The sequence below is a fragment of the Pelmatolapia mariae genome, linkage group LG7 (genome assembly GCF_036321145.2).
Source record: "Pelmatolapia mariae isolate MD_Pm_ZW linkage group LG7, Pm_UMD_F_2, whole genome shotgun sequence".
Classification (NCBI taxonomy): domain Eukaryota; kingdom Metazoa; phylum Chordata; class Actinopteri; order Cichliformes; family Cichlidae; genus Pelmatolapia; species Pelmatolapia mariae.
The window spans coordinates 128,034-416,391 of record NC_086233.1 but is presented as its reverse complement, the minus strand read 5'-3'; the positions used below and the strand labels follow the sequence as shown (position 1 = coordinate 416,391).

At 39.9% G+C, this 288,358-nt stretch overlaps 5 protein-coding genes across 12 annotated transcripts; 2 read left to right on the top strand and 3 right to left on the bottom strand.

Moving 5' to 3' along the window:
* The first annotated feature begins 147,098 nt into the window (after nucleotides 1–147,098).
* Nucleotides 147,099–175,603, top strand: LOC134630269 (sodium channel protein type 4 subunit alpha B-like). The gene is made up of 4 exons (XM_063477423.1): nucleotides 147,099–147,142; nucleotides 149,300–149,477; nucleotides 149,582–149,719; nucleotides 175,472–175,603. Exons 2-4 carry the CDS (start codon nucleotides 149,352–149,354, stop codon nucleotides 175,601–175,603), a joined length of 396 nt encoding a protein of 131 aa, XP_063333493.1. The 5' UTR covers nucleotides 147,099–147,142; nucleotides 149,300–149,351.
* A 102-nt stretch (nucleotides 175,604–175,705) lies between these two features.
* LOC134630282 (sodium channel protein type 4 subunit alpha B-like) lies at nucleotides 175,706–212,418 on the top strand. Of its 4 annotated transcripts, XM_063477438.1 has the most exons (27): nucleotides 175,706–175,807; nucleotides 176,401–176,529; nucleotides 177,835–177,920; nucleotides 178,323–178,523; nucleotides 179,379–179,442; nucleotides 179,519–179,660; nucleotides 179,749–179,949; nucleotides 180,989–181,088; nucleotides 181,267–181,496; nucleotides 182,134–182,205; nucleotides 182,291–182,392; nucleotides 182,460–182,807; nucleotides 182,897–183,062; nucleotides 183,830–184,002; nucleotides 184,599–184,662; nucleotides 185,481–185,635; nucleotides 187,308–187,481; nucleotides 190,825–190,926; nucleotides 192,070–192,354; nucleotides 192,521–192,574; nucleotides 192,989–193,126; nucleotides 203,626–203,730; nucleotides 206,422–206,692; nucleotides 208,170–208,785; nucleotides 208,915–209,059; nucleotides 211,624–211,689; nucleotides 212,033–212,418. In XM_063477438.1, exons 2-27 carry the CDS (start codon nucleotides 176,411–176,413, stop codon nucleotides 212,156–212,158), a joined length of 4,305 nt encoding a protein of 1,434 aa, XP_063333508.1. In that variant the 5' UTR covers nucleotides 175,706–175,807; nucleotides 176,401–176,410; the 3' UTR covers nucleotides 212,159–212,418. The 4 variants fall into 4 exon arrangements, with proteins under 4 accessions (XP_063333508.1, XP_065327507.1, XP_063333510.1 ...); XM_065471435.1 differs by lacking the exon at nucleotides 192,521–192,574; XM_063477440.2 differs by lacking the exons at nucleotides 211,624–211,689; nucleotides 212,033–212,418 and having other exon boundaries at nucleotides 208,919–209,055.
* A 9,002-nt stretch (nucleotides 212,419–221,420) lies between these two features.
* On the bottom strand, nucleotides 221,421–251,506 carry LOC134630281 (sodium channel protein type 4 subunit alpha B-like). 5 transcript variants are annotated; one of them, XM_065471433.1, is made up of 27 exons: nucleotides 251,405–251,506; nucleotides 250,703–250,831; nucleotides 249,316–249,401; nucleotides 248,857–249,057; nucleotides 247,938–248,001; nucleotides 247,720–247,861; nucleotides 247,431–247,631; nucleotides 246,292–246,391; nucleotides 245,884–246,113; nucleotides 245,175–245,246; nucleotides 244,988–245,089; nucleotides 244,573–244,920; nucleotides 244,318–244,483; nucleotides 243,378–243,550; nucleotides 242,718–242,781; nucleotides 241,742–241,896; nucleotides 239,894–240,067; nucleotides 236,752–236,853; nucleotides 235,322–235,606; nucleotides 235,102–235,155; nucleotides 234,859–234,996; nucleotides 233,751–233,855; nucleotides 230,783–231,053; nucleotides 228,136–228,751; nucleotides 227,862–228,006; nucleotides 225,473–225,544; nucleotides 221,421–224,531 (listed from the first exon to the last, which is right to left on the bottom strand). In XM_065471433.1, the coding sequence occupies exons 2-27, from the start codon at nucleotides 250,819–250,821 to the stop codon at nucleotides 224,409–224,411; spliced, it is 4,308 nt and encodes a 1,435-aa protein (XP_065327505.1). In that variant the 5' UTR covers nucleotides 250,822–250,831; nucleotides 251,405–251,506; the 3' UTR covers nucleotides 221,421–224,408. The 5 variants fall into 5 exon arrangements, with proteins under 5 accessions (XP_065327505.1, XP_063333505.1, XP_063333503.1 ...); XM_063477435.2 differs by having other exon boundaries at nucleotides 221,421–223,891; XM_063477433.2 differs by lacking the exon at nucleotides 235,102–235,155.
* Nucleotides 251,507–251,608: 102 nt separating this feature from the next.
* LOC134630268 (sodium channel protein type 4 subunit alpha B-like) lies at nucleotides 251,609–259,812 on the bottom strand. Its single transcript, XM_063477422.1, has 4 exons — nucleotides 259,674–259,812; nucleotides 252,652–252,826; nucleotides 252,420–252,557; nucleotides 251,609–251,740 (listed from the first exon to the last, which is right to left on the bottom strand). The coding sequence occupies exons 1-4, from the start codon at nucleotides 259,760–259,762 to the stop codon at nucleotides 251,609–251,611; spliced, it is 534 nt and encodes a 177-aa protein (XP_063333492.1). The 5' UTR covers nucleotides 259,763–259,812.
* A 772-nt stretch (nucleotides 259,813–260,584) lies between these two features.
* Nucleotides 260,585–283,003, bottom strand: lamb1a (laminin, beta 1a). The gene is made up of 33 exons (XM_063477432.1): nucleotides 282,915–283,003; nucleotides 281,980–282,179; nucleotides 280,685–280,823; nucleotides 279,752–279,825; nucleotides 278,725–278,913; nucleotides 278,571–278,634; nucleotides 278,281–278,483; nucleotides 277,571–277,691; nucleotides 277,292–277,480; nucleotides 274,727–274,903; nucleotides 274,435–274,547; nucleotides 273,660–273,739; nucleotides 273,432–273,567; nucleotides 273,077–273,235; nucleotides 272,745–272,872; nucleotides 272,400–272,520; nucleotides 272,051–272,252; nucleotides 271,370–271,513; nucleotides 271,044–271,275; nucleotides 270,796–270,959; nucleotides 269,680–269,904; nucleotides 269,378–269,592; nucleotides 269,114–269,210; nucleotides 267,773–268,142; nucleotides 265,287–265,471; nucleotides 264,922–265,163; nucleotides 264,586–264,795; nucleotides 264,362–264,506; nucleotides 263,155–263,362; nucleotides 261,441–261,582; nucleotides 261,172–261,348; nucleotides 260,938–261,097; nucleotides 260,585–260,854 (listed from the first exon to the last, which is right to left on the bottom strand). The coding sequence occupies exons 1-33, from the start codon at nucleotides 282,943–282,945 to the stop codon at nucleotides 260,715–260,717; spliced, it is 5,382 nt and encodes a 1,793-aa protein (XP_063333502.1). The 5' UTR covers nucleotides 282,946–283,003; the 3' UTR covers nucleotides 260,585–260,714.
* Nucleotides 283,004–288,358: the final 5,355 nt, after the last annotated feature.

Here is a 288,358-nt window from a genome sequence, read left to right as displayed (position 1 = left end):
TGTGCCAAATCATAGTATTTTTTGCAAATCATAGTATTCGAACCAAAACATAGTATTTGTACGAAGTCATAGTATTTCTTCTAAATCATAGTATTTCAATCAAATCTCAGTAGTTGTGCTGAAACGCAGTATTATTGCCAAATCATAGTATTTGTACTGAATCATAGTATTTATGCCACATTGTGCTAGTTGTGCAAAAACATAGACTGTCTGCAAAATCATAGTATATCTATTATGTTATAGTATTACTACTAAGTCGTAGACTCTCTATTTTGTTATAGTATCTATGCTGAATACAGTATATTTGCCAAATCATAGTATTTATAGCAAATCATAGTATTTGTGCTAAAACATAGTATTTCTGGCACATTATAGTATTTGTGTAAAACCAGATTGTCTGCAAAATCATCATATATCTGTTATGTTATAGTATTACTACTAAGGCATAGTATTTCTGGTAAATCATAGTATTTCAACTAAATAATAGTATTTCTGCCAAATCATAGTATTTGTTTCAAATCATAGCATTTGAACCAAATCATATTATTTGTGCCAAAACATTGGATTTGTACAAAGTCATAATATCTTTTGTAAATCATAGTATTTCAAAAAAATCTCAGTAGTTGTGCTAAAACGCAGTATTATTGCCAAATCATAGTATTTCTGCCAAATCATAGTATTTGTACTAACAGATACACAATTTACACAATACATAGTACTTGTGCCAAATTATAGTATTTGTACCCAATCATAGTATTTGTGCCATATCACCGCATTTGTCAGTTCAACTTATTTAACTCTTCTCAACAGCCCAACACCTCTTCTTCACCCCGTTTCAGCGGAATTGTGAGTTTTTTCACCCCTTTTCAGCACAAATCCCAGATTTTTCAGGTGTTTTCAACAGAAATGTCTTTTTTAGCAGACATTCTGCTGATTCACCTGTTTTCAGTGCAACTACTTCTTTACCTCTTTTCAGTAGAAATTCTGCTGATTCACCTATTTTAAGCAGAATTTTCAGCCTTTCACCTCTTATCAGTACAAATCTCAGTATCTTCTGCTAATTTCAAAAGAAACCTTTTCACCACTCCTCTTTTCAGTACAAATTTGAACTTCTTTACCCCTTTTAAGCTGAATCTTTGCCTTTCCACCTCTTTTCAGCAAAATTTTCTGTTTTTTCACGTGTATTTAGCAGAATTTTTCAGTTTTTTTACTGCCATACAATTTTTGCAGCTTTTCAAAATTTTCAGTAATTTTCAGCAGACAGCTTCAGCGTTAAGGCATCCACACAGCATTTTCGCAGGAAATGCAAATTTTCTAGTTATTCTTGGGCCTTCCGTACGTTTTTTGCCGTTCAACTACTTCCTCAGTTTTCAGCCGATTTTCTCAGTTCAAACTCTAAACTGTTCTGCTATTTCTGCTAATGTGTTCTATGACTTTTGGTGTTTATTACTATTATACTTTTTAAAATATTACACTTTTTTCCTTTTTTTTGTCCCATTGAAATGAATGGAAATCTTCAGAAATTCTGCTAAAACTTGCTTGTTTTTGAAACTTAACTACTTCCTCATACTTTCACCTTGAAACTCCATTCAAACTTTAAAATGTTCTCAGATTATTGGGCTATTCCTGTATGATTCAGCTTTTTCAGATCTTCTACCATTTTAATTTTGTACCTCTTTAAGTTTTCAGTTGCAAAATTGTGATTTTTCAGAAAATACATGCGTTGTTATGGTTGCTATGCAATTAACTTACAGTGTACACTCATCCATTCTGAATTTTCTCTTCATGTCTGAACAACTTCTTGCTTCTCGCTCAATTTCCACTCAACCCCCACAAATTATACATCAAAACGTAGGTATTTCTGCTGGCTTTCAGAAAATGTCACTATCATTCTTGTGGGATTTACACATATTTTGCAAATCTCCTCAGAGCAACACAAAGTCTCAAAACTCTCTATAGAAAGTCATAGGAGAGTTTGTTCAAAATCACCGCTTGATTTCTGTAATGAGAGGCATTTTCAAATCGTCATATCTCCTTAACGAAACAAAGTTGAGACATGACGCTTGTGCCAATATATCTTCAGACATCCCTGATGCTCACAATTCAAGAATTTTTTTCTCACCTATTACCGTTTGGCCATGAATTACATTTGTTTGAGGGTAGGAAATTTGTGCCTTGCTCAGATCTCTTCAGATTTCAAACTCTGGAAATGAGCAACTTTTTTCTCTCGTCAGATCTTTTTGATGGATTTCAACAGAGACCTGAAAATTTCCATGACTGTTCACCAAAGCCTGCTGTTTCTCATGGTGAAAGAATGATTTTGATGCTCCATATAGATTTAGAGTTACAAAACGTTGTTTGAGGGCAAGTCGAGGCAGTTTTGCTTCGCCTCTACTCAGTTACAGTGTATTACAAGTCAAATATCTTCAACAATTTATATTTTATCTCTGAATTATGAAGACCTGCAGATTCCCCCATCTCTTCTGAACAGAACGGTGTCAGAATGAGCGTTGTAGCCCCTACGGTTAGGAAATTATGGCCATTTGTTCGAGGGGAGTCCTGAATGTGAGAAATACACTGAAGAAGACTCATACTTCTCTCTGTGTCTGTGTGTGTAAGGGCTGATTACAGCAGGTGCAGCCAATTTAGCTGACCTAGATATACCAAGCCCAGACTCTTAACAGCCACTGTTCCCTTTAGACTCTGTGTATGTGCGCGTGTATCAGTATTTCTCCTATGTTAAAGTATTACTCCTCCATAATAGTATTTCTGCTAAATCAAAGTACTTCTACTACATCTTAGTACTTGTGCTCAATCATAGTAATTCTAGGTAATCATAGTATTTTTGCCAAATCATGGTATTTGTGCCAAATCATGTTTTTTTTGTGTCAAATCATGACATTTCTGATATGTTATAGTATTACTAGTAGGTGGAGGTATTTCTGTTATGTTATAGTATATGTGCTGAATATAGTATATCTGCCAAATCATAGTATTTATCCAAAATCATAGTATTTATGCAAAATTGCAGTATTTCTGCTAAAAAGCAGAAATAGTACCTTTTAGCAGAAATTTCTGTCAAAAGATATTATTTATGTTAAAACATAGTATTTCTGCTAAATCATAGTATTTGTGCCAAATCATAGTATTTGTACTAAGTCATAGTACTTGTGCCAAATCATAGTATTTGTACCCAGTCATAGTATTTGTGCCAAATCATAGTATTTGTACTAAGTCATAGTATTTGTGCCCGATCATGGTATTTTTTTGCAAAATCATGGTATTTGTGCCAAATCATATTATTTGTGCCCAATTAAAATTTCTGTTATGTTATAGTATTACTACTAAGTCGTAGAATTTCTGTTATGTTATAGTATATCTGCTGATTATAGTATTTGTGCCAAATCATGTTATTTGTGCCCAATTAAAATTTCTGTTATGTCACAGTATTACTACTAAGTCGTAGAATTTCTGTTATGTTATAGTGTATCTGCTGATCATAGTATGTGTGCCAAATCACAGTATTTGTGCCCAAACATACTATTTCTGCCAAATTGTAGTATTCCTTCAATATTATAGTATTATTGCAATTTCATAGTATTTGAGCAAAATCGTAGTATTTGTACAAAAACATACTATGTCTGCAAAATCACAGTATATCTGTTATGTTATGGTATTACTACTAAGGCATAGAATTTCTACCTAATCATAGTATTCCTTCAAAATCATAGTATTACTGCAATTTCATAGTATTTGAGCGAAATCGTATTATTCGTGCAAAAACATATTGTCTGTTCAATCACAGTATATCTGTTATGTTAAAGTATTACTACTAAGTCACAGTATTTCTGCCAATTTGTAGTATTTGTACTAAATCATAGTACTTGTGCCAAATCATAGTATTTTTTGCAAATCATAGTATTCGAACCAAAATATAGTATTTGTATGAAGTCATACTATTTCTTCTAAATCATAGTATTTCAATCAAATCTCAGTGGTTGTGCTGAAACACAGTATTATTGCCAAATCATAGTATTTGTACTGAAACATAGTATTTCTGCCAATAAGAGTATTTCTACTAAATCATAATACTTGTGCCAAATCATAGTATTTCTGCCACATTGTGCTAGTTGTGCAAAAACATAGACTGTCTGCAAAATCATAGTATATCTATTATGTTATAGTATTACTACTAAGTCGTACACTCTCTATTTATTCATAGTATATCTGCTGAATACATTATATGTGCCAAATCATAGTATTTATAGCAAATCATAGTATTTCTCCTAAAACATAGTATTTCTGCTACATTATAGTATTTGTGTAAAACCAGAATGTCTGCAAAATCATCATATATCTGTTATGTTATAGTATTACTACTAAGGCATAGTATTCCTACCAAACCATAGTATTCCTTCAAAATCATAGTATTACTGCAATTTCGTAGTATTTGAGCAAAACCGTAGTATATGTGCAAAAACATACTATGTCTGCAAAATCACATTATATCTGCTATGTTATAGTATTACTACAAAGGCATAGTATTTCTACCAAATGATAGTATTCCTTCAAAATCATACTATTACTGCAATTTCATAGTATTTGAGCGAATTCGTAGTATTTGTACTAAATCATGGTACTTGTGCCAAATCATAGTATTTTTTGCAAATCATAGTATTTGAACCAAAACATTGTATTTGTACGAAGTCATAGTATTTCTTCTAAATCATAGTATTTCACCCAAATCTCAGTAGTTGTGCTAAAACCCAGTATTATTGCCAAATCGTAGTATTTGTACTGAAACATAGTATTTCTGCCAATAAGAGTATTTCTGCCATTTTGTGCTAGTTGTGCAAAAACATAGACTGTCTGCAACATCACAGTATATCTGTTATGTTATAGTATTACTACTAAGTGACAGTATTTCTGCCAATTCGTAGTATTTGTACTAAATCATACTACTCGTGCCAAATCATAGTATTCAAATCAAAATATAGTTTTTGTACCAAAGCATTGTATTTGTACAAAGTACAGTATTTCTGCCAAATCATAGAATTACTGCAATTTCATAGTATTTGGAGGAATCCCTTTTGTTATAGTATTACTTCTAAGTCATAGTATTTCTGCTTTGTCATAGTATTTGTACTGAAACATAGTATTTCTGCCAAATCATATTATTACTGCTATTTCATAGTATTTGAGTGAAATTACAGTGTTTCTTCAAAAACTTTGTATTTCTGCTAAATCATAGTATTTCTTTCATCTTAAAGTACTCAATTATAGTATTTGTGCCAAAGTTTAGTATTTCTGCCAAATCATATTATCTCTGCTAAATCATAGTGTCTGCCAAATCATAGTATTTGTGCCAAATTATGGGATTTTGCCATTTTGGCTAAGTAGGAGGCTGACTGTTACTAAGTGCATCAGTGTACATAGGTCATCTGTTGTGTTGGAGTGCCCTCTTGTGGCGCCTTTTGGGTAGTGCCTTACTAAACGTGAACACTGCAAAGAAGTGGTATCAGACTGGTTTGTAGTGGAGGAATTTGTTGCCAGTTTCTTTCATCTTTAATCCGTATTCATGTTGTAATGTAGTAGTACCACAATATGGCAGAAACACTATGTTTTGGCACAAATACTTTGATTTGGTATACTTTAGCTTCTTCACCCCTTTTCAGCAAAATTTTCGTTTTTTTCACCCCTTTTCAGCACAAATTCCAGCTTTTTTGGCTGTTTTCAGAAAAAAAGAACTCTTTTCAGCAGAAACTCTGCTGATTCATCTCTTTTCAGCACAAGTTTCTGCTTCTTTTCCTCTTTTCTGCAGAAATTCTGCTGATTCACCTCTTTTCTGCAAAATTTTCAGCCTTTTCACCTCCTATCAGCACAATTCTCAGCAGCTTCTGCTCATTTCAGCAGAAATATCCGTCTCTCCACCTTTTCTTTGTAAGAATGGCTTTGGCTCAGGGAAATGAATAGCCGCCTTGAGACCAGGATGGCCATGTTCGAATCCCGCTCAGGGTGGCATTTTTTTTTCACCACCATGCAACTTTTCATCGTTTTCAGCTTTTCAGCAGACAGCTTCAGCGTTAAGGCATCCACACAGCATTTTCGCAGGAAAATGCAAATTTTTCTAGTTGTGTGGATGCTTTATGCATCCACACTATTGAGTTCCTGTTTCTCTTTATTCTTTATACTTTATTATTGTGTGGATGCTTTAAGCATCCACACTATTGAGTTCCTGTTTCTCTTTATTCTTTATTATTCTACTTTATTATTGTGTGGATGCTGGAGGCATCCACACTATTGAGTTCCTGTTTCTCTTTATTCTTTATTGTGTGGATGCCCTCAAGGGCTTCCACACTATTGAGTTCCTGTTTCTCTTTATTCTTTATTATTCCTGTCGCTTCCGTACGTTTTTCGCCGTGGATCTACTCCCACAGTTTTCAGCCGATTTTCTCCGTTAAAACTCTAAACTGTTCTGCTCTTTCTGCTAATGCCGGCTATGTCTTTTGGTGTTTATTACTATTATACTTTTTAAAATATTACACTTTTTTCCTTTTTTTTGTCCCATTGAAATGAATGGGAAACTTCCACAATTCTGCTAAAACTTTCTTGTTTTTGAAACTTAACTACTTCCTCATACTTTCACCTAGAAACTCCATTCAAACTTTAAAATGTTCTCAGATTATTGGGCTATTCCTGTCTGATTCAGCTTTTTCAGATCTTCTGCCGTTTTAATCTTATACCTCTTTAAGTTTTCAGTTGCAAAATTGTGATTTTTCAGAAAATACATGCGTTGCTATGGTTGCCATGCAATTAAGTCAGAGTGAGTGCTGGTCCTTTCTGAATTTTCTCTTCATGTCTAAACAACTTCTTGCTACTCGTTTAACTTCCACTCAATCCCCACACATTATACATCAAAACGTAGGTATTTTTGCTGGCTTTCAGAAAATGTCACTATCATTCTTGTGGGATTTACAGATATTTTGCAAATCTCCTCAGAGCAACACAAAGTCTGAAAACTCTCCATAGAAAGTCAATGCAGAGTTTGTTCAAAATCACCGCTGGATTTCTCTAATGAGAGGCATTTTCAAATCGTCATATCTCTTTAACGAAACAAAGTTGAGACATGAGGCTTGTGCCAATATATCTTCAGACATCCCTGATGCTCACAATTCAAGAATTTATTCCTCACCTATTACCGTTTGGCCATGAATTACACTTGTTTGAGGATAGGAAATTTGTCCCTCGCTCAGATTTCTTCAGATTTCAAACTCTGGAAATGAGGCACTTTTTTCTCTCGTCATATCTTTTTGATGGATTTCCACAGAGACCTGAAAATTTCCATGACTGTTCACCAAAGCCTGCTGTTTCTTACGGTGCAAGAATCATTTTGATGCTCCATATAGATTTAGAGTTACAAAACGTTGTTTGAGGGCAAGTCAAGGCAGTTTTGCTTTGCCTCTACTCAGTTACAGTGTATTACAAGTCATATATCTTCAATAATTTATATTATATCTCTGAATTATGAAGACCTGCAGATTCCCCCATCTCTTCTGAACAAAACGGTGTCAAAATGAGCGTTCTAGCCCCTACGGTTAGGAAATTATGGCCATTTGTTCGAGGGAATTCTGAATGTGAGAAATACACTGCAGAAAACTTATACCTCTCTCTGTGTCTGTGTGTGTAAGGGCTGATTACAGCAGGTGCAGCCAATTTAGCTGACCTAGATATACCAAGCCCAGACTCTTAACAGCCACTGCTCCCTTTAGGCTCTGTGTATGTGTATGTTTGTGTGTCTGTATCAATAATTCTCCCATGTTAAAGTATTACTCCTCCATAATAGTATTTGTGCTAAATCAAAGTACTTCTACTACATCTTAGTACTTCTGCTCAATCATAGTATTTCTGCTAAATCATAGTATTTTTGCCAAATCATGGTTTTGGGGCCAAACCATAATATTTATTTTATGTTATGACATTACTACTAAGTGGAGGAATGTCTGTTATGTTATAGTATATGTGCTGAATATAGTATTTCTGCCAAATCATAGTATTTGTGCCAAACCATGTTATTTGTGCCCAATTAAAATTTCTGTTATATTATAGTATTACTACTAAGTCGTAGAATTTCTGTTATGTTATAGTATATCTGCTGATTATAGTATATGTGCCAAATCATAGTATTTATAACAAATCATAGTATTTGGGCTCAAACATAGTATTTCTGCCAAATTGTTGCATTTGTGCAAAAACATAGAATGTCTGCAAAATCATAGTATATCTGTTATGTTATAGTATTACTACTAAGGCATAGTATTTCTACCAAATCATAGTATTCCTTCAAAATCATAGTATTACTGCAGTTTCATAGTATTTGAGCAAAATCGTAGTATTCGTGCAAAAACATACAATGTCTGCAAAATTACATTATAACTGCTATGTTATAGTATTACTACTAAGGCATAGTATTTCTACCAAATCATAGTATTCCTTCAAAATCATAGTAATACTTCAATTTCATAGTATTTGAGCGAAATCGTAGTATTTGTGCAAAAACATACTATGTCTGCAAAATCACAGTATATCTGTTATGTTATAGTATTAGTACTAATGCATAGTATTTCTACCAAATCATGGTATTCCTTCAAAATCATAATATTACTGCAATTTCATAGTATTTGAGCGAAATCGTAGTATTTGTACTAAATCATGGTACTTGTGCCAAATCATAGTATTTTTTCCAAATCATAGTATTCGAACCAAAACATAGTATTTGTACGAAGTCATAGTATTTTTTTCTAAATCATAGTATTTCAGTCAAATCTCAGTAGCTGTGCTGAAACGCAGTATTATTGCCAAATCGTAGTATTTGTACTGAAACATAGTATTTCTGCCAATAAGAGTATTTCTACTAAATCATAGTACTTGTGCTAAATCATAGTATTTCTGCCACATTGTGCTAGTTGTGCAAAAACATAGACTGTCTTCAAAATCATAGTATATCTATTATGTTATAGTATTACTACTACGTCGTAAACTCTCTATTTTGTTATAGTATATCTGCTGAATACAGTATATGTGCCAAATCATAGTATTTATAGCAAATCATAGTATTTGTGCTAAAACATAGTATTGGTGCCAAAACATTGTATTTGTACAAAGTCATAATATCTTTTCTAAATCATAGTATTTCAATCAAATCTCAGTAGTTGTGCTAAAACGCAGTATTATTGCCAAATCATAGTATTTCTGCCAAATCATAGTATTTGTTCTAAATCATAGTACTTGTGCCAAATCATAGTATTTGTGCCATATCATCGCATTTGTCAGTTCAACTTATTTAACTCTTCTCAACAGCACAACACCTCTTCTTCACCCCTTTTCAGCACAAATCCCAGATTTTTCAGGTGTTTTCAACAGAAATCTCTTTTTTAGCAGACATTCTGCTGACTCACCTGTTTTCAGTGCAACTACTTCTTTACCTCTTTTCAGTAGAAATTCTGCTGATTCACTTATTTTAAGCAGAATTTTCAGCCTTTCACCACTTATCAGTACAAATCTCAGTATCTTCTGCTCATTTCAGAAGAAACCTTTTCACCTCTCCTTATTTCAGTACAAATGTGAACTTCTTTACCCCTTCTTCACCTGTTTTCAGCAGAATTTTTCAGTTTCTTTACTGCCATAATATTTTTGCAGCTTTTCAAAATTTTCAGTAATTTTCAGCAGACAGCTTCAGCGTTCCGGCATCCACACAGCATTTTCGCAGGAAATGCAAATTTTTTCTAGTTATTGTGTGGATGCTGGAGGCATCCACACTATTGAGTTCCTGTTTCTCTTTATTCTTTATTATTGTGTGGATGCTTTATGCATCCACACTATTGAGTTCCTGTTTCTCTTTATTCTTTATTATTATTCTTGGTGTTTCCGTACGTTTTTCGCCGTGGATCTACTTCCACAATTTTCAGCCGATTTTCACCGTTCAAATTTTAAACTATTCTGCTAATTTTTCCCTTTCCGGCTATATCTTTTGGTATTTTATACTATTATACTTTTTAAAATATTAAGCTTTTTCCTTTAATTTGTCCCATTGGAAATGAATGGGAAACTTCTCCAATTCTGCTAAAACTTTCTTGTTTTTGAGACTTAACTACTTCCTCATACTTTCGCCTAGAACAACCATTCAAACTTTAAAATGTTCACAAATTATTGGGCTATTCAGGTATAAGTCAGCTTTTTCAAATCTTTTACCGTTTTACTTTTATGCCTCTTGAAGTTTTGAGTTTCATTTTTGTGATTTTTCACAAAATACATGCGTTGTTATGGTTGCTATGCAGTTGATTCTGAGTGAGCCACTGAAGGTTTTGCAGTCTTCTCTTCATGTCCGAACAACTTCTTGCTACTTGCTCAATTTTCACTCAATCCCCACAAATTATACATCAAAACGTAGGTATTTTTGCTGGCTTTCAGAAAATGTCACTGTCATTGTTGTGGGATTTATAGAATTTTGCCAAATCTCCTCAGACCAACACAAGGTCGGAAAAGTCTCCATACAAAGTCAATGGAGAGTTTGTTCAAAATCACAGCTTGATTTCTGTCATGAGAGGCATATTCGAATCGTCATATCTCCCTAACGAAGCGAAGTTAAAACATGAGGCTTGTCCCAGTATATTTTCAGACACTCCTGACGCTCACAATTCAAGAATTGTTTTCTCACCTATTACCATTCTGAAATGAGTTAGACTTGTTTGAGGGTAGGAAATTCGTCCTTCGCTCAGATTTCTTCAGATTTCAAACTCTGGAAATGAACCACTTTTTTCTCTCGTCATAACTTTTTGTTGGATTTCCACAGAGACCTGAAAATTTCCATGACTGTTAATCAAAGCCTGCTGTCTCTTACGGTGAAAGAATTATATTGATACTCCAAATAGATTTAGAGTTAGAAAGCGTTGTTTGAGGGCAGGTCAAGGCAGTTTTTGCTTCGCCTCTACTCAGTTATGGTGCATTACAAGTCAAATATCTTTAATAATTCATATTTTAATGATAAATCGTGAACACTTTAAGATTCCCCCATCTCTTCTGAACAAAACGGTGTAAGAATGACTGTTCTAGCCCCTACGGTTAGGAAATTATGGCCATTTGTTTGAGGGGAATGCTCACTATGACAAATACACTGCAGAAATCCTGTCTCTCTCTGTGTCTGTGTGTGTAAAAGCCTGCACTTGGTGCACCAGTTTTGGCGGGAAAAAGCACACAGCCTCTCTGATTGGTGAATTCAAATTAAGCAGCTCTCAGGCTGTTTGACTGACCTAGAGTCTTGCTTGTCTCTCCCTGTGTGTGTGTGTGTGTGTGTGTGTGTGTGTGTGTGTGTGTGTGTGTGTGTGTGTGTGTGAGAGAGCCTTTTTATGGGAGCATCTTACTGTATGATTTAAATTCAATATATTTAGACTGGTTGACTGAATTTGGTCCTGTGTGTGTCTCTCTGTGCTTGTGTGTTTCTATATGTGTCCATCTTTGTGATTGTGTGACTGTTATACTTTTTTTTACTGATTTTTTTTTCATTTAACAATTACATTTGAGGGACCCTTAGCATGTTCAGGATTTTTTCAGCTGTCCATTTTGCTTTTCCAATTTTTCTATTTAAGTTATTACTATTGTGCTAAGTCATAGCATTTCTGCTGCTTTTCAGTATTTGTGCTAAATACAGCATTTCTGCTAAATCATACTATTTCTGCTATTTCATAAGATTTTTGCTACATGTAATGTTTCTGCTAAAAAATACAATTTCTCCCAAATATAGCATTTTTGATTAATTATAGTTTTTCTACCAAATCATAGTACAGTTTTACTGCTTTTTATATGGCTTCTAAGACAACCAATCATGTCTGAGGGCTTGCACATTCAAATTTGCATATTGGGGCCCTCGTGGCTTCTTAGATAACCAATCATCTATGTCATATATTTATGATATTTCATATTTTTATTTTAAATGGTCAACATTTCAAGATTCTCCCATGTCCTCTGAACAAAACGGTCTAAGAACGACCATTTTAGCCCCTACGGTTAGGAATTTATGGCTGTTTGTTTGAGGGGAGTCCTCACTATGAGAAATAGACTGCAAAAATCCTGTCTCTCTCTGTGCTGTAAGAGCCTGCACTTAGTGCACCAGTTTTGGTGGGAAAAATACACAGCCTCTCTGATTGGTGGATTCAAATTAAGAAGCTCCCAGCTGTTTGACTGACCTGGAAACATGCTGTTAACAGCCCCTGTTCACTTGCTGATGCTGCTGCTGCTGCTGCTGTGTGTGTGTGTGTGTGTGTGTGTGTGTGTGTGTGTGTGAGAGAGAGAGAAGAGAGAGAGAGAAAGAAAGACACACACACAAAGACCCTTTTTAGGGCAGCATCTCATTGTTGGATAAAAATATAATATATTCAGACTGGTTGACTGGCATAGACCCTGTGTGTGTGTCTCTCTCTGTACAATTGTGTATCCATATTTGATTTACTGTGTATTTGGTGATTTGTGTATCCATATTTGATTTTGTGTATATCTGTTGGCTGTTCGTATTTGTTTTTTTCTAAATGTATTTTTATTTTATTTTTTTCACAGGTGAACAAAAATTAGTTTTGAGCTTACTTAACCATCTTCCTTTTTGTTCAGCTTGTCATTTTACCTTTCCAATGTTTTCACTTAAGTTATTACTATTCTGCTCAATCATATTATCTGTTCTAAATCATTGTTATTAAGCTATATTGTAGGATTTCTGCTAAATCATAGTATTTCTACAATATTATATTTTCCTTTCTAAATATAGCATTTCTGCTATAGAATAGCATTTCTGCTATGTTATAATACTTGTGCTAAACTGGAGTATTTTTGCTAAAACATAGTATTTATTTAAAATTACAATATTAATAGTATATTATAGTGACTCTTGTAAATCACAGCATTTCTGCTATGTTGTACTGTTTTTCTAAATCATAGTATTTCTGTAATGTTTCAGATTGTTTGGCTAAATTTATTCTTTCTGTTATCTTATACTATTTCTCCTAAATTCTTGTATTTTTGAGAAGTTATCATGTTTCTGGTAAGTTACAATATTTCTGCTAAGTTCTGCTATGCTATTGTATTTCTGCCGAGTATTATGTTTCCTCTAAGATATTACAGTTCTGCTAAGTTACTACATTTTAGCAAAGTTCATTTGCTTCTGCAAAGTTTTTACAATTTCTGCAACTTTTCAGCTTTTTCAGCTAGTTTCAGCAGACAGCTTCAGCGTTCCAGCATCCACACTGCATTTTCGCAGGAAATGCAAATTTTTCTAGTTATTATTATTCTTGGTGTTTCCGTACGTTTTTCGCCGTGGATCTACTTCCACAATTTTCAGCCGATTTTCACCGTTCAAATTTTAAACTATTCTGCTAATTTTTCCCTTTCCGGCTATATCTTTTGGTATTTTATACTATTATACTTTTTAAAATATTAAGCTTTTTCCTTTAATTTGTCCCATTGGAAATGAATGGGAAACTTCTGCAATTCTGCTAAAACTTTCTTTTTTTTGAGACTTAACTACTTCCTCATATTTTCACCTAGAATAACCATTCAAACTTTAAAATGTTCTCAAATTATTGGGCTATTCATGTATAAATCAGCTTTTTTAAATCTTTTACCGTTTTAATTTTATCCCTTTTAAAGTTTTGAGTTGCAAAATTTTGATTTTTCACAAAATACATGCGTTGTTATGGTTGCTATGGTCTTGGCTTCCAGTGTGACACTGAAGGTTTTGCAGTCTTCTCTTCATGTCCGAACAACTTCTTGCTACTCGCTCAATTTTCACTCAACCCACACAAATTATACATCAAAACGTAGGTATTTTTGCTGGCTTTCAGAAAATGTCACTGTCATTGTTGTGGGATTCATAGAATTTTGCCAAATCCCCTCAGACCAACACAAGCTCGGAAAAGTCTCCATACAAAGTCAATGGAGAGTTTGCTCAAAATCACCGCTTGATTTCTGTCATGAGAGGCATATTCGAATCGTCATATCTCCTTAACGAAGCGAAGTTAAGACATGAGGCTTGTCCCCGTATATCTTCAGACACTCCTGACGCTCACAATTCAAGAATTTTTTTCTCACCTATTACCGTTCTGAAATAAGTTAGACTTGTTTGAGGGTAGGAAATTCGTCCTTTGCTCAGTTTTCTTCAGATTTCAAACTCTGGAAATGAACCACTTTTTTCTCTCGTCATAACTTTTTGTTGGATTTCCACAGAGACCTGAAAATTTCCATGACTGTTCACCAAAGCCTGCTGTCTCTTACGGTGAAAGAATGATATCGATACTCCAAATAGATTTAGAGTTACAAAGCTTTGTTCGAGGGCAAGTCAGGTCAGTTTTCTCTTCGCCTCTACTCAGTTATGGTGCATTAGAAGTCAAATAACTTTAATAATTCATATTTTAATGATAAATTGTCAACACTTTAAGATTCCCCCATCTCTTCTGAACAAAACGGTGTAAGAATGACTGTTCTAGCCCCTATGGTTAGGACATTATGGCCATTTGTTTGAGGGGAGTCCTGACTATGAGAAATAGACTGCAGAAATCCTGTCTCTGTGCTGCGTGTGTGTAAAAAGAGGTGCACCTGTTTTGGCGGGAAAAAGCACACAGCCTCTCTGATTGGTGGATTCAAATTTAGCAGCTCCCAGGCTGCTTGACTGACCTAGAAACTTGGTTTTCTCCCCCTGTGTGTGTGTGTGTGTGTGTGTGTGTGTGTGTGTGTGTGTGTGTGTGTGTGAGAGAGAGAGAGAGAGAGAGAGAGAGAGCCTTTTTATGGGAGCATCTTATTGTATGATTTTAATTAAATATATTTAGACTGGTTGACTGAATTTGATCCTGTGTGTGTCTCTCTGTGCTTGTGTTTCCATATGTGTACATATTTGTGATTGTGTGACTGTTATACCTTTTTTTCATTTAACAATTACATTTGAGTGACCCTTAGCATGTTCAGCATTTGTTCAGCTGTACATTTTGCTTTTCCAATTTTTGTATTTAAGTTATCACTATTGTGCTAAGTCATAGCATTTCTGCTACTTTTCAGCATTTGTGCTAAATACAGCATTTCTGCTAAATCATACTATTTCTGCTATTTTATGAGATTTGTGCTAAATATAGCATTTCTGCTAAATCACACTATTTCTGCTATTTTATGAGATTTGTGCTAAATACAGCATTTCTGCTAAATCATACTATATCTGCTGTTTCATAAGGTCTGTGCTAAATACAACATTTCTGCTATTTCTGCTATTTTATAAGATTTGTGCAAAATATAGTATTTCTGCTGCCAAATATAGTATTTTTGATTAATTATAGTTTTTCTACCAAATCATAGAACAGTATTTCTACTTTTTATAGTATTTCTACTAACTGCAGTATTTCTGGATAATCATAGTATTTCTATATATTTCTGCCAGGTCCCCAGGGAGTTAATCCTCTGTGAGGAGTGTAATATTCAAATTCACATATCAGGGCCTGCACGACTTCCAAACCAGCCAATCATATCTGAGGTCTGACACATTGAACCACTTTCTTCTCTCGTCATATCTTGTTTTTGGATTTCCACAGAGACCTGAAAATTTCCATGACTGTTCACCAAAGCCTGCTGTCTCTTACGGTGAAAGAATGATATCGATACTCCAAATAGATTTAGAGTTACAAAGCTTTGTTCGAGGGCACGTCAGGGCAGTTTTCCCTTCGCCTCTACTCACTTATGGTGCATTACAAGTCAAATATCTTTAATAATTCATAGTTTAATGATAAATTGTCAACACTGTAAGATTCCCCCATCTCTTCTGAACAAAACGGTGTAAGAATGACCGTTCTAGCTCCTACGGTTAGGAAATTATGGCCATTTGTTTGAGCGGAGTCCTGACTATGAGAAATAGACTGTAGAAATCCTGTCTCTGTGCTGCGTGTGTGTAAAAACAGGTGCACCTGTTTTGGCGGGAAAAAGCACAGAGCCTCTCTGATTGGTGGATTCAAAATTAGCAGCTCCCAGGCTGCTTGACTGACCTAGAAACTTGGTTTTCTCTCCCTGTGTGTGTGTGTGTGTGTGTGTGTGCGTGTGTGTGTGTGTGTGTGAGAGACACAGAGACAGAGAGAGCCTTTTTATGGGAGCATCTTATTGTATGATTTTAATTCAATATATTTAGACTGGTTGACTGAATTTGATCCTGTGTGTCTCTCTGTGCTTGTATGTTTCTATATTTGTCCATCTTTGTGATTGTATTACTGTTATACCTTTTTTACAGATTTTGTTTCATTTAACAATTACATTTGAGGGACCCTTAGCATGTTCAGCATTTGTTCAGCTGTCCATTTTGCTTTTCCAATTTTTGTATTTAACTTATTACTATTGTGCTAAGTCATAGCATTTCTGCTGATTTACAGTATTTGTGCTAAATACAGCATTTCTGCTAAATCATACTATTTCTGCTATTTTATAGGATTTGTACTTAATATAATATTTCTGCTTAATTATAGTATTTCTGCCATTTTATAGTATTTGTGCTAAAACATAGTATTTCTACTAAATGCAGTATTTCTGGGTAATCATTGTATTTCTATATATTTCTGCCAGGTCCCCAGGGAGTCAGTCCTCTGTAAGGACTGTAATATTCAAACTTACCTATCAGGACCTGGACGGCTTCCCAGCCAGCCAATCATATCTGAGCCCTGGCACATTCAAATTTGCATATTGGGGCCTTCATGGCTTCTAAGACAACCAATCATATCTGAGCCCTGGCACATTCAAATTTGCATATTGGGGCCTTCATGGCTTCTAAGACAACCAATCATCTATGTCATATATCTTTAATATTTCATATTTGTATTTTAAATGGTCAACATTTCAAGATTCCCCCATGTCTTCTGAACAAAACGGTGTAAGAATGACTGTTCTAGCCCCTACGGTTAGGAAATTATGGCCATTTGTTTGAGGGGAAACCTGACTATGAAAAATAGACTGCAGAAATCCTGTCTCTGTGCTGCGTGTGTGTAAAAAGAGGTGCACCTGTTTTGGCGGGAAAAGTGCACAGCCTCTCTGATTGGTGGATTCAAATTTAGCAGCTCCCAGGCTGCTTGACTGACCTAGAAACTTGATTTTCTCTCCCTGTGTGTGTGTGTGTGTGTGTGTGTGTGTGTGTGTGTGTGTGTGTGTGACACAGAGAGAGAGAGAGAGCCTTTTTATGTGAGCATCTTATTGTATGATTTTAATTCAATATATTTAGACTGGTTGATTGAATTTGATCCTGTGTCTGTCTCTCTGTACATGTGTGTTTCCATATGTGTCCATCTTTGTGGTTGTGTGACTGTTATACTTTTTTTTTTTACAGATTTTTTTTCATTTAACAATTACATTTGAGGGACCCTTAGCATGTTCAGCATTTGTTCAGCTGTCCATTTACTTTTCCAATTTTTCTATTTAAGTTATTACTATTGTGCTAAGTCATAGCATTGCTGCTACTTTTCAGCATTTGTGCTAAATACAGCATTTCTGCTAAATCATACTTTTTCTGCTTTTTTATGAGATTTGTGCTAAATAGAGCATTTCTGCTAAATCCTACTATTTCTGCTGTTTTATGAGATTTGTACTAAATACAGCATTTCTGCTAAATCATACTATTTCTGCTATTTTATAAGATTTGTTCTAAATACTGCATTTCTGCTAAATCATACTCTTTCTGCTTTTTTATGAGATTTGTGCTAAATAGAGCATTTCTGCTAAATCATACTATTTCTGCTATTTTATGAGATTTGTGCTAAATATTTCATTTCTGCTAAATCATACTATTTCTGCTTTTTATGAGATTTGTGCTAAATACAGCATTTCTGGTAAATCAAAATATTTCTGCTAAGTTCTGCTATGCTATTGTATTTCTGCCAGATATTATCTTTCCTCTAAGATATTACAGTTCTGCTAAGTTACTACATTTCAGCAAAGTTCCTTTGCTTCTGCAAAGTTTTTACAATTTCTGCAACTTTTCAGCTTTTTCAGCTAGTTTCAGCAGACAGCTTCAGCGTTCCAGCATCCACACTGCATTTTCGCAGGAAATGCAAATTTTTCTAGTTATTATTATTCTTCAAGTTGCTTCCGTACGTTTTTCGTCCGTTAACTACTTTCACAATTTTTGTGCTATTTTCACCATTCAAATTTTAAACTATTCTGCTATTTCTGCTAATTCCTGCTATGACTTTTGGTATTTTTTGCTATTATACTTTTTAAAATATTACGTTTTTTTCCTTTAATTTGTCCCATTGAAATGAATGGGAAACTTCCAAAATTCTGCTAAAACTTGCTTGTTTTTGAAACTTAACTACTTCCTCATACTTTCACCTAGAACAACCATTCAAACTTTAAAATGTTCACAAATATTTCTTCTATTCTTGTATGATTCAACTTTTTCACATCTGTTACCGTTTTCATCTTATCCCTCTTTAAGTTTTGAGTTTCATTTTTGTGATTTTTCACAAAATACATGCGTTGTTATGGTTGCTATGCACTTGGCTTTCAGTGTGCCACTGAAAGTTTTGCAGTCTTCTCTTCATGTCCGAACAACTTATTGCTACTTGCTCAATTTTCACTCAACCCCCACAAATTATACATCAAAACGTAGGTATTTTTGCTGGCTTTCAGGAAATGGTAATACCATTGTTGTGGGATTTATAGAATTTTGGCAAATCTCCTCAGAGCAACACAAAGTCTCAAAAATCCCCATAGAAAGTCAATGGAGAATTCGTTTAAAATCACCGCTTGATTTCTGTAATGAGAGGCATTTTCGAATCGTCATATCTCCCGAACGAAGCGAAGTTAAGACATGAGGCTTGTGCCAATATATCTTCAGACACTCCTGACGCTCACAATTCAAGAATTTTTTTCTCATCTATGACCATTTGGCCATGAATTGGGTTTGTTTGAGGGTAGGAAATTTGTCCCTCGCTCAGATTTCTTCAGATTTCAAACTCTGGAAATTAGGCACTTTTTTCTCTCGTCACATCTTTTTGATAGATTTCCACAGAGACCTGAAAATTTCAATGACTGTTCACCAAAGCCTGCTGTCTCATACGGTGAAAGAATTATATCTATACTCCAAATAGATTTAGAGTTAGAAAGCGTTGTTCGAGGGCAAGTCAAAGCAGTTTTCGCTTCGCCCCTACTCAGTTATGGTGCATTAGAAGTCAAATATCTTTGATAATTGATATTTTAATGATAAATTGTCAACACTGGAAGATTCCCCCATCTCTTCTGAACAAAACGGTGTAAGAATGACTGTTCTAGCCCCTACGGTTAGGAAATTATAGCCATTTGTTTGAGGGGAATCCTCACTATGAGAAATAAACTGCAAAAATCCTTTCTGTCTCTGTGCTGCGTGTGTAAAAGCCTGCACTTGGTGCACCAGTTTTGGCGGGAAAATGTACACAGCCTCTCTGATTGGTGGATTCAAATTCAGCAGCTCCAGGCTGCTTGACTGACCTAGAGACATACAGGAAACACAGTATGCACAGCCCCTGTTTGTTCACTTGCTGCTGTGTGTGTGTGTGTGTGTGTGTGTGTGTGTGTGTGTGTGTGTGTGAGACCCTTTTTATAGCAGCATGTCATTGTAGGATTCAAATTGATTATATTTAGACTGGTTGACTCGATTACATCCTGTGTGTGTGTCTCCCTGTGCATTTGTGTTTCCATTTGTGTCCATAATTGTAATTGTGTGTATCTGCTGGCTGTTATTTCTTTCTTTTCTTTTTTTGTCAATTTTTTACCTTTCAACAAGCACATTTGAGCGACCCTTACCATGTTCAGCATTTTTTCAGCTGTCCATTTTGCTTTTCCAATTTTTCTATTTAAGTTATTACTATTCTGTTAAATCATGCTATTTCTGCTATTTTATAAGATTTATGCTAAATATAGTATTTCTGCTTAATAATAGTATTTCTGATGAATTATAGGATTTCTACCAAATCATAGTGTTCCTGCTAAATCATAGTATTTCTGCTACTTTTTGGTATTTGTGATAAATACAGTATTTCTGCTAAAACATAGAATTTCTGCTATTTTATAGGATTTGTGCTAAATATAGTAATTCTGCTAAATCATAGTAATTAGCCAGAAGAGTCTGTTCAGTGACAGGCTGATTCTCCCAAGGACAAGAACCAACAGACTTAAAAACTCCTTTGTCCCACACGCCATCAGACTGTTTAACTCCTCTCTGGAGGGGAGAGGGAGGGGAAACAGGAGGACAAAGGAGGGGTGGAGGACAACTAAGCTGTAGTGCCTTTTCACTGTGCAATATTTTTTGTGCAATACTTTTTGTTAGTAGTCAATGGTGCAATAGACTTCAATATTTGAAATGTGCAATTCACTTGTAATCTTAATCCTATTTATTCTATTTATCCCTTTCATATATTTTATTTATATATATATCTCTGTATTTATATATGTGTGTATATATAACATTCTGCTTACGCTGTGTAACTTCTGTCGGTGTTGTGCTTTTGGAAACCGAATTTCCCAGAGGAACCCACCCGAGGGATTAATAAAGTCTTATCTTATCTTATCTTATCTTATCTAATTCTGCTAAATCATAGTATTTCTGCTTCTTTTTGGTATTTGTGATGAATACAGTATTTCTGTTAAAACATAGCATTTCTACTAAATGTAGTATTTCTGCTTAATTATAGTATGTCTACCAAATCATAATATTTCTGACACAAGCAGCGTGTGTGTGTGTGTGTGTGTGTGTGTGTGTGTGTGTGTGTGTGTGTGACCCTTTTTTTGGCAGCATCTCATTGTAGGATATAAATTGAACATATTGAGACTGGGTGACAGGCATAGATCCTGTGTGTGTGTGTCCCTCTGTGCATATGCGTCCATATTTGTAATTGTGTGTATCTGCTGGCTGTTATTTCTCTTTGTTTGTTTGTTTTTTAAAAAATTTCTGTGAATTTTTCACTGGAACCTAATCATGTTCAGCATTTTTTCAGCTGTCCATTTTGCTTTTCCAATATTTTTACTTAAGTTATTAAGTATTATAGTATTTGAAAAAGTTTTTTAACTTCTAATAACTTTACAGAAGTGTGTGTGTGTGTGTGTGTGTGTGTAAGAGAGAGAGAGAGCGAGAAAGAAAGACACACACACAAAGACCCTTTTTAGGGCAGCATCTCATTGTTGGATAAAAATATAATATATTCAGACTGGTTGACTGGCATAGACCCTGTGTGTGTGTGTCTCTCTCTGTACATTTGTGTATCCATATTTGATTTTCTGTGTATTTGGTGATTTGTGTATCCATATTTGATTTTGTGTATATCTGTTGGCTGTTCTTATTTGTTCTTTTTCTAAATGTATCTTTATTTTATTTTTTTCACAGGTGAACAAAAATTAGTTTTGAGCGAACTTAACCATGTTCCTTTTTATTCAGCTTGTCATTTTACCTTTCCAATATTTGCACTTAAGTTGTTACTATTCTGCTCAATTATAGTATCTGTTCTAAATCATTGTTATTAAGCTATATTGTAGGATTTCTGCTAAATCATAGTATTTCTACTATATTATATTTTTCTTTCTAAATATAGCATTTCTGCTATAGAGTAGTATTTCTGCTATGTTATAATATTTGTGCTAAACTGGAATATTTTTGCTAAAGCATAGTATTTATATAAAATTTTAATATTAATAGTACATTACAGTGTCTCTGGTAAATCACAGCATTTTGTCTATGTTGTACTGTTTTTCTAAATCATAGTATTTCTGTAATGTTTAAGAATGTTTGGCTAAATATATTCTTTCTGTTATTTTATACTATTTCTCCTAAATTCTTGTATTTTTGAGAAGTTATCGTGTTTCTGGTAAGTTACAATATTTCTGCTAAGTTCTGCTATGCTATTGTATTTCTGCCAAGTATTATGTTTCCTCTAAGATATTACAGTTCTGCTAAGTTACTACATTTTAGCAAAGTTCCTTTGCTTCTGCAAAGTTTTTACAATTTCTGCAACTTTTCAGCTTTTTCAGCTAGTTTCAGCAGACAGCTTCAGCTTTAAAGCATCCACACTGCATTTTCGCAGGAAATGCAAATTTTTCTAGTTGTGTGGATGCTGGAGGCATCCACACTATTGAGTTCCTGTTTCTCTTTATTCTTTATTGTGTGGATGCTTTATGCATCCACACTATTGAGTTCCTGTTTCTCTTTATTCTTTATTATTCTTGGTGTTTCCGTACGTTTTTCGCCGTGGATCTACTTCCACAATTTTCAGCCGATTTTCACCGTTCAAATTTTAAACTATTCTGCTAATTTTTCCCTTTCCGGCTATATCTTTTGGTATTTTATACTATTATACTTTTTAAAATATTAAGCTTTTTCCTTTAATTTGTCCCATTGGAAATGAATGGGAAACTTCTGCAATTCTGCTAAAACTTTCTTGTTTTTGAGACTTAACTACTTCCTCATACTTTAGCCTAGAACAACCATTCAAACTTTAAAATGTTCACAAATTATTGGGCTATTCAGGTATAAGTCAGCTTTTTCAAATCTTTTACCGTTTTACTTTTATGCCTCTTAAAGTTTTGAGTTTCATTTTTGTGATTTTTCACAAAATACACGCGTTGTTATGGTTGCTATGGTCTTGGCTTCCACTGTGCCACTGAAGGTTTTGCAGTCTTCTCTTCATGTCCGAACAACTTCTTGCTACTCGCTCAATTTTCACTTAACTCACACAAATTATACATCAAAACGTAGGTATCTTTGCTGGCTTTCAGAAAATGTCACTGTCATTGTTGTGGGATTTATAGAATTTTGCCAAATCTCCTCAGACCAACACAAGGTCGGAAAAGTCTCCATACAAAGTCAATGGAGAGTTTGTTCAAAATCACCGCTTGATTTCTGTCATGAGAGGCATATTCGAATCGTCATATCTCCCTAACGAAGCGAAGTTAAAACATGAGGCTTGTCCCAGTATATCTTCAGACACTCCTGACGCTCACAATTCAAGAATTGTTTTCTCAAATATTACCATTTGGCCATGAATTGGGTTTGTTTGAGTGTAGGAAATTTGTCCCTCGCTCAGATTTCTTCAGATTTCAAACTCTGGAAATGAACCACTTTTTTCTCTCGTCATAACTTTTTGTTGGATTTCCACAGAGACCTGAAAATTTCCATGACTGTTCACCAAAGCCTGCTGTCTCTTACGGTGAAAGAATGATATCGATACTATAAATAGATTTAGAGTTACAAAGCTTTGTTCGAGGGCAAGTCAGGGCAGTTTTCTCTTCGCCTCTACTCAGTTATGGTGCATTACAAGTCGAATATCTTTAATAATTCATATTTTAATGATAAATTGTCAACACTTGAAGATTCCCCCATCTCTTCTGAACAAAACGGTGTAAGAATGACTGTTCTAGCCCCTACGGTTAGAAAATTATAGCCATTTGTTTGAGGGGAGTCCTGACTATGAGAAATAGACTGCAGAAATCCTGTCTCTGTGCTGCGTGTGTGTAAAAAGAGGTGCACCTGTTTTGGCGGGAAAAAGTGCACAGCCTCTCTGATTGGTGGATTCAAATTTAGCAGCTCCCAGGCTGCTTGACTAACCTAGAAACTTGATTTTCTCTCCCTGTGTGTGTGTGTGTGTGTGTGTGTGTGTGTGTGTGTGTGTGTGTGTGTGTGACACAGAGAGAGAGAGAGAGAGAGAGAGACTTTTTATAGGAGCATCTTATTGTATGATTTTAATTCAATATATTTAGACTGGTTGACTGAATTTGATCCTGTGTGTCTCTCTGTGCTTGTGTGTTTCCATATGTGTACATACTTGTGATTGTGTGACTGTTATACTTTTTTTTGCTGATTCTTTTTTCATTTAACAATTACATTTGAGGGACCCTTAGTATGTTCAGGATTTTTTTAGCTGTCCATTTTGCTTTTCCAATTTTTCTATTTAACTTATTACTATTGTGCTAAGTCATAGCATTTCTGCTGATTTACAGTATTTGTGCTAAATACAGCATTTCTGCTAAATCATACTATTTCTGCTATTTTATAGGATTTGTACTTAATATAATATTTCTGCTTAATTATAGTATTTCTGCCATTTTATAGTATTTGTGCTAAAACATAGTATTTCTACTAAATGCAGTATTTCTGGGTAATCATTGTATTTCTACATATTTCTGCCAGGTCCCCAGGGAGTCAGTCCTCTGTAAGGACTGTAATATTCAAACTTACCTATCAGGACCTGGACGGCTTCCCAGCCAGCCAATCATATCTGAGCCCTGGCACATTCAAATTTGCATATTGGGGCCTTCATGGCTTCTAAGACAACCAATCATATCTGAGCCCTGGCACATTCAAATTTGCATATTGGGTCATTCATGGCTTCTAAGCCAACCAATCATCTATGTCATATATCTTTAATATGTCATATTTGTATTTTAAATGGTCAACATTTCAAGATTCCCCCATGTCTTCTGAACAAAATGGTGTAAGAATGACTGTTCTAGCTCCTACGGTTAGGAAATTATGGCCATTTGTTTGAGGGGAATCCTGACTATGAGAAATAGACTGCAGAAATCCTGTCTCTGTGCTGCGTGTGTGTGAAAAGAGGTGCACCTGTTTTGGCGGGAAAAGTGCACAGCCTCTCTGATTGGTGGATTCAAATTTAGCAGCTCCCAGGCTGCTTGACTGACCTAGAAACTTGATTTTCTCTCCCTGTGTGTGTGTGTGTGTGTGTGTGTGTGTGTGTGTGTGTGTGTGTGTGTGTGTGACACACACAGAGAGAGAGAGAGAGACTTTTTATGGCAGCATCTTATTGTATGATTTAAATTCAATATATTTAGACTGGTTGACTGAATTTGATCCTGTGTGTGTCTCTCTGTGCATGTGTGTTTCCATATGTGTACATATTTGTGATTGTGTGACTGTTATACTTTTTTTGCTGATTATTTTTCGTTTCACAATTACATTTAAGGGACCCTTAGCATGTTCAGGATTTTTTTAGCTGTCCATTTTGCTTTTCCAATTTTTCTATTTAACTTATCACTATTGTGCTAAGTCATAGCATTTCTGCTGATTTATAGTATTTGTGCTAAATACAGCATTTCTGCTAAATCATACTATTTCTGCTATTTTATAGGATTTGTACTTAATATAATATTTCCGCTTAATTATAGTATTTCTGCCATTTTATAGTATTTGTGCTAAAACATAGTATTTCTACTAAATGCAGTATTTCTGGGTAATCATTGTATTTCTACATATTTCTGCCAGGTCCCCAGGGAGTCAGTCCTCTGTAAGGACTGTAATATTCAAACTTACCTATCAGGACCTGGACGGCTTCCCAGCCAGCCAATCATATCTGAGCCCTGGCACATTCAAATTTGCATATTGGGGCCTTCATGGCTTCTAAGACAACCAATCATATCTGAGCCCTGGCACATTCAAATTTGCATATTGGGTCATTCATGGCTTCTAAGCCAACCAATCATCTATGTCATATATCTTTAATATGTCATATTTGTATTTTAAATGGTCAACATTTCAAGATTCCCCCATCTCTTCTGAACAAAACGGTGTAAGAATGACTGTTCTAGCCCCTACGGTTAGGAAATTATGGCCATTTGTTTGAGGGGAATCCTGACTATGAGAAATAGACTGCAGAAATCCTGTCTCTGTGCTGCGTGTGTGTAAAAACAGGTGCACCTGTTTTGGCGGGAAAAAGCACAGAGCCTCTCTGATTGGTGGATTCAAATTTAGCAGCTCCCAGGCTGCTTGACTGACCTAGAAACTTGATTTTCTCTCCCTGTGTGTGTGTGTGTGTGTGTGTGTGTGTGTGTGTGTGTGTGTGTGTGTGTGTGACACAGGGAGAGAGAGAGAGAGAGAGAGAGAGACTTTTTATGGCAGCATCTTATTGTATGATTTAAATTCAATATATTTAGACTGGTTGACTGAATTTGATCCTGTGTGTGTCTCTCTGTGCATGTGTGTTTCCATATGTGTACATATTTGTGATTGTGTGACTGTTATACTTTTTTTGCTGATTATTTTTCGATTCACAATTACATTTAAGGGACCCTTAGCATGTTCAGGATTTTTTCAGCTGTCCATTTTGCTTTTCCAATTTTTCTATTTAAGTTATTACTATTGTGCTAAGACATAGCATTGCTGCTGCTTTTCAGCATTTGTGCTAAATACAGCATTTCTGCTATATCATACTATTTCTGATTTTTTATGAGGTTTGTGCTAAATAGAGCATTTCTGCTAAATCACACTTTTTCTGCTTTTTTATGAGATTTGTGCGAAATTATGCATTTCTGCTAAATCGTACTATTTCTGCTTTTTTATGAGATTTGTGCTAAATACAGCATTTCTGCTAAATCATACTTTTTCTGCTATTTTATGAGATTTGTGCTAAATACAGCATTTCTGCTAAATCATACTGTTTCTGCTATTTTATAAGATTTGTGCTAAATAGAGCATTTCTGCTAAATCATAGTATTTCTACAATATTATATTTTCCTTTCTAAATATAGCATTTCTGCTATAGAATAGTGTTTCTGCTATATTATAATATTTGTGCTAAACTGGAATATTTTTGTTAAAACATAGTACTTATATAAAATTATAATATTCATAGTATATTACAGTGTCTCTGGTAAATCACAGCATTTCTGCTATGTTGTACTGTTTTTCTAAATCATAGTATTTCTGTAATGTTTAAGATTGTTTGGCTAAATTTATTCTTTCTGTTATCTTATACTATTTCTCCTAAATTCTTGTATTTTTGAGAAGTTATCATGTTTCTGGTAAGTTACAATATTTCTGCTAAGTTCTGCTATGCTATTGTATTTCTGCCAAGTAATATGTTTCCTCTAAGATATTACAGTTCTGCTAAGTTACTACATTTTAGCAAAGTTCATTTGCTTCTGCAAAGTTTTTACAATTTCTGCAACTTTTCAGCTTTTTCAGCTAGTTTCAGCAGACAGCTTCAGCGTTCCTGCATCCACACTGCATTTTCGCAGGAAATGCAAATTTTTCTAGTTATTATTATTATTCTTGGTGTTTCCGTACGTTTTTCGCCGTGGATCTACTTCCACAATTTTCAGCCGATTTTCACCGTTCAAATTTTAAACTATTCTGCTAATTTTTCCCTTTCCGGCTATATCTTTTGGTATTTTATACTATTATACTTTTTAAAATATTAAGCTTTTTCCTTTAATTTGTCCCATTGGAAATGAATGGGAAACTTCTGCAATTCTGCTAAAACTTTCTTGTTTTTTAAACTTAACTACTTCCGCATACTTTCGCCTAGAATAACCATTCAAACTTTAAAATGTTCACAAATTATTGGGCTATTCAGGTATAAGTCAGCTTTTTCAAATCTTTTACCGTTTTACTTTTATGCCTCTTAAAGTTTTGAGTTTCATTTTTGTGATTTTTCACAAAATACATGCGTTGTTATGGTTGCTATGCACCTGGCTTTCAGTGTGCCACTGTAAGTTTCACAGTCTTCTCTTCATGTCCGAACAACTTCTTGCTACTTGCTCAATTTTCACTCAACTTGCACAAATTATACATCAAAACGTAGGTATTTTTGCCGGCTTTCAGAAAATGTCACTGTCATTGTTGTGGGATTTATAGAATTTTGGCAAATCTCCTCAGACCAACACAAGGTCGGAAAAGTCTCCATACAAAGTCAATGGAGAGTTTGTTCAAAATCACCGCTTGATTTCTGTCATGAGAGGCATATTCGAATCGTCATATCTCCAGAACGAAGCGAAGTTAAGACATGAGGCTTGTCCCCGTATATCTTCAGACACTCCTGACGCTCACAATTCAAGAATTTTTTTCTCACCTATTACCGTTCTGAAATGAGTTAGACTTGTTTGAGGGTAGGAAATTCGTCCTTCGCTCAGATTTCTTCAGATTTCAAACTCTGGAAATGAGGCACTTTTTTCTCTCGTCATATCTTTTTGATAGATTTCCACAGAGACCTGAAAATTTCCATGACTGTTCACCAAAGCCTGCTGTTTCTTACGGTGAAAGAATGATATCGATACTCCAAATAGATTTAGAGTTAGAAAGCGTTGTTTGAGGGCAGGTCAAGGCAGTTTTTGCTTCGCCTCTACTCAGTTATGGTGCATTACAAGTCAAATATCTTTAATAATTCATATTTTAATGATGAATCGTGAACACTTTAAGATTCCCCCATCTCTTCTGAACAAAACGGTGTAAGAATGACTGTTCTAGCCCCTACGGTTAGGAAATTATAGCCATTTGTTTGAGGGGAATGCTCACTATGAGAAATAGACAGCACAAATCCTGTCTCTGTGCTGCGTGTGTATAAAAACAGGTGCACCTGTTTTGGCGGGAAAAAGCACACAGCCTCTCTGATTGGTGGATTCAAATTGAGCAGCTCCCAGGCTGCTTGACTGACCTAGAAACTTGATTTTCTCTCCCTGTGTGTGTGTGTGTGTGTGTGTGTGTGTGTGTGTGTGAGTGACAGAGAGAGAGAGAGAGAGAGAGAGAGAGAGAGAGACTTTTTATGGGAGCATCTTATTGTATGATTTAAATTCAATATATTTAGACTGGTTGACTGAATTTGATCCTGTGTGTGTCTCTCTGTGCTTGTGTGTTTCTATATTTGTCCATCTTTGTAATTGTGTGACTGTTATACTTTTTTTTACAGATTTTTTTTCATTTAACAATTACATTTGAGGGACCCTTAGCATGTTCAGCATTTGTTCAGCTGTCCATTTTGCTTTTCCAATTTTTCTATTTAAGTTATTACTATTGTGCTAAGTCATAGCATTTGTGCTGCTTTTCAGTATTTGTGTTAAATACAGCATTTCTGCTAAATCATACTATTTCTGCTATTTTATAGGATTCTTACTTAATATAATATTTCTGCTTAATTATAGTATTTCTGCCATTTTATAGTATTGGTGCTAAAACATAGTATTTCTACTAAATGCAGCATTTCTGGGTAATCATTGTATTTCTATATATTTCTGCCAGGTCCCCAGGGAGTCAGTCCTCTGTAAGGACTGGAATATTCAAATTTACATATCAGGACCTGGACGGCTTCCCAGCCAGCCAATCATATCTGAGGGCTGGCACATTCAAATTTGCATATTGGGGCCTTCATGGCTTCTAAGACAACCAATCATATCTGAGCCCTGGCACATTCAAATTTGCATATTGGTGCCTTCATGGCTTCCCAGCCAGCCAATCATATCTGAGGCCTGGCACATTCAAATTTGCGTATTGGGGCCTTCATGGCTTCTAAGCCAACCAATCATCTATGTCATATATCTTTAATATTTCACATTTGTATTTTAAATGGTCAACATTTCAAGATTCTCCTATGCCTTCTGAACAAAATGGTGTAAGAATGACCATTTTAGCCCCTACTGTTAGGAATTTACGGCTGTTTGTTTGAGGGGAGTCTTGACTATGAGAAATAAACTGCAAAAATCCTGTCTCTCTCTGTGCTGCATGTGTAAAAGCCTGCACTTGGTGCACCAGTTTTGGTGGGACAAAGCACACAGACTCTCTGATTGGTGGATTCAAATTAAGAAGCCCATAGCTATTTGACTGACCTAGAAACATGCTGTTAACAGCCCCTGTTCACTTGCTGATGCTGCTGCTGCTGCTGTGTGTGTGTGTGTGTGTGTGTGTGTGTGTGTGTGTGTGTGTGTGTGTGTGTGTGTGCGTGTAAGAGATTGAGAGAGAAAGAAAGACACACACACAAAGACCCTTTTTAGGGCAGCATCTCATTGTTGGATAAAAATATAATATATTCAGACTGTGTGACTGGCATAGACCCTGTGTGTGTGTCTCTCTCTCTGTACATTTGTGTATCCATATTTGATTTTCTGTGTATTTGGTGATTTGTGTATCTATATTAGATTTTTTTTATATCTGTTGGCTGTTCTTATTGTTTTTTTCTAAATGTATTTTTATTTAATTTTTTTCACAGGTGAACAAAAATTAGTTTTGCGCTTACTTAACCATCTTCCTTTTTGTTCAGCTTGTCATTTTACCTTTCCAATGTTTTCACTTAAGTTATTACTATTCTGCTCAATCATATTATCTGTTCTAAATCATTGTTATTAAGCTATATTGTAGGATTTCTGCTAAATCATAGTATTTCTACTATATTATATTTTTCTTTCTAAATATAGCATTTCTGCTATAGAATAGCATTTCTGCTATTTTATAATACTTGTGCTAAACTGGAGTATTTTTGCTAAAACATAGTATTTATTTAAAATTTCAATATTCATAGTATATTACAGTGTCTCTGGTAAATCACTGCATTTCTGCTATGTTGTACTGTTTTTCTAAATCATAATATTTCTGTAATGTTTAAGAATGTTTGGCTAAATTTATTCTTTCTGTTATCTTATACTATTTCTCCTAAATTCTTGTATTTTTGAGAAGTTATCATGTTTCTGGTAAGTTACAATATTTCTGCTAAGTTCTGCTATGCTATTGTATTTCTGCCGAGTATTATGTTTCCTCTAAGATATTACAGTTCTGCTAAGTTACTACATTTTAGCAAAGTTCCTTTGCTTCTGCAAAGTTTTTACAATTTCTGCAACCTTTCAGCTTTTTCAGCTAGTTTCAGCAGACAGCTTCAGCGTTCCAGCATCCACACTGCATTTTCGCAGGAAATGCAAATTTTTCTAGTTATTCTTCAAGTTGCTTCCGTACGTTTTTCGCCGTAGAACTACTTCCACAATTTTTGTGCTATTTTCACCATTCAAATTTTAAACTATTCTGCTATTTTTGCTCTTTCCGGCAATGACTTTTGGTATTTTCTGCTATTATACTTTTTAAAATATTAAGCTTTTTTCCTTTAATTTGTCCCATTGAAATGAATGGGAAACTTCCGCAATTCTGCTAAAACTTGCTCGTTTTTGAAACTTAACTACTTTTTCATACTTTCACATAGAAACTCCATTTAAACTTTAAAATGTTCACAAATTATTGGGCTATTCATGAATGATTCAGCTTTTTCATATCTGTTACCATTTTCATCTTATCCCTCTTCAAGTTTTGAGTTTCATTTTTGTGATTTTTCACAAAATACATGCGTTGTTATGGTTGCTATGCAGTTGGTTCTAAGTGAGCCACTGTACCTTTGGCAATTTTCTGTTCATGTCCGAACAACTTCTTGCTACTCGCTCAATTTTCACTCAACCCACACAAATTATACATCAAAACGTAGGTATTTTTGCTGGCTTTCAGAAAATGTCACTATCATTGTTGTGGGATTTATAGAATTTTGGCAAATCTCCTCAGACCAACACAAAGTCTCAAAAATCCCCATAGAAAGTCAATGGAGAGTTCGTTTAAAATCACCGCTTGATTTCTGTAATGAGAGGCATTTTCGAATCGTCATATCTCCCCAACGAAGCGAAATTAAGACATGAGGCTTGTGCAAATATATCTTCAGACACTCCTGACGCTCACAATTCAAGAATTGTTTTCTCATCTATTACTATTTGGCCATGAATTGGGTTTGTTTGAGGGTAGGAAATTTGTCCCTCGCTCAGATTTCTTCAGATTTCAAACTCTGGAAATGAGGCACTTTTTTCTCTCGACATATCTTTTTGATAGATTTCCACAGAGACCTGAAAATTTCCATGACTGTTCACCAAAGCCTGCTGTCTGTTACAGTGAAAGAATGATATCTATACTCCAAATAGATTTAGAGTTAGAAAGCGTTGTTTGAGGGCAAGTCAAGGCAGTATTCGCTTCGCCTCTACTCAGTTATGGTGCATTAGAAGTCAAATATCTTTAATAATTCATATTTTAATGATAAATTGTCAACACTGTAAGATTCCCCCATCTCTTCTGAACAAAACGGTGTAAGAATGACTGTTCTAGCCCCTACGGTTAGGAAATTATGGCCATTTGTTTGAGGGGAGTCCTGACTATGAGAAACAGACTGCACAAATCCTGTCTCTGTGCTGCGTGTGTGTAAAAAGAGGTGCACCTGTTTTGGCGGGAAAAAGCACAGAGCCTCTCTGATTGGTGCATTCAAATTTAGCAGCTCCCAGGCTGCTTGACTGACCTAGAAACTTGATTTTCTCTCCCTGTGTGTGTGTGTGTGTGTGTGTGTGTGTGTGTGTGTGTGTGTGTGTGTGTGTGACAGAGAGAGAGAGAGAGAGAGAGAGAGAGAGACTTTTTATGGGAGCATCTTATTGTATGATTCAAATTCAATATATTTAGACTGGTTGATTGAATTTGATCCTGTGTGTGTCTCTCTGTACATGTGTGTTTCCATATGTGTCCATCTTTGTGATTGTGTGACTGTTATACTTTTTTTTTTGCTGATTTGTTTTCATTTAACAATTACATTTGAGGGACCCTTAGCATGTTCAGGATTTTTTCAGCTGTCCATTTTGCTTTTCCAATTTTTGTATTTAACTTATTACTATTGTGCTAAGTCATAGCATTTCTGCTGTTTTACAGTATTTGTGCTAAATACAGCATTTCTGCTAAATCATACTATTTCTGCTATTTTATAGGATTTGTACTTAATATAATATTTCTGCTTAATTATAGTATTTCTGCCATTTTATAGTATTTGTGCTAAAACATAGTATTTCTACTAAATGCACTATTTCTGGGTAATCATTGTATTTCTATATATTTCTGCCAGGTCCCCAGGGAGTCAGTCCTCTGTAAGGACTGTAATATTCAAACTTACCTATCAGGACCTGGACGGCTTCCCAGCCAGCCAATCATATCTGAGCCCTGGCACATTCAAATTTGCATATTGGGGCCTTCATGGCTTCTAAGACAACCAATCATATCTGAGCCCTGGCACATTCAAATTTGCATATTGGGGCATTCATGGCTTCTAAGCCAACCAATCATCTATGTCATAGATCTTTAATATTTCATATTTGTATTTTAAATGGTCAACATTTCAAGATTTCAAGACTTTTTAGCAAAGTTCCTTTGCTTCTGCAAAGTTTTTACAATTTCTGCAACTTTCCAGCTTTTTCAGCTATTTTTAGCAGACAGCTTCAGCGTTCCAGCATCCACACTGCATTTTCGCAGGAAATGCAAATTTTTCTAGTTGTGTGGATGCTTTATGCATCCACACTATTGAGTTCCTGTTTCTCTTTATTCTTTATACTTTATTATTATTCTTCAAGTTGCTTCCGTACGTTTTTCGCCGTAGAACTACTTCCACAATTTTTGTGCTATTTTCACCATTCAAATTTTAAACTATTCTGCTATTTTTGCTCTTTCCGGCTATGACTTTTGCTATTTTTTGCTATTATACTTTTTAAAATATTAAGCTTTTTTCCTTTAATTTGTCCCATTGAAATGAATGGGAAACTTCCGCAATTCTGCTAAAACTTGCTTGTTTTTGAAACTTAACTACTTCCTCATACTTTCACCTAGAACAACCATTTAAACTTTAAAATGTTCACAAATTTTTCTGCTATTCTTGTATGATTCAGCTTTTTCATATCTGTTACCATTTTCATCCTATCCCTTTTTAAGTTTTGAGTTTCATTTTTGTGATTTTTCACAAAATACATGTGTTGTTATGGTTGCTATGCACTTGGCTTTCAGTGAGCCACTGTAAGTTTCGCAGTCTTCTCTTCATGTCCAAACAACTTCTTGCTACTTTCTCAATTTTCACTCAACCCACACAAATTATACATCAAAACGTAGGTATTTTTGCTGGCTTTCAGAAAATGTCACTGTCATTGTTGTGGGATTTATAGAATTTTGGCAAATCTCCTCAGACCAACACAAGGTTGGAAAAGTCTCAATACAAAGTCAATGGAGAGTTTGTTCAAAATCACCGCTTGATTTCTGTCATGAGAGGCATATTCGAATCGTCATATCTCCTTAACGAAGCGAAGTTAAAACATGAGGCTTGTCCCAGTATATCTTCAGACACTCCTGACGCTCACAATTCAAGAATTTTTTTCTCACCTATTACCGTTCTGAGATGAGTTACACTTGTTTGAGGGTAGGAAATTCGTCCTTCGCTCAGATTTCTTCAGATTTCAAACTCTGGAAATGAGGCACTTTCTTCTCTCGTCATATCTTTTTTTTGGATTTCCACAGAGACCTGAAAATTTCCATGACTGTTCACCAAAGCCTGCTGTCTCTTACGGTGAAAGAATGATATCAATACTCCAAATAGATTTAGAGTTAGAAGGCGTTGTTTGAGGGTGAGTCAAGGCAGTTTTCTCTTCGCCTCTACTCAGTTATGGTGCATTGCAAGTCAAATATCTTTAATAATTCATATTTTAATGATAAATTGTCAACACTTGAAGATTCCCCCATCTCTTCTGAACAAAACAGTGTAAGAATGACTGTTCTAGCACCTACGGTTAGAAAATTATAGCCATTTGTTTGAGGGGAGTCCTGACTATGAGAAATAGACTGCACAAATCCTGTCTCTCTGCTGCGTGTGTGTAAAAAGAGGTGCACCTGTTTTGGCGGGAAAAAGTGCACAGCCTCTCTGATTGGTGGATTCAAATTTAGCAGCTCCCAGGCTGCTTGACTGACCTAGAAACTTGATTTTCTCTCCCTGTGTGTGTGTGTGTGTGTGTGTGTGTGTGTGTGTGTGTGTGTGACACACACAGAGAGAGAGAGAGAGAGAGAGAGAGAGAGAGACTTTTTATGGGAGCATCTTATTGTATGATTCAAATTCAATATATTTAGGCTGGTTGACTGAATTTGATCCTGTGTGTCTCTCTGTGCTTGTGTGTTTCCATATGTGTTCATATTTGTGATTGTGTGACTATTATACTTTTTTTTTGCTGATTTTTTTTCATTTAACAATTACATTTGAGGGACCCTTAGCATGTTCAGGATTTTTTCAGCTGTCCATTTTGCTTTTCCAATTTTTGTATTTAACTTATTACTATTGTGTCATAGCATTTCTGCTGATTTACAGTATTTGTGCTAAATACAGCATTTCTGCTAAATCATACTATTTCTGCTATTTTATAGGATTTGTACTTAATATAATATTTCTGCTTAATTATAGTATTTCTGCCATTTTATAGTATTTGTGCTAAAACATAGTATTTCTACTAAATGCACTATTTCTGGGTAATCATTGTATTTCTATATATTTCTGCCAGGTCCCCAGGGACCTGGGGACCTGGCATCCACACTGCATTTTCGCAGGAAATGCAAATTTTTCTAGTTGTGTGGATGCCCTAAAAGGGCTTCCACACTATTGAGTTCCTGTTTCTCTTTATTCTTTATTCCACTATTTACTAGTTGCTTCCGTACGTTTTTCGGCACTTAACTACTTCCTCAGTTTTCAGCCGATTTTCTCAGTTCAAACTCTATACTGTTCTGCTCTTTCTGCTCTTTCTGACTTTTGGTGTTTATTACTATTATACTTTTTAAAATATTACACTTTTTTCCTTTAATTTGTCCCATTGAAATGAATGGAAATCTTCAGAAATTCTGCTAAAACTTGCTTGTTTTTGAAACTTAACTACTTCCTCATACTTTCACCTAGAAACTCCATTCAAACTTTAAAATGTTCTCAGATTATTAAGCTATTCTTGTATGATTCAGCTTTTTCAGATCTTCTACCATTTTAATCTTATACCTCTTTAAGTTTTCAGTTGCAAAATTGTGATTTTTCAGAAAATACATGCGTTGTTATGGTTGCTATGCAATTAACTCAGAGTGTGCACTTGTCCTTTCTGAATTTTCTCTTCATGTCTGAACAACTTCTTGCTACTCGCTCAATTTCCACTGAACCCCCACAAAATATACATCAAAACGTAGATATTTTTGCTGGCTTTCAGAATATGTCACTATCATTGTTGTGGGATTTATAGAATTTTACAGACATTCTGCTTTTTCACCTGTTTTCATCGCAACTACTTCTTTACCTCTTTTCAGTAGAAATTCTGCTGATTCACCTATTTTAAGCAGAATTTTCAGCCTTTCACCTCTTATCAATACAAATCTCAGTATCTTCTGCTCATTTCAGAGGAAACGCTTTCACCTCTTTTCAGTACAAATTTGAACTTCTGTACCCCTTTGAAGCAGAATCTTTGCCTTTTCACCTCTTTTCAGCAAAAGTTTCTGTTTTTTCACTTGTTTTCAGCATAATTTTTCAGTTTCTTTAATGCCATACAATTTTTGCAGCTTTTCATCTTTTTCAGTCATTTTCAGCAGACAGCTTCAGCATTCCGGCATCCACACAGCATTTTCGCAGGAAATGCAAACTTTTTCTAGTTGTGTGGATGCCCTAAAAGGGCTTCCACACTATTGAGTTTCTGTTTCTCTTTATTCTTTATTCCACTATTTACTAGTTGCTTCCGTACACTTTTTGGCACTTAACTACTCCCTCAGTTTTCAGCCGATTTTCTCCGTTCAAACTCTAAACTGTTCTGCTCTTTTTGCTAATGCCGGCTATGACTTTTGGTGTTTATTACTATTATACTTTTTAAAATATTACACTTTTTTCCTTTAATTTGTCCCATTGAAATGAATGGGAAACTTCCACAATTCTGCTAAAACTTGCTTGTTTTTGAAACTTAACTACTTCCTCATACTTTCACCCAGAAACTCCATTCAAACTTTAAAATGTTCTCAGATTATTGGGCTATTCCTGTATGATTCAGCTTTTTCAGATCTTCTACCGTTTTAATTTTATACCTCTTTAAGTTTTCAGTTGCAAAATTGTGATTTTTCAGAAAATACATGCGTTGTTATGGTTGCTATGCAATTAACTCAGAGTGGACAGTGGAAATTTCTGAATTTTCTCTTCTTGTCTGAACAACTTCTTGCAACTCGCTCAATTTCCACTCAACCCCCACAAATTATACATCAAAACGTAGGTATTTTTGCTGGCTTTCATTAATTGTCACTATCATTGTTGTGGGACTTACAGAATTTTGGCACATCTCCTCAGAGCAACACAAAGTCTGTAAAGTCTCCTTAGAGAGTCAATGGAGAGTTTGTTCAAAATCAGCGCTGGATTTCTCTAATGACAGGCATTTTCAAATCGTCATATCTCCTTAATGAAACAAAGTTGAGACATGACGCTTGTGCCAATATATCTTCAGACACCCCTGATGCTCACAATTCAAGAATTTTTTTCTCACCTATTACCGTTTGGCCATGAATTACATTTGTTTGAGGGTAGGAAATTCGTGCCTTGCTCAGATCTCTTCAGATTTCAAACTCTGGAAATGAGCAACTTTTTTCTCTCGTCATATCTTTTTGATGGATTTCAACAGAGACCTGAAAATTTCCATGACTGTTCACCAAAGCCTGCTGTTTCTTACGGTGAAAGAATGATTTTGATGCTCCATATAGATTTAGAGTTACAAAACGTTGTTTGAGGGCAAGTCAAGGCAGTTTTGCTTCGCCTCTACTAAGTTACAGTGTATTACAAGTCATATATCTTCAAGAATCTATATTTTATCTCTGAATTATGAAGACCTGCAGATTCCCCCATCTCTTCTGAACAAAACGGTGTCAGAATGAGCGTTCTAGCCCCTACGGTTAGGAAATTATGGCCATTTGTTCGAGGGGAATCCTGAATCTCAGAAATACACTGAAGAAAACTCATACCTCTCTGTGTCTGTGTGTGTAAGGGCTGATTACAGCAGGTGCAGCCAATTTAACTGACCTAGATATGCCAAGCCCAGACTCTCAACAGCCACTGTTCCCTTTAGGCTCTGTGTATGTGTGTGTGTATCAATATTTCTCCCATGTTAAAGTATTACTCCTCCATAATAGTATTTCTGCTAAATCAAAGTATTTCTACTACATCTTAGTACTTCTGCTCAATCATAGTAATTCTGGGAAATCATAGTATTTTTGCCAAATCATGGTATTTGTGCCAAATCATGGTTTTTGTGTCAAATCATGACATTTCTGATATGTTATAGTATTACTAGTAGGTGGAGGTATTTCTGTTATGTTATAGTATATGTGCTGAATATAGTATATCTGCCAAATCATAGTATTTATCCCAAATCATAGTATTTATGCAAAATTACAGTATTTCTGCTAAAAAGCAGAAAGAGTACCTTTTAGCTAAAATTTCTGTCAAAAGATATTATTTATGTTAAAACATAGTAATTCTGCTAAATCATAGTATTAGTGCCAATTCATAATATTTGTACTAAGTCATAGTACTTGTACCAAATCATAGTATTTGTACCCAATCATAGTATTTCTGCCATATCATCGTATTTGTGCCAAATCATGCTATTTGTGCCAAATCATGGTATTTGTGCCAAATCAGGTTATTTGTGCCCAATTAAAATTTCTGTTATGTTATAGTATTACTAGTAAGTTGTAGAATTTCTGTTGTGATATAGTATATCTGCTGATTACAGTATATGTGCCAAATCATAGTATTTATAGCAAATCATAGTATTTGTGCCCAAACATAGTATTTCTTGCCAAATTGTAGTATTTGTGCAAAAACATACTATGTCTGCAAAATCACACTATATCTGTTATGTTATAGTATTACTACTAAGGCATAGTGTTTCTACCAAATCAAAGTATTCCTTCAAAATCATAGTATTACTGCAATTTCATATTATTTGAGTGAAATCGTAGTATTTGTGCAAAAACATACTATGTCTGCAAAATCACAGTATATCTGTTATGTTATAGTATTACTACTAAGGCATAGTATTTCTACCAAATCATAGTATTCCTTCAAAATCATACTATTACTGCAATTTCATAGTATTTGAACGAAATCGTAGTATTTGTGTTAAAACATACCATGTCTGCAAAATCACAGTATATCTGTTATGTTATAGTATTACTACTAAGGCATAGTGTTTCTACCAAACCATAGTATTCCCTCAAAATCATAGTATTACTGCAATTTCATAGTATTTGAGTGAAATCTTAGTATTTGTGCAAAAACATACTATTTCTGCAAAATCACAGTATATCTGTTATGTTATAGTATTACTACTAAGGCATAGTAATTCTACCTATTCATAGTATTCCTTCAAAATCATAGTATTACTGCAGTTTCATAGTATTTGACCGACATTGTAGTATTTGTAATAAAACATACTATGTCTGCAAAATGACAGCATATCTGTTATGTTATAGTATTACTACTAAGTCACAGTATTTCTGCCAATTCGTAGTATTTGTACTAAATCATGGTACTTGTGCCAAATCATAGTATTTTTTGCAAATTATAGTATTCGAACCAAAACATAGTATTTCTACAAAGTCATAGTATTTCTTCTAAATCATAGTATTTCAATCGAATCTCAGTAGTTGTGCTGAAACGCAGTATTATTGCCAAATCATAGTATTTGTACTGAAACATAGTATTTGTGCCCAAAGAGTATTTCTACTAAATCATAGTACTTGTGCCAAATCATAGTATTTCTGCCACATTGTGCTAGTTGTGCAAAAACATAGACTCTCTGCAAAATCATAGTATATCTATTACGTTATAGTATTATTAGTAAGTCGTAGACTCTCTGTTTTGTTATAGTATATCTGCTGAATACAGTATATGTGCCTAATCATAGTATTTATAGCAAATCATAGTATTTGTGCTAAAACATGTCTGCAAAATCATCATGTATCTGTTATGTTATAGAAATAATACCCCGGCATAGTATTTCTGCAAAATCATAGTATTTTTGCAGAAACATTGTACCTCTGGTAAATCATAGTATTTCTACTAAATAATAGTATTTCTGCCAAATCATAGTATTTGTTTCAAATCATCGCATTTGTCAGTTCAACTTATTTAACTCTTCTCAACAGCTCAACACCTCTTCTTCACCCCGTTTCAGCAGAATTGTGAATTTTTTCACCCCTTTTCAGCACAAATCCCAGCTTTTTCAGGTGTTTTCAACAGAAATCTGTTTTTTACAGACATTCTGCTTTTTCACCTGTTTTCATCGCAAATACTTCTTTACCTCTTTTCAGTAGAAATTCTTCTGATTCACGTATTTTAAGCAGAATTTTCAGCCTTTCACCTCTTATCAATACAAATCTCAGTATCTTCTGCTCATTTCAGAGGAAACCCCTTCACCTCTTTTCAGTACAAATTTGAACTTCTGTACCCCTTTGAAGCAGAATCTTTGCCTTTTCACCTCTTTTAAGCAAAAGTTTCTGTTTTTTCACTTGTTTTCAGCATAATTTTTCAGTTTCTTTAATGCCATACAATTTTTGCAGCTTTTCATCTTTTTCAGTCATTTTCAGCAGACAGCTTCAGCATTCCGGCATCCACACAGCATTTTCGCAGGAAATGCAAACTTTTTCTAGTTGTGTGGATGCCCTAAAAGGGCTTCCACACTATTGAGTTCCTGTTTCTCTTTATTCTTTATTATTATTCTTCTAGTTGCTTCCGTACACTTTTTGGCACTTAACTACTTCCTCAGTTTTCAGCCGATTTTCTCAGTTCAAACTCTATACTGTTCTGCTCTTTCTGCTCTTTCCGGCAATGATTTTTGGTGTTTATTACTTTTATACTTTTTAAAATATTACACTTTTTTCCTTTAATTTGTCCCATTGAAATGAATGGAAATCTTCAGAAATTCTGCTAAAACTTGCTTGTTTTTGAAACTTAACTACTTCCTCATACTTTCACCCAGAAACTCCATTCAAACTTTAAAATGTTCTCAGATTATTGGGCTATTCCTGTATGATTCAGCTTTTTCAGATCTTCTACCATTTTAATTTTATACCTCTTTAAGTTTTCAGTTGCAAAATTGTGATTTTTCAGAAAATACATGCGTTGTTATGGTTGCTATGCAATTAACTCAGAGTGGACAGTGGAAATTTCTGAATTTTCTCTTCTTGTCTGAACAACTTCTTGCAACTCGCACAATTTCCACTGAACCCCCACAAAGTATACATCAAAACGTAGGTATTTTTGCTGGCTTTCAGAAATTGTCACTATCATTGTTGTGGGACTTACAGAATTTTGGCACATCTCCTCAGAGCAACACAAAGTCTGTAAAGTCTCCTTAGAGAGTCAATGGAGAGTTTGTTCAAAATCAGCGCTGGATTTCTCTAATGACAGGCATTTTCAAATCGTCATATCTCCTTAATGAAACAAAGTTGACACATGACGCTTGTGCCAATATATCTTCAGACACCCCTGATGCTCACAATTCAAGAATTGTTTTCTCACCTATTACCGTTTGGCCATGAATTACATTTGTTTGAGGGTAGGAAATTCGTGCCTTGCTCAGATCTCTTCAGATTTCAAACTCTGGAAATGAGCAACTTTTTTCTCTCGTCAGATCTTTTTGATGGATTTCCACAGAGACCTGAAAATTCCCATGACTGTTCACCAAAGCCTGCTGTTTCTTACGGTGAAAGAATGATTTTGATGCTCCATATAGATTTAGAGTTACAAAACGTTGTTTGAGGGCAAGTCAAGGCAGTTTTGCTTTGCCTCTACTCAGTTACAATGTATTACAAGTCATATATCTTCAAAAATGTATATTCTATCTCTGAATTAAGAAGACCTGCAGATTCCCCCATCTCTTCTGAACAAAACGGTGTCACAATGAGCATTGTAGCCCCTACGGTTAGGAAATTATGGCCATTTGTTCGAGGGGAATCCTGAATGTGAGAAATACACTGCAGAAAACTTATACCTCTCTGTGTGTCTGTGTGTGTAAGGGCTGATTACAGCAGGTGCAGCCAATTTAGCTGACCTAGATATACCAAGCCCAGAGTCTTAACAGCCACTGCTCCCTTTAGGCTCTGTGTATATGTATGTTTGTGTGTCTGTATCAATATTTCTCCCATGTTAAAGTATTACTCCTCCATAATAGTATTTCTGTTAAATCAAAGTGGAGAAGTTTTTACAGTCATCTTACTGTTGAGCCATATATTATGTTTGTTTGAAGGGTGGAAATCTGTCCTCCCTTTCACTTTTCAAACTCTGAAAATGAAGCCGTTCCTTCCCTCGTCATATCTCCGCGACGGAGGTACAAAGAGCAATGAAAATCGCAGTCAAAGTACACCAAAGTCCGCTGATTCACCCAGTAGAAGAATTATGCTGCTAGCCCTCCTAGTTTTTGAGTTACACGACGTTTTGTAACTCCAAAAATCGGCGTTTTACGCCTCACCGCGATCTAATTCTGACAGTTCATCTTCCCCTTTTCTAAGCCGCTGCTATGCTTCCCAGTGGCGCAGTTGGTAATGACACCGGTCTGCAGGCCGAAGATCGCCGGTTCAACACCACCTTGGTCATCGTTTTTTTCCCCCCTACAAATTAATGCACTATCACAGACAAGTAATTCATATTTTGTTTATTTATTACAATTCTGCAAACTTTTATGATTTTAGCAGCTTTCCTAATGGAAATCTGTCCTTCTCTCAGTCTTCAAACTCTGAAAATGAAGCCGTTTCTTCTCTCGTCATATCTCCGCGACGGAGGTACAAAGAGCTTTGAAAATCGCAGTCAAAGTACACCAAAGTCCGCTGATTGACCCAGTACAAGAATTATGCTTCTATCCCTCCTAGTTTATGAGTTACACGACGTTTTGTAACTCCAAAAAACGGCGCTTTTCGCCTCTCACCGCGATCTATTTCTGATTCCTGATCTCTTAGTTTTTCAGCCGCTTGCACCCCTCTCAGGTGGCGCAATCAGTAATGACTCGGCTCTGCAGCTCAAAGGTCGTGGGTTCAATCCCACCTTAGTCAACATTTCTTTTTCACTACAAATTTATACACTATCACAGACCTGTAATTTATATTGCTATTTTTTTTCACTATAAATGAGTAGTGCAAAAACATACTATGTCTGCAACATCACAGTATATCTGTTATGTTATAGTATTACTACTAAATCACAGTATTTCTGCCGGAGGCTGACTGTTACTAAGTGCATCAGTGTACATAGGTCATCTCTTGTGTTGGAGTGCCCTCTTGTGGCGCCTTTTGGGCAGTGCCTTAGTAAACGTGAACACTGCAAATAAGTGGTATCAGACTGGTTTGTAGTGGAGGAATTTGTTGCCAGTTTCTTTCATCTTTAATCCGTATTCATGTTGTAATGTAGTTACTTTTGTGGCACAAATACCACAATATGGCAGAAATACTATGTTTTGGCACAAATACTTTGATTTGGTATACTTTAGCTTCCTCACCCCTTTTCAGCAAAATTTTCATTTTTTTCACCCCTTTTCAGCACAAATTCCAGCTTTTTTGGCTGTTTTCAGAAAAAAAACTCTTTTCAGCAGAAACTCTGCTGATTCATCTCTTTTCAGCGCAAGTTTCTGCTTCTTTGCCTCTTTTCTGCAGAAATTCTGCTGATTCACCTCTTTTCTGCAAAATTTTCAGCCTTTTCACCTGAAACCTGTACTGAAACATAGTATTTCTGCCAAATCATAGTATTACTGCTATTTCATAGTATTTGAGTGAAATTACAGTGTTTCTGCAAAAACATTGTATTTCTGCTAAATCATAGTGTCTGCCAAATCATAGTATTTGTGCCAAATTATGGGATTTTGCCATTTTGGCTAAGTAGTAGGGTGACTGTTACTAAGTGCATCAGTGTACATAGATCATCTCTTGTGTTGGAGTGCCCTCTTGTGGCGCGTTTTGGGTAGTGCCTTAGTAAACGTGAACACTGCAAAGAAGTGGTATCAGACTGGTTTTGTAGTGGAGGAATTTGTTGCCAGTTTCTTTCATCTTTAATCTGTATTCATGTTGTAATGTAGTAGTACCACAATATGGCAGAAACACTATGTTTTGGCACAAATACTTTGATTTGGTATACTTTAGCTTCTTCACCCCTTTTCAGCAAAATTTTCATTTTTTTTTCACCCCTTTTCATCACAAATTCCAGCTTTTTTGGCTGTTTTCAGAAAAAAAAAACTCCTTTCAGCAGAAACTCTGCTGATTCATCTCTTTTCAGCGCAAGTTTCTGCTTCTTTGCCTCTTTTCTGCAGAAATTCTGCTGATTCACCTCTTTTCCAGTTTGGCTCAATGAGTATCTGAAAATTTTCAGCCTGTTCTGCTCTTTCAGAAGAATTTCAGCTTTTCCACCTCTTTTCAACACTATTTCAGCATTTTCACCTGTTTCGAGCATACAGTTCTGCTTCTTCCCCTCTTTTCACAACAATTCAGCTTCTTCGGCCCCCCTGCATATTTTTTCTCTCATCATATCTCTTGTTGGAACAAGAACTGCTTTGGCTCAGTGAGATGAGCAGCTACTGTGATTGCTTCTCTCCGTCTTTTCTGCAGAAAGTATTACTCCTCCATAATAGTATTTCTGTTAAATCAAAGTACTTCTACTACATCTTAGTACTCCTGCTCAATCAAAGTATTTCTGCCAAATCATGGTATTTGTGCCAAGTTATGGTATTTGTGCCAAATTAAAATTTCCGTTATGTTATAGTATTACTATTAAGGCATAGTATTTCTACCAAATCATAGTATTCCTTCAAAATCATAGTATTACTGCAATTTCATAGTATTTGAGCGAAATCGTAGTGTTCATGCAAAAACATACTATGTCTGCAAAATCACAGTATATCTGTTATGTTATAGAATTACTACTAAGGCATAGTATTTCTACCAAATCAAAGTATTCTTTCAAAATCATATTATTACTGCAATTTCATAGTATTTGAGTGAAATCGTAGTATTCATGCAAAAACATACTATGTCTGCAAAATCACAGTATATCTGTTATGTTATAGTATTACTACTAAGGCATGGTATTTCTACCAAATCATAGTATTCCTTCAAAATCATAGTATTACTGCAATTTCATAGTATTTGAGCAAAATCGTAGTATTTGTGCAAAAACATACTATGTCTGCAAAATCACAGTATATCTGTTATGTTAAAGTATTACTACTAAGTCACAGTATTTCTGCCAATTCGTAGTATTTGTACTAAATCATGGTACTTGTGCCAAATCATAGTATTTTTTGCAAATCATAGTATTCGAACCAAAACATAGTATTTGTACGCAGTCATAGTATGTCTTCTAAATCATAGTATTTCAATAAAATCTCAGTAGTTGTGCTAAAACGCAGTATTATTGCCAAATCATAGTATTTGTACTGAAACATAGTATTTCTGCCCAATCATAGTATTTGTACTAAATCATAGTACTTATGCCAAATCATGGTATTTTGCCATATTGTGCATAGTTCTGCAAAAACATAGACTGTCTGCAAAATCATAGTATATCTATTTTGTTATAGTATTACTACTAAGTCGTAGACTTTCTATTTTAATATAGTATATCTGCTGAACATAGTATATGTGCCAAATCATAGTATTTAAAGCAAATCATAGTATTTGTGCTAAAACATAGTATTTCTGCCACATTATAGTATTTGTGTAAAACCAGAATGTCTGCAAAATCATCATACATCTGTTATGTTATAGTATTACTGCTAAGGCATAGTATTTCTGCAAAATCATAGTATTTTTGCAGAAACATAGTATTTCTGGTTAATTATAGTATTACTACTAAATAATAGTATTTCTGCCTAATCATAGTATTTGTTTCAAATCATAGCATCTGAACCAAATCATAGTACTTGTGCCAAAACATTGTATTTGTACAAAGTCGTAGTATGTCTTCTAAATCATAGTATTTCAATCAAATCTCAGGAGTTGTGCTAAAACGCAGTATTATTGCCAAATCATAGTATTTGTACCCAAACATATTAGTTCAACTTATTTAACTCTTCTCAACAGCCCAACACCTCTTCTTCACCGTTTCAGCAGAATTGTGAGTTTTTTCACCCCTTTTCAGCACAAATCCCAGCTTTTTAAAGTGTTTTCAACAGAAATCTCTTTTTTAGCAGAAATTCTGCTGATTCACCTGTTTTCAGTGCAACATTCTACTTCTTTAGCTCTTTTCAGTAGAGATTCTGCTGATTCACCTATTTTAAGCAGAATTTTCAGCCTTTCACCTCTTATCAGTACAAATCTCAGTATCTTCTGCTCATTTCAGAAGAAACTTTTTCACCTCTTTTCAGTACAAATTTGAACTTCTTTACCCCTTTGAAGCAGAATCTTTGCTTTTTCACCTCTTTTCAGCAAAAGATTCTGCATCTTCACCTGTTTTCAGCAGAATTTTTCAGTTTCTTTACTGCCATACAATTTTCGCAGCTTTTCATCTTTTTCAGTCATTTTAAGCAGACAGCTTCGGCGTTAAGGCATCCACACAGCATTTTCGCAGGAAATGCAAATTTTTCTAGTTATTCTTCAAGTTGCTTCCGTACGTTTTTCGCCGTAGAACTACTTCCACAATTTTTGTGCTATTTTCACCATTCAAATTTTAAACTATTCTGCTATTTTTGCTCTTTCCGGCTATGACTTTTGCTATTTTTTGCTATTATACTTTTTAAAATATTAAGCTTTTTTCCTTTAATTTGTCCCATTGAAATGAATGGGAAACTTCCGCAATTCTGCTAAAACTTGCTTGTTTTTGAAACTTAACTACTTCCTCATACTTTCACCTAGAACAACCATTCAAACTTTAAAATGTTCACAAATTTTTCTGCTATTCTTGTATGATTCAGCTTTTTCATATCTGTTACCATTTTCATCCTATCCCTTTTTAAGTTTTGAGTTTCATTTTTGTGATTTTTCACAAAATACATGTGTTGTTATGGTTGCTATGCACTTGGCTTTCAGTGAGCCACTGTAAGTTTCGCAGTCTTCTCTTCATGTCCAAACAACTTCTTGCTACTTTCTCAATTTTCACTCAACCCACACAAATTATACATCAAAACGTAGGTATTTTTGCTGGCTTTCAGAAAATGTCACTGTCATTGTTGTGGGATTTATAGAATTTTGGCAAATCTCCTCAGACCAACACAAGGTTGGAAAAGTCTCAATACAAAGTCAATGGAGAGTTTGTTCAAAATCACCGCTTGATTTCTGTCATGAGAGGCATATTCGAATCGTCATATCTCCTTAACGAAGCGAAGTTAAAACATGAGGCTTGTCCCAGTATATCTTCAGACACTCCTGACGCTCACAATTCAAGAATTTTTTTCTCACCTATTACCGTTCTGAGATGAGTTACACTTGTTTGAGGGTAGGAAATTCGTCCTTCGCTCAGATTTCTTCAGATTTCAAACTCTGGAAATGAGGCACTTTTTTCTCTCGTCATATCTTTTTTTTGGATTTCCACAGAGACCTGAAAATTTCCATGACTGTTCACCAAAGCCTGCTGTCTCTTACGGTGAAAGAATGATATCAATACTCCAAATAGATTTAGAGTTAGAAGGCGTTGTTTGAGGGTGAGTCAAGGCAGTTTTCTCTTCGCCTCTACTCAGTTATGGTGCATTGCAAGTCAAATATCTTTAATAATTCATATTTTAATGATAAATTGTCAACACTTGAAGATTCCCCCATCTCTTCTGAACAAAACAGTGTAAGAATGACTGTTCTAGCACCTACGGTTAGAAAATTATAGCCATTTGTTTGAGGGGAGTCCTGACTATGAGAAATAGACTGCAGAAATCCTGTCTCTCTGCTGCGTGTGTGTAAAAAGAGGTGCACCTGTTTTGGCGGGAAAAAGTGCACAGCCTCTCTGATTGGTGGATTCAAATTTAGCAGCTCCCAGGCTGCTTGACTGACCTAGAAACTTGATTTTCTCTCCCTGTGTGTGTGTGTGTGTGTGTGTGTGTGTGTGTGTGTGTGTGTGTGTGTGTGTGACACACAGAGAGAGAGAGAGAGAGAGAGAGAGAGAGAGAGACTTTTTATGGGAGCATCTTATTGTATGATTCAAATTCAATATATTTAGGCTGGTTGACTGAATTTGATCCTGTGTGTCTCTCTGTGCTTGTGTGTTTCCATATGTGTTCATATTTGTGATTGTGTGATTATTATACTTTTTTTTTGCTGATTTTTTTTCATTTAACAATTACATTTGAGGGACCCTTAGCATGTTCAGGATTTTTTCAGCTGTCCATTTTGCTTTTCCAGTTTTTGTATTTAACTTATTACTATTGTGCTAAGTCATAGCATTTCTGCTGATTTACAGTATTTGTGCTAAATACAGCATTTCTGCTAAATCATACTATTTCTGCTATTTTATAGGATTTGTACTTAATATAATATTTCTGCTTAATTATAGTATTTCTGCCATTTTATAGTATTTGTGCTAAAACATAGTATTTCTACTAAATGCACTATTTCTGGGTAATCATTGTATTTCTATATATTTCTGCCAGGTCCCCAGGGATTCAGTCCTCTGTAAGGACTGTAATATTCAAACTTACCTATCAGGACCTGGACGGCTTCCCAGCCAGCCAATCATATCTGAGCCCTGGCACATTCAAATTTGCATATTGGGGCCTTCATGGCTTCTAAGACAACCAATCATATCTGAGTCCTGGCACATTCAAATTTGCATATTGGGTCATTCATGGCTTCTAAGCCAACCAATCATCTATGTCATATATCTTTAATATTTCATATTTGTATTTTAAATGGTCAACATTTCAAGATTCCCCCATGTCTTCTGAACAAAACGGTCTAAGAATGACTGTTTTAGCCCCTACGGTTAGGAATTTGTGGCTTTTTGTTTGAGGGGAGTCCTGACTATGAAAAATAGACTGCAAAAATCCTTTCTCTCTCTGTGCTGCATGTGTAAAAGCCTGCACTTGGTGCACCAGTTTTGGCGGGAAAAAGCACACAGCCTCTCTGATTGGTGGATTCAAATTGAGAAGCTCACAGCTGTTTTACTGACATAGAAACATGCTGTTCACTTGCTGCTGCTGTGTGTGTGAGTGAGTGTGTGTCTGTGTGTGTGTGTGTGTGTGTGTGTGTGTGTGTGTGAGAGAGAGAGAGAGAGAGAGAGAGAGAGAGAGACACACACAAAGACCTTTTTTAGGGCAGCATCTCATTGGTGGATAGAAATTTAATATATTCAGACTGGTTGAGTGGCATAGACCCTGTGTGTTTGGCTCTCTCTATGCTGCGTATGTGTAAGCAGTTGCACCTGTTATGGCGGGAAAAAGTACACAGCCTCTCTGATTGGTGGATTCAAATTTAGCAGCTCCCAGGCTGCTTGACTGACCTAGAAACTTGATTTTCTCTCCCTGTGTGTGTGTGTGTGTGTGTGTGTGTGTGTGTGTGAGACACAGAGAGAGAGAGAGAGGGAGAGAGAGAGAGAGAGACTGTTTATGGGAGCATCTTATTGTATGATTCAAATTCAATATATTTAGACTGGTTGACTGAATTTGATCCTGGGTTTGTGTCTCTGTGCTTGTGTGTTTCTATATTTGTCCATCTTTGTGATTATGTGACTGTTATACTTTTTTTTTTTACAGATTTTGTTTCATTTAACAATTACATTTGAGGGACCCTTAGCATGTTCGGCATTTGTTCAGCTGTCCATTTTGCTTTTCCAATTTTTCTATTTAAGTTATTACTATTGTGCTAAGTCATAGCATTGCTGCTGCTTTTCAGCATTTGTGCTAAATACAGCATTTCTGCTAAATCATACTATTTCTGCTATTTTATAAGACTTGTGCTAAATACTGCATTTCTGCTAAATCATACTATTTCTGCTATTTTATGAGATGTGTGCTAAATACAGCATTTCTGCTAAATCGTACTTTTTCTGCTATTTTATGAGATTTGTGCTAAATACAGCTTCTCTGCTAAATCATACTATTTCTGCTATTTTATGAGATTTGTGCTAAATACAGCATTTCTGCAAAATCATACTTTTTCTGCTATTTTATAAGATTTGTGCTAAATACAGCATTTCTGCTAAATCATACTATGTTTAGTTTTTTATGAGATTTTTGCTAAATACAGCATTTTTGCTAAATCATACTATTTCTGCTATTTTATGAGATTTGTGCTAAATACAGCATTTCTGCTAAATCATACTTTTTCTGCTATTTTATAAGATTTGTGCTAAATACAGCATTTCTGCTAAATCATACTATGTTTAGTTTTTTATGAGATTTTTGCTAAATACAGCATTTTCGCTAAATCATACTTTTTCTGCTATTTTATGTGATTTGTGCTAAATACAGCATTTCTGCTAAATCATACTATTTCTGCTATTTTATAAGATTTGTGCTAAAAAGAGCATTTCTGCTAAATCATAGTATTTTTACTATATTATATTTTTTCTTTCTAAATATAGCATTTCTGCTATAGAATAGTACTTCTGGTATGTTATAATATTTGTGCTAAACTGGAGTATTTTTGCTAAAACATAGTATTTATTTAAAATTACAATATTCATAGTATATTAAAGTATCTCTGGTAAATAACAGCATTTCTGCTATGTTGTACTATTTTTCTAAATCATAGTATTTCTGTAATGTTTAAGAATGTTTGGCTAAATATATTCTGTCTGTTATCTTATACTATTTCTCCTAAATTCTTGTATTTTTGAGAAGTTATCGTGTTTCTGGTAAGTTACAATGTTTCTGCTAAGTTTTGCTTTTCTATTGTACTTCTGCCAAGTATTATCTTTCCTCTAAGATATTGCAGTTCTGCTAAGTTACTGCATTTTAGCAAAGTTCCTTTGCTTCTGCAAAGTTTTTACAATTTCTGCAACTTTCCAGCTTTTTCAGCTAGTTTCAGCAGACAGCTTCAGCGTTCCAGCATCCACACTGCATTTTCGCAGGAAATGCAAATTTTTCTAGTTGTGTGGATGCTTTATGCATCCACACTATTGAGTTCCTGTTTCTCTTTATTCTTTATACTTTATTATTATTCTTCAAGTTGCTTCCGTACGTTTTTCGCCGTAGAACTACTTCCACAATTTTTGTGCTATTTTCACCATTCAAATTTTAAACTATTCTGCTATTTTTGCTCTTTCCGGCTATGACTTTTGCTATTTTTTGCTATTATACTTTTTAAAATATTAAGCTTTTTTCCTTTAATTTGTCCCATTGAAATGAATGGGAAACTTCCGCAATTCTGCTAAAACTTGCTTGTTTTTGAAACTTAACTACTTCCTCATACTTTCACCTAGAACAACCATTCAAACTTTAAAATGTTCACAAATTTTTCTGCTATTCTTGTATGATTCAGCTTTTCATATCTGTTACCATTTTCATCCTATCCCTTTTTAAGTTTTGAGTTTCATTTTTGTGATTTTTCACAAAATACATGTGTTGTTATGGTTGCTATGCACTTGGCTTTCAGTGAGCCACTGTAAGTTTCGCAGTCTTCTCTTCATGTCCAAACAACTTCTTGCTACTTTCTCAATTTTCACTCAACCCACACAAATTATACATCAAAACGTAGGTATTTTTGCTGGCTTTCAGAAAATGTCACTGTCATTGTTGTGGGATTTATAGAATTTTGGCAAATCTCCTCAGACCAACACAAGGTTGGAAAAGTCTCAATACAAAGTCAATGGAGAGTTTGTTCAAAATCACCGCTTGATTTCTGTCATGAGAGGCATATTCGAATCGTCATATCTCCTTAACGAAGCGAAGTTAAAACATGAGGCTTGTCCCAGTATATCTTCAGACACTCCTGACGCTCACAATTCAAGAATTTTTTTCTCACCTATTACCGTTCTGAGATGAGTTACACTTGTTTGAGGGTAGGAAATTCGTCCTTCGCTCAGATTTCTTCAGATTTCAAACTCTGGAAATGAGGCACTTTTTTCTCTCGTCATATCTTTTTTTTGGATTTCCACAGAGACCTGAAAATTTCCATGACTGTTCACCAAAGCCTGCTGTCTCTTACGGTGAAAGAATATATAGATTTAGAGTTAGAAGGCGTTGTTTGAGGGTGAGTCAAGGCAGTTTTCTCTTCGCCTCTACTCAGTTATGGTGCATTGCAAGTCAAATATCTTTAATAATTCATATTTTAATGATAAATTGTCAACACTTGAAGATTCCCCCATCTCTTCTGAACAAAACAGTGTAAGAATGACTGTTCTAGCACCTACGGTTAGAAAATTATAGCCATTTGTTTGAGGGGAGTCCTGACTATGAGAAATAGACTGCAGAAATCCTGTCTCTCTGCTGCGTGTGTGTAAAAAGAGGTGCACCTGTTTTGGCGGGAAAAAGTGCACAGCCTCTCTGATTGGTGGATTCAAATTTAGCAGCTCCCAGGCTGCTTGACTGACCTAGAAACTTGATTTTCTCTCCCTGTGTGTGTGTGTGTGTGTGTGTGTGTGTGTGTGTGTGTGTGTGACACACACAGAGAGAGAGAGAGAGAGAGAGAGAGAGAGAGAGAGACTTTTTATGGGAGCATCTTATTGTATGATTCAAATTCAATATATTTAGGCTGGTTGACTGAATTTGATCCTGTGTGTCTCTCTGTGCTTGTGTGTTTCCATATGTGTTCATATTTGTGATTGTGTGACTATTATACTTTTTTTTTGCTGATTTTTTTTCATTTAACAATTACATTTGAGGGACCCTTAGCATGTTCAGGATTTTTTCAGCTGTCCATTTTGCTTTTCCAATTTTTGTATTTAACTTATTACTATTGTGTCATAGCATTTCTGCTGATTTACAGTATTTGTGCTAAATACAGCATTTCTGCTAAATCATACTATTTCTGCTATTTTATAGGATTTGTACTTAATATAATATTTCTGCTTAATTATAGTATTTCTGCCATTTTATAGTATTTGTGCTAAAACATAGTATTTCTACTAAATGCACTATTTCTGGGTAATCATTGTATTTCTATATATTTCTGCCAGGTCCCCAGGGACCTGGGGACCTGGCATCCACACTGCATTTTCGCAGGAAATGCAAATTTTTCTAGTTCTTTATTATTGTGTGGATGCCCTAAAAGGGCTTCCACACTATTGAGTTCCTGTTTCTCTTTATTGTGTGGATGCCCTCAAGGGCTTCCACACTATTGAGTTCCTGTTTCTCTTTATTCTTTATTCCACTATATTCCAGTTGCTTCCGTACACTTTTTGGCACTTAACTACTTCCTCAGTTTTCAGCCGATTTTCTCCGTTCAAACTCTAAACTGTTCTGCTCTTTCTGCTAATGCCGGCTATATCTTTTGGTGTTTATTACTATTATACTTTTTAAAATATTACACTTTTTTCCTTTAATTTGTCCCATTGAAATGAATGGGAAACTTCCACAATTCTGCTAAAACTTGCTTGTTTTTGAAACTTAACTACTTCCTCATACTTTCACCTAGAAACTCCATTCAAACTTTAAAATGTTCTCAGATTATTGGGCTATTCCTGTATGATTCAGCTTTTTCAGATCTTCTACCGTTTTAATTTTATACCTCTTTAAGTTTTCAGTTGCAAAATTGTGATTTTTCAGAAAATACATGCGTTGTTATGGTTGCTATGCAATTAACTCAGAGTGGACAGTGGAAATTTCTGAATTTTCTCTTCTTGTCTGAACAACTTCTTGCAACTCGCTCAATTTCCACTCAACCCCCACAAATTATACATCAAAACGTAAGTATTTTTGCTGGCTTTCAGAAATTGTCACTATCATTATTGTGAGAGTTACAGAGTTTTGGCAAATCTCCTCAGAGCAACACAAAGTCTGTAAAGTCTCCTTAGAGAGTCAATGGAGAGTTTGTTCAAAATCAGCACTGGATTTCTCTAATGAGAGGCATTTTCAAATCGTCATATCTCCTTAACGAAACAAAGTTGAGACATGACGCTTGTGCCAATATATCTTCAGACACCCCTGATGCTCACAATTCAAGAATTTTTTTCTCACCTATTACCGTTTGGCCATGAATTACATTTGTTTGAGGGTAGGAAATTCGTGCCTTGCTCAGATCTCTTCAGATTTCAAACTCTGGAAATGAGGCACTTTTTTCTCTCGTCAGATCTTTTTGATGGATTTCAACAGAGACCTGAAAATTCCCATGACTGTTCACCAAAGCCTGCTGTTTCTTACGGTGAAAGAATGATTTTGATGCTCCATATAGATTTAGAGTTAGAAAGCGTTGTTTGAGGGCAAGTCAAGGCAGTTTTGCTTTGCCTCTACTCAGTTACAGTGTATTACAAGTCATATATCTTCAATAATTTATATTTTATCTCTGAATTAAGAAGACCTGCAGATTCCCCCATCTCTTCTGAACAAAACGGTGTCAGAATGAGCGTTCTAGCCCCTACGGTTAGGAAGTTATGGCCATTTGTTCGAGGGGAATCCTGAATGTAAGAAATACACTGCAGAAAACTTATAGCTCTCTCTGTCTGTGTGTGTAAGGGCTGATTACAGCAGGTGCAGCCAATTTAGCTGACCTAGATATACCAAGCACAGACTCTTCACAGCCCCTGTACACTTTGCTCTCTGTGTATGTGTGTGTGTGTCAATATTTCTCCCATGTTAAAGTATTACTCCTCCATAATAGTATTTCTGCTAAATCAAAGTACTTCTACTACATCTTAGTACTTCTGCTCAATCATAGTATTTCTGCTAAATCATAGTATTTTTGAGAAATCATGGTATTTGTGCCAAATTATGGTTTTGGGGCAGAACCATAATATTTACTTTATGTTATAGTATTACTACTAAGTGGAGGAGTGTCTGTTATGTTATAGTATATGTGCTGAATATAGTATATCTGCCAAATCATAGTATTTATGCAAAATTACAGTATTTCTGCTAAATAGCAGAAATAGTACCTTTTAGCAGACATTTCTGTCAAAAGATATTATTTATGTTAAAACATAGTATTTCTGCTAAATCATAGTATTTGTTCCAAGTTATAGTATTTGTACTAAGTTATAGTACTTGTGCCAAATCAAAGTATTTGTACCCAATCATAGTATTTCAGCAATATCATCGTATTTGTGCCAAATCATGGTATTTGTGCTAAATCATGGTATTTGTGCCAAATCATGATATTTGTGCCCAATTAAAATTTCTGTTATGTTATAATATTACTACTAAGTCGTAGAATTTCTGTTATGTTATAATATATCTGCTGATTATAGTATATGTGGCAAATCATAGTATTTATAGCAAATCATAGTATTTGTGCAAAATTACAGTATTTCTGCTAAATAGCAGAAATAGTACCTTTTAGCAGAAATTTCTGTCAAAAGATATTATTTATGTTAAAACATAGTATTTCTGCTAAATCATAGTATTTGTGCCAAGTCATAGTATTTGTACTAAGTTATAGTACTTGTGCCAAATCAAAGTATTTGTACCCAATCATAGTATTTCTGCCATATCATCATATTTGTGCCAAATCATGGTATTTTTTTTGCCAAATCATGGTATTTGTGCCAAATCATGTTATTTGTGCCCAATTGAAATTTCTGTTATGTTATAGTATTACTACTAAGTCGTAGAATTTCTGTTATGTTATAATATATCTGCTGATTATAGTATGTTTGTGCTAAAACATATTATGTCTGCAAAATCACAGCATATCTGTTATGTTATAGTATTACTACTAAGGCATAGTATTTCTACCTAATGATAGTATTCCTTCAAAATCATAGTATTACTGCAATTTAGTAGTATTTGAGCAAAATTGTAGTATATGTGCAAGAACATACTATGTCTGCTAAATCACAGTATATCTGTTATGTTATAGTATTACAACTAAGGCATAGTATTTCTACCAAATCATAGTATTCCTTCAAAATCATAGTATTACTGCAATTTCATAGTATTTGAGCGAAATCGTATTATTCGTGCAAAAACATATTGTCTGTTAAATCACCGTATATCTGTTATGTTAAAGTATTACTACTAAGTCACAGTATTTCTGCCAATTCGTAGTATTTGTACCTAATTATGGTACTTGTGCCAAATCATAGTATTTTTTGCAAATCATAGTATTCGAACCAAAACATAGTATTTCTACGAAGTCATAGTTTTTCTTCTAAATCTTAGTATTTCAATCAAATCTCAGTAGTTGTGCTGAAACGCAGTATTATTGCCAAATCATAGTATTTCTACTGAGACATAGTTTTTCTGCCAATAAGAGTATTTCTACTAAATCATAGTATTTGTGCCAAATCATAGTATTTCTGCCACATTGTGCTAGTTGTCCCAAAACATAGACTGTCTGCAAAATCATAGTATATCTATTACGTTATAGTATTACTACTAAGTCGTAGACTCTCTATTTTGTTATAGTATATCTGCTGAATGCAGTATATGTGCCAAATCATAGTATTTATAGCAAATCATAGTATTTGTGCTAAAACATAGTATTTCTGCCACATTATAGTATTTGTGTAAAACCAGAATGTCTGCAAAATCATCATATATCTGTTATGTTATAGTGTTACTACTAAGGCATAGTATTTCTGATAAATCATAGTATTTCAACTAAATAATAGTATTTCTGCCAAATCATAGTATTTGTTTCAAATCATAGCATTTGAACCAATTCATATTATTTGTGCCAAATTATAGTATTTGTACCCAATCATAGTATTTGTGCCATATCATCGCATTTGTCAGTTCAACTTATTTAACTCTTCTCAACAGCCCAACACCTCTTCTTCACCCCGTTTCAGCAGAATTGTGAGTTTTTTCACCCCTTTTCAGCACAAATCCCTGATTTTCCTTGCCAGGTTGACCTGTGTTTTAGCTCAGTGAGATGAGCATCCGTTCTCAGACTGGGAGGCCGGGGTTCAAATCCCGCTTATTGCAACATTTCTTTCAGTTAACAGTTAAACTTTTTTAACTCAATTTCAGCTTTTTCACCCCTTTTCAGCAAAATTTTCAGTTTTTTCACCCCTTTTCAGCACAAATACTAGCTTTTTCAGCTGTTTTCAGCAAAAACCTCTTTTCAGCAGAATTCTGCTCATTCACCTCTGTTCAGCTGAAGTTCTGCTGATTGAACTCTTTTCAGCAGAATTTTCAGAATATTCACTTCTTTTCTGCCCAAATCTCAGCTGTTTTCAGAAAAAAACTTTTGAGGAGAAATTCTGCTGATTCATCTCTTTTCAGTGCAACTTTCTGCTTCTTTACCTCTTTTCAGCAGAAATTCTGCTGATTCACCTCTTTTCTGCAAAGTTTTCAGCCTTTTCACCTCTTATCAGCACAATTCTCAGCAGCTTCTACTGATTTCAGCAAAATTGTCCGTCTCTCCACCTTTTCTTTGCGAGAATGACTGTGGCTCAAGGAAATGAATAGCCGCCTTGAGACCAGGAGGGCCAGATTCGAATCCTGCTCAGGGCGACATTTTTTTTTCACCACCACCATACAACATTTTGCAACTTTTCATCTTTTTCAGCTTTTCAGCAGACAGCTTCAGCATTAAGGCATCCACACAGCATTTTCGCAGGAAATGCAAACTTTTTCTAGTTGTGTGGATGCCCTAAAAGGGCTTCCACACTATTGAGTTCCTGTTTCTCTTTATTCTTTATTCCACTATTTACTAGTTGCTTCCGTACACTTTTTGGCACTTAACTACTCCCTCAGTTTTCAGCCGATTTTCTCCGTTCAAACTCTAAACTGTTCTGCTCTTTCTGCTAATGCCGGCTATGACTTTTGGTGTTTATTACTATTATACTTTTTAAAATATTACACTTTTTTCCTTTAATTTGTCCCATTGAAATGAATGGAAATCTTCAGAAATTCTGCTAAAACTTGCTTGTTTTTGAAACTTAACTACTTCCTCATACTTTCACCTAGAAACTCCATTCAAACTTTAAAATGTTCTCAGATTATTAAGCTATTCCTGTATGATTCAGCTTTTTCAGATCTTCTACCATTTTAATCTTATACCTCTTTAAGTTTTCAGTTGCAAAATTGTGATTTTTCAGAAAATACATGCGTTGTTATGGTTGCTATGCAATTAACTCAGAGTGTGCACTTGTCCTTTCTGAATTTTCTCTTCATGTCTGAACAACTTCTTGCTACTCGCTCAATTTCCACTGAACCCCCACAAAATATACATCAAAACGTAGATATTTTTGCTGGCTTTCAGAATATGTCACTATCATTGTTGTGGGATTTATAGAATTTTGGCAAATCTCCTCAGACCAACACAAAGTTTGAAAACTCTCCATAGAAACTCAATGGAGAGTTTGTTCAAAATCAGCGCTGGATTTCTCTAATGACAGGCATTTTCAAATCGTCATATCTCCTTAACGAAACAAAGTTGAGGCATGAGGCTTGTGCCAATATATCTTCAGACATCCCTGATGCTCACAATTCAATAATTTTTTGCTCACCTATTACCGTTTGGCCATGAATTACACTTGTTTGAGGATAGGAAATTTGTCCCTCGCTCAGATTTCTTCAGATTTCAAACTCTGGAAATGAGGCACTTTTTTCTCTCGTCATATCTTTTTGATGGATTTCCACAGATACCTGAAAATTCCTATGACTATTCACCAAAGCCTGCTGTTTCTTACGGTGAAAGAATGATTTTGATGCTCCATATAGATTTACAGTTACAAAACGTTGTTTGAGGGCAAGTCAAAGCAGTTTTGCTTTGCCTCTACTCAGTTACAGTGTATTACAAGTCATATATCTTGAATAATTTATATTCTATCGCTGAATTATGAAGACCTGCTGATTCCCCCATCTCTTCTGAACAGAACGGTGTTAGAATGAGCATTCTATCCCCTACGGTTAGGAAATTATGGCCATTTATTCGAGGGGAATCCTGAATGTGAGAAATACACTGAAGAAAACCCATAGCTCTCTCTGTGTCTGTGTGTGTAAGGGCTGATTACAGCAGGTGCAGCCAATTTAACTGACCTAGATATACCAAGTCCAGACTCTTAACAGCCACTGCTCCCTTTAGGCTCTGTGTATGTGTATGTGAGTATCAAAATTTCTCCCATGTTAAAGTATTACTCCTCCATAATAGTATTTGTGCTAAATCAAAGTACTTCTACTACATCTTAGTACTTCTGCTCAATCACAGTATTTCTGCTAAATCATAGTATTTTTGAAAAATCATGGTATTTGTACCAAATCATGGTTTTGGGGCCAAACCAATAATATTTATTTCATGTTATGAGATTACTACTAAGTGGAGGAATGTCTGTTATGTTATAGTATATGTGGTGAATATAGTATATCTGCCAAATCATAGTATTTATCCCAAATCATAGTATTTATGCAAAATTACTGTATTTCTGCTAAAAATCAGAAATAGTACCTTTTAGCAGAAATTTCTGTCAAAAGATATTATTTATATTAAAACATAGTATTTCTGCTAAATCATACTATTTGTGCCAAATCATAGTATTTGTACTAAGTCATAGTACTTGAGCCAAATCATAGTATTTGTACCCAATCATAGTATTTCTGCCATATCATCGTATTTGTGCCAAATTATGGTATTTTTTTGCCAAATCATGGTATTTGTGCCAAATCATGTTATTTGTGCCCAATTAAAATTTCTGTTATGTTATAGTATTACTAAGGCATAGTATTTCTACCTAATCATAGTATTCCTTCAAAATCATAGTATTACTGCAATTTCATAGTATTTGAGCAAAATCGTAGTATTTGTGAAAAAAACATACTATGTCTGCAAAATCACAGTATATCTGTTATGTTATAGTATTACTACAAAGGCATAGTATTTCTGCCAATAAGACTATTCGTACTAAATCATAGTACTTGTGCCAAATCATAGTATTCCTTCAAAATCATAGTATTACTGCAATTTCATAGTATTTGAGCGAAATCGTATTATTCGTGCAAAAACATACTATGTCTGCAAAATCACAGTATATCTATTATGTTATAGTATTACTACTAAGTCGTAGACTCTGTATTTTGTTAAAGTATATCTGCTGAATACAGTATATGTGCCAAATCATAGTATTTATAGCAAACCATAGTATTTGTGCTAAAACATAGTATTTCTGCCCAATTGTAGTATTTGTGCAAAAACATAGAATGTGTGCAAAATCATAGTATATCTGTTATGTTATAGTATTACTACTAAGGCATAGTATTTCTACCAAATCAAAGTTTTCCTTCAAAATCATAGTATTATTGCAATTTCATTGTATTTGAGTGAAATCGTGGTATTTGTGCAAAAACATACTATGTCTGCAAAATCACAGTATATCTGTTATGTTATAGTATTACTACTAAGGCATAGTGTTTCTACCAAACCATAGTATTCCTTCAAAATCTTAGTATTACTGCAGTTTCATAGTATTTGACCGACATTGTAGTATTGTACTAAAACATATGCTGTCATTTTGCAGACATAGTATCTGTTATGTTATAGTATTACTACTAAGTCACAGTATTTCTGCCAATTCGTAGTATTTGTACTAAATCATGGTACTTGTGCCAAATCATAGTATTTTTTGCAAATCATAATATTCGAACCAAAACATAGTATTTCTACGAAGTCATAGTATTTCTTCTAAATCATAGTATTTCAATCGAATCTCAGTAGTTGTGCTGAAACGCAGTATTATTGCCAAATCATAGTATTTATACCGAAACATAGTATTTGTGCCCAAAGAGTATTTCTACTAAATCATAGTACTTGTGCCAAATCATAGTATTCCTGCCACATTGTGCTAGTTGTGCAAAAACATAGACTCTCTGCAAAATCATAGTATATCTATTACGTTATAGTATTATTAGTAAGTCGTAGACTCTCTATTTTGTTATAGTATATCTGCTGAATACAGTATATGTGCCAAATCATAGTATTTATAGCAAATCATAGTATTTGTGCTAAAACATGTCTGCAAAATCATCATGTATCTGTTATGTTATAGAAATAATACCCCGGCATAGTATTTCTGCAAAATCATAGTATTTTTGCAGAAACATTGTACCTCTGGTAAATCATAGTATTTCTACTAAATAATAGTATTTCTGCCAAATCATAGTATTTGTTTCAAATCATCGCATTTGTCAGTTCAACTTATTTAACTCTTCTCAACAGCTCAACACCTCTTCTTCACCCCGTTTCAGCAGAATTGTGAATTTTTTCACCCCTTTTCAGCACAAATCCCAGATTTTTCAGGTGTTTTCAACAGAAATCTGTTTTTTACAGACATTCTGCTTTTTCACCTGTTTTCATCGCAACTACTTCTTTACCTCTTTTCAGTAGAAATTCTGCTGATTCACCTATTTTAAGCAGAATTTTCAGCCTTTCACCTCTTATCAATACAAATCTCAGTATCTTCTGCTCATTTCAGAGGAAACGCTTTCACCTCTTTTCAGTACAAATTTGAACTTCTGTACCCCTTTGAAGCAGAATCTTTGCCTTTTCACCTCTTTTCAGCAAAAGTTTCTGTTTTTTCACTTGTTTTCAGCATAATTTTTCAGTTTCTTTAATGCCATACAATTTTTGCAGCTTTTCATCTTTTTCAGTCATTTTCAGCAGACAGCTTCAGCATTCCGGCATCCACACAGCATTTTCGCAGGAAATGCAAACTTTTTCTAGTTGTGTGGATGCCCTCAAGGGCTTCCACACTATTGAGTTCCTGTTTCTCTTTATTCTTTATTCCACTATTTACTAGTTGCTTCCGTACACTTTTTGGCACTTAACTACTCCCTCAGTTTTCAGCCGATTTTCTCCGTTCAAACTCTAAACTGTTCTGCTCTTTCTGCTAATGCCGGCTATGACTTTTGGTGTTTATTACTATTATACTTTTTAAAATATTACACTTTTTTCCTTTAATTTGTCCCATTGAAATGAATGGAAATCTTCAGAAATTCTGCTAAAACTTGCTTGTTTTTGAAACTTAACTACTTCCTCATACTTTCACCCAGAAACTCCATTCAAACTTTAAAATGTTCTCAGATTATTGGGCTATTCCTGTATGATTCAGCTTTTTCAGATCTTCTACCATTTTAATCTTATACCTCTTTATGTTTTCAGTTGCAAAATTGTGATTTTTCAGAAAATACATGCGTTGTTATGGTTGCTATGCAATTAACTCAGAGTGTGCACTTGTCCTTTCTGAATTTTCTCTTCATGTCTGAACAACTTCTTGCTACTCGCTCAATTTCCACTCAACTCCCACAAATTATACATCAAAACGTAGGTATTTTTGTTGGCTTTCAGAAAATGTCAGTATCATTGTTGTGGAATTTACAGATTTTTGCAAATCTCTTCAGAGCAACACAAAGTTTGAAAACTCTCCATAGAAAGTCAATGGAGAGTTTGTTCAAAATCAGCGCTGGATTTCTCTAATGAGATGCATTTTCAAATTGTCATATCTCCTTAATGAAACAAAGTGGAGACATGAGGCTTGTGCCAATATATGTTTAGACACTCCTGATGCTCACAATTCAAGAAGTTTTTTCTCACCTATTACCGTTCTGAGATGAGTTACACTTGTTTGAGGGTAGGAAATTCGTCATTCGCTCAGATTTCTTCAGATTTCAAACTCTGGAAATGCAGCACTTTTTTCTCTTGTCATATCTTTTTGATGGATTTCCACAGAGACCTGAAAATTTCCATGACTGTTCACCAAAGCCTGCTGTTTCTTATGGTGAAAGAATGATTTTGATGGTCCATATAGATTTAGAGTTACAAAACGTTGTTTGAGGGCAAGTCAAGGCAGTTTTGCTTTGCCTCTACTCAGTTACAGTGTATTACAAGTCATATATCTTCAAAAATGTATATTCTATCTCTGAATTAAGAAGACCTGCAGATTCCCCCATCTCTTCTGAACAAAACGGTGTCAGAATGAGCGTTCTAGCCCCTACGGTTAGGAAATTATGGCCATTTGTTCGAGGGGAATCCTGAATGTGAGAAATACACTGAAGAAGACTCATACTTCTCTCTGTGTCTGTGTGTGTAAGGGCTGATTACAGCAGGTGCAGCCAATTTAGCTGACCTAGATATACCAAGTCCAGAGTCTTAACAGCCACTGTTCCCTTTACTCTCTGTGTATATGTGTGTGTATCAATATTTCTCCCATGTTAAAGTATTAGTCCTCCATAATAGTATTTCTGCTAAATCAAAGTACTTCTACTACATCTTAGTACTTCTGCTCAATCATAGTAATTCTGGGAAATCATAGTATTTTTGCCAAATCATGGTATTTGTGCCAAATCATGGTTTTTGTGTCAAATCATGACATTTCTGATATGTTATACTATTACTACTAGGTGGAGGTATTTCTGTTATGTTATAGTATATGCGCTGAATATAGTATATCTGCTAAATCATAGTATTTATCCCAAATCATAGTATTTATGCAAAATTACAGTATTTCTGCTAAAAAGCAGAAATAGTACCTTTTAGCAGAAATTTCTGTCAAAAGATATTATTTATGTTAAAACATAGTATTTCTGCTAAGTCATAGTATTTGTACTAAGTCATAGTATTTGTACTAAGTCATAGTACTTGTGCCAAATCACAGTATTTGTACCCAATCATAGTATTTCTGCCATATCATCGTATTTGTGCCAAATCATGGTATTTTTTTGCCAAATCATGTTATTTGTGCCCAATTAAAATTTCTGTTATGTTATAATATATCTGCTGATTATAGTATATGTGCCAAATCGTAGTATTTGCGCCAAAAACATAGTATTTCTTGCCAAATCATGGTATTTGTGCCAAATCATGGTTTTTGTGTCAAATCATGACATTTCTGATATGTTATAGTATTACTAGTAGCTAGAGGTATTTCTGTTATGTTATAGTATATGTGCTGAATATAGTATATCTGCCAATTCATAGTATTTATCCCAAATCATAGTATTTATGCAAAATTGCAGTATTTCTGCTAAAAAGCAGAAATAGTACCTTTTAGGAGACATTTCTGTCAAAAGATATTGTGTTAAAACATAGTATTTCTGCTAAATCATAGTATTTGTGCCAAATCATAGTATTTGTACTAAGTCATAGTACTTGTGCCAAATCATAGTATTTCTGCCATATCATGGTATTTGTGCCAAATCATGGTATTTGTGCCAAATCATGTTATTTGTGCCAAATCATGTTATTTGTGCCCAATTAAAATTTCTGTTATGTTATAGTATTACTACTAAGTCGTAGAATTTTTGTTGTGTTATAGTATATCTGCTGATTATAGTATATGGGCCAAATCATAGTATTTATAGCAAATCATAGTATTTGTGCTAAAACGTAGTATTTCTGCCCAATTGTAGTATTTGTGCAAAAACATACTTATGCAAAATCACACTATATCTGTTATGTTATAGTATTACTACTAAGGCATAGTATTTCTACCAAATCATAGTATTCCTTCAAAATCGTAGTATTTGAGCAAAATCGTAGTATTTGTCCTAAAACATACTATGTCTGCCAAATCATAGCATATGTTATGTTATAGTATTACTACTAAGGCATAATATTTCTACCTAATCATAGTCTTCCTTCAAAATCATAGTATTACTGCAATTTCATAGTATTTGAGCAAAATCGTAGTATTTGTGCAAAAACATAGAATGTCTGCAAAATCACAGTATATCTGTTATGTTATAGTATTAGTACTAAGGCATAGTATTTCTACCAAATCATAGTATTCCTTCAAAATCATAGTATTACTGCAATTTCATAGTATTTGAGCAAAATCGTATTATTCGTGCAAAAACATAGAATGTCTGCAAAATCACAGTATATCTGTTATGTTATAGTATTACTACTAAGGCATAGTATTTCTGTCAAATCATAGTATTTGTACTAAATGATAGTACTTGTGCCTATTCATAGTATTCATACCCTATCATAGTATTTCTGCCAAATCATGGTATTTTTTTGCCAAATCATGGTATTTGTGCCAAGTTATAGTATTTGTGCCCAAGTAAAATTTCTGTTATGTTATACTATTACTACTAAGTCGTAGAATTTCTGTTATGTTATAATATATCTGCTGAATATAGTATATGGGCCAAATCATGGTATTTATAGCAAATCATAGTATTTGTGCTAAAACGTAGTATTTCTGCCCAATTGTAGTATTTGTGCAAAAACATACTTATGCAAAATCACTGTATATCTGTTATGTTATAGTATTACTACTAAGGCATAGTATTTCTGTCAAATCATAGTATTTGTACTAAATCATAGTACTTGTGCCTATTCATAGTATTCATACCCTATCATAGTATTTCTGCCAAATCATAGTATTTTTTTGCCAAATCATGGTATTTGTGCCCAATTAAAATTTCTGTTATGTTATGGTATTACTACTAAGTCGTAGAATTTCTGTTATGTTATAATATATCTGTTGAATATAGTATATGTGCCATATCATAGTATTTATAGCAAATCATAATATTTGTGCCTTCAAAATCATAGTATTACTGCAATTTTACAGTATTTGAGCAAAATCGTAGTATTTGTGCAAAAACATACTATGTCTGCAAATCACAGTATATCTGTTATGTTATAATATTACTACTAAGGCATAGTATTTCTACGTAATCATATCATCCTTCAAAATCATTGTATTACTGCAATTTCATAGTATTTGAGCAAAATCGTAGTATTTGTGCAAAAACATAGAATGTCTGCCAAATCGTAGTATATCTGTTATGTTATAGTATTACTACTACGGCATAGTATTTCTACCAAATCATAGTATTTGTACCCAAACATATCAGTTCAACTTATTTAACTCTTCTCAACAGCCCACCACCTCTTCTGCACCCCGTTTCAGCAGAATTGTGAGTTTTTTCACCCCTTTTCAGCACAAATCCCAGCTTTTTCAGGTGTTTTCAACAGAAATCTCTTTAGCAGAAATTCTGCTGATTCTCCTGTTTTCAGTGCATTGTTCTACTTCTTTACCTCTTTTCAGTAGAAATTCTGCTAACTCACCTATTTTAAGCAGAATTTTCAGCCTTTCACCTCTTATCAGTACAAATCTCAGTATCTTCTGCTCATTTCAGAAGGAACCTTTTCACCCCTTTTCAGTACAAATTTGAACTTCTGTACCCCTTTTAAGCAGAATCTTTGCCTTTTCATCTCTTTTCAGCAAAACATTCTGCTTTTTTACCTATTTTAAGCAGAAGTTTTCAGTTTCTTTACTGCCATACAATTTTTGCAGCTTTTCATCTTTTTCAGTCATTTTCAGCAGACAGCTTCAGCGTTCCGGCATCCACACAGCATTTTCGCAGGAAATGCAAACTTTTTCTAGTTAAGTGTGCCTATGTAATGGCACACTTATTACTATTCGACGGATTTATTATTCTTATACTTATTATTATTTTTCTTCCGCCTGAAATTATGAACCGTTTCACGGCCCGCAGCTTTGAGACGACCCCCACGTATGTCACACCGTTTCGTGTGGCTCGATCGGGAATAGGGTGCTATGACTTTTGGGAGGGATTCGTCGCACCGTTTTCCCAAAATTCCCAAAGAAAGACCCCATTTTTCCCCATGCATTTCGATTGGGAAGGGCCCAAAAAAAGGTGCCAACCCAGGCCACTTTGAAGGCCTACCGCTCGGCCATACTTTGTCGTAGAAACGTCATTTAAACTTTAAACAGGTCACTAGAATTTGGACTTTTATTGGCCAAATCCTTGTTACCATATCTCTTACGGTTGTTTCACAAGAGCAGTTTAAGTTTTAGGAAAATTGAGATTTTCACGGAATGTTCGCCGCACTGTCAACTGCCAAAAAAACAGAGTGTGGGGAATAATTTAAAAAATTTGTCTTTCTCTTGCTGTCCCATCCAAACCATTTAACCCACATCAATAATTTATACATCAAAACGTAGCTATCGTTGTCTTCTTTCATCCAGTGTTTTTCTTATCAAGATCAGATTTACGGTTTTCTCACAAATGCCATCAAAGCGCAGCCTCCTCCCTCTCTGTCCCCCATAGACGACCATTCTAAAACTGCTCTCGATTTTCAGCTCAAACCTAAAATCGAAGGGTGTCTTTACACTGTCACCACGTCAGTATAATACACTCTACAGGCATGAAAATTTAATATGTTGTAGTCTGGAAGTTCCTGCCACTCACGGTGAAAGAATTATTGCGATCGGACCTACAGTTTTCTCTTGGCAAGCATTTGTTTCAGAGCTTAATTCCTGTTTGCCCAACTCTCTGTCTGAGCCCAACTGCAGAGTGTGTGTGTGTGTGTCCCATCCCCTCCTGCCACTCACAGGAGTTACTATAGCAACAGGCCCTAACAGCTGAGTACAGGAACAGCTGATGACTCTCTGCTTAAAACTCAACAGTTTTTTGCTCAAACCACATACATCATGATGTGTTCGTACATCTGATCCGGCAGTAGCATAGGCACACTTAAAATTTCTTCGGAAATTTTCGCTTTCTAGTTGTGTGGATGCCCTAAAAGGGCTTCCACACTATTGAGTTCCTGTTTCTCTTTATTCTTTATTCCACTATTTACTAGTTGCTTCCGTACACTTTTTGGCACTTAACTACTCCCTCAGTTTTCAGCCGATTTTCTCCGTTCAAACTCTAAACTGTTCTGCTCTTTTTGCTAATGCCGGCTATGACTTTTGGTGTTTATTACTATTATACTTTTTAAAATATTACACTTTTTTCCTTTAATTTGTCCCATTGAAATGAATGGAAATCTTCAGAAATTCTGCTAAAACTTGCTTGTTTTTGAAACTTAACTACTTCCTCATACTTTCACCTAGAAACTCCATTCAAACTTTAAAATGTTCTCAGATTATTGGGCTATTCCTGTATGATTCAGCTTTTTCAGATCTTCTACCGTTTTAATTTTATACCTCTTTAAGTTTTCAGTTGCAAAATTGTGATTTTTCAGAAAATACATGCGTTGTTATGGTTGCTATGCAATTAACTCAGAGTGGACAGTGGAAATTTCTGAATTTTCTCTTCTTGTCTGAACAACTTCTTGCAACTCGCTCAATTTCCACTCAACCCCCACAAATTATACATCAAAACGTAGGTATTTTTGCTGGCTTTCATTAATTGTCACTATCATTGTTGTGGGACTTACAGAATTTTGGCACATCTCCTCAGAGCAACACAAGCTCGGAAAAGTCTCCTTAGAGAGTCAATGGAGAGTTTGTTCAAAATCAGCGCTGGATTTCTCTAATGACAGGCATTTTCAAATTGTCATATCTCCTTAATGAAACAAAGTTGAGACATGACGCTTGTGCCAATATATCTTCAGACACCCCTGATGCTCACAATTCAAGAATTTTTTTCTCACCTATTACCGTTTGGCCATGAATTACATTTGTTTGAGGGTAGGAAATTCGTGCCTTGCTCAGATCTCTTCAGATTTCAAACTCTGGAAATGAGCAACTTTTTTCTCTCGTCATATCTTTTTGATGGATTTCAACAGAGACCTGAAAATTTCCATGACTGTTCACCAAAGCCTGCTGTTTCTTACGGTGAAAGAATGATTTTGATGCTCCATATAGATTTAGAGTTACAAAACGTTGTTTGAGGGCAAGTCAAGGCAGTTTTGCTTCGCCTCTACTAAGTTACAGTGTATTACAAGTCATATATCTTCAAGAATCTATATTTTATCTCTGAATTATGAAGACCTGCAGATTCCCCCATCTCTTCTGAACAAAACGGTGTCAGAATGAGCGTTCTAGCCCCTACGGTTAGGAAATTATGGCCATTTGTTCGAGGGGAATCCTGAATCTCAGAAATACACTGAAGAAAACTCATACTTCTCTGTGTCTGTGTGTGTAAGGGCTGATTACAGCAGGTGCAGCCAATTTAACTGACCTAGATATGCCAAGCACAGACTCTCAACAGCCACTGCTCCCTTTAGGCTCTGTGTATGTGTGTGTGTATCAATATTTCTCCCATGTTAAAGTATTACTCCTCCATAATAGTATTTCTGCTAAATCAAAGTATTTCTACTACATCTTAGTACTTCTGCTCAATCATAGTAATTCTGGGAAATCATAGTATTTTTGCCAAATCATGGTATTTGTGCCAAATCATGGTTTTTGTGTCAAATCATGACATTTCTGATATGTTATAGTATTACTAGTAGGTGGAGGTATTTCTGTTATGTTATAGTATATGTGCTGAATATAGTATATCTGCCAAATCATAGTATTTATCCCAAATCATAGTATTTATGCAAAATTACAGTATTTCTGCTAAAAAGCAGAAAGAGTACCTTTTAGCTAAAATTTCTGTCAAAAGATATTATTTATGTTAAAACATAGTAATTCTGCTAAATCATAGTATTAGTGCCAATTCATAATATTTGTACTAAGTCATAGTACTTGTACCAAATCATAGTATTTGTACCCAATCATAGTATTTCTGCCATATCATCGTATTTGTGCCAAATCATGCTATTTGTGCCAAATCAGGTTATTTGTGCCCAATTAAAATTTCTGTTATGTTATAGTATTACTAGTAAGTTGTAGAATTTCTGTTGTGATATAGTATATCTGCTGATTATAGTATATGTGCCAAATCATAGTATTTATAGCAAATCATAGTATTTGTGCCCAAACATAGTATTTCTTGCCAAATTGTAGTATTTGTGCAAAAACATACTATGTCTGCAAAATCACACTATATCTGTTATGTTATAGTATTACTACTAAGGCATAGTATTTCTACCAAATCAAAGTATTCCTTCAAAATCATAGTATTACTGCAATTTCATATTATTTGAGTGAAATCGTAGTATTTGTGCAAAAACATACTATGTCTGCAAAATCACAGTATATCTGTTATGTTATAGTATGACTAATAAGGCATAGTATTTCTACCAAATCAAAGTATTCCTTCAAAAACATAGTATTACTGCAATTTCATAGTATTTGAACGAAATCGTAGTATTTGTGTTAAAACATACCATGTCTGCAAAATCACAGTATATCTGTTATGTTATAGTATTACTACTAAGGCATAGTATTTCTACCAAATCATAGTATTCCTTCAAAATCATACTATTATTGCAATTTCATAGTATTTGAGTGAAATCGTGGTATTTGTGCAAAAACATACTATGTCTGCAAAATCACAGTATATCTGTTATGTTATAGTATTACTACTAAGGCATAGTGTTTCTACCAAACCATAGTATTCCCTCAAAATCATAGTATTACTGCAATTTCATAGTATTTGAGTGAAATCTTAGTATTTGTGCAAAAACATACTATTTCTGCAAAATCACAGTATATCTGTTATGTTATAGTATTACTACTAAGGCATAGTAATTCTACCTATTCATAGTATTCCTTCAAAATCATAGTATTACTGCAGTTTCATAGTATTTGACCGACATTGTAGTATTTGTAATAAAACATACTATGTCTGCAAAATGACAGCATATCTGTTATGTTATAGTATTACTACTAAGTCACAGTATTTCTGCCAATTCGTAGTATTTGTACTAAATCATGGTACTTGTGCCAAATCATAGTATTTTTTGCAAATTATAGTATTCGAACTAAAACATAGTATTTCTACAAAGTCATAGTATTTCTTCTAAATCATAGTATTTCAATCGAATCTCAGTAGTTGTGCTGAAACGCAGTATTATTGCCAAATCATAGTATTTGTACTGAAACATAGTATTTGTGCCCAAAGAGTATTTCTACTAAATCATAGTACTTGTGCCAAATCATAGTATTTCTGCCACATTGTGCTAGTTGTGCAAAAACATAGACTCTCTGCAAAATCATAGTATATCTATTACGTTATAGTATTATTAGTAAGTCGTAGACTCTCTGTTTTGTTATAGTATATCTGCTGAATACAGTATATGTGCCTAATCATAGTATTTATAGCAAATCATAGTATTTGTGCTAAAACATGTCTGCAAAATCATCATGTATCTGTTATGTTATAGAAATAATACCCCGGCATAGTATTTCTGCAAAATCATAGTATTTTTGCAGAAACATTGTACCTCTGGTAAATCATAGTATTTCTACTAAATAATAGTATTTCTGCCAAATCATAGTATTTGTTTCAAATCATCGCATTTGTCAGTTCAACTTATTTAACTCTTCTCAACAGCTCAACACCTCTTCTTCACCCCGTTTCAGCAGAATTGTGAATTTTTTCACCCCTTTTCAGCACAAATCCCAGCTTTTTCAGGTGTTTTCAACAGAAATCTGTTTTTTACAGACATTCTGCTTTTTCACCTGTTTTCATCGCAAATACTTCTTTACCTCTTTTCAGTAGAAATTCTTCTGATTCACGTATTTTAAGCAGAATTTTCAGCCTTTCACCTCTTATCAATACAAATCTCAGTATCTTCTGCTCATTTCAGAGGAAACCCCTTCACCTCTTTTCAGTACAAATTTGAACTTCTGTACCCCTTTGAAGCAGAATCTTTGCCTTTTCACCTCTTTTAAGCAAAAGTTTCTGTTTTTTCACTTGTTTTCAGCATAATTTTTCAGTTTCTTTAATGCCATACAATATTTGCAGCTTTTCATCTTTTTCAGTCATTTTCAGCAGACAGCTTCAGCATTCCGGCATCCACACAGCATTTTCGCAGGAAATGCAAACTTTTTCTAGTTGTGTGGATGCCCTAAAGGGCTTCCACACAATTGTTTTCCTGTTTCTCTTTATTCTTTATTATTCTGGTTGCTTCCGTACGTTTTTCGGCACTTAACTACTCCCTCAGTTTTCAGCCGATTTTCTCAGTTCAAACTCTAAACTGTTCTGCTCTTTCTGCTAATTCCAGCTATGACTTTTGGTGTTTATTACTATTATACTTTTTAAAATATTACACTTTTTTCCTTTAATTTGTCCCATTGAAATGAATGGAAAACTTCCACAATTCTGCTAAAACTTTCTTGGTTTTGAAACTTAACTGCTTCCTCATACTTTCACCTAGAAACTCCATTCAAACTTTAAAATGTTCTCAGATTATTGGGCTATTCCTGTGTGATTCAGCTTTTTCAGATCTTCTACCGTTTTAATCTTATCTCTCTTTAAGTTTTCAGTTCCAAAATTGTGATTTTTCAGAAAATACATGCGTTGCTATGGTTGCTATGCAATTAACTCAGAGCGAGTGCTGGTCTGTTCTGAATTTTCTCTTCATGTCCGAACAACTTCTTGCTACTCGCTCGATTTCCACTCAACCCCCACAAATTATACATCAAAACGTAGGTATTTTTGCTGGCTTTCAGACAATGTTACTGTCTTTATTGTGAGATTTACCATTTTTTCGCAATTCACCTCGAAGTGACACATAGTCAGGTTACTCCCCATTCAAAGTGTATAGGGAGGTTTTGAAATTCAGAGCTGAAATTCTGTAACAGGAGGCATTTTAAAATCGCCATATCTCTTGAACAAAGCAAAGTTAGGACATGAGGCTTGTGCCAATATATCTTCAGACACTCCTGACACTCACAGTGGAAGCAGTTTTTACATTCATCTTACCGTTGAGCAATGAATTACGTTTGTTTGAGGGGTTTTTTGTACTCCTACTCCTTCAAAACCGTTCAACTTAGAAAAACCATTCAAACACCGTTAGATTCCTCTTCTTTTGGACATGACTGCTTGTATTTTTCTCATTTTTAACATTTATATTTTTAAAATTATTCAACTTTTTTCAACAAAAATTTCCCATGTATTTCAATGGGGAGACCCTTCAAATCCTCATTCAACTTACTCATTTTTAAACTCTTACTACTTCCACATACGTTGACATAGAGCCACCATTCAAACTTTAAAACGAAGACAAGACATTCAACTATTCAACTTGTATTTATCTTTTCAATATCTATTATACTTTTTCTTCAGTTCCAGTTTAAGTTTCATGATGTTTTTTCACCCGTTTCAGAGTTTATAATGGGTGTGTATGGGACGGAATGTTGGGGCTAGAGTGAGACAGCTCAACTGCTAGAGTGGAAGCAGGTCAAAAATTAATCTTAAAATCTTTTTTAAAACTGCTGTTGTGTCCGTGGTGTTTGCTCTACAGGCATGATTTTACCCTCAAAACGTAGCCATCGCTGTCCTCTTTCTCACAATGTGTTTACTATTGTACTAGGTGTTATGGTTCTTTCATAAATGTCACCAAAGCACAGCCTCCTCCCTCCAACTCTTCCATAGACTCTAATGTTAAAAGGGCTCAGAAGGTTCGTTTGAAAATCAGAAGAGCATGGTGTCTTTACACTGTCACCACGTCCATATAATAAACTCCACAGGCATGAAAACTGAGAATTTAGTAGACTAGACATTGCTGGTGCTCACGGTGAAAGAATTTTGTCAATACGACTTGTACTTTTCATTTGGGAGCGATTTGTTTCGGCCTGACTTTTCTGTTCATTTTAAGCAGCTAAAGTGAGGTGCATGTCTGTGTCCGTGTGTATGGAGCCATTGGGTGCAGTCACTATAGCAACCAGGCTCACACCTGCCTGCCTAACGAGCTCTGTCTCTCACTGTGCCAAGATTCATCTTAAACACTTCTCTTTCAACTGCTGCTGTGTCCACAGTGTTTGGTCTATAGCCATCATTTTACCCTCAAAACGTCGCCATCGTTCTTCTCTTTCCAACACTGTGTCTTTCAAAGCTCAGAGATGTAAAGTTTTTAAACTTTGTGGATCCAAGTCGAAGGATCAGATTTTAGTCATTCAGTGATTCAAAGAATATGAACTTTTAATATTTATTCAGATGTTTTCTGACTCTAAATTTTCTTTTCTCATTAGTTAGGTTTTTCTAATTTACATTTAAAACATTTTCAGCTCTTTTCCAACTTCTTCTCTGTGCTTGTCAGCTTTTAGCAGTTCTGCACTTTTGTTTTCAGGTGCAAATTTCTGTATTTTTCATCTCATTCAACATTTTTAACTTAAAATTCAGCAATTAATTCATTTCAGTGCATACATTCAGATTCAAGCATTCACACTGCAGTTTCTTCAGAAAATGCACTTTCTAGTTTATATTGCTATTTTTTTCACTATAAATGAGTAGTGCAAAAACATACTATGTCTGCAACATCACAGTATATCTGTTATGTTATAGTATTACTACTAAATCACAGTATTTCTGCCGGAGGCTGACTGTTACAAAGTGCATCAGTGTACATAGGTCATCTCTTGTGTTGGAGTGCCCTCTTGTGGCGCCTTTTGGGTAGTGCGTTAGTAAACGTGAACACTGCAAATAAGTGGTATCAGACTGGTTTGTACTGGAGGAATTTGTTGCCAGTTTCTTTCATCTTTAATCCGTATTCATGTTGTAATGTAGTTACTTTTGTGGCACAAATACCACAATATGGCAGAAATACTATGTTTTGGCACAAATACTTTGATTTGGTATACTTTAGCTTCTTCACCCCTTTTCAGCAAAATTTTCATTTTTTTTCACCCCTTTTCAGCACAAATTCCAGCTTTTTTGGCTGTTTTCAGAAAAAAAAACTCTTTTCAGCAGAAACTCTGCTGATTCATCTCTTTTCAGCACAAGTTTCTGCTTCTTTGCCTCTTTTCTGCAGAAATTCTGCTGATTCACCTCTTTTCTGCAAAATTTTCAGCCTTTTCACCTCTGACTGTTACTAAGTGCATCAGTGTACATAGGTCATCTGTTGTGTTGGAGTGCCCTCTTGTGGCGCCTTTTGGGTAGTGCCTTAGTAAACGTGAACACTGCAAATAAGTGGTATCAGACTGGTTTGTACTGGAGGAATTTGTTGCCAGTTTCTTTCATCTTTAATCCGTATTCATGTTGTAATGTAGTAGTACCACAATATGGCAGAAATACTATGTTTTGGCACAAATACTTTGATTTGGTATACTTTAGCTTCTTCACCCCTTTTCAGCAAAATTTTCATTTTTTTCACCCCTTTTCAGGACAAATTCCACCTTTTTTTGGCTGTTTTCAGAAAAAAAACTCTTTTCAGCAGAAACTCTGCTGATTCACCTCTTTTCAGCGCAAGTTTCTGCTTCTTTGCCTCTTTTCTGCAGAAATTCTGCTGATTCACCTCTTTTCTGCAAAATTTTCAGCCTTTTCACCTCTGACTGTTACTAAGTGCATCAGTGTACATAGGTCATCTGTTGTGTTGGAGTGCCCTCTTGTGGCGCCTTTTGGGTAGTGCCTTAGTAAACGTGAACACTGCAAATAAGTGGTATCAGACTGGTTTGTACTGGAGGAATTTGTTGCCAGTTTCTTTCATCTTTAATCCGTATTCATGTTGTAATGTAGTAGTACCACAATATGGCAGAAATACTATGTTTTGGCACAAATACTTTGATTTGGTATACTTTAGCTTCTTCACCCCTTTTCAGCAAAATTTTCATTTTTTTCACCCCTTTTCAGGACAAATTCCACCTTTTTTTGGCTGTTTTCAGAAAAAAAACTCTTTTCAGCAGAAACTCTGCTGATTCACCTCTTTTCAGCGCAAGTTTCTGCTTCTTTGCCTCTTTTCTGCAGAAATTCTGCTGATTCACCTCTTTTCTGCACAATTTTCAGCCTTTTTACCTCTTATCAGCACAATTCTCAGCAGCTTCTGCTCATTTCAGCAGAATTGTCCGTCTCTCCACCTTTTCTATGTAAGAATGACTTTGGCTCAGGGAAATGAATATCTGCTTTGAAACCAGGAGGGCCAGGTTCGAATTCTGCTTTGGGCTTGTTCCTGCTTTGTTTGTTCCCCCTGCAAATTTGTGTGAATTTGTACACTGTAATATCGCTGTATTACGTAGTGGCTAAGTAGGAGGCTGACTGTTACTAAGTGCATCAGTGTACATAGGTCATCTCTTGTGTTGGAGTGCCCTCTTGTGGCGCCTTTTGGGTAGTGCCTTAGTAAACGTGAACACTGCAAAGAAGTGGTATCAGACTGGTTTGTAGTGGAGGAATTTGTTGCCAGTTTCTTTTATCTTTAATCCGTATTCATGTTGTAATGTAGTAACTTTTGTGGCACAAATACCACAATATGGCAGAAATACTATGTTTTGGCACAAATACTTTCATTTGGTATACTTTAGCTTCTTCACCCCAGGTGCAGCAGGTGCAGCCAATTTAACTGACCTAGATATACCAAGCCCAGACTCTTAACAGCTACTGCTCCCTTTAGGCTCTGTGTATGTGTATGTTTGTGTGTCTCAATATTTCTCACATGTTAAAGTATTACTCCTCCATAATAGTATTTCTGTTAAATCAAAGTACTTCTACTACATCTTAGTACTTATGCTCAATCATAGTATTTCTGCCAAATCTTGGTATTTGTTCCAAAGCATAGTATTTCTGCCAAATCACAGTATAACTGCAAAATAAAGGTTTTTGAGCCAAATAATAGTTTTTGTGCTAAATCCTAGTAACTCTGCTCAATGATAGAATTTCTGCTGTGCTGTAGTGCTTTTTGCTAGATTATAGAATTTCTGCTAAGTCAAAGTATTTCGTGTAAATCATAGTATTTCTACCAAGTCCCAGTGTTTCTGCCAAATCATAAATCATAAATAATGTGGCGTGTTGGGGGAACAGCTAGTTCTCTCCCATCATGCCTTGGGACATGTGCTGCTGTTTAGATGTTCTTGTTTCATTGTTTATGGTCACGTTACTTTTAACTGTTGTCTTGAATGTTGTGTTTATACTACGGTACAAAGTCACTGATAGTTATTGTTTTATAGGAAGAATGCAGTACCATTAGTGAGTTCTGTTATGCTGTTATTGAGGCTTGAAGCACATTGTAGCACAAGTAAGTGTGTTTAGTAAATATCTCCCCCTACCAGCTTGGAAGCGTGGAAATACAGGCTCAATCTCTCCTTGTGAGTTTCTTTCCAAGATTCATCTGCATGCCACAATAATTTTGATAAAGCAAAGTTAAGACGAGAGGCTTGTGTCAATTCATCTTCAGACACTCGCAGTTGGAGCAGTTTTTACTGTCATGTTACTGTTGAGCCATAAATTACATTTGTTTTCAAACTCCTAAAATGAAGTCGTTTCTTCTCTCGTCATATCTCCGCGATGGAGGCACAAAGAGCAATGAAAATCGCAGTCAAAGTTCACCAATTTTCCCTACAAATTAATACGCTATCACAGACCAGTAATTCATATTGATAATTTATTACAATTTCATAGTATTTGAGCAAAATTATAGGACATGAGAAAAACCATATTATGTCTGCCAATTCATAGTATTTTTGCAGAAACATCGTATTTCTAGTAAATCATAGTATTTGTACTAAATCATAGTATTTCTGCAATATCATAGTATAACTGTTATGTTATAGTATTACTACTAAGTCATAGTATTTCTGCTTTGTTATAGTATTTGTGCTAAAACGTAGTATTTGTGCCAAATCCTTTTATTTCTGCCAAACCATGGTATTTGTGCTTAAAAACAGTATTTATGCCAAATCATAGTATTTTTGCCAAATCATAAAATTTCTGCTAAATATAGTATTTGTGTTAAAACAGTTATATTTATATGACAAATGTGCTTTTATAGAGAGGGCTGCTGTAAAAAGACTAAGTATAACTGCTATGTTATTTATTCATAGTTTGCATGGTTGTCTTTAAAGCCTTTGCTGAACACAGCCTTGTTGTAGACAACCACACCTTTGCCTCACTGTAGCACAGGTAAACGAGTGGTGCCAAGTCCATTTAGCTGAGAATACCTCAGTGAGAGGAACCTGTTACTGTACTTTCTGCTGTCCTGTGAGGATGCTTAGGTGACTGTGTTAATTCTTCTCCATTTTAGAATACAACTTCTGCTCTGCATCTGCTCTGCACAATGTCTAACTCCCCATCATTGCAGACTGTCCTGCACTGTTTTTTTTAGGTCTTGTGCACTCCATCACCAGCTCCTTGGTATTGTTGTTGAGGAGAAGATTGTTCTTATTGATCCTGTCAGTTAAATAAATGTATTAATATATATTACATTTTAACATAGTAACCTTATATTTATTAATGAATTTTAACCATTATTTTAAATTCTAATAATCCTGTTTGGAATATTTATTCAATTTATATACTTCAAGTTCTGCTATTTTTTTTTTTCTGTAGCAAATAAATCTCATATAATAATAGATTTACATATATTTTTCACGTTTTCAATGCTAACTTTTTGTACTGGCGGGATTTCCCACTACCAGTAAATGCCTCTTTTTTGACTCCGGCTCACTCGCACGTCTCCGCCCACTTCCCCCATCGCTGCGGTAAGAGCTACTTCTCTGCTTCTCTTCTCTGAAAAGAAATGTTTATAAGCTGTTTGAGGGATTTACCGAGCTTTTGTTAGTGAATTATAAATCCAGTCGAAGTATAACTCTGATTAAAGTAACACAATGAATGCTTTTTTAGTAAAAAGTTGTATTATTAAAGGGAGTGTTTTATGAGCTAATGCTAACAACCTAATGCTAATGCCTAGCTCCTATTAGCCCGGTGTGAAATGAAGACGGTTCATTTGCCTGTAAACAACAGTTAGTGTTGTTTTATTAGCTTCATTTGGTGTGTTAGTGTTTCTGAGACTGTTACAGAAGGTGCAGTTAGTTCTACTCCTCACAAATCGGTAGGTAGGTTAAAACAGGCTCATTCTTCAGGTTGTAAAGGTATTTAACCGCCATCTTAGAACCAATAACTGCTGAAGCACCAGGTGTGGCTACTTAATAGGAGCCTCTGGCTGATCAGCGGGAGAGAGTGTCACGTGCTTGTATGCGCGTGTGTCTGTTTTGCAGGTTAATTAAGGGAAGGGACACTTAGGATAAAATACATAGTTAATGTAAGAACAATAACAACCCTCATAAGAGTTGACTTTTTAATTCTTAAGAACTGTTTAACAAATGTTTGTGCAGGCCTACTTTTAAATATAACCAAAATCTGGAGGTCTGTGACACTTCTCTCTTTATGGAACATGAATGAAATTAAAAACAAAAAAGGGCTAACTACAAATAAATAAAATGCAGCAGTGGGCCATTAATATTATAGTATGTAGATATTTGTTTTAAAACAACAGCATGTATTATACTAAATGATGGTGTATGCAATTGATAATATTTTTAGGCAGCAGAATTTGAATGTAGGCCAGCTCAAATGTTAAAACCAGATAAAAAAACAGATATATCATTCAAACTTTCATTTATGATTGTTGCATACTTTGAAATTTTGATGTCACCATTAGATAAAGTGTGCAGTGATAGGTGTAGCAAATAATTGCTTATGATATTGACTACGTTATCTAATAGCAGCAAAGTATTAGAGCATTATGACTGTGAAGGTTCTCAGTCATTCAGGTCATTGTACTTCAAGAAGACGTTTCACCTCTTCACATCTGGGAAGCTTCTTCAGTGAACAAGTCCAGACACTTTCTTTCCAAGCTCCTTAGACTATTAGAGTTTAACATGACTAAGAAACTTGTGTGGCTTATTGCAAATGGATGAAACCACATATTACCTTTAATGAACATGGTTATCTTTAATAAGGTGTAGAAAAAAGAAAACAGAGGACAGTTGTTGTTTGTATTCCAGCTGTAGTAAACACAGAAGTTAACTGAATCTTTTTGACTACCGAAAGTATTAAAATTAAATTATTATTATTGTTATTATTATTATTATTATTTTTATTATTATTAAATTATTATTATTATAATTAAAATTAATAAAGCAGTATTGACTGACGCTGTATTTTTGTTCTTTGTCTTTTGTTACACAGATTGTAACAGATCTTTGGTTTTGCCTTTGCTGGTAAGTAAACAGTGATTATAACTGAAGCAATATGACACTGTCATTGTATAGCATGTCTGACAATTTACATACAGTAGTTTTGCTTTTTGTGACATCCATTTACTGATGGGCAAAAACAAATGGTCAGGATTTGTAATCTGAAGCAGCAAAGCCTGCACACAGGACCTCTGACTGTCTCTGAAAATGTCCCTGAAATTTAATAGCCCATTTATGTCTGATTTTAAGCACTTAAGCAATGAGAAAAAACTAAGAGAACTAGAGCTGTGAGTGCACAGTGTTTGCTATATTAAAGTCAGTGTGTTCTATTTATGGTATAAGTTAAAATTAGTTTATTAATTATTTAGTGAATACAGTGTGTTTGAAAATTAAATAGAAATGTTGGCAATAAGGGAAATATTGCAAAATACATAAATATTCCTTCCAACAGCTATATCCTGCATTTGTGCCAACAAATATAGGAGCCTATTCTTTGCACTTCTGTAGTATGAATGCTTATATTACACGTTATAGCCATGTGAGACTCTGCAGCTAATATTAGTCCTCTTTATAGTACAGTAAGTTGTTAAGGGAAATTAATGATTGTACTAGTTATTTTTTGTCACAGTAAATTGGATTGTGTGTGAAGAGGCTCAACTGTCTGAATCATTGAACAGTGATCTGATTTATTGTTTCCTTTCTTTAGACTGCTGATCTGATCGTCTCAAGTCTGGTAAGTAAAGGTTTGTCTGAGGTCTAACGTAAAAACATGTTGCAGTCTAATACCCAGTCTAATAGCCCTAATAGCAACAAGTACCATCAAGCATTTACAGTAACTATTAATGACTGATTTGCATCACTGGGGGGATTTTGGACAACTCTACTTTCAGATTTTGTTTCATTAAGGTCCAATATAAGGTTTTCAAGTCATGTATAGTTCCAGTTTCATTGAAGTCCAGAATCTGATTAGTCTGCACCAAGAGTTTTGTTTCGTTCAGAGTTCCTTGTGTGTTTTGGATCAACTCATAAGTTTCCTGCTGTGAATCCCAAGTATGATTAATGTGAAGCTCAGGACCTGACGGCATGATGCAGGTCCTGAAGTAGTAAAGGAACTCTGGACCATCACACTAACAGCATCATGTTTGACTTTAATACTGGTGTTTTTCTGAAATTCGTCTCTCACTGTAGGAGACTCAGATTAGTGCAGTGAGTCAGCACAGCTCTTGGTGATCATCAAGATGTTGTTAGGCAAATGTGAGAAAGGATTGGTGTTCAGTTTGGCCAGTTAATGTTTTTTGCCTTTTTGTCTACAACCTCTGGGATGGGCTGTGTTTAGTGGGGTCTCCAAATCCTTAGAAGTCTGTTTGTAAACCTATCTTGAGCAGCTCATGAGTAGCTGTTAAGGGAAAATTATTTTTTCACATAGGGCAGGGGTCTCAAACTGCAGTCCTCAAAGGCCTGTGTTCTGAAGCTTTTCCATGTGTTCATGTTACAACACACCCGAATAAAATTTGTAGGTCATTAGCAAGAGTATAGAATTTGACTGCATGCTGAGGTGACATCCCCTAACCCCACCTACTCAATTAAATTTGAGAAATATGTTTGGAAAAATGTATTTCTAAAATACTTTTATTCCATCATGTTCATTCACTCGTGAGTTGCTGTAACATTAAGCAAATGGCTGAATTGCCACCTCAGCATGCAGTTAAGTGTATAGTCTTTCTAATGACCTATTAATGTTATTCAGGTGTGCTGCAACAGGGACACGTGTTAAATTTACGGGACACCAGCCATCGATGACTGGAGTTTGAGACCCCTGATGTAGGGCATTGAGGATTTCAAAAGCTTCTTTCTCTTTAGAAATTAAATCCCGGTCTAAAAACTGCTTTTTGTCATTTGTGATGATGACTTGGAGAATACAAGTGGGATGAAAACATAACATTAACAAATTTGTAAGAGGCCAGATACTTAAAAAAAATAAAGAATCAAGGCTGTGTTTTTGAAAATAATTCTGCCCACATTTACAAAAGATGAACTGTATGTGAAAGTCATGTTTGTTTGTTAGTTGTTGTTGTTGCTGTTTTTTAAATAAATGTGGGAATCTCAAGCAAAGTCCTTACATGCAACAGCTCACATTCAGGACTCATTTCTGGTTTTTATTATTAAATTATCTACAAAGAAATTATCATTATACTACATTTTTATAATTAGGCCCTAATATCAGCTATCATACGTTTGTCATAGATTTAATTCAGTGCTTATTGGTGTGTATCAAACATGGCCCAAATGTGACTGAAATATATATAAACTGCTGTGTAGGAACCATGTGTCACCAAATTTTTCATTTTTACCAAAAATCATACTGAGTAAATTTCTGTGTACTTCTAAGTTCTTTTCCTACTGAATTTTAATTTAGGTTTTCAGACTGTTTGTTTTTATTGTGTTAATAGAATTTGAATGCAGGCCACCTCAAATGTTAAAGGCTACAAACATTAGATACAAGCTATCATTTGTGATTGTTGCCTACTTTTAAATTGTCACCATTTGATAAAGTGTGCATTTCTAGGTGTAGCAAATCATTGGTTATGATATCTACTCTGGTATGTAATCGAACCTAAATTGTAGAGCATTACATGACTAAGAAACTTGTGTGGTTTATTGCAAATGGATCAAACCACATATTACCTTCATGAAGAGGTCGATCTTTATTAGGGTGTAGAGAAAAAAGAAAACAGAGAGGAGCTGTTGCTTGTATTCCAGCTGTGGTAATCAAAGAATTTTCCTGAATATATTTGACTAGAGAGAGTGATGCAGTATTGATTCTGATGCTGATTTGAGTTGTCTCATTCTTTATTTTTGTTCTTTGTCTTTTGCTACAGAGTGAACAGATCTTTGGTTTTGCCTTTTCTGGTAAGTAGACCGTGATGGTAATGTTTAGTAATTTACATGGCCAAAACACAGTCAGGATTTATAACCTGTAGCAGCAAAGCCCCCACACAGGACCTCTGACTGTCCCTGATGTTTAATAGCCCATTTATGTCTGATTTTAATTTTTGATGGCTTATCAAGTCCAAATTAGTTTATGAATTAGCATGAAGTCAAAACACTAGAAGTATTTTGCCTGAGTGACAACAAGTGATACTTTTACCCTTAAGTGATAATAAAAAGTAAGAAAATCTAAAGTGTGAGTAGCTATATTAAAGCCAGTGTTTTAAAATTAAATCTAAATGTTGCCAAAAAGGGACATACTGCAAAACATAAATATTCCGAGCAACAGGTACAATGGAAGGACTTTTTATTGTAATATTTTAAGAAATTTTAATTTCAATAGAAAAAAATCGTGCGCCACTGTTGTTGCTGTAACATGGACTAAAACTGATGAGGTTTCCTGTTGCTTCTGATTTAAACACTTACTTTGTATTCAATGTTTTTAACCTGAAATTACATTAAAGTTGTGGTTCTTTACATTTTATTACAACTGACCTCTGATAGAAAATGTTTGAGCGACAAGGCTTCTGTGTTGGAAATATTTGGTATATCCTGCATTTGTGCCAACAAATATTGGTGCCTATTCTTTGCACTTCTGCAGTATGAATGCTTTTATTACACGTTATAGCCATGTGAGACCCTGCAACTAATGTTCATAAAAGCTTGAAGAAATTGAGGATTTTACTAGTTATTTTTTGTCACAGTAAATTGGATTGTGTGTGAAGAGGCTCAACTGTCTGAATCATTGAACAGTGATCTGATTTATTGTTTCCTTTCTTTAGACTGCTGATCTGATCGTCTCAAGTCTGGTAAGTAAAGGTTTGTCTGAGGTCTAACGTAAAAACATGTTGCAGTCTAATACCCAGTCTAATAGCCCTAATAGCAACAAGTACCATCAAGCATTTACAGTAACTATTAATGACTGATTTGCATCACTGGGGGGATTTTGGACAACTCTACTTTCAGATTTTGTTTCATTAAGGTCCAATATAAGGTTTTCAAGTCATGTATAGTTCCAGTTTCATTGAAGTCCAGAATCTGATTAGTCTGCACCAAGAGTTTTGTTTCGTTCAGAGTTCCTTGTGTGTTTTGGATCAACTCATAAGTTTCCTGCTGTGAATCCCAAGTATGATTAATGTGAAGCTCAGGACCTGACGGCATGATGCAGGTCCTGAAGTAGTAAAGGAACTTTGGACCATCACAGTAACAGCATCATGTTTGACTTAAATGCTGGTGTTTTTCTGAAATTCGTCTCTCACTGTAGGAGACTCAGTTTAGTGCAGTGAGTCAGCACAGCTCTTGGTGATCATCAAGATGTTTTTAGGCAAATGTGAGAAAGGATTTGTGTTTAGTTTGGCCAGGGAATCAGTAAATTTGATTTGAGTGGATGTAAGGTTAATGCAAAGCAGGGAGCCTGAAACTGACTGCTCTAATGTCAGTGTGTAGGTTTGTTTGGACCATATAATATTTACAGTAACTGTTGCAGCACATCTTGGTTTCAGTCAATACACTGTTTGTTTTTATTGTGTCAACAGAATGCAAAAATGTCCTTATATCAGTTCCACCACCATTTGTTAAACATTGTCGTTCAGTGCAATATGCACTGTATTTTTCAGATTATAAGGCATAAGGGCAATGAACGGGTCTGTTTTTTAAACATAAGGTACATTAAGCCAAACAAAACAGCCAGATAAGTCAAGCTGTATTCAACTCATTCACAATAATCCGCAACATTGTTCAGTTGTAACACATTCACTTTTTCAGTTTATTCCTCTTCCACAAATCCATCAAATTCTTCATGAGCTGATCAGTTTGAAACCTGCTTCGTAAGCATGGCTCTTAACAGTTGCCAGGTCCTTATACACACACACACACACACACACACACACAGCATAATATTATGTTGAAGCACAGTGCGAATTACACCGCGAGGCTCCTAACTACGGTAGCTTACCAAAGTTGTACTACAACATTTTGAGAGATTTTGCAGCGCCGTGTCCCACATAGAATTGGTTTGAAGTCAGTAAGCACAGCCAGAATGAATACATAAGGCGCTCAGTCTATTTTTGAGAACATTAAAGGATTTTAAGTGTGCCTTATTGTCTGAAAAATACTGGAAAGCTACGTTTATTGGAAATATGCCTAATTCCTGTCCCTTTGTGTCTTACAGGTGGCCTGCTGCAGAAGCTCGCTCTCTCTCTCTATCATTAACAAGCCATTCAGTCTGTCCTATCACTCTCCCCACTCTATCTATTTTGACAAGCCGGTCTATCTTGCTTCACTCTATCCCACAAGCTCTATCTAAGTTATCAAAAATCACGTTTTTAACTGGAATCAAATTTTGACTGGAATCAAGTTTTGTCTGGCGAAATCAAGTTTTGACATGGCCCCATTTTTGGGAAATTGAAGTTACCAGTACTTCATCGATCTGTTATAGAATTCTGAGAGATCTCTGCTCTCACTGCTCCTTCTTTCCTGTCGTTAAACTCTCTCACATCCAGTCTTTTTGCTGGAAATTACAAGTAGAAAGTTGAAATTACAATACATTACAGTACAGTAGAAACTTTTTACACAATTTTAATTTTTACTTGGAACACTTTGGAATAAATACTGATAGTTTGGCTTAGAGGTGCAATTACTTGGATACATTATATAAAATTTACACCTTAAAGGTTTCTTGTAATAAGATAAACTTGTTATTTTATACGACACATTCAGACTGCTGTATTCACAAAAATATTAAACTAGATAACTTCAGATACATTTTGCTAGTCTGTTTCATTGACTGTAACATTTGACTATAGTAGGTTTATACTATTATTATTTAGGGACATTTCTGTTACTCAGTGTTCAGACACAATTGCCATCGAGAAGCTGCCCTGAGGACCCAGACTTCCTGTTTCCTGACTGCTGCAGAACATCCAGCTGAAGAATCCTCATCGCCTGTCATCTGATCACCACATCACCACAGCTGTTTATATTTGCTTTACATTTTAGATATCTGAAAGATTTACACAAAGTCTACTTAAAAAAAAGACTTTTATTATAGCCTGTTGATTGATTGTGATTTATTCTGTATATCCCTTTACAGAAGCTAAGATCTAGTCATTAACAAGTCTGGTTAAAATATCAGAAGTAAAAATACTCTGTTTTGGAAAAAGCTACAATAAATCTGAGCCAAGTGTTTTCAAAGAACTGAATATCTTTTATATTGAGTTTGGAGTAAAGTCAACCTTTTACATCTATTTACATATTTATAAAAACATTGAAACATTTTTATATTTATATTTACATTTTTTCAGATTTAATAGTAACTTGAAAAGTTGTTAGTTCTTCACTGTTTCCAGGTTGAGTTTTGTTTATATCTTTGTATAAATACGTATAAGCTTCAGTTTGTACTTCAATAAAATGCCGAGAAAAGGTCAAAGGTCGCAGTCCCAGAAGCTTAGATGGCAAAAGCAGAAAGAACAGGTAAATGTTTCTCAGGCCGGTGAGCAGGTAAAGGTGTCTGTTACAACTGTTCCCAGTCCAGAAGTGCAGAGCAGTGCTCAGACAGCCGCAGTGTCTTATGCAGATGTGGTAAAGGGAGGTGTTCGCTTAGCATGTGTGCCAAATGCTAAAGTACAGCAGGTAATCCAGACTGAACCCCAGGTAACTGTGCAAACGCAGCATGATGGAGAAGCTCCAGGACCGTCTCATGTACAGGTTACAAACAGTGAAAGTCGTCCACGAGCGAGTAGCATCTGTGCATCCAGAAGCCAGGCCTCTGCTAAGTATGGAAAGTACAGGAATCAGCAATGCATGGCTAACAGTTTGGTTTTCCTGTCATTCTTACACGAGGATGAATTCATTACCAGAGCAGATCTTAACCGTGTTTTGGACAAAGGCCATGCCATGTATTCAGATGCCAGAAAGAGGTTTGTGAACAGCGTGTTTCTAGCCTCCGATGAGCTTCCCTCAGTGGTCACCAGCCGCAGACACGAGTATCAAGTGGACATGTCTCAGTTTGCTCATTATGGCACATTTGATGGTACAGATCATCTTCAGAGTCTTGAACAGGGACTACAGTGTTTGGCTTCAGCGGTTCGCTATGCTTTGCTAGTCATGGGAGGAAACGTCATTGCAGTTTGCAGGCTGACTTCAGGTGAATATGCATATTTTGACCCTCACCCACGTAAGTCTACAGGAATGCCATTGTCGCTAGCTGTAAGTGGTGGAACTGCAGTTATGTTGAAATTCACACGTCTTAACGACATGATTGACATGCTCAAACGTTTGTACCGAATGCTTAGCATCGCACCAACTTGCACTTATGAGCTACAGCCTGTGGAGTTTCACAGTGGAAACACTGCTAACCAAAAAGATGCTAATCAAACCACTGAATACAGACAAACAGCTAAAAGTGCTCCAGAACCAGTTCTCAATGAAACTGTTCATGAATTAAACTTCCAAACATCCACTGAGCAGATATGGAAAACTGTGACTGACACTTTAACCACTGAAGTGACATCATCCAGAGTGAATTATTCAAATGAGCCAGCTGCTGCTGAGATTAACTATCATTTTGAAAAAGAAACATTTGCATCTTCTGTGACAGAAACTCCAGTAACATCAGATTCTGTTCCTCAGAATGGTTCAAGTACTGCCTCCTGTTTAACTAAGACAAGAGAAGAGCTCTCAGATAAACTGCTGAAACGTAATAAACAGGAAAGGAGAAAAATGAGGAGAAGATTATTGTCCCAACAAAAACTACCACAAAGAAAGGAAAATCAGAAAAAGAAAGAAAGGCAAATGTACACTTTTGATGAAAGCTTTAAGGCAAAGAAAAAAAATTCCTGTAGAAAGTCTAATGACCCAGATCACAGACAGAACAAGAGTGTATACAAAAATAATCTGTATAAACAAAATCCAACATATAGACAGAAACAGAGAGAACATTTCAGAAAGATCTATAAAGAAAGGGAAGGTATTAAGGAAAAACAGAAGGAGCAAATGAGAAGGATCTATAAAGAAACTGCTAAAATTAGAGAGAGAAAAAGAGAACGTGTCATAAGGATGTATAAAGATAACCCAATATTCAGGGAGAAACAGAAAGAACGTATAACAAGAACATACAGAGATTCTCCTGTATTCAGAGAACAGCAGAAAGAACGTATAAGAAGAACATACAGAACTTGTGCTGAATTCAGAGAGAAACATAAAGCTTACATGAGGTCATATGTTTCTAACCTATATAAAGAAAGTGAAGAATTTAAACAGAAAAAACGATCTTACATCACTAAACGTTATGGAGAACAGAGACAATTTCAGCAACAACACAAGGACAATATGAGAGAACGAATGAGAGTAAAATACTGGAACGGTTTTTCTTTTAGACAGATGCATAATATCAGATGTGCAATGAACATAAAAAGAAAATATCGTCAGATGCATCGACCAGCTGAAAGTTTACAGTCTCATGCAGATAACTCTTTAATGAATGAGGCCATATCTCGTTTCAGATCAAACATTAAGTCAGCACCATCTTATGTTTGTACTGTTTGTTTAAAAGCTTCTTTTCCTAATCAGGTGAAAATCTGCAAAAGAAACAATTACTCAAAACACCAAACTGTAGCTCAGCAGTGTCTAACTGGTAAATTTGTTCATGTGTGTGATGAAGCATGTAATGATCACTGCAGCTTTCCTGTTGAGAGAAAAAAAGAGTATATCTGTCACACGTGTCACAGTTCCCTCAAAAGTGGACGCATGCCAAGGCTTGCTGCTGTCAATGGTTTAGAACTGCAGGATATTCCAGCTGAACTGTGTGATCTCAACATTCTGGAGAGACATCTGATTGCCAAATGCATACCATTTGCAAAGATTATTCCACTTCCAAAGGGCAGACAAAGACTCATACGTGGTAATGTGGTGTGTGTACCATCTGAGGTCCAACAAACAGTTGACTCTTTACCTCGGCTCAGAAACCAATCACAGATAATGAGGATCAAGCTTAAAAGACGTCTGTGCTATAAAGGCTATCAGCTGTTCCAGACTGTCACCTGGTCTAAACTGATCCAAGCCCTGCGTAAGCTCAAACAGATTCATCCACAGTACACAGATATTGTTATCAGAGATGATGCATTGCTTTGTGATCCAACGTTACCTGATGATGACAGCAGTGATGAAGCCAGCATGGGAAGTGATGATTATGATGAAGCAGATTTAATGGAAATTGACAACTATGAAAAAGATGCCCTTTTGTATGAAACTGAGTCTGAAAGTGAACAAGATATTAATATGCAATCCTGTGATGAACAGCCAGAGGAACAAAATCCAGATGAACCAGAAAGTGATTTGAACAATGGAGGTTTTGCTCTAGAAAGTTGTCTGCAGCCTGTAGACATTTCAGAAGAGATTCTCTCTTTCACTGATAACACATATTGTGTGGCTCCTGCAGAAAGAAACAATCCTGTTAGCTTCTTCAGAACTCCTCATTTGGAAGCCATGGCATTTCCTGTGCAGTTTCCTACCGGTCAGAATACACTGGATGAAAAGAGACGTCTTAAACTCACACCAAGTGCTTACTTCAAGTCAAGGCTTTTCAACATTGATGAAAGATTTGCTAAAGATACAAATTACCTGTTTTTCTCACAGTTTGTCACTGAAATACACCTGGCTAATTCCAGCATGACAATACAGCTAAGGAAAGGTAAAACTATGACCAAAGATGGACGCAAAATCACATCAGGAATGTTACAAAGTAAGACAGAAGTAGAGAAGCTGGTAAGAAATAAAGATGCAATCAGATTTATGCAGCCACTCAGAGGAACTCCAGCTTACTGGCAGAAAACCACCAAAGATCTATTCAGTATGGTTCGTCAAATAGGAACACCTCAGTTCTTTGTCACTTTCTCTGCTGCTGAGATGAGATGGCCTGAAGTGATTCAAGCAATAAAGAGACAGCAAGGTGAAGAGGTTGATTTTGAAGCCCTGGACTGGTCAGAAAAGTGTGAAATTCTAAGATCAAATCCAGTAACCACCATGCGAATGTTTGATAAGCGTGTTGAGGCTTTGTTCAGAGATTTGCTTTTTTCTCCTGCGCAGCCCCTTGGTGAAATCATTGATTACTTTTACAGAGTTGAGTTCCAGCACAGAGGCAGTCCACATATACACATGTTGCTGTGGATTCAAGAAAAGGTAGAAGTAGATGTGGATGATGACCAAACTGTCTGTGACTTTGTGGACAGATACATCTCAGCTCAACTCCCTGATCCAGAAAAACAACGTGAACTGCACAAAAAAGTCGCTGAACTACAAAAGCACAGCAAAAACCACACAAAGACATGCTTTAAGAGTGTGAACTCTGGTTGTAGATTTGGGTTTCCAAAACCACCATCCACAAGAACAATGATTGTGAGACAGGATGAGGATTCAGACACTCAAACTGCAAAAGCCAAACTCAGACCTTTGTTGAACCTGCTGAAAGAACCTGAAGCTGCTTCGCTCACCATAGAGCAGATTCTGTCACGATGCAACTTGACAATGAATGAGTATGAGCAATGCCTCCAAGACATAAACAAGAAAACAGCGCTGATTCTGAAACGTGACCCAAAGGACTGTTGGATCAACAATTACAACCCACACCTGCTTGAAGCCTGGAACTCTAATTTAGATGTCTCGTTCATATTGAATGCCTATTCATGTATAGAATACCTCTGTAAATATATAACGAAGAAAGAATCTGGCCTCTCTGAATACCTAAAGACAGTTATTGACAACTCTGATAAGAACACGGTCAATGAATGTGATGAAATGAGAGCTGTGATGCAGGCTTACTCAAAAAAGAGAGAGATCAGCGCACAGGAGTGTGTGACTCGAGTCTGTGGCCTAAAAATGAAAAAATGTTCCCGCAGTGTTGTATTTGTACCAACAGATGATAACCCAGTAAAAATGAGTCGCCCGATGAGCTACCTGGAAACCACAACACACGACAGCTGTAATATTTGGATGACAAGTTTGAGTGATAAATACAAATGCAGACCTGAGACACCAGAATATGAGGAAATGTCCCTGGCTGATTTTGCTGCCTTGTGTCGGTTGGTGAGTGGTCCAAATGAAGGAAAAGATGTGCTTCCTCTTCTAAACCAGCTTGGATTTGTACAAAGGCGAAAGAATGATAAACCAGCTATAATCAGGTATTACCACTGCTCACAAGAAAAAGATCCTGAGCAATATTATGGACGACTGTTGAGACTTTACCTTCCACACAGATCAGAGCAGGAACTGAAACCACAAGGGTTCCAAACCTATCAGTCCTTCTACAACTCAGGATTTGTACGACTTCCATGTTCAGACCACAGTGAGTCTGTGAAAAGGATTGTTAAGAGAAATAAAGACAAGTATGAGAAGAACTGTGAGGATATTGAGAGTGCACTGGAAGAGTTTGAACAAAATAGGGACGTTGTGATTGATGAATGGTGTAATCTGGCTCCTGAATCTGAAGTTGTGAGGTTGCAATGTAATGAGAATCTTCCTGAGAGACATTCTGATGATGAGAACGAACAGGAGAATGTTCCCGACTACAGTCGTCAGTCTGATGCTGTAACAGAGATCAGAGCCGTCAGAGAACAACCTGCAGTCGATCCAGCTGTGGTACGTGTAATGTATCAGAATCTGAACCAGAAGCAGGCCTGCGTGTTCTACGCCATAAGAGACTGGTGTATTCAGCGAGTTTGTGGTTTGAACCCAGATCCATTTTTCTTCTATATCAACGGTGGTGCAGGAACTGGAAAGTCACATCTGATTAAATGTATTCACTCTGAAGCATCAAAGATCTTGAGCAGACTGCCTGCTAATGCAGAAGAAGCTGACATATCAAATCCAACTGTTTTACTGACTTCATTTACTGGGACAGCAGCTTTTTCTATCAATGGCTCTACGTTACATTCTCTACTCAAACTACCCAGGAGTCTGAATCCACCCATTCAAGGACTTGGTAATCAACTGGATGAAGTCAGATGTGAGCTTATAAATGCTGAAATTATTGTTATTGATGAGATTTCAATGGTTTCAAAACCCCTTTTTGCTTATGTGGATGCAAGACTGAAACAAATCAAAGGCACTCAGAGACCTTTTGGTGGAATGTCAGTTTTAGCTGTTGGAGATTTTTACCAGCTGCCACCAGTGCGACAGTCTAAACCTCTCTGTGTTTATGATCCAGAACAGATTGACCTATGGCAGGAGCATTTTCAGATGATCACTCTAACCGAGATCATGCGTCAGAAAGATGATGTGGCCTTTGCAGAGATGTTGAACAGGATTAGAGTCAAAGAAAAGACAGATGAGCTTTCTCAGTGCGACAGAGATTTGTTGTCACAGGCTGTGACTGCACCAGAAGAATGTCCAATCGAGGTCTTACACATTTATGCCACCAACAAGAATGTTGAATCCCACAACACAGATACGCTCAAGAAGCTTCATTCAAACATTATAATCATCACTGCAGACGATTTCCAGAAGGATAAACGTACAGGCAGAATGGCACGAAGAGACAAACCATTTACAGGTGGGCGAAATGATTTACCCGACACCCTGAACGTTGCTGAAGGAGCTCGAGTGATGCTGACCAGAAACTTGGACACACTAAACGGTTTGGTCAACGGTGCTTTTGGTATACTGATAAAAGTGGTGAGATCTGAAAATGATGGACAAATAATTAAACTGGGGCTCAGAATGGACAACCGGCAGCCTATGAGACACAACCGCAGTGCTAATGCAGCATCTGATGATCTGGTTTACATTGAGAGAGCAGAGGAGAGTCTGAAGTTTAAAGGAGCGGTACGCAGACAGTTTCCTGTAAAGCTAGCATTCGCCTGCACAGTTCACAAAACCCAGGGTCTTACAACACAGACAGCTGTAGTTTCAATGAAGAACATTTTTGAACCAGGTATGGCTTATGTTGCTCTCAGCAGGGTGACGTCTCTCAGTGGACTCTATTTGCAGGACTTGGATGAGAAAAAGATTTACGCCAATCCCGAGGTAACTGCAGCACTCCAAACCATGAGACAAGCCAGCGTTGAGGAAATGATGCTTCTTCTTCAGGTCAGAGAAACAGCCAGCAGACCTGACACTCTTACACTGATCCATCACAATACGGAGGGTTTGCCATCTCACATCAGTGACATCAAGAGTCATCATGAAATGTGTTTAGCAGATGTTTTGTGTCTCACTGAGTCTCACCTCCAAGGCTCTTTTGTTGCAGACAGTCTTCATTTGGACGGCTACACCATGTTCAAACGCAACAGACATGTGTCCTACACAAACTTTCCTCACATGGCCAGCAGAAGTGGTGGGGGAGTTGTTGTGTATTTGAGGAATCATTTTCAGGTTCAGGTAAAACAGTATCTGCATAATGTCACTGATCTTGAGTTCTTAGTGTTAAAGGTTCAGGCTCCATTCCCTGCGCTCATTGCTGTTGTGTACAGACCTCCAGACTACAGTTTGGCACCATTCATGCAAAACCTGGTAAGTCTTTTAGATTCACTTGAAATAATGGACTGTCACCCAATCATTGTGTGTGGAGATTTTAATGAGAACCAGTTACAGAGTGGAAGGAAACAGATTCTGGAGCAGTTTCAGTCTAGAGGGTATTCACAGCTGATCACTTCTGCCACTACAGACAAGAACACCCTGCTTGACCTCATTTTTATTTCTCAGCCACAGAAAAGTCTCTATTCAGGTGTCCTGAGGACATATTACAGTTACCACAACCCTGTGTTTTGTGTCCTGTCCTTGAGCCAATCATGAAGTCGTCTGGTGAGTTTTGAAACAATTACAGATCATGTTTGTTACAGAGTTTACTGATTGTAGAGCATGAAAAAGATTTTTTGTTGATAATGGAAGGCTTCCCAAAAATTCGCTTCCCTGCTCTGTCTGTAAGAAGACCATCCTTCAATTTATCAAACATTTCTCATTGCAATGTTATTAATCATTTCACCAAATCATGGCTGTACTTCATGCAGAGCAGGGACATCTGCCTTCTGTTATCATGCACCTCTGATCTGAAATGTGCTGCAAAAAGTATTAAACAGACATCATTTATTTTTTATTCTCATGTTTTAAATGACTAAATCTACTATTGTAAAATGCATTTTTTCATGGATGTTAATTGTCATCTCCTTTTTTGATACTTTTATTTATTGTGACATATGTATCTCAACAAACGAGATCTTTGTTGAGGGCTTTCAAATATGAAATAGTAAATAAATCCCAGATAAATGCAGGTATTTATTATTGGTCACAGACAATTATATTTTTTTGATTATAGTAGATTTTGTAGAATCAAACGTTTTGGGAAAGAGTGAGTTTTTGCTTATCATGTTTTACAGGTAAAAAATGTTAAAAGTTTTAAACTATCTTTAGGCTACCAGAGATGTCTATAATGATACATTATGTAGAGAAAAACATTTTCACAGCTTACAGAATTTGTATAAAAACTGATTTAGAAGTACATGGAAAGTTTCTGCATCCATTTTCTGACTTGGCCTTTATCCGGGTGGGTTTGGGTTTGGGTGGATAAAGGCCAAGTCAGAATTCTCTGAGCAGCTGGAAAAAGCTGCTAATAAACAAAGACATCAGAAAGTGGGGGCTTTCGGTGTAGCCCCCGCTTTCTGACACACTAATTAGATTTAGTAACTGACACCCCATACCAGCATTACATAAACACTTGGGGGCTGAGATGGGTGGGTGGGGAGGGTGGGTGGTGTTAAAAGCACTTTATGTTTTGTAGATATATTTTTTTCAGACAGGGCACACACAGTCCTGTCTCCTTTGTGGGAAAACCTTCAAACTTCACCATCCTCAGCTGAAACAACAACATCTTAACACCATCTTCATGAACTGTTGAGCCAAACCTGATCCATCAGTGCTGGACTGCACAGATAACTACATGCCACAAGGAGACTGCTGTTTTATGAACTGCCATACCAGTGTGTCTTCAATGGAGAAGATGACACACACATCACCTGACCTCCTGCCTGATCTGGAGACCATCATCATGCTGCCACACTACACACCTCTGAAACCATCAAGGATGACTCATACCGAGGAAACTATTTCCTGTCAGAGATGCTCAGTGATCCTCAGAGCAGAGAGAGGTACAATTCTTTATCTTTGATAAAAAATGTCAGTGCTTTTAATTCAATTAATTAATTTAAATCCTGTTTATTGCATAAATAATTCCATACTGAAATGATTATACTTGTTGACACTTTTTGAGTTTTAATTCACATTATGGATTACAAATCTATGCTTTTTCTACTCTGTCTCTCTGTGCAGGTACTGCTGTCTTCTGAGTTCTTCAGTGTCCCAACTGAGACATTCAAACCTCACTGCAGAGCTCATGTCTTTCCTCACCATCATGTGAGTGTGAGATTGCTCTGGATTCTGGTTATGTGGCCTGCAGCACCTATAAGGTATTTCAATATTGTTAATTTTATAAGTTATTTGTAGTTTTTAGGCCTTAACACAAATAAAATGTTCCCTTTTCTGTATTTTTTAGAACAAGCTCGTCCTGTGTGGCTGCATTCCAGCTTCTTAGACTCTACACAAGTGGACAGAGTTTCAGTGTTTGACCACTCTTACAGACACTGACTTCTGTCAACTCACTGCTACTGATCAGGCACCTCACTCCAGGAAGACAGAGGGCTGCAAGCCTGTCATCGTTTCAAGTGTGGCTTTGGATTCTTGGGGTAGCATCAGATTTTTCCCACAAATATTCAAAGGTAACACTTATTTTAAGCTTAGTTATTAAATCAAAAGTCTTCCCTTGTGTTAATTACATTTTATTTGTATTTGTTTTCTTTTAGATTTATATGCAGTGATCGGATGTGGTGGAGCTTTGTTAACTGTGTGGAAAACATCTGTTTGTGATGCTATAACATATTTTTTCAGTTTTGTCTTTTGGACTTCTGGTTAACATTCCTCTGTGACAGCAAATACTAAACTGGTCCAAGTGACCAGCATATCATTGGTCGAGGGTAAAAAGGACCACAATGAATTTTTGACTGTGTTTGTGTCACCAGATTTAACAAACAATATCAGATATATGAAACTAAACTCTGGATTAATGTGCAGATATACTGTTTTTTGTGGGTGGTTTTTGTTTTTTGTTATTTTGTAGAACAAACCCAATCTATTTACCCAAACCATATAACCTGTTTTGGTAAATAGTGGATTAATATATTTAAGTCTATAAGTATAGCAAGCTGAATTCATACAAACACACAGCTCTAAATCTTGAATTGTAGGATGTACAAAAATGATCATGTGATTATTATGGACATTTAAATAACTATATTTATTGAACCATTACACATGTTCTTTATAGAAATTACACAATCTCAAAATGTGAAAAAGTGTTTAAGAGAAAAGATAATGTGTGTTTGTATGAATCCTGCCTTAGTATGGGGTGTCAGTAACTACATTAGTATAGAGCAGGTCTAACAGTGGTTTTCCACATCTCCTCTAATATATATAGATAATGGGTCAGACATATAGTCATTTTGAAAAGTTCATGAAGGTCACATCCATTTATAGGTGTTCCTCTTTATCATTTTATATCAGGTCACACAGCTGACTTGAGTTTTGATCAGAGTAGAACCATAACATTCATGCTAATGGTTCTACTGTTTACAGTTACTTTATGATGGATTTCACCCTGGTCACAGCACTATGTAAAAAGCTGTTAGAGGTAAAGTTAACCCAATTAATACCTCATCATAAGTCACTCTCTAACGCAGGGCAGTGGTTATTTTTAACTGTAATTTATTCTACAACAATGTTCTTTATTTGATCCTTGTTTCTTTAAATATGCACATCGATTGGTCAGCTGTGTGACTCGACACCTGAAATATATCACAATGTCGACTTCATTTCGACAGTATTTTGTAGTTTGGTACCATATTTATCATCGAATCAGGAAGCAGTAAACTAATTGAAAAATATAAGCTTTTGAAAATTTTAATGTGGCATTGGAATATGCTGTTTATCCTTGCCAAATGGTATTTACACAAAACTCCAGCAAATCAGAGCATATATTTTTGTCTCTCACTTGCTGTTTATATATGTATATATTTTTGCAGTTAATAGCCTATCATGTGTCTGCGCATGTTAGGGCCATAAACATAAACATGGAAAACAAGGATTGGATTTTTATTTCTGTATGCCATTATTGTAATCATTGGAAACAACGGAGTAAATCTTTTGTATCATATGTTTCTAAAAAATATTTAAATGTTCTACTTTTTTACTACTGGTTTTCTATTTTCTAAACTTTCTGCCACTCTTTGGCATTTCACTAACATTATTTTTGGGTGTTTTTTCACTGACTGCAGCATCTTGTGCATTTATTACCTAACTGTTTTTGTGGGGGTTTTTTGTTTGTTTGTTTGTTTCTTTGTTGCCATTTTTACATTTCACCAGCTGTGTAAACTCTGTAATTTTACCTTGGTTTTGGTCCACATCAGTTTATCTGCTGGCTGTTTTTTTTTTTCTTTTCTAATGTTTCTGGTAATTTTTCACAGTTAAATGAGTGACTTTGAGGTTAATTCCGCATTTTCAGCTGTTATCTGTTGACAGTTTTGCCTAATTATTACATTTCTGCAAAATTAGAGGAGTTCTGGTAAGTTCTAATATTTCTGTGAAGTTATGTTATTCTGTTATTTCTGCTAAGTTGTAGCTTCTGGTAAACTACAATGTTTCTGCTGAATTGTTATGTTTCTTCTAAGTTGTTGCATTTCTGCTAAAATATTACATTTTTGTTAACTCGATGTTGTTCTGCAAAGTTATTAAAATTTCAACAACTTTTTAAACACTGACTGGAGTATTTGAGCAAAATCGTAGTATTTGTGCAAAAACATACTATGTCTGCAAAATCACAGTATATCTGTTATGTTATAGTATTACTACTAAGGCATGGTATTTCTACCCAATCATAGTATTCCTTCAAAATCATAGTATCGCTGCAATTTCATAGTATTTGAGCGACATCGTAGTATTTGTGCAAAAACATACTATGTCTGCAAAATCACAGTATATCTGTTATGTTATAGTATTACTACTAAGGCATAGTTTTTCTACCAAATCATAGAAATCCTTCAAAATCATAGTATCACTGCAATTTCATAGTATTTGAGCGAAATCGTAGTATTCATGCAAAAACATATTGTCTGTTAAATCACAGTATATCTGTTATGTTAAAGTATTACTACTAAGTCACAGTACTTCTGCCAATTCGTAGTATTTGTACTAAATCATGGTACTTGTGCCAAATCATAGCATTTTTTGCAAATCATAGTATTCGAACCAAAACATAGTATTTGTACGAAGTCATAGTATTTCTTCTAAATCATAGTATTTCAATCGAATCTCAGTAGTTGTGCTGAAACGCAGTATTATTGCCAAATCATAGTATTTGTACTGAAACATAGTATTTCTGCCAATAAGAGTATTTCTACTAAATCATAGTACTTGTGCCAAATGATAGTGTTTCTGCCACATTGTGCTAGTTGTGCAAAAACATAGACTGTCTGCAAAATCACAGTATATCTATCATGTTATAGTATTACTACTAAGTCGTAGACTCTCTATTTTGTTATAGTATCTCTGCTGAATACAGTATATGTGCCAAATCATAGTATTTATAGCAAATCATAGTATTTGTGCTAAAACATAGTCATTCTGCCACATTATAGTATTTGTGTAAAACCAGAATCTCTGCAAAATCATCATATATCTGTTATGTTATAGTATTACTACTAAGGCATAGTATTTCTGCCAAATCATAGTATTTGTACTAAATCATAGTACTTGTGCCAAATTATAGTATTTGTACCCAATTATAGTATTTGTGCGATATCATCGCATTTGTCAGTTCAACTTATTCAACTCTTCTCAACAGCCCAACACCTCTTCTTCACCCCGTTTCAGCATAATTTTGAATTTTTTCACCCCTTTTCAGCACAAATCCCAGATTTTTCAGGTGTTTTCAATAGAAATCTCTTTTTAGCAGACATTCTGCTGATTCACCTGTTTTCAGTGCCACGTTGTACTTCTTTACCTCTTTTCAGTAGAAATTCTGCTGATTCACCTATTTTAAGCAGAATTTTCAGTCTTTCACCTCTTATCAGTACAAATCTCAGTATCTTCTGCTAATTTCAGAAGAAACCTTTTCACCTCTCCTCTTTTCAGTACAAATTTGAACTTCTTTACCCCTTTTAAGCTGAATTTTTGCCTTTCCACCTCTTTTCAACAAAGGTTTCTGTTTTTTCACCTGTTTTCAGCAGAATTTTTCAGTTTCTTTACTGCCATACAATTTTTGCAGCGTTTCAAAGTTTTCAGTCATTTTCAGCAGACAGCTTCAGCGTTAAGGCATCCACACTGCATTTTCGCAGGAAATGCAAATTTTTCTAGTTGTGTGGATGCCCTAAAAGGGCTTCCACACTATTGAGTTCCTGTTTCTCTTTATTCTTTATTCCACTATTTACTAGTTGCTTCCGTACGTTTTTCGGCACTTAACTACTTCCTCAGTTTTCAGCCGATTTTCTCAGTTCAAACTCTATACTGTTCTGCTCTTTCTGCTCTTTCCGGCTATGACTTTTGGTGTTTATTACTATTATACTTTTTAAAATATTACACTTTTTTCCTTTAATTTGTCCCATTGAAATGAATGGAAATCTTCAGAAATTCTGCTAAAACTTGCTTGTTTTTGAAACTTAACTACTTCCTCATACTTTCACCTAGAAACTCCATTCAAACTTTAAAATGTTCTCAGATTATTAAGCTATTCCTGTATGATTCAGCTTTTTCAGATCTTCTACCATTTTAATCTTATACCTCTTTAAGTTTTCAGTTGCAAAATTGTGATTTTTCAGAAAATACATGCGTTGTTATGGTTGCTATGCAATTAACTCAGAGTGTGCACTTGTCCTTTCTGAATTTTCTCTTCATGTCTGAACAACTTCTTGCTACTCGCTCAATTTCCACTGAACCCCCACAAAATATACATCAAAACGTAGATATTTTTGCTGGCTTTCAGAATATGTCACTATCATTGTTGTGGGATTTATAGAATTTTGGCAAATCTCCTCAGACCAACACAAAGTTTGAAAACTCTCCATAGAAACTCAATGGAGAGTTTGTTCAAAATCAGCGCTGGATTTCTCTAATGACAGGCATTTTCAAATCGTCATATCTCCTTAACGAAACAAAGTTGAGGCATGAGGCTTGTGCCAATATATCTTCAGACATCCCTGATGCTCACAATTCAATAATTTTTTGCTCACCTATTACCGTTTGGCCATGAATTACACTTGTTTGAGGATAGGAAATTTGTCCCTCGCTCAGATTTCTTCAGATTTCAAACTCTGGAAATGAGGCACTTTTTTCTCTCGTCATATCTTTTTGATGGATTTCCACAGATACCTGAAAATTCCTATGACTATTCACCAAAGCCTGCTGTTTCTTACGGTGAAAGAATGATTTTGATGCTCCATATAGATTTACAGTTACAAAACGTTGTTTGAGGGCAAGTCAAAGCAGTTTTGCTTTGCCTCTACTCAGTTACAGTGTATTACAAGTCATATATCTTCAATAATTTATATTCTATCGCTGAATTATGAAGACCTGCTGATTCCCCCATCTCTTCTGAACAGAACGGTGTTAGAATGAGCATTCTATCCCCTACGGTTAGGAAATTATGGCCATTTATTCGAGGGGAATCCTGAATGTGAGAAATACACTGAAGAAAACCCATAGCTCTCTCTGTGTCTGTGTGTGTAAGGGCTGATTACAGCAGGTGCAGCCAATCTAGCTGACCTAGATATGCCAAGCCCAGACTCTTAACAGCCACTGTACCCTTTAGGCTCTGTGTATGTGTATGTGAGTATCAATATTTCTCCCATGTTAAAGTATTACTCCTCCATAATAGTATTTGTGCTAAATCAAAGTACTTCTACTACATCTTAGTACTTCTGCTCAATCACAGTATTTCTGCTAAATCATAGTATTTTTGAAAAATCATGGTATTTGTACCAAATCATGGTTTTGGGGCCAAACCAATAATATTTATTTCATGTTATGAGATTACTACTAAGTGGAGGAATGTCTGTTATGTTATAGTATATGTGGTGAATATAGTATATCTGCCAAATCATAGTATTTATCCCAAATCATAGTATTTATGCAAAATTACTGTATTTCTGCTAAAAATCAGAAATAGTACCTTTTAGCAGAAATTTCTGTCAAAAGATATTATTTATATTAAAACATAGTATTTCTGCTAAATCATACTATTTGTGCCAAATCATAGTATTTGTACTAAGTCATAGTACTTGTGCCAAATCATAGTATTTGTACCCAATCATAGTATTTCTGCCATATCATCGTATTTGTGCCAAATTATGGTATTTTTTTGCCAAATCATGGTATTTGTGCCAAATCATGTTATTTGTGCCCAATTAAAATTTCTGTTATGTTATAGTATTACTAAGGCATAGTATTTCTACCTAATCATAGTATTCCTTCAAAATCATAGTATTACTGCAATTTCATAGTATTTGAGCAAAATCGTAGTATTTGTGAAAAAAACATACTATGTCTGCAAAATCACAGTATATCTGTTATGTTATAGTATTACTACAAAGGCATAGTATTTCTGCCAATAAGACTATTTGTACTAAATCATAGTACTTGTGCCAAATCATAGTATTCCTTCAAAATCATAGTATTACTGCAATTTCATAGCATTTGAGCGAAATCATATTATTCGTGCAAAAACATACTATGTCTGCAAAATCACAGTATATCTATTATGTTATAGTATTACTACTAAGTCGTAGACTCTGTATTTTGTTAAAGTATATCTGCTGAATACAGTATATGTGCCAAATCATAGTATTTATAGCAAACCATAGTATTTGTGCTAAAACATGTCTGCAAAATCACAGTATATCTGTTATGTTATAGTATTACTACTAAGGCATAGTGTTTCTACCAAACCATAGTATTCCTTCAAAATCTTAGTATTACTGCAGTTTCATAGTATTTGACCGACATTGTAGTATTGTACTAAAACATATGCTGTCATTTTGCAGACATAGTATCTGTTATGTTATAGTATTACTACTAAGTCACAGTATTTCTGCCAATTTGTAGTATTTGTACTAAATCATGGTACTTGTGCCAAATCATAGTATTTTTTGCAAATCATAATATTCGAACCAAAACATAGTATTTCTACGAAGTCATAGTATTTCTTCTAAATCATAGTATTTCAATCGAATCTCAGTAGTTGTGCTGAAACGCAGTATTATTGCCAAATCATAGTATTTATACCGAAACATAGTATTTGTGCCCAAAGAGTATTTCTACTAAATCATAGTATTTGTGCCAAATCATAGTATTCCTGCCACATTGTGCTAGTTGTGCAAAAACATAGACTCTCTGCAAAATCATAGTATATCTATTACGTTATAGTATTATTAGTAAGTCGTAGACTCTCTATTTTGTTATAGTATATCTGCTGAATACAGTATATGTGCCAAATCATAGTATTTATAGCAAATCATAGTATTTGTGCTAAAACATGTCTGCAAAATCATCATGTATCTGTTATGTTATAGAAATAATACCCCGGCATAGTATTTCTGCAAAATCATAGTATTTTTGCAGAAACATTGTACCTCTGGTAAATCATAGTATTTCTACTAAATAATAGTATTTCTGCCAAATCATAGTATTTGTTTCAAATCATCGCATTTGTCAGTTCAACTTATTTAACTCTTCTCAACAGCTCAACACCTCTTCTTCACCCCGTTTCAGCAGAATTGTGAATTTTTTCACCCCTTTTCAGCACAAATCCCAGATTTTTCAGGTGTTTTCAACAGAAATCTCTTTTTTACAGACATTCTGCTTTTTCACCTGTTTTCATCGCAACTACTTCTTTACCTCTTTTCAGTAGAAATTCTGCTGATTCACCTATTTTAAGCAGAATTTTCAGCCTTTCACCTCTTATCAATACAAATCTCAGTATCTTCTGCTCATTTCAGAGGAAACGCTTTCACCTCTTTTCAGTACAAATTTGAACTTCTGTACCCCTTTGAAGCAGAATCTTTGCCTTTTCACCTCTTTTCAGCAAAAGTTTCTGTTTTTTCACTTGTTTTCAGCATAATTTTTCAGTTTCTTTAATGCCATACAATTTTTGCAGCTTTTCATCTTTTTCAGTCATTTTCAGCAGACAGCTTCAGCATTCCGGCATCCACACAGCATTTTCGCAGGAAATGCAAACTTTTTCTAGTTATTCTTCTAGTTGCTTCCGTACACTTTTTGGCACTTAACTACTTCCTCAGTTTTCAGCCGATTTTCTCAGTTCAAACTCTATACTGTTCTGCTCTTTCTGCTCTTTCCGGCAATGATTTTTGGTGTTTATTACTTTTATACTTTTTAAAATATTACACTTTTTTCCTTTAATTTGTCCCATTGAAATGAATGGAAATCTTCAGAAATTCTGCTAAAACTTGCTTGTTTTTGAAAGTTAACTACTTCCTCATACTTTCACCCAGAAACTCCATTCAAACTTTAAAATGTTCTCAGATTATTGGGCTATTCCTGTATGATTCAGCTTTTTCAGATCTTCTACCATTTTAATTTTATACCTCTTTAAGTTTTCAGTTGCAAAATTGTGATTTTTCAGAAAATACATGCATTGTTATGGTTGCTATGCAATTAACTCAGAGTGGACAGTGGAAATTTCTGAATTTTCTCTTCTTGTCTGAACAACTTCTTGCAACTCGCTCAATTTCCACTCAACCCCCACAAAGTATACATCAAAACGTAGGTATTTTTGCTGGCTTTCAGAAATTGTCACTATCATTGTTGTGGGACTTACAGAATTTTGGCACATCTCCTCAGAGCAACACAAAGTCTGTAAAGTCTCCTTAGAGAGTCAATGGAGAGTTTGTTCAAAATCAGCGCTGGATTTCTCTAATGACAGGCATTTTCAAATCGTCATATCTCCTTAATAAAACAAAGTTGACACATGACGCTTGTGCCAATATATCTTCAGACACCCCTGATGCTCACAATTCAAGAATTTTTTTCTCACCTATTACCGTGTGGCCATGAATTACATTTGTTTGAGGGTAGGAAATTCGTGCCTTGCTCAGATCTCTTCAGATTTCAAACTCTGGAAATGAGGCACTTTTTTCTCTCGTCATATCTTTTTGATGGATTTCCACAGAGACCTGAAAATTCCCATGACTGTTCACCAAAGCCTGCTGTTTCTTACGGTGAAAGAATCATTTTGATGCTCCATATAGATTTAGAGTTACAAAACGTTGTTTGAGGGCAAGTCAAGGCAGTTTTGCTTTGCCTCTACTCAGTTACAGTGTATTACAAGTCATATATCTTCAAAAATGTATATTCTATCTCTGAATTAAGAAGACCTGCAGATTCCCCCATCTCTTCTGAACAAAACGGTGTCACAATGAGCATTGTAGCCCCTACGGTTAGGAAATTATGGCCATTTGTTCGAGGGGAATCCTGAATGTGAGAAATACACTGCAGAAAACTTATACCTCTCTGTGTGTCTGTGTGTGTAAGGGCTGATTACAGCAGGTGCAGCCAATTTAGCTGACCTAGATATACCAAGCCCAGACTCTTAACAGCCACTGCTCCCTTTAGGCTCTGTGTATATGTATGTTTGTGTGTCTGTATCAATATTTCTCCCATGTTAAAGTATTACTCCTACATAATAGTATTTCTGTTGAATCAAAGTGGAGAAGTTTTTACAGTCATCTTACTGTTGAGCCATAAATTATGTTTGTTTGAAGGGTGGAAATCTGTCCTCCCTTTCCCTTTTCAAACTCTGAAAATGAAGCCGTTTCTTCTCTCGTCATATCTCCGCGACGGAGGTACAAAGAGACCTCATTTGGCTCAGAGGGTTGAGCCGCTGCTGTGGGACCCGTTGGCAGAGGTTCGAGTCCTGCCTGTGATAGTTGCTACACATCTTCCCTACTTGCATACACTCTTCAGTGTACCCTTACACATAAAGCCATCTCCATCAAGCTCGTCTACACCTCTTTTTTAGCAGAAATCTGTCCTTCTCTCAGTCTTCAAACTCTGAAAATGAAGCCGTTTCTTCTCTCGTCATATCTCCGCGACGCAGGTACAAAGAGCTATGAAAATCGCAGTCAAAATACACCAAAGTCCGCTGATTCACCCGGTACAAGAATTATGCTGCTAGCCGTCCTAGTTTTTGAGTTACATGACATTTTGTAACTCCAAATAATGGCGCTTTTCGCCTCTCACCGCGATCTATTTCTGATTGCTGATCTCTTTGTTTTTCGGCCACCCGCCCCCTTCCCAGGTGGCGCAATCAGTAATGACACGGCTTTGCAGCTCAAAGGTCGTGTGTTCAATCCCACCTTGGTCAACATTTTTTTTTCACTACAAATTTATACACTATCACAGACCTGTAATTTATATTGCTAATTTTTTTCACTACAAATGAGTAGTGCAAAAACATACTATGCAACATCACAGTATATGTGTTATGTTATAGTATTACTACTAAATCACAGTATTTCTGCCAATTCAAGGAGACTGACTGTTACTAAGTGCATCAGTGTACATAGGTCATCTCTTGTGTTGGAGTGCCCTCTTGTGGCGCCTTTTGGGTAGTGCCTTAGTAAACATGAACACTACAAAGAAGTGGTATCAGATTGGTTTGTACTGGAGGAATTTGTTGCCAGTTTCTTTCATCTTTATTCCGTATTCATGTTGTAATGTAGTAGTACCACAATATGGCAGAAACACTATGTTTTGGCACAAATACTTTGATTTGGTATACTTTAGCTTCTTCACCCCTTTTCAGCAGAAATTCCAGCTTTTTTGGCTGTTTTCAGAAAAAAAAACTCTTTTCAGCAGAAACTCTGCTGATTCATCTCTTTTCAGTGCAAGTTTCTGCTTCTTTGCCTCTTTTCTGCAGAAATTCTGCTGAGTTAATTAGCTTCTGCTAATTTCAGCAGAATTGTCCATTTCTCCGCCTCTTCTTTGTAAGAATGACTTTGGCTCAGGGAAATGAGTATCTGCCGTTAGACTAGAAGGGCCAGGTTCAAATCCTGCTCAGGGTGACTTTTTTTTTTTCCACCACCATACAACTTTTTGCAACTTTTCATCGTTTTCAGCTTTTCAGCAGACAGCTTCAGCGTTCCAGCATCCACACAGCATTTTCGCAGGAAATGCAAATTTTTCTAGTTGTGTGGATGCCCTAAAGGGCTTCCACACTATTGAGTTCCTGTTTCTCTTTATTCTTTATTCCACTATTTACTAGTTGCTTCCGTACACTTTTTGGCACTTAACTACTCCCTCAGTTTTCAGCCGATTTTCTCAGTTCAAACTCTAAACTGTTCTGCTCTTTCTGCTAATGCCGGCTATGACTTTTGGTGTTTATTACTATTATACTTTTTAAAATATTACACTTTTTTCCTTTAATTTGTCCCATTGAAATGAATGGAAATCTTCAGAAATTCTGCTAAAACTTGCTTGTTTTTGAAACTTAACTACTTCCTCATACTTTCACCCAGAAACTCCATTCAAACTTTAAAATGTTCTCAGATTATTGGGCTATTCCTGTATGATTCAGCTTTTTCAGATCTTCTACCGTTTTAATTTTATACCTCTTTAAGTTTTCAGTTGCAAAATTGTGATTTTTCAGAAAATACATGCGTTGTTATGGTTGCTATGCAATTAACTCAGAGTGGACAGTGGAAATTTCTGAATTTTCTCTTCATGTCTGAACAACTTCTTGCAACTTGCTCAATTTCCACTCAACCCCCACAAAGTATACATCAAAACGTAGGTATTTTTGCTGGCTTTCAGAAATTGTCACTATCATTGTTGTGGGAGTTACAGAATTTTGGCAAATCTCCTCAGAGCAACACAAAGTCTGTAAAGTCTCCTTAGAGAGTCAATGGAGAGTTTGTTCAAAATCAGCGCTGGATTTCTCTAATGACAGGCATTTTCAAATCGTCATATCTCCTTAATGAAACAAAGTTGAGACATGACGCTTGTGCCAATATATCTTCAGACACCCCTGATGCTCACAATTCAAGAATTTTTTTCTCACCTATTACCGTTTGGCCATGAATTACATTTGTTTGAAGGTAGGAAATTCGTCATTCGCTCAGATCTGTTCAGATTTCCAACTTTGGAAATGTGGCACTTTTTTCTCTCGTCATATCTTTTTGATGGATTTCCACAGAGAGCTTAAAATTTCCATGACTGTTCACCAAAGCCTGCTGTTTCTTACGGTGAAAGAATTATTTTGATGCTCCACATAGATTTAGAGTTACAAAACGTTGTTTGAGGGCAAGTCAAGGCAGTTTTGCTTTGCCTCTACTCAGTTACAGTGTATTACAAGTCATATATCTTCAAGAATTTATATTTTATCTCTGAATTATGAAGACCTGCAGATTCCCCCATCTCTTCTGAACAAAACGGTGTCAGAATGAGCATTCTAGCCCCTACGGTTAGGAAATGATGGCCATTTGTTCGAGGGGAGTCCTGAATGTGAGAAATACACTGAAGAAGACTCATGCTTCTCTCTGTGTCTGTGTGTGTAAGGGCTGATTACAGCAGGTGCAGCCAATTTAACTGACCTAGATATACCAAGCCCAGACTCTTAACAGCCACTGCTCCCTTTAGGCTCTGTGTATGTGTATGTTTGTGTGTCTGTATCAATATTTCTCCCATGTGAAAGTATTACTCCTCCATAATAGTATTTCTGCTAAATCAAAGTACTTCTACTACATCTTAGTACTTCTGCTCAATCATAGTAATTCTGGGTAATCATAGTATTTTTGCCAAATCATGGTATTTGTGCCAAATCATGGTTTTTGTGTTAAATCATGACATTTCTGATATGGTATAGTATTACTAGTAGGTGGAGGTATTTCTGTTATGTTATAGTATATGTGCTGAATATAGTATATCTGCCAAATCATAGTGTTTATGCAAAATTGCAGTATTTCTGCTAAAAAGCAGAAATAGTACCTTTTAGCAGAAATTTCTGTCAAAAGATATTATTTCTGCTAAATCATAGTATTTGTGCCAAATCATAGTATTTGTACTAAGTCATAGTACTTGTGCCAAATTACAGTATTTGTGCCCAATCATAGTATTTCTGCCATATCATTGTATTTGTGCCAAATCATGGTATTTTTTTGCCAAATCATGGTATTTGTGCCAGATCATGATATTTGTGCCCAATTGAAATTTCTGTTATGTTATAGTATTACTACTAAGTCGTAGAATTTTTGTTATGTTATACTATATCTGCTGATTATAGTATATGTGCCAAATCATAGTATTTAAAGCAAATCATAGTATTTGTGCCCAAACATAGTATTTCTTCCCAAATTGTAGTATTTTTGCAAAAACATACTATGTCTGCAAAATCACAGTATATCTGTTATGTTATAGTATTAGTACTAAGGCATAGTATTTCTACCAAATCATAGTATTCCTTCAAAATCCTAGTATTACTGCAATTTCATAGTATTTGAGCGAAATCGTAGTATTTGTGCAAAAACATTCTATGTCTGCTAAATCACAGTATATCTGTTATGTTATAGTATTACTACTAAGGCATAGTATTTCTACCAAATCAAAGTATTCCTTCAAAATCATAGTATTACTGCAATTTCATAGTATTTGAGCGAATTCGTAGTATTCGTGCAAAAACATACTATGTCTGCTAAATCACAGTATATCTGTTATGTTAAAGTATTACTAGTAAGTCACAGTATTTCTGCCAATTCGTAGTATTTGTACTAAATCATGGTACTTGTGCCAAATCATAGTATTTTTTGCAAATCATAGTATTTCAATCAAATCTCAGTAGTTGTGCTGAAACGCAGTATTATTGCCAAATCAATAATACTGCGTACTGCACATTCAGGGGTATCCTGAATGTGAGAAATACACTGAAGAAAACCCATAGCTCTCTCTGTGTCTGTGTGTGTAAGTGCTGATTACAGCAGGTGCAGCCATTTTAGCTGACCTAGATATACCAAGCCCAGAGTCTTAACAGCCACTGCTCCCTTTAGGCTCTGTGTATGTGTGTGTGTATCAATATTACTCCCATGTTAAAGTATTACTCCTCCATAATAGTATTTGTGCTAAATCAAAGTACTTCTACTACATCTTAGTACTTCTGCTCAATCACAGTATTTCTGCTAAATCATAGTATTTTTGAAAAATCATGGTATTTGTGCCAAATCATGGTTTTGGGTCCAAACCAATAATATTTATTTCATGTTATGAGGTTACTACTAAGTGGAGGAATGTCTGTTATGTTATAGTATATGTGCTGAATATAGTATATCTGCCAAATCATAGTATTTATCCCAAATCATAGTATTTATGCAAAATTACAGTACTTCTGCTAAAAAGCAGAAATAGTACCTTTTAGCAGAAATTTCTGTCAAAAGATATTATTTATATTAAAACATGGTATGATTTAGCAGAGATACTATTTGTGCCAAATCATAGTATTTGTACTAAGTCATAGTATTTCTGCCATATCATCATATTTGTGCCAAATCATGGTATTTTTTTGCCAAATCGTGGTATTTGTGCCAAATCATGTTATTTGTGCCCAATTAAAATTTCTGTTACATTATAGTATTACTACTAAGGCATAGTATTTCTACCAAATCATAGAAATCATTCAAAATCATAGTATTACTGCAATTTCATAGTATTTGAGCAAAATTGTAGTATATGTGCAAAAACATACTATGTCTGCAAAATCCCAGTATATCTGTTATGTTATAGTATTACTACTAAGGCATAGTATTTCTACCAAATCATAGAAATCATTCAAAATCATAGTATTACTACAATTTCATAGTATTTGAGCAAAATTGTAGTATTTGTAAAAAAAAACATACTATGTCTGCAAAATCACAGTACATCTGTTATGTTATAGTATTACTACAAAGGCATAGTATTTCTGCCAATAAGAGTATTTGTACTAAATCATAGTACTTGTGCCAAATCATAATATTCCTTCAAAATCATAGAATTAATGCAATTTCATAGTATTTTGAGGAATCCCTTTTGTTATAGTATTACTTCTAATTCATAGTATTTGTACTGAAACATAGTATTTCTGCCAAATCATAGTATTACTGCTATTTCATAGTATTTGAGTGAAATTACAGTGTTTCTGCAAAAACATTGTATTTCTGCTAAATCATAGTATTTCTCTCATCTTAAAGTACTCAATTATAGTATTTGTGCCAAAGTTTAGTATTTCTGCCAAATCATATTATGTCTGCTAAATCATAGTGTCTGCCAAATCACAATATTTGTGCCTAAGCGCAGCATTTGTACCAAAACATAGTATTGCTGCTATATCATAGTATTTGAGCCAAATCATAGTATATGTCCTAAAACATAGTATTACTGCCAAATCATAGTATTTGTCCTAAAGCATAGTATTTCAACAAAATCACAGTATTTCTGCTATGTTATAGTATTTGTGCTTGTAGAAAAACCTGTGTTATTGTGAGCTACATTACCCAGCAGCCTCTGAACAGTGAGGAAATTAATGGGATTCATAGATGGTCTTCCTTCGTTCCTGGGCTAACGATTGAGGAGAGAGCTGCTGGGAAGGGGAGCAAATAGCCCATCCTGTATTTGTTGGGGATGGTGTGTGTCACATAAACGTGAGTTAATGTTCCATGCTTAAGATGTTTACCCTGCTCCTTGTGTGTACTGGTTTTAGTTACCTTTAGCGTATGTGCTAGTTAGTGATAGCTATGGCAGCCCAGTTATTTTATTGTTTTGGGCTTGTTCCTGCTTTGTTTGTTCCCCCTGCAAATTTATGTGGATTTGTCCACTGTAATATCGTTGTATTACGTAGTGGCTAAGTAGGAGGCTGACTGTTACTAAGTGCATCAGTGTACATAGGTCATCTGTTGTGTTGGAGTGCCCTCTTGTGGCGCCTTTTGGGTAGTGCCTTAGTAAAAGTGAACACTGCCAAGAAGTGTTATCAGACTGGTTTGTAGTGGAGGAATTTGTTGCCAGTTTCTTTTCATCTTTAATCCATATTCATGTTGTAATGTAGTAGTACCACAATATGGCAGAAATACTATGTTTTGGCACAAATACTTCAATTTGGTATACTTTAGCTTCTTCACTCCTTTTCAGCAAAATTTTCATTTTTTTCACCCCTTTTCAGCACAAATTCCAGCTTTTTTGGCTGTTTTCAGAAAAAAAAACCCTTTTCAGCAGAAACTCTGCTGATTCATCTCTTTTCAGCGCAACTTTCTGCTTCTTTGCCTCTTTTCTGCAGAAATTCTGCTGATTCACCTCTTTTCTGCAAAATTTTCAGCCTTTTCACCTCTTATAAGCACAATTCTCAGCAGCTTCTTCTCATTTCTGCCTTTAGACAAGGAGGGCCAGGTTCAAATCCTGCTCAGGGCGACTCAATGCTTTTTTTCTCACCACCATACAACTTTTTGCAACTTTTCATCTTTTTCAGCTTTTCAGCAGACAGCCTCAGCGTTAAGGCATCCACACAGCATTTTCGCAGGAAATGCAAATTTTCTAGTTGTGTGGATGCCTCAAGGCATCCACACTATTGTTTTCCTGTTTCTCTTTATTCTTTATTATTCTGGTTGCTTCCGTACATTTTTCGGCACTTAACTACTCCCTCAGTTTTCAGCCGATTTTCTCAGTTCAAACTCTAAACTGTTCTGCTCTTTCTGCTAATTCCAGCTATGACTTTTGGTGTTTATTACTATTATACTTTTTAAAATATTACACTTTTTTCCTTTAATTTGTCCCATTGAAATGAATGGAAAACTTCCACAATTCTGCTAAAACTTTCTTGGTTTTGAAACTTAACTGCTTCCTCATACTGTCACCTAGAAACTCCATTCAAACTTTAAAATGTTCTCAGATTATTGGGCTATTCCTGTGTGATTCAGCTTTTTCAGATCTTCTACCGTTTTAATCTTATCTCTCTTTAAGTTTTCAGTTCCAAAATTGTGATTTTTCAGAAAATACATGCGTTGCTATGGTTGCTATGCAATTAACTCAGAGTGAGTGCTGGTCTGTTCTGAATTTTCTCTTCATGTCCGAACAACTTCTTGCTACTCGCTCAATTTCCACTCAACCCCCACAAATTATACATCAAAACGTAGGTATTTTTGCTGGCTTTCAGACAATGTTACTATCTTTATTGTGAGATTTACCGTTTTTTCGCAATTTGCCTCGAAGTGACACATGTTCTGGTTACTTCCCATTCAAAGTCTATGCGGAGGTTTTGAAATTCAGAGCTGAAATTCTCTAATGAGAGGGATTTTCAAATCGTCATATCTGTTTAACAAAACAAAGTTAGGACATGAGGCTTGTGCCAATATATCTTCAGACACTCCTGACACTCACAGTGGAAGCAGTTTTTACATTCGTCTTACCGTTGAGCCATAAATTATGTTTGTTTGAGGGGTGGAAATCTGTCCTCCTCTCAGTTTTCACACTCTGAAAATGAAGCCGTTTCTTCTCTCGTCATATCTCCGCGACGGAGGTACAAAGAGCTATGAAAATCGCAGTCAAAATACACCAAAGTCCGCTGATTCACCCAGTACAAGAATTATGCTGCTAGCCCTCCTAGTTTTTGAGTTACACGACGTTTTGTAACTCCAAAAACCGGCGTTTTTCGCCGTTCACCGCGATCTATTTTCTGACTGCTCATGTCTATGTTTTTCAGCCGCCCGCCCCCTTGCCAGGTGGCGCAATCAGTAATGACACGGCTCTGCAACTCAAAGGTCGTGGGTTCAATCCCACCTTGGTCAAAATTTGTTTTTTCACTATTAATTTATACACTATCACAGACCTGTCATTTATATTGATCATTTATTACAATTTTGCAAAGTTTTATAATTTTAGCAGCTTTTCTAATATGGACCGAAATACATACAAGTACCCAGACAGCAGACAGAGGCAGTAACTCTGATTGGTGAATTTGAGCAGAATCAGGTTGTTCTTTCATTTCATTTCTTTATTTATTTCACACATGGTTCATCGTGTTTCTTTTTCTACATACAGAACCTTCTGCCTCTTTTCAGCAGAAATTCTGCTCATTCACCTCTTTTCAGCGCAATGTTCTGCTTCTTTGCCACTTTTCAGCAGAAATTCTGCTCATTCACCTCTTTTCAGCGTAACGTTCTGCTTCTTTGCCTCTTTTCTGCATAAATTCTGCTGATTCATCTCTTTTCTGCAAAATTTTCAGCCTTTTCACCTCTTATCAGCACAATAAATTTGTAGAAATATATACAAGTACACAGCCTGATGAAGCAGACAGAAGCAGTACCTCTGATTGGTGAATTTGAGCAGAACCAGGTTGTTCTGCCTCTTTTCAGCAGAAATTGTGCTGATTCACCTCTTTTCAGCGCAATGTTCTGCTTCTTTGCATCTTTTCTGCAGAAATTCTGCTTATTTACCTCTTTTCTGCGAAATTTGCTGCGCTTTTATGTGTTATCAGGACAATCCTCAGCAGCTTCTGCTCATTCCACCATAATTGTCAGTCTCTCCATCTCTTCCTTCGTCAGAGTGAGTTTGGCACAGTGAGTATGGTTGCTTCCTTGAACCCAGGAGGGCCAGGTTCAATTCCTGCTTAGGACAACATTTTTTTTCACAACCATACAACTTTTGCTACTTTTTCAGCTTTTCAGCAGACAGCTTCAGCGTTAGGGCATCCACACAGCATTTTCGCAGGAAATGCAATTTTTTCTAGTTATTCTTCTAGTTGCTTCCGTACACTTTTTGGCACTTAACTACTTCCTCAGTTTTCAGCCGATTTTCTCAGTTCAAACTCTATACTGTTCTGCTCTTTCTGCTCTTTCCGGCAATGATTTTTGGTGTTTATTACTATTATACTTTTTAAAATATTACACTTTTTTCCTTTAATTTGTCCCATTGAAATGAATGGAAATCTTCAGAAATTCTGCTAAAACTTGCTTTTTTTTGAAACTTAACTACTTCCTCATACTTTCACCCAGAAACTCCATTCAAACTTTAAAATGTTCTCAGATTATTGGGCTATTCCTGTATGATTCAGCTTTTTCAGATCTTCTACCATTTTAATTTCATACCTCTTTAAGTTTTCAGTTGCAAAATTGTGATTTTTCAGAAAATACATGCGTTGTTATGGTTGCTATGCAATTAACTCAGAGTGGACAGTGGAAATTTCTGAATTTTCTCTTCTTGTCTGAACAACTTCTTGCAACTCGCTCAATTTCCACTCAACCCCCACAAATTATACATCAAAACGTAGGTATTTTTGCTGGCTTTCATTAATTGTCACTATCATTGTTGTCGGACTTACAGAATTTTGGCACATCTCCTCAGAGCAACACAAAGTCTGTAAAGTCTCCTTAGAGAGTCAATGGAGAGTTTGTTCAAAATCAGCGCTGGATTTCTCTAATGACAGGCATTTTCAAATCGTCATATCTCCTTAATGAAACAAAGTTGAGACATGACGCTTGTGCCAATATATCTTCAGACACCCCTGATGCTCACAATTCAAGAATTTTTTTCTCACCTATTACCATTTGGCCATGAATTACATTTGTTTGAGGGTAGGAAATTCATGGCTTGCTCAGATCTCTTCAGATTTCAAACTCTGGAAATGAGCAACTTTTTTTCTCTCGTCAGATCTTTTTGATGGATTTCCACAGAGACCTGAAAATTCCCATGACTGTTCACCAAAGCCTGCTGTTTCTTACGGTGAAAGAATCATTTTGATGCTCCATATAGATTTAGAGTTACAAAACGTTGTTTGAGGGCAAGTCAAGGCAGTTTTGCTTTGCCTCTACTCAGTTACAGTGTATTACAAGTCATATATCTTCAATAATTTATATTTTATCTCTGAATTATGAAGACCTGCAGATTCCCCCATCTCTTCTGAACAAAACGGTGTCAGAATGAGCATTCTAGCCCCTACGGTTAGGAAATTATGGCCATTTGTTCGAGGGGAGTCCTGAATGTGAGAAATACACTGAAGAAGACTCATACTTCTCTGTGTCTGTGTGTGTAAGGGCTGATTACAGCAGGTGCAGCCAATTTAGCTGACCTAGATATACCAAGCCCAGACTCTTAACAGCCACTGTTCCCTTTAGGCTCTGTGTATGTGTGTGTGTATCATAATTTCTCCCATGTTAAAGTATTACTCCTCCATAATAGTATTTCTGCTAAATCAAAGTCCTTCTACTACATCTAAGTACTTCTGCTCAATCATAGTAATTCTGGGTAATCATAGTATTTTTGCCAAATCATGGTATTTGTGCCAAATCATGGTTTTTGTGTCAAATCATGACATTTCTGATATGTTATAGTATTACTAGTAGGTGGAGGTATTTCTGTTATGTTATAGTATATGTGCTGAATATAGTATATCTGCCAAATCATAGTATTTATCCCAAATCATAGTATTTATGTAAAATTGCAGTATTTCTGCTAAAAAGCAGAAATAGTACCTTTTAGCAGAAATTTCTGTCAAAAGATATTATTTATATTAAAACATAGTATTTCTGCTAAATCATAGTATTTGTGCCAAATCATAGTATTTGTACTAAGTCATAGTACTTGTGCCAAATCATAGTATTTGTACCCAATCATAGTATTTCTGCCATATCATTGTATTTGTGCCAAATCATGGTATTTTTTTTGCCAAATCATGGTATTTGTGGCAGATCATGTTATTTGTGCCCAATTAAAATTTCTGTTATGTTACAGTATATCTGCTGATTATAGTATATGTGCCAAATCATAGTATTTATAGCAAATCATAGTATTTGTGCCCAAACATAGTAGTATTTGTACGAAGTCATAGTATTTCTTCTAAATCATAGTATTTCAATCAGATCTCAGTAGTTGTGCTGAAACGCAGTATTATTGCCAAATCATAGTATTTGTACTGAAGCATAGTATTTGTGCCAATAAGAGTATTTCTACTAAATCATAGTACTTGTGCCAAATCATAGTATTTCTGCCACATTGTGCTAGTTGTGCAAAAACATAGACTGTCTGCCAAATCATAGTATTTCTGCCACATTGTGCTAGTTGTGCAAAAACATAGACTGTCTGCAAAATCATAGTATATCTGTTATGTTATAGTATTACTACTAAGGCATAGTATTTCTACCAAATCATAGTATTCCTTCAAAACCATAGTATTACTGCAATTTCATAGTATTTGAGCGAAATCGTAGCATATGTGCAAAAACATACTATGTCTTCAAAATCACAGTATATCTGTTATGTTATAGTATTACTACTAAGGCATAGTATTTCTACCAAATCATAGTATTCCTTCAAAACCATAGTATTACTGCAATTTCATAGTATTTGAGTGAAATCGTAGTATTTGTGCAAAATCATACTATGTCTGCTAAATCACAGTATATCTGTTATGTTATAGTATTACTACTAAGGCATAGTATTTCTACCTAATCATGGTATTCCTTCAAAATCATAGTATTGCTGCAATTTCATATTATTTGAGCGAAATCGTAGTATATGTGCAAAAACATACTATGTCTGCTAAATCACAGTATATCTGTTATGTTAAAGTATTACTAGTAAGTCACAGTATTTCTGCCAATATGTAGTATTTGTACTAAATCATGGTACTTGTGCCAAATCATAGTATTTGAACCAAAACATAGTAGTATTTTTACGAAGTCACAGTATTTCTTCTAAATCATAGTATTTCAATCAAATCTCAGTAGCTGTGCTGAAACGCAGTATTATTGCCAAATCATAGTATTTGTACTGAAACATAGTATTTGTGCCAATAAGAGTATTTCTACTAAATCATAGTACTTGTGCCAAATCATAGTATTTCTGCCACATTGTGCTAGTTGTGCAAAAACATAGACTGTCTGCCAAATCATAGTATTTCTGCCACATTGTGCTAGTTGTGCAAAAACATAGACTGTCTGCAAAATCATAGTATATCTGTTATGTTATAGTATTACTACTAAGGCATAGTTTTTCTACCAAATCATAGTATTCCTTCAAAACCATAGTATTACTGCAATTTCATAGTATTTGAGCGAAATCGTAGCATATGTGCAAAAACATACTATGTCTTCAAAATCACAGTATATCTGTTATGTTATAGTATTACTACTAAGTCACAGTATTTCTGCCAATTCGTAGTATTTGTACTAAATCATACTACTCGTGCCAAATCATAGTATTCAAATCAAACCATAGTATTTGTACCAAAGCATTGTATTTGTACAAAGTACAGTATTTTTGCCAAATCATACAATTACTGCAATTTCATAGTATTTTGAGGAATCCCTTTTGTTATAGTATTACTTCTAAGTCATAGTATTTCTGCCAAATCATAGTATTTGTACTGAAACACAGTATTTCTGCCAAATCATAGTATTACTGCTCTTTCATAGTATTTGAGTGAAATTACAGTGTTTCTGTAAAAACATTGTATTTCTGCTAAACCATAGTATTTCTCTTATCTTAAAGTACTCAATTATAGTATTTGTGCCAAAGTTTAGAATTTCTGCCAAATCATATTATCTCTGCTAAATCATAGTGTCTGCCAAATCATAATATTTGTGCCTAAGCACAGCATTTGTACCAAAACATAGTATTGCTGCTATATCATAGTATTTGAGCCAAATCATAGTATATGTCCTAAAACATAGTATTTCTACCAAATCATAGTATTTGTCCTAAAGCATAGTACTTCAACAAAATCACAGTATTTCTGCTATGTTATAGTATTTGTGCTTGTAGAAAAACCTGTGTTAGTGTGAGCTACATTACCCAGCAGCCTCTGAGCAGTGAGGGAATTCATGGGACTTCTGAGCTAGATGGTCTTCCTTCGTTCCTGGGCTAACGATTGAGGAGAGAGCTGCTGGGAAGGGGAGCAAATAGCCCATCCTGTATTTGTTGGGGATGGTGTGGGTCACATAAACGTGAGTTAATGTTCCATGCTTAAGATCTTTACCCTGCTAGTTGTGTGTATTGGTTTTAGTTACCTTTAGCGTATGTGCTAGTTAGCGATAGCTATGACAGCCCAGTTATTTTATTGTTTTGTGCTTGTTCCTGCTTTGTTTGTTCCCCCTGCAAATTTATGTGAATTTGTACACTGTAATATCGCTGTATTACGTAGTGGTTAAGTAGGAGGCTGACTGTTACTAAGTGCATCAGTGTACATAGGTCATCTCTTGTGTTGGAGTGCCCTCTTGTGTCGCCTTTTGGGAAGTGCCTTAGTAAACGTGAACACTGCAAAGAAGTGGTATCAGACTGGTTTGTAGTGGAGGAATTTGTTGCCAGTTTCTTTCATCTTTAATCCGTATTCATGTTGTAAAGTACTAACTTTTGTGGCACAAATACCACAATATGGCAGAAATACTATGTTTTGGCACAAAAACTTTGATTTGCTATACTTTAGCTTCTTCACCCCTTTTCAGCAAAATGTTCATTTTTTTTCACCCCTTTTCAGCACAAATTCCAGCTTTTTTGGCTGTTTTCAGAAAGAAAAAACTCTTTTCAGCAGAAACTCTGCTGATTCACCTCTTTTCTGCAAAATTTTCAGCCTTTTCACCTCTCATCAGCACAATTCTCAGCAGCTTCTGCTAATTTCAGCAGAATTGTCAGTCTGTCCACTTCTTCTTCATGTGAATGTGTTTGGCTCAGTGAGATGAGTAGCTGCCTTTGGACTAGGGGGGCCAGGTTCAAATCCTGCTCAGGGTGACTTTCTTTTTTCCACCATCATGCAACTTTTTGGAACTTTTCAGCTTTTCAGCAGACAGCTTCAGCGTTAAGGCATCCACACAGCATTTTCGCAGGAAATGCAAATTTTCTAGTTCTTTATTCTTTATTCTTCAAGTTGGTCCGTTCTTCACCGCTTAACTACTCCCTCAGTTTTCTGCCGATTTTCTCCATTCAAACTCTAAACTGTTCTGCTCTTTCTGCTAATTCCTGCTATGACTTTTGGTGTTTATTACTATTATACTTTTTAAAATATTACACTTTTTTCCTTTAATTTGTCCCATCCCATTGAAATAAATTGGAAAATTCCACAATTCTGTGCAATTAACTCAGAGAGAGTGCTGGTCTGTTCTGAATTTTCTCTTCATGTCTGAACAACTTCTTGCTACTCGCTCAATTTTCACTCAATCCCCACAAATTATACATCAAAACGTAGGTATTTTTGCTGGCTTTCAGACAATGTCACTATCTTTATTGTGAGATTCACCGTTTTTTCACAATTTGCCTCGAAGTGACACAAGGTGTGACAAGTCCCCATTCAAAGTCTATGGGGAGGTTTTGAAATTCAGAGCTGAAATTCTGTAACGGGAGGCATTTTTAAATCGCCATATCTCCTTAACAAAGCAAAGTTAGGACATGAGGCTTGTGCCAATATATCTTCAGACACTCCTGACACTCACAGTGGAAGCAGTTTTTACAATTATCTTACCGTTGAGCAATGAATTACGTTTGTTTGAGGGGTGGAAATCTGCCCTCCTCTCAGTTTTCAAAATCCGAAAATGAAGCCGTTTCTTCTCTCGTCATATCTCCGCGACGGAGGTACAAAGAGCAATGAAAATCGCAGTCAAAGTACACCAAAGTCCGCTGATTCACCCAGTACGAGAATTATGCTGCTAGCCCTCCTAGTTTTTGAGTTACATGACGTTTTGTAACACCAAAAACCGGCGTTTTTCGCCTCTCACCGCGATCTATTTCTGATTGCTGATCTCTTTGTTTTTCAGACGCCCGCACCCCTCCCAGGTGGCGCAATTAGTAATGACACGGCTCTGCAGCTCAAAGGTCGTGGGTTCAATCCCACCATAGTCAACATTTTTTTTTTCACTACAAATGAGTAGTGCAAAAACATACTATGTCTGCAACATCACAGTATATCTGTTATGTTATAGTATTACTACTAAATCACAGTATTTCTGCCAATTCAAGGAGGCTGACTGTTACTAAGTGCATCAGTGTACATAAGTCATCTCTTGTGTTGGAGTGCCCTCTTGTGGCGCCTTTTGGGTAGTGCCTTGGTAAACGTGAACACTGCAAACAAGTGGTATCAGACTGGTTTGTAGTGGAGGAATTTGTTGCCAGTTTCTTTCATCTTTAATCTGTATTCATGTTGTAATGTAGTAGTACCACAATATGGCAGAAACACTATGTTTTGGCACAAATACTTTGATTTGGTATACTTTAGCTTCTTCACCCCTTTTCAGCACAAATTCCTGCTTTTTTGTCTGTTTTCAGAAAAAAAAACTCTTTTCAGCAGAAACTCTGCTGATTCATCTCTTTTCAGCGCAAGTTTCTGCTTCTTTGCCTCTTTTCTGCAGAAATTCTGCTGATTCACCTCTTTTCTGCAAAATTTTCAGCCTTTTCACCTCTTATCAGCACAATAAAATTGCAGAAATATATACAAGTACACAGCCTGATGAGGCAGACAGAAGCAGTACCTCTGATTGGTGAATTTGAGCAGAACCAGGTTGTTCTGCCTCTTTTCAGGAGAAATTGTGCTGATTCACCTCTTTTCAGCGCAACGTTCTGCTTCTTAGTCTCTTTTTTGCAGAAATTCTGCTGATTCACCTCTTTTCTGCAAATTTTTCAGCAATTTCACCTCTTTTCAGCGCAATGTTCTGCTTCTTTGCCTCTTTTCTGCAAAATTTTCAGCCCTTTTACGTTTTTCATGACAATTCTCAGCAGCTTCTGCTCATTCCACCATCATTGTCAGTCTTTCCATCTCTTTCTTTGTCAGAGTGAGTTTGGAACAGTGAGATGAGTTGCTGCCTTGAGCCCAGGAGGGCCAGGTTCGAATCCTGCTCAGAGCAATGTTTTTTTTTTCACCAGCATACAACTCTTTGCAACTTTTCATCTTTTTCATCTTTTCAGCAGACAGCTTCAGCGTTAAGGCATCCACACAGCATTTTCGCAGGAAATGCAAATTTTTCTAGTTATTATTATTTTCCTTTTTCCGCCTAAAATTTCGCCGCGAATCTCGCCCCGCAGTTTTGAGACAAGCTTCATATATGTTACCTCATTTTGTGCGGCTGGATCAGGAATGGTGTGCTATGACTTTTGGTGTTTATGACTATTATAGTTTTTTAAATATTAATATTTTAGTGAAAATTTTCCCGCGCTTCTCTGCCAAACAGTTTTGACAATAGGGTTACATATGTTAGATCATTTTGTGCGGCTGGAGCTGGACTAGTATGGTATGACTTTTGGTGTTCATGACTTTTATAGTTTTTTAAATATTAATATTTTAGTGCAAATTTAGAAAGATTCTTCTTTTGGCGCCATAGAAACAGACTTCATTTGTGGTGTGTTGGCTCCATCTTTTGGTCCCATTGAAACAAATTTCGAACTTCATTTGTGGTGTGTTGGCTCTCTCTAGTGGTATGCCAGGAGTGGTACATCCTGTCTACCCTTATTTGGATACCGTAATGACGACAATATCAATGGTGCGCACAGCCTCGCTGCTTTCAGGAACCATTGGAAGTTTTAAGGTTGCGCGAACCATTGAATAGTTGCGGTAACCGCAATGCTTGGTGGAAAACTCCATATCCCACAATTCATAGCACACCTCTGCCGAGTTAAACAATGGCGGACACGTCTTCGTTTTAAATGTCTTTTATTAGTGTTTCTAGGTCACAAAATAAATTTTCAAGATATTTTCAGGCGAGAATGTAGGTGTGTAAACTTCAAATATCTGCTCGTTTTATCAAGACATCCCATATTAGCAACAGTTGTCTGACGATGTTGCTGCTAGCCGGCTAACTAGCTAGCGTAGCTAGCTAGCGACCCTTCGAGCACCCGGGCTTAGCTTACAGTGATACTGCTGATGCTCGTTTCTTCACCCGATCGGTCGCCAACAGTCTGTGTCTTAGCTGGACTTATTTTTCGTTTATATGGACCGATGATGCTGGTCGATGTGGAAAAAATAACTGAGTTGTTTGGTCTTGGCTAACGCGGAGCTACAACCGAGGGCAGCTATCCACCGGTGTGTGTCAGAAAGAACATGCGAGGAACGAGACATACGAGGCGGCGAGGCGACCGCCGATCGACTGGTGGTAGCTAATGCGGAGGTCAATCGTGGATCAGGGAAACCTAAGGCAGGAGCGTGAGGTGAACTGAATTTCAGGTAAGAAGTTATGAACTGCACTCTATTTGGGTCAGATATAAACCGAGTTTAGGTGTAGTTTATTTTCGTTGTGCTGACCTTTTCCAATCGTACTGCGTGCTAGCTAGCACGACGGGAGTTTCTATATAGCTGTGTGCGCGCTAAGTTACTGACGTTGAACTTTATTTTATTCATAAGGGTTAGTTCGTGAGAGTTGCCGTACAAACGGAATCGTCCCACATTCAGAGAAAATATTACGATTTATTCTGTCGTTACGAAACCTCCCCTGTCATTCTCTCGCCTCTTGCAATTTCAATCATGAAACTGATCAATGATCGGCTTTTCGCTCTTGTTTATCGCGCTAAACAACAGCAGCACGTTTAAGCTTGATCAGCTGTTGTTAGAATTCATTTGATTTTAATTTCTAGTATCAGCTGATGTTTGCTGGAGCCACAGCTGTAGAAGCGGCTGGTGGAAACCAGGAGATGACCTTACCGAATCATCAGAGCTGAACTGGTGATGGAGAAACAGGTTTACCTTTTTTTTAGGTGACATGAATGAGTTGAAGGGAAGTTATGAACTGTTTCTGAGAGAAATAAACACCAAGCTCCTTTTTTATTTAGCTGACAGCTGGTAACTGTGCAGGGGCGGATTTAGCAAAGCTTTTGCCAGGGGGCCAGGTAGGGCATCTTACAACCAAAGTTTGTATAATAATACACAAGATTGGCTGTAGACCATTGTTAATCATTCAGAACACTGTGTAAAAATAACAAAAAACAAAAAGTGAATGCAAAAGTGCATAAATATTTATTTTACGTGATTGATGTGTGTGGCGGGGCGTGGTCTGCAGTGCCGCTGCAGGGGAGGTGGACCCACCTGAGCGGCATCTGCAATCACGCCTCTCTGGCGTAGTCTGTGCTCTCTCGGCTGTTTTTTGGGTGTGTGTCAGGCTGTGAGTTGAAAAGCTACAGCCGGCTGTGTGGGTACACCAACCATGTGTGAAAAGTGGTCCATAACGTAATGCTTCAAAGCGTGTTCATGCAAACATTGTCGGGTCTGCCGTGGTACAATGGGACTTCTGCTCATGAAACTATGTGCACAGCGTCTGCAAATCGGGGCTGTACAAAGTCACTTCATCTTTACCCAAAACTGTAAGCTGTCATCTGTGAAGCGCGAGCGGTGTTTGTTTTTACCATAGTTCATGGTGGAGAATGGCTGCTCTGCTGAGTTTTGCTCTCTGTAGCTGTATGAATGGCAAACTACACTGATTACCAGCGGCATAGGCACACTTAAAATTTCTTCTGAAATTTTCGCTTTCTAGTTTATATTTTGATACTGTTAGGGATGATGCACTGATCGGGGACCATTTTATGGGGCGATCGTGGCTCAAGAGTTGGGAGTTCGCCTTCCTTGGGCAAGACACTTCACCCGTTGCCTACTGGTGGTGGTCAGAGGCATAGCTGGACTGGCCATCGGGCATACCGGGCATTTGCCCGGTGGACCGATGGGTTTTGTTTTTTTGTTTTTTTTGTTTTTTCGTTTTTTTTTCCGTAACAGTATAAACACTGAAAGGTGGTGGATTGGCCGGATGCTGGGAGATGTGTAAAAATAACTCAATTGTTTGGTGGTGGCTATTGCGGAGCTTCCACAGATTCAGTAACATTAGCAAGTGGTGGAGGCCAGCAGATGCAACACGCTGGCAGGTGGATGACAGAAAGGCAGGAGGAGCAGAGCCCCGAGGCGGTGAACTGAACTTCAGGTAAGAAGTTATGACCTGCAGTCTATCTGGGTATAGATAGACTGCCAAGTTTAGGCGGAGTTTATTTTCGTTGTGCTGACTTTTTACAGTCAGTTACAAAAACTGGTACTGCGTACTAGCTAGCATGACGGAGTTTATATACTGCTGGGCGGGTGCTATGATATTATTGATGTTGAACTTGTTTTATCTTATTTTATTTATAAGGTTAGTTATTAGAGTTTCCAACCTTCCCGTAAAAAACAGAATTGTCTCATATTCAGAGAAAATATTACACGTTCGTATTGAGCTAAAAAGAAACACAGTTTGTCCCGGACTTCAGCTAGAATGAAAAAGACACAAAGCTGGAGTTATTCTGTGTCTTTGCTGCACAGCTGCCTCTTCTTCTCTCATTCTCTCCCCCTCCCTCTCCTGTTTCTACTTCAATCATGAAACTGATCAATGATCAGCTGATCAGCTTTTCTCTCTTGTTTGTTTATCGCCCACTTTGCGCCAGAAAGAAGAAACCAGCGGATGTCGCGCTAAACAACAGCAGCACGTTTAAGCTTGATCAGCTGTTGTTAGAATTTATTTAATATTAATTTCTAGTATCAGCTGATGTTTGCTGGGGCCACAGCTGTAAAGCTGCTGGTCATGATATCGGTTTGGATATGTGGTGAGAGCTGAACAGGTGATGGAGAAACAGGTTTACCTTTTAGGTGACATGAATGAGTTGAAGGGAAGTTATGAACTGTTTCTGAGAGAAAAATAACACCAGTATCCTTTTCTAAGTAGCTGACAGCTGGTAACTGTGCAGGGGCGGGTCTAGCAAAGTGTTGCCAGGGGGCCAGGTAGGGCATTAACAGGGAGAGGGGGGCACAAAGAAATACTTTTCTTTCTTATTCTCATTTAAAATGTCTCGCTTTTAATAAATAATTATCTGAATCTTACAAAAAACGTTTTCATCTGATGTAAAATGTATAGAAATCCATTATTGTACATAGTAATTTTTTTAGGGTCCCTTTCATAATTTCTTCAGAAGTAGCTAAGTACTGTATATGATGCCAGTATTTTCCCACATTTTCTAGATTCTGTACCAGTACTGTTTGTAAAATGCCATCAAAAAGTCAATTAAGTTTTATTCCTCCTCACCTGTCTTTCTGTCTCCTTTCACTTTTTAAAGGTTGCCATGTTAGAAAAAATATTTTGCCCTGTCATGCTGTTTATTGATGTGGCAAATGAATGGTTTATGAAAATATATCTAAATCTGTCATCAGTAATCAGTAATGATCATGTCTCACCTCTAGTCTTCTCTGTCTTAATTTCAGGTTTTCACCATGTGTTGTAGATAGGTCAGGAGGTTAACTCGACCAAGTATTCTAAACAGTACTTTCGGGTACTGTTTAGAATACCAGAATAGGGAGGATGGTGTAGGTTTAAGTTTATTAGACTGATACATATATACCAACAAGACCGTGTACATCACATTTTCATTCAAAGGATTTATGGTTTTTCCTATAATACCTGGTGGGCCGGTCTGTAGTCAAAATGCCCGGGCCGATTTTTTGTCCCAGTCCAGCCCTGGTCAGAGGGCCCGATGGCGCCAGTGTCTGGAAGCCTCGCCTCTGTCAGTGCGCCCCAGGGCAGCTGTGGCTACAATGTAGCTTGCCATCACCAGTGTGTGAATGTCTGGATGACTGAACGTGTAAAGTGCTTTGGGGTCTTTAGGGACAAGTAAAGCGCTATACAAATACAGGCTATTTACCATTTAATTTCGTTGTACCTGTGATAGAGCTGGGCGATAAAACGATAACGATATGTATTGCGAAATAACTTTTTCTCGATAGAAAAATTTAACTATTGCGATAGGCCTCATCTCTCTTGTCCTCTTAAAAAAAAAAAAAAAGAACAGCCAATCCAAATTGAGTAGCGCAGAGCCAAACCAATCACAGCCGCAGCGTCACGTCACGTGACTTGTTACGTACAGCACAAGTGCCAAGCCGCACATGTGTATTTGTTTTTGCAGCCGGGCTGCCCCGGTAATGAAGGAAATGAGTTTGCCGACTAGAGAAAAATCAACCAAGAGCGTGAGCGAAGGTTACCGAAGAAAAAAACGATGATGGTTCCAATTCCGGAGAGCTTATCGAACGGAAGAGCCATAGAAGTTCCGTAGTGTGAAGGTATTTCAGCTATTTCAAGTCGAGTAGCGCGCACTGTAAATTGTGCCAAAAGCAAGTTTGGAAATACAATAAACCGGTGCATGCTCAATCTCTGACTGAAAGCGCTAATTCGTCATTCGGCTTTTGTCAGACTAAAGTCACTGTTAAAACTGTTTGAAAAGTTAAGCTATACAACAAGGAGAGATTGAGAATTTCCTTTTAGTTCTCAGTTTATTTGATATTGACAAAAGTTAGTCAATTTTGTCTTTTCTTCTGTAAAACGAACTAAGATTTATTTTTAGAATTAAAACTTTGTTTCTAAGTGGAATTGACAATTTAGTAGTCTGTTTTGTTTGTTCTATTTTGAAACTTAAACGCTTTAGCGGCTGCCTTTTGTGTAGTTTGCAATATTTGCCTTTATTTATCTGAAACTGAAGTCTCATGTTCCTTAAGTACATCTACCCTGTTGAACTTATTATGGGAAATAAATATTTAAATCAAAACAAGCTGCAGATTATTTCACATTTTACTTGTGAGCAACGGCACATTTAAATCTTACAAATATAGTTATTTGGCTTATATCGTGATATACAATACAATACAATACAATTTTATTTATATAGCACATTTAAAAACCACAGGTATGCCAAAGTGCTTCACAAAATGAGTTAAGAGCAATAATAAATACAAATATAAAGCATAAAATACAAAATACACATAAAATATACTAACAGGCAGGTGACATAACTAACCAATAATAGACCAGGCATAGTAGGCACAACCCGAAAGGCTGAAGGTTAAAACATTATAATCATTAAGAAGTAATAAAAATAAGTTCCAATACACTAAGGATGTGGGCTCTAAGAGCTGGGGAAGGCAAGGCTAAACAAATAAGTTTTTAATCGAGATTTAAAAGATTGAATTGAATCAGACGCCCGAATAGCTAGGGGGAGGTTATTCCAGAGGTAGGGTGCGACAGCGGCGAATGCGCGGCCACCTCTGGTCTTGAGCCGAGATCTCGGTTGCACCAGGAGCATTTGGCCTGCTGATCTAAGCGCTCTCCCAGGGATATAAAAACTGAGGAGATCCGTAAGATAGCTGGGCGCGGTGTTGTTTATGATTTTAAAAGTGAGCAATAAAATTTTAAAATCAATACGAAATTTAATAGGGAGCCAGTGCAGGTCGGAAAGAACTGGAGTAATAGACTCAAACCTGCCAGTTCCAGTTAAGAGACGCGCAGCCGCATTTTGAACAAGCTGCAGTTTATGAATGAGGGCAGAATGGAGACCAGTATACAGGGAATTACAATAATCTAACCTTGATGTAACAAAGGCATGGATAAGTTTCTCCAGGTCCTTACGTGGTATGTAGGGCCTGGCCTTAGAGATTAGACGTAGTTGATAGAAACTCGATTTAACTACGGAGGACACATGTTTGTCCAACTTGAAGGAACTATCCAAGACAACACCCAGGTCCCTCACAGTGTCAGAAAGGGAATCAGCAAAGGGCCCAAAAATACCAGTTGATTCAGCCCGGGAGAAGGGAGTATCAAAGATTAGAATTTCAGTCTTCTTATCATTTAGTATAAGAGAATTGCTCAGTAACCAGTTTTTAACTTCATTCATACAATCAGAGAAGTGTTGCAATGACGACGTGACATCCTCAGCTAGTTCAAAATAGATTTGAATGTCATCCGCATAAAAGTGAAAAGAGAAATTGTATTTATCAAGGATTCGACCCAAGGGTAACAAATATAATGAAAACAGCATGGGACCCAGCACAGACCCCTGGGGGACACCAGAGGTAACAGGGGCAATGGAGGAGGCATAGGTACCCATGGTGACAGAAAAGGACCTTTCTGAGAGATAGGATTTAAACCAGCTAAGGGCACTGCCTGTGATTCCCACCAGATGCTCAAGCCTCATTAAAAGGACACTATGGTCCACCAAATCAAAAGCAGAGGACAAATCAAGCAAAATTAATACCACAGGGCGCCCTGAATCAGCAATTGAGAGAAGATCATTAAAGACTCTCAGTAATGCAGTTTCTGTGCTATGGCGTGGCTTAAACCCCGACTGGAATTTTTCCCCGATATTATTTGCATCCAAATAAGCTTGAAGTTGGGAATGAACAATCTTCTCTAGGATTTTAGACAGAAATGGGAGCTTAGAAATAGGTCTAAAGTTAGCGAGGTCATTCTGATCAAGGGAGCTCTTTTTGAGTAAAGGTTGCACTACAGCGTGTTTAAAGGCAGCTGGAACACAACCCGATAACAGTGACAGGTTAATTAATGATAAGATACAGGGCCCGATAATGTTAAACCCGTCTTTAATAATGCGAGATGGAAGGATGTCATGAGCAGCGTTTGAGTTTTTTAGGTGATCAACTATACCCTTAAGAGTAGGAAGCGAAACTGGATTAAACTGATTGAGGTTAGTAGAGCATCTTAATGCTGGAGCCTGACTCATCACAGGGGGGTGTGAGACTCTAAGAGATAAGATTCTGCCTGTAAAATGAGTTAAAAATTTTTCACAAAGGGCTAAGGAAGCCAATCTAGGCGTTTCTGGACAAGGATTGATCAATGAGTTAAAAGTTTTAAATAAAAAGCGTGGGTTGTGACTATATATCGTTATCGCCTGAAATGAAAAAAACATATCGTGATATGAAAAAATCTTATATCGCCCAGCTCTAACCTGTGACAATGACAATAAAGACATTCTGATTCTGATCGGTTTTGTGATAGGGCCCAAAGCCCATGTATGTGCATGTATACTGCAGCCGCAGTATGTTGAAAAGAACATAGTGCCAAAAACTGACGAGCTTTTGTTGTTGCACGCATGGCTCCTTTAGTTTGGGCTTCATCGTTCGATCGCTGGTTTCTCAGTGAAAGCTGAACGTGGTGGTTGTTATATATTGGATGGACTTTGGTGGTTCAATGACCCGTCCAGGTCTCACTGTTGTTGTTCATGTGAGCGTTGAGGTTCCCCATCAGGACAATGGCTCTTCGGCAGAGGCACCTTTAGCACTTCCAGAAGGGTTGGCTACTCTGAACTTCCATTTGGCCCATAGGCACAAAAGACAGTCAGCACTCGTTACTCGACCCGAAGGCACAGCAAAGCAACCTCAGGACTCAGCGTTTTAGGTTTTTCTAGTTCTTGGTTATCTTTGTGTTATGGTTCTGTATGCTCTGTTGTCCTGTCAGTTCTCTGTTATGGATCGCAGTGTTTCTGTGTGTGCCTCAGGCTCGTCTCTGTGTTTGTATCAAGTCTGCGCTTCTGTTCCTGTCTTCTGTTTCTTCCTTGTTTCGTGTGTCTAGTTCTACTTTGTCTCTAATTAGCTGTGCTCCCACATGTTCCCTTCCCCTTGTTATCCTGTGTGCATATATTGTTTCAGTCTTTGCTCTTTGTCATGTTCGTCCTCATGCAGCATCCCTCCTTGTCTGTGCTCCGGCTCTGGGTTGTGGTCTGTGGCTCAGCTGCAGGGGAGGGGTGGTCCTGTGGGTCCGGTGGGTTCAGGGGCAGATCGTGGAGAGGCTGATTAATCGTGCCTCCCCTTGTTGGGGATGAGGGGTGTGGGGCTGAGGTAGCAGCTGGACTGGAGTGCAGACCAAGAAGTGTACACGCGTGTGAAACAATAAAAGTGAAACTGCACCAAACTGAGTGCCTCTGTGTCGTATCAGCAACACAAAAGCTGCCACAGATGGTTTCCTCCTGAACTACTTTATGTTTATTTGGCGTTCAGCAGTAAAGCTGCCTCCTGAGTTTTACACCCTGTCTTCTCTTTCCTGCCTGCCACACAGCCTCCACAGATTTCTTTGCCTTCTTTTCCAGAGTTGTGCGCAGCGAGGATGTAAGACTTTTAACAAGATAATCGACCTGCGTGGAAGTAAAGTTGTAGGTGCTCTGCATTATGTCGGCCCATTGCACTGAGTGACTCGTAAAGATGCTGCTGTGATGAATGATTTCTCAGTGCTGGGCGTGCTGAGAGTGAAGGCCTCCAAATGCAATTTCTCTCTTCAAATTGGAAAAAGATTGCTGTGCAAAATCGATAGATCAAAAAATCATCTTGTTAATGTAAATGTAAAAATAGAGAAACATTTGTGTCCAGTTGTTGTTGTGACTCTGATGGAGAACATAAAACATTGTTATAAATAATTAACAGGTAAATCCAGGAAACTCCATCACATGCTGCTCCTGCAGAGCTCCCCTCGCTCATGTGTCTCCTTCAGTCGTTCCTGTGGGTCTTTCTCAGGGTTGCAGTCAGAGTTGCAGCTAAAACTGAAAGCTCGGGTGGAGGCAGAAATCATCCAGAGCAGAGCTGCTTTATTACAAACAGCTGACCTGTATGCTGAACAGGATTTACCATCGGGTCCTGATGCTGCAGTTACAGTGACTGTGTCGTGCATGAATGTGCACACTGTTTGCCCGTTTGCAGTGTAATGTGCATTTATTAAAGTCAAAATTTTATACACTGTAAGATTCAGATCATTCAGAGTCTCATTCATTACAGCATTTTCATGTTTCGGTGTTGTACTGAACAAACTCAGTGAATGTGTTGGTGTGAGTGAGTGGGTGTGGTCTCTGGCCCGCTGCACGGACATAGCTGCCATCTCAACCGACATTTGGGCCAGAAACTGGAGCGGTTGCATGCGCAGGGGCGGCCTGAGGGTCAGACATCTCTGCCAAGGTTTCGGCACCACCTTAGCAATGATCGGACCCGCACAGTGCACCGATGTGTTTTGGGCTTCTTTATTTCTGTTCACCAGTTTGTTTCAGGTTAAAGCACAACTTGAGCCAGGAGTCAGCTCCTGGCTCAAGTTGGCTGACAAAGGTAAACAGAAGTTTTCACTATCCCTACTAATGAATGCTATCTTGTTTCAGGATACATGTCATACATAATGCCAAAGACACATCTGTTTACATTTATCTTTTACTCGTTTCTCCTCTTCTTTTCTCCTCTTTTTTCTAAACTAAGTACTTGGTGGCTTTCACTTTTTCTTGTCCATCTACCATTGGTGTTAATTTAGCACTCAGTATCAACACCCAAGGAGGGCTATTAAACCCCTTATGTCAAACGAGTGATTTATGACCCCCAGTAAAATGATTTATGACCTAGGAAGTAATAAAGGAAGTAATAAAACAAATGGTAGCCATAAAAATATGATATTAATAAACAATATTATATTAATATAATTATCATATTTCATAACTCATTAATTTTCAATAATTCAAAACTTATTTAATTATTATAAATATACAATTTTCATCATCAATAGCATTTTTCTAATTTTAAACCAAAAAAAGTTTTACTTTTTATGTCCAAAAATGCCATCTGTTTGTGTGTGTGTGTGTGTGTGTGTGTTTACCAAAGTGCTTAGTTAAACTCGTGCTTTTGTAACACTGAGTATGGCGAGAGATAGAGGCTGCATGCCCCGGTGGAAAACTTTATTTCAATTTATTTGCATTTGTTTAATCCAAACTAGGAAATTCAGAATCAAAGTCCGAGTCACAAACTCTCACAATCCTAGGCTTAAATTTAACTGATAAATTAGTTATCAATCCTAGCTCTCTTTTTAAAACAAACCAAAAACCAGCAATAAAAAACTTAAACATAAAAAATCAAAAAGAAAGAACAATACAGAATCCACATCTGAACCAAAGAGTAAAACAGTGAAATGTGGATTATTAAATATTAGGTCTCTCTCCTCCAAGTCTCTGTTAGTACATGACTTAATAATTGACCAACAAATCGATTTACTCTGCCTTACAGAAACCTGGTTACAGCAGGATGATTATGTTAGTTTAAATGAATCAACACCCCCGAGTCATTCTAACTACCAGAAACCTCGAAGCACAGTCCGAGGGGGCGGTGTGGCAGCAATTTTTCACACCAGTCTATTAATTAACGAAAGACCAAGACAGACTTTTAATTCATTTGAAAGCCTGATGCTTAGCCTTGTCCAACCCAGCTGTAAAACTCAGAAACCAGTCTTACTTGTTATCATCTATCGTCCACCTGGGCCTTACACAGAGTTTCTCTCTGATTTCTCAGACTTTTTATCTGATTTAGTGCTCAGCTCAGATAAAATAATTATTGTGGGTGATTTTAACATCCATGTAGATGCTAAAAATGACAGCCTCAACATTGCATTTAATCTGTTATTAGACTCAATTGGCTTCTCTCAAAATGTAAAAGAACCCACCCACCACTTTAATCACACTCTAGATCTTGTTTTAACATATGGCATAGAAACTGAACATTTAACAGTGTTTCCTGAAAACCCTCTGCTGTCTGATCATTTCCTGATAACATTTACATTTACAATGATTGATTACACAGCAGTGGAGAGTAGACTTTATCAAAGTAGATGTCTTTCTGAAAGTGCTGTAACTAAGTTTAAGAATATAATCCACCCACTGTTATCATCTTCAATGCCCTGTACCAACATAGAGCAGAGCAGCTATCTGAACGCTACTCCAACAGAGGTCGATTATCTTGTTAATAATTTTACCTCCTCACTACGTACGACTCTGGATACTGTAGCTCCGGTGAAAACTAAGGCCTCAAATCAGAAGTACCTGACTCCGTGGTATAATTCTCAAACACGTAGCCTAAAGCAGATAACTCGTAAGCTGGAGAGGAAATGGCGTGTCACAAATTTAGAGGATCATCATTTAGCCTGGAGAAATAGTTTGCTGCTTTATAAGAAAGCCCTCCGCAAAGCCAGAACATCTTACTATTCGTCACTGATTGAAGAAAATAAGAACAACCCCAGGTTTCTCTTCAGCACTGTAGCCAGGCTGACAAAAAGTCAGAGCTCTACTGAGCCAACCATCCCTTTAACGTTAACTAGTAATGACTTCATGAACTTCTTCAGAAATAAAATTTTTATCATTAGAGAAAAAATTACCAATAATCATCCCACAGATGTAATATTATCTACAGCTACTTTTAGTACCATTGATGTTAAGTTAGACTCTTTTTCTCCAATCGATCTTTCTGAGTTAACTTCAATAATTAATTCCTCCAAGCCATCAACGTGTCTTTTAGACCCCATTCCTACAACACTGCTTAAAGAAGTCCTGCCATTAATTAATTCTTCAACCTTAAATATAATCAACCTATCTCTAATAATTGGCTATGTACCACAGGCCTTCAAGGTGGCTGTAGTTAAACCCTTACTTAAAAAGCAATCTCTAGACCCAGCTGTCTTAGCTAATTACAGGCCAATCTCCAACCTTCCTTTCATATCAAAAATCCTTGAAAGAGTAGTTGTCAAACAGCTAACAGATCATCTGCAGAGGAATGGCTTATTTGAAGAGTTTCAGTCAGGTTTCAGAGCTCATCACAGCAGAGAAACAGCTTTAGTGAAGGTTACAAATGATCTTCTTATGGCCTCTGACAGTGGACTCATCTCTGTGCTTGTCCTGCTAGACCTCAGTGCAGCGTTCGATACTGTTGATCATAATATCCTATTAGAGTGATTGGAACATGCTGTAGGTATTACAGGTACTGCACTGCAGTGGTTTGTATCATATCTATCTAATAGACTCCAATTTGTTCAAGTAAATGGAGAGTCCTCTTCACACACTGAGGTTAATTATGGAGTTCCACAGGGTTCAGTGCTAGGACCAATTCTATTTACATTATACATGCTTCCCCTAGGCAGCATCATTAGAAGACATAGCATAAATTTCCACTGCTATGCAGATGATACGCAGCTCTATCTATCCATGAAGCCAGGTAACACACACCAATTAGTTAAACTGCAGGAATGTCTTAAAGACATAAAGACCTGGATGGCCGCTAACTTTCTGCTTCTTAATTCAGATAAAACTGAGGTTATTGTACTCGGCCCTGAAAATCTTAGAAATATGGTATCTAACCAGATTCTTACTCTGGATGGCATTACCTTGGCCTCCAGTAATGCTGTGAGGAACCTTGGAGTCATTTTTGACCAGGACATGTCCTTCAAGGCACATATTAAACAAATATGTAAGACTGCTTTCTTCCATTTACGCAACATCTCTAAAATTAGAAATATCCTGTCTCAGAGTGATGCTGAAAAACTAGTTCATGCCTTCATTACTTCCAGGCTGGACTATTGTAATTCTTTATTATCAGGAAGTCCTAAAAACTCGCTGAAAAGTCTTCAGTTAATCCAAAATGCTGCAGCAAGAGTCCTGACAGTGACTAGGAAGATAGAGCATATTTCTCCTGTTTTTGCTTCCCTTCATTGGCTTCCTGTTAAATCCAGAATTGAATTCAAAATCCTGCTCCTCACTTACAAGGTCTTAAATAATCAGGCCCCATCTTATCTTAATGACCTTGTAGTGCCATATCACCCTATTAGAGCACTTCGCTCTCGCTCTGCAGGCCTACTTGTTGTCCCTAGGGTATTTAAAAGTAGAATGGGAGGGAGAGCCTTCAGTTTTCAGGCCCCTCTTCTGTGGAACCAGCTTCCAGTTTGGATTCGGGAGACAGACACTATCTCTACTTTCAAGATTAGGCTTAAAACTTTCCTTTTTGCTAAAGCATATAGTTAGGGCTGGACCAGGTGACCCTGAATCCTCCCTTAGTTATGCTGCAATAGACGTAGGCTGCCGGGGATTCCCATGATGCATCGAGTTTTTCCTTTCCAGTCACCTTCTCACTCACTATGTGTTAATAGACCTCTCTGCATCGAATCATATCTGTTATTAATCTCTGTCTCTCTTCCACAGCATGTCTTTATCCTGTTTTCCTTCTTTCACCCCAACCGGTGGCAGCAGATGGCCGCCCCTCCCTGAGCCTGGTTCTGCCGGAGGTTTCTTCCTGTTAAAAGGGAGTTTTTCCTTCCCACTGTCGCCAAAGTGCTTGCTCATAGGGGGTCATATGATATGATTGTTGGGTTTTTCTCTGTATTTAATATTGTGCTATCTACTGTACAATATAAAGCGCCTTGAGGCGACTTTTGTTGTGATTTGGCACTATATAAATAAAATTGAATTGAATTGAATTTTTTTCCCCAAAAAGAAAAAAGACTTTCTTAAACAACATGGATCCCAGACCTGCTAACCTGACCCTGCTCGCCCAGACCCCTGTAACAAGCTACAGGGCTTCCGCGACGCCAGCGCAAGTCACACGATTGCATCTTTGCAGGGTTCAGCCAGCACCTGCTAACCCCTTGGAAGAGAGATTCTGTCTGAGCTCCGGCGGATTTTGGGGCTACGCCTTCAACCTCAGAGAGAGCGAGCTCTATTTTTACCAACTGAAAGCTGGTGAAAGTTTTGGCCCTCTAACCCCCAGGATTGCCTTAACATGGTCTGACTGGGCCTTTTGAGCCTCATTGCAGCACCCGAAGTGCAGAAGAGCCTGCGGGAGACGAGCTCGCAACAAGCCTGAACCAGGGATCAACACACCCAGACGTATCCGTCCTTTAAACATGAAGAGCAGCAGCGGCCTTTAAACTTGATGAAAAAAATCGTCACATACAGCCAGTGGGAGACACGGAGCACGCCATTCTGCCGCTGGTACTGTGGAGTGAGCTGCCAGATAACCCAAGACACTCTTACAGATGAATTTGTTTTGGACTTTTCCAACAGCCAGTCTGGTGTTTTCAACACCATGCTCCGAATTCCCACCCAGGACTGGTTGAAAATGGTGGGCGAAAAGGGTGGAAAATTCTTAGTACTTTTTAGCACCGCCCCTCATCCGGCCCCTTACCCCGCCTCCTCCTCCGCCAGTCCTTTTAAAAATCGCAACGCTCAGTTTTCTCCACACCACCTGACAATGCTCACACAGGACAGCTTCAGAGCCCCTGCCGCTACGGCTCATGCATGGTTCGAGCCTTCTGCTGATACTACGCCGCCACCTAGCCCCCTGGCGCATCTGGCTACACCGCCTCTGGCGACCCCACGACAAGATCTGGCCGCTATGCTTGCAGACACTCTGCCGCTGTTATTCCCTCAAGGCTGGAACTCACCCAGCCACTGGCACCTCGCGACTCTCGGTTGGCAATCCCCAGACCAGACACCTGGCGAGTCTTCAGGGTCCGACGCCTCGCTTAAGCTCAAGGAGCTCTGGGCTTTGAGGGATCCTGTCTTCCGAGCTCTTTTTCGAGAGCCCGAAGCTAACGCTCCACAGCCCGAAGAGAGCCATGGACAGCCTTTGACCGTGGACAACAACGAGGCTGCAAGTCTACTCCCCACCGCTGTTTTGGAACTCACTAAACTAACGGTAAAATACAAAATTAATTCCTTAATCCAGAAACAACGTCAAGAGGTCTGTCAAGGATGTGAGGCCTCACATCCCTCGCAAAGACGCCATTCTTGTATTTTCCCGTTAGAAAAATATTACTTTTTCCGGTACTACGATGTGCTCTGTAAAAGATTCTGGAATGGACATTTCACCAGCACCTTATTACAAATTCTGCACCTAGAAGGCTTCACACCACCCTCGGCTCAAGCATTGCTCGGGCCTATCTGTTTGAGCTCCGAGACGCCCGGGACATAGAGAGCACTCTACAAGAAATCAACGCCAGTGTCACGGAGGTTACGAGAACAAACATGCATAAAGTCCTTGAGGAAAAATACAACCTGTGGCTCGGCTAGTAATCAGTCATTTCTTTTATTTTATTTCTTCTCTTTCCTGTTACTTTCTCAAAAATTTTTTGACTTTAGATAAATAAATGTTTTGCTTTGTTTGCATCAAATAAAACATTTTGTTGGAAAACTTTTACAAAAATCAATGTTATGACTTGTTTTACCTCAATCAAATGTATTGTTTTCCTTACTTTAAATAAATATTTTATGGAAAGTCATTACATTAAAACTTTCTTGGAAAACCTTTACAAAGCGCAATCTCATTATTTGTTTTACCCCGTTCAAAATCTCTTGGTTTCATTGCATCAAATAAATATTCTTGGAAGCTCGTTACACGAAATAAGTAAGCAGGTTGATCCTGAAATAAAACCATAGTTAAACATAACTTCCAAGATCACACATGGCTGACTAACCTTTATTGAAACAAGCTTATTATAACCCATCTCATCCTGGTAGTTTTGGCGGCGTGCAAAAAATGGTTAAAAGTGTGCAAGATGAAACCGGTACAAAGATTAACATGCGAACAGCTTGAGACTTCCTGTCAGGGGAAGACGCTTATACCTTACACAGACCGGCCTGATTACGCTTTCAGAGAAATCGTGTGTTTGTCCCGAGACCAAGCGGAGTTGTGCGATATGCAAGCTTTATCCGATCATAACGATGGCTATAGATATCTACTTACTGTTATTGATGTTTTCTCTAAAAAAGCTTATGCACGAGTCTTGAAAAACAACACAGGCGCTCAAGTCGCTAAGGGTTTTGACTCTGTCTTAAAAGATAGCCAAATTCCTGAAAAGCTACAAACAGACAGTGGTAAGGAACTTTTTAATTCCAGTTTTCAATCTTTAATGAAAAAGTATGGCATAAATCATTTCACTATAGGCAGCGATCTAAAAGCCTCAGTCTGTGAAAGGTTTAATAGAACTCTTAAAAGTAAAATGTATAGATATTTCACAGCTGTAAAAACATGTAGATATCTCGATGTGTTACAAGATTTATTACACAGCTATAACACTAGTTATCATCGTTCCATAAAAATGCCCCCCAATCAAGTAAATTCAGACAACACAACGCTAGTATTTCAAAACTTGTATGGTACTTCTATTCCTTGCAGAAATAAGCTGCTCAAACGCTCGTTTAAACAGCCGGCATATCTGATCATAAATACAGATCCCAGGAATAAAACTCATTGGCTGGCGATTTCATTAGATGAAGATGGAGGTGCAAGTTTTTATGATTTGTTCGGATTCCCGCTGGATTATCCATTTTACCCCAAAAGCATTGTAACGTTTTTGAAAAAGCATGCTGATCGAGTATCTTTCCATCAAAGACAGCTGCAAGCCACGCTGTCTACAGCATGCGGTCAGCACTGTATATTTTTTTAGCCCAGAGATCGCGTGGAAAGACTTATAATAATGTACTTGCTTTATATGGGTCTAATCAAAAGAAAAATGATGCCATGGTCTCGTGTTTTGTAAAACGATTTATCGGATGTGTATTAACATGTAAAGCTAGCAATTTTAACCAAACTTCATGCTCTCTGAAAGCTTTTAATGATTATCACTTGTGTTAAAAATTATTTTTAATAAAGAGTAAAAACATTTTGGCAAGAAAGTTGTGTAATGTGTTTTGTTTTTTGTTCAATAAAAACAGCAGAGATAGTTAACTTTACAAAACATGTTTTATTTGGCTTTGATTACATCAGAAATTTAACCAAGTGGGTGATAAGGCAAATGTCTTGCTTTTCTTCTTTTTTTTCTTATCAATAACATCTTCCTCTGATGATGCCTGGTATTCTCGTGAATGTTTAAGCTCTGCCATTTCCCTTCAGGCCGATATGTTACCGATTGTGGAAAGGGGAATTTTTAGGTCCGCCAAGGTTTGTGCACGCAAAGTCCAGCCTGGTGGTTTGACGCTTGTCCAAGGGCTCGCTAAAAACGTCATCAAGTCGAGCATATGACTTCCTGGTATAGGCTTCTCTCTATGCATCAGTTCACCGTCCTCAGTCCATCCGCTGCGACCTTTTGATGCTAATATTCTACACATTACATATTCAGTGTTTCTCTTTGAGCGAGGGTTTATGTTGGTTAAAACTTTATGCAAAACTTTATCGACCCCCTGCTGCTGCTCCCCCTCCTCGCTCTCTTCCTCCTGGTACTGGCGCCTATCATATGACCTGTCACTCAGTCTCCCCTCACGCTCAGCGGGGAGCCTTAGCATTATTTGCTTGCTTTCATCCAGTTTCTGTTTCTCGAGCACGAGATACTTTTGTAAAAGCATATTGTACTTTTTTATTTTGTCATCCGGGTTTAAGCCCTCAGTCTCTAATATCACTCTCATTTCATTATCCAAATCAGCCTCAGCCTTCTCTCTGATGCTTGTCCGAGACGCATTTCCATGCGTTTCATGTAAGCGTTTGATCTGCTCAGGCGAGATCAAATACATTTTCTGCATTTTTATTTGCGAATGGCGCCTATAGCTAGATCTGCGACGATGGGTAGTGGTAACAGGAAACCACCTTTTGGAGTCTTGATGCATTCTCAATCATCCAGGAAAGTAAATCTCCAAAAGTTGAATCTGTTCCTCTGGACGTAGCGTTTTGTGGGAGAAACGTTTCGTCACTCATCCAAGTGACTTCTTCAGTCTCAGCTGACTGCAGGTTTCCCCAATACAGAAGAACAGCACATCAAGAAGGCCCTGAGTAAATGTGGTTATCCCAGCTGGACTTTTGTCAAAGCTGGAAAGGCGCCTAAAGAAAGCTCCAGCCGATCCAGGAGAGAAGGACAACCGCTGCCTAAGCGAAAACCTGTAGTGATCCCATATGTGGCATTTTTTCTAAACACCGGGTCTCTGTGGCTTTTAAACCCCAAAACACGCTTTGCCAACAACTGGTCCACCCCAAGGATCGGGTCCCCCGACGCAAACAGAGTAACATAGTGTACGCTGTTAAGTGCCAGGAGGATTGCCAGGATTTATACATCAGGGAAACCAAACAACCTCTGGACAGGAGGATGGCACAACACAGAAGAGCTACCTCGTCAGGCCAGGACTCTGCAGTCTATTTACACCTACAGGCCAGTGGACACTCTTTCAATGATGAGGATGTACACATCCTGGACAGGGGGGAACGCTGGTTTGAGGGCGGAGTCAAGGAGGCCATTTACGTGAAGAGGGAAAGACCATCTCTGAATGGAGGAGGGGGCCTAAGGGTACATCTGTCACCATCTTACAATGCTGTGATTGCAGCCATTCCCCAACTCTCTGTGAATGGGACTCATGGCCATTGATCAGTGGTTGTAGATCAATGGTCATGAGAATTTGCATAATTAAGATTAAGGAACTGACCTCCCAGCCCATTGTTCCTTCTGGAATGAAAATCTTATTGCCTCTCATTCTGTCATACATTATCCGATCTGGACCAAAGAGCACACATATGATAAGGCTCCACCCCTGAACATATTTCAACTGCCATATTTGACACCAAGGAGAGCGCCACCTAGTGGGAACAGGAAATGTCATGTTTTACACTTTGGGGTACAGTATTGTGATGGGTGAGATTTGCAGCCTCAAATTTCTCCTAGAAAGCCTTAAGGAGTTGGTCTTGGGTTATAGTGAAAACTGTGAGTTTTCGCGAAAGGGTGTGACCCCAGCAGCATGGCGAACATTGATGTCTCGCCATGCAGAAACAAATTAGTATAACTCAATGAAATCCAGTCTGATCAGAACCAGACTTTAAAAGCATGATGTCAGACCCGCCCTGAACAGATTGATGTGCCCATTGTCAGGAATACGTAGAGCGCCACCTAGTGGGAACAGGAAATGTCATGTCTTTTATTTTGTTGCAACGATTTTCACAGGTTCATCGTGGCCACTTCAAAAGCGGTGAATATTAACATCAGTCCTTCGTGATGCTTCAGTGAGAAAATTGTGACTTTAAACTGAACGGCGCACCCTGGTTGCAACGCCGTTCACCATGAATAATGAAGTGGCTTTTGAGGGGCTTGGAAAGTTTAAGAAGTCTTGAAATTTGGTGCACACCTCCAATGTCATGAGGGCTTTCTGGTTATGTGATCACTTTCATTTAATAGCCCAAAATGGCTCCACAGCGCCCCCTACAAAATTTCAAAACAACAGCCCCTGCTCTGTGTTTTATGTATGAGTCTGAAACGTGGTAAGCTTATAGGAAATACCAAGATGTACAAAAAAGTCTCTTGGAGCAATATCCCAAATTCAACAGGAAGTCAGCTATATTAAAATTAATGTGTAATTTTGGCGCCATTTTCCCCTCTTTTCATGCCCCGTTCTTTGACGAACTCCTCCAAGGGATTTCAACAGATTGATGCGATCTCCTGTCTGTAAAATCTAAAGACATTTGTGATGTTAAATTGCGAAGCTTTTTACGTTCAGGGAAACGGGGTGGTCATGGCGGCACGTGGAGTTTCAATCACTCGCCAAAAAGCAGTCATCTACTGTCACTCAAAAACACAATGTCCAATCTCTCCCAAAGGTCGCAGGCATGATGGGACTCGAGCTCGGAAATGTTTGTTATGCCATTTGTCAGTAATGGTTAGAGCACCACCTAGTGGGAGGACTATAATCATGATTGAATGAGATGAAATGTTAGCTGGTGGTTAAATGCATGAATTCCATCATTGTGACATGAGATCGGACGTGCTGGTTTTAGGTGTAAGGCGTGGCTCGATGCGCTAGGGGTGCGAGGGCCCTCATAACGCTGCTTGTAGCTTTAATTTAGAGTTTAGTTTACTTCAGCCATATTTCATATAAAAAGTGAGACAAGTCAATTCAGACTCTTTGCCAAATATACACTAATGAATCAATTTACATCAGCAGCCTAACAATTGTCATGATAATAAATACTAGTTCATCTACAGCACCAAATCATCAGTCAGTCAGCTGTGACCTCGCCTCTTCACCTCTGTCCGAGCTACAACATGGCAGAGCTGCCTCTGTCACCTGATAAATAACAGTGAGACACTCCAAATACATGCAGTCACACATGTGCTTCAAATACAGTCATGAACCACCAAGTCTTCATCCAATTCCACCTGTGATCTTGCATCACCATTACTCTCTATCACCTGACAAATAGGACATACATGACAATAAGAATAAAATGTGTAGCTGCTTCAGTGTTTTTGTCACTTTGTGCAGATCTTGACTCATAGGTAATGTTTGTAGGGTGAGTGCATTTGTTTTAAATGTGCAAACTGCACTACAAGGTGGAATATTTGCAAAATCATGACTACCTCATGATATTTTGTCTCAAAAATGAACCCTATGAATATGTCAGTACCATTAGGATGAAATTATTGTGTCACCAACATTTTAACGTTAGACATATAATTTTAACAGCCTCTGTAAACTAATATCCTGGCTTACTCGAGGCTGCCGTTTTCTCTGACAGTTTCAATCAAAATTAGAAATGCTACTCTGAGACTGAGATAACTAATAGTGCTGCCTGTTGTGCAGTTAGTTTCCAAAACACGTTATTCATGGTTACATACAATTTTAGACTGATGTGGGCCAAAGCCTAGCATAGCCTGTAACGTTATTATGACGGACACATTTTATGAGTGAGCTTGACTTTGAGTGACTTACAGGTTTCTTTGAAAATTACTTTCTTATATCCAGGTTCTTCCTTTGCGCTGCCGTCCTCCTCTCCTTCTCGCAGCGCAGGCTTGCCGCTGCTAAAACTAAACAGAGCTCCCTGAAAGGCACAGCCAATCACATTGGCCGTATTTGTCACATGAGGTAGAGAACGTAATTTAACTCCTTCTGCACCGCTGGGTGAATGACACGTTGACAGATCGTTTTTTATCGGGTTTGTTTTTCTTTACTCGAAGAGATCAAATTATTGGTGGGGACAATTCAATAATCGCTGGATATTGGTGGGGACATGTCCCTTCCGTCCATGCCAAATCGACGCCCTTGAATGAGATGACTCTGGTGTGAGGGAAACAAGCTCTCATTTTCAAAAGAATCAGGGAGACCTTCAATGAATTTAATGCTTTTATTTTTCTCTTGAAGCTCCGAATACAGAGGCTGAAAGGATGTATAAACCCACACAACATTTTCAACAAGCTTATTTAAAACATGTACACAATTTTCCAATACAGATTTGACAAAAAAAGATTTTCCTGAGCCACTAGGCCCGACAACCATACAGGAAAATGGGACTTGAAGTCTGGGATCAAACTCGATTAAAGCAGGCTGAAACATTTTAAGCAAATCAATAACCAAAAGGTAAAGTCAAACCTCCTGGTAACATTCTGTCATAAACAACACAGAATTTTTTGGGGAACGATGAATTTTGCAGTGAGAACTCTGCTTTATTGCGGATAATACCATGTTGAGGGCCCTCAAGTCTAGACCCTGCTTGACAGTTATCAATGTAATTGTCAACAAGGTTCTTTACAGATTCAAAGTTGAGCCTCTCGCAGACATCATGTGTTTGTCTGATAGTGATGGGATTTCCAGCTCTTTCGGCTCGGCTCACTAAAACGAGCCGGCTCTTTCGGCTCCCAACCGGCTCTTCAGGTTGTTCTGCTGCTTTAATTAATTTATTATCAACAACAATATAAAATTATGCACAAAAGGAATTACTAATGTAAAAAAAAGTGCTTTTATTTATATATGTTTATATATAAATATATACGGTGGCTCCTAGAGACAAAGCACGTACAAACTCCAAAACACATTTCTAGCGTTAACTGAACTTCCAAAACAGAGCTACCTAGATCACTTAAATTATGCAACTGAAAGCATATGTGTATTGTTTGTGTATTTATACACAAGCAATCATATATTTTCAAATACAGTGGAACCCCAACTTACGAAATTAATTTGTTCCAGAGGGTCTTTTGTAAGTCAACATTTTCATAAGTCGAAGCACCTTTTTCCATCGCCTTTTGAGTGAGGCGATGCTGGCTGAAGACGAAGTTCTTGGTGGAGGAGGAGGTGGCAGAGGTTGAAGAAAGCATACGTATGCATGCATACATACGTACGTGTACATGTACATAACATTATGGAATTTAATTTAATTTTTTTTTTCTATTTTATCTATTTCGTTACGCGGGCATTTTGCCGTACCACGGGCAGAAATATTGCCGTTAAGTGCCTTTGTAACTTGAATTTTTCGTTAAATGCGGTCTTCGTAAGCCGGGGTTCCACTGTAATTTAAAAAAAATGTTAATTTACCTGTTACTACCACACACTAGCATCCTGGAGCACTTCTGTTGTGTTTTGTATGTGTTTTGGAGTTTGTACATGTTTTGGAGTTTCTACGTGCTTTGTCTGTAGGGGCCACCGTAAATATACTTTTATTTATTCACTCCACATAAAATGTAATAAATAAATCATATAATACAAAAACCAACTATTCACATTTCAACTTTTAACTATTAAAATTTTCAGCTTTTTCCTTTTAAACAAATTTAAAGTGAAACAACACAAAACACTGCAAACCACAACACAATTAAATATAAATTAAAATATGAAAAAGAAGATGCACATTCTCTGTTATATGGGCCTGCATGAATAAACTTTCTGAATCCTTTATCATCTGCAACTGAAAATAGTTGTGGATGATTACTATACCTTTCTAATGTGACTTTGTTGTCCCTGGCTCTCTTTCTCTCTCTCTCCCTCCCGCTCTGTTCCTGTGCTACTGCCAGTGTAACTACCGCCCCTCCCCCCTCTGCCCAGTGCAAAGCACAAGGCTCGCGTGCGGAGTGAAGCGGGAAAAAAGTGCGAGAGAGAGGGTGAGAGAAAGAAAAAAAGAACCCACGGCTTGCGATAAGGAGCCGGCTCTCGTCGTTCACTTCAAAGAGTCGGCTCTAAGAGCCGTTTCGTTCGCGACCGACACATCACTATTGTGTGATCCCTTTTTGCTTTCAAAACAACTTTGCCGTTTTTGGTCATATAACCACAACTTTTAGGTCCAGTTGCAACAAACTCTGTAATGAAATCATCCTGATCTAACTCATTTGTGCGATCACCTAAATATCTACCTAATTCTAGTTCAGATTCATTTTGTTTAGTGAGATAAACAACACTATCAGTATCATAGTAAATAGCTCTTTCCTGTAACTTATTTAAGTAGCTGTAGAGTTTCATGCGCCCATATGAAGTAGTGATTGCGGCTATGAAGATGTTATCTGTGGAGTTTGGGAGTGGAGTACAGAGATCACCATAACACCATTGAATAAGAGCCACATCATCACTGACAAAAGAGAAATAGCTCACTTTGTATTTTGGAGAAAACATCAGGTTAAAGAATTCCTCAGGGTCACTCACCAGTTTGCTCTGTGTGAGATTATTTCTCTGCCCAAATTTACCCCAAAAAGAGTTTAAACACACTTTGGCCATTTGTCTTTAGCAGGGTTTAATTTTATGTTTTCAGGGTCTAAAGTGATGCCTTGTCTAGCCTGGTAGTCTTTGATGTAAAGCCTCTTAGCCTCCTCACTTACAACATCTGATGGGTAGCCTGAAGCTTCTTGTTTTTTGCGTAGGAAATGATGTACATATTGTGTGAATATTGTGTTACTCTGTCTCTCAAAGTGCCATACCTCAGAGATTTTAGCTATTTTATAACCTTTTTCTAAGGCGAGGTTAAATTCAGGAGTGGTCCACACGCCTAGGAGCTCTCTCCTTGTTGCTGTGGTTACACGCCCTCTCCTGGTTGTTCATTGGGCTTGTGTGACCACCGAAGAGAGCGTAGAGAGGATTTAAAGGCTCTGGTGGATCGTAACGTTTGAGAAAGCTGATTACACTCTCATCAGTACGTTTTAACTCCATTCTCCATTCATTCATGCGCCCAAATTATCACAAGCTGCACATTATGCTCGGCTCTCAATCTAGCGAGCCTGTCTTGAGTGGCCATGTTAATGTCTGAAAAAGAAGCACCTAACAGGGGGTTGAGATCTGCCTGATTTGAAAAACACAGCCGTGGAAGTAGCAGCCTAAAAATTCCCAGACGTATTTTTTACAGCTAATCTCGGCATAGCCAGCTACATAATAACTACCGAGCTGTTTTTCCCTTTGAGTGCATGTCTGATAAAAACACCTTGTGTGTAAGAGACATATTTGAGCCATTGAACTGAGGATGAGGAAAATGATTTGACCTGATTACGGTAATTTGCAGGGCACTGTATTGCTAAAGAATTCGCCGGTACAAAGTTTGTTAAATAAGTTTTTAGGCACGCGCTGGCTAGGGTATTAGGGCTAAAAGGATCGACTCCTGTCTCTTCAATAAAACAGTTTCTGAACAATGTGCAACCCCGAGCTAGAATTTCAACATCGTTTTCACAATAGAAAAGGGCCTGTTTCATGAAATCGAAGGTGCCGGAGCTGACTGAATCACACCATTTGTAGAATTCTTTCCTAGCCTGTGTTGTCATGCGCTCGAGACTATAGGCGGAGGATAAGAGCCTACATAACTCATGTTTTGTTTCGAGCTGAAAGCATGAGGAAAAAAGCCCTTAACACTGTCTGAAAAACCCATGGCTTTCGGGATTGACGACAGAGGCATTGGAAGAAAACAGCAGGAGTCCATATAACGCTGATTAAAGTCTGGGTCTGTAAAGCTGATCACTTTCGATCCTTGCATGATTAAGTGTGGTTTTAAACCTTGCTTAACCATAACCCTGAGAATAATGTAAGCATCAAAACCCTTGGCATTATGAGCGATACAGATAGAACCCTTAAAGAGAGGTCGTCTAAAATGTGCAAGAAACTTTTCAGTGCCATCCTCACCTTGTGAGCTCCAGCATTTACCATCTGATGTTTTGGTACACACGAGATAAGGGGTGTGTTCACCATGATGGTTTACAAAAGACGGAGGGTCTTTTCAGGACTTTTTTCCTGTTAACTTATCTAAGGTTTTGGGGATAGAGGGGAGATGCGGGGGTTTTTCGGGATCGTGAGTTTGTGACTCGGACTTTAACACATGTTCACACACACACACACACACACACACACACACACACACACACACACACACACACAAGCATGGGCCCAGACACACACACACACACATGCACACAGGCCCGCGAACAGATGGCATTTTTGGCCATAAAAAGTAAAACTTCAAAATGAGAAAAATGCTATTGATGATAAAAATTATATATTTCTAATAATTAAATAATTTTTGAATTATTGAAAATTAATAAGTTATGAAATATGATAATTATATTAATATAATATTGTTTATTAATATCTTATTTTTATGGCTACCATTTGTTTTATTACTTCCTTTATTACTTCCTAGGTCATAAATCACTTGTTTGACATGAGGGTTTTAATATCCCTCCTCACCCATCACAACCTAAGAATCACCACAACATAACCTAACAGCCCACCCCCTCCCTTTTCGACAGGTAGTGTGTGAGACACAGCCGCACGCGGGCGCACCGAGGGCCCTCACGCTCACTTTTCGCGTATATGTGTATGATAGAATTTAGCAAATTATAAGACTATAGCATGATGTCTGGTGTTTTTGAGTTTGTTGGTTTGTTTTTATTTTGTTTTATTTTGCAAGCTGGTTATTAGATGCCGCCCCGCCCCTCTGCTCCCTGTGCAGCAAGCAGCAGGCGCACCTCGCAATGCAATCCCCAAAACACTGGCATGATGTTGGGGCAGCATGGGTGCGAGCAACTTTTTTTTGCCTATGCCCGCGATTACTGTTTTTATTCACAAACAAACAAAAATCAGAAGACTTTGTGTGTGTGTGTGATAGAGAGACTGTTTCCAGGAAATCAGGATGTGGGAGTCTCTTTGGGAGAACACAGTTCCTACATCTGTTTCTTTGTGTGTGTCTTGTAACTAATGTGGGAGGAGCCATTAACAAACAGCTGGAGCAGAGAGCTGATCAAAACAGACAGATTCAGACAGAGAGACAGACAGAGCTGTTTCAGAGAGAAGTGGGACGCTGAAGACAGAAAAATGTCTTTTTTTGATTTCTGGAGCAGCACGAAGGAGAGAGGCGCGCTGCTGAGGACAGCCAATCAGCTGAGGCTGAATCCTTCACAGCTGTAAGTCTGATTTAAACTGGTTTTCAGTGGAACGTGTGGGACAGTGACACACTTTGGTTCACAAACCTGCAGCAGCAGAAGGACACTCATATGTTCGAGCACAGACTGCTCAGATTTCTGCAGAAAAGTCTTAATAAAATAAAACAGAAAGAGAGGAGTAGCTGTCCTTTGTGTGGGGCCGGCAGATGCAGGTCTGATTACCGCTGATCGTACGGTATCACTGCGATTTGATCTTTTATCCTGTTTACTGGCTCTTCTCTCTCATACCTCCAAGCTATACAAAGTACTACAGCCAGGCTGTTAACAAGCTTTAGTAAGCAAGCTCACATTACTGCTATTATAAAGCTGCTTGCTTTCTTCAATCGCAGACTTAGTATTTATTAGTTTTTCCTTGTACCCGACTGAGGAGTCAGAAAGACAGAGCCTTTTAGTCTGTGGTATCAAGCTTTGGAGGGGTCTCCCACGACAGCTATGTTTTTATTGATTGGAACTGTTTTTAACTACTTGTTTATTTTATTCTGTCTTAACTGAATAAACCCCAGTGAAAGGGATTATGTTAAGAGGAAGTGGAACCTGGATTTTGTATTGCTATTACACCACTTGGATTTTTATTTATTTCATTTATTTTACTCTGTTGATGTAATGCTCTTTTGACTGCCACAAGAAATGCAATATTTACAAAATGAACAAGGTGGAGAAGGAGACTAGAGGCAAAGATCAAGGCAGCATGGAGGGAAGTTAGTCAACTACTGGAGCTGCAGAAAGGTGTGATGAAGAAAGGGGTGCCTTAGAGAACAGGCTGGAGTTGAAGCAATGCTGGAAGAGCATGTGGGAGAAGGACACAACCAATAACAACAATGCTCAGTGGCTAGTGGAACTAAGAGAAGACCACAGCAAACGCCCTGAACAGGATCCTCTAACCAGATCCAGTAGAGTCTCTAGCATGAAGAGTTGGACACCACCAGGTCCTGACAGGATTCACACCAGCTGGTTAAGGAAGCTAACTGCAAATGGATTAGACACACCTGGAATGGCTAACTGAAGCTGGATAGTCTTGATCCCCGAGGATCCCCAGGACGGACTGGTCCCATACAACTGTGAGCCAATAACCTGGCTTAGTACCACTTGGAAGCTTCTGTGAGGCGTCAGAGCAGCTAAGATGACCAGGCAAATAGCTCAATACATGAGAGGAGCAAAAAGAGGAATTGGCAGAAACACCAGAAGCACGAAACACCAGCTACAGTTGCTCGAGACTGCAAGACCAGACTTACCAACCTTAATGCCTAGAACTTCACAAGACCAACAGGACCCTAAGAGCCTTCATCAGGAAGTGGAGATGTGACGGACAACACTAGAGGCCAACTTCAAGCCCATAGCACAAGTCACCATCAAGTGTGGGATCTACCAAGGAGATGCTCTGTCCCCACTGCTGTTCTCCTTAGGCCTGAACCCCCTCAATGAGACCATTGAGAAGACTGGCAATGGATACCGACTACGGAGTGACACAGTCGTCAGTCACCTCCTCTACATGGATGACATTAAGCTGTATGGAGAAAGCCGGGTTGGAGAAATGTAGTCAGATGATAACAAAGAGAGGGAAGGTAGTCAGAACTGAGGGGACTGAACTACCAGAAGGCAACATTGCAGACATTGAGGACAGCTACAAGTACCTGGGGATCCCACAGGCACATGGGAACCATGAAGAGGCTGCTGGGAAAGCTGCAACCACCAAGTACCTGCAGCGATGAGGCAAGTCCTGAGGAGTCAACTAAATGGGAAATCAATACCTACCACCCTGCCGGTGATCAGATTACCTCCTGGGATAACAAGCTGGCCAAAGGAGGAGATAGAAGCCACTGACATCAAGAAAAGGAAGTTTCTGCTAAAAGTTCCTTTTCTTGAAACTAAAAGTTAGTTTCAAGTGCTTGCTCATACGGTGTGGTGTGATTTTTCGGTTTTCTCTCCAATATTGGAGGTCTTTAGGTTACAATATAAAGCACCTTTAGGTGAGTGTTGTATAGAATTGGTGTTATTTAAATAAAATTGAACTGAATAAAACTGAGAAATCTGATAATGATTAATAACAGCCCTACAGACAGCTGCAAACCTCTGTAAGTGGCTTCAAGGAAACCAAACCAAAACCTCTCTTCCCTACAGAAACCTGTTGCTAGGCAACAGCGAGGTTCGGCCACTTCTCCAGGATGAGAGGATGGTGTCTCTGCTGCCACCTGTAGGTATGGAGGTTTTCAGATGCTTCACGGCAGTCTCAAAGGAGGTGGTCCAACAACGACATGAAGCTGAGGTAAAGGAGCGAAAGGCGTGGAAGCACCAAAAGGTACCGATCAACTTTCAGGAATCAGTGGAAGATAATCAATCAGTAAAATTAATACTGCTGATAAGTTGCAGTATTAAGAGGGGAAATTCTTCTGTGTAACCCAGGCAAGTGAGAAAAACCTGCCCAAACCTGCTGCTCACCTGGAGAGTGGGAAGTCCCTCCCTTTCATCTATGGTGTCCCGTCCCCTCAGCTTCTCAACACCCCATTGGAGGATCTGGATCCCTTCTACCAATCACGGAAGGTCTCTGATCCCCTGGTCTCTCTGACGTGTCTGTCCATCTGACCTGTCTTTCTCTGTCTTTCTTGGACCCGTCTCCCTCTGACCTTCTCTCTGTGACCAGTCCACCAGTCATGTCCACCCTAGCTGGAAAGCTCAAAAACTTATTATGTGTGCCTATGCCAAGAGGCACACATATTACTATTCCTCGGATTTATTATTATTATTGTGTGGATGCCCTCAAAGGGCATCCACACTATTGTTTTCCTGTTTCTCTTTATTCTTTATCTTTATTGTGTGGATGCCCTAAAAGGGCTTCCACACTATTGAGTTCCTGTTTCTCTTTATTCTTTATTCCACTATTTACTAGATGCTTCCGTACGTTTTTCGGCACTTAACTACTTCCTCAGTTTTCAGCCGATTTTCTCAGTTCAAACTCTATACTGTTCTGCTCTTTCTGCTCTTTCCGGCTATGACTTTTGGTGTTTATTACTATTATACTTTTTAAAATATTACACTTTTTTCCTTTAATTTGTCCCATTGAAATGAATGGAAATCTTCAGAAATTCTGCTAAAACTTGCTTGTTTTTGAAACTTAACTACTTCCTCATACTTTCACCCAGAAACTCCATTCAAACTTTAAAATGTTCTCAGATTATTGGGCTATTCCTGTATGATTTAGCTTTTTCAGATCTTCTACCATTTTAATCTTATACCTCTTTAAGTTTTCAGTTGCAAAATTGTGATTTTTCAGAAAATACATGCGTTGTTATGGTTGCTATGCAATTAACTCAGAGTGTGCACTTGTCCTTTCTGAATTTTCTCTTCATGTCTGAACAACTTCTTGCTACTCGCTCAATTTCCACTCAACCCCCACAAAATATACATCAAAACGTAGATATTTTTGCTGGCTTTCAGACAATGTCACTATCATTGTTGTGGGATTTATAAAATTTTGGCAAATCTCCTCAGACCAACAAAAAGTTTGAAAACGCTCCATTGAAACTCTATGGAGAGTTTCTTCAAAATCAGCGCTGGAATTCTCTAATGAGAGGCATTTTCAAATCGTCATATCTCATTAACGAAACAAAGTTGAGACATGACGCTTGTGCCAATATATCTTCAGACATCCCTGATGCTCACAATTCAAGAATTTTTTCCTCACCTATTACCGTTTGGCCATGAATTACACTTGTTTGAGGGTAGGAAATTTGTCCCTCGCTCAGATTTCTTCAGATTTCAAACTCTGGAAATGAGGCACGTTTTTCTCTCGTCATATCTTTTTGATGGATTTCCACAGAGACCTGAAAATTTCCATGACTGTTCACCAGAGCCTGCTGTTTCTTACGGTGAAAGAATGATTTTGATGCTCCATATAGATTTAGAGTTACAAAACGTTGTTTGAGGGCAAGTCAAGGCAGTTTTGCTTCGCCTCTACTCAGTTACAGTGTATTACAAGTCATATATCTTTAATAATTTATATTTTATCACTGAATTATGAAGGCCTGAAGTTTTCCCCATCTCTTCTGAACAAAACGGTGTCAGAATGAGCGTTCTAGCCCCTACGGTTAGGAAATTATGGCCATTTGTTCGAGGGGAATCCTGAATGTGAGAAATACACTGAAGAAAACCCATAGCTCTCTCTGTGTCTGTGTGTGTAAGTGCTGATTACAGCAGGTGCAGCCAATTTAACTGACTTAGATATACCAAGCCCAGACTCTTAACAGTCCTGTACACTTTGCTCTATGTGTATGTGTGTGTGTGTATATCAATATTTCTCCCATGTTAAAGTATTACTCCTCCATAATAGTATTTGTGCTAAATCAAAGTACTTCTACCACATCTTAGTACTTCTGCTCAATCACAGTATTTCTGATAAATCATAGTATTTTTGAAAAAATCATGGTGTTTGTGCCAAATCATGGTTTTGGGGCAAAACCATAATATTTATTTTATGTTATAGTATTACTACTAAGTGGAGGAATGTCTGTTATCTTATAGTATATTTGCTGAATACAGTATATCTGCCAAATCATAGTATTTATCCCAAATCATAGTATTTATGCAAAATTACAGTATTTCTGCTAAAAAGCAGAAATAGTACCTTTTAGCAGAAATTTCTGTCAAAAGATATTATTTATGTTAAAACATAGTATTTGTGCCAAATCATAGTATTTGTACTTATTCATAGTACTTGTGCCAAATCATAGTATTTCTGCCATATCATCGTATTTGTGCCAAATCATGTTATTTGTGCCCAATTAAAATTTCTGTTATGTTATAGTATTACTACTACATCGTAGAATTTCTGTTATGTTATAGTGTATCTGCTGATCATAGTATATGTGCCAAATCATAGCATTTATAGCAAATCACAGTATTTGTGCCCAAACATAGTATTTCTGCCAAATTGTAGTATTCCTTCAATATTATAGTATTACTGCAATTTCATAGTATTTGAGCAAAATCGTAGTATTTGTGCAAAAACATACTATGTCTGCTAAATCACAGTATATCTGTTATGTTATTGTATTACTACTAAGGCATAGTATTTCTACCTAATCATAGTATTCCTTCAAAATCATAGTTTTACTGCAATTTCCTAGTATTTGAGCAAAACCGTAGTATATGTGCAAAAACATACTATGTCTGTTTAATCACAGTATATCTGTCATGTTATTGTATTACTACTAAGGCATAGTATTTCTACCTAATCATAGTATTCCTTCAAAATCATAGTATTACTGCAATTTCATAGTATTTGAGCAAAATCGTAGTATATGTGCAACAACATACTATGTCTGTTAAATCACAGTGTATCTGTTATGTTATAGTATTACTACTAAGGCATAGTACTTCTACCAAATCATAGTATTCCTTCAAAATCATACTATTACTGCAATTTCATAGTATTTGAGGAAATCGTATTATTTGTGCAAAAACATATTGTCTGTTAAATCACAGTATATCTGTTATGTTAAAGTATTACTACTAAGTCACAGTACTTCTGCCAATTCGTAGTATTTGTACTAAATCATGGTACTTGTGCAGAATCATAGTATTTTTTGCAAATCATAGTATTCGAACCAAAACATAGTATTTGTACGAAGTCATACTATTTCTTCTAAATCATAGTATTTCAATCAAATCTCAGTAGTTGTGCTGAAACGCAGTATTACTGCCAAATCATAGTATTTGTACTGAAACATAGTATTTCTGCCAATAAGAGTATTTCTACTAAATCATAGTACTTGTGCCAAATCATAGTATTTCTGCCATATTGTGCTAGTTGTGCAAAAACATAGACTTTCTGCAAAATCATAGTATATCTATTATGTTTTAGTATTACTACTAAGTCGTAGACTCTCTATTTTGTTATAGTATATCTGCTGAATACAGTATATGTGCCAAATCATAGTATTTATAGCAAATCCTAGTATTTGTGCTAAAACACAGTATTTCTGCCACATTATAGTATTTGTGTAAAACCAGAATGTCTGCAATATCATCATATATCTGTTATGGTATAGTATTACTACTAAGGCATAGTATTCCTACCAAATCATAGTATTCCAAATCATAGTATTACTGCAATTCCATAGTATTTGAGCGAAATCGTAGTATTTGTGCAAAAACATACTATGTCTGTTTAATCACAGTATATCTCTTATGTTATAGTATTACTACTAAGGCATAGTATTTCTACCAAATCATAGTATTCCTTCAAAATCATACTATTACTGCAATTTCATAGTATTTGAGCGAAATTGTAGTATTTGTACTAAATCACGGTACTTGTGCCAAATCATAGTATTTTTTGCAAATCATATTATTTGAACCAAAACATTGTATTTGTACGAAGTCATAGTATTTCTTCTAAATCATAGTATTTCACCCAAATCTCAGTAGTTGTGCTAAATCACAGTATTATTGCCAAATCATAGTATTTGTACTGAAACATAGTATTTGTGCCAATAAGATTATTTGTACTAAATCATAGTACTTGTGCCAAATCATAGTATTTCTGCCATATTGTGCTAGTTGTGCAAAAACATACACTGTCTGCAAAATCATAGTATATCTGTTATGTTATAGTATTACTACTAAGTCACAGTATTTCTGCCAATTCGTAGTATTTGTACTAAATCATACTACTCGTGCCAAATCATAGTATTCAAATCAAAATATAGTATTTGCACCAAAGCGTTGTATTTGTACGAAGTACAGTATTTCTGCCAAATCATATAATTACTGCAATTTCATAGTATTTTGAGGAATCCCTTTTGTTATAGTATTACTTCTAAGTCATAGTATTTCTGCTTTGTCATAGTATTTGTAGTGAAACATAGTATTTCTGCCAAATCATAGTATTACTGCTATTTCATAGTATTTGAGTGAAATTACAGTGTTTCTGCAAAAACATTGTATTTCTGCCAAATCATAGTATTTCTGTTATCTTAAAGTACTTGCACTCAATTATAGTATTTGTGCCAAAGTTTAGTATTTCTGCCAAATCATATTATCTCTGCTAAATCATAGTGCCTGCCAAATCATAGTATTTGTGCCAAATTATGGGATTTTGCCAAAACATGGTACTTGTGCCAAATTATAGTATTTGTGCCCAATTAATATTTATGTTATAGTATTACTACTAAGTCGTAGAATTTCTGTTATGTTCTGCCAAATCATAGTATTATGGCTATTTCAAAGTATTTGAGTGAAATAACAATGTTTCTGCAAAAACATTGTATTTCTGCTAAATCATAGTATTTATGTTATCTTAAAGTACTTGCACTCAATTATAGTATTTGTGCCAAAGTTTAGTATTTCTGCCAAATCATATTATCTCTGCTAAATCATAGTGCCTGCCAAATCATAGTATTTGTGCCAAATTATGGGATTTTGCCAAAACATGGTACTTGTGCCAAATTATAGTATTTGTGCCCAATTAATATTTATGTTATAGTATTACTACTAAGTCGTAGAATTTCTGTTATGTTCTGCCAAATCATAGTATTATGGCTATTTCAAAGTATTTGAGTGAAATAACAATGTTTCTGCAAAAACATTGTATTTCTGCTAAATCATAGTATTTATGTTATCTTAAAGTACTTGCACTCAATTATAGTATTTGTGCCAAAGTTTAGTATTTCTGCCAAATCACATTATCTCTGCTAAATCATAGTGTCTGCCAAATCATAATATTTGTGCCTAAGCACAGCATTTGTACCAAAACATAGTATTGCTGCTATGTTATAGTATTTGTGCTTGTAGAAAAACCTGTGTTAGTGTGAGCTACATTACCCAGCAGCCTCTGAGCAGTGAGGGAATTCATGGGACTTCTGAGCTAGATGGTCTTCCTTCGTTCCTGGGCTAACGATTAAGGAGAGAGCTGCTGAGAAGGGGAGCAAATAGCCCATCCTGTATTTGTTGGGGATGGTGTGTGTCACATAAACGTGAGTTAATGTTCCATGCTTAAGTACCCTGCTACTTGTGTGTATTGGTTTTAGTTACCTTTAGCATATGTGCTAGTTAGCGATAGCTATGGCAGCCCAGTTATTTTATTGTTTTGGGCTTGTTCCTGCTTTGTTTGTTCCCCCTGCAAATTTATGTGAATTTGTACACTGTAATATCGCTGTATTACGTAGTGGCTAAGTAGGAGGCTGACTGTTACTAAGTGCATCAGTGTACATAGGTCATCTCTTGTGTTGGAGTGCCCTCTTGTGGCGCCTTTTGGGTAGTGCCTTAGTAAAGGTGAACACTGCAAAGAAGTGGTATCAGACTGGTTTGTAGTGGAGGAATTTGTTGCCAGTTTCTTTCATCTTCATTCATGTTGTAATGTAGTAGTACCACAATATGGCAGAAACACTATGTTTTGGCACAAATAATTTGATTTGGTATACTTTAGCTTCTTCACCCCTTTTCAGCAAAATTTTCATTTTTTTCACCCCTTTTCAGCACAAATTCCAGCTTTTTTGGCTTTTTTCAGAAAAAAAAACCTCTTTCCAGCAGAAACTCTGCTGATTCATCTCTTTTAGCGCAAGTTTCTGCTTCTTTGCCTCTTTTCTGCAGAAATTCTGCTGATTCACCATATATACAAGTACACAGCCTGATGAAGCAGACAGAAGCAGTACCTCTGTTTGGTGAATTTGAGCAGAACCAGGTTGTTCTGCCTCTTTTCTGCAGAAATTCTGCTGATTTACCTCTTTTCTGCAAAATTTTCAGCCCTTTTACCTCTTATCAGCACAATTCTTAGCAGCTTCTGCTCATTCCACCATAATTGTCAGTCTCTCCATCTCTTTCCTTGTCAGAGTGAGTTTGGCACAGTGAGATGAGTTGCTGCCTTGAGCTCAGGAGGGCCAGGTTCAAATCCTGCTCAGGACAACATTTGTTTTTCACCACCATGCAACTTTTTGCAACTTTTCATCTTTTTCAGCTTTTCAGCAGACAGCTTCAGTGTTAAGGCATCCACACAGCATTTTCGCAGGAAATGCAATTTTTTCTAGTTCTTCTAGTTGCTCCGTTCTTTGCCGATTAACTACTCCCTCAGTTTTCAGCCGATTTTCACCGTTCAAACTCTAATCTGTTCTGCTATTTCTGCTAATGTGTGCTATGACTTTTGGTGTTTATTACTATTATACGTTTTAAAATATTACACTTTTTTCCTTTAATTTGTCCCATTGAAATGAATGGAAAACTTCCACAATTCTGCTAAAACTTGCTTGGTTTTGAAACGTAACTACTTCCTCATATTTTCACCCAGAAACTCCATTCAAACTTTAAAATGTTCTCAGATTATTGGGCTATTCCTGTGTGATTCATCTTTTTCAGATCTTCTACCGTTTTAATTTTATACCTCTTTAAGTTTTCAGTTGCAAAACTGTGATTTTTCAGAAAATACATGCGTTGCTATGGTTGCTATGCAATTAACTCACAGTGAGCGCTGGTCTGTTCTGAATTTTCTCTTCATGTCCGAACAACTTCTCACTACTCGCTCAATTTCCACTCAACCCCCACAAATTATACATCAAAACGTAGGTATTTTTGCTGGCTTTCAGACAATGTCACTATCTTTATTGTGAGATTTACCGTTTTTTCGCAATTTGCCTCGAAGTGACACAAGGTGTGACAACTCCCCATTCAAAGTCTATGGGGAGGTTTTGAAATTCAGAGCTGAAATTCTGTAACGGGAGGCATTTTCAAATCGTCATATCTCTTAAACAAAGCAAAGTTAGGACATGAGGCTTGTGCCAATATATTTTCAGACACTCCTGACACTCACAGTGGAAGCAGTTTTTACATTCATCTTACCGTTGAGCCATAAATTACGTTTGTTTGAGGGGTGGAAATCTGTCCTCCTCTCAGTTTTCACACTCTGAAAATGAAGCCGTTTCTTCTCTCGTCATATGAAAATCGCAGTCAAAATACACCAAAGTCCACTGATTCACCCAGTACAAGAATTATGCTGCTAGCCCTCCTAGTTTTCGAGTTACACGACGTTTTGTAACTCCAAAAATCGGCGTTTTTCGCCTCTCACCGCGATCTATTTCTGACTGCTGAAGTCTCTGTCTTTCAGCCACCCGCCCCCTTCCCAGTTGGCGCAATCAGTAATGACACTGCTCTGCAGCTCAAAGGTCGTGGGATCAATCCCACCTTGGTCCACATGTTTTTTTTTTCACTACAAATTTATACACTATCACAGACCTGTAATTTATATTGCTAATTTATTACAATTCTGCAAAGTTTTATGATTCTTGTTAACACTCCATGGCAGAAACAAGTACACAGCCTGATGAAGCAGACAGAGGCAGTACCTCTGATTGGTGAATTTGAGCAGAACCAGGTTGTTCTTTCATTTCATTTCTTTATTTATTTCACACATGGTTCAACAGTGTTTCTTTTTCTACATACAGAACCTTCTGCCTGTTTTCAGCAGAAATTCTGCTCGTTCACCTCTTTTCTGCAAAATTTTCAGCCTTTTCACCTCTTATCAGCACAATTCTCAGTAGCTTCTGCTGATTTCAGCATAATTGTCAGTCTGTCCACCTCTTCTTTGTGAGAATCAGTTTGGGTCAGTGAGATGAGTCGCTGCCATGAGTCCAGGAGGGCCAGGTTCAAATCCTACTCAGGGCAACATTTGTTTTTTCACCACCATGCAACTTTTCATCTTTTTCAGCTTTTCAGCACACAGCTTAAGCATTAAGGCATCCACACAGCATTTTCGCAGGAAATGCAAAATTTCTAGTTATTATTGTGTGGATGCCCTAAAAGGGCTTCCACACTATTGAGTTCCTGTTTCTCTTTATTGTGTGGATGCCCTAAAAGGGCTTCCACACTATTGAGTTCCTGTTTCTCTTTATTGTGTGGATGCCCTCAGAGGGCATCCACACTATTGAGTTCCTGTTTCTCTTTATTCTTTAATATTCTTAAAGTTGCTTCCGTACGTTTTTCGGCACTTAACTACTCCCTCAGTTTTCAGCCGATTTTCTCAGTTCAAACTCTAAACTGTTCTGCTCTTTCTGCTAACGACTGCTATGACTTTTGGTGTTTATTACTATTATACTTTTTAAATTATTACACTTTTTTCCTTTAATTTGTCCCATTGAAATGAATGGAAAACCTCCACAATTCTGCTAAAACTTGCTTGGTTTTGAAACTTAACTGCTTCCTCATACTTTCACCTAGAAACTCCATTCAAATTTTAAAATGTTCTCAGATTATTGGGCTATTCCTGTGTGATTCAGCTTTTTCAGATCTTCTACCGTTTTAATTTTATACCTCTTTAAGTTTTCAGTTGCAAAATTGTGATTTTTCAGAAAATACATGCGTTGCTATGGTTGCTATGCAATTAACTCAGAGTGTGTGCTGGTCTGTTCTGAATTTTCTCTTCATGTCTGAACAACTTCTTACTACTCGCTCAATTTCCACTCAACCTCCACAAATTATACATCAAAACGTAGGTATTTTTGCCTACTTTCAGACAATGTTACTATATTTATTGTGAGATTTACCGTTTTTTCGCAATTTGCCTCGAAGTGACACATAGTCTGGTTACTTCCCATTCAAAGTCTATAGGGAGGTTTTGAAATTCAGAGCTGAAATTCTGTAACGGGAGGCATTTTGAAATCGCCATATTTCCTTAACAAAGCAAAGTTAGGACATGAGGCTTGTGCCAATATATCTTCAGACACTCCTGACACTCACAGTGGAAGCAGTTTTTACATTCATCTTACCGTTGAGCCATAAATTACATTTGTTTGAGGGGTGGAAATCTGTCCTCCTCTCAGTTCTCACACTCTGAAAATGAAGCCTTTTCTTCTCTCGTCATATCTCCGCGACGGAGGTACAAAGAGCTATGTAAATCACAGTCAAAATACACCAAAGTCCGCTGATTCACCCAGTACAAGAATTATTCTGCTAGCCCTCCTAGTTTTTGAGTTACACGACGTTTTGTAACTCCAAAAAACGGCGCTTTTCGCCTCTCACCGCGATCTATTTCTGATTGCTGATCTATTTGTTTTTCAGCCACCCACCCCCTTGCCAGGTGGCGCAATCAGTAATGACACGGCTCTGCACCTGAAAGGTCGTGGGTTCAATCCCACCTTGCTTCAACATTTTTTTTTCATTACAAATTTAAACACTATCACAGACCTGTCATTTATATTGATCATTTATCACAATTCTGCAAAGTTTCATAATTTTAGCAGCTTTTCTAATATAGACCGAAATACATACAAGTACACAGCCTAATGAAGCACACAGAGGCAGTAGCTCTGATTGGTGAATTTGAGCAGAATCAGGTTGTTCTTTCATTTCATTTCTTTATTTATTTCACACATGGTTCATCGTGTTTCTTTTTCTACATACAGAACCTTCTGCCTCTTTTCAGCAGAAATTCTGCCTCTTTTCAGCACAAATTCTGCTGATTCATCTCTTTTCAGCGCAACGTTCTGCTTCGTTGCCTCTTTTCAGCAGAAATTCTGCTCATTCACCTCTTTTCAGTGCAACGTTCTGCTTCTTTGCCTCTTTTCTGCAGAAATTCTGCTGATTCATCTCTTTTCTGCTCATTTCAGCCTTTTCACCTTTTTCAATGCTTTCATCTTTTTCAAATCATAGAGTTCAAATCAAAATATAGTATTTTTACCAAAGCATTGTATTTGTACGGAGTACAGTATTTCTGCCAAATCATAGAATTACTGCAATTTCATAGTATTTTGAGGAATCCCTTTTGTTATAGTATTACTTCTAAGTCATAGTATTTCTGCTTTGTCATAGTATTTGTACTGAAACATTGTATTTCTGCCAAATCATAGTATTACTGCTATTTCATAGTATTTGAGTGAAATTACAGTGTTTCTGCAAAAACATTGTATTTCTGCTACTGTATTTCCGCTGTATTACGTAGTGGCAAAGTAGGAGGCTGACTGTTACTAAGTGCATCAGTGTACATAGGTCATCTCTTGTGTTGGAGTGCCCTCTTGTGGCGCCTTTTGGGTAGTGCCTTACTAAATGTGAAAATGTGAACACTGCAAAGAAGTGGTATCAGACTGGTTTGTAGTGGAGGAATTTGTTGCCAGTTTCTTTCATCTTTAATCCGTATTCATGTTGTAATGTAGTAGTACCACAACATGGCAGAAACACTATGTTTTGGCACAAATACTTTGATTTGGTATACTTTAGCTTCTTCACCCCTTTTCAGCACAAATTCCAGCTTTTTTGGCTGTTTTCAGAAAAAAAACCTCTTTTCAGCAGAAACTCTGCTGATTCATCTCTTTTCAGCGCAAGTTTCTGCTTCTTTGCCTCTTTTATGCAGAAATTCTGCTGATTCACCTCTTTTCTGCAAAATTTTCAGCCTTTTCACCTCTTATCAGCACAATTCTCAGCCGCTTCTGCTCATTCCACCATAATTGTCAGTCTTTCCATCTCTTTCCATCTCTTTCCTTGTGAGAGTGAGTTTGGCACAGTGAGATGAGTCTCTGCCTTGAGCCCAGGAGGGCCAAGTTCGATTCCTCCTCAGGGAGGCATTTTTTTTTCACACCACCATAAACTTTTTGCAACTTTTCATCTTTTTCAGCTTTTCAGCAGACAGCTTCAGCGTTAAGGCATCCACACAGCATTTTCGCAGGAAATGCAAATTTTCTAGTTCTTTATTATACTTTATTCTGGTTGCTTCCGTACGTTTTTTGTCGTTTAACTACTCCCTCAGTTTTCAGCCGATTTTCTCAGTTCAAACTCTATACTGTTCTGCTCTTTCTGCTAATTATTGCTATGACTTTTGGTGTTTATTACTATTATACTTTTTAAAATATTACACTTTTTTCCTTTAATTTGTCCCATTGAAATGAATGGAAAACTTCCACAATTCTGCTAAAACTTGCTTGTTTTTCAAACTTAACTACTTCCTCATACTTTCACCTAGAAACTCCATTCAAACTTTAAAATGTTCTCAGATCATTGGGCTATTCCTGTATGATTCAGCTTTTTCAGATCTTCTACCATTTTAATTTTATACCTCTTTAAGTTTTCAGTTGCAAAATTGTGATTTTTCAGAAAATACATGCGTTGTTATGGTTGCTATGCAATTAACTCAGAGTGGACAGTGAAACTTTCTGAATTTTCTCTTCATGTCTGAACAACTTCTTGCTACTGGCTCAATTTCCACTCAACCCCCACAAATTATACATCAAAACGTAGGTATTTTTGCTGGCTTTCAGAAAATGTCACTATCATTGTTGTGGGACCTACAGATGTTTTGCAAATCTCCTCAGAGCAACATAAAGTCTGAACAGTCTCCACAGAAAGTCAATGGAGAGTTTGTTCAAAATCACCGCTGGATTTCTCTAATGAGAGGCATTTTCAAATTGTCATATCTCCTTAACGAAACAAAGTGGAGACATGAGGCTTGTGCAAATATATCTTCAGACACTCCTGATGCTCACAATTCAAGAAGTTTTTTCTCACCTATTACCGTTTGGCCATGAATTACACTTATTTGAGGGTAGGAAATTTGTCCCTCGCTCAGATTCTACAGATTTCAAACTCTGGAAATGAGGTGCTTTTTTCTCTCGTCATATCTTTTTGATGGATTTCCACAGAGACCTGGAAATTTCCATGACTGTTCAGCAAAGCCTGCTGTTTCTTACGGTGAAAGAATGATTTTGATGCTCCATGTAGATTTAGAGTTACAAAATGTTGTTTGAGGGCAAGTCAATGCAGTTTTGCTTTGTCTCTACTCAGTTACAGTGTATTACACGTCATATATCTTCAATAATTTATATTTTATCTCTGAATTATGAATACCTGCAGATTCCCCCATCTCTTCTGAACAAAACGGTGTCAGAATGAGTGTTCTAGCCCCTACGGTTAGGAAATTATGGCCATTTGTTCGAGGGGAATCCTGAATGTGAGAAATACACTGAAGAAAACTCATACTTCTCTCTGTGTCTGTGTGTGTAAGGGCTGATTACAGCAGGTGCAGCCAATTTAGCTGACCTAGATATGCCAAGCCCAGGCTCTTAATAGCCACTGTTCCCTTTAGGCTCTGTGTATGTGTGTGTGTATCAATATTTCTCCCATGTTAAAGTATTACTCATCCATAATAGTATTTCTGCTAAATCAAAGTACTTCTACTACATCTTAGTACTTCTGCTCAATCATAGTATTTTTGAAAAATCATGGTATTTGTGCCAAATCATGGTTTTGGGGCCAAATCATAATATTTATTTTATGTGATGAGATTACTACTAAGTGGAGGAATGTCTGTTATGTTATAGTATATGTGCTGAATATAGTATATCTGCCAAATCATAGTATTTATCCCAAATCATAGTATTTATGCAGAATTACAGTATTTCTGCTAAAAAGCAGAAATAGTACCTTTTAGCAGAAATTTCTGTCAAAAGATATTATTTATATTAAAACATAGTATTTCTGCTAAATCATAGTATTTCTGCCAAATCATAGTATTTGTACTTATTCATAGTACTTGTGCCAAATCATAGTATTTGTACCCAATCATAGTATTTCTGCAATATCATCGTATCTGTGCCAAATCATGGTATTTGTGCCAAATCATGTTATTTGTGAGCAATTAAAATTTCTGTTATGTTATAGTATTACTACTAAGTCGTAGAATTTCTGTTATGTTATAGTATATCTGCTGATTATAGTATATGTGCCATATCATAGCATTTATAGCAAATCATAGTATTTGTGCCCAAACATAGTATTTCTGCCAAATTGGAGTATTTGTGCAAAAACATACTATGTCTGCAAAATCACATTATAACTGCTATGTTATAGTATTAGTACTAAGGCATACTATTTCTACCAAATCATAGTATTCCTTCAAAACCATAGTATTACGGCAATTTCATAGTATTTGAGCGAAATTGTAGCATATGTGCAAAAACATAATATGTCTGCAACATCACAGTACATCTGTTATGTTATAGTATTACTACTAAGGCATAGTATTTGTGCCAATTCGTAGTATTTGTACTAAATCATAATACTTGTGCCAAATCATAGTATTTGTTGCAAATCATAGTATTCAAATCAAAATATAGTATTTGTACCAAAGCATTGTATTTGTACGAAGTACAGTATTTCTGCCAAATGATAGAATTACTGCAATTTCATAGTATTTTGAGGAATCCCTTTCGTTATAGTATTACTTCTAAGTCATAGTATTTTAGCTTTGCCATAGTATTTGTACTGAAACATAGTATTTCTGCCAAATCATAGTATTACTGCTATTTCATAGTATTTGAGTGAAATTACAGTGTTTCTGCAAAAACATTGTATTTCTGCTAAATCATAGTATTTCTGTTATATTAAAGCACTCAATTATAGTATTTGCGCCAACGTTTAGTATTTCTGCCAAATCATATTATCTCTGCTAAATCATAATGTCTGCCAAATCATAATATTTGTGCCTAAGCGCAGCATTTGTACCAAAACATAGTATTGCTGCTATATCATAGTATTTGAGCCAAATCATAGTATATGTCCTAAAACATAGTATTTCTGCCAAATCATAGTATTTGTCCTAAAGCTTAGTATTTCAACAAAATCACAGTATTTCTGCTATGTTATAGTATTTGTGCTTGTAGAAAAACCTGTGTTAGTGTGAGCTACATTACCCAGCAGCCTCTGTCAGTGAGGGAATTCATGGGACTTCTGAGCTAGATGGTCTTCCTTCGTTCCTGGGCTAACGATTGAGGAGAAAGCTGCTGGGAAGGGGAGCAAATAGCCCATCCTGTATTTGTTGGGGATGGTGTGTGTCACATAAACGTGAGTTAATGTTCCATGCTTAAGATGTTTACCCTGCTACTTGTGTGTATTGGTTTTAGTTACCTTTAGCGTATGTGCTAGTTAGCGATAGCTATGGCAGCCCAGTTATTTTATTGTTTTGTGCTTGTTCCTGCTTTGTTTGTTCCCCCTGCAAATTTATGTGAATTTGTACACTGCAATATCGCTGTATTACATAGTGGCTAAGTAGGAGGCTGACTGTTACTGCATCAGTGTACATAGGTCATCTCTTGTGTTGGAGTGCCCTCTTGTGTCGCCTTTTGGGTAGTGCCTTAGTAAACATGAACACTGCATCTCTCTCGTCATATCTCCGCGACGGATTTACAAAATCGCAGTCAAAATACACCAAAGTCCGCTGATTCACCCAGTATAAGAATTATGCTGCTAACCCTCCTAGTTTTTGAGTTACACGAAGTTTTGTAACTCCAAAAAACGGCATTTTTCGCCTCTCACCGCGATCTATTTCTGCTTGCTGATGTCTTTGTTTTTCAGCCGCCCGCCCCCTTCCCAGGTGGCGCAATCAGTAATGACACGGCTCTGCAGCTCAAAGGTCATGGGTTCAATCCCACCTTGGTCAACATTTTTTTTTCACTACAAATTTATACACTATCACAGACCTGTAATTGATATTGCTAATTTTTTTCACTACAAATGAGTAGTGCAAAAACATACTATGTCTGCAACATCACAGTATATCTGTTATGCTATAGTATTACTACTAAATCACAGTATTTCTGCCAATTCAAGGAGGCTGACTGTTACTAAGTGCATCAGTGTACATAGGTCATCTGTTGTGTTGGAGTGCCCTCTTGTGGCGCCTTTTGGGTAGTGCCTTAGTAAACATGAACACTGCAAAGAAGTGGTATCAGACTGGTTTGTAGTGGAGGAATTTGTTGCCAGTTTCTTTCATCTTTAATCTGTATTCATGTTGTAATGTAGTAACTTTTGTGGCACAAATACCACAATATGGCAGAAATACTATGTTTTGCCACAAATACTTTGATTTGCTATTCTTTAGCTTCTTCACCCCCTTTCAGCAAAATGTTCATTTTTTTCACCCCTTTTCAGCACAAATTCCAGCTTTTCTGGCTGTTTTCAGAAAAAAAAACTCTTTTCAGCAGACACTCTGCTGATTCACCTCTTTTCAGCGCAACGTTCTGCTTCTTTGCCTCTTTTCTGCAGAAATTCTGCTGATTCACCTCTTTTCTGCAAAATTTCCATCCTTTTCACCTCTTATCAGCACAATTCTCAGCCACTTCTGATAATTTCAGCAGTCTATCCACCTGGTCTTTGAAAGAATGAGTTTGGCTCAGTTAGATGAGTAGCTGCCTTAAGACCAGGAGTGCCAGGTTCGAATCCTGCTCATCGCAAAATTTCTTTTCACCACTTTTCAGCAAAAATTTCTCAGTCTTTACCCCTTTTCAGTAGAATATTTGGCTTTTCACCACTTTTCAGCAAAAATTTGTGCTTCTTCACCTCTTTTCAGCAGAATTTTCAGTTCTTCACACCATACAATTTTTTGCAACTTTTCATCTTTTTCAGCTTTTCAGCAGACAGCTTCAGCATTAAGGCATCCACACAGCATTTTCGCAGGAAATGCAAATTTTTCTAGTTCTTTATTATACTTTATTCTGGTTGCTTCCGTACGTTTTTTGTCGTCTAACTACTCCCTCAGTTTTCAGCCGATTTTCTCAGTTCAAACTTTAGAAAATTCTGCTCTTTCTGCTAATTATTGCTATGACTTTTGGTGCTCATAACTTCTATACTTTTTGAGATATTGAATTTTTTTTGCAATATTTTTTGCCCATTTCTGCAATATTATCAGTGGTGTCACTGATTTTCTTTGCCGGGATTACCTGTGTTTCAGCTCAGTGAGATGAGCATCCGTTCTCAGACTGGGAGGCCCGGGTTCAAATCCCGCTTATGGCAACATTTCTTTCAGTTAACACTTAAACTTTTTTAACTCAATTTCAGCTTTTTCACCCCTTTTCAGCTAAATTTTCAGTTTTTTCACCACTTTTCAGCACAAATCCCAGCTTGTTCAGCTATTTTCAGCAAAAACATCTTTTCAGCAGAATTCTGAAAAGAGTTCTGCAGAACTCTTTTCAGCAGAAATTCTGCTGATTGAACTCTTTTCAGCAGAATTTGCACTTCTTTTCAGCCCAAATTCTGCTTATTCACCTCTTCTGCAAAATTTTCAGCCTTTTCGTCACCTCTTATTAGCACAAATCTCAGCTGTTTTCAGAAAAAACAGTTTTGAGCAGAAATTCTGCTGATTCACCTCTTTTCAGCACAACTTTCTGCTTCGTTACCTATTTTCAGCAGAAATTCTGCTGATTCACCTATTTTCTGCAAAATTTTCAGCCTTTTCACCTCTTATCAGCACAATTCTCAGCAGCTTCTGCTAATTTCAGCAGAATTGTCCGTCTCTCCACCTCTTCTTTGCGAGAATGAGTTTGGATCAGTGAGATGAGTAGCTGCCTTGAGTCCAGGAGGGCCAGGTTCGAATCCTGCTCAGCGCAATTTTTTTTTTTTCACCACCATGCAACTTTTCATCTTTTTCATCTTTTCAGCAGACAGCTTCAGCGTAAAGGCATCCACACAGCATTTTCGCAGGAAATGCAAATTTTTCCAGTTATTCTTCAGTTTCCGCCTGAAATTTTGCAGCGAAACTCGCCCCGCAGTTTTGAGACAATCTTCATATATGTTACCTCATTTTGTGTGGCTGCATCTGGAATGGTGTGCTATGACTTTTGGTGTTTATGACTTTTATAGTTTTTTTAATATTAATATTTTAGTGAAAATTTTCCCGCGCTTCTCTGCCGCACAGTTTTGACACAAGGGTTACATATGTTACATCATTTTGTGCGGCTGGAGCTGGACTAGTATGGTATGACTTTTGGTGTTTATGACTTTTATAGTTTTTGAAATATTTAGATTTTAGTGCAAATTTGGGCCAATTTCTAGGCTCCTGAGAAAGAAACTGACTTTTGGCCCCATAGAAACAGACGTCATTTGTGGTGTGTTGGCTCTCTCTAGTGGTATACCGGGAGTAGTACGGGCTAAAAGTTGTATTCTTATCGGAAAACTCCATATCCCACAATTCATAGCACGCCTCTGCCAGTGAAACAATGGCGGACACCACTTGGATTCTATAATGCTTTTTTTGGTGTTTCTAGGTCACAAAATAAACTTTTAAGATATTTTCAGGCGAGAATGTAGGTGTGTAAACTTCAAATATCTGCTCGTTTTATCAAGACATCCCATATTCTCTTACGTGTTGTTGATAGCCGGCTAGCTAGCTAGCGCCGCTAGCGTAGCTAGCTAGCGCTGCAAGCTAGCGCCGCTAGCGACCCTTCGTGAAAAAGCACCCAGGTTTGGCTTATAGTGAAGCGGCAGAAAGTCGTGTCAACACCCGATCGCTCGCCAAGGGTCTGCGTTTAGCTGGACTTATTTTTCATTTATATGGGCCAATGATGCTGGAAACCGAAGGCAGGAGCGTGAGGTGAACTGAATTTCAGGTAAGAAGTTATGAACTGCACTCTATTTGGGTCAGATATAAACCTAGTTTAGGTGTAATTTATTTTCGTTGACCTTTTACAATCGTACTGCCACGGGAGTTTATATACAGCTGTGTGCGCGCTAAGTTACTGACGTTGGACTTTATTTTATTCATAAGGGTTAGTTCATAGAGTCAGAGAAAATATTATGATTTATTCTGTCATTACGAAGCCTCCCCTGTCATTCTCTCGCGTGTTGAAACTTCAATCATGAAACTGATCAATGATCGGCTTTTCGCTCTTGTTTATCGTGCTAAACAACAGCAGCACGTTTAAGCTTGATCAGCTGTTGTTAGAATTCTTTTGATTTTAATTTCTAGTATCAGCTGATGTTTGCTGGAGCATGAAGATGAAATCAGGAGATGTCCTTACTGAATCATCAGAGCTGAACTGGTGATGGAGAAACAGGTTTACACTTTAGGTGACATGAATGAGTTGAAGGGAAGTTATGAGTTGTTTCTGAGAGACAAATAAAGACCACGCTCCTTTTTTGTGTAGCTGACAGCTGGTAACTGTGCAGGGGCGGATCTAGCAAAGCTTTTGCCGGGGGGGGGGGGGGGGGGGGGCAGCTAGGGCATTAACAGAGAAAGGTGGACACAAAGATATACTTTTCTTTCTTACTCTCATATAAAATATTTAGCTTTTATTAAATAGTTATCTGAATCTCACAACCAAAGTTTGTTTAATAATACACAAGATTGGCTGTAGACCATTGTTCATAATCCCGAACACTGTGTAAAAATAACAAAAAACAAAAAGTGAATGCACAGCCGGCTGTGTGGGTAAACCAACCATGTGTGAAAAGTGGTCCATAACGTAATGCTTCAAAGCGTGTTCATGCAAACATTGTCGGGTCTGCCGTGGTACAATGGGACTTCTGCTCATGAACCTGTGTGCACAGCGTCTGCAAATCGGCGCTGTACGAAGTAACTTCATCTTTACACAAAACTGTAAGCTGTCATCTGTGAAGCGTGAGCGGTGTTTGTTTTTACCATAGTTCATGGTGGAGAATGGCTGCTCTTCTGAGTTTTGCTCTCTGTAGCCGTATGAATGGCAAACTACACTGATTACTAGCGGCATAGGCACACTTAAAATTTCTTCTGAAATTTTCGCTTTCTAGTTTTATTGTTGTTGTCTGTTGTCCTCCTGGGCCTTACTCTGAGTTTCTGATTTCCCCAAATTTGTGTGAGATTTGTGTGATCTTCATGATTTTTAGCTCTTAACCGTCAATGTGCCTAGTAGACCCATTTAGAGTAATGATATATTATAAGAGTTTCAATCAGGATCTGGAGTGCATCACAGCACAGAAACAGCTTTAGTGAAGGTTACAAATGATCTTCTTTTGGCCTCTAACAGTGGACTCATCTCTGTGCTTGTCCTGTCAGATCTCATTGCACCATTCAACACTGCCGAGCACAATATTTTACTACAGAGATTAGAACACATAAAAGGTACTGCACTGGAGTGGTTTGAAACATATCTGTGTCAAAGAATAGTTTGTCCATGTAAACTTGGAGCTTTCTTCACACATAGAAGTTTTTCGTGGACTTCCACTGGATTCTGTGCTGGAACCAATTTTATTTAAATTATAAATGCTTCCTTTAGATAATCTTAGTAAAAAACTGCATCCATTTTCATTGCTATGCAGATGATACACACCTTTATTTATTCATGAAGCAAGATGAGACAAATCAAATTTTGACCAGGATATGTCCTTCAGTGCACATATTAAACAACTATGTAGGACTGCTTTCTTGCATTTTTGCTATGTCTCTAAATTTAGAAACACCCTGTCAAGAAAAACTAGTTCCTGCATTTATTACTTCTAGACTGGACTACTGTAAAAAGAAAAAGAATGCTTCAGATCCCAGGAACAGCTCTAGTAGAAATCACTACTGATCTTCTGCTTGCAGCTGACTCTGGACTCATCGCCATCCTCATTCTCCTTGACCTTACAGTAGCTTTTGATACTATTTCCCACCGCATCCTTCTTTATAGATTAACATCTATTAGGATCAGTGGTACAGCACTCGCCTAGTTGACCTTGTATCTCTCTGGCTACTCACAGTTTGTTCAGTTACTCACAGATCAGTATCTACTCCAGTTAACTCCGGTGTTCCCCAAGGCTCTCTCCTGGGTCCTTTTTATTATCTATCTCCTACCCCTAGGTAATATTTTCAGGAAATATAACATCCAGTTTCACTGCTACGCAGATGACACCCAGCTCTACCTATCCTCCAAACCCACAGCTACTCTCCCACCCACATCCATTTCTGACTGTTTAAGTGAAATCAAGGTCTGGTTTACTCACAACCTTCTTAAAATTAATGGCAATAAAACAGAATTAATTCTAATAGGCACCAAATCAAAACTGACTAAAGTTCCAACCAGAAATCTTTCATTATCCATTAATAACTCTGTTGTCACACCCTCCCCTCAGGTTAAGAGTCTTGGTGTCATCCTCGATAGGACTCTTTCCTTCACAGCACATATAATTAATATTTTCATCTCTGTAATATTAACCGCCTTCGTCCCTCACTCACTCCAAACAATACTTGTCAATGCTCTTGTCACATCTCTTTTAGATTACTGTAATTCTCTTCTCTGTGGTCTACCTCATAAATCTCTCCATAAATTGCAGATAATTCAAAATACAACTGCTCGTATTGTATCCAGAAATAGATCCACTGAACATATAACAGCTGTTCTTAAACAGCTCCATTGGCTTTGAGTTCACCTCTGTGCCAATTTCAAGATCCTGCTTCTTACTTTCAAAGCCCTTCATAACCTCGCTCCATATTTATCTGACCTCCTCCAAACATACTCACCCCCTCGTGCACTCTGCTCTTCTTCAGCTTCCCTTCTGTCTGTTCCACCTGCTCGCCTGACTACCACGGGACTCAGAGCCTTTAGTTGTTCTGTCCTGAGACTTTGGCCGCACTTCCAGCAGATCTCCAGACCACAAACCGTCTCTTCACTTTTAAATCCTTTCTTAAGATTATCTATTCAGAACTGCATACCCTTCATTATGACTCCATCTTAGTGCATTTTTACTTTGATTTGACTTTTATACTTTCATACTTGTTTTTATTTTTTATTTACCTTATGTTTTTATTTTGTTTTACTAATCTAAGGTGACCTTGAGGGTCTTTAAAGGGGCCTATAAATAAAAAGTATTATTACTGTAATTCATTATTATCAGGAAGTCCTAAAAACTCGCTGAAAAGCCTTCAGTTAATCCAAAATGCTGCAGCAAGAGTCCTGACAGGGACTAGAAAGAGAGAGCAGATTTCTCGTACACTGCCTTCTCTTTATTGACTCTCTGTTAAATCCAGAATTCAAAATCCTGCTCCTCACAAACAAGGTCTTGACCCATCTGTCTCTCACCTGTCAGGAGGGATATTATACCCCTTATGTCAAACTGAGTGATTTGTGGCCCCCAATAAAATATTCATGAGCTCAGGAAGTAATAAAGGAAGTAATACAAATATGATATTCATAAAAAATATGATATTAATAAAATTATGATATTCATAAAAATTATGATATTCATCCAAAATATGTTAGTTCATAGCTCATTGCTTTTTCTTCCCCCCCAAAAGAACTAATTGATTATTTAGAAAGTTTATATATCAAATAGCATTCTTTTATTTTTAAGCCATTAAAAAAGTTTTTACTTTTTTCCCCTCTGTTTACGTTTTGAGAGAATTTTGTCTATGTGATAGAGCTTATCCTTGACAAGAGCGATTTTCTGCAGCTCATGCTCGTAAAAACTACCGATAATTTCTTCCCCATCGTAATCTTTGATTTTATAAACAGGAGGGTCTCTAGGTATGCATTGGTCAATAGTAAATACCTCGCTTGTGAATGTTTGCTCATACCGCTTATCAAACACACCTCTAACTTTAGACAGCCTCACATGATCTCCCTTTTTAAATTTCACGGGCTTATTTCTACAACGAGAAGTGCCATATAGGTTTTGAAATACTAACGCTGTGTTGTCTGAATTGACTTCATTGGGGGGCATTTTTATGGAACGATGATAACTAGTGTTATAGCTGTGTAATAAATCTTGTAACACATCGATATATCTACGTGTATTTGCAGCAGTGAAATATCTATACATTTTACTTTTAAGAGTTCTATTAAACCTTTCACACACCGAGGCTTTTAGATCGCTCCCTGTATCAAAATGATTTATACCATGCTTTTTCATTAAAGATTGAAAACTGGAATTAAAAAATTCCTTACCACTATCTGTTTGTAGCTTTTGAGGAATTTGACTATCTTTTAAGACAGACTCAAAAGCCTTAGTGACCTGAACGCCTGTTTTGTTTTTCAAGACTCTTGCATAGGCTTTTTTTAGAGAAAACATCTATAACTGTAAGTAAATATTGATAGCCATTGTTATGCTCAGCTAACGCCCTCATATCACAAAGGTCTGCCTGATATTGATTAAGAGGTCTGGGGACAAACACACGGTTTCTCGGAAAGCGCAGGCGTGCAGCTCGGTGTAAGGTGTAAGCGTCCTGTTCTGCGAGGAAATTTTGAGCTGTTTGCGCGTTAATCTTTGTACCAGTTTCATCCTGCACGCTTTTAATCAATTTTTGCACTCCGCAAAAACTAGCAGGGTGAGATGGTTCGTAATATGCGCGTTTCAATAGTTTCTGCTCTGCCATGTGTGTTCTTTGAAGTTATGTTTAACTATGGTTTTATTTCATGATCGAGCAGTTACTTATCTCATGTAACAAGTTCATAAAAATATTTTATTTTTGTTGTAATTAAAACATTACACTTTCCGATTCTAGTAAAACAAAATAATGAGTTTGATTCTTGCAATGCTTTTCCAAAAAGGTTTTATTTCATGTAACGGATTTCCACAAAACAAATTATTTGATGTAATGAAAAACAATACAATTGAACGAGTAAAAACAAAAAACTGAAAAGTAAGAAAAAGAAACAGAGAAGAACAAGAAAGCTAAAAACAAGAAAAACAAAACGTGTTAAGAAAAAACGATTACTAGGAGAGCCAAAGTGAATAATTCTCGTCTAGTACTTTATGAATTATGGTGCGGGTAACTTCTGTGACGCTGGTGTCGATTTCTTGAAGAGTGGCCTCTATGTCGCGGGCATCTCTGAGTTCAAAGAGATAGGCCTGGGCCACACCTCTGACTTGAGCCGCTGGTGGTGAAAACCCCTCCAACCGTAAAATTTGTAATAATGTGTTGGTGAAATGTCCATTCCATAATCTTTTGCAGAGTTCATCATAGTACTTGAAAAATACATATTTTTCCAGGGGGAAAAGACAAGAATGGCGTCTCTGTGAGGGGTGGGAGACCTCACATCCTTGACACACATCTTGTCGGTGCTTCTGGAGTAGCGACATGATAAGGTACTTGACAGTTAATTTTATAAGTTCAAAAACAGCGGTGGGGAGTAGAGTCGCGGCCTCATCGTTGTCCACGGGCAGTTGTCCACGGAAGGCTGTCCGCGGTTCTCGCCGGGGTGGGGATCATTGTCGTCAGGCTCTCGGAAAAGAGCCCGGCACACAGGGTCGCCCAAAGCCCACAGCGAGGCCCCGGAGACTGAGGTGTCTGCCGGGGTCTGCTCCGGTGATTGCCAGCCGAGAGCAGCTAGTTGAGGGTGCCTGGGTGAATTCCAACCTTGAGGTGATGAAACCCTGGGTGGAGTATCTGCAAGCATAGCGGCCGGAGATGATGAGACCTGATGGGGGCTCGGCCGGTGTTGTTGGGTGAATGGTGGAAACACGTGGGCCTCTTTGAAAACCGGAGGCGTCTGCGTTTGCTGGTCCCTTGTTCACGGTTGCTGCGAGCTCGTTTCCCGCAGGCTCTTCTGGATTTCAGGGGTCACGATGAGGGTCAAAACAGCCCAGTCAGAGGAACTAAAGGCGATCCGCGGTGTCAGCGGACCAAAACTTTCACCTGCTTTTAGCTGGTAGAAATAGATTTGGCTCTCAGGGAGGCTGAAAGCATAGCCCCAAAACCCCCCGGTTTTGAGATGGAATCTCTCCTCCAACGGGATAGCAGATGCAGGTTGCACCCGGCAAAGATGCATTCGTGTGAGTTCTGCCGGCGCAGCGTAGGCTCTGTAGCTAGTTACTGGGGTCTGAGAGACCACAGTGAGGTTGGTAGGTCTGGCGGCCATGTTGTTTGTGAAAAAAAGAGAAAGGTTGATTGTTTTTTTTTCTCAGAGAAAAAAACAGTTAAATTTAAGCAGAAATTTTAGATTATTTATCCTGAATGCCAGCGAGAGAATAAACCAATCGCTGAGAAGGTAAATTGGACCTGTATCCGATTGGCTAACCGGGGTGCGAGTGGAGCCGCCCCTTTGTTATGTGATTGGCAGCGGGGCCGCCTGGGAGGCGGAGTTGGTGTCCGGCGCAAATTTCGAACGAAGAGCCCAAATCATTAAGCAGCAGATGTGGAGCGATCAACAAGGAAAAATTGTGCGCTGGCTGCGGCTGCGGGTCAGTGCGATTAAGAGCGAGGTAGAACTTAGACTCTGCGCTGAATTTTAGACGGAGCTAGTGAGAGGGCTGGTTTTTGAAGAAAAAAGACTAAGGGTTTTTTTCAGGATTTCCCCTGTTATCGCACCCAAGGCTTGGGGGTAGAGGGGTCCCTACAAGTTATTCTAGGGTTTTTTGTTGCGCGTGTATTTTGGATAGAAATACGGAGGGTTTTTTCAGGAGGTTTCCCTGCTTATTGCCTAAGGGTTGGGTGGGAGCAGAGAGAGATTTATCAGGTTATTCTAGGGGTTTTTTGTTGTGCGTTTTTTGGAGAAAAGAGTTTTTTTCAGGAGGTTTTTTTTGCTGGAAGCCGCGGTGCGTTTATGCTCGAGGGGATTGCGAGAGTTTTTTGCGACTCGGACTTTGATTCTAAATCTCCTTGTTCGGATTAAACAAATGCAAATAAAATGAAATAAAGTTTTCCCTGAAGGAATGCAACCTGTATGTCTGGCCATACTGAACGTTACAAAAGCACAAGTAAGTAACGTTACTAAGCACTTTTGCTCTGGTTTAACAGATTTTTCACACACACACACACACACACACACACACACACACACACACACAAGCACGGTCCCAGAGACACAAGCACGGGCCCAGACACAGGCGCGCGCACGAGCGCGCACAGACACACAGGCGCGGGCGGTGCGCGCTCACGCGCTGACCCACCACCAGATGGCGTTTTTTAAGCATAAAAAAGTAAAAACTTTTTTAATGGCTTAAAAATAAAAGAATGTTATTTGATATATAAACTTTCTAAATAATCAATTAGTTCTTTTTGGGGGGAAGAAAAAGCAATGAGCTATGAACTAACATATTTTGGATGAATATCATAATTTTTTATGAATATCATAATTTTATTACTTCCTTTACTTCCTGAGCTCATGAATATTTTATTGGGGGCCACAAATCACTCAGTTTGACATAAGGGGTATAATATCCCTCCTCCTGTCTGTCCCTGACCTGTTTTTCTGTCCCTCACCTGTCAGTCCCTCACCTGTCTGTTTCTCACCTGTCTGTCTCTTGCTTGTCTGTCCCTCACCTGTCTGTCCCCTACCTGTCTGTATCTCACCTGCTTCTCTGTCCCTGACTTGTCTGTCCCTCACCTGTCTGTCTGTCTGTCTCTTACTTGTCTGTCCCTCACCTGTCTGTCTGTCTCTTACTTGTCTGTCCCTCACCTGTCTGTCTGTCTCTTACTTGTCTGTCTCTCACCTGTCTGTCCCTTATTTGTCTGTCCCTCACGTGTCCTACTGTCCCTTACTTGTCTGTCCCTCACCTGTCTGTCCCTCACCTGTCTGTCTGTCCCTCACCCGTCTGTCTGTCCCCTACCTGTCTGTATCTCACCTGCTTCTCTGTCCCTCACCTGTCTCTCTGCAGACCTTCGTGGTTCTCAGTAAAGGAAACATCATTAACAGGTTTAGTGCTGACTCGTCTTGTTACCTGCTGAGTCCATTCAACCCGTTGAGGACCCTCGCCATCAAGACCCTTCTTCATCCATATCCTTTATGATGTCATAGTGTCAGGAGCCTCTGTGTGGTCAGGTTTTAGCTCTCTGGACCATGTGACCAAGTTAATCTGGATTAGATTAGATTTGTATTGTGGATTAGAGATGACAGGTGAGGTTTCCCTGAACTCTCACACTTTCTTCAGTATATTCATCCTACTGGCGATCCTGAGCTTCGGTGTTCTGCGGTTCAACTTTCCTGTAGTGGAGTGAGTTACACACACACACACACACACACACACACACACACACACACACACAGAAATCATTCATCAGGAGCAGAAAAACACGACAAAGTGATGAACAGATGTGGGCTGTTGATGGCAACATCGATGAGTCACAGCATGAGAATGGTTTTAAAGTCTAAATCCATGCTAAGGCTCAAAGACAAAGAGCCAGTCTGTCCTCAGTCTGTCCTCAGTCTGACAGCAGCAGCACACAGAGGTCTGTAAAGGTCAAACTGACTTTGCTCGCTGTTGTCGAGACAGGAAATGCTCAGAGTGTTCTGATATGTGTACAGATTTGTCATTCAGGCAATTAAGAGACGGCTTAAAGGGCCTGTTGTGATGTTTGTCCATTTTGGAGAGATCTGCTGTGGGAATGTTTGCCTCCTCTTCAATATAATGGAAATACTTTTACTGTCTTGGGCTGGCTGTAGCTCGGGAGGTAGACCCAACTCAAACTAGCTAACTGAAAGTTTGGCGGTTCAGTCCCTGCCTACTCCAGTCTGCATGCCAAAGTATCCTTGGGCAAGAACCGTGAGCTGGTGTGAAAGCTCTCTGTCTCACATGTATGTGAACAGGTACGTGTACATGGCCATCTTCATGTTTGAGGCTCTGGTGAAAGTCGTGGCGAGAGGCTTCTGTGTGGGACGCTTCACCTTCCTCAGAGATCCCTGGAACTGGCTGGACATCATCATCATCAGCACCCTGTAAGGCTCAATAACACACCTCACACTCTCACACAGACTCTATGTAAAGCCTTAAATCTGCATTCTTTCTAATGACCAGCAGGGGGCAACTTCAGGTTGCAAAAACAAAATTCAGTGTAATCTGTTTTAGATTTATTGGAAAACGGCTGACATGAAGTTGGTGGACTTACTTCTCTGCCGTGATTCTCCGACATGTACAGTCATTGGAAAAGAAAGTTTTCACAGGACGATCCTGAGAAAAACCAAGTCCAGCCTTACTCCCTTCATGGGAATTAAGAGGGTAAGCAGCAGCCAGGTGCTGCTAATCGAGCCAGACTGATTAGTCATACAGAAAATGATCACTTCAAGTTGTCGCTGCTGAAAGTATCTCTCCAAGCTACTCACTGATGAGGTACAATTAGGACTGCTTATACTGTGAGTTTGTAAACGGAAGAGCTCATCTTTGTTCACTTCTTTAATGTTGGTTACAGATTAACATGATCCAAAAATCAGGAAACAGTATAAAAGAGCCTTCACAATAAGAGCCTCTCAGTCCTGAATAACAAGGCTCACTGCAGCTGAGAAAATACTCAAGAAATGTGATCCACCGATTGAATCCACTCAATGCTGGACGTGACCTTTACAGTTACACCAACACAGTTCTTGTCAGTGTGCTCTCATATCTATAGATCCATGTCCGTGCAAATAAGGTGGGCTTTTTCCAGCTGTAAAGGTGAAAATGATCTTTTTGCTGCTTTCACCACCACATCCATCCATCCATCCAGTTTTCTTCTGCTTATCTGAAGCTGGGTTGCAGGGGCAGCTGCCTAAGCAGAGAAGCCGAGATCTCTCCATGATGTCCTGGGTCTGCCCCGGGGCCATTCCTTTGTTATTACCCTTATATTTCGGGTTTAGTTGTTCCTTGGTTCAGGCACTGAAACTCCTTGTTTAGGTTTGGGACTCTTTCAGTGTTTGAATCCAGGCTGACATCAAACACTGTCCCATTAAACTGACCACACAGAGACTCTTGATGTTTCGTAAGGCTTGGTAACAAGCTAACGTCCTGTAGCTGAATGCTCGCTGTGCTGCTCTGCTTTCCTGTGTATGTCTCCTCGACCTTTGTCACTGATAAAGTTTTTAGATTTATGTTAGGACACTCTAACTGTCACGTCCTTATCACCGCTTTTGCTTCTGTATGTTCTGCTCGACACACTTTGGCTTTTTCCTGCTCGGCTGTAAATGTCTCTTTATGTTTTACAGCTGCTTTAATCACTGCTTCATGATGATGATGATGAAGGTGGTGATGATGATGACTCTGTGTCTCAGATTGGTGTCACAGTTCGTAGATTTGGGCAAGTTTGCTGTGCTGGAGACGATTTCTCTGCTGCTGAAGATCTTCACATGCAGCCAAGGTGTGTGTCTGTGTGTGTGTGAGTGTGTGTGTGAGTGTGTGTGTGTGAGTCTGTGTGTGTCTGTGTGTGTGTGTGTGTCTGTGTGTGTGTGTGTGTGTGTGTGTGTGTGTGTGTGTGTGTGTGTGAGTGTGTGAGTGTGTGTGTGAGTCTGTGTGTGTCTGTGTGTGTCTGTGTGTGTGTGTGTGTCTGTGTGTGTGTGTGTGTGTCTGTGTGTGTGTGTGTGTGTGTGTGTGTGTGTGTGTGAGTGTGTGAGTGTGTGTGTGAGTGTGTGAGTGTGTGTGTGAGTGTGTGTGTGAGTGTGTGAGTGTGTGTGTGTGTGTGTGTGTGTGTGAGTGTGTGTGTCTGTGTGTGTGTGTGTGTGTGCGAGCGACTTGTATTGACAGCGTGGGGCTGTCTTTACAGGTCTGAAGAAGACGGTTGAGGCTCTTGTCCAATCGGTGAAGAGGCTTGATTGTGTCATCATCCTGACGGTGTTCTGCCTGAGCATCTTGGCTATGATTGGTTTACAGCTCTTCATGGGAACCCTGAAAAACAAATGTGTCATCTGGTCGATGAACACAAACACGACAGAATTGGATTTCCACAACCACACCACCTCTCCAGGTATGATGGTCGTACCACATCCTGATTGGCAGGTTAGCCTTTGTGTTTTTAAGACAGTTAGATGGCTGACTCGCAGGTCTTCTTCCAACATTACAATGAAAGCAGTGGAAAGAGACGTGCCCTCAAGATCTCATGTGAAATCAGGTGAACCTCTGAGGAAAAGTCTTCAGTCCAAAAACAAAAAGTCAAAAAACAGTTTTATTTGTTGTTATCAGATTTTAAAATCACCCACAATAATGTAGATGCTGAACATTACAGCCTCAATGTGACCTTTAATCTGTTATTGAGAGTGTTTCCTGGCTCAGTGATGTATTAAACATGTCCGTGAAGACAGTTCTGCAGCACAGTCCCTCAGTGCTCGTCCAGGGATGTTATCAGGACCTGGGGCTCTGCATGGATTGATCCTGGTATTAGATAGATATCCTGAGTATGTTCAGCTGGCTTTGTAGTGCAGACTTCACCACCTGTCATCGTTGCCACCCCTGCCCTTAACCTCCTAGGGCCTGCCGTCCACATATGTGGACATCACATTTTTGGTTATTTTGACCAAAATACTCAATTTTGCTCTACATGGGGTGATATCCACTTACGAGGACATTATACTGCTACTGTTCTATCAAAATTTTAAATGAATATCCTCATTTGTGTCTCATATTTGTCTTAAAAACAAAAATAAGGTAAAAAAAAAATCTGGAAATTCTTTGTTTTTACATTCATCGGGCCCCAATATGCCCAAATATCAAAGAGAAATTAGAAATGCATGTCGTGGAAGAGTTCGGGCCTTAGGAGGTTAAATTAGAAAGGTGAAACGTGATGTGTTTGTACAGTTTGGATGTCTGTCTGTCTGGCTTCTAGAAAACTATTACTACATTCCTGGACATCCTGATCCTCTGGTGTGTGGAAACCAGTCAGATGCTGAGTAAGTAAACATGAGTGCATCTCTTTCATTCACTGACAACAACAGCAATAAAAACAAACTGTGATGATGTGTTCAGGCGCTGTCCAGACGGTTTCAACTGTGTGAAAGCAGGAAGTAACCCAAACTTCGGATACACCAGCTACGACTCGTTTTTCTGGTCTCTGCTGTCACTTTTCAGACTCATGATGCATGACTTCTGGGAAGGCCTGATGCAGTTGGTCAGTAACTCACTGATGACCACACGCAGGCTCCTCCCAGTACTCCGGTTGTCTCATCTGTTTCTCTCACCTGTCTGTCCCTTTGCAGACGTTGCGAGCTGCAGGAAAATCCTATCTGATCGTCTTTCTGCTCGTCTTCTTCCCGGGTTGTTTCTTCCTGCTCAGTCTCATTTTGGCGGTGGTTGTCATGACACGAGCGGAGCAAGAAGAGGCTCAAGGTACCGAGGCCATACAAAGAGAAGAGGAGTTCGGACGGATTGTGGAGGTGCTGAAGAGGAGAGAGGAGGAGGTCAGTAAGGAATCTCTGTAGTCATTAGAACAACAAGTCCACTCTCACTGCTTCCACAGGAATTAGGAGGACAATGAGCAGCCAAATACTAATCAAATCTAATCAGATTCAGTTCATTGGTTGGTCATCAGTAAGTGTGTGCACCTCTTTAACAGCAGAATTTGTCAGTTTGCTGTGGAGCATTCAGGTGTTTGCTAACACAATACCACATCCTCCCCTGGACTGGGTGCTGCACCTTCAAAAACACAAAAGCAGGAATCAATGGTCCACACACGGGAATAAAGTCGTTTCTTATTTACTGAACCTTGTGTCACATGTTACAGGTGCAACTTTTTTACGTCTACCTAACTTACAGCCCTTTCTTCTTCTACCTCAGTGAGCAGGTTGTCAGGCTCCATGGCCACGACAAAAGGGAGACATACCAATGCCAATTAAAAATGTTTTACTTTGAAAGAAAGAAACAATATAAGCTAACCATGGGGTGTGTAGTCAGTACAGTCAGTGGTTTGAGTTGGTGCATAAGTGAAGAAGTAGGATGTACAATGTTGTTTAGCGCAAGACACCAAACCAAAACCCAAAGATACCCAAAGAAGGTATCTCTAGGAGGAGAGCCACACCAACAGCTGAGCTCTGGCAGCTTTCGTAGAGCACTGGCACACTAGGCCCAGGTGTTGCCAGTGTTGCTAAAACATGCCACAGCTGTACAAAATGTACTGGAATAACACGAGTAGGTCTATTATCGGGCTTTAGTTCTGTTCATATATCAAACACGTCCTATTCTTCATCAAAATATCCTTCCTTCTGTGTCTAGCATGTGACCGATCCTGCAGACCTGTCGGCAGCTGATGCCAGTGTGCATTTAAAATCCAGCTGTTCCAAAAACCTTTCACCAGCTTCTTCTCAACTGATTGTGTCAGCCATGACCTTTCTGAGACAAAATAACCCTGTTTGGAAACTGTTCAGAGTACTGTGGGATGGCTCTGCTGAAATCGTCATTTAGTCTTAGCATAACTGAGTTTGGGTGTTTTGTTATGGACAGCAGGCTTCCAGCAGCGCAGAGACTCCAGAGCAACAGGACTCACTGCAGAAGAAGAAATCAGCTGCCGGTATACAAGCTACCAAGCAAGAACACGTTGAAGGTAAACAGATATTTACCTCCACCTCTTTAACCTCCACCTTCTTTCATTGGGACATGACAGGACAACACGCTCTGTCACTGAGAGCACTCACAGGTACAGAAACACCAAGAGCCGAGGCTCTGCAGACAACTTAATGCTGACACAGTTTGTGGCCTCACAGAGTAGCTTTGTGTTGCAGAGGCACAGGAGCACCACCGGCCTTTGTGCTGCACCTGCACTGACGCCTTCCTGAAGGGGGACTGTTGTGGCTGCTGGCGATGGCTCAAACAGCAGTTTCACACCTTTATCACGAACCCTTTCTTTGACCTGGTCATCATCATCTGCATCATTGTTAGCACCATCTTCACAGCCATGGAACATTACCCTATGATGGAGGAGTTCTCAGAGACCCTGGTCATCGCTCATCTGGTGAGTGTTGAAGAGGTGTCTGCAGATCCTGTTATCTCCTACTTGGTTAATTTAATGGCAGCTTGTTCACTGCAGCCTAAAATCAGGACTTTTCCATTCTGCTCCCTTAGTTTGGTGTTAGACTTGATCAGTTGGAGGGACCATATGTTCTGCTTCGATGTGCCTCCATGACCAATTTAGTGATGAATGCTTTTAGCGGGTTCTTCAGCCACCTAGCAAGAGTGGTTTAAAATGTCCACTCAGAGCGACTACATCACAAATGGTAACGAACCAACGGTACAAACCTGTAAACGACCTGCATAACTGAGAGGGAAAGCAGCAGTGGAGTAAAAATGTAACGGGGGTAAAGTATAAACCTCTGGCAAGTCTCGAGAAAAGTAAAGATAAGCTGGGATTCAGAGGGAGCTTTGCTGAGGTTGATTCAAACACCGTGAGTCTTTTTGCAGTAACAGTGATGCCTGGTCAGAGTGATCATGTGTGACATTTCACAGAAAATTATTGTTTTGTTGGAACTTCTACTTCTGCACGGGGCTCGGTGTGTTCGAGGTTTTTCGTCTGCCTGTCTGCCGATGGTTGGATGAATTGGATGCAAAACATGCTTCTACCCCGTGACCTCTGACCCCTTTGAACTGTGCAGGTCTTCCATGGGATCTTTGCTGCTGAGATGATCATCAAACTTGTCGCACTGGGCCTGCATGGATACTTCCAGGTCAAATTTGTAGTTTCTTCTCAACAGTTCAGCGATCTGCCATTTTCAAAGAAACATTTGGGATTGTTTGTTGTCGTGGTTACAGGTGCGCTGGCATATCTTCGACTTTATCCTCGTCATCATTTCTCTGGTGCAGCTGGGACTGGCTGACGTTGAGGGTCTATCTTTGATGCACAGTTTTCTTCCGGTTAGTATAACATCACCATTACCGTCACCATCATCATGTGTCCTCACGTATCTTTCTGTCTGTCCAGCTCCGAGTGTTTAGGCTGGCCCGTTGGTGGCCGATGCTCCACATGTTTTTGAAGATCGTCTGGGCCTCAGTGGGGAACCTGACTCTGGTTCTCTTCATCACGGTCTTCATGTTCTCTGTGGCGGGCGTGCAGCTGTTCCAGTCGGACTACAAAGCTAATGTCTGTCGCATTTCTTATGACTGCCAGCTTCCTCGTTGGCACATGGAAGACTTTTTCCACACCTTCATCCTTGTCTTCAGGGTCTTGTGTGGACAGTGTTTAGAGTCTTTATGGGACTGCATGGAGGTCTCGAATGATGGCGTGTGTGTGACCTTCTTCATGATTGTCCTGATTGTTGGAGAGCTGCTGGTGAGTCTCTTTACACTCACCAACCTAGAATGACCCAGTCCACCTTAGTCCATCAGGAGTTTCTGAATGAGTTCCTGGTCTGTTTGCAGATCCTACATCTCTTCCTGAATTTATTGTTCATCAATGATCAGCTGGTGGATTCAGAAGACAAAACAACAAACACCCTGCAGAGTACCATGAAACAGACCAGAACCTGGATCCCCAAGAGTATCTGGACTTTGTGGGGGAAGAACTACGCTGACCAAGATCACAAAGGTGGTTTTTGTTTGTATATTTTGTCTTTGTAGGTTCTCAGTTATCCAGGTCACAATAATCCAAGCAGCTTGTTTTGTGCCAGTACTTTATGGTTGTTTTTGGGGTCTGCATTATTAACATGGAACGTATATATAACACTGGCACAACCACGGTGAGGTAACACATTAGTCAAAGTCAAACTAAACTTTATTGTCATCTCGCTATATCCCGTGCATCATATAGAGACGAGACGACGAGGCTCCAGTTACATCAGTGCAAAAACCCTAATAAATAGACATAAAAGGAGTAGGAAAATAAATATACACTTAAGACTAAGACTTAGTTTGTGAAGTCCTGTCCTGAAGCCTGAAACTGGATGTTTACAAACTGGATCTGACTGCGACAGTGAGGGACTCTGCTCACTACTCATTGGTAGTAAAATATAAAGTGGATTGTAGTCCCGACTTAAATCCTCCCGCGCTTCCTTCTCCTCAACAAGACTTCAAACTAGTGACTGAGACCATAAATTCATTAGTGAGCTGAGAGATGAGGTGAGCACGAGGCTCATTTTCTCATATACTTGCAAATGTTCAGGTTTCTTTTACAACCAGAGGAGTCGCCACCTGCTGGACATTAGACAGATTGCAGGTTTGAGGCAGTGTTGCCTTCATATTTCAGATCAGTGGTTTATTGTTTTCTGTGGATCGTATTTGGATTTCTGTGTCTTTTTAGGTGTTAGATTTAGAGCTTTTAATTTTAAAATATTTTCATGTTTTCCTCATTTGCAGGTGACACTAAGAAAGACAACAAGGAGGAGTATCTGGCCTTAAGCTCTGTGAGCTCAGACCAGCTGACCCTCGATGATAACCACATGAACATGGCCGCCTGGGAGGCCCCCGTCGCTGTGGCTGAGATCGAGTTTAGGACGCCTGAAAATGCACAAGAAAAGGAGACGCAGCATGTAAAGCAGATTCTACTGTTTTTGATCCTAGAGCAGAATTTCATGTTAAAAGTAAATACTGATGTGTGACGCAGCTTCAGCCTCGAGTACGAACAGCAGATAAACATGTTTGTGTATTTATTATTACACATGACTGTTTTCCTCACTGTGATCACTGTGCATGAAGAACATCTCTCCACACTCGATGCGACTGCAGCAGTAAAATACTCAGCCTGGAGATCATCAGAGCTTCAGCATAACTGCAGGTGCCTTTATGATGAACTGAGTGCAACACAGCGATGAGCCATCAGACTGCTTTCACACACACATCCACAGCACACAGGTTTAAACCAGACGACTGGCCCGTGTAAAGTTCAGGTTTTAGTTTCAAATTCATCAGCAGCTGCTAATGTTAAAATCACTGCAACAGTTTAAAGAAGCTGCAGGTGATCATCAGACGTTAACAGGACTGAAATCAGCCATCCTGAATTCACAGACACAGTAAAGACCCGAGACATAAACCACGTGAGGTTTCAGAGTGTGAACACTTAGTCCGGTGACAGTATTTTAAAGTAACTAGCTAGGACATTAAAGTTTGTGAACTTCTGTGTCTGCAGTGCGACGTCATGCAGAAACTTAAAGATGAAACTCATCCAGAACCTGAGGACTGCTGCTGCAACAGTATGAGCACACACACACACTGTTATATCAAATGATTATATGTAAAATAGTTTAAACCTGCAGTGACAAACTTTTGTCTCCCTCTTCTGGCAGTGAGAGTAATTACATAAATGCTGAGCTTTGGTAAACGTGTTCATGTTTCAACATATTTGGATCACACAGACTCGGATACCTGCTAATTAGTGTTCAGTAACATCCAAATAAAATCCTCAAATTTCAGCCCCTGAAACTGGACCTCAGACTTCTTGAATGTCTGTTGGTCCAGTTAACCTCACAGCAGCCATATTATTGGTCAGATGATTGTAATAAAAATGATCCAAAAGGTGCCAACAGCACAAACACGGTCCAGAGGTCCAGTTCAGTGACTCCAGTTGGCAGACAGCTAGCAGCTACACCCGCCTGTGTCACCATCCACCTGTTAGTCAAAGAGGCCACGCCCCTAATAATGCCAACTTTAAGGGTCAATACAAACCTCTCACTTTCTTACAGTTGTCATGAAAGGGGGAAAGTATGGATATGGATTTTGTCTCAGACTGTAAACATGTCTATTTGTGCTGTAAAGTTTTAACATAGGAGTCTATGGGGACTGACTCACTGCTGGAGCCTCTGCTAGAGGAACTGCAGCGTTTGGTTCTTCTGTGCATGATTTAGTTTTCAGTGCCTCAGGTTGATGGATGATGTAGACCCAATTTAAAAGTTCAACAAACTGTGACATACAGAGATGATATCAAAGTTCCTGCACTGCAGCTGTAACAGAGTTTCCGTTACATCAAGAGAACAGAAGCCAATCAGTCAGCAACGCCTCTGATGTGTTTCAGGGTGTTACATCTGCTGTCCGTTCCTGGAAATAGACACATCCCAGGGTACCGGCAGGGTCTGGTCTAACTTCAGGAGAGCCTGCCTCTGCATCGTGCAACACAAATTCTTTGAGGGCTTCATCATCTTCATCATCCTGCTGAGCTGTGCAGCTCTGGTAAACAGACATTGTCAATACATATTTGACAATATACATCATGAATTCATGTCACATTCAAACCCCGAACTCACTCGGAGATGAACATGTTTTATCTTCCTGGCTTAACTCCACACTGAAACCACTGAGCTAAACATGTGGCACTGATAGCGACCTGCATGAACCCACAGACCGTTGATTTGGTTTTTGAAATCACTTTTGGATCAGTGTCTTGATGCATGCTCAATCATCCAGCTAAGTAAATCCCAAAGGTTGAATCTGTACACCTGGTCGTAGCGTTTTCAGAAGAAACTTTCATCATCAGGGGACTTCTTCAGTCTCAGCTGACTGCAGGTCTCCAACCTTATAAACACTACACTAGCTGGGCCCACGTCCTCATTTTAGGTTTGACAGCGTTTTAGTAGGTAAAGGTGAATGCTTGGACATGAACTGAGCTGCGGTTTGGGGAAGGCCTCGAAGGGGACTGGCGACGGCTCCCGGGCCTGGCAGATCCCCATGTACTAAATAGGAGTGAAGAAGTTAAAGAACTGAGAACAAGGAGGGAGGGAGGGTGGGGCACATAAACGAGAATGAACAGCTTGCAGAACTGGGAGGAACCTATATAGATGACAACCGGATGGAGCGTGTTTGGAGGCGTGGTCCCGCTCCTGAAGTTCAGATACATAATCTCCAATACATTTGCACACTGACTGAAACTAGCAGCACTGAATGAACAATGGGCTGGGAGGTCAGTTCCTTGATCGTTAATATGCAAATTCTTATGACCATTGATCAAAGACGATTGATCAATAACCATGAGTCCCATTCACAGAGAGTTGGGGAATGGCTGCAATCACAGCATTGTAAGATGGTGACAGATGTACCCTTAGGCCCCCTCCTCCATTCAGAGATGGTCTTTCCCTTTTCACATAAATGGCCTCCTTGACTCCGCGCTCAAACCAGCGTTCCTCCCTGTCCAGGATGTGTACATCCTCATCATTGAAAGAGTGTCCACTGGCCTGTAGGTGTAAATAGACTGCAGAGTCCTGGCCTGACGAGGTAGCTCTTCTGTGTTGTGCCATCTGCTTGTGCAATGTACTGTTTATAAGGTTGGAAACCTGCAGTCAGCTGAGACTGAAGAAGTCACCTGATGATGATGAAACGTTTCTCCCACTGAAAACATTCAGATGAACTGAATCAACCTTTTGGGGTTTTGGATCCGTGGTTTAAAGAGACATCTGTTGGGGTGGTTTCCTGTTTACGGGTAGAAAAGTTATGTCTTATTATTGCAGAGGTGCTGCTCTAAAAGACACAACACAGGAAGCACACAAAACATCCCCTCACTAAAGTGCCAGAGTTGCAAATGATCACAGTCTACAATATTAGAGAGAGGATCACAACAATCAGATGACAAGAGCAGCCCTTGGTGACAGTGGGAAGGAAGAATCCCTTTTTTAACAGGAAGAGACCTCCATCTGAAGCAGAATCAGGGAGGAGCAGCCGTCTCCTGGATGTGTCGGAGGGTGGGGGCAAAGAGCAGAGAGAAAAATAGCATAGAGAGCTGATGAAGAACAAACAGGACAGCAGGTCGTCTGTTAAACGAGAAGGTCACACTGCTAGAATGACAGTGGTTGTCCTCAGATCGTCTCATATGCTGCTTGTTGTCAGTAAACAGGCGTGTGTTTGTGAACAGGTTTTTGAGGACATCTACCTGGAGCATCGTCCAGTGTTGCAGAGAGTTTTGAAGATGGCAGACCTGGTGTTCACCTTCGTGTTTCTGGTGGAGATGCTACTGAAGTGGATCGCTTTTGGATTCAAGAAATACTTCACAAGCTTCTGGTGCTGGCTCGACTTCCTCATCCTAGATGTAAGAGCACAATCGGCAGCACCGGTTATTGGTAGTATTTTACAAAGCCAGTCACGGAGGGATCACAAGCCAGTGTTCTCCTAGTGCTGGTCCCAAGCCTGGGTAAATGGGGAGGGTTGCATCAGTAAGAGCATCCTGACAAAATCTTGGAATGAATGAAAAATGATGTGGTGCATTTGACCATGTGTGAAGCTGGGGATCATAGACCCACCTCAGCATTGGTGATGGCACTGAAGCTAAAGGACAGGCTGTTCATGTCTGACATGTGGGCGGCTTTGACAGGATGTCAGTATTTGACGTTGTAGTAAAGAAATGGGGTTGTTTCAGTTTGAACAGATAAACTAAAAGCACACAGTCAGGCTGGGTAAGATGAACCTGCTGCTGCTTCACTGCTCTCCTGTACAATGAGGTCAGTTCAATTTAATCGAATTCAATTTAATGTTATTTATATAGCACCAAATCACAACAACAGTTGCCTCAAGCTGCTTTACACTGTAAGGTCAAGACCCTACAGTAATGTTAAGAAAACAGAGAAAACCCAACAATCATATGACCCCCTATGAGCAAGCGCTTTGGCAACAGTGGGAAGGAAAAACTCCCTTTTAACAGGAAGAAACCTCAAGCAGAACCAGGCTCAGGGAGGGGCGGGGCCATCTGAGGCGGGGTCTGATTATTTAAGACCTTGTATGTGAGGAGCAGGATTTTGAATTCTGGATTTAACAGGAAGCCAATGAAGGGAAGCCAATACAGGAGAAATCTGCTCTCTCTTTCTAGTCCCTGTCAGGACTCTTGCTGCAGCATTTTGGATTAACTGAAGGCTTTTCAGGGAGTTTTTAGGACTTCCTGATAATAATGAATTACAGTAGTCCAGCCTGGAAGTAATAAATGCATGAACTAGTTTTTCAGCGTCAGTAAGAGACAGGATATTTCTAACTTTAGAGATGTTGCGCAAATGGAAGAAAGCAGTCTTACATATTTGTTTAATATGTGCGTTGAAGGACATGTCCTGGTCAAAAATGACTCCAAGGTTCCTCACAGTGTTACTGGTGGCCAAGGTAATGCCATCCAGGGTAAGAATCTGGTTAGATACCATATTTCTAAGATTTTCAGGGCCGAGTACAATAACCTCAGTTTGATCTGAATTAAGAAGCAGAAAGTTAGCGGCCATCCAGGTCTTTATGTCTTTAAGACATTCCTGCAGTTTAACTAATTGGTGTGTGTTATCTGGCTTCATGGACAGATAGAGCTGCGTGTCATCAGCATAGCAGTGAAAATGTATGCTATGTCTTCTAATGATACTGCCTAAGGGAAGCATGTATAATGTAAACAGAATTGGTCCTAGCACTGAACCCTGTGGAACACCATAATTAACCTCAGTGTGTGAAGAGGACTCTCCATTTACATGCACAAATTGGAGTCTATTAGATAGATATGATACAAACCACTGCAGCGCAGCACCTGTAATACCTACAGCGTGCTCTAATCGCTCTAATAGGATATTATGGTCGACAGTATCGAACGCTGCACTAAGGTCTAGCAGGACAAGCACAGAGATGAGTCCACTGTCAGAGGCCATAAGAAGATCATTTGTAACCTTCACTAAAGCTGTTTCTGTGCTGTGAACTCCATGAGTAGTAAGCAAAGTTTATTTATTTATTAAGCACTTTTCACAGAGTCGCTGTACACAAAAGGGTAAAATAAATCTGAACATTAAGTGCTAAAATAGTCAATAAAAAGATTTGATAAAACAAAATAAAATGAACAGGTAGTTTTAAAACAAATAAATAAACATATAATCATTCAATAAAAATTCTGAAGCCTGTTTAAACAAAGATTTTAACTGCTTTTTAAAAGACTCCACAGAGTCCACTAAGTGTAGTTGTGGTGGTAGACTGTTCCACAGCCTTGGTGCCACAGACTGAAAGCCTCTGTGCCCCCTCGTCTTTAGTCATTTACAGGGAACAACCACAAAATCCAGAGTCTGTGAATGAAGACAGCCAACAGCAGTGTATTTTGGTAAGAAGCTGAGATAAATAATCCGGTGCCTGGCCTTTTAGTGCTTCGTATGTTAAAAGAAGAATTTTGAAATGAATGCTAAAATCTGCAGGGAGCCAATGTAAAGAATATAAAACAGGAGGAATGTGAGCTTACTTTCTAGAACGTGTTCATAGTCTTGCTGCAGCATTTTTACAGCTGGGAGGCGTGAAAGAGATGATTTGTCCAAGTTGGTAAACAGGTTATTACAATAGTCTAAAAATAACTTAGAAATGTTACTTAAATGAAATGAACAGCAATATGATGAAGCTTTTTCATGCAAGTCGAAGCCAGAGAAGAATCCAATATTACACCCCATGTATGGCTCAACTCCTTCAACGGTCCACCATATACAAGCACAGGTGAGCCCATAAATGGCAGGAAGTAAACATTCATTATGGTAAATGGACTGATTCTTATATAGCGCTTTTCTACTCTCCCGGAGTACTCAAAGCGCTGCATACAACATGCCTCATTCACCCATTCACACCCACTCATGCAAGCACTTCTAAACACAAGTGCAAACTATAACTACATTCACACACATTCACACTCCGATGAATGCATCGGAGGGCAATTTGGGGTTAGTATCTTGCCCAAGGACACTTGACATGCAGACTGGGGAAGCCTAGGATCGAACCACCAACCTTCCGATCAGTAGCTGATCTGCTCTACCACCTGAGCCACAGCCACAGCCATTACTAAATAAGGAAACCAGAATCTTACATGCAAGTGTGCCTGCAGTTAAACACTATAGCTAATAGCATCCCCCACCATGCTAGATGTAGGGGAGGAAAAATATCTGAACATGCCGTTCAAGACAAGGGTTTACAGTTTTAAACACAACAATGACAACTTTGATCAGAATCACTCCAACAGAGGCAATGGTTGGAGGCAATGCCTAAACCTCAAGCCTATAAGGCAGAATGTTATGGTATGACAGGCTGCACTAACACCAAACAGAATGATTACAGAACAGTCCCCTGCATCAGAAACTATTAAAAGATCATTACAGATTCATGATACCAAAGACATAGTAAAGACCTGATTTTCTACAGTTGAAACCTGACTGAAACTCTTCCAATAAGCCATTCCTCTGCAGATGATCTGTTAGCTGTTTGACAACTACTCTTTCAAGAATCTTTGCGATAACATGAAGGCTAGGGATTGGCCTATAATTAGCTAAGACAGCTGGGTCAAGGGATTGGTTTTAAGTAATGTTTAACAACTGCCATCTCGAAGGCATATGGTTTGTAGCCGACTATTACAGACAGGTGGATCACATTGTCACTGGTATGCTGTCTTCTAGGTGACTCTGTTCTCCCTGATGGGCAACATGCTTGGATACACCAGCCGGCCTCTGAGAGCTCTGAGGACTCTGAGGGTCCCGTCTCGCTTCAAGGGCATGAGGGTGAGGCAGCACTCATGACGATACAGACATTGCCGAGCAGGATGTAGGTGTACTCTTCTGCTACAGAAAAAAGATCAAATATTTATAAAATTCTTTATTTGTTAAATGATTTGTAGGGTTTGTGTGATTTTCTGGTGTTCACTCATCATTGTGTTCCCTTTTTTGGAGATTTGACTCCTTAGGGTGTGTCTGTTATTTCCCATAGACACTGAAAGTTTGTCCTATCCATCATCATTCTCCTTATTTGCAGGGCATCTATCCCCAGCAGTTTCTTCAATCTCACCCAACTCGGGGAGCGTTCATCAAACAGTCTTTGTTTTCTTATGTCTCGGTTGTCCATCCTGCAGACGTGGCCCAGGTATTTTAATCGCTGGTGTAAGCAGAAGGACTTTATCACTTTTGTCTCAGTAATGCGTGCAGGTCTGCATTTGTGAGTTTTAATCGCCAACCCGTTATTCAGCCTCCCAAATGTGTATGATCGCACAAAAAGAACACACTGTCCTTTGACGTTCACAGGAAAGTTTTTCCATACTTAAGGAGGTTGCTCCACAGACCGACGGCTGTGCTCTGTTTGCTCAGCCAGTCACAAGACTGGGTTTACCAGGGTGTAGCTGTCCTAATGACGGCGGTGTGAGAGGCGACTGGTCTTACCAGGACTTATGAATGCCTTGTAACCCTAGTATAAAACGAGTTGCATGTCACACAATTTATACCCCAAGCTGTATGATTGTTTACATCAGGGGTGGGCAACTCCAGGCCTCAAGTGCTGGTGTCCTGCAGGTTTTAGATATCACCCTGTGTCACACCTGAATCAAATCATTAGTTCATTCCCAGGCCTCTGGAGAACTTCAAGACATGTTGAGGAGGTCATTTAGCCATTTGAATCGGCTGTGTTGGATCAAGGACACATTATAAACCTGCAGGACACCGGCACACGAGGCCTGGAGTTGCCTGCCCCTGGTTTACATTGAATATTATTTGCTTAGCTTTTGTTTATAGGTTTTCAGGTCTTTCAGTAGCTAATAGTGAACTTTCCTGGCAGAACTAAAGTCCTACTGGATGGAGAGCCAACGTGTAGGCAGCTTATTAACTGGATGTGAGCTGATTCACAGCAGAGACCTTTTTGTCTCTGTCTGTGTGCAGGTGGTGCTGAAGGTGCTTGCCATGACGCTGCCCTCCATGTTCAGCGTGCTGCTGGTGATTCTGGTCATCTGGCTTTTCTTCAGCGTGATAGGAGTGAATCTGTTTGCAGGAAAGTTTTCTTACTGTTACAACGAGACGTCAGAGGAGCTTTTCTCCTTTTACGTGGTGAACAACAAGACTGAATGCTTTACACTGATGGATCTGAATTTCTCTGAGGTCAACTGGAAGATGCGGACGTTTAATTTTGACAATGTGGGGATGGGTTTCCTGTCGCTGCTGATCGTGGTCAGTGTGAACACTCAAAGTCTAACTCGTTAGTTAGAACGCATAAAACCATCAAAAATACTGTGTGGAAAAAACATAACCAAGCCTAACTAAAATCAGCATCATTTAGTAATACAGCTTGAATTCATTGTTTTTCTAAAGAAGTTCTGTGTTGATTGTGGGTCAGGGGACATCTTCAGGCTGGATGGACATCATGTATGCAGCTGTGGACTCCAGACAAGTCAGTATACACGCTGGATCAGTACTATTACTGTTGCTGTTATTACTGGTATATTACTACTGTGTGTGTGTGTGTGTGTGTGTGTGTGTGTGTACGGGTTCGTACTATCCTGGTGGGGACCAAAATCTGACTTTTACTATCCTGGTGGGGACTTTCTGCACCGTGGGGACCAAAATCCAGGTCCCCTCGGGGTTGAAAGCAATTTTCACACTCAAAATGCGGTTTTACTGTCAGGGTTACAATTAGGTTATGGTTAGGTTTAGGGTAAGGGTTAGGGTTAGGCATTCATTTTTAATGGTTAGGGTTAGGGTAAGGGGCTAGGGAAAGCATTATGTCAATGGGATGTCCCCACGAGGATAGCAAACCAGACATGTGTGTGTGTGTGTGTGTGTGTGTGTGTGTGTGTGTGTGTAGGTGGAAGACCAGCCGCACTACGAGATCAGTGTGTACATATACATGTACTTCATCTGTTTCATTATCATCGGCTGCTTCTTTACGTTGAACCTCTTCATTAGAGTCATCATTGATACGATCCACCAGCAGAGACACAAGATAGGTCTCACACACACACACACACACACACGGGTCTATGTGGTATGGCGGGACTATACTACGTCAATCCGTGGTTTAAGAGGACTACCGTTTCCAGAGGACTTAGAGCCAAGGGAGCGAGGTTAAAGTGTTCGAAAAAATCTGAAAAAAATTTGGGTCACTTCAGACCTCATACACTCCCTACAGAAGTCTAGATACACTGATACACACCAACCAGACTCTATTGTGTTTTCTGGAGACATTGTCCACTTGACAATGATGTGTTTTATGAGGTCCAAAAAAAACAATATTGGGTCTTTAAAGGGACAATGATGTCATTTTTAAATAGCTCATCATTACCATGAATACACATCTGACAGGACACTGGATTACTGGAACATCATTTTATTAGTGTTCTTGGATCTGAACATTAATTTTAACCATAAATAAAAAAGAAATCTATGGACAAAAATGCCCACGCTTCCCACAGAAATATAAAAATATAGAAAATAGAAAAATTAAAAACATTTAAAATGAATTTTAATAGTTTAAAGGTAAATATTAAGGGGAGAAAATATGCATTTATAATTTTTTATTTTAAATATAACCTGTCAAAAAATATATATTAAAATAAGAACCTGTCAAAAAAAAAAACTAAATAAATTAAATTTAAAAATTATGAAATACAAACTACTTCTGTAATTAACAAGAACTTTTTTTTTTTCTTTAAACAGAACATCAGTGAGGCAGCCTGCTGCACAATAAGTCAGTTTTAACAACAATTCGGCAATCTGACCAAGATGTAAAACCACATCTGGCTAAACAGTTATTTTAGTTCATTTTTGTCTGCCTTTTTGCATTTAATCCTCTGTTTCTTACAAAATCTCTTATGTTTTGAACTGTTCTTCCTGCCAACACCGGATCTTCTACCAATTTGCAATGATTGCATTCATTTTTGGTGGCCAGTTTCCCTTCGTTTATGTGGTCTTTAAAATGCCTCATCACTGCAGCAACCTCAGCCTTGGACCACATGTTTTTGGGAGCTCTTCGGGAATTGTGGGATTGAGCAGCAAATTTATCAAATTTCTAAAATGAGACAACATTTAGTGTTCCACTGTGAATAAAAGACTGAATAAAAAGTTGAATAAAAGTCTCTTGATGCATGTTCAATCATCCAGGTAAGTAAATCCCAAAACGTTGATTCTGTTAATCTGGACGTAGCGTTTTCAGTGGGAGAAACATTTTGTCACTCATCCAAGTGACTTTTTGCCACCACTCTGCAGTTTGCCATATGTTGCAAAGTGATGAAACAATAGACTTCAAGAACCTTAAAGCACAAACATCTAAGTGACGAAACATTTCTCCCACTGAAAAAACTACGTTCAGATGAACAGAATCAACCTTTTTACTTACTTACCTGGATAATGAGAATGCATCATGCAAGCACCATAGTATGTCACATGAAGTAGTCTGTAGACAGGCCTCACCCAGTCATTAAATTGTTTGTCAGCTATACAATTACCCTTGAGCTTCTGAGAATAATAGACTACGCATAATGGCTGTGATGTGATGATTCCGTCAAATCCCTAGAATTAAAGCAGGAAGTCTACTTTAACACATATGGATATTATTTGATTTTAAAATCCATTGTGGTGGTGTACAGAGACAGAATTGCAACGAAATTACAAAGAACGTGTCCATAAGCTTAGAGAACCAACTGCACCCCTTACCTTCAGAGGGAGCAGCAGTCTCACTTGCTGCAGGCATTGTGAGACTGTGTGCTGATTACACAATTTGATTAAGTTTTAATATTTGTAACAAACATTTTATCCACAGAAACCAAGCTAGTGGTAACTTACCACAATCTACAGTGTCTTGGAGCTGCGCTGTGTTTGTGGAATCAGCTACTGCATGTACAGGCTCACAGGTGCCACACGCCGACATTGTGAGTGCTGTGTCATCATCATCTGATTCACTCTCACTGTCCTTTGTTTCAGCATCACTTAATGCAATTTCATCTGAGAAATTGTGGGAAAAAAAACAAAAAACAAACACAAACCCCCCAAAAACCTCACATTAACAACGAGATATGACAAAATACAGAACAAATACTGGAAATTATACTTTTTCCACAGTACATAGTTTTACTATTTAAGGCCACCACTCTGCAGTTTGCCAAATGTTGCAAAGTGATGAAACAATAGACTTCAAGAACCTTAAATCATGGACATTTAACAGAATGGTCTGTGCTTTTAGGTTTTAATTCTGTTGATAAAGCATAATATTCAACTACTGCCCTAATATTTGCTCCTTTCAATACAAACCTTCAATTTCGATCTCATCCAGTGATTTCCCCTGGATCTGGGAAAGATGTCCTTTTTCCAGTGTTAAAAGCAGTTTGGAAATCTTGGCCAGCTGTGTTGAGGGAACTGGTAATCTGTAGAATTCGCGGTGAACACGGTGAGACACCATCTAGGACCATTTGGAGACATACAACTTCTTGAACACATCAGTGGACTTGATTAGGGCTTCATTCTCTGTCATGAGGGCACGACAATGGATAATGTCAGACATTTTATGCAGTGTATATCCCAGTTTCAGTGCGAGGCTTGGAGTTTTGTATGACAGTGTCTCTTCATCAAAACCTGAAACTTTCTTTACTGCTTGCACAACTCTCTGGAAGTTAGCAGGCTTAATAGCTTCTTCCATGTTATGCACTGAGAATTCTGTATGCAGACACAACAACAAACGTCCCGCTTCACGAAGCTTCTGTCGTATATAATCATACTTTGTAAGGTCTTGTATTTATTGTAGAGGGACTGGACAAACTGAATAACAGTAAAGTCATTTCGCACAGCTGAGGCAATCTCACCTTGTTTCATAACAGCAAGAACCTTCCACACTCCACTTGACACCTGCGGATAACACTGAGACTCCAGAGTTAAAGCCAGGCCGAGTACTTTGGTTCTTCCAGGTTCTTTATCCATGTCATCTTTTGGTTTGTTAGGACATCTGCGGACATGTTTCCAAAGATCCTTGCGAACATACATCCCTTGACAATAAAAGCAATGAGCAAACTTTCCCTCTACTGGTCTTCTTGGGTCTTCTCTTCACTTTCAGTGGTCCCACTCCACCATGCAAAACTGCAGCATTATGCTTAAAATTTCCCTTATTTCTCAATTTCTCTAACAGGCAATTACGCTTGTTTGAGTCTCTAGGCAGGGAAAATGCATGCACAACATCAGGAGCTGTTTTGTGCGTTTTCAGGTGGCGGGAAATTTTAGCTTGTGGTTTGCCACAAAAATAGCAGTAATTTCTTTTACTTAAAGTCATTTTTTCTGATTCAGTTTCGCAAAGCTCACTTTTATTTTCTGGCTTGTCCTTTGTCAAGTTGTGGATTAAATTCGTTGAATCTGATTGTTCATGCGCTTTGCAGATGTCATCTTGGCATAGCAGACCTTTTGATGTGCTTGGCAATAATGAGATGTCTTCATCTGAATCTTCATCATATGACTCTGAATCTGGCACACATTCTTCTTCTGATATGCTGTGGTTGCCATCATCATCGCTTGATGTTTGATCCAGAACTGAATGTGGCAATCCACCCTCCCCTGAATATTCAGAAATTTCTTCTTTCTGGAATGTAAGAATAAAAGTTATTTTAATTGATCAATACTTTAGACAGGTAAAAAATAAACTGAAAAAAAGTCAAGCCAAATATGAATGGGATACACACCTGTGTTGACTGGTGACAATTCTGATTTGCCAATTTTGCAAGGCAGGATTTGTGCCAGACCCCTAAACAAACTGAAACACATTTTGATAGACTTAATTTAGCTTTGCAGTTCTATTTAAGTGAAGTAGTTTTTTGTCAAAGCATTGCAGTAATGTCAAATGCTGAAAAAAAAAAAACAAAGTGTTCACACTTAAGGATATTTTAATGACTACACATACATTGCTACCCCCCCCCCCAAAAGGACATCCCAGATGTGAATGAATGAATTATTCTTATTAAATACTTTGTTCTTTAGGTAGTTGAATGGCATGAAAGTGTGTAGTTGAATGTGTGTGGCCTCCAGATGCCTGTATGACTTCCCTACAATGCCTGGGCATGCTCGGGATGAGGTGGCGGACGGTCTCCTGAAGGATCTCCTCCAAGACCCGGACTAAAGCATCCGCCAACCCCTGGACAGTTTGTGGTGGATGGAGTGAGACATGATGTCCCAGATGTGCTCAATTGGATTCAGGTCTGGGGAACAGGCGGGCCAGTCCATAGCATCAATGCCTTTGTCATGGAGGAACTGCTGACATACTCCAGCCACATGAGGTCCAGTGTCGCCTCGCATTAGGTGGACCCCAGGGCCAAACGCACCAGCATGTGGTCTCACAAAGGGTCCGAGGATCTCATCTTGTTACCAAATGACAGTCAGGCTCTCTGGCAGGCACAGAAGTGCCACCCCACACCATTACTGACCCACTGCCAATATGATCATGCTGGAGGATGTTGCAGGCAGCAGAACGTTCCCCACGGCATCTCCAGACTGTCACATGTGCTCAGTTTGAACCTCCTTTCAGCTGTGAGGAGCATAGGGTGCCAGTGCCGAAGTTGCCAAACTTTGTGTTTTCTGGCAAATGCCAAATGTCCTGCATGGTGTTGGGCTGCAAGCTCAATCCCCACCTGTGGAGACGCTGGACCCTCAAGCCACCCTCATGACGTCAGTTTCTGACCATTTGAGCAGACAGATGCACATTTGTGGCCTGTTTGAGGTCATTTTGCAGGGCTCCTCTTGTTCCTCCTTGCACAAAGGTGGAGGTAGCGGTCCTGCTGCTGGGTTGTTGCCCTCCTATGGCCTACTCCACATCCAGGTAGCACCTCCATGCTCTGGACACTACACTAACAGGCACAGCAAACCTTCTTGCCACAGCTCACATTGATGTGCTACGCTAGATGAGCTGCACTACCTGAGCCACTTGTGTGGGTTGTAGACTCTGTCTCATGCTACCACTAAAATGAAATCACCGTCAGCATTCAAAAGTGACCATAACATCAGCCAGAAAGCATAGGTGCTGAGAAGTGGTCTGTGGTCACCACCTGCAGAACCAGTCCTTTATTATGGTGAATTGACTATAATTTCCACTTGTTGTCTACTCTATTTGCAAAACAGCATGTGAAACTGGTTGTCAGTGTTACTTCCTAAGTAAACAGTTTGATTTCACAGAAGTGTGACTGACTTGGAGTTACATCACATTGTTTAAGTGTTCCCTTTATTATTTTGAGCAGTTTATGTTATGGAATGGGGAATTGAGGACAATCCCAAATATACCATTTTTACAAGGTCCTGCACCAAAAAGGTAATACTACATTTCTTTAATTAGACGTGACCAACCACTGATTAAAAAGGGAGCAGTGTTCATTTCAGCTAGTCTTAACTTGTTGAACTCTATTAATGCTTGTTACTATATACTGTACCTATTCACTAAATGTCTCACCTTTGCACTTATAGCCAAGCCACTTGAGGGAGGAAACCGGTCCCACACACTGAATGCACTTGTCCAAAGATGATATTGTTGTGCACACCAGACGATGATTGTGACACTGTTAGCAAAATATTGCAACATTTATTTGTTTTGGACAGTTGGAAAGGTGAGGTGTTTTCACTTCAGTTGCAGATATCAACTAATACACTTCATCCCAGTATAAAATTTGAACGCAATCGACCTCTTCACTTTTTTCTACTGCAACCATTTTACTGGGATTAGGGGAACTGATTCTTTCACTTTGTTGTTATCGAGAATAGCAAATTGAGTTAAAACACTGCAGCTTCTTAAAAATGGCACATGCATTCTTATCTGTGTGGAGTGGGTCAGAGTAAAAAAAAAATAAAATAAAATAAAAAAAACAATCCTTCCTTATTTGCTTATCCTTGCGGCTGGAACCTATTCCAAATATGATGGGTGTACAATGCCTCTCACCCGAGTTGTATCTGGCAACTACAGCTTCCGCCAAAAGACATGCAGTTAGTGGGGTTTGCTGGACTGGTAATTCTAAATTGCCCATAGAGTGTGGTAGAGTCTGTCAATGTGATACCCTGCTACAGCCTCTCACTCCAATTAACAACAGATTCCTTTGCAATCATCCATCCTCTTCCACTTATCCTTATCAGGATTGTGGGGTAGCAGGTTTGGGGCCTTTACCAGCTACCATAGGGCAGTACAACCTGGACAGATCACCAGTCTAACATGGAACGACAAGCATTTGCATTCACACCAAAGGGCAGTTTTGAATCACCAGTTAACCTAACCCCATAAGCTACATCTTTGGACTGTGGGAAGAAGCCAGAGTACACAGCCAGAGAGAACCCATGCACTACAGCAGTAAAAAGTGCCTAAAACAAGTTAGATAGTACTATACAACTTCTTATCTTAATGTTCAAGCCTGAGTTTCAAACCATTTCAACATAGAAACAAAGCACATGCAGTCAGTTCTGCGTGCTGTAGGTCAAACTGTCAAAAAATAAGAGAAGACCCCTCCTAAAACCAGAGTGATGTCACCATGAAGCAAACTTTGACGGAGTCCCCCAATAACAGTGTGGTCCTCCTAAGTCACATTTGGGTGGTTAACACACACACACTCAGATGTTATCCAGACTTGCACTTTGAAACAATGAAAAGGACCTACAAGCCACGGTCCATGTAAATCACATCACACCCAGGTGACTGCCAAACACACACACACACACACAGCATCCATAAAGAATGATGATAGATTAAATTATTAGTTCATTAAGTGGTACACTGGATTATATTTACCCTTTCAGGCTCTGGATGTTTCAGGTCCAGATCATTGTTTGGAATGCAGTTTGGTTGCGGCTTTAGGCAGCTCACAGTCTTCTGAATCTGGCTGGTCTCAGTCTTCGTGTGTAACAGATAGAAATACAGTGCATTTTTGAAGAGGCTTTTGAAACATTAAAGAAACTGTATGAGAAAGATAAGTTTCAAGCTAATGTCTTTAAAATATTCACGGTCATGTATAGAGAATTTAAGGCCCAATGATTAAGAGAAAAATAGTCCGTGTGATTTCTTTAATCTTTTTTTAAGCCATTGCTAAAGGAGTAAAACAATCACCTGTAGCAGCAACAAACTATCACTAGGGCCCATTTATCCTCGAGGGACAAAATTTAAACTGAATCTAACTAAAGAGGCTAGAATCACATTAAACATCAATCACTGTTAAAATTTAGAAACCAAAAGCCATTTTTTATTTCTGCACACCTGCTGATATTTTTTTAGTGCTTTTAGAGGGCTTTGATGTGGCAGCCATCACAATTGCCTTTTTTCCATTAGTACCTACCCCTGTTTTTCCAGTAGGTTATAGTACCATGTAGTTTTTCAGTAACTACTGCACCAAGGTTCCAAGTGATCCAAAGTGATCAGAAAATTTGACATAGACAGACTGAATGCCACCAGGTGGCTGGTCAATGGTGTCACTCGATAAGTTATGAGTGCGCCTCCTTCATGAAAATCCAAGCCATCATTTTTGAAACTCTGAAATGTTTGAAATGGCTACCAAAATAAACAGCGTGATCCCTGAATTGAACACTAAAGTATAGACTGAGCAGCAGGCATTTTGTCACCTTGACGTCCATGCTTGCTGTGGCATTTATATCACTGGATGCTCGGCTGCATTGCTATAGTGACCCCAGGCACAGTAGGTGATACTCAATTTCAATGGAAAACTAGATGCCCTAAGTCACGTTAAGCCAATTTGAGTAGGTACAAATGTAAAAATGGCTTACGGTATGCAATTTATCAGTTCCAAAAAGTACAATTGTAGAAATACCTTGCATCTCCAGGGCCAATCCGAGTCACCATAATTATAGTCTATTTCTTCACCTGGACTTATGTCTCTGCTTGCAAATAAGCATAGATGGGGCTTTCCATTGACATTTAATATTTTCATCTTAGCACTTGGACTGATGTGGTTGTCTTTGACAAGTCTGCCTAATGATCCATCTTCTTGAGATGCATCCACACTGTGGGGTTAGGCAAAAAAGTATTAGCTTAACTAGTTTTTGTTAGGAAGCTTTTTTTCATAAATCAAAAGCAATGTGTAATTTAATCTTAATCAAACTACACTGATATAATACGCACCACCAGAGTTTTCCATCAAACTTGAATTCAAACATGAACACCTTCAGGCTGTCATGATAAACTCTGTGTCTCCGCTCACATTCTTCTTTTGTTATGAGTTTACCTCTGTATTCCAAAAGGAAGTCTCCTTTTTAGAATGGAACAGTTGTGAAAATGCCCCGACCTGAATTGCAGAGGCATACCAAGTGAGTGACAAAAGACAACGTGACAAACTCCAAATCTAATCCAAACTAAAGACCAACTTACCTTTGAAGGCATTTATGTAGTGGATATCAAGTCCCAGTTTGTCCCTTCCAGCAGAAACATGACAGACTGCATCCTCCCGTGGAGGAATGCGTCTCCTTCGCATGTTCTCCTGTACGTTTTGATTGCCTGTATTACCAAAGCATATAAAGTATTACGATTGTCGTCATCATTGTCATCATCATCAGTAGTAGTAGAACTAGCAGTAGTGTAGTTTACAGCATAAACACAGCTGACTTATTCATAGTCCTAATTTATGCCTTCTTTTAAAATGTTAAAGGCCTAGTTCTCAAAATGGCGACATGTGACATTTCTGTAATGGCGACTGCAGAGAGTGATACAAGTACTGAGAAAGCTTAGGCATCAAAACTGTAAGAAGTTTTTTCTTCAGGCATATAAATAAATACACGACTAAATACACTTATACCCCTTGCTTTTATTTTAGGGCTGTCAGCAGAATGGACAGACATTGGACAAACTGCCCGAAATTAGCTGACAGCGACATCAGGGATTTTGACTCAGACTGCGCTGGTTTAATTGTTAATCGCGTTAGTCGCGATGTCGGCATTAACACATTTAAGCCACATTAATGCTTTAACACCGAGTAAATCCAAACACGGGTTAGCCCGCTTTATCGCGTTGACGCGGTTAGTCGTCAGCCCTATTTTATTTACTCAATGACAAATGCTGAGGCAGTTTTACTTCTTCAAAAACTAACTAACAGTCCATAAAGCATAAATTAAACCAGTTTAATATAGGCCTGTGCACCTATAATTTCATATAGTATTAAAGTCATGGTGCATTTTACATTAAAAAAGGCTTACCTTTGTGCTTTTAATCAGTCTTCGTATTGCCGTCGACATATACTTGGTAAAAGGCACGCGCACGAAGTCGTTTCCTGTAGGTACCGCCTATATATATATAGCCTACCAATCACAATGACTTCCGGCCGTGTGTATTAAAAATGTGTATTAAATTGTAGTACTTACACACATCCACTCTAACTCGAAACGTCGCTGTGCAATAAACTGGAATACACAAAAATCAGCTGAGGGGTATAGGTGGACTTTTAAGAAAATCAGAAAATCTTTTAATTATAGTTTAATAAATGAATTTACACTACAGTTTAAGCAAATACAGGTCAAAAGATAAATAATGACCTCATAAGAAGTAGAAAAAATTATTATTTAGATACTTAAAAATGCATTTAAAATTCATGTTTTAGGGGGACACATGAATACACAGCAAAAAGTCGAAATGTCCCCGGAGCCCAGGTACAGTGTCAGGTCAAATGTCCATCCATACCACATAGACGCACGCAGACACACACACACACACAGACACACACACACACACAGACACACACACACACACACACAGACACACACACACACACACAGACACACACACGCACACACACAGACACACACACACAGACACACACACGCACACACACAGACACACACACGCACACACACAGACACACACACGCACACACGCACGCACACACACAGACACACAGACACGCACACGCACGCACACACACAGACACACAGACACGCACACACACACATACACACAGACACGCACAGACAAACACACACACACACACACACGGAAACACACACGCACACACACAGACACGCACACTCACACACTCACACGCACACACACACACACACTCACACGCACACAGACGCGCACACACACACAGACGCGCACACACGCACACACGCGCACACACGCACACACACGCACACACGCACACAGACTCACACAGACGCGCACACACACACACACACACACTCACACAGACGCGCACACACACACTCACACAGACGCGCACACGCACACACACAGACACACACACGCACACACACACAGACACACACACGCACAGACGCACACGCACAGACGCACGCACACACAGACGCACGCACACACAGACGCACGCACACACACAGACGCGCACGCACACACACACTCACACACACACACACACAGACACACACGCACACACACACAGTTGGGTACTGTGGTATCAGTCTGTAGAAGCTCCACAGTGTTGGCTGAATTCGTTCTTCCTGTTTCTGTCAGTTAACTTTGCTCTTGTCTCTCGTCTTTACTTCGGAGGGAAACATGTTTTCGTGACGGACCAGCAGCAGAAATATTTGAGGACCTTAAAGAAACGATTCTCTGAAAAACGCAACAACATCGTTCCACGACCTCAGGTCAGTTCAGACATAGTTCTTCAGTCTTTGTCAACTGCTGGCTAAATTTCATTTTCAGCCCAGTCCATGTACCTGACCACTTTCAGAAGATTACCCAACTCTGACCCATTCAGGCATAAAAGAGGCTCCTAACTCAAGGGATGAACTAATGTTGTGTCCACACATGATGCACAACTCAGCAAACAACCAGTTTGAAGTTGTATCTTTAAGCTCTTTTGTTGAATTTGTGAAAAATGCCAAAGAAATGGGAACAAATTATGTGTTTTTGTGACGGGCATCTGGTAACTTTGACAGGAAACTGGACAGAAGAAGTTGTGCGAGGCCCAAAAAATAAATCTACAACAGAAGAAAAGTGTCTGAAAGTAATGTCCTCAAGAAACAGGAAAAAATCGAGCAAAGACCTGACACAGGACGAGAGAGAGACATCTGGTATTAAGGACCAGCTATGGACCCACTGATGAGACACAGAGAAAAGGTGTCTCAGGTTCATTTGCAGATTAAGAATGCAGAAATAACACAGTCAGAGAGGCAGTACGGTCCAGGAGAGGTGGCAGAGGATTGGCCGGTTGTCCGAGGGCTCTCACACACACTGTCACATAAGCTAATGGAGTTCTGAAAACGTGGAGAGGTCTGCACGGAAACAGTTTTTAAATGTGTTGATAGGCCACGTACAACTAGAGTCATAATAAACAATATATACGCCCTTGTTTGTTTTACAACCATTTCAAATTATTTATATAACAATCAGCTGTTCTGCATTCAATAAGATGCCACACAAATTATTTGTGCCACTGCAAAAAATAATTTCTGTCCACTATAAAGGAGAACATGACAGCCTGATACCTGCAGGTCTGACAGCAGCAGGTGTATCACTCCTGTTTCTACCTGGAGACAGCAGTCGCCTCATTGTTCTGACACACAACACAAAACTATCCATAACACTACACCCTAACTACACAAGACATCACATTAACTACTCACTCCAAACACGCTAAACGTCACAAATCTCTCACATTTCAAAACTTGCTCTCTTTTTCTGCTCTCTCTCTCTCTCTCTCTCTCCGTCACTCCTAAAATTTCCTCGTCTTCCTAAACAACCAAATGTCATGTTGCCATATCATTTTTGATTGTTCGACATGGTGCATTTTACCACCAACGGGCTGTTTATTGTTTTGTCTTTTAATTTTTTGGTCATAAGCAGAGAGTGCTTGCTAGCGCTGTCCTTAGACAGTAAACGTGAAACTATTGAGGAAAAACACGTATATATTATTTATCGTGACTCTGGTTTTACGTGGTCTATCAACACAATTTAAAAACTGGTATATATCACCTTGTTGCTTTGTCATCTTGAAGTGGTCGTGTGATTGGCTTACCTCGACTACTTTATTCTTCCTCAGTCAAACACGACCTGGACCAGGGGCTCGAATGTCCCTCTGACGCCCCTATTTCTAAACCTCTGTCCACATGTAAAGTGATTCATAGGTCTAAGTGTGGCATACTTCAGGTCACCAGCTGGAGTTTTTTCTTCCCATTTTTTTAATTGCTTGGTCATCAGGATACACCTGATTGTTGGAGTCATATTGTAGGTCTTACCTTGAGGAGACCGTCATAGTGAACTTGAGCTAAACGAATGAAATGAAATCTTCCCGTCATTCAGGTACAAATTCATCTCGCTTCCATCGGCCCAGAGATGTTTTTCAGACCTGTGCACGCTCCTTTAGATGTTTTCTGGTAAAATCTATTCTAGGACTTCTTGAGTGTAACCGGTAGTTTGCACCTTGTTGTAAACTCTCTGTGTTGATCTTAGACTTTCAAAGGGTTTCACCAACCTCCTCAAGAATCCCCTTGACTCAGTTAGATGCTCTGATCCCAAATACAACACCTTGAATCAGTTCCAGGTTTTGTAACTTCTTAAATTTACTAAATTTACCCTGCCTAAATTTCTCACCCCAACCGGTCGCAGCAGATGGCCCCGCCCCTCCCTGAGCCTGGTTCTGCCGGAGGTTTCTTCCTCTTAAAAGGGAGTTTTTCCTTCCCACTATCGCCAAAGTGCTTGCTCATAGGGGGTCATATGATTGTTGGGTTTTTCTCTGTATCTATTATTGTACGATCTACTGTACAATATAAATTGTTGTGATTTGATGCTATATAAATAAAATTGAATTGAATTGAATTAAATTTTCATTGAATAATGAGGGAATGGGCTTTACTGTTTGTCACTTTTGAGCCTCTGAAAACAGGGGACTGCATGAAACAACAGTTAATGCAATATTTTTACAAACCCTGAGCTGTTTGATTTAAAACTCATGGTGTGCAGACACTAAAATACGCATCAGAGTCCAGATACTTCTGGATGTATGTTCATATGTTCCACATGAAGGCATGTATGGAGGCGTTGCAGTAATAAAGGTAATGGATGTTAGAGCTGTCAGATTAATGACTGTAAGGACGAGTCTCATTTTGTGCATTAGAGAGTCATCAGTTGTCAATCAGACTCTTACACCAGCCTTCAGATATTAGCCTGTTGCCTCCTACTGTGGAGGTGAAGAAACAAATTCTGCTTCAGCAGTGATTAAGATAACATTGAATCACAAAATTTCTCCTGTAAGAGTGTTTTTACTGAAAACTGTTTGCAGTGTTAGCAAACCGACTGACTGCCTGAGTGTTTAAAGCTTACGTCTTTGTCTCCAGCATTGCTGCCTGGCTTGGCTGTTTGACCAGGTCACCGGTCTGTACTTTGAGATCTTCATGGTGGTGGTGATCTTCTTCAACGTGGTGGTTCTAATGGTGGAGACTGATGATCAGAGTGTGGAGAAGTCACATGTCCTGCACTGGATCCATTTCATCCTTGTGGCCATCTTCCTTGTTGAGTTTATCCTGAAGATCATTGCACTCAGACAGCATTACTTCAGAAATGGCTTGCACATTGTGGACTTTGTGGTTCTCACTTTGTCCATTATAGGTGAGTCCTACACACAGAAACAATCTTCTTTTCTTATCTGATCTCAGTTTGGTTAGTTACTGCAAATGTCTGAGGGCTGTAACAGGAAGTACAATGTTCCCTGTTTTTACTCTAAAGTCAGTCCGTGTCATCGTTTCTGCAGTTTAAAATGTACTTTAACTCTTTGCCCTCTTCCTGATTTCCTGATGTTTGTCACACTTACATGTTTCAGATCAAACAAATGAAAATATTTGACAAAGATAACACATGTAAACGCAAACTGGAGTTTCTAAATGAATGTGTTTATTATTAAGGGGAAAACCCTACAAATCCAAACCTAGCCTGTGTGGAAAACCTCCACTTATGGCATCAAAAGCAGAAGAAAGAGTGTGACGTGTCTGTGTTATTTCCAAACTTCCATTCTTGTCTAAAGCATTGGAGAAGATAGTCCTCTCGCAGATGCAGGCCTCCTTGGATGCAAATAATATCAGCGATAAATTCCAGTCTGGCTTTAAACCACGCCATAGCACCAAAACAGCGCTGCCGAGAGTCCTTTATGGCCTTCTTTTATTTGCCGACTCAGAGTGCTCTACGTTCTTAGTTTTATTGGACTTGACTTCTGCCTTTGATATGGTGAACCATAATATCCTCCTATCGAGGCTTGAGCATACATTAGGCATAAGGGGTAATGCCCTGAACTGGTTTAGATCGTATCTGTTGGACAGGTCTTACTCCATCACCATGGGTGGCTGCTCTTTCTCTGTTGCTCCCCTCTACTATGGTGTGCCCCAGGGATCTGTGTTGGGCCCTATGTTGTTTTCATTGTATATGCTGCCCCTAGGCTCCATCTTAGAGAAGTATAATATCTCCTATCACTTTTATGCTGATGATATTCAAATTTACATTCAGTTCAAAATTCTGTTGCTCACCTTTAAATCATAAACAATACTGCGCCGTGCTACCTCACTGAACTCCTTAATCCGTATATCCCCAGGAGAGCCCTAAGATCACCAGGACAATTACTCTTTAGTGCAGCCTAGATCCCGGCTAAAGACCAGCGGTGACCGTGCTTTTGCCCTGGCAGGCCCGAGCCTCTGGAACAATCTTCCTGCTGCTATTCACGCCTCTGATTCCATCCATTCATTTAAATCACAGTTAAAAACTTACCTGTTTGACCGAGCGTTTTCGGTTAGTTAGTGCACATTCCCTATATTTTGTCCAGCTGTTATTTATCTTCTATTGATCTACCACTGTATATATACCCCCACCTTATATTTATGAATACGCAGTGATTTTATCTTCTAAATTACGCTCTGATGTTTTATTTCTTATTTTATCTGTATTTTTTGTTTAACCAGCGTTTCTCAATCGTTAGCTTATTTGTACTCTATTATGGTCTTATATCTGTTATGTTTGAACCTTTTTGTGAAGCACTTTGGTGTACCTTCGGTCTTAAATGTGCTATACAAATAGTTGTTGTTGTTGTTGCTTGTTGCAGGTCTCTTCTTAGCTGATATCTTGGAAAAATATTTCTGCAGTCCCTCTCTCTTTTCTGTTATGCGATTGGGTCGTTTGTTTGCCTTATGTGGAGCATTCCATCACATTCGGTTTGCCAGAAGGATCTGGATGCTGATTATGGGCTTTGTGATGTCACTTCCTGCCCTTTTCAACATCGGCCTGCTCTTCTTCCTCATTGTGTACACATTCTCCATCATTGGGATGTTTAACTTTGCCTACGTGAAGAATGAGATGATGATCGATGACATGTTTAACTTCAAGACATTTGGAAACAGCATCATCAGCATGACTATAATCACCACGTCCTCGGGGTGGGACGGCCTATTGAGTCCCATCATGAACACGCCTCCAGACTGCGACCTGCAATTACCTGACCCTGGTAACTGCGCCAACCCGACGGTGGGGATTGTTTTCTTCAGCTCCTACATCCTCCTCTTCTGCCTGCTGGTGATTCATCTGTTCATCGTTGTCATCCTGGAGCTCTTCAACACAGCGAGCCCTGAGGACGCTGAGATACTGAGTGATGATCATCTCCAGATGTTTTATGAAACCTGGAGGAAATTTGACCCCAGTGGCTCACAGGTCATACTGTACAGGTGAGACTGAGCTCGGTGAAGGTTTCTAACCTTAACACTAATCAAAAATGTTTCTGCACTATAATGGACTCCACTGTAATAGCCTAATAGTCTCCAATGGACTTTAATAGTCTCTAATGTGTTCCTCAGTAAGCTGGCAGACTTCTGTGATGGTCTCCAGGATCCTTTGAGGATTCCCAAACCAAACACCATAAAACTGACCCACTTGAATCTGCCTCTGTTTCCTGGAGACCAGATCAGCTGTTTGGATGTTCTGCGCACAATTACTACACAGGTAAGGTCACCTGGGACGGGCTGCCAACACTTTGACATGTTTCTTAAACTCTGTTTCCTTAAACTAAAGCCACTCTAAAGTCTTCTCCTTAAATGTTTACTGAAGAATTTTAGGTTTCCCCTTTATTTTTTATCTTGTTAATCAGCCAAAGACCCAGGCAGACTTTTAATTCGTTTGAAAGCCTGATGCTTAGCCTCGTCCACCCCAGCTGTAAACTCAGAAACCAGTCTTACTTGTTATCATCTATCGTCCACCTGGGCCTTACACAGAGTTTCTCTCTGATTTCTCAGACTTTTTATCTGATTTAGTGCTCAGCTCAGATAAAATAATTATTGTGGGTGATTTTAACATCCATGTAGATGCTAAAAATGACAGCCTCAACTTGGCATTTAATCTATTATTAGACTCAATTGGCTTCTCTCAAAATGTAAAAGAACCCACCCACCACTTTAATCACACTCTAGATCTTGTTTTAACATATGGCATAGAAACTGAACATTTAACAGTGTTTCCTGAAAACCCTCTCCTGTCTGATCATTTCCTGATAACATTTACATTTACAATAATTGATTACACAGCAGTGGGGAGTAGACTTCATCACAGTAGATGTCTTTCTGAAAGCGCTGTAACTAAGTTTAAGAATATAATCCACCGACTGTTATCATCTTCAATGCCCTGTACCAACACAGAGCAGAGCAGCTACCTGAACGCTACTCCAACAGAGGTCGATCATCTTGTTAATAATTTTACCTCCTCACTACGTACGACTCTGGATACTGTAGCTCCTGTGAAAACTAAGGCCTCAAATCAGAAGTACCTGACTCCGTGGTATAATCCAGTCTTTAAGTCTGACATCATTAGCCATGTCTGGGTCCAAACTCTGCTTCAGGTCCCAAAGTCAAACGAACACTGCGGCATCAGTGAGAGTTTTACAGACTGTCTAAATCAGGGGTTGGCAACCTTTCTGATGATGAGTGCATCTAAAATTTCCTCAGAAGTCAGTGTGCCATATGATTGCATTAGCAATAAATTTAATAACGCTCTATATGAACAGTTACACACTAAATATAACTTTATAGAATTATATTTGTTCGCAGATGTTTGCAGCTATCAGCGAATAGTTATCAGCTATTTTGAAACAAAAAAAGACACTTTGTATCCATATCAGCAAATGAACTGTACAACAGAAAATGCAAATGCTATCTATGGTCTCCTCACAACAATGAAAACAAACGCTGTTGTGACAGTGATGTACACTGTCTTGTTGGTATATTTATGATTTCTATACATTTTACATCAGATAAAAACTTTGGATGTAAGCTTCAGATAATTATTTAATAAAAGCCAGACATTTTAAATGAGAATAAGAAAGTATTTCATTGTGCCCCCCTTTCCCTGTTAATGCCCTACCTGGACCCCCTGGCAACACTTTGCTAGACCCGCCCCTGCACAGTTACCAGCTGTCAGCTACACAGAAAAGGATCGTGGTGTTATTTGTCTCTCAGAAACAGTTCATAACTTCCCTTCAACTCATTCATGTCACCTAAAAGGTAAACCTGTTTCTCCATCACCTGTTCAGCTCTGATGATTCAGTAAGGACATCTCCTGGTTTCATCTTCATGTTTCCCTCTCACCACATATCCAAACCGACATCATGACCAGCAGCTTTTACAGCTGTGGCTCCAGCAAACATCAGCTGATACTAGAAATTAATATTAAATAAATTCTAACAACAGCTGATCAAGCTTAAACGTGCTGCTGTTGTTTAGTGCGACATCCGCTGGTTTCCTCTTTCTGGCGCAAAGTGGGCGATAAACAAACAAGAGAGATGATCAGCTGATCATTGATCAGTTTCATGATTGAAGTAGAAACAGGAGAGGGAGGGGAGAGAATGAGAGAAGAAGAGGCAGCTGTGCAGCAAAGACACAGAATAACTACAGCTTTGTGTCTTTTTCCATTCTAGCTGAAGTTCGGGACAAACTGTGTTCATTTTCACCTCAACACGAAACGCGTAATATTTTCTCTGAATACGAGACGATTCCGTTTTTACGGGGATGGTTGGCAACTCTACTAACTAACCTTATGAATAAAATAAAGTTCACTATCAGTAACATCATAGCACCACCCAGCTGTGTAGAAACTCCGTCATGCTAGCTAGTACGCAGTATGAGTTATTGTAACTAACTGTAAAAAGTCAGCACAACGAAAATAAACTCCGCCTAAACTTGGTTTATATCTGACCCAGATAGACTGCAGGTCATAACTTCTTACCTGAAGTTCAGTTCACCTGACACTCGGACCGGCGGCCGCTGCTTTATAAGAAAGCCCTCCGTAAAGCCAGAACATCTTACTATTCTTCACTGATTGAAGAAGATTTTTGGTCTCTGGTTTTCCTTTACTTAAGAAACCTTTAAAGACCTTCTTACCCTTAACTAAGGTTGAAACAGGAATCATACTTACGGTGTCTTTGTGTGAGAAATCTATTGATAAATTATAACTATTGCTGGTATTATTCTTAATGTGGTTATAAACTTGTTATGATGTTGTTGTTGTTGTATTTGCAGGTGTTTGGTGAATCAGAAGGGGTGGACAAAGCCAAACTGGATGAAATATTCAGGATTAACAGCCAGGTTCTCTTCTTCTCTTTGTTAGTGGGCTTTTAAGCACAGATGATTGCTTTGTGATGGTGTCATTTCATCATCAGTGATGATTTCACTGCTGCTGATTCACTGATTTTATTTGAGCTGATTTACAAAAACGAGCAATTCAAACATTTCAGCTGAAATGCTGAAACACTTCAGTGATTATTCTATGGACTGTTTGCATCCAGTGTTCCCCTGGATTTTGCCTTTAAGGTTTCAGACCTTATTTTAGGTGATTGTTGGGTCAAATTTGGTCTGTAAATGAATAAAATGGACACTTCAAAGATTTCAACAGGTGACAAACCTCACAGGTGAGTCCTGTTTCCTACAGGTGTCATGTGAACAGGTGAGCTTCATCTCATCAACGCAGTGTGCTGCAAACCTGATCCAGGAACACGTGCGGGATGGAGACACCGAGGGAACACTAGTCCAGGTTGTGGGCGGAGCCTCACAGTGATACAAGATGAAATCCTCCTTTACTCTTCTTCTGTAAAGACTCAGATCAAAGTAAAAAAACAAATGTAATGTGTGGTAACGTTTTTTCTTCTTCTCTTTCAAGAAGCCGTCTGTTTTTTGTTTTTTTTTATTAAATCAGTGTATAACAACAATGTAGTTTTCTCTGGTCCCCTCCCCAATCAGACCAGGAGTGACATGTTTAGCCGCATGTTCTCCTTAAATTGCTGGCTGTCTGAGTGGTGTCCCAGAAACGATGTGGGCTTCATAGATAATTGGCAAACCTTCTGGAGGAAACCTGGTCTTGTTAGGAGAGACGGCATCCATCCCACTTTGGATGGAGCAGCTCTCATTTCTAGAAATATGGACCAATTTATTAAACCCCCCAAAATATGACTATCCAGAGTTGGGACCAGGAAGCAGAGTTGCAGTCTTACACGCCTCTCTGCAGCTTCTCTCCTCCTGCTACCCCCCAAAAACCCATCTCCATAGAGACTGTGTCAGCTCCCAAAAAGACAAAAAACAAACTAAAAATTTACCAAAAACTCACAAAGAAAGAATAATACAGCAGCATAGACAGACACCCTCAATGAATGAACTGACTTAACCACGGAGCACTTCGCTCTCGCACTGCAGGCTTTCTTGTTGTTCCTAGAGTATTTAAAAGTAGAATGGGAGGCAGAGCCTTCAGTTTTCAGGCCCCTCTTCTGTGGAACCAGCTTCCAGTTGGATTCAGGAGACAGACACTATCTCTACTTTCAAGATTAGGCTTCAAACTTTCCTTTTGCTAAAGCGTATAGTTAGGGCTGGACCAGGTGACCCTGAATTACCAGTTACCATTGCTCCATTGTCAATGGCCATGACATCTTGCATATTAATGACCAAGAAACTGACCTCACAGCCCATCGATCATCCAGTGGTGCCAGTGTCAGTCATTACTGTTTATGAGCTTCGAAACTTGGAGTCAACTGAGACTGAAGTCACCTGGATGGTGATGAAACACTGTAGATTAGAACCCACCACCTGAACCTGATGAACTGTTAAATTGCATCCAAAAATAAACAAATAAAATAAATAAATAAATAATGTTCAAACAAAAAAACAACTAGACTTTAGTTGAGGGTCCTCTGCTTGGACCCTCCATTACACCAGTCTAACTTTATGTTCACACAGACATGAATACAGCTTATAGACAAAGATCTTAAGAGCTCTGTCAGCTCCTTTCTGCTTTTATAAACGTCCCTCAGGTCTAATTTGAGATCAGGGTCTCTTCATGACTTTAACCCAGCTGTCAGCTGTTCTTCTGCCTCATGTCTCTGATACTGTCGGCTCTGGGTGAAGCTTTTTCAGACAACTGTTGTTGTGACGTGGATCAATATAAATAAAGCTGAACTGAACTCTGCGTCACTTTTTCTTTTTTAAAACAGTAAATGTTCTCGTTGGCTGTTTTTCTTCTTCTTTTCTGACTAGCTAGTCTCACACTTTTCTTGTAGGTTGTTAGGAATAAAATGGTTAAATAAAGCATTTTTTGTGTGAGTTCTATATAAAAATTGGAGTTGTACTTGTTAAGAGTTGGCACTGTGTAATGAGGGTCAAAAGTCCATTCAGAGCTGTGATTAAACTGAATTATTGAGACTGACATGTTGAGCTGCAGAGGGATTTGCAAACATCCTTACACATCATAAGTGGTTAGAGTCACGGGGATATTTTTCTGGGCCAGAACGTCCCGGACTTGGAAAATAAGTAGAAACAACAGGCTGGATAATAGGGAGCGAGGTGTTTTCTTTATTTTTCCAGGAAAAGGAGCAGATGCAGACGAGATCAGTGGTGGATGCAGTGCAGGAGAAGATCCAATCGCCTGACTGCAGGACCAGCTGCGTCATTCCCAAGAGGAGACAGTCATAATAATACTTGTTTTTGTTGTGGTATAAAACTGTATTGCCTGCTCACAGGGTCATCCTTTGTGTGAAGCAGACAGCTGGTTCACATCAAGGTCCAGCTTGCTGTAACTTGTAATTTCAACTGCTGAAATGATTTCAATCTTTTAAAAGACAGTCACTCTCCTGGATTCCTTAAGCAAAGACAACGACCGCTCATGCTTGTGTGCTGCATGCTTGTGTGCTGCATGCTTCTACTTTCCAAAACACTGTTTCTGGTGGTAAACTTCCACTAGCTTGGCTTCTCTCGCCTCTTCCTGTCCCAGCCCTTACCTTACCTTGTGTTCAAGGTCATGACTTCGAGTACAACATGGGACATTTTTCATGACAACATTTTTTAGCTGTCATCTCAGGCGCAGTACATTTGTGGCCTATTAAAGTAGCTGTCCATAATTTATGAGCAGTCTCCCTTTCACTGTGTTATCCAGCATCTGTAGAAACAGGAATTCCAGGTCTCGTAAGGCTGTTTTGTTGTACCAGAAGTCTTGGGATTTGTCAGGTGCAGCTTTGCAAACCGAAGTCGTGTTCTCTAGCATATCGAGACTATCTCTCCACACCGTTACATATTCCATATGTACGGGGTACGACCCCCCCTTGGTTGTGGCGTGTGGATATTTCTTTAAGACACTCCGGCACGCCCGGCTACGCCCCACAGCTTACATATAAAACAGCTGTGCGGACGTGACACTGGTGATCGTTTGATCTCCACTTGTGGTGTGTGAGTGACTTGAGAGTGCTGTATGTATGTGCGTCCGTCAGGAGCATGCTTCGGCATCCTCTGTGGGCGCTGCCTCTCCCTGGTAGCCCCGGTATTCCCCTGTATGCCCTGGTGTTCCCCGGTATTCCCCTGGTATCCCTTAGCTTGGTTCCCCCTAGCTGGCCCTTGCTTCCCCTTGGTTGGTCCCCTTTCCCCGGCATATCGCCTCGAAAAAAACGGGCTTATGCGCCGGTCGAACCACGCTGTGCGGCTGCCGGCTAGTGAGTAGCTCGGCTACAGTGAGGAAACACAGCAGGGACACGGCTTCAGCGTTCAAGCATACGCTGTCGCCTTGGCACTGTGCAGCTCGTGTGTGTTAACACAGAGGGGATACGGCTTCAGCCTTCCAAGCGTTCGCTGTTGGCCTGCTTCACACTGTGGGGAATGAACAGTGGGGAATTATGCTACGGTTCGTGCCAGCTAATCATTAGCCGGCCTGCGAGTAGCATTCCAGCCGGTTGTCCTGTCTGGCGTGTCGCCCGCAGCTCGCGGGTTAAAGTCATTTACCTGGCAGGAAACATGGCGCCTAAGCGGCTCAAATGCTCAAAAGTTTGGTCATACTTTACGAGAACGGATGACAACAGGGCAACTTGCAATACTTGCAAAGCAGATATTTCGTTTAAGGGAGGAAACACTACGAATATGCAAAAGCATTTGCTCACAAAACACGCGATGACCTTAAATGAATGTCGTGTTTTTAATTCCGCGCCGGACTCGTGAATCTCAATCCAGCAGCTGCGGTAACGTTTGCACGTCCTCTCCCGTTAATGCGGCAGGTAAATAATCAACTAACAGTGCATATTATGTTAGCGCGATCTGCCTTATTACAAAACCTGCCATTACTGTGCGCCGCATTTAGGTGACCATGATGAGACAGACAGAGTCTGGCTGGCTCAGATGCTGGCAGTTGTCGCTGCAGTCTACCGGTAGCGTCTCCTTTCAGGCCAGGATAGACGAATGTCACCGAGTAGTGACTAAGTTTGTGGTTAAAGGCTTGCACCCATTTGCCACACCAGATGCCCCCGATTTTCGGTAAGTGAATGTGTTTAATTGTAGGCAGGGACATTACTGGATATTCTTGTGTAATTGCTACAGAATAATTTATGTTATACTTTGTTATTGCTACAGAAGAATATTTATTTTATTATTTTACATTTACAATTTTTTTTCCTGGGGAACCTGTGACACCCCATTGTAGGCTGTGGATCTCTTAAGATCTCACTGTTGGGTTTGTAAGGCCATGTTACTCCTAAATTTCTATCTTGCTCAAAGAGAAGATATAAAACAAAGTTAATCAACCTTAGTGTTCTCCTTTTTTAAAAAGAATCGATAAGAGAATCGATAAAGAATCGAATCGTTAACTAGAATCGAAAATGGAATCGGAATCGTGAAAATCTTATCAATACCCATCCCTAGTGAAAGGGGAATTCAGGTTGCGGCTAGCGCCGGCTACCTTTTAGCACTTCCTGGTTAGCGTGTGGCCCCGCCCCCTTGCTTGGTAGCAGAAGTATGGCAGCCCACACGTCCCAAACATGTCTGTGTATGGCATTTTTGCCTTTTTACGTTAGCACGAGCAGTGTGGCTGTGCCTGGGCGAAAAAGGGACAATAAATAACTATTTCGAAGCAGACTAGAGCATGCTGTGCTGGCTAAAGTAGCTGATGCTTGCATGGACTGCTTTGTTGCCAGCACGAACTAGGCAGATCGTGCTTGATTTCTGAATGCATTAAATGGCCCTCCCCTCCCCCTTCTCCTGCCTCCAAAAATGAGTGTGCAGGCTACTGTGGGGAACATGGCTGCCACTGTTGTGATACCTGTTAGGCAGGCCATGGACTGGGTCCCCTCCCACACCTGTTGCTGATTTACTGCTGGCCCCTCCCACAGCGTCCCTCCCATGGCTCCGCCTCTGTGAGGCCTGGGCTGGTGGAGGTTGACTGTCAGGTGGCGGATGTTGAAGAAGCTTCCATCCTCTCCTCCGTTGTTGCCCACCTGTCCCTGGGCTGCCCCCTGCTGGTCCCCGGGCACAGTGTTGGGCGAGATGGGTCCCTTTAGCTCTTGATTATAGCATGCTGGGTGTGGGAATTAGCCCTTCCTGAGGTCCCATCAAGTAGAGTGGACCTCAAGGTTGTTGCTATCACGCAGCCTCAGCGCCTACTGTAGCTAAGGTGCTGCTGCTGCCTGGTTGGCCTGGTTGCAGGCAGTGAGTGCCCTGCCTCCCAGCATTTATGGTCCCCTGCCCGCAGTTGGATGCTGCCGTGCACCCCCCCGGTCCCTAGTTGCCTTTGGGCCTTTCCTGGGCAGGGCGGCGTGCCCTACAGGGGTGTGAGGGTTACTTATGTTACTTATGCTCTGCTGGTGGCCATTTTGTTGCTCGCTCTATGAGATGGAGCTTGACACGACAGCTGCAGGCAGGCTGGGCATGGAGAGCCCACTCCATCCTGTGCCTCTCAGGCTAAATGAGGATGATGGCTGCAGCGTTCCCTCCCAAGGCCCCTCCCCTGCGAGGCACGGGCCAGTGGAGGTTGATTATCGTGAGGTGGATGTTGAAGAACTTCCGTCCCCTCTGGCTAACACTGGAGTGGGGCACGTGCGGGTGGACCCATGTCTGGGTCGCCTGATTCCGGGTCCCTCACACAGCGTTCCCTCCCATGGCCCCGCCTCCTTTAGGCTTTATTGTCAGGAGGTTGATATTTATGACGCTTTGCTCCGGTCAGACGACCAAGGTTGCCTGATGGAACTGCCTGTCTACCCTGCGGCCACCTCGCTATGAAGAAGCTGAGGGGCCTATGCAGGCATGCAGAGATGGCTGTGTTCAGTTGAGGCGGGGAGGACTCGGAGTCTAGGCTCAGCTGTCCTCCAGCCGCCCTCCTCCCTCCTGACATCCTTTGAGTTGGGACTAGTGGCCAGCTCTGCTGCAGGCTGTGTTCCCCTGGCCTATTGCCCGCGCTTCACCGGTTTCATACGCCAGTCGGACCTTGCTGCGTCTAACGGCTCGGCCAGCGGTTGACAGTTCTCCGGCCTGCGACGCTGGCTCTCTGTCTGGCACATTGCCCAAATGTTACAGGTCTATGTGGCTGGCAGGGCCCGCTCAGTAAGCTGACATCCCCGGTGAGTCACGTCCCTGGCTGCACTGCAGCTCCAGGATGTCTTCCCCCTGGCGTGTTGCCCGCATTCGCCGGCTTACGCGCCAGTTGGACCTCGCTGCAGCGAGTGAGCATTCTCCAGCCTTTTTTAGCCGGATTCTCTCTGGCATATCAGCTGCTGCAGCTCCTGGCTGTGTTCCCCTGGCGTATTGCCTGCGCTTCGCCGGTTTACATGCCAGCCGGGCCTCGCTGTGTCTGATTATTCAGCCAGCGAGTGAGTGTTCTCCAGCCTGCAGTGCTGTGTACGAGTGTCTCGTTCTCGAAGTTCGCTCTTGCTGCTCCCCTGTCTGCGGACGGCGCTAGCGACTGCTCAGCCCTGGGGCAGACCTACGGGTTAAGTCCCCGCTTGGCTTCTGCAGGCTGGACCGCCAGCCCCCCCGTCTGTGGACGCTGGGCGGCTCCGTGGTTGGATGGACCCTTCAGGTGCCATGGGAGGGACGCTGTGGGAGGGGCCAGCAGTAAATCAGCAACAGGTGTGGGAGGGGATCCAGCCCATGGCCTGCCAAACAGGTATCACAACAGTGGCAGCCATGTTCCCCACAGTAGCCTGCACACTCATTTTTGGAGGCAGGAGAAGGGGGAGGGGAGGGCCATTTAATGCATTCAGAAATCAAGCACGATCTGCCTAGTTCGTGCTGGCAACAAAGCAGTCCATGCAAGCATCAGCTACTTTAGCCAGCACAGCATGCTCTAGTCTTCTTCGAAATAGTTATTTATTGTCCCTTTTTCGCCCAGGCACAGCCACACTGCTCGTGCCTAACGTAAAAAGGCAAATACACAGACATACACAGACATGTCATACACAGACATGTTTGGGACCATGCGTCTTGCAGCTGTACTGCTGCTGTGGGCTGTGTTCCCCTGGCGTATAGTCCGCGGCTCACGCCAGTCGGACCTTGCTGTGTCTGATGCGTCAGCCGGCGATTGAGTGTTCTCCAGCTCGCAGCACTGGCTCTCTGTCTAGTGCGTTGCCCCTGTGTCATGGGTCACATGGCCAGCAGGTGCCCACTCAGTGAGCTGACACTTTCCGACCATCCACCAGTGTCTCCTCAGGCCCACTCTTGCTGGCCCCTGTCTACGGACGGCGCAGAGTGGCTGCTATGCCCTGGTGACGGACCTTGGGTTGCTCCTCACTTGGGCCCTCAGTGGCCTGAGCCACCAGCCCCTCCCCTGTCATGGATGGAGCACTTTACTAGTCCCTAAGGACCCCAAAGCGCTTTACACATCCAGTCATCCACCCATTCACGCACACATTCACACACTGGTGATGGCAAGCTACATTGTAGCCATAGCTGCCCTGGGGCGCACTGACAGAGGCGAGGCTGCCGGACACTGGCGCCACCGGGCCCTCTGACCACAACCAGTAGGCAACGGGTGAAGTGTCTTGCCCAAGGACACAACGACTGAGACTGTCCAAGCCGGGGCTCGAACCGGCAATCTTCCGATTACAAGGCAAACTCCCAACTCTTGAGCCACGATAGCTCTTGAGTGCCCCTAAGTGGCCGAGATGCTTCGACAGGCTCTCTCCCTGGCACTGTGTCACTGCCTAGTGCCAGGCAGGGCTCTGTTGTGGCTTGGCTTCCCCAACTGGCGGCTCCGCCTTCCCTTCTGGGGCGTCATCCACATATCGCGGGCTTCTGTCACAGTGATAGCCAGCTGCTGTGCTCGAGTGGCTTGGTAGGCTGTGTTGCCCTGGCGTTTTGCCCATGTTCGCCGGCTTACACGCCAGTCGCTCCTCGCTGCGGCGACTGGCATTCTCCAGCCTAGTGTGGCCTGTTCTGTCTGGCATGTTGCCCGCAGTGCACAGTTCACACGGCCAGCAGGGCTCCTGTCATTGCTCGAGTGGGGCGGCTTCTCGGCTCTGACTGCAGCTTAAGCCGCCCCCGCTGCTGCTACTGCTGCCGCTGCTGCTACTGCTGCTGCTGCTGCTGCTACTGCAGGCTGTGTTCCCCTGGCGTATTGCCCGCGCTTCGCCGGTTTACACGCCGGCTGGACCTCACTGTGTCTGATGCTCAGAGTGAGTGTTCTCCAGCCCGCAGCGCCAGGCTCCCTGCAGGCGGTTCGCCTGTTACATGTTAGCCAGGCCCCACTGTGTCTGATAAGCCAGCCGCCGAGTGTGTTGTGCCGCTTGGTAGCTGGGACTTTGTGTCTGACCTCGAGTGTCTCATTGCGAGTTCACTCTTGTGGCCCCTCTGTCTACAGACGAGCACGTGGTGACGGTGCTGGGGGTGGACCTTCGGGTCATCGCCTTGCTCAGCCCTCCACTTCTGCAGGCTAGGCTGCCAGCCCCCCGCCTCCCTATCTGTGAACAGCTCAGGGTGGGTTCGGCTTTTAGGATGGACGGGTTACATCCCAAGCTTTACCTGCGGTTGCTGGCTGTGTTCCCCTGGCGTGTTGCCCGCTTCGCCGGCGTACACGCCAGTCGGACCTCGCTGTGCGAGTGAGAGTTCTCCAGCCTGTAGCGCCTGTAGACCTATGCGACCAGCGGGATGCTTCTTGGCAGCTCGGTGTGCTGCGTTCCCTGGCAGTCTGCCTTGCGGTTCCCGGACTGACCTTCAGCGGCCATTCACTTGCGGTCCTGCATCCTGCACGACCGGTTCAGGCCAGTCTGGCATCTGTAGACTGCTGCCTCCACCCCCTGGCTCGGCCTTCGCATTGCGAAGCCCTGACCAGGGTGGTGTCTCTATTGGTGCGTTGTCACTGACTCCCGGCACCTTCACTCTCGGCGGTGCACTGTCTCCTCGCGGGGTGTCTTACAGTGTTACCCCGTACATATGGAATATGTAACGGTGTGGAGAGATAGTCTCGATATGCTAGAGAACATACGGTTACGGTGTAACCTTGGTTATCTTAGTGAGAGACTATCTCTCCACCGTGAGGCCGCTCGGAGACGCGTTCCGATCAAACTATCACCGGTGTCACATCCGCACAGCTGTTTTATACGTAAGCTGTGGGGCGTAGCCGGGCGTGCCGGAGTGTCTTAAAGAAATATCCACACGCCACGACCAATGGGGGTCGTACCCCGTACATATGGAATATGTAACGGTGTGGAGAGATAGTCTCTCACTAAGAGAACCAAGGTTACACCGTAACCGTACGATCTTTTAGAGAGAAGATACCAAACTTGTTCAGTCTTTTTCTAATCGTGCCGTCATGAACTTTCACATTTAACACTTGCTGCACTTTCTCTGAATAAGCTGACTGTCCAATACTCACAGAATACTCATTATAGTATATGGCAGCTGCCATAACAGGAAGTCCAGAATAAATCTACTAAGCTTTAGTTTGAACTAAACAAACCTGAGCTGCTGCTCTCCATGTGTTTCCCACACTGACACTTTCAGCAGTCAGCCGAGGCTTGGAGTCCACAGAGTGGGGCAGGCAGTTCAGATAAAATCCAAAGCACGTGTTTTCATATGCATGTGTTTATTGTGAGTTAGACTCATGTTTACAAACATTTTTTTTAAAAATACATGTAAATGTAGAAAAATACAAATGCTTATTATTAGTATATTAGAATATTTTATATGCGTGAGTACCTTTATTAACATTATTATATAACATGATGGTTCACAACAGACACAAAAAAGCAACAGTTACATGAAGAATAACCAATCAGTCGAATAATCATGCAGTCTGCTATGTAGGTGTTATTCATATAATCGGATTGGATACTTCCTGAAGGTGAGTTGTGTTAGTAGACTGCGTGATGACATACCACATGAGCACACTGGGACCAGAAAAGTACACTGCCACATGTTCTGTTACTGAGGAGCGTTTGAAGGACAAAGACAATAAAATTCTGAGAAAGAAATTAAACAGTTGAACGTTTTGAGAACTAAAGTCCATTTGGAAATGCCCACAGGCAGTTATTTGGAAGTTTTAACTTAAACAACTTAAAATCCTAAAGTCAGCGAGTCAGAAAACGTGAACGAAAGATCATATGTGTGTGCTAATCAACAGGATAGACTGTAGCCTCAGGTGCCTCAGGTGTATATTGTTAACTGGTGACTATGTGATGATGCATTTTATGCAGCGGCATTTTGAACCAGCTGCAGACGTGAGAGCAACGACTGCCTGACCCTCACATAAAGGGAGTTACAGTCGTCCAGACAGGATAAAATAAAAGCATGGATCAGTGTGCTGCCCAGAAAGAAAAGATTTCACTGCTGCCAGTCGCCTTACATGATAAAAAATGGACTTCACTGCTCTAATTTGGCTGTCAGTAATAACAGGTTTAAAATATTATTATTTAAAATAATAATAATAAATTTAAGGCCAACCAGGTTTTACTGTTATCTAGAAATTCCAAGAGAGGTTTAATGGAAAGGGCATCCTTCTGCTTTAGTGGCAAATAAATTTGGCAGTCATCAGCGTAACAATGAAAAGAGATCCCATGCCTTCTAAGGATGGATACTGTTTTCATCTAGAAAATACTTCAGTTGACAAAGAACAATTTTCTCTAAAACCTTGGAAAGTAAAGGCAGCTTGGAAACAGGCCTATAGTTCGCTAAAACTGTGTGATCAAGGCCAGGTTTCTTAAGCAGTGGCTGCACTGCTGCATGTTTGAAATTTGCAGGAACCACACCAGAATACAGACTGCTGTTAATAATGTCAAGGACATACTGCCCTATACTAGGAAAAATATCTTTGTGGAGGGAAAGGATCCCGAGGGCAACCTGCGGGTCTTATATGGCGAACCACATCCTCTAAAGTGGAGAGTGTCACAAAATCAAACTGAGTAAAAACAGCAGGGACAGAGACAGAGGGGTCAGAGTCAGGAGCTGTGATCAGAGTCCTGGTGGTGACAACCTTTTCAATAAAAAAACTCAGAAAATTATTGCAAATCTCAGGAGAAACTTCCAAACAGACATTCAATGGAGTATTAAGAACAGTGTCAATGGTCCTAAATAACACACGTGGGTTATGACTGTCGGAAGAAATAATATTTGCAAAATATTCCCTTTTTGCCTCTTTAACAGTGTTCTGGTAGCGATGCCAGCAGAATTATAGAATTTGAAATGATACCTGTAGTTTATCCTTTTTCCACCTCCGTTCTGCTCGACGACATTCCCTCTTAACAGCACGAGTGCTCTCATTAAACCAAGGCTCAGGTTTAGCCTTGGGCTGCCTGGTTTTTAAAGGAGCCACAGAGTCCAAGACGGTTTGACAGCAAGAATAAAACCAGGAATTAAGCTCTTCTGTGTCAGAGGAGACAAAGTCAGAAGGGCCACAGAGCTGATTAAAAGCTGCAGAAAACTGCGCAGCAGTGGAGGGGTTAATAACTCGACAGCACCGAGCAGCAGCGCCAGATTTAGCTGCAGTATGTGGAAAACCAACGTTGAATAACACGGACATATGATCTGAGAGTGCACAGTCACAAATCTCCAAGTTAGTGACAGGCAGACCATATGACAGGACAAGGTCCAGTGTGTGTCCGTGCTCATGTGTAGGGCCAGGCCCGGACTGTACCAGGCTAAAAGAGTCAATAATGCTTAAAAAGTCCTTTACCAGTGGCTTATCAGGACAACATACATGTATATTAAAATCTCCAACAATAAGAACACGATCATAGTTGGGCATAATCCCAGTTAAGAAATCAGAAAAGTTGTTTATGAAGTTCTTAGTGTATTTCGGGGGGCGATAGATGACAGCGCAGAAAACCGGGTTTGTGCGACTCACCTCAAACGAGGTAAGTTCAAAGCTGGAGAACGAAGGCTGTAGAAAACACTGCTTCCATGTGTAATCCTTTTTGTAAAGTCACTGTGCCTCCACCTCTGCCTGACGTCCATGGTGAGTTAAAATAGGTCCACTGGTAATTTAATCCACTGGTAAAAGTTCAGATATAGCACTGGACTCATCAAGACACGTCTCAGTCACAGAAAATCCAGATCACAGGAACTGAAAAAGTCCAGAAGAATAAAAGTTTTGTTTCAAACCAGGCAAACCGTGGGTGGAGCTGGAGCACGGGCTTCAGCAAGTCCAGAAGACGCTCTCAGGTTTCAGAAATGTTCTCGGCTGAGGTTTGGGCAGGGAGGACGCGCGGTAGAGTATGGACAGATATTTTTTATTTCACTATAAATCATATAATAAAAGTTCGTAATGAAATCAAATCAGCTTCAGCTCCTTCTTCTCCTCTCTTGGGTAGTTTTACTGTTGTAGTTACACAGTTTAACATAATGTTTGTTCGTATACGCAGAACTGGTTTTATTCTTGTCACAATAATAACTCATAATAAGTGTTAGTAAAATAACTGGTGTTTATGTGGATCTCAGGTAATTGCCCCCACACAAACCGATCTGTCAGAAGGGAAAAATCTTTGGCATCATCGAGAATGAGAAGAAGCACGCTTGCACATTTTTCCTACATATTTTGCTCTGATCTGGTGTCACTGAGGAGGATGAAGTAGGTCCTCATCTCACTGTAATTCTCCGCCCACAGCCTGGACTAGCGTTCGCTCAGCATCTCCACCTTGCACATGTTTCTGGATCATGTCTGTCTCCTCCTGTGCTGGCGAGGTGGTGGTTGGTTCACGTGACACCTTTAGAAAACCGGACTCACCTGTTAGAATCTCTGCTTCATGTATTTTTATTGAGCTAGTTAGTTTTGGCGCAGTGTCCTTAGTTATTTAAAGATTAAATTGGACTGATTGACTTTAATGAAAATAGTGATTAACTTATGTGTCTGTGACCTCTCTGCAAATGTGTTCCTTAAGCTTTATTGAGACCAAGCAACCATCTAAAATACAGTGGGGCTATAATTATTTAATCCCCTGCTGGATCTATAAGATTTCTTTCTTACAAAAAAGGACAGTCCCTTATTTTTATGGTAGGTTCTGAAAATCTGGTGGTACAAAAGTTACATTTTTATAGCGGTTGTGTTGAAGGGCTTTGGGCATTTGCATAGAGTTTTTTTTTTTAAATAAAATAATATTTCTAAAAAGTGCCCGGAAAATGAGCAACATTTCTGGGCCCAATTTCTGTAATGTTTTCGCGCTGTGGTGCTAGCGACCAGAAATATGCGGAAGTAAGGGCGGGAACAAATCAAGAAGGCTAGACTGTCCAATTTCACAGCCGCTCATTTCCAGCTTACTGGCCCCCTGAGGACCCAGCCCACGTAGCCCGCAAAGGCCGGGTCCTCCGAAGGATGCGGCCTAGGTTTTGGGAAACAGCAAATATGTGAAAAGGCATGTCTAAAAGTATTCTTAAAAAACAATTTAAAAAATATTAAAATGCATAAATGTAAATAATCCAAAGAATAATCACTGAAGTGTTTCAATATTCCAGCTGAAAAGTTTGAGACAACTTTTTTTTCACGCTGAATAAAATCAAGCAAACCTGAAGCTCTGACTTCTAATTTATTTTCTCTCATTAACCTGTTGCAAAAAAAGTAAAATAACTACTGGTGGTGAAATTACACCATAACAAAGCAATGATGTTTGTTTAAAAGTTCACTAACATATAGAATAGAATAGAATAGAACCTGGCTGTGAATCCTGACTATTTCATCCAGTTTGGCTTTGAGGGCATCCACCTCTGCTGGTTCATCAAACACCTGCAAACACAACAACATCAACATCAAAAATAACAATAAGAATAATACAAGCAATAGTCATAGTTTATCAACAGGCCACCTGGGCCACCATAAGTATGATTCCTTTTTGTCCTGAGGTGAGGTTAAGAAGGCCTTTAAAATTTTCTGTATTGAAGGAAAAATAATACATTATTTACTGCACATAAATACCAATCAAAATACAGCTGATATAATACATGACTAAATATATAATAAATAAATATAAATAAATATAATAAATATAGCCTGAGTCAAACAGCACATTGCCCAAGCACTGAAGTAGATATACCCAAAAAGGTTGCTTCTGTTCATCTGGATGTCTTCAGTGGGAGAAACATTTCACCATCATCATCAGGTGACTTCTTCAATCTCAGCTGACTGCAGGTTTCCAATTGTATAAACATTACATTTGCACAATGACTGAAACCAGCACCACTGAAGGAACAATGGGCTGGGAGGTCAGTTTCATGATCATTAATATGCAAACTGTCATAGACATGAGTACCATTCACAGAGAATGGCACTCATGGCCATTGACCCATTGTCATTGGTAATTGGTAATTCAGAGTCACCTGATCCAGCCCTAACTGCATGCTTTATCAAAAAGGAAAGTCCAGGATGTGTACATCCTCACCACAGAGTCATAGAAGGTTTTTAAAAGTGCTCCCTGGACTCCACATGACCTCAGCCGCCTCAGCAGGTAGAGTCTGCTCTGACCCTTCCTGTAAAGAGCATCAGTCCGGTTTATTATTCAGGTGAACACCCAGGTACCTATACGAGTCCACTATCTCAATGGATGTTCACTGGTGTCAGTGTGGTGGGTCTGCATCTCCGGAGGTCCACCACCAACTCCTTGGTGATCAGCAGGTGGTTCTGCTGACACCAGTCTACAAAGTCCAGAGTCCACTGTCTGTACTCTGAGTCACCTGTGATGAGGCCGACTATGGCAGAGTTGTCAGAGAACTTCTGTAGGTGGCAGCGTGGGGAGTTGATGGAGAAGTCTGCAGTGTAGAGGGTGAAGAGGAACGGTGCCAGCACAGTTCCCTGTGGGGCCCCCGTACTGCAGACCAGTGTATCAGAGACACAGCCCTGTGACCTCACATACTGTGGACGTTCTGTGAGGTAGTCCAGTATCCACTGGGACATGTGGTGGTCCACTCCCGATAGCTCCAGCTTGTCTCTCAGAAGTCGTGGCTGGATGGTGTTGAAAGCACTGGAGAAATCAAAGAACATGATCCTCACAGTGCTTCCAGGCTTCTCCAGGTGAGTCAGAGCTCGGTGCAGGAGGTAGATGATGGCGTCCTCCACCCCAATGCCAGGCTGAGAAGCAAACTGCAACGGATCCAATGAAGACCTCACCAGGGGGCGCAGATGGTTTAGAACCAACCTCTCGAGGGTCTTCATCAGATGTGATGTCAGGCCTACCGGCCTGTAGCTCCTGAGGTCCTTGGGATGGGAGGTGTTTGGTACCGGTACCACACAGGAGGTCTTCCACAGCTGTGGAACTTTCCCCAGTGACAGGCTCAGGTTGAACAGGTTGATGTGGGCTTTGTAGAATGATTGGGAAACTTTCTGTGGGGGAAACTGCTCTTGTTTGGAGCAGTTGTTTTGTGTCACGATACTGGGTGTGCAATCCATCATTTGTGTTTCAGACTTTGAAATTATATTATTTAATTATTGTTGCTCATGGTTTTGGTTTTCTTTAGTTCTTAGCGATTTCCCTTTCCTCCCAGTGTTCATCTTAGCCTGTGTTTAGTCTCTGTTCCCATGTCTACTCTATGCTTTTTCTGTGTCTGTCATGTCTCCATGTGTTTGTTTGTTTGTGATTTGGCGCTAAATAAATAAAACTGAATTGATTTGAATTCAAAGATTAATTATGGAGTTCCCTGCTAAGGCCAGTTCTGTTTGCATTGTGCATACTTCCCTCATACCATATAACTCTAAGAAATATAGTATACTTTCAATGCATGGATGTCTTAAAGACATAAAGACCTGGATGACCACTAATTTTCTGCTTCTAAATTCAGATTAAACTGAGGGTATTGTACGTTATACAAAAAATGTTAGTAACATGGTATCTAAGCAGATACCCCCAGTAATGCTGTGAGGTATCTTGGTGTTGTTTTTTGACCAGGGTATATCCTTCAGTGGGCATATAATCTCTGACTCTCTTCCTCAGCGCCTACCTGGTAGCAACACATGGCTACACCTCCCTGCGCCTGTTTGGACACCTACCCTAACCCTAACAGAGTTTAAGAAACATGTCAAAGTGTTGGCAGCCCGTCCCAGGTGACCTTACCTGTGTAGTAATTATGCGCAGAACATCCAAACAGCTGATCTGGTCTCCAGGAAGCAGAGGCAGATTCAAGTGGGTCAGTTTTATGGTGTTTGGTTTGGGAATCCTCAAAGGATCCTGGAGACCATCACAGAAGTCTGCCAGCTGACTGAGGAACACATTAGAGACTATTAAAGTCCATTAGAGACTAATAGGCTATTACAGTGGAGTCCATTATAGTGCAGAAACATTTTTGATTAGTGTTAAGGTTAGAAACCTTCACCGAGCTCAGTCTCACCTGTACAGTATGACCTGTGAGCCACTGGGGTCAAATTTCCTCCAGGTTTCATGAAACATCTGGAGATGATCATCACTCAGCATCTCAGCGTCCTCAGGGCTCGCTGTGTTGAAGAGCTCCAGGATGACAACGATGAACAGATGAATCACCAGCAGGCAGAAGAGGAGGATGTAGGAGCTGAAGAAAACAATCCCCACCGTCGGGTTGGCGCAGTTACCAGGGTCAGGTAATCGCAGGTCGCAGTCTGGAGGCGTGTTCATGATGGGACTCAATAGGCCGTCCCACCCCGAGGACGTGGTGATTATAATCATGCTGATGATGCTGTTTCCAAATGTCTTGAAGTTAAACATGTCATCGATCATCATCTCATTCTTCACGTAGGCAAAGTTAAACATCCCAATGATGGAGAATGTGTACACAATGAGGAAGAAGAGCAGGCCGATGTTGAAAAGGGCAGGAAGTGACATCACAAAGCCCATAATCAGCATCCAGATCCTTCTGGCAAACCGAATGTGATGGAATGCTCCACATAAGGCAAACAAACGACCCAATCGCATAACAGAAAAGAGAGAGGGACTGCAGAAATATTTTTCCAAGATATCAGCTAAGAAGAGACCTGCAACAAGCAACAACAACAACAACTATTTGTATAGCACATTTAAGACCGAAGGTACACCAAAGTGCTTCACAAAAAGGTTCAAACATAACAGATATAAGACCATAATAGAGTACAAATAAGCTAACGATTGAGAAACGCTAAACAAAAAATACAGATAAAATAAGAAATAAAACATCAGAGCGTAATTTAGAAGATAAAATCACTGCGTATTCATAAATATAAGGTGGGGGTATATATACAGTGGTAGATCAATAGAAGATAAATAACAGCTGGACAAAATATAGGGAATGTGCACTAACTAACCGAAAACGCTCGGTCAAACAGGTAAGTTTTTAACTGTGATTTAAATGAATGGATGGAATCAGAGGCGTGAATAGCAGCAGGAAGATTGTTCCAGAGGCTCGGGCCTGCCAGGGCAAAAGCACGGTCACCGCTGGTCTTTAGCCGGGATCTAGGCTGCACTAAAGAGTAATTGTCCTGGTGATCTTAGGGCTCTCCTGGGGATATACGGATTAAGGAGTTCAGTGAGGTAGAACGGCGCAGTATTGTTTATGATTTAAAGGTGAGCAACAGAATTTTGAACTGAATGTGGTATTTGACAGGGAGCCAATGCAGGTCAGCAAGGACTGGGGTAACAGAGGCAAACCTTCTGGTTCCAGTCAAAAGGTGTGCCGCAGCATTCTGGACAAGCTGCAATCTATGAAGAAGGGCGGAGTGGAGACCAAAGTAAAGGGAATTACAGTAGACTAATCTAGAGGTCACAAATGCATGGATAAGTTTCTCAAGGTCCTGTGTAGTGCTTAGCCTTGGAGATTTGATGTAGATGGGAAAAACTAGATTTAACTACCGAGGACACTTGTTTGTCAAACTTAAAGGAGCTGTCAAAGAGGACAACTAAGTTGTTTACAGTGCCAGAAAGTAAAGGTGCCAAGGGGTCCAAGAGTATCAGCAAATTGGCCCCGTGAAATATGGTTGTCAAACAGCACGATTTCTGTTTTCTTCTTGTTCAATGTAAGAGAGAGTTGACCTCTCTCAAACACTCTAGCAGACAGTTGTACTGATGACGTTTCGTCATCAGTACTGATGACGAAGTTGTACTGATGTTGTACCGAATTTACTTTCGGCTCTTTCGAATGAGAGCCGAAAGTAAATTTGAATATCATCAGCATAAAAGTGATAGGAGATATTATACTTCTCTAAGATGGAGCCTAGGGGCAGCATATACAATGAAAACAACATAGGGCCCAACACAGATCCCTGGGGCACACCATAGTAGAGGGGAGCAACAGAGGAAGAGCAGCCACCCATGGTGATGGAGTAAGACCTGTCCGACAGATACGATCTAAACCAGTTCAGGGCATTACCCCTTATGCCTAATGTATGCTCAAGCCTCGATAGGAGGATATTATGGTTCACCATATCAAAGGCAGAAGTCAAGTCCAATAAAACTAAGAACGTAGAGCACTCTGAGTCGGCAAATAAAAGAAGGCCATAAAGGACTCTCGGCAGCGCTGTTTTGGTGCTATGGCGTGGTTTAAAGCCAGACTGGAATTTATCGCTGATATTATTTGCATCCAAGGAGGCCTGCATCTGCGAGAGGACTATCTTCTCCAATGCTTTAGACAAGAATGGAAGTTTGGAAATAACACAGACACGTCACACTCTTTCTTCTGCTTTTGATGCCATAAGTGGAGGTTTTCCACACAGGCTAGGTTTGGATTTGTAGGGTTTTCCCCTTAATAATAAACACATTCATTTAGAAACTCCAGTTTGCGTTTACATGTGTTATCTTTGTCAAATATTTTCATTTGTTTGATCTGAAACATGTAAGTGTGACAAACATCAGGAAATCAGGAAGAGGGCAAAGAGTTAAAGTACATTTTAAACTGCAGAAACGATGACACGGACTGACTTTAGAGTAAAAACAGGGAACATTGTACTTCCTGTTACAGCCCTCAGACATTTGCAGTAACTAACCAAACTGAGATCAGATAAGAAAAGAAGATTGTTTCTGTGTGTAGGACTCACCTATAATGGACAAAGTGAGAACCACAAAGTCCACAATGTGCAAGCCATTTCTGAAGTAATGCTGTCTGAGTGCAATGATCTTCAGGATAAACTCAACAAGGAAGATGGCCACAAGGATGAAATGGATCCAGTGCAGGACATGTGACTTCTCCACACTCTGATCATCAGTCTCCACCATTAGAACCACCACGTTGAAGAAGATCACCACCACCATGAAGATCTCAAAGTACAGACCGGTGACCTGGTCAAACAGCCAAGCCAGGCAGCAATGCTGGAGACAAAGACGTAAGCTTTAAACACTCAGGCAGTCAGTCGGTTTGCTAACACTGCAAACAGTTTTCAGTAAAAACACTCTTACAGGAGAAATTTTGTGATTCAATGTTATCTTAATCACTGCTGAAGCAGAATTTGTTTCTTCACCTCCACAGTAGGAGGCAACAGGCTAATATCTGAAGGCTGGTGTAAGAGTCTGATTGACAACTGATGACTCTCTAATGCACAAAATGAGACTCGTCCTTACAGTCATTAATCTGACAGCTCTAACATCCATTACCTTTATTACTGCAACGCCTCCATACATGCCTTCATGTGGAACATATGAACATACATCCAGAAGTATCTGGACTCTGATGCGTATTTTAGTGTCTGCACACCATGAGTTTTAAATCAAACAGCTCAGGGTTTGTAAAAATATTGCATTAACTGTTGTTTCATGCAGTCCCCTGTTTTCAGAGGCTCAAAAGTGACAAACAGTAAAGCCCATTCCCTCATTATTCAATGAAAATTTAATTCAATTCAATTCAATTCGATTTTATTTATATAGCATCAAATCAGAACAACAGTCGCCTCAAGGCGCTTTATATTGTACAGTAGATCGTACAATAATAGATACAGAGAAAAACCCAACAATCATATGACCCCCTATGAGCAAGCACTTTGGTGACAGTGGGAAGGAAAAACTCCCTTTTAACAGGAAGAAACCTCCGGCAGAACCAGGCTCATCTGCTGCGACCGGTTGGGGTGAGAAATTTAGGCAGGGTAAATTTAGTAAATTTAAGAAGTTACAAAACCTGGAACTGATTCAAGGTGTTGTATTTGGGATCAGAGCATCTAACTGAGTCAAGGGGATTCTTGAGGAGGTTGGTGAAACCCTTTGAAAGTCTACGATCAACACAGAGAGTTTACAACAAGGTGCAAACTACTGGTTACACTCAAGAAGTGCTAGAATAGATTTTACCAGAAAACATCTAAAGGAGCGTGCACAGGTCTGAAAAACATCTCTGGGCCGATGGAAGCGAGATGAATTTGTACCTGAATGACGGGAAGATTTCATTTCATTCGTTTAGCACAAGTTCACTATGACGGTCTCCTCAAGGTAAGACCTACAATATGACTCCAACAATCAGGTGTATCCTGATGACCAAGCAATTAAAAAAATGGGAAGAAAAAACTCCAGCTGGTGACCTGAAGTATGCCACACTTAGACCTATGAATCACTTTACATGTGGACAGAGGTTTAGAAATAGGGGCGTCAGAGGGACATTCGAGCCCCTGGTCCAGGTCGTGTTTGACTGAGGAAGAATAAAGTAGTCGAGGTAAGCCAATCACATGACCACTTCAAGATGACAAAGCAACAAGGTGATATATACCAGTTTTTAAATTGTGTTGATAGACCACGTAAAACCAGACTCATGATAAATAATATATACGCGTTTTTCCTCAATAGTTTCACGTTTACTGTCTAAGGACAGCGCTAGCAAGCACTCTCTGCTTATGACCAAAAAATTAAAAGACAAAACAATAAACAGCCCGTTGGTGGTAAAATGCACCATGTCGAACAATCAAAAATGATATGGCAACATGACATTTGGTTGTTTAGGAAGAGGGGGAAGATTTAGGAGTGACGGAGAGAGAGAGAGAGAGAGCAGAAAAAGAGAGCGAGTTTTGAAATGTGAGAGATTTGTGACATTTAGCGTGTTTGGAGTGAGTAGTTAATGTGTTGTCTTGTGTAGTTAGTGTGTAGTGTTATGGATAGTTTTGTGTTGTGTGTCAGAACAATGAGGCGACTGCTGTCTCCAGGTAGAAACAGGAGTGATACACCTGCTGCTGTCAGACCTGCAGGTATCAGGCTGTCATGTTCTCCTTTATAGTGGACAGAAATTATTTTTTGCAGTGGCACAAATAATTTGTGTGGCATCTTATTGAATGCAGAACAGCTGATTGTTATATAAATAATTTGAAATGGTTGTAAAACAAACAAGGGCGTATATATTGTTTATCATGACTCTGGTTGTACGTGGCCTATCAACACATTTAAAAACTGTTTTCGTGCAGACCTCTCCACGTTTTCAGAACTCCATTAGCTTATGTGACAGTGTGTGTGAGAGCCCTCGGACAACCGGCCAATCCTCTGCCACCTCTCCTGGACCGTACTGCCTCTCCGACTGTGTTATTTCTGCATTCTTAATCTGCAAATGAACCTGAGACACCTTTTCTCTGTGTCTCATCAGTGGGTCCATAGCTGGTCCTTAATACCAGATGTCTCTCTCTCGTCCTGTGTCAGGTCTTTGCTCGATTTTTTCCTGTTTCTTGAGGACATTACTTTCAGACACTTTTCTTCTGTTGTAGATTTGTTTATTTTTTGGGCCTCGCACAACTTCTTCTGTCCAGTTTCCTGTCAAAGTTACCAGATGCCCGTCACAAAAACACATAATTTGTTCCCATTTCTTTGGCATTTTTCACAAATTCAACAAAAGAGCTTAAAGATACAACTTCAAACTGGTTGTTTGCTGAGTTGTGCATCATGTGTGGACACAACATTAGTTCATCCCTTGAGTTAGGAGCCTCTTTTATGCCTGAATGGGTCAGAGTTGGGTAATCTTCTGAAAGTGGTCAGGTACATGGACTGGGCTGAAAATGAAATTTAGCCAGCAGTTGACAAAGACTGAAGAACTATGTCTGAACTGACCTGAGGTCGTGGAACGATGTTGTTGCGTTTTTCAGAGAATCGTTTCTTTAAGGTCCTCAAATATTTCTGCTGCTGGTCCGTCACGAAAACATGTTTCCCTCCGAAGTAAAGACGAGAGACAAGAGCAAAGTTAACTGACAGAAACAGGAAGAACGAATTCAGCCAACACTGTGGAGCTTCTACAGACTGATACCACAGTACCCAACTGTGTGTGTGTGTCTGTGTGTCTGTGTGCATGCCTGTGTGTCTGTGTGTCTGTGTGCATGCCTGTGTGTGTGTGTCTGTGTGTGCGTGTGTGTCTGTGTGTGCGTGTGCGTGTGTGCGTGTCTGTGTGTGTCTGTGTGTGTCTGTGTGCGTGTGTGTGTCTGTGTGTGTCTGTGTGTGTGTGTGTCTGTGTGTGCGTGTGTGTCTGTGTGTGCGTGTGCGTGTGTGCGTGTCTGTGTGCGTGTGTGTGTCTGTGTGTGTCTGTGTGTGTGTGTGTCTGTGTGTGTGTGTGTGTGTGTGTGCGCGTGTGTGTGTCTGTGTGTGTGCGTGTGTGTGCCTGTGTGTGCGTGTGTGTGTGTGTGCGTGTGTGTGCGTGAGTGTGTGCGTCTGTGTGTGTGTCTGTGTGTCTGTGTGCGTGTGTGCGTGCGTGTGTGTGTCAGTGTGTGTGTGTGCATGTGTGTGTGCGTGTGTGTGTGCGTGTGTGTCTGTGTGTGTGTGTGTGTGCCTGTGTGTGCGTGTGCGCATGTGTGTGTGTGTCTGTGTGTGCGTGTGTGTGTGTCTATGTGTGTGTCTGTGTGTGTGTGTCTGTGTGTCTGTGTGTGTGTGTGTGTGCGTGTGTGCGTGTGTGTGTCTGTCTGTGTGCGTGTGTGTGTGTGCGTGTGTGTGTCTGTGCGTGTCTGTGTGTGCGTGTGTGTACGTGTCTGTGTGTGCGTGTGTGTGTCTGTGTCTGTGTCTGTGTGTGTGTGTGTCTGTGTCTGAGCGTGTGTCTGTGTTTGTCTGTGTGTGTGTGTGAGCGTGTGTCTGTGTCTGTCTGTGTGTGTGTGTGTGTGTGCGCGTGCGTGTGTGTCTGTGTGTGTGTCTGTGTGTGTGCGCGTGTGTGTGTGTCTGTGTGTGTGAGACCTATCTTGTGTCTCTGCTGGTGGATCGTATCAATGATGACTCTAATGAAGAGGTTCAACGTAAAGAAGCAGCCGATGATAACGAAACAGATGAAGTACATGTATATGTACACATTGATCTCGTAGTGCGGCTGGTCTTCCACCTACACACACACACACACACATACACACACACACACACACACACAGTAGTAATATACCAGTAATAACAGCAACAGTAATAGTACTGATCCAGCGTGTATACTGACTTGTCTGGAGTCCACAGCTGCATACATGATGTCCATCCAGCCTGAAGATGTCCCCTGACCCACAATCAACACAGAACTTCTTTAGAAAAACAATGAATTCAAGCTGTATTACTAAATGATGCTGATTTTAGTTAGGCTTGGTTATGTTTTTTCCACACAGTATTTTTGATGGTTTTATGCGTTCTAACTAACGAGTTAGACTTTGAGTGTTCACACTGACCACGATCAGCAGCGACAGGAAACCCATCCCCACATTGTCAAAATTAAACGTCCGCATCTTCCAGTTGACCTCAGAGAAATTCAGATCCATCAGTGTAAAGCATTCAGTCTTGTTGTTCACCACGTAAAAGGAGAAAAGCTCCTCTGACGTCTCGTTGTAACAGTAAGAAAACTTTCCTGCAAACAGATTCACTCCTATCACGCTGAAGAAAAGCCAGATGACCAGAATCACCAGCAGCACGCTGAACATGGAGGGCAGCGTCATGGCAAGCACCTTCAGCACCACCTGCACACAGACAGAGAGACAAAAAGGTCTCTGCTGTGAATCAGCTCACATCCAGTTAATAAGCTGCCTACACATTGGCTCTCCATCCAGTAGGACTTTAGTTCTGCCAGGAAAGTTCACTATTAGCTACTGAAAGACCTGAAAACCTATAAACAAAAGCTAAGCAAATAATATACAATGTAAACCAGGGGCAGGCAACTCCAGGCCTCATGTGCCGGTGTCCTGCAGGTTTATAATGTGTCCTTGATCCAACACAGCCGATTCAAATGGCTAAATGACCTCCTCAACATGTCTTGAAGTTCTCCAGAGGCCTGGGAATGAACTAATGATTTGATTCAGGTGTGACACAGGGTGATATCTAAAACCTGCAGGACACCAGCACTTGAGGCCTGGAGTTGCCCACCCCTGATGTAAACAATCATACAGCTTGGGGTGTAAATTGTGTGACATGCAATTCGTTTTATACTAGGGTTACAAGGCATTCATAAGTCCTGGTAAGACCAGTCGCCTCTCACACCTCCGTCATTAGGACAGCTACACCCTGGTAAACCCAGTCTTGTGACTGGCTGAGCAAACGGAGCACAGCCGTCGGTCTGTGGAGCAACCTCCTTAAGTATGGAAAAACTTTCCTGTGAACGTCAAAGGACAGTGTGTTCTTTTTGTGCAATCATACACATTTGGGAGGCTGAATAACGGGTTGGCGATTAAAACTCACAAATGCAGACCTGCACGCATTACTGAGACAAAAGTGATAAAGTCCTTCTGCTTACACCAGCGATTAAAATACCTGGGCCACGTCTGCAGGATGGACAACCGAGACATAAGAAAACAAAGACTGTTTGATGAACGCTCCCCGAGTTGGGTGAGATTGAAGAAACTGCTGGGGATAGATGCCCTGCAAATAAGGAGAATGATGATGGATAGGACAAACTTTCAGTGTCTATGGGAAATAACAGACACACCCTAAGGAGTCAAATCTCCAAAAAAGGGAACACAATGATGAGTGAACACCAGAAAATCACACAAACCCTACAAATCATTTAACAAATAAAGAATTTTATAAATATTTGATCTTTTTTCTGTAGCAGAAGAGTACACCTACATCCTGCTCGGCAATGTCTGTATCGTCATGAGTGCTGCCTCACCCTCATGCCCTTGAAGCGAGACGGGACCCTCAGAGTCCTCAGAGCTCTCAGAGGCCGGCTGGTGTATCCAAGCATGTTGCCCATCAGGGAGAACAGAGTCACCTAGAAGACAGCACACCAGTGACAATGTGATCCACCTGTCTGTAATAGTCGGCTACAAACCATATGCCTTCGAGATGGCAGTTGTTAAACATTACTTAAAACCAATCCCTTGACCCAGCTGTCTTAGCTAATTATAGGCCAATCCCCAGCCTTCATGTTATCGCAAAGATTCTTGAAAGAGTAGTTGTCAAACAGCTAACAGATCATCTGCAGAGGAATGGCTTATTGGAAGAGTTTCAGTCAGGTTTCAACTGTAGAAAATCAGGTCTTTACTATGTCTTTGGTATCATGAATCTGTAATGATCTTTTAATAGTTTCTGATGCAGGGGACTGTTCTGTAATCATTCTGTTTGGTGTTAGTGCAGCCTGTCATACCATAACATTCTGCCTTATAGGCTTGAGGTTTAGGCATTGCCTCCAACCATTGCCTCTGTTGGAGTGATTCTGATCAAAGTTGTCATTGTTGTGTTTAAAACTGTAAACCCTTGTCTTGAACGGCATGTTCAGATATTTTTCCTCCCCTACATCTAGCATGGTGGGGGATGCTATTAGCTATAGTGTTTAACTGCAGGCACACTTGCATGTAAGATTCTGGTTTCCTTATTTAGTAATGAATGTTTACTTCCTGCCATTTATGGGCTCACCTGTGCTTGTATATGGTGGACCGTTGAAGGAGTTGAGCCATACATGGGGTGTAATATTGGATTCTTCTCTGGCTTCGACTTGCATGAAAAAGCTTCATCATATTGCTGTTCATTTCATTTAAGTAACATTTCTAAGTTATTTTTAGACTATTGTAATAACCTGTTTACCAACTTGGACAAATCATCTCTTTCACGCCTCCCAGCTGTAAAAATGCTGCAGCAAGACTATGAACACGTTCTAGAAAGTAAGCTCACATTCCTCCTGTTTTATATTCTTTACATTGGCTCCCTGCAGATTTTAGCATTCATTTCAAAATTCTTCTTTTAACATACGAAGCACTAAAAGGCCAGGCACCGGATTATTTATCTCAGCTTCTTACCAAAATACACTGCTGTTGGCTGTCTTCATTCACAGACTCTGGATTTTGTGGTTGTTCCCTGTAAATGACTAAAGACGAGGGGGCACAGAGGCTTTCAGTCTGTGGCACCAAGGCTGTGGAACAGTCTACCACCACAACTACACTTAGTGGACTCTGTGGAGTCTTTTAAAAAGCAGTTAAAATCTTTGTTTAAACAGGCTTCAGAATTTTTATTGAATGATTATATGTTTATTTATTTGTTTTAAAACTACCTGTTTATTTTATTTTGTTTTATCAAATCTTTTTATTGACTATTTTAGCACTTAATGTTCAGATTTATTTTACCCTTTTGTGTACAGCGACTCTGTGAAAAGTGCTTAATAAATAAATAAACTTTGCTTACTACTCATGGAGTTCACAGCACAGAAACAGCTTTAGTGAAGGTTACAAATGATCTTCTTATGGCCTCTGACAGTGGACTCATCTCTGTGCTTGTCCTGCTAGACCTCAGTGCAGCGTTCGATACTGTCGACCATAATATCCTATTAGAGCGATTAGAGCACGCTGTAGGTATTACAGGTGCTGCGCTGCAGTGGTTTGTATCATATCTATCTAATAGACTCCAATTTGTGCATGTAAATGGAGAGTCCTCTTCACACACTGAGGTTAATTATGGTGTTCCACAGGGTTCAGTGCTAGGACCAATTCTGTTTACATTATACATGCTTCCCTTAGGCAGTATCATTAGAAGACATAGCATACATTTACACTGCTATGCTGATGACACCCAACTCTATCTGTCCATGAAGCCAGATAACACACACCAATTAGTTAAACTGCAGGAATGTCTTAAAGACATAAAGACCTGGATGGCCGCTAACTTTCTGCTTCTTAATTCAGATCAAACTGAGGTTATTGTACTCGGCCCTGAAAATCTTAGAAATATGGTATCTAAGCAGATTCTTACTCTGGATGGCATTACCTTGGCCTCCAGTAACACTGTGAGGAACCTTGGAGTCATTTTTGACCAGGACATGTCCTTCAACGCACATATTAAACAAATATGTAAGACTGCTTTCTTCCATTTGCGCAACATCTCTAAAGTTAGAAATATCCTGTCTCTTACTGACGCTGAAAAACTAGTTCATGCATTTATTACTTCCAGGCTGGACTACTGTAATTCATTATTATCAGGAAGTCCTAAAAACTCCCTGAAAAGCCTTCAGTTAATCCAAAATGCTGCAGCAAGAGTCCTGACAGGGACTAGAAAGAGAGAGCAGATTTCTCCTGTATTGGCTTCCCTTCATTGGCTCCCTGTTAAATCCAGAATTCAAAATCCTGCTCCTCACATACAAGGTCTTAAATAATCAGACCCCGCCTCAGATGGCCCCGCCCCTCCCTGAGCCTGGTTCTGCTTGAGGTTTCTTCCTGTTAAAAGGGAGTTTTTCCTTCCCACTGTTGCCAAAGCGCTTGCTCATAGGGGGTCATATTATTGTTGGGTTTTCTCTGTTTTCTTAACATTACTGTAGGGTCTTGACCTTACAGTGTAAAGCAGCTTGAGGCAACTGTTGTTGTGATTTGGTGCTATATAAATAACATTGAATTGAATTCGATTAAATTGAACTGACCTCATTGTACAGGAGAGCAGTGAAGCAGCAGCAGGTTCATCTTACCCAGCCTGACTGTGTGCTTTTAGTTTATCTGTTCAAACTGAAACAACCCCATTTCTTTACTACAACGTCAAATACTGACATCCTGTCAAAGTCGCCCACATGTCAGACATGAACAGCCTGTCCTTTAGCTTCAGTGCCATCACCAATGCTGAGGTGGGTCTATGATCCCCAGCTTCACACATGGTCAAATGCACCACATCATTTTTCATTCATTCCAAGATTTTGTCAGGATGCTCTTACTGATGCAACCCTCCCCATTTACCCAGGCTTGGGACCAGCACTAGGAGAACACTGGCTTGTGATCCCTCCGTGACTGGCTTTGTAAAATACTACCAATAACCGGTGCTGCCGATTGTGCTCTTACATCTAGGATGAGGAAGTCGAGCCAGCACCAGAAGCTTGTGAAGTATTTCTTGAATCCAAAAGCGATCCACTTCAGTAGCATCTCCACCAGAAACACGAAGGTGAACACCAGGTCTGCCATCTTCAAAACTCTCTGCAACACTGGACGATGCTCCAGGTAGATGTCCTCAAAAACCTGTTCACAAACACACGCCTGTTTACTGACAACAAGCAGCATATGAGACGATCTGAGGACAACCACTGTCATTCTAGCAGTGTGACCTTCTCGTTTAACAGACGACCTGCTGTCCTGTTTGTTCTTCATCAGCTCTCTATGCTATTTTTCTCTCTGCTCTTTGCCCCCACCCTCCGACACATCCAGGAGACGGCTGCTCCTCCCTGATTCTGCTTCAGATGGAGGTCTCTTCCTGTTAAAAAAGGGATTCTTCCTTCCCACTGTCACCAAGGGCTGCTCTTGTCATCTGATTGTTGTGATCCTCTCTCTAATATTGTAGACTGTGATCATTTGCAACTCTGGCACTTTAGTGAGGGGATGTTTTGTGTGCTTCCTGTGTTGTGTCTTTTAGAGCAGCACCTCTGCAATAATAAGACATAACTTTTCTACCCGTAAACAGGAAACCACCCCAACAGATGTCTCTTTAAACCACGGATCCAAAACCCCAAAAGGTTGATTCAGTTCATCTGAATGTTTTCAGTGGGAGAAACGTTTCATCATCATCAGGTGACTTCTTCAGTCTCAGCTGACTGCAGGTTTCCAACCTTATAAACAGTACATTGCACAAGCAGATGACACAACACAGAAGAGCTACCTCGTCAGGCCAGGACTCTGCAGTCTATTTACACCTACAGGCCAGTGGACACTCTTTCAATGATGAGGATGTACACATCCTGGACAGGGAGGAACGCTGGTTTGAGCGCGGAGTCAAGGAGGCCATTTATGTGAAAAGGGAAAGACCATCTCTGAATGGAGGAGGGGGCCTAAGGGTACATCTGTCACCATCTTACAATGCTGTGATTGCAGCCATTCCCCAACTCTCTGTGAATGGGACTCATGGTTATTGATCAATCGTCTTTGATCAATGGTCATAAGAATTTGCATATTAACGATCAAGGAACTGACCTCCCAGCCCATTGTTCATTCAGTGCTGCTAGTTTCAGTCAGTGTGCAAATGTATTGGAGATTATGTATCTGAACTTCAGGAGCGGGACCACGCCTCCAAACACGCTCCATCCGGTTGTCATCTATATAGGTTCCTCCCAGTTCTGCAAGCTGTTCATTCTCGTTTATGTGCCCCACCCTCCCTCCCTCCTTGTTCTCAGTTCTTTAACTTCTTCACTCCTATTTAGTACATGGGGATCTGCCAGGCCCGGGAGCCGTCGCCAGTCCCCTTCGAGGCCTTCCCCAAACCGCAGCTCAGTTCATGTCCAAGCATTCACCTTTACCTACTAAAACGCTGTCAAACCTAAAATGAGGACGTGGGCCCAGCTAGTGTAGTGTTTATAAGGTTGGAGACCTGCAGTCAAGCTGAGACTGAAGAAGTCCCCTGATGATGAAAGTTTCTTCTGAAAACGCTACGACCAGGTGTACAGATTCAACCTTTGGGATTTACTTAGCTGGATGATTGAGCATGCATCAAGACACTGATCCAAAAGTGATTTCAAAAACCAAATCAACGGTCTGTGGGTTCATGCAGGTCGCTATCAGTGCCACATGTTTAGCTCAGTGGTTTCAGTGTGGAGTTAAGCCAGGAAGATAAAACATGTTCATCTCCGAGTGAGTTCGGGGTTTGAATGTGACATGAATTCATGATGTATATTGTCAAATATGTATTTGACAATGTCTGTTTACCAGAGCTGCACAGCTCAGCAGGATGATGAAGACGATGAAGCCCTCAAAGAATTTGTGTTGCACGATGCAGAGGCAGGCTCTCATGAAGTTAGACCAGACCCTGCCGGTACCCTGGGATGTGTCTATTTCCAGGAACGGACAGCAGATGTAACACCCTGAAACACATCAGAGGCGTTGCTGACTGATTGGCTTCTGTTCTCTTGATGTAACGGAAACTCTGTTACAGCTGCAGTGCAGGAACTTTGATATCATCTCTGTATGTCACAGTTTGTTGAACTTTTAAATTGGGTCTACATCATCCATCAACCTGAGGCACTGAAAACTAAATCATGCACAGAAGAACCAAACGCTGCAGTTCCTCTAGCAGAGGCTCCAGCAGTGAGTCAGTCCCCATAGACTCCTATGTTAAAACTTTACAGCACAAATAGACATGTTTACAGTCTGAGACAAAATCCATATCCATACTTTCCCCCTTTCATGACAACTGTAAGAAAGTAAGAGAAGGTTTGTATTGACCCTTAAAGTTGGCATTATTAGGGGCGTGGCCTCTTTGACTAACAGGTGGATGGTGACACAGGCGGGTGTAGCTGCTAGCTGTCTGCCAACTGGAGTCACTGAACTGGACCTCTGGACCGTGTTTGTGCTGTTGGCACCTTTTGGATCATTTTTATTACAATCATCTGACCAATAATATGGCTGCTGTGAGGTTAACTGGACCAACAGACATTCAAGAAGTCTGAGGTCCAGTTTCAGGGGCTGAAATTTGAGGATTTTATTTGGATGTTACTGAACACTAATTAGCAGGTATCCGAGTCTGTGTGATCCAAATATGTTGAAACATGAACACGTTTACCAAAGCTCAGCATTTATGTAATTACTCTCACTGCCAGAAGAGGGAGACAAAAGTTTGTCACTGCAGGTTTAAACTATTTTACATATAATCATTTGATATAACAGTGTGTGTGTGTGCTCATACTGTTGCAGCAGCAGTCCTCAGGTTCTGGATGAGTTTCATCTTTAAGTTTCTGCATGACGTCGCACTGCAGACACAGAAGTTCACAAACTTTAATGTCCTAGCTAGTTACTTTAAAATACTGTCACCGGACTAAGTGTTCACACTCTGAAACCTCACGTGGTTTATGTCTCGGGTCTTTACTGTGTCTGTGAATTCAGGATGGCTGATTTCAGTCCTGTTAACGTCTGATGATCACCTGCAGCTTCTTTAAACTGTTGCAGTGATTTTAACATTAGCAGCTGCTGATGAATTTGAAACTAAAACCTGAACTTTACACGGGCCAGTCGTCTGGTTTAAACCTGTGTGCTGTGGATGTGTGTGTGAAAGCAGTCTGATGGCTCATCGCTGTGTTGCACTCAGTTCATCATAAAGGCACCTGCAGTTATGCTGAAGCTCTGATGATCTCCAGGCTGAGTATTTTACTGCTGCAGTCGCATCGAGTGTGGAGAGATGTTCTTCATGCACAGTGATCACAGTGAGGAAAACAGTCATGTGTAATAATAAATACACAAACATGTTTATCTGCTGTTCGTACTCGAGGCTGAAGCTGCGTCACACATCAGTATTTACTTTTAACATGAAATTCTGCTCTAGGATCAAAAACAGTAGAATCTGCTTTACATGCTGCGTCTCCTTTTCTTGTGCATTTTCAGGCGTCCTAAACTCGATCTCAGCCACAGCGACGGGGGCCTCCCAGGCGGCCATGTTCATGTGGTTATCATCGAGGGTCAGCTGGTCTGAGCTCACAGAGCTTAAGGCCAGATACTCCTCCTTGTTGTCTTTCTTAGTGTCACCTGCAAATGAGGAAAACATGAAAATATTTTAAAATTAAAAGCTCTAAATCTAACACCTAAAAAGACACAGAAATCCAAATACGATCCACAGAAAACAATAAACCACTGATCTGAAATATGAAGGCAACACTGCCTCAAACCTGCAATCTGTCTAATGTCCAGCAGGTGGCGACTCCTCTGGTTGTAAAAGAAACCTGAACATTTGCAAGTATATGAGAAAATGAGCCTCGTGCTCACCTCATCTCTCAGCTCACTAATGAATTTATGGTCTCAGTCACTAGTTTGAAGTCTTGTTGAGGAGAAGGAAGCGCGGGAGGATTTAAGTCGGGACTACAATCCACTTTATATTTTACTACCAATGAGTAGTGAGCAGAGTCCCTCACTGTCGCAGTCAGATCCAGTTTGTAAACATCCAGTTTCAGGCTTCAGGACAGGACTTCACAAACTAAGTCTTAGTCTTAAGTGTATATTTATTTTCCTACTCCTTTTATGTCTATTTATTAGGGTTTTTGCACTGATGTAACTGGAGCCTCGTCGTCTCGTCTCTATATGATGCACGGGATATAGCGAGATGACAATAAAGTTTAGTTTGACTTTGACTAATGTGTTACCTCACCGTGGTTGTGCCAGTGTTATATATACGTTCCATGTTAATAATGCAGACCCCAAAAACAACCATAAAGTACTGGCACAAAACAAGCTGCTTGGATTATTGTGACCTGGATAACTGAGAACCTACAAAGACAAAATATACAAACAAAAACCACCTTTGTGATCTTGGTCAGCGTAGTTCTTCCCCCACAAAGTCCAGATACTCTTGGGGATCCAGGTTCTGGTCTGTTTCATGGTACTCTGCAGGGTGTTTGTTGTTTTGTCTTCTGAATCCACCAGCTGATCATTGATGAACAATAAATTCAGGAAGAGATGTAGGATCTGCAAACAGACCAGGAACTCATTCAGAAACTCCTGATGGACTAAGGTGGACTGGGTCATTCTAGGTTGGTGAGTGTAAAGAGACTCACCAGCAGCTCTCCAACAATCAGGACAATCATGAAGAAGGTCACACACACGCCATCATTCGAGACCTCCATGCAGTCCCATAAAGACTCTAAACACTGTCCACACAAGACCCTGAAGACAAGGATGAAGGTGTGGAAAAAGTCTTCCATGTGCCAACGAGGAAGCTGGCAGTCATAAGAAATGCGACAGACATTAGCTTTGTAGTCCGACTGGAACAGCTGCACGCCCGCCACAGAGAACATGAAGACCGTGATGAAGAGAACCAGAGTCAGGTTCCCCACTGAGGCCCAGACGATCTTCAAAAACATGTGGAGCATCGGCCACCAACGGGCCAGCCTAAACACTCGGAGCTGGACAGACAGAAAGATACGTGAGGACACATGATGATGGTGACGGTAATGGTGATGTTATACTAACCGGAAGAAAACTGTGCATCAAAGATAGACCCTCAACGTCAGCCAGTCCCAGCTGCACCAGAGAAATGATGACGAGGATAAAGTCGAAGATATGCCAGCGCACCTGTAACCACGACAACAAACAATCCCAAATGTTTCTTTGAAAATGGCAGATCGCTGAACTGTTGAGAAGAAACTACAAATTTGACCTGGAAGTATCCATGCAGGCCCAGTGCGACAAGTTTGATGATCATCTCAGCAGCAAAGATCCCATGGAAGACCTGCACAGTTCAAAGGGGTCAGAGGTCACGGGGTAGAAGCATGTTTTGCATCCAATTCATCCAACCATCGGCAGACAGGCAGACGAAAAACCTCGAACACACCGAGCCCCGTGCAGAAGTAGAAGTTCCAACAAAACAATAATTTTCTGTGAAATGTCACACATGATCACTCTGACCAGGCATCACTGTTACTGCAAAAAGACTCACGGTGTTTGAATCAACCTCAGCAAAGCTCCCTCTGAATCCCAGCTTATCTTTACTTTTCTCGAGACTTGCCAGAGGTTTATACTTTACCCCCGTTACATTTTTACTCCACTGCTGCTTTCCCTCTCAGTTATGCAGGTCGTTTACAGGTTTGTACCGTTGGTTCGTTACCATTTGTGATGTAGTCGCTCTGAGTGGACATTTTAAACCACTCTTGCTAGGTGGCTGAAGAACCCGCTAAAAGCATTCATCACTAAATTGGTCATGGAGGCACATCGAAGCAGAACATATGGTCCCTCCAACTGATCAAGTCTAACACCAAACTAAGGGAGCAGAATGGAAAAGTCCTGATTTTAGGCTGCAGTGAACAAGCTGCCATTAAATTAACCAAGTAGGAGATAACAGGATCTGCAGACACCTCTTCAACACTCACCAGATGAGCGATGACCAGGGTCTCTGAGAACTCCTCCATCATAGGGTAATGTTCCATGGCTGTGAAGATGGTGCTAACAATGATGCAGATGATGATGACCAGGTCAAAGAAAGGGTTCGTGATAAAGGTGTGAAACTGCTGTTTGAGCCATCGCCAGCAGCCACAACAGTCCCCCTTCAGGAAGGCGTCAGTGCAGGTGCAGCACAAAGGCCGGTGGTGCTCCTGTGCCTCTGCAACACAAAGCTACTCTGTGAGGCCACAAACTGTGTCAGCATTAAGTTGTCTGCAGAGCCTCGGCTCTTGGTGTTTCTGTACCTGTGAGTGCTCTCAGTGACAGAGCGTGTTGTCCTGTCATGTCCCAATGAAAGAAGGTGGAGGTTAAAGAGGTGGAGGTAAATATCTGTTTACCTTCAACGTGTTCTTGCTTGGTAGCTCGTATACCGGCAGCTGATTTCTTCTTCTGCAGTGAGTCCTGTTGCTCTGGAGTCTCTGCGCTGCTGGAAGCCTGCTGTCCATAACAAAACACCCAAACTCAGTTATGCTAAGACTAAATGACGATTTCAGCAGAGCCATCCCACAGTACTCTGAACAGTTTCCAAACAGGGTTATTTTGTCTCAGAAAGGTCATGGCTGACACAATCAGTTGAGAAGAAGCTGGTGAAAGGTTTTTGGAACAGCTGGATTTTAAATGCACACTGGCATCAGCTGCCGACAGGTCTGCAGGATCGGTCACATGCTAGACACAGAAGGAAGGATATTTTGATGAAGAATAGGACGTGTTTGATATATGAACAGAACTAAAGCCTGATAATAGACCTACTCGTGTTATTCCAGTACATTTTGTACAGCTGTGGCATGTTTTAGCAACACTGGCAACACCTGGGCCTAGTGTGCCAGTGCTCTACGAAAGCTGCCAGAGCTCAGCTGTTGTTGTGTCTCTCCTCCTAGAGATACCTTCTTTGGGTATCTTTGGGTTTTGGTTTGGTGTCTTGCGCTAAACAACATTGTACATCCTACTTCTTCACTTATGCACCAACTCAAACCACTGACTGTACTGACTACACACCCCATGGTTAGCTTATATTGTTTCTTTCTTTCAAAGTAAAACATTTTTAATTGGCATTGGTATGTCTCCCTTTTGTCGTGGCCATGGAGCCTGACAACCTGCTCACTGAGGTAGAAGAAGAAAGGGCTGTAAGTTAGGTAGACGTAAAAAAGTTGCACCTGTAACATGTGACACAAGGTTCAGTAAATAAGAAACGACTTTATTCCCGTGTGTGGACCATTGATTCCTGCTTTTGTGTTTTTGAAGGTGCAGCACCCAGTCCAGGGGAGGATGTGGTATTGTGTTAGCAAACACCTGAATGCTCCACAGCAAACTGACAAATTCTGCTGTTAAAGAGGTGCACACACTTACTGATGACCAACCAATGAACTGAATCTGATTAGATTTGATTAGTATTTGGCTGCTCATTGTCCTCCTAATTCCTGTGGAAGCAGTGAGAGTGGACTTGTTGTTCTAATGACTACAGAGATTCCTTACTGACCTCCTCCTCTCTCCTCTTCAGCACCTCCACAATCCGTCCGAACTCCTCTTCTCTTTGTATGGCCTCGGTACCTTGAGCCTCTTCTTGCTCCGCTCGTGTCATGACAACCACCGCCAAAATGAGACTGAGCAGGAAGAAACAACCCGGGAAGAAGACGAGCAGAAAGACGATCAGATAGGATTTTCCTGCAGCTCGCAACGTCTGCAAAGGGACAGACAGGTGAGAGAAACAGATGAGACAACCGGAGTACTGGGAGGAGCCTGCGTGTGGTCATCAGTGAGTTACTGACCAACTGCATCAGGCCTTCCCAGAAGTCATGCATCATGAGTCTGAAAAGTGACAGCAGAGACCAGAAAAACGAGTCGTAGCTGGTGTATCCGAAGTTTGGGTTACTTCCTGCTTTCACACAGTTGAAACCGTCTGGACAGCGCCTGAACACATCATCACAGTTTGTTTTTATTGCTGTTGTTGTCAGTGAATGAAAGAGATGCACTCATGTTTACTTACTCAGCATCTGACTGGTTTCCACACACCAGAGGATCAGGATGTCCAGGAATGTAGTAATAGTTTTCTAGAAGCCAGACAGACAGACATCCAAACTGTACAAACACATCACGTTTCACCTTTCTAATTTAACCTCCTAAGGCCCGAACTCTTCCACGACATGCATTTCTAATTTCTCTTTGATATTTGGGCATATTGGGGCCCGATGAATGTAAAAACAAAGAATTTCCAGATTTTTTTTTTACCTTATTTTTGTTTTTAAGACAAATATGAGACACAAATGAGGATATTCATTTAAAATTTTGATAGAACAGTAGCAGTATAATGTCCTCGTAAGTGGATATCACCCCATGTAGAGCAAAATTGAGTATTTTGGTCAAAATAACCAAAAATGTGATGTCCACATATGTGGACGGCAGGCCCTAGGAGGTTAAGGGCAGGGGTGGCAACGATGACAGGTGGTGAAGTCTGCACTACAAAGCCAGCTGAACATACTCAGGATATCTATCTAATACCAGGATCAATCCATGCAGAGCCCCAGGTCCTGATAACATCCCTGGACGAGCACTGAGGGACTGTGCTGCAGAACTGTCTTCACGGACATGTTTAATACATCACTGAGCCAGGAAACACTCTCAATAACAGATTAAAGGTCACATTGAGGCTGTAATGTTCAGCATCTACATTATTGTGGGTGATTTTAAAATCTGATAACAACAAATAAAACTGTTTTTTGACTTTTTGTTTTTGGACTGAAGACTTTTCCTCAGAGGTTCACCTGATTTCACATGAGATCTTGAGGGCACGTCTCTTTCCACTGCTTTCATTGTAATGTTGGAAGAAGACCTGCGAGTCAGCCATCTAACTGTCTTAAAAACACAAAGGCTAACCTGCCAATCAGGATGTGGTACGACCATCATACCTGGAGAGGTGGTGTGGTTGTGGAAATCCAATTCTGTCGTGTTTGTGTTCATCGACCAGATGACACATTTGTTTTTCAGGGTTCCCATGAAGAGCTGTAAACCAATCATAGCCAAGATGCTCAGGCAGAACACCGTCAGGATGATGACACAATCAAGCCTCTTCACCGATTGGACAAGAGCCTCAACCGTCTTCTTCAGACCTGTAAAGACAGCCCCACGCTGTCAATACAAGTCGCTCGCACACACACACACACACACACACACACATACACACACACAGACACACACAGACTCACACACACACACACACACACACACACACACACTCACACAGACACACACACACACACACACAGACACACACAGACGCACACAGACTCACACACACACACACACACACACACACACACACTCACACACACACTCACACACACACTCACACACACACAGACACACACCTTGGCTGCATGTGAAGATCTTCAGCAGCAGAGAAATCGTCTCCAGCACAGCAAACTTCCCCAAATCTACGAACTGTGACACCAATCTGAGACACAGAGTCATCATCATCACCACCTTCATCATCATCATCATGAAGCAGTGATTAAAGCAGCTGTAAAACATAAAGAGACATTTACAGCTGAGCAGGAAAAAGCCAAAGTGTGTCGAGCAGAACATACAGAAGCAAAAGCGGTGATAAGGACGTGACAGTTAGAGTGTCCTAACATAAATCTAAAAACTTTATCAGTGACAAAGGTCGAGGAGACATACACAGGAAAGCAGAGCAGCACAGCGAGCGTTCAGCTACAGGACGTTAGCTTGTTACCAAGCCTTACGAAACATCAAGAGTCTCTGTGTGGTCAGTTTAATGGGACAGTGTTTGATGTCAGCCTGGATTCAAACACTGAAAGAGTCCGAAACCTAAACAAGGAGTTTCAGTGCCTGAACCAAGGAACAACTAAACCCGAAATATAAGGGTAATAACAAAGGAATGGCCCCGGGGCAGACCCAGGACATCATGGAGAGATCTCGGCTTCTCTGCTTAGGCAGCTGCCCCTGCAACCCAGCTTCAGATAAGCAGAAGAAAACTGGATGGATGGATGTGGTGGTGAAAGCAGCAAAAAGATCATTTTCACCTTTACAGCTGGAAAAAGCCCACCTTATTTGCACGGACATGGATCTATAGATATGAGAGCACACTGACAAGAACTGTGTTGGTGTAACTGTAAAGGTCACGTCCAGCATTGAGTGGATTCAATCGGTGGATCACATTTCTTGAGTATTTTCTCAGCTGCAGTGAGCCTTGTTATTCAGGACTGAGAGGCTCTTATTGTGAAGGCTCTTTTATACTGTTTCCTGATTTTTGGATCATGTTAATCTGTAACCAACATTAAAGAAGTGAACAAAGATGAGCTCTTCCGTTTACAAACTCACAGTATAAGCAGTCCTAATTGTACCTCATCAGTGAGTAGCTTGGAGAGATACTTTCAGCAGCGACAACTTGAAGTGATCATTTTCTGTATGACTAATCAGTCTGGCTCGATTAGCAGCACCTGGCTGCTGCTTACCCTCTTAATTCCCATGAAGGGAGTAAGACTGGACTTGGTTTTTCTCAGGATCATCCTGTGAAAACTTTCTTTTCCAATGACTGTACATGTCGGAGAATCACGGCAGAGAAGTAAGTCCACCAACTTCATGTCAGCCGTTTTCCAATAAATCTAAAACAGATTACACTGAATTTTGTTTTTGCAACCTGAAGTTGCCCCCTGCTGGTCATTAGAAAGAATGCAGATTTAAGGCTTTACATAGAGTCTGTGTGAGAGTGTGAGGTGTGTTATTGAGCCTTACAGGGTGCTGATGATGATGATGTCCAGCCAGTTCCAGGGATCTCTGAGGAAGGTGAAGCGTCCCACACAGAAGCCTCTCGCCACGACTTTCACCAGAGCCTCAAACATGAAGATGGCCATGTACACGTACCTGTTCACATACATGTGAGACAGAGAGCTTTCACACCAGCTCACGGTTCTTGCCCAAGGATACTTTGGCATGCAGACTGGAGTAGGCAGGGACTGAACCGCCAAACTTTCAGTTAGCTAGTTTGAGTTGGGTCTACCTCCCGAGCTACAGCCAGCCCAAGACAGTAAAAGTATTTCCATTATATTGAAGAGGAGGCAAACACTCCCACAGCAGATCTCTCCAAAATGGACAAACATCACAACAGGCCCTTTAAGCCGTCTCTTAATTGTCTGAATGACAAATCTGTTCACATATCAGAACACTCTGAGCATTTCCTGTCTCGACAACAGCGAGCAAAGTCAGTTTGACCTTTACAGACCTCTGTGTGCTGCTGCTGTCAGACTGAGGACAGACTGAGGACAGACTGGCTCTTTGTCTTTGAGCCTTAGCATGGATTTAGACTTTAAAACCATTCTCATGCTGTGACTCATCGATGTTGCCATCAACAGCCCACATCTGTTCATCACTTTGTCGTGTTTTTCTGCTCCTGATGAATGATCTGTGTGTGTGTGTGTGTGTGTGTGTGTAACTCACTCCACTACAGGAAAGTTGAACCGCAGAACACCGAAGCTCAGGATCGCCAGTAGGATGAATATACTGAAGAAAGTGTGAGAGTTCAGGGAAACCTCACCTGTCATCTCTAATCCACAATACAAATCAAATCTAATCCAGATTAACTTGGACACATGGTCCAGAGAGCTAAAACCTGACCACACAGAGGCTCCTGACACTATGACATCATAAAGGATATGGATGAAGAAGGGTCTTGATGGCGAGGGTCCTCAACGGGTTGAATGGACTCAGCAGGTAACAAGACGAGTCAGCACTAAACCTGTTAATGATGTTTCCTTTACTGAGAACCACGAAGGTCTGCAGAGAGACAGGTGAGGGACAGACATGTGAGAGACAGACAGGTGAGGGACAGACAGGTGAGAGACAAACAAGTAAGGGACAGACGGGTGAGGGACTGAAAAACAGGTCAGTGACAGACAGGTGAGGAACAGACAAGTCAGGGACAGAGAAGCAGGTGAGATACAGACAGGTGAGGGACTGACAGGTGAGGGACAGACAGACGGGTGAGGGACAGACAGGTAAGAGACAGACAGACGGGTGAGGGACAGGTAGGTAGGGGACAGACAGGTGAGGGACAGACAGACGGGTGAGGGACAGACAGGTAAGAGACAGACAGACGGGTGAGGGACAGGCAGGTAAGAGACAGACAGACGGGTGAGGGACAGGCAGGTAAGAGACAGACAGACAGGTGAGGGACAGGTAGGTAGGGGACAGACAGGTGAGGGACAGACAGACGGGTGAGGGACAGACAGGTAAGAGACAGACAGACGGGCGAGGGACAGGCAGGTAAGAGACAGACAGACGGGTGAGGGACAGGCAGGTAGGGGACAGACAGGTGAGGGACAGACAGACGGGTGAGGGACAGGCAGGTAAGAGACAGACAAGTAAGAGACAGACAGACGGGTGAGGGACAGGCAGGTGAGGGAGAGACAGACGGGTGAGGGACAGGCAGGTGAGGGACAGACAGGTCAGAGACCTTCCGTGATTGGTAGAAGGGATCTAGATCCTCCAATGGGGTGTTGAGAAGCTGAGGGGGTGGGTCCCCATAGATCAAGGGGAGGGACTTCCCAGTCTCCAGGTGAGCAGCTGGTTTGGGCAGGTTTTTCTCAGTTACCTAGGTTACACACAGGACCTTCCTGTCATACAGTTGATTAGAAGTATCAAGTGCCCTCATTAGTTATCAGTTATTGACAGAAGTTGATCAGTACCCGTTTGTCCTTCCATGTCTTTCGCTCCTTTGCCTCAGCTACATGTTGTTGTTGGACTTCCTGTGAGGCTGTCGTGAAGTGTCTGAAGACCTCCGTACCCACAGGTGGCAGCAGAGACACCATGCTGTCATCCTGCAGTGCCGCCCGGATCTGGTTGTCACCTAGCAGCAGGGTTCTACGGGGAAAATAGGGATGGCATTTTGGTGTTTTGATCGGACTGTCATGAGACGGGTTAGTTTCACTGTTTGAAACTAACCCGTCTCATGATGGTCCGATTATTTAGAAAACATTCAGTAACTTGTGAGCACACAGAGATACAAGCCCGAGCTAACGCTAACGGGTTTACTTTAGGGGGGCGCCACAGACCGCACAAGTTTAGAAATCAGTTAAATGTATATGTATGAAATTCATTTCGTCAGATTTAAGGCACCAGACATGGGCAAGTAATGTGTTACTGTAATCCGATTACTTTTTTAAATTAACAAGTAATATAAGGGAATACTATTGCAACAAAAATAATTATATTACTGTTACTTTCACGTAAGCACGCTGCGTTACTAAACAGTGATTTTGTTTGTGAGAGTATCTCATGACAATGACATAAGAGCGTGCGACATTCATGGTAACAGACGTGTGCAGATCAACAATGGATAATATTGAGTGATGGAGTGAGGACGACCACGCAGCATTTAAAGCGTGGAAGTAATCACATTACTTTGAGTTTAAATCTGTAAAAAGTGACAGCAACATTAGCGTCCACTGTACACTCTCTGTGGGAAGAAAACTTCTTTCTACAGCGAAAAATTAAACTTCAAATCTGAGCGAGCAGCGAGCATGCTGCCACGGGAATGTGACACTCACAGAGAAACCCCCGGATCCTCCCACTGACATGACCACAGTGGGCAAACCTCCACCCGCCCCACTCCTGCTAAACAGGTCACAATAGATTTAAGAGCTGCTGAATCTTTGATTTTATTTATTTTCTGCTGTGTTTTACTTGCATTTCTTTGAAAGAGTGTAAACACAAAACATGATTTTATTTTATATGCTTGAATATGCATAACATAGGTTTAAATGTTTAACAATTTCTTCAAGTCAAAGACAGCTGCATATAATTTAATTGTTGCTTAATGCAATGTGCATAAAGTTAAAAGAAAACTAATGAAACATTTTTTTAAAAGAGGCTTTTCCATTTGAAACTTGGTGTTTCGCTCGCTTTGTGGTAGAGTATCACTTCCTGTTCCTGCTCAAACACAGTGGTGTTTCTGAGTAGCTTTTCTGCTTAGCAATTTAATTGAAATCTTTTGATACATCCCTTTTTCATAGTATAATCTTAACGTGCTTCATCTGAATCACCCTTTCTGTGTGCTCACTACCTAATTTATAGCCAAAGTATTCACTCACTGTCTCTTTACTGTTTCGCTAGCTTAGCTTAGCTCGTAGCCGACTCGTTAGCACCATGGCTACTTCACCTGTCCCTGTTGCACTTTCCTGCTCATTGTGTCAGATGTTTAGTTACTCCTCGGCCTCCTTTAGCAGTAATGATACCTGTAACAAATGTAGCATATTTGCAGCTCTGGAGGCCAGGATTACTGAATTGGAGACTCGGCTTCGCACCCTTCATTCACCCGTAGCTAGCCAGGCCCCTGTAGCTGGTGCAGCCGACGATAGCGTAGGCCCCGCTAGCTCTCCCCCGGCAGACCCCAAGCAGCTGGGGAAAGAGGGCGGCTGGGTGACGGTGAGGAGGAAGCATAGTCTTAAACAGAAGCCCCAGGTACACCACCAACCTGTTCATGTGTCTAACCGTTTTTCCCCACTCGGCGACACACCCGCCGGGGGTCAAACTCTGGTAATTGGTGATTCTGTTCTCAGACATGTGAAGCTAGAGACACCGGCAACCATAGTCAATTGTCTTCCAGGGGCCAGAGCAGGCGACATTGAAGGAAATTTAAAACTGCTGGCTAAGGGTAAACGTAAATTCAGTAAGATCATAATTCACGTCGGCACTAATGACACCCGGTTACGCCAATCGGAGGTCACTAAAATCAATATTGAATCGGTGTGTAACTTTGCCAAAACAATGTCGGACTCTGTAGTTTTCTCTGGTCCCCTCCCCAATCAGACCAGGAGTGACATGTTTAGCCGCATGTTCTCCTTAAATTGCTGGCTGTCTGAGTGGTGTCCCAGAAACGATGTGGGCTTCATAGATAATTGGCAAACCTTCTGGAGGAAACCTGGTTTTGTTAGGAGAGACGGCATCCATCCCACTTTGGATGGAGCAGCTCTCATTTCTAGAAATATGGACCAATTTATTAAACCCCCCAAAATATGACTATCCAGAGTTGGGACCAGGAAGCAGAGTTGCAGTCTTACACGCCTCTCTGCAGCTTCTCTCCTCCTGCTACCCCCCAAAAACCCATCTCCATAGAGACTGTGTCAGCTCCCAAAAAGACAAAAAACAAACCAAAAACCAGCAATAAACAACTTAAACATAAAAAATCAAAAAGAAAGAACAATACAGAATCCACATCTGAACCAAAGAGTAAAACAGTGAAATGTGGATTATTAAATATTAGGTCTCTCTCCTCCAAGTCTCTGTTAGTACATGACTTAATAATTGACCAACAAATCGATTTACTCTGCCTTACAGAAACCTGGTTGCAGCAGGATGATTATGTTAGTTTAAATGAATCAACACCCCCGAGTCATTCTAACTACCAGAAACCTCGAAGCACAGGCCGAGGGGGCGGTGTGGCAGCAATTTTTCACACCAGTCTATTAATTAACGAAAGACCAAGACAGACTTTTAATTCATTTGAAAGCCTGATGCTTAGCCTCGTCCAACCCAGCTGTAAAACTCAGAAACCAGTCTTACTTGTTATCATCTATCGTCCACCTGGGCCTTACACAGAGTTTCTCTCTAATTTCTCAGACTTTTTATCTGATTTAGTGCTCAGCTCAGATAAAATAATTATTGTGGGTGATTTTAACATCCATGTAGATGCTAAAAATGACAGCCTCAACATTGCATTTAATCTGTTATTAGACTCAATTGGCTTCTCTCAAAATGTAAAAGAACCCACCCACCACTTTAATCACACTCTAGATCTTGTTTTAACATATGGCATAGAAACTGAACATTTAACAGTGTTTCCTGAAAACCCTCTGCTGTCTGATCATTTCCTGATAACATTTACATTTACAATGATTGATTACACAGCAGTGGAGAGTAGACTTTATCACAGTAGATGTCTTTCTGAAAGTGCTGTAACTAAGTTTAAGAATATAATCCACCCACTGTTATCATCTTCAATGCCCTGTACCAACACAGAGCAGAGCAGCTATCTGAACGCTACTCCAACAGAGGTCGATTATCTTGTTAATAATTTTACCTCCTCACTACGTACGACTCTGGATACTGTAGCTCCAGTGAAAACTAAGGCCTCAAATCCGAAGTCCCTGACTCCGTGGTATAATTCTCAAACACGTAGCCTAAAGCAGATAACTCGTAAGCTGGAGAGGAAATGGCGTGTCACAAATTTAGAGGATCATCATTTAGCCTTGAGAAATAGTTTGCTGCTTTATAAGAAAGCCCTCCGCAAAGCCAGAACATCTTACTATTCGTCACTGATTGAAGAAAATAAGAACAACCCCAGGTTTCTCTTCAGCACTGTAGCCAGGCTGACAAAAAGTCAGAGCTCTACTGAGCCAACCATCCCTTTAATGTTAACTAGTAATGACTTCATGAACTTCTTCAGAAATAAAATTTTAATCATTAGAGAAAAAATTACCAATAATCATCCCACAGATGTAATATTATCTACAGCTACTTTTAGTACCATTGATGTTAAGTTAGACTCTTTTTCTCCAATCGATCTGTCTGAGTTAACTTCAATAATTAATTCCTCCAAACCATCAACGTGTCTTTTAGACCCCATTCCTACAACACTGCTTAAAGAAGTCCTGCCATTAATTAATTCTTCAATCTTAAATATAATCAACCTATCTCTAATAATTTGCTATGTACCACAGGCCTTCAAGGTGGCTGTAGTTAAACCCTTACTTAAAAAGCAATCTCTAGACCCAGCTGTCTTAGCTAATTATAGGCCAATCTCCAACCTTCCTTTCATATCAAAAATCCTTGAAAGAGTAGTTGTCAAACAGCTAACAGATCATCTGCAGAGGAATGGCTTATTTGAAGAGTTTCAGTCAGGTTTCAGAGCTCATCACAGCACAGAAACAGCTTTAGTGAAGGTTACAAATGATCTTCTTATGGCCTCTGACAGTGGACTCATCTCTGTGCTTGTCCTGCTAGACCTCAGTGCAGCGTTCCATACTGTCGACCATAATATCCTATTAGAGTGATTAGAGCACGCTGTAGGTATTAAAGGTACTGCACTGCAGTGGTTTGTATCATATCTATCTAATAGACTCCAATTTGTTCAAGTAAATGAAGAGTCCTCTTCACACACTAAGATCTATTATGGTGTTCCTCAGGGTTCAGTGCTAGGACCAATTCTATTTACATTATACATGCTTCCCCTAGGCAGCATCATTAGAAGACATAGCATAAATTTTCACTGCTATGCAGATGATACGCAGCTCTATCTGTCCATGAAGCCAGGTAACACACACCAATTAGTCAAACTGCAGGAATGTCTTAAAGACATAAAGACCTGGATGGCCGCTAACTTTCTGCTTCTTAATTCAGATCAAACTGAGGTTATTGTACTCGGCCCTGAAAATCTTAGAAATATGGTATCTAACCAGATTCTTACTCTGGATGGCATTACCTTGGCCTCCAGTAATGCTGTGAGGAACCTTGGAGACATTTTTGACCAGGACATGTCCTTCAACGCACATATTAAACAAATATGTAAGACTGCTTTCTTCCATTTGCGCAACATCTCTAAAATTAGAAATATCCTGTCTCAGAGTGACGCTGAAAAACTAGTTCATGCCTTCATTACTTCCAGGCTGGACTATTGTAATTCTTTATTATCAGGATGTCCTAAAAACTCGCTGAAAAGTCTTCAGCTAATCCAAAATGCTGCAGCAAGAGTCCTGACAGGGACTAGGAAGAGAGAGCAGATTTCTCCTGTTTTGGCTTCCCTTCATTGGCTTCCTGTTAAATCCAGAATTGAATTCAAAATCCTGCTCCTCACTTACAAGGTCTTAAATAATCAGGCCCCATCTTATCTTAATGACCTTGTAGTACCATATCACCCTATTAGAGCACTTCGCTCTCGCTCTGCAGGCCTACTTGTTGTCCCTAGGGTATTTAAAAGTAGAATGGGAGGGAGAGCCTTCAGTTTTCAGGCCCCTCTTCTGTGGAACCAGCTTCCAGTTTGGATTCAGGAGACAGACACTATCTCTACTTTCAAGATTAGGCTTAAAACTTTCCTTTTTGCTAAAGCATATAGTTAGGGCTGGACCAGGTGACCCTGAATCCTCCCTTAGTTATGCTGCAATAGACGTAGGCTGCCGGGGATTCCCATGATGCATCGAGTTTTTCCTTTCCAGTCACCTTCTCACTCACTATGTGTTAATAGACCTCTCTGCATCGAATCATATCTGTTATTAATCTCTGTCTCTCTTCCACAGCATGTCTTTCATCCTGTTTTCCTTCTTTCACCCCAACCGGTCGCAGCAGATGGCCCCGCCCCTCCCTGAGCCTGGTTCTGCCGGAGGTTTCTTCCTGTTAAAAGGGAGTTTTTCCTTCCCACTGTCACCAAAGTGCTTGCACATAGGGGGTCATATGATATGATTGTTGGGTTTTTCTCTGTATTTAATATTGTGCTATCTACTGTACAATATAAAGCGCCTTGAGGCGACTTTTGTTGTGATTTGGCGCTATATAAATAAAATTGAATTGAATTGAATTGAAATTGAATTGATTCAATTTTCTATGCTGGATTATGCAGAAAAAATAGAATTTGCTGGAAGCTCTATTGCTTTATAACATATTCAGGTTGTGTATCATGTTTTTGAAAAGTAACTAAGTAACTAATTATTTTTGAAAATAAGTAATCAGTAATTAGTAACTAATTACTTTTTTGGAGAAGTAATCAGTAATTGATTACTTTTTCCAAGTAACTTGACCAACACTGCCAGTGACTCATTAAACTGGGTAGAGCGTCTTATATCTAAGTTATGAAACATTTTACATCACACAAGCTACAGAAATGGGTGAGGGTTACAGTGAGGTCAGTTAACATCAGATCATCTTTACTTTGACAAAACCTCCAATGAAGAGGAGTTTTATTTATTTATTGTTTGATTTTTTTTTAATCAACTTAACACTTTGCTGTCTTTTAAATTTCTGCCTGTGATGTTACGTAAGTTACGTAAGGCTTCCTCTTCACACATTCAGGATTCTTGACGTGCAGTTGTACCTATCAAGAGTGCGTAGCTGTACGTGTGTTTTTATGTGTTCATTGAGGAAAACTTTGCAGAGATGTGAATGATAAAGAACAAAGGCTGTCTTAAATACAAAATCAATACAAATCCTTTCTGAAATCCTCTGCCGCCCACCTGATCCAGCCCTAACGATATACTTTATCAAAAGGGAAGTTTTAAGCCTAATTGTAAAAGTAAAGAGGGTGCCTGTCTCCTGAATTCAAACTGGGATAACACAAATACTGCATATTGTCCCCTGCACGCTCTGCCCCTCTTTCCTCTCCACTCTCGGATGCTGAAACTCTCAAATAAAAGCAAAAATCAAAAGGAAGAAACCTTAAAAAGAAACATATGAAGCATCAATTTTGATCCATATAACCATATATCCACCTGCTTTATGTGCCAATAACACAGTTTTATTGGTATTTTCATAGTATTTCATTACTTTTTTTGCTAAAGCAATGCTTCTAAAAAAATATCCTCCATTGTCATTGTAATAGTAATTATAATAGTAATAACATTTTCGGATTGCAGTTCTAAACCAAGGAAGGAGTGCAGGTTTGTGAACCAAAGTGTGTCACTGTCCCACACGTTTCACTGAAACCAGTTTAAATCAGACTTACAGCTGTGAAGGATTCAGCCTCAGCTGATTGGCTCTCCTCACCAGCGCGCCTCTCTCCTTCGTTCTGCTCCAGAGATCAAAAAAAGACATTTTTCTGTCTTCAGCGTCCCACCTCTCTCTGATACAGCTCTGTCTGTCTCTCTGTCTGAATCTGTCTGTTTTCAGTGATCAGCTCTCTGCTCCAGCTGTTTGTTAATGGCTCCTCCCACATTAGTTACAACACACAAACACACACACACACACACACAAAGAAACAGATGTAGGAACTGTGTTCTCCCAAAGAGACTCCCACATCCTGATTTCCTGGAAAGTCTCTCTATCACACACACACACACACACACACACACACACACGCACACACACACACACACACACACACACACACAAAAATGAAGCTGTTGGTTGTTTGATATGAACTCTGTTCCTCTGTGGATAAAAACATCTGAGCCATTCTGTCTACTGATTTCATCCTCCCCTGAAAACCCATCTGACAGACTCACTCTGCACATTTTCAGTTAGATTTCTGTCTTTTTTAACTCATTCTTGGCTTCACATTCCTCATCACCTACTTATTACTGCTTGTTGTGTTTCATCCTAAACATCAAACTATGTCCTCATCAAACAGCTGCTGGCATTTTCCACGATTTTCATAATAAATTTCATAACTGTGACAAAATTATTAAAAAAAGTTCACTGCATACTTTCCTATTGTGATATCCACAGGAACAAAACCCAACTATGTAATTTCTGGAGAAACCGTGGTGGGATTGTTGCTACTGTTGGACTCTTTGTTCCTGGTTGCAGCTAAAAAGTTGGAGGTAAAGACAAAGTGAAAGGGCGATGGCTCATAAACACAGGGGTAGTTACAATCAATATGTTTTTGTATTTGAAATAAATGAGCAGCAAACTGAGTCTGATTTGATCTTTTTAATGAGATTAACACGAGGATTAAACATGGACGTAAAAACTATAGAAGAAAATACAAGTGGAGCAGTTCTTGTCTCCGATTGGCTGCTGGTGAGACGTTCAGTCACCTTTGATCCTAGAACACGCAGGTGCTGTAGACGGTCACCTTGTGGCTGATCTCCTGCAGCAGCCCCTTCACTGCTGCCTCCAGCTCCACCAGCTGCTCCGCCTTCTGCTCCAGAGCGCGCTCGTTGTCTTCATAAGACTTCTCCAAATCTGAAATGGGAAGAGCATGCGTGAAGGGAAGTCCCGCCTCCTCGGCTTGAAACATTTTCTGTGGGAGGACAGTGTGATGTCACCTTTCAGCAGCTGCAACTTGTCACTGGCCTGCAGCAGCAGCTCTTTGGCTTCCTGCTGAAGTGACTGCGCCCTCTTCTTGGCGTCAACCATGCCTCCCGTCTTCTGACCAATAAGCTGCTCCATGGTGGCGTACTTCTCCTTCAGCTCCCCATCCAGCTCCTAACACAAACACCTATTTTACAAAGGAAACAGACTGACCTGAAAGCCTCTAATGATCAGAAAGGTGAGCTCACCTTCTTCAGCTCCTCTGCCATGCTTCTGATGCTCACTGATTCCTGATTGGTCAGTTTGGCACTAAGAGTAACGTTCGCAGCTTTGTCCTTCAGCAGCGTCACATCCTGTTCGAGCTTCTGCAGCCTCTGGGTGGCATTTGAAAGCTTTAGCTCAGCATCTGCCGTCTCCGACTCCACCTGAACACAACACGGGCATTTGACATGTTACCTGCATGTTTCTGATAGGAAATAGCCGTGTGCAGTAAACATGAAGTAACCGTGAGACTGACAGAGGACAACAGCTGGCTGGTGTTGTGGATGTTGGCGGTGGCCTGCTGGATGGCACTGCTGGCAGCCGTCTGAGCTCTCTGAGCTTCTGCCAGTGCTCGCTTCACTTTCTCCACAGAGTCTCTGACATCACGCGCCTCCTCGCTGAGGAATGCAGGAAGACAACTGATCAGGTTCAGTGGACAGGTGAGATTTTCAGGTAGGCCAGGGAATCTGAATTTAGTGATTCCAGTTCCATTATCAAAATCACTTATCTATTCGATTCATATTGATTCTCATTGGCTCCACCGTCTCTAAGCAGCCTGTCAAAGACATTACACTCATGCACATTCACTGTGATGTGTGATCACATACACTGTCTGCTGCGAGTCACATGTTTGTGCATGTTGGAGGTGTTTGTTGTGATCAGCGTCGTTACTCAACAAAGTAATTATTGCACATATTACACAGAACACTTTTCTTTAAAGTAAGGCAGTACATTACTTAGTTACACCCAGGAGAAAGAAATTTGTTACATTATTTTCAAGTTTCTCTGTAAAATAAACTGAAACTCACCGTCTCATCATTTAACACTATAAACCTGAGGCTACAGCCCCACACACTGACACAAAGCCTGTCCTGATGAGGACACACGTCATCTTTCTCTTAGTGTTCAGGTATGAACACAGCGGTCGTCATGGAGATTCTACTGCAGAAGCATGAACAGGTAGAGGCTGCAGCCTGACTGCTCATCAGTTTGTTACCTGTTGAAGTTCAGGCTCTGGCTGCTGGGCTGAGGTCTGCACACACTCAGCTTTAGCATCACTCTGGGTTCTTGGCTAGCTTAGTGTTAGCATGCCGTCTGTGCAAAGAGCTGAAGTCTGTTAGCATCATAATGGAGCTGTTTCTGTCCAGGAGAAGTCTCCACTTTACCATCACGCTCTCACCCTTTAATGCAATAAAAATAAAAGTCATGTCGCCGCGGGAGACGGCGCCACTACTTTCCTCTGACACACAAACTGAAATCAGCTGATTGTAGCGAGGCTGCAAGACCCAATAAGCGTAATCGATAGGAACAAGGAATTGGACTACTGGGAACCAGTTCTCCTCCATTCCCATCCCTACGTTCAGGTCTTTTAATCAATAAATTTGACATGTCCATGGCCGACAGGACAGGAAGGTAGGCAGGTTCGCTTTAATTCAGTGCACGTAGCTAAATGCAGCCACGGTGAAGTAGCTCAGTGGTTAGCACTGCTGCCTCACAGAGTCTCCTGGCTCGAACCCAGCTGGGCCATCTTACACGTGTCGGCTCAGGGCATTGACACAGAAGAGATTCTTCATCTCAGAAGCCGCTGGTTAAAGGAAGGAAAGCAAATGTAGCTGTGTGTGAGCAGAGAAACGCGTACAGCCGTGGGCAGAAGGTTCACCCATTCACCCATCACGGTCACGAATGGGTTACATGCAAACACTACCAAAAACATAACTGCTTGGTGGAGGTAATAACTGCATATTCCAAGATAATCATTTCAAACAAGCAATGATCTGATTTTCAGTGGTCTGGAAGAAGATCCAAGTTGTCACAGAAGAGAGAAAAATGGCCAAGATATTCAAGAACCACCCAGGATCAGTGTGTGGACTATGCTTAAAGGCCTGGTCCGTGCCGAGAACTTGTAAGATATCATCCCCTGAAGCTAAAGCAAACCTGGCAAACATTACTGATGGACAGGTAAATCTCACCTGGCTTGGCGAGCCTCGTCCAGCAGCTTCTCGGCCCTCTGGATGTCGTCGGCACTTTCCTGCAGGATGTTTTCCACGTGTCCCAGTTCTCCCACTTTCTGCCGGATCTCGTCGGTCAGGTTCTGCAGCTGAGCCGGCGTGGTTGGCATCTGCATGGCCAGAACCTCGTTTGCCACAAGTTCAATGCTCTCAAGATCTGCAGCGTCCTCTGAAGTGCCACAAATACAGTCAGTTCATCTGCAGCCAGCCTTTTTAAAAAGAACTTTTAATCTCCGATCAATGAAAATAAATACCTGAAATTATTCTCAGTTTATCCAACCGTATCTGAAAACTCGTCAAGTTATCAGAAACCAGTTATCAGAAATAATTTCAGCGTTCATTAGCTTACACTACGCAGGTTCTTATGGTGTGGTTTCTTTAACGAGTCGTACGCAGCAGATGACACGAAGGAACGAGTCTGTGAGCGTGTTGGCCTCTGAGAGTTTCCCAGACACATACGAGTAGATGGTTTAGTTTCTGATGATTTCATGTACACTACATGATCTAGGATCCTTTAATGCTGCTGCACAGACAGACAGAGCTTCTGAGTTCATGTTTGTTAAACAGGATCTATGAGAGCTGCAGTAATACAGGAACAAAAACCAACATTGTTTTGCTTTTCATCACTTAGGGAGTTTTGGTTGTGTGAAGCACTGGAAGCAGGTTCGGATCCAGGTGTTGGCTGTAACCTGAATTGATTATTATCCGTAATGTCATACTGTAGTAAGAAGCCTGCTAATATATGTTTTTTTCAACATGAAACAAATCTGTGATCTTTGCTTTTGAAATGAAAGCAGTTTAATAATGATTCAGGAAAAACAGAGTCTGATTGATTCAGTTTTTCCTGAAATAAAAACACGTTCCATTCAGGAGAAGAGGGCGGGGAGCATAATGGTCACCGTCAGACATGACATTCATAAAAAGAAGCTTATAGTTAAGTTCATTAAGGAAGATCTGTAGTCACACATCTGTTTGTTTTTGGTGTTTGGTGGCTAATCTAAGATTGTCTCGACTCTTCGGGGTCCCTGTCACCGCTGGCATGCCACTCTGCTTCGATGGGTCATCAGAACCTTAACTGAAGTCTGGAGATCTCTCTTGATTGTCCCTCGGGTAACTGATGTAACCGTAACTACAGAGACATTTGAAACAAACAGGAAGTGACACATACGTGTGAGGAAGTCTCTGATGTGTCTGATGAGGCTGCGCAGCTCCTCGTTGCTCTGGTCAACTTTCTGTTTAGTCCTGTTGGTCTTCATCAGGACGTTCTGAGCACTCAGTCTGGCCTTGTCCGCCTGTAGCTTTGCTTCTGACACCTGAGGACAAAATTCAGGTGAGAAAACCCACCACAGTTCACCTGGAGTGAACACAGGGAGCAGCAGGGCTCACACCCACCATCTTAGACAGCTTCTCCACTTCCTCCATGGCATGGACGATTTCCTGTTCAGAGTCCCGAGCCTTCCTCAGGACACTGTTGGCCGTTGCTACCGCACCACTACAGCCTTCTCCTCCACACATGGCCCTGCCCTCAGGATTCACGCAGCCCAGACCACCGCAGGAAGAAGACCCGCATGCGTCTTGACCCAAAGATGGACTGCCGCAGGTCTGACAGAACCAGGACAGAAAACACTCAGTGTTCATGTGTTTACACTGAAACTAACAAACGTTTGTGTTTGTTTTAATAAAGTGATGCACTGAACTCTGTCAACCTGACCGGTGCTGCTCTCCCACCTTGCTGCTGAGCTCTGCTAGGTCCAGACTCTGCAGCTCTCCCGCCAGGTCATCCAGTTTTTGAGCATGCTCAGACTGTCTCTTCAAGAACTCCTCTCGGGTCTGGTTCAGTTTGTCTTCTGTGAGCTGCCGTAGAGCAGCAGAGGCTTCGACCGGGCTGCCGCTGTCGATGGTGGAGGCGTTGGCTCGGGCCTCGGCCTCCTGGGACTGCAGGAAGTACTTAGTGATGCTGTCTGTTGCCCCTAGCAACACACAGAAAGTCAAAATCAGCTGAAGGGAACTTTATTTAAATTCTGAAATCCCTGTACTACCTATTTTAGTACTTCCTGGCCCACCTATTTACGCTGTGACCTTTGACCCTTTACCTCTGATGTCGGAGTTCTTGATGAACTCAACCTGGTCCAGGAGCTCCTGGACTGTCCCCTCCAGTTTCTGTGCCTCTGACATCACAGTGTCCAGTTTAGTTCCTGCAGCAGAGTCCAAGTCCTCCACCTGGACCAGAGTCTGTTCAGTAAGGTTCAATGTGTGGCTCAGGGCTCCCATCAGGTCACTGAGAGACAAACACAGGTCAGAGGTTAGCATGAGCTGCTTTAGCGCTCAGAGTTCTTGCAACAAACGTGTTCTCAGCAAACAGCTTTTGGATCTTTGGACCACCAAGTTTAATGATTCCTCATAAAACACCAAAACACTCTGACGAAGTGCTAACCGCAGAGCACCACACACCTTTACCAGCACAGGAGAGGCTGAGAGCCACTCACCCTCTGCTGACAGGAGTTTCAAAGTCCACAGGCCAAAAACAATGTTTGAACGGGCCACTAACGACCCGCAGGCCACACTTAGAGAACCCAAGCACATATGTAGTTTAAATTAGAGGTGGTGGGGATTCGACCAAATTAAGAGTTCTTATGACCTAATGGCCCATGTATATTTTTACTGGCTTGTAAAAAAGTTTTATTGTTATATTTTTAAATATTAACCTAATTTAATTGACACAATAGCTCTGTTCTAGGATGCCCTCTGGACCCAGTGGAGGTGGTGAGTGACAGGAGAATGGTGGCTAAGCTGTCATCCCTGTTGGACAACATCTCCCACCCCATGCATGAGACTGTGACAGCACTGAGCAGCTCCTTCAGTGGGAGACTGCGGCACCCACGGTGTGGGACGGAGAGATTTCGCAGGTCTTTCCTCCCCACTGCTGTCAGACTGCACAACAAAGACTCCAACTGATCAAACACACACATCCACACATGTGCAATAATCTTTTCTGGTATCGTTGTATTTTTACTGAGTTGTATATAGCACTTGTATTCTATTTTTATCTTATTGCATATTTTATTCTATTTTATTCTACTGTATATAGTATTTTATTTTATTCTATTCTGTACAGTTGTATACTGTATTTATTCTTATTTTATTTTATTCTAATTTTTGCTTCATAACTTTTGCACTGTCCACTTCCTGCTGTGACAAAACAAATTTCCCACATGTGGGACTAATAAAGGTTATCTTATCTTATCTTATATTCTAGATTATTTCACTTTTAATCTGGAAAAGGATAAACTTCCACACAAAACAGGACAGCTGCCGTCAGCCTCTTATCACAGAACTGGTCCTAACGCTGAACCCTGTGGAACTCCATAATTAACCTCAGTGTGTGAAGAGGACTCTCCATTTACATGAACAAACTGGAGTCTATTAGATAGATATGATACAAACCACTGCAGCACAGTACCTGTAATACCTACAGCTGTCATCCAGTAAGAGATCTGTGAAAACGCTGGACTCACCTGCCCTTAACCATGTCTCAGTTATAGAGAGGAAATGTAAGTGAGACAAGATCATTTGTAACCTTCACTAAAGCTGTTTCTGTGCTGTGATGAGCTCTGAAACCTGACTGAAACTCTTCAAATAAGCCATTCCTCTGCAGGTGATCTGTTAGCTGTTTGACAACTACTCTTTCAAGGATGTTTGATATGAAAGGAAGGTTGGAGATTGGCCTATAATTAGCTAAGACTGCTGGGTCTAGAGATGCTTTTTAAGTAAAGGTTTAACTACAGCCAGCTTGAAGGCCTGTGGTACATAGCTGATTATTAGCTCACATCAGAGAAGAAAACTGATCGAATTCCAGCTGCTGTGTCTGAAATCATGAAAACAGACAACAGTCAGGAGACAATGACACTTCAAACGGGTTAATCAATCAGTACTGATGAAATTTATCAGTTTGTTGGAGGAAGGCTCAGGAGAGGAAGAAGAGAGGTTCGAGTTAAAGGAGGGATCCTCATTTAAAGCTCACATGGAAGTCCTCATGTCTCTGAATCTGTACGTGTCACATGATGTTTGTTCATAAAGCTGCTGGCAGACTAACTGTGTTATTTAAAGGCTGCAGGTTAGTGCAGGAGATAAACAGGTGAGTTTGCTGCACTGTGATGGTTTAAAGTAAAGAACAGTGTGACTGCTGCACAGTGGCTGTGGGTTCATGGTCACAGTTAGCTTCCATCAAGTGTAGCAGAGACTCACTGACTGAATTCATACCAACTCTGTAGTGTCTAATATAAAGACAGCATAAACAAGGTAAACAGTACTTCACCTTTTACTGCAGTATTTTTTAACAGTAGTATATGTACTTCTACTTAAGTACAGAATGTCTGTACTTTTATCACCTCTGCTGATGTTCAGGTCTCATCAGTACGGTTAGAGATCATCAGAGTGGTCGACAGACACTCGAAGAGCGTATCCGTCTTTCTGGTGTTACTTTGTCACACTGCATCAATTCACTCAGAAAAGGTGTTCGTGACCTTTTTGGTAACTGAGTCTGAGAGAAACAGATTAATCAGAATAAATGTAATCCCACCTGGCCTCCTGCAGCAGCTCCTGGATCTCCGTTAGCGGTTGTGATGCCGGATTCCCATCTAGGATGGTCTGGATGTCGGCAACGCTCCTCTCCATGCTCTCAATGGACTTCCTGTACGGCCCGTTGACGCCGCTAGCTTTGAGGGCGTTTACCTTGTTGACCAAGCGGTGTGTCTGATTGGTCAGCTGGCCAATGATGTTGTCCCACTCGGCGAAGCACTCGTGACAGCGGCTGCAGTTGGGGAAAGTTCCCGAGAATCCGCGAGCGCAAGTGTCGCAGCGCGGCCCGGACACACCGTCCACGCACACGCAGTGACCGCTGACTTTGTTGCATTGCTGCTCGGAGATCCCGCGAGGGTCACAGTCACAAGCTGAGAAGACGAGGACAATAACCAATGAGAGTCTGCAGGGCAGACCACAGGAGACACACCCAAGCACAAAAACACACTCGACTCCAACACAGTTTCTCGTGAATGCAGCACCTTCAGAGTCCACAGGGTGTAAATCTGCACACAGGCTGACTTTTCATTTACAGTGAATATATCTGACAAACTGTGACTTCCTGTTCAAACACACCTCTGTTTGCACATTAAGAACATCTGTTTAGCATCTGGCTCCAATCAAACATCTGAAGTTTTTTTCTGCTGCAGGAACAACAAATTAAGGCAGATTTTTGTCTTTGTTTTTTAAATTTGATTCACCTCAAAGGCCAGAGAGTCACAGGGTTTAGGGTTAGTCTGGATGGCTGACATGGAGCTCTGTCCGAAGGCTCTGACAGGAGACGAGTTCAAGAACCTGAAGGAGACACAGCGTCTAAACTGCTGTTTAACTCATCTCCAGCAGAGGGAGCTTCTCTCTCATGTGAACTGATAAAAGACAAACAGAGTGACTGATCGTGGTTCTCCGGGTTGCTGTCTCAGTTCTGTTTTTCTTCCTCTCTTCTCCTCATTACTGTTTCTGTGAGACCTCCTCCTCCTGACCTTCAGCTTTACTGAACAAAGCCTCTTTGTGGACTTCTGGAGGTTGAGACAGACAGACTGGTCCCATCTCTGCGGCAGCTGGGCCTCAAAACATCTGGATTTAATTTGAGCTGCAGCAGCCGAGGATGCTGGGAGCTGAAAGGATCCCACGATAAAAGCATCTGCAGTTTGATCTCAGTCAGAAACGAGTCCCAGACTCTGCACCGAAACTCTGAACCGGATTCTGACCCGGGGCCTGACAGATCGGGACTCTGTTCCAGGTCTCAGAGCTTCACTGACAATTCAAAAGACTCCACTTTATTTTATAATAAACCATCACATCTATCACGCCGTCTCATGAGCACACAGCACTGTAAGCCTACCGTGACATTTGATCTCTGGGTCTCCCCAGAACAGTTCTTTACACTCGCTGCACGTTCTTCCTCCGAAGCCGGTGTGACAGGAACACTGACCGCTGATCTGTGAACAAACAAACTACAGTCAGACGTGCGGTCTGACAGAGAAGTACAGTTCCATCAGATCTGCATTTATAAAGCTCACACGACAAACCTTTAATGAAATACAACATTTGTTTTCATCTCGAGGACTTTCGGTCATTTGACCGTTAATCACCTGGGGCTGCTCACCTCGTTGCAGGACGTCCCGTACGAGTGTTTGGGGTCACAGTCGCAGGTCTGACAACCGGTGCCCGTCGCCATATTCCAGGTGTCAGGTGCGCAGCGGTCGCAATGCTTCCCAACCACATTGGGTAGACAGTGACACTGACCACTGCTGCGGTCGCAGTGACACTCGGAGGACGAGCAGCTGGAGGGAACGCTGCCGAGCCGGTTACAAACGCACTCTGCGGGAACACAACCCTTGAGGTTCAGCGACAATCGTTCGCCTGATTCTGTGAATGTGGTTACCATGGTAACCCCAGCATACTTACTCCTGCAGTCCTGGAGTAGGGCGTTGCCATAGTAACCCAGCATGCAGCTCTCGCAGGCGGCACCCTCGCTGTGGTACAGGCAGCGCAGACACTCGCCGGTCCGGGCATCGCATGATTCGGGGTCCAGCATATCAATGTTGTTGTTGCACTGACACGGCTGACACTGTCCACCCACCTCCTCAGGGTTTCCATAGTAACCAGGCGAGCACTCATCACAGCGAGTACCTGCAGAGGACAGGTAAATGGTTGTTTTAAAGACAGGTAGCATAACATTCACACACCAAATCATACTGGATGCATCGCAGAGCAACTTGGGGTTAGCGCACGGATATTTGGCAGGCAGTCTGGAGCAGCCAGCAATCGAACCACCAACCTCTGAGTAAGACCTGGTGACCTGCTCCTCAGCTACAGCCACTGCAGGTGAGAGCCAGACACCATTTATCACCAACAGGTGATCGTTCCTCAGGTGTGACATCATCACATAACCTGAACCAACAACATGCCTCACATTAAGCTTCATCCTCAGGTTCAAGTTTGTTTAAATACAGTTTTAAACTTAACAGCCAATCAGAAGCCAGAGACTCGTGCTTATTTAAACCTGGCAGCCAATCAGAGGGGATCAGAGGCTCTCAGCGGAAACAGTGGGAAGATGTATCAGATGTCTGTCAGCGGCTGATTTCAGGAGCCCATAACAGAAATCTGTAATAACAGACCTGATCCCTTCAAAATAAAAGCCTGCAAGTGACCTGAGGCAGCAGCTGTCAGGATCACGTCAAATAAAGCAGAAGAATACTTCCTGTGGAAAACAGCAGCTCGAGGCTAACCTGTCACCAGTCTCTGCTCACACACCAAGTACCACGCAGCGCTTACCTCGATACATAACACGTGTTAATAAAGTTTTTACACTGATGATAAAGTGTCAGAAATGCTGCCGATGCCGTCGTCGGCAGACTTAAACAGAGGTGTTTTGTTGGCGTGCGTTTCACAGGATTTCGATGATTTTAACAGATGCGCATCAGAAGCCCCGCCTCAACCAGAACAACATGGCGGCTGCATCTAAATATCTGTGATGAGGTCTCACCTCTGTGTCAGCGTCTGTGTAAATACATTTCTCACCTTTGTATCCTGTGTTGCAGACGCAGGTGACCTGCTGGGAGTCATCGCTGCGGTAACAACTTCCTGCAAACTGCCGCGGGCTGCCGGGGCCATCGGGACACATGCAGGGACGACAGTGGTCACCTGACCCCAGTGCTGGGTCACCATAGTAACCATCCAGACACCTGAAAGAGAGACAAGAGTGCCGATTGCATCATCCTACTAAATAAACCCAACGGCGATTGGCTGACGGACGGTGGGTAAGTTACCTGTCGCAGGTGCGTCCCGTAGTGTGGTCCCTGCAGTCCATGCAGCGGCCACTGTCGGGGTCGCAGACATCGGCGTGACCGTTACAGGCGCAGGGGCGGCAGGCGGGGAAACCCCAGTGACCCGGCAGACAGCGGTCGCACTGCCGACTGTACGCGCCCGAAACGCAGGAACACTGTCCGGTCAACTGATCGCAGAACACACTGAGAGAACCCTGAGGGTCGCACCCACACGCTGAAAGACGCGCACACACGACGAGGTCAGCGTCAATAAAGCTTCAGCGCTGATTGTAAACACATGATTGATTATAGATGGAGGTGGTTCTGACCTCGGCAGCCGTTGGGTCCAAACTGGAATGTGGACGGAGAACACTTGTCACAGTTCCTGCCAACCACATTGGGGCGGCACTCACACTGCCCGCCGTGGGGGTCGCACACGGTGCTGAGCGAGCCCTGAGGGTCACACTGGCATTCTGGGAAATGGCATCAGACAAGGAGATGCGTCAGATTAACGAGAAGATGCTAAAGCCTCAGTGACAACAGATTTATGACTGCGAGGAATGCGGAGGAGGAGAAACCTGCCGGGTCCTGTCGAGGAAGTGAAGCCTAAGGCGATGGTGAGAGGATGAGTGACAGAGATTAACGTGAAGCGGGGGAGGAGGGGAAGGGGATGAAGATGTGAGGGATCAAAGGTCAGCGTTGGAATGATGAAGAGGTTTTTGTTTCAGATTTTAAACTTTAATGTTTGAAAATTTCTCTGAATCTGATTCTGGGTTCCTCCTTCCTGGAGTCCTTCCTGTCCAGCAGAAATATTTTCCCCTTCTCTTCCTGACCCTCTCTGATTTTTCCGGGAGGTTTGTTTCTGCGAGGAAAAAAACCCCCTCCCAAATCACCATAAATACAGACACTACCCTAAGCTCTAAGCCCTGAGCGTGTCACAAGCAGCCCTTTTCTTTTAAACTCCCGCCAGGAAGCGAGCTTATTAAGGTCACAGTGCTAAGCTGCGCTACCTTTAGCTCCCTGGTGCAACATGGCGGAGATGCTGAAGATGAAGTTTCTGCAGATGTCAGTCATTGGCGTCTTGATGACGCTCTGGCTGTTCTCCAGGCATCGATAACGCTGGAAAGTCTCCCAGGCGACATTTCCCCCCGAGTCCCCGCCCTCTGAGCCTGTGAATATCTCCAGGTTCTTACAGTGAGGCATCAGGACGATCTGAGAAAAGTCCCGAATAAACAGGTCAGGAACGAGCATGTTTCACTTCCTGTGGCCAAGCTAGCTGAATGTGGTTTTGATCTGCACTGAACAAACTGACTGTGACTTCATGCTCTACTTCCTGAAGTCAGATCTGAGCATGCTCACCGAGTCGATCAGCGTATACGGAAGCTGGACATCCCCAAAGGTAGCGTACAGTGGCAGGCTGAGGCGGATTGTGTAGTTCAGACCTGATTCAAAACAAACCGGTCTGGGAAGAACCACGTACCTGTAGGGACAGGTGAGATCGGGTTAGATACTGAAACACCAGCAAGGCGAGATAAGCAGATAGACAAAGGCCACTCAGAGGGTCAGCGTGACAGGACGATGAGCTGAGATCAGCTGGGTGAAGAAGGAATAAGGCTTGCAGGAACTGGTCGGTGCTCTTATATTTCACACTTCGACTGGGTTCTTGTCGAAAACTTGTCACGATTTAGAAACTTCTCTCCTGACCGTGAACTGGGGTGAAGCGAGATCATCTGGTTGTCGTCGTCGGGCACCGTGTTGATGCAGCGACTGTCCGGCTGGATCGGTCCGGGTCTCATCACCGTCATCAGAACCTCCTCCCACTCGTCCGGCAGCTGCAAAGCCGACACGCACACACCACAGATGTTACCTCTGTGCACATAAATAAGCAGGCACATGTATGTTTATGTTTTCTTTTTCAGGCTAACAGATGAGGCAGGAGCACGGGTCAACAAAGGCTACAACAACGAGAAAAGCGGCAAGTGCCAAAATTCTCCCACTGATTTGGGACATGACGACGTTCAATGGCAGACTCATACCTGCGGCTCGTAGCGGATCAGGATGTCATATTCCATTGAGTGAGGGACGTTGTCTACAGTGAACTCCAAGAAGGCCCCCTCTGGTACATTGGCTAGCCCGATGCCTGTCCAGGTGGGACTACGGTCCTGAGGGTGTGGCCTCTGGACCACCGTCACTCCCTACAAAAGGAGATGCAGACGCAAAGCTGATGAATACCCTCAACACCTCACATAATCCTGCTGAACCGACATGGAGATGAAATGTGCGAGCAAACAGGAGGAGAAACAAATCCTCACAGACTGCAGGTCCACCTGTAACAGCTGCCCTGTAACCCTCACTCTGAGGTCAAAGGTCAGAGACTGAAAGGACACTCACAGGTCCAAACTTTGCATCCTCAGCCTCGTAGGTGTAGTGATCCAGAGCGATGAAGTAGAATCCAGACTCCACCTGATCGCAGCGGCGGCCAAACATGTGATCTCTGCAGACGCACTGACCGGTCACGTGATCACACCTGCACGCAGACAGGAAATACAAACATCACAACAAAATAAAATTGATGGTTCAACTCCCGACGGAGCAAATGTGACATAATACTGAACTCACTGATTGTTGATGGCGCCTCCGAGGTCGCAGTCACATGGTCTGCAGCCATCAATGTCATTACTGAGACCCCAGTGTTCAGGCTGGAAACAGACACACACACACACACACACACACACACACTCTGTGAGATCAGTCTTGTTTAATGAGATTTATACAAAACACACTATCATCACATTAGTGCAGATAGACGACTGTAAACTGTGTGGGAGTAACGAATCAGACGTGTGTGTGTGTGTGCCTCACTTCCTGCCATGTGCCTTCTGTTTACATCGGGGTAAATGTCGGCGCGCTCAAAGCTCAGGCTGACTGTACAACAGCAGAGAGCCAAAAGCAAACATTTACCCGATGACTTCATGGAGAGCATGAATGTGGCTTCAGAACAAAGGCTCTGCAGCATTAAACGTCCCTCCCATGTTCAAAGCCAGCTGCCTTTAAGGGCTTTTGTAGCTGGTGTGAACTGGTTATCCTCTAACTGGATTGGAGCAGCTCTTTATGACATATTGTTCCCTCATTACTGGGAGCTTTGTTTAATATGAAGAAGAACTGGTCCTTCTTCATCCTGTCGCACTCACTGCAGTGTGAACAGGATATTTCTTTAGAAGATTTCCAGTTTGTTTTCAGAGCCTCTGCAACAGATTCAACCAGCCAATCAGAAAACAGCGCAGCCTTACAGAGACAGGAGCTGAGAGTGAGGCGTGAGACGACACAAATGTTCCTTCTGCTGCTGGTCTGACTCCAGTCTAACCAGAATGAATGGTCTCAATGGGTTTCTCACCACACACTGGTCACAGTCTCGCCCGGTCACCAGACGTTTACAGAAACAACTTCCTGTTTCTCTGTCACAGGGGTTTCCTCCAGGAAGAGTTCCCAGCGGACTGCAGGTACACGCTGCCCAACACAGTAACACACAAAAGTACATCACCAAGGCAACGCAGCTTCATTCATAACAACACTGTTAAGTCCCAGCCACGCCTCCTCCAGGTGCTTTACAGCGTGAGGCGTCTGTGTGGGAGTTCTGGGTAATCTGGTGTCAGCTGGTCCTGCAGGTGTTTAGTTACATTTCGTACCTTTGCAGCCTTCTGGTTCGTCGCTCAGCCCGAAATGCGCCGGCTTGCAGCGCTCGCAGCGTTCTCCCTCCACGTTTGCTTTACAGCGGCACTGACCGGCGATCAGACCGGCTCGGACGTCCGTTGTGCCGTCGCAGAGTCCTCTGTTCAGAGACCCCACGGGGTCGCAGTCACAGGCTGCAGAAACAGGACGTTTAGCCAGTTTAACCAGAACCACAGCAGCGACTTTACGAACAGGGCGTGTTTAGGTGTGAGACTGTGACACAGATCCACAGACAGACGAGGACATGAGTCACATACTGTGAGCTTCTCTACAGCGCCACCACCAGCCCAGACGCAGACGTGTCAGTCTCACTATGTTGAAGCATTTTATAATCAGGGGTGCACATAAGTGGTCCGCAGGTGTGCATTCGCTGTCAAAATAAAAGACGCGCACCAGATAAGAAGTTGCAACCAACAGCTGATGGTTAATTACTGGATAATGACGAAAACCATCCTGTTAAGAAAGTGTTAGGGAATTGTTGGGAAAGAGGAAAGGTTTTTAAAAATAGTTTTGGGTGGATTGGGGACGATAGAGCGAGAACTTTTAAAGTGCATGACAAAGACTTCAGTCAGACAGTGTTGTGGCCTTTACGACCCATATGGACATTGAAATGCATTAAAGTAGACAGATCATTAACGGACACTAAGAAGAGGAAATTGACCACAGATATTTGTCAAAAAGCTTATAACAGATTGGAGAGCAAATACAGTGAGTTTTTACAGGTTTATACAGATGGGTCAAAAGATCCTAAGACTGAAGACATTAGTGTAGCTTCCGGAGTTAAATATCAAGATTGCAAAAAGAACGTCAAATCGTCTGGGTGTATATGCAGCTGAGTTGCATGCCATACTGCTGGCTCTAGAATGGGTGGAAGACAGCAGCATCTCAAAAGTACTGATATGTAGTGATTCATTGTCAGCATTATTGAGTATTGAACAAGGAAACACAAATACCCATCAGCAGATTTTGTATGACGTTCATTTTGCTCATCATAGACTGTCTGATCAAAACAAACATGTAGTAATAATGTGGACTCCGGCTCATGTGGGTATTCTGGGTAATGAAAGAGCAGATAGGTTGGCCAAAGCAGCTGTTAAAAAAGTCGATATAGATGTACAGATACCATTGTCAAAATCTGAAGGGAAAAGTGTAGTTTGGACAGAAAGTAAGAACTTCTGGCAAAGGGCGTGGGATAATGAAACAAAAGGGAGACATTTATATAGGGTGCAAAACACAATAGAAGCTAAGAGGAGTAGTGGATTAAAGAGACAGGAGGAGGTTATTATCAGTAGAATATGAACAGGCCACTGCTTTTTGAATGGGACTCTTTTTAAGATAGGGAAACGTCCGAATGGGTTGTGTAATGGGTGCAATGCTATGGAGACGGTTGAGCATGTGCTCCTTAGTTGTAGGAAGTATGCAAGTCACAGGAGGGTGATGAGAGGTGAAATGAGTGGTGGAAGGGAACTTACGTTTGAACAAGTGGTTGATAAGTTAATTCATGGTGAAGGGAAAGTGGTGGTTTTTCGTTTTTTGAGGAATACTGGTCTCATTAAGAGGATCTGAGGATTCAGGAGTGACAGAAGATTAAAGCCAGGAGATGGCAGTAATGCAACAATTTTGGATGCAAGCTGCCGTTAAACTTGAAAGGAGAAGAAGTTGCAACGCGCGTTTGCGTACATAAGATTTTCTGGAGGAGGACAGACATTTGTTTAGAACTCTTAAAGATGTCGAAGAAGCAAGCTCCTTTAAGCAGTTACTTTGGTGTTCCTCCACCTCCAAAGAAATGTCAGCAGGACTCCGAACTGCAAAAGAAGCGCGTATTCTCGGAAAAGTGGTTGCAGGAGGTGAGCTGGCTTCAAACAAATGATGAACGCACAGAGATGTGGTGCAGAATATGTCGTGAAAATCCCACTCTAGCGGACATATTTTAACTCCGACTCGCTACAATGTTATAGTCACGTCACCCACAATCCTTTGCTACTTTAAATAAAGAAATGCAGTGGCAATAATAACAGAAGGTGCTGCTTATTCAGCCCTCAGAGAGGGATGTGCGAGCTAAGTTGACTTGATCCTCTGTGAGGAGGGCAGGTCTGAGCCTGAGGGAAACCACAAACCTTCATGTGTCACATCAAAAACCCACCTCCTCCATGTTTAGTCTCAATGTCAGCCTTTAATCTGCTTCCTGCTGACAAAACAACCTCCTATCCACGTCTGCCCGTGTCATCGTGAAACGCAAGCTTCCTCAGAAAACAGCCAACAATTCAGTTTCTTTGTTGATGTGAAAGCAAACATGGACAAAAAGTCCTCAAAGAACAAAGACGATGATCAAAAGAGCTGTAAAAAAACAACCTTGATGGAAGTTTTGGGTAGATGCTTTTAACTTTTAGCCTGGCACCAGTAAAATAACGATGGTTTACAAACTGACACTAAAAAAGACCCTTAGAATAATTGGTGGAGCGGCAGGCAGTGGTCTGTTGGCCTCCACCGGTTTGTTAGAGTAAAACTGGCGGTGAACTCACGCTGGCAGATGTTGGCGTCTCTGATGTCCCTCTCTGGATGCTGGTAGTAAAACGGTTTGCACTGCTCACAGTTTTTTCCAGCCGTGTTGTGCTCACAGTCGTCACAAACTCCTCCGCTCACGTTTCCCGAAACCGCAAAGACTGCCGTGTCAAAGTGACACGAGTCCGAGTGCTGGTTACAGTTACACTCTGAGGACACCACAGAAGAAGAAGGGGGACAGTTAAACTACTCCCAGTAGTGATATGGGCTGTGCCCAGTATGGACCGGTGCAGACTCACTCTTGCAGGCGTTAGTGTTGCGTCCCTCTGCGGGTCTCCAGGGGAGGTCGTGGTAGAAGTCCTGGCACTGTTCACAGTTCAGACCTTTAGTGTTGTGGTTACATAAGCAGTGACCATGAACCTGAAACACAGTCACAAGTAATCAATAATCAATCAGCGTTCACTTACATTACTGGTCATAAGCTGGGTTTTGGGGTTTTTGTACATGTAGTCAGTTGCCTGTTGCACCGTTTCTTCCAGTGTCTGTGTGATTTTATACTTTTCTACGCTGGTGATGGTTTACTTTCACAACCGGCTCAGCTGGTTATGAAAGAACAACGACGCCAAAGCATCAGAGCCTACACTTCGGTCCCTGCAGACAGCCATGTTGAATTTTACAGCAGTGGTCGACATGTTTACAGCTTGATATGCAAACTGTTTGCTCACCTGTTTAAAGTGCTTTAAGCTTAGTGTGCATTATTAGGGGCGTGGCCTCTTTGACTGACAGGTGGACGTAGCTGCTAGCTGTCTGCTAGGCTTCACCTCAGCTAATTAGAGTCCCTGATTTGATTGGATGTTACAGACACTAATTGGCAGGTATCTGGAGCCCCTTTCCCATTAGCACCTACTCGGATCGACTGGGCTTCATATTACAGTTGGGTACCTCCTAATGCGCGTGGTTGTCGTCATAGCAACGCGGCCATTTAAATACTGTCCGTAATCGTCCTCACCATGCCCTCTGTTATCTGCCCAGCTCCCTCGACGGGGGCGCACTCAGAGGCGTGTCCGTAGCAGAAGCAGTTTCCTCGGACCACCATGTCGTAGATGGCGTAGTAGTACTTCTCTTTGATCTCCATACGGGAGTCCAGAAGGTTGTCTCCAAGCGTGTGCAGTTTGGTGAACTTCACCCTCAAGTTGGTGATCTTCAGCATGTCTAAACAAAGAACCAGTAAAATTCATCAATAACTGGTTAACACCCCTGCGCTTATTCAGGCTCCGTGACGCAGAGAAGGAGACGTACTCTGGATTCGGGGACTGTAGGGGTCATCGATCCTGAACGCTGGATCCAAAACTCTGAAAATCACCTGAGGAAAAAACACAAACAGCATTACTCGCAGCAGTGTGAATAATACTAATGTTAGTACTATTCACAGAAGCAGGAGCAGCAGATGTACCTCTCCTTCAGTGGACGGCTCAATGTCAGAGTAACGCGAGTCACAGATGACATCGTCAACCTTTCTCATTGGACCCCGGTAAACGGACGGGAAGGACGACTCGCAGTCATAAGCGAAGTAACGGTAAACCTGCCACGTCTTCCCGAAGTCAGCTGACCGCTCGATCACCATGGCAGCAGGTCGAAACGTCTGAGGAAAGAAAAACAAAGGCGGGAAAACTGAGGATCATGTGGTGAGGATGATGGCGTGGTGAAGACCCGGGCTGGACTGGATAAATTTGGTTTAGGCACCATGATCACTGACACAAACCCCAATTAGATTTCATTCCCCTCTAGTGCTGAGGGTGGGCTTTATCCTTCAAGCTCAGGTCCTCTACCAGAGGCCTCATATGCAAACATGTCATTTTGTTTGATTTTAGATCAGAGATACATAATCTGGTTGGTGCAGGTGTTGTTGTCCTTAGTTGCACTGCAGCATGTGACAATAATTAAAATCTACACTTAAGCTGTTAGCAGTGACTCATGGTCAAAGCAGCCTGAATCCTTGAATTTCTGTCTTCCTGATTCCCTCCATCTGTTTTCATACCATGTTAACCTCCTCTTCCTCACTCCTCCTCAGCCGGTGCAGCTGTAGCCTCCTGTGACTGTGAGGTCTGGTTACTGGCTGTTACTGGTACTGCTGTTCATGGTGCAGCAGCTAACAGCAGCTAACAGCAGCTAACATGTCAGTAATTTCACTTTAATTCATTATTTTATTGTTTTCTCAGACTTTCAGCTCCACTTTCTCCCACACTAAACTTTTTCTACAAGCTGTGTGAGCGCAAAGCAAAGGTATGGGAGGAGCCAGTTGCCTGACCAGTCTGGCCCTGGTCTTAACCCTTCCCACTATGGAGTACTTGCCATGTCCTTTCAATTACACAACTCACAACAACTCCTAAATCACTGTGTGCACCTGGTTCTTCTGATTAAAAGAGACCAGAATCCCCTGTCAACTACCCAGAATCCCCTGCTGCATGTGTAGAACTCACCTTGAAGGTCATGATGAGATGCGTGAAGTGAAACTCAGCCTCTAGGTTGAGCTGGATGGTGACGTTCTCCACACCTACACACAGCAGATCATCAGTCACCAGCACTCTGTAGATCAGACTCTGCGCGCCACATCGGTTAAAGAGCCCAGAAATCAACAACACGCTGCAGTCGCTGCACATTAACATGATCGGAGCTTAGAAAAAAGCTAAATCCGTGTCCAAGAACCAACAGGACTCCAAAGAGTGACGGCCAAAGGTAACAGGAGAACATATGTGTTAACATGCCCACTGTCAGAGGACGACGGACGCCATAAAGGAGTCCACAGCTCAAAAACTGCAGCGAATACCTGGTTCTGTACAAAACACCACGATGCAGCTCTGAAGCTTCTGTTTGGACGCACTCGCTCATCACGGGAACAGCGAGTTCATCTGGGCAGCAGAGCTCGGCCGAGGCAACAACACAAGCTCACAGCCCTACCATCAGCCAATCAATGCATACATACAGATACAGCGAGTAATGGGAAATTAACAAAGACATGAAGCTGCCTGGTTAGTGTTACTTTATCACGCTGGGTTTGTGGTGAAGAGCACAATGTGTTGTATGAACCTGTATGAGGTTTGTTCTGCAGTAAAACTAAACTGTGTTTGATGAACCTGGACAAACAGAGGGTCGACTGTGTTTGCCTCCTCACTGCTGGGCTTTTTAAAGCTGAACATCCCCCACCCCTGGGAATAACTACATGGCCTCCAGCAGGGACCCGCCCCACAGCCTGAGAACCTGTAATCATGGAGGCGTGGAGGATAGAGGGTGACAAAACACAGCCTAGCCACAAACATTTTTTCTTCTGACAGTGAAAACCTGTCTGAAGCTCTCAGTCTTTAAACCTGTAATGACACGTCTGACCTTTGACCTCTCTGAATGTTCTTCCTCACCATTCTCAGTCTGCCACCAGGTCTTCAGTCTGTTCGGGGCAAATGTAGTGACGACGTTCTCGATGCGATGGCTGTCGGTGCGATTGGCCAGCTCGTCATAGGGCTCTGACGAGTCGCACACAAAGCACTTCTTCTCCTCCTGGTTTATGAGACAGAGGGGGAGGAAAAGGTTAACAGGAGGTGAATTCCTCAGATTCCTCAGTGCCGCAAGTCACTGGAGATAAGAGGAAACTTTCTGACCACAAACTCTCCACAAATGAAAAGTCTGATTTCACCTGAAATAACGCAAACTTTTCACTGGTTTTGTTTTTAAGAGTTCATGACAAAACTTTGGAAAACTTCCTTTCTGGAACATCTCAGTCATTAAGAGATGTCAGAAAGTTGCTGGATTCCCTGACAGGCCGACATGTTTCAGCTGCTCAGACTTCTTGCAGAGAGGGAAACCAAACCCGAGCGATCCACTGCAGAGGTCACACAGGGGGGCAGATGAGGGCTTTTTCAGTGAAACACTGTTACTAGCCACTCTGGCTGTGCTCTTAAATAACTCAAATTCATCCACATCAGCCTTTCTTCTATCGTCACCTGTAAACATGAGACAAAAAGCTGCACGCCGCTCTTACAGAGAGGAGCACTAACAGACACATCAAGTCCGACTGAAGCGTTCCTGTTTTTTGGCTGTTCTTCCTGCAGAGCTCCGCTCTCTGCTGTCTCTGGACACAATTATAAAAACAACCAATACCTTTTATAGTTTGTGATGTTTGAGCAGCAGCCACACAGAGCGAGGAGCTGAGACGAATGACTAAATGAAAGGAAGGAATTAGAGGACGTATAATCAAAGTCACATGACGGAAGAATGTCAGCGGCTCAGAGCAAACACGCTGTTATTATCTGTGCGCTCGACCACACACGTATGACGCATGTCCACACACATTTGCCTCAAACATTAAAACCCAATGTTTGCAATCAGCCTGTGTGGTTTATTGACTTTTGATTGGATGAAAACATTCTGACCTTTGACCTACAAAGTTTGCCGTGTTTTCTCCACAGGAACATCTGGACAAACATCTGTCTGCAGCCAGCGCTCATGGTTTCCTTATAGGGAGCTCATTTTGCACAGGAAACACTTCAGACTGTAACACACGTGCGCGCGCGCGCGCACACACACACACACACACACACACACACAACGAGGAGTGGGACTGAGCTGAAGGTCGTGTAAACTGGATGGCTGGAGTTTGTCTGATGATGCTGGACTCTCCGAGCCGGGGGCGGATCTTGTTAACCGTTAAATTTACCTGCAGGTGGCTGACGATACAGAATGGTTCGGGTCGGTTCATTCCACAGGTGGAGGTGGATGACAACTGATGGGCTCTGCCAATCAGAAGGTCTCCTGTTGCTGGGTAACAGCTGCCTTCAGTGCACACATCACTGAGCTCGGGTTGGCTGATGTCGTCCGTGGCCCCACCCTCCTGAGCACAGGTAAATACCTGCAGACCTGAGAGAAAAGGCTTTAATGGTAAAAATCTGAGAGCATGATTAACAAAGCCCCGCCCACATTTATTGATTAAAGGTACAAAGCGCAGCTGATTGGAACCTAAACGATAAATGAACCCAGAGCTGCTTCTGCTGGGCTTGTATTCTGCAGGACACCATGAGGGTAAACATGAGGGACGGCAGCAGAAAAATCACTGATTCAAACCTTCACGAGTGACGACGACACGGTGTGACCATCTGATATCTGCAGTCTACAGATGATTGATTAGGCACTAAGCTGATCTCTGAGATCACCAAACATGTTTAAAGTCACGTGTTACAAACACAAACTGCAAAGATTTAAACTAAAGTCTATTTCTCACACATTGGCAGAATGTGTGCGTTTGGTTTGAGTTGATCATCAGCTTCTGAATTCTTTTACACATCAAACATGTCGACAAACTCCTAAAGATTATTCCACTGAAACTCAATAAAGGTGCTTTAATGTTAAAACCCCTCCGAGCTCATTTTATTCTGAAAGTTTCCCGAAGTTTAAAAATGTTTCACGCTTTTTTCATTTTAGATAATTTTATCATGAATGAAACGAGCGGCTGAGAGGAAGCAGCAGCATTTTGTAGTTTTCAACAAAGAAACACGAAGATACAACGCTGGATGTTTTAAATCAAACCGATCCGACCCACAGGACGTGTTTCAGGAAAGTTTGAAACTGGAAAAGTTCAACTTTATTTAAACTCACCGAGCAGCAGCGCGAGCTGAAGCTGAAACATGCTGCAGATCCTCACTGTCTGAAGACCCCCCGGACCTCCTCGGACCTCCTTAGCCCCCCTCAAACTCCTCCTCCTCCACACAGACACCTCCGAACAGACCGGCTGACTTTCAAATTAAAACATCCGGCCCGAGTAACGTAGTCGTGCTCACAGCGAGAAAAACACCGAGAACTAAAGATCTCAAACTGTTGGAGCAGAACAAAGTAATCAGTAACGCGATTCCAACACACACACAGAGTAAACTGCTGTTGGCGCTCCTCACTGTTCGCTGCTGTTATTTGACTGACTGAGTGATTGATTGATTGATGTCTCTGCAGCTGTTTGAAACATATAAAAAGTTTTTTTTCATCTCAATCTCGGTAAATCCCCCCGCCCTCCCCCTCCTCCCTCTCAGGTCTACAGACAAAAGAAATTCCTCACCCCCGCCCCCCATCACACACACACACACACACATGTCTGGTTTGCTATCCTCGTGGGGACATCCCATTGACATAATGCTTTCCCTAGCCCCTTACCCTAACCCTAACCATTAAAAATGAATGCCTAACCCTAACCCTTACCCTAAACCTAACCATAACCTAATTGTAACCCTGACAGTAAAACCGCATTTTGAGTGTGAAAATTGCTTTCAACCCCGAGGGGACCTGGATTTTGGTCCCCACGGTGCAGAAAGTCCCCACCAGGATAGTAAAAGTCAGATTTTGGTCCCCACCAGGATAGTACGAACCCGTACACACACACACACACACACACACACACACACACACACACACACACACACACATTTTTTCTTTGTTGTTGCAGGTGGGGTTGAAATAAGGGGGGCAGGGCTGGGTGTCTGTGTCGGACCCCCCACCTGAACGCCTACAGCCTGTAGCCTGTATGTGCTCTTGGTGGGTAATCACTGGGATGTGTGGCAGCCTGCACATGAACTTTCTGTCTGATGACTTTAAAACCTTTATGTGTCGTCACTTCCTTCTAGTTTCACATTATCGATGCTCCTGTAACAGGACCCAATGTAAATAAAGTTTTTTACGATATCCCCATAAAATAATTCAGCAGCAGATCAGACATATTGCTTGTTATGTGATTTCTGCTGCAGTTCAAAAACATTCCCGTCTCTGTCTGATGACTTTTCCGGGAGCTCGATGTGAAACACGATGAAGCTGTGAGGAGAAATGATGAGTAAAGTCTATTTATAATAAAGCGCTTTTCACAGAGGTGTGATCACAAAGAGCTGTGCACCAGGATAAAATAAGTACAAACATTAATACCAAAACAGCACAAACAGAAAACAAGACTCCACAGAGTCAGCTAAACGTAGTGTTGTGGTAGACTGTTGCACAGCCTTGGTGTCGCAGACGAAAAGCCTCTTTTCCACTACAACGTCACATTTTAGTACCTGCTCGGATGGCTTGGAATCCTGGCCAAGCAGGTACTAAAAAAGTACCTGGTATCAGTGTCATGGTACCACCGACTCAAGGTTTTGGCCACTGGGATGTGAAAAGTGTCGCTTGAAGGGCCTCCAGGGGTAATAAACTGCCCTTAATGGAATGACAGGATGTGAGACGCAGGAGGTTTGAAAGAAGAGATCACTCAAACATCTCAAGTTTTTATGCTTCCCTTCTCTTGTCAGTGAGAAATTAATATTTTATGTCACCTCAATAAATACTAAACTGTTGGTGGAGTGAGAGACCCTGACTCAAGATCAACCGGGCTGCGTGAGCTGGCCCCAGAGCCATGATTCCACACCGATGGTCGTTGGCCTGGCGAACCTGGAGCTGTGAACGTAGACAGTGAGCAGCAGGAGCTGAGATAAATAATGTGGGCCCTGGCTATTTAGTGCTCCGTATGTTAACTGAAGAGATTTGAAAGGAATCCTAAAATCTGCAGAGGTTATGTGACCGGTTACCACCTAACATTAACATGTGGGTCATTTTGGACATTTGATAATCCTGCTAAAAAAAACAACCTACTAAACATCATGTGCATGAAACAAAATAAAGGCAACTATGATTAAACAAAAGAGTGTTTATACTCTGAGAGGAAGTGAAACACTTTCATTTGGCTCATTATGTGGAGAAACTGGGCAAAGCAGGGCTGAAGATGGACGTTGACCTGTGCCCTCCGAGTGTGTTTACTGATGCTGTGGAGTGTAACCCTGGCATTCTGTCTGTCTTATATCATTATGTTATCAACAAGCCCTCAAATTATATTGGAGAAGATATGAATGCCTACAAAAGTTTGAATGCTTGTCAGTATTTAGTTTAAGCTAACAAACCTCAGTTACTGGACTCACTGGACCTGTTGTCACTGGACAAGTGGGCCACGGCCACAGCTCAGGTATTTACCTGATTTTTACTTCAACAAGTCACATAGCTCATTTCTGATTAATGAACACGTGATAGAGAAATTATTAAAGCTATGAAACACCCTTTACAGTAAGCTGAAGGAATGCACCTGTCTGCCTCTGTCCTCTTCTCAGGCTCCTCTGCTGTAGTCCAGAGCACAATTAGAGTCATTTACTAGAACATAGAACAGTTCACATGTAAATGAACTGCTTCTCTGTAAGAGTGTCACACACATATCTGCTCCCAGGATGGCATTGGAAGATATGTATAAATGAAACTCACGGGATTACCCCAGCAAGCTCCATAAATGCGTTGGAGCTCGTTACTCTGTGTGTCTCACACAGGGTAAGAAGGTGGGAGCAGCGGTGGAGGAGGCAGATGAAGAAGACAAGAAAGAAAAAACTAGAAAGAGATTTAGATGGCCAAATGCTGTTTGAAAAACATACTGATGATTTTAAAAATTCAAGTAACTTATAATTGTTATTGTGTTGTACTATTTATCTGATGCCTGTATCCAGGTTTTTTCGTATTCTTTTATCTGAAACAACAGGAAAGTGTCTTTTATTAGTGCTGCACCTGACCACGCAGCAGAACAAGGCCCTGTGAGGGGGATCAATACCGCCCAATATGGCGAGGTGCGCATGACAGAAGTTTTGACCCTGTTTGTGTATTAGTTGATTATTTACCTGCCGCATTAACGGGAGAGGACGTGCAAACGTTACTGCTGCTGCTGGGTTGAGATTCACGAGTCCGGAGCAGAATTAAAAACACGACATTCATTTAAGGTCATCGCGTGTTTTGTGAGCAAATGCTTTTGCATATTCGTAGTGTTTCCTCCCTTAAATGAAATATCTACTTTGCAAGTATTGCAAGTTGCCCTGTTTTCATCCGTTCTCGTAAAGTATGACCAAACTTTTTAGCGTTTGAGCCGCCATGTTTCCTGCCAGGTAAATGACGCTCCGCAGCGCGGTGACGTCATTTGGGGCGACTGGAATCGATAAGGGAATCGTTTGCAAAAATGCCAAACAATTCCAAGGAATTGAAACAGTGGGAACCGGTTCTCAACAAGAACCGGTTTTCGATACCCATCCCTATCTATTAGATCGATATGATACAAACCACTGCAGCGCAGTACCTGTGATACCTACAGCATGTTCTAATCGCTCTAATAGGATATTATGGTCGACAGTATTGACAGAAACTCTGTGTAAGGCCCAGGTAGACAATAGATGATAACGAATGAGACTGGTTTTTGAGTTTTACAGCTGGGGTGGGCAAGGCTAAGCATCAGGCTTTCAAATGAATTAAAAGTCTGTCTGGGTTTTTGGTTGATTAATAGGCTGGTGTGAAAAATAGCTGCCACACCGCCCCCTCGGCCTGTGCTTCGAGGTTTCTGATGATTAGAATAACCTAATAACCTGGTGATATCATTTAAACTGACATAATCATCCTGCTGCAACCAGGTTTCTGTAAGGCAGAGTAAATTGATTTTTTTAAATTTTTATCAATTATTAAGTCATGTATTAACAGAGACTTGGAGGAGAGAGACCTAATATTTAATAATCCACATTTTACTGTTTTACTCTTTGGTGCCGTTGAGGACTCTGTATTGTTATTTCTTTGTGATTTTTGTGTTTACAATTTTTTGTTAAGTTTTGTTAAGTTTTCTGGCTTTTGCAGACACACTCTCTAAGGGGTCTGGCGTTTTGAGGGGGGATACCAGGAGGAGAGAAACAACTCTGCTTCCTGGTCCCAACTCTGGATAGTCACGTTTTGAGGGGGTTTATTAAATTTGGCGTAATTTCTACAAATGAGAGCTCCTCCATCCAAAGTGGGATGGATGACATGCCTTCTAACAGGTTTCTTAATTATCTATGAAGCCCACATAGTTTTCTTTGAAAGAGATGATTTATCTAAGCTGGTAAACAGGGCATTAAAAAAATCTAAATGCAAAGAAGAGAAGAAATGTTAGACATGTTCCTTAAATGGAAGAAATAAGAATGAGAAAAAGATTTTACAGCCCAGAGAAGACTCAATTATTACACCAAAATTTAGTAGTTAAACAAAAAGAAGTAAGGAGCTGACTGTTGTTGGATTTAGTTTATAAGGGTTATAATTATGGTCTCAGTCATTCTGGCAGTTAAAACAAGGTAACTACTAGAGAGCCAATCAGTAACCTGTGTTAATCAGTGGACTAGGGTGGACAGCATATCCAGCTCATGAGGCTTAAAAAAGACATGTACAGCTGAATGTCATCAGCATAGAAATAATGACAAATGTTATTAAAAGATTGAATAATGCCAGTTAAAGGAAGCAGAAAGTAGAAAGAAAATAATGGACTCAGAACTGAACCTTGTGGAAGCCTACAGGTTAGAGATGCAGTGTGAGAGGTCCTGTCAGTGGAAACAAACCCAGTCTAACGGGAGCCAGAGACACCAGGCAAACCTTTTAGCTTATTATGTAAGATTTCATGGTCAATCACGCAAAATTCATTTTACTCATTACTGTAGTTAAGTCATTGAGTGTAATTGGAGCAAAAGAAATAAATGACTCACAGTACTGAGGACCATCTTTCATGCCCAACGCCTTTTTTAGATTAGAGATTAGATTAGATGAAACTTTATTAATCCCTCGGGTGGGTTCCTCCGGGAAATTCAGTTTCCAGTAGCACAGCACCGAAAGAAGTTGCTTGTTACAGATACAATAAGGGGAATAAGAGTAAGGATATAATATATATTCTCAGAATGGTTGAGAAATGTGTTACAGTCATTATCAGAAAGAAACAGCAGGAGGAGGACTTTAGTGCTCTCATGCAGACTGATGCATGGTGTCAGGGTGGATGGTGATGTCCTATAAAAAGTTAATCTTACATATGTGACTACATCAACGAGTAACTGAAGGAGAGGAAAGGTAATGAATTGTTATCAGTTTCCCCAGAGATGATGGAGAGAGACTCCTGCATCACTCAGGGATCTGTGTCTAAGGTCAGACTCACCGATTTAAACCAAATCCTAACATAAATATAACAAGTCTTAATACTTGTTTTATCCAGAAAGTTTTAA

What these genes read in the sequence shown, in the direction of transcription:
- LOC134630282 (XM_063477438.1), top strand. Translation starts at nt 176,411, where the DNA reads ATGGCCATCTTCATGTTTGAGGCTCTGGTGAAAGTCGTGGCGAGAGGC. An exon ending in TGAAGAGGAGAGAGGAGGAG is followed by an intron (nt 179,950 to 180,988) that starts GTCAGTAAGGAA and finishes TGTTATGGACAG; the next exon opens with CAGGCTTCCAGCAGCGCAGA. An exon ending in CAGCTGTGGACTCCAGACAA is followed by an intron (nt 192,575 to 192,988) that starts GTCAGTATACAC and finishes GTGTGTGTGTAG; the next exon opens with GTGGAAGACCAGCCGCACTA.
- LOC134630281 (XM_065471433.1), bottom strand. Translation starts at nt 250,821, where the DNA reads ATGGCCATCTTCATGTTTGAGGCTCTGGTGAAAGTCGTGGCGAGAGGC. An exon ending in GCCTGCATGGATACTTCCAG is followed by an intron (nt 245,090 to 245,174) that starts GTCAAATTTGTA and finishes TCGTGGTTACAG; the next exon opens with GTGCGCTGGCATATCTTCGA. An exon ending in TAGTCAGGATTCACAGCCAG is followed by an intron (nt 224,532 to 225,472) that starts GTTCTATTCTAT and finishes GGTTTTCTAAAG; the next exon opens with GTGTCACGTGAACCAACCAC.
- LOC134630269 (XM_063477423.1), top strand. Translation starts at nt 149,352, where the DNA reads ATGGTGTCTCTGCTGCCACCTGTAGGTATGGAGGTTTTCAGATGCTTC. An exon ending in AGGCGTGGAAGCACCAAAAG is followed by an intron (nt 149,478 to 149,581) that starts GTACCGATCAAC and finishes TGTGTAACCCAG; the next exon opens with GCAAGTGAGAAAAACCTGCC. An exon ending in CCTTCTACCAATCACGGAAG is followed by an intron (nt 149,720 to 175,471) that starts GTCTCTGATCCC and finishes GTCTCTCTGCAG; the next exon opens with ACCTTCGTGGTTCTCAGTAA.
- LOC134630268 (XM_063477422.1), bottom strand. Translation starts at nt 259,762, where the DNA reads ATGTCTTTTTTTGATCTCTGGAGCAGAACGAAGGAGAGAGGCGCGCTG. An exon ending in AGGCTGAATCCTTCACAGCT is followed by an intron (nt 252,827 to 259,673) that starts GTAAGTCTGATT and finishes TTTTCCCCGTAG; the next exon opens with AACCCTGCTGCTAGGTGACA. An exon ending in CCTTCTACCAATCACGGAAG is followed by an intron (nt 251,741 to 252,419) that starts GTCTCTGACCTG and finishes GTCTCTCTGCAG; the next exon opens with ACCTTCGTGGTTCTCAGTAA.
- lamb1a (XM_063477432.1), bottom strand. Translation starts at nt 282,945, where the DNA reads ATGTTTCAGCTTCAGCTCGCGCTGCTGCTCG. An exon ending in ATCTCATCATGACCTTCAAG is followed by an intron (nt 278,914 to 279,751) that starts GTGAGTTCTACA and finishes TTCTTTCCTCAG; the next exon opens with ACGTTTCGACCTGCTGCCAT. An exon ending in CAACACTAACGCCTGCAAGA is followed by an intron (nt 277,481 to 277,570) that starts GTGAGTCTGCAC and finishes TGGTGTCCTCAG; the next exon opens with AGTGTAACTGTAACCAGCAC.